This window comes from Staurois parvus, unplaced genomic scaffold (assembly GCF_062004578.1).
Source record: "Staurois parvus isolate SC_StPar_1 unplaced genomic scaffold, SC_StPar_1.0 ptg001618l, whole genome shotgun sequence".
NCBI classification, from domain to species: domain Eukaryota; kingdom Metazoa; phylum Chordata; class Amphibia; order Anura; family Ranidae; genus Staurois; species Staurois parvus.
The window spans coordinates 15,332-303,689 of record NW_028319414.1 but is presented as its reverse complement, the minus strand read 5'-3'; the positions used below and the strand labels follow the sequence as shown (position 1 = coordinate 303,689).

Genomic DNA, 288,358 nt, shown 5'->3' with positions numbered 1-288,358 from the left:
ACAGAAATATAACCACAGTAGCGTCTCTTCAAAGGCAGGGATTCGTGAATTGCAAGTAAGCGCTTAGAAACAGTTTAACACTTTCAGAAAGAAAGATTTATTACTAAAAGCGTTGGATGCAAAATAAATATGTACAAAGAGATATCACAAAAATATATATATGTATACAAAGACACAGCAAACATAGAATAGCAAGAAAATACAGGGTAAGTTACTTGCCTTGCCTGGTTTTAGCAAATTCAAGTTGTGAGCAGAAAGCTTCTTTGATCTCCCCTTGTTACGATGTTGCTGGGAGATCCCTGTGTGTGTGTGTGACAAACTCTAACTCTCTTAAAAGGGTTCCTCTCAGGGGCAGGGAGGGGGCTCTGACTACACGTTTTGGGAGTAGTCATTGGGGAACTCTAAACTAACTACAACTCATCCCCCATGATATGAAACATACAGTGCAGTTTTCTTATCTTGATTAAGATGGGGGAGGAAATACACTTACAACCTTTATGACTGCTGGACGCAGGATGTCTTAACCTGGTTGACTCACACCATTTGCCAGGAGATAAAGTCTGCCTACAGGAATGCAGGGGGGATGTGAGGATTCCAGGAAGACCTCAAATACACAGACAGAACACGAAAACCAGGGTTGAGGGGGAACTCCGCTCCAATTCTGATGAGCAAGTTTGCCACACCACCCCCATCCTATATCTACTTATACCCCCCCCCCCCAGGTACCCCACCTACCTTCTCCCATCCCACCCCTGCACTGTGCCCATCTACCACCTCCATCCTATATCTACTTATATGCCCCCAGGTACCCCACCTACCTTCTCCCATCCCACCCCTGCACTGTGCCCATCTACCACCCCCATCCTATATCCACTCCCATATTACCGATTTTATCCACCACCTCAATCATCTTCTCGATCTCCTCCGGACAGACGTCGGGGCAGTGGGTGAAGCCGAAGTACAGGAGGACCCACTGACCCAGGAAATGCTGGTCGGTCTTTGGTAAACCGGCGTGATCGATTAACGAGAAAGGTCCGCCCAGCAATGGCTTCCCCAAAGATCTGGTCCTCTCCTTCTCGATCTCTGCAATGGGGAGGGAAGTGAATACAGGATGTTCACATTGCTGACACTTCCTGTATAGAACAGGCCAATGATTGCCCTGGAAATGGATACTAAACACAACCGCCTCCCGCCCCAGATGGGAGAGCGCCCCCTATCGTCTACAGATCAGGATTCTATTGAACAGAACTTACTCTCTTCTTTCTCTTTCTTCACATATTTCATCCCCGCCAACAAGACTCCGCCCAGTGCGACCGTGATCGCCAGAGACTTCCAGGTGACCGGCTACTGGCACAGAGAAAGGGAAATAGAGAAAACGAGTCACCGAGAGAGGACCACGGCCGGGGGCGCCAGACTAGATGGGATCGTGGTGGGGGTGATGGTGGGGGTGACAGACAGGAGCACAAGTGAGGGGGGGGGGGTGACACAGGAACACAGAGAGGGACAGACAGAATCATGGCGGGGGGGAGAGGGGGGTTGGATGAGGGTAAGGGACAGAAATACAAGGGGGGGACCGACAAGAACAAGTCAGGGGGGAACTGGAACACAAGGGGGGGGCAGACAGGATCATGGGGAGAGGGGGGGTCAGGAACACAAGGGGGGACAGACAGGATCATGGAGGGGGGGGGTCAGGAACACAAGGGGGGACAGACAGGATCATGGAGGGGGGGGGTCAGGAACACAAGGGGGGACAGACAGGATCATGGAGGGGGGGGGGTCAGGAACACAAGGGGGAACAGACAGGATCATGGGGGGGGGGGTTCAGAAAGACAAGGGGGGACAGACAGGATCATGGAGGGGGGGGGTCAGGAACACAAGGGGGGACAGACAGGATCATGGAGGGGGGGTCAGGAACACAAGGGGGGACAGACAGGATCATGGAGGGGGGGGTCAGAAAGACAAGGGGGGACAGACAGCAACATGGAGGGGGGGTCACGAACACAAGGGGGGACAGACAGGATCATGGAGGGGGGGGGGGGTCAGGGGAGAATGGGAACACAAGGGGAGACAGACAGGACCATGACTGCGGAGGGGGGGCGGGGGTTGGCAGGAACACTAGAGGGGGCAGGCAGGATCATGGTGGGGGGGGGGGGGGGGCAGACAGAAGGCCCGGGAGGACAGACATGGGTACATTTGTCGCATTCAGAGGAAAGAACATTCCAGATGGGTGTAAAGTGTGCAGAAAGACTTACCCCGAGTTTGGAGGAACCCCCCCGATCTCTAGGTGGGGGAGGGGGGAGAGTGCTCAGCAGGCGGGAGTTCCCGTTGGGTTTCGGCCATCCTCTCAGGTGATTGGTGGAGATCTGGAGAGAGAAGAGACAATTCTGCTGTCACCAATACATTCAATACAGACCCGGGGGGGGGGGGCTGGAGGGGTATAGAGGAAGGTCACCCCGACACAGTTGGTACGTTCCCAGCGCCATTGAGGAGACAGTGCTGAGGACTGGCAGCTCAAAGTAGAACTCCATGTCTGAAGGGGGTGTGGGAGGGGTTGAGTGTGGTCTGTGATCCGTCCCCCGCCCTGTGGGTGGTCTTTGATCCCTCCCCCGCTCTGTGGGTGGTCGGAGATCCCTCCCCCGCCCTGTGGGTGGTCGGAGGTCCCTCCCCCGCTCTGTGGGTGGTCGGAGGTCCCTCCCCCGCTCTGTGGGTGGTCGGAGGTCCCTCCCCCGCTCTGTGGGTGGTCGGAGGTCCCTCCCCCGCTCTGTGGGTGGTCGGAGGTCCCTCCCCCGCCCTGTGGGTGGTCTGAGGTCCCTCCCCCGCTCTGTGGGGTCACCAAGACAATTTGGAAATAAATCCAAAAGGTGATGGTTGCCCGCAGAAATGGAAATGAAGAGACATCCCTCAGACAGTTGTCACCATAACAGGTGACAGCACTTCCCGCTCGTCCCAGGCCGTCCCCCCACAGGGAGGTAGGTAGTATGGGGGAAGGCAAGTGGTCTCACCCTCCAGCAGGATGTCCCCCCACTTCCCGCTTCTCCCAGGACGTCCCCCCACAGGGAGGTAGGTAATATGGGGGAAGGTAAGTGGTATCACCCTCCAGCAGTGTACAGGGAGATAGGTAGTATGGGGGGAGGTAGGTGGTCTCACCCTCCAGCAGGGTACAGGAAGGTACTATGGGGAAAGGTAAGTGGTCTCACCCTCCAGCAGGGTACAGGGAGGGAGGTAGGTACTATGGGGGAGGTAGGTGGTCTCACCCTCCAGCAGGGTACAGGGAGGTAGGTAGTATGGGGGGAGGTAGGTGGTCTCACCCTCCAGCAGGGTACAGGAAGGTACTATGGGGAAAGGTAGGTGGTCTCACCCTCCAGCAGCAGACAGCGCCTCCCCCCGGTCCCCGGATTCGGAGCAGAACTGACAGCCAGGCCGCCATCTTCCTTTTGCCCTCCAAATCCGCACATGGATGGCACTTCCGGTGTGCACCGCCCTCATCCCTCCGCCGGCAACAACCACCCGGCACTATGGTTCCGCCCCTCCAACCTCACCACACAGAGCAGGCTGCAGCCTTCCCCAGAGCTCAGCTCCTCTCAGTACTGCTGGCTGCATCACCTACATAGGAATAGAAGAAGAAGGAAGTCATCATAGATATATATTAGACTCCTGCTGCCAATGGGTGTTAGGGCTGATCTTCACTATCAGCATGGAATACTTGTAACCCTTCAGCTGCCTACATTAGTAAATAGGAAGGTACACAATATTGCCCCAAATATTGGCCCCGCCCTTTCCACGCACATGACCTTTAATGGCCCCCCAGTCTCAGTCCATATGGTTCAATATTGAGTTGGCCCCGCCCTTTCCACGCACATGACCTTTAATGGCCCCCCAGTCTTGGTCCGTAGGGTCCAATATTGAGTTGGCTCTGCCCTTTGCAGCTATAACAGCCTCAACTCTTCTGGGAAGGCCGTCCACAAGGTTTAGGAGGGTGTCTATGGGAAGGTTGGACCATTCTTCCAGAAGCACATTTGTCAGGTCAGGCACTGATGTCGGGGGAGGAGGCCTGGCTCACAGTCTCCGCTCTAATTCATCCCAAAGGTGTTCTATGGGGTTGAGGTCAGGACTCTGTGCAGGACAGTCAAGTTCCTCCACCCCAAACTGGATCCTCGATGTCTTTATGGACCTTGCTTTGTGCACTGGTGGGCAGTCATGTTGGAACAGGAAGGGGCCATCCCCAAACTCTTCCCACAAAGTTGGGAACATGAAATTGTCCAAAATGTTGCCTTAAGAGTTCCCTTCAATGGAACTAGGGGGCCAAGCCCACCCCCTGAGGAACACCCCCACACCATAATCCCCCCTCCACCAAACTTTACACTTGGCACAATGCAGTCAGGTAAGTACCGTTCTCCTGGCAACAGCCAAACCCAGACACGTCCATCGGATTGCCAGACAGAGAAGTGTGATTGGTCACTCCAGATCACCAGACCCATTTACTGGCTGTCTAAGCATGCTGCCAAAGAAAAAAATAATGGCATAGGGTTCAGTATGAATTTTAGGGGGGCACATCATACAAAAAGAAAAACAGTGTGCCCAACCCCCCTCCACCCATCAAAAATCCATAGCAGACCCTTAGCAGGCCAGGAAAGGATGGGGGGAGGAAGCATGCGCCACACCATACCAGATGGACCATACCAGTCCACATGCTCCCATGTTGGTGAGGACAAGGGCCTATTGCCCACAACCCTGGCCTGCTGGTTGTGGGGGTCCATGGGTGTGGGGGGGGGGTGCTTATTGGAATCTAGAAGCCCGCTTTAACAATAATGGGGTCCCCAGATACCAGCCCCCCATGTGACTGAGTACAGGGTACCCCTACCTTCTTACAAAAAAAAAGTAACTGACACTAAGACGTTCTTTTATAAAAAAATTACAAAAAGTCCCAGGATGTAAATCCGCCGCCGATCCCGTCATCCAGTGGTGTAGATCTAAGCCTATCACGTAGCCTGACACCCACCAACGTATATATAGTTAGATCCCCCTCTTCACTTCTGACCCCCCCATCGCTAAGAATCCTGACCCCCCCAACCCCAGTCTGTGGATTGGAAAGAAACTACAGCCGCACTTCTCAAAACTGGACACTAGATGGCGGCACAATACCAACTAGTTCAAACCTGCAACAAAAACGCAGCTCCCCATTGAAATGAATGGAAAATCACCAACAATGCACTGCGCTGGTGCCTTTCTTGAGTCACATGACCATCTTTCGCAGGTGCAAGCGACTAGAAAACGCACCAGAAACACATAAAAAAAAAGTGAATAGAAAACGTGGCGAAAATGCATAAAAAATGCACCAAAAAATGCAGCTCCCCATTATAATGAACAGAAAACGCACGAAAAACGCATCACGTTTGCTTTTCTTTGAGTCATGTGTCACATTTTTCGCAGGCAACCGGAAAAGCACCAAACATGTTTTTGCAAGGGAGCAGTGTGAACAGAGACTAGTCAATGCAATAAAATTTATATTTGTAGATCATATTTTATATTATTTTTATACAGTCTTCAAGGGACTCACTATGCCTCCTAGAAAATAATTTGAGGTATTTATTCTCCAAAATGGGGTCATTTTATGGGTGCTTCCACTGTCCTGGTGTTCCAGGGCCCCCAAACATGTCATAGGTATTTGGAAAATTAGATGTGTAATTCAGGCCTCAAAATTTCCACTCGCCTGCTCTCATTTGGCGAGTGGAAATAACGTGGGGGTGAGTGTGGAGCCCAGCCCAGTGTTCCAGGACCTCTGGAGTCTCCCCCATCCCTCCCCGTGCACAGTCCAGGCGGAACAGGAGAGCAGAGTCCTACACACCCCCACGGAGGATACTGCAGGTATGCCCCCCAACACACAACCCCCCCCCCCGAAAATCTATGGAGCGGAGGATGGGTGGGCCTCCTGTACTGACCGCCGGAGGGCTTGGAGGGTGGCCAGTCACACGCCGGAAACTGTCAATGCCACCTTTAACTGCGGCGGCACTCCCCACCAGAGGACCAGAGTCACTGGGGCCATGTGTGACAACGGACAGCATGGCGCCGATCCCCCACCTCCCACCAACCACAACTAGGCGGACCCAAGGCTCAGCTACCCTTCCTACCATCAGATCCTCTCCACTGACCCTGCTGGACAGATAAAATCTGTCCCACTGGCCCCCTCCTGTAATGCTGTGCCCATTATGAGGGGTTCCCGCCATCCCTGTACGGAGTTCCCGGATCTGTGTCTGCCCGCTGTGCCCATTATGAGGGGTTCCCGCCATCCCTGTGCGGAGTTCCCGGGTCTGTGCGCCCGCTGTGCCCATTATGAGGGGTTCCCACCATCCCTGTGCTGAGTTCCCGGGTCTGTACACCAACTTTGCCCATTATCCCGGAACATTGGCATCCCTAGGAGGACCCCCCTCCATGCAGTACGTTGGATTGCCATCTCTAGGAGGACCCTCCTCCATGCAGTACTTTGGATCGCCATCCCTAGGAGGACCCCCCTCCATGCAGTATGTTGGATCGCCATCCCTAGGAGGACCCCCCTCCATGCAGTATGTTGGATCGCCTTCCCTAGGAGGATCCCCCTCCATGCAGTACTTTGGATCGCCATCCCTAGGAGGACCCCCCTCCATGCAGTACGTTGGATCGCCATCCCTAGGAGGACCCCCCTCCATGCAGTACGTTGGATCGCCTTCCCTAGGAGGATCCCCCTCCATGCAGTACATTGGATTGCCTTCCCTAGGAGGATCCCCTCCATGCAGTACGTTGGATCGCCATCTCTAGGAGGATCCCCCTCCATGCAGTACGTTGGATCGCCATCCCTAGGAGGACCCCCTCCATGCAGTACGCTGGGACAGGTGTGATCTGTGCTGAACTTCTGTATCCCCTCTCGGACCAGTGATGTACTCATACATTGCTGGACTTGCGGTGGTTATACTGGAGTGGTGGCAGCAGCTGTAGGCCTCACCCTGATACCAATTTTTAGAGCTGGCGGTCGTCTCTCCTGTACAAGCAATTGGAGCGACTAACCTGCCACTTGATTTCCTGTACAAGCAGCTGGAAGGGATATGCACCCCCCCCCCTACATCCGCGTCTCTCTCTAAATCTCCCATCCCACCAGGAATCCCAAGCAAACCAGTTGACATACATCCCAATGAAGCCGGACAACCCAATGAAGCCGGACAACCCAACAAAGCTGGACAACCCATCACAGCCGGACAACCCAACGAAGCCGGACAACCCATCACAGCCGGACAACCCAACGAAGCCGGACAACCCATCACAGCCGGACAACCCAACACAGCCGCACAACCCAACAAAGCCAGACAACCCAACGAAGCCGGACAACCCAACACAGCCGGACAACCCAACACAGCCGGACAACCCAACACAGCCGGACAACCCAACAAAGCCGGACAACCCAACACAGCCGGACAACCCAACACAGCCGGACAACCCAACACAGCCGGACAACCCAACACAGCCGGACAACCCAACAAAGCCGGACAACCCAACGAAGCCGGACAACCCAACGAAGCCGGACAACCCAACGAAGCCGGACAACTCAACGAAGCCGGACAACCCAACGAAGCCGGACAACCCAACGAAGCCGGACAACCCAACGAAGCCGGACAACCCAACACAGCCGGACAACCCAACGAAGCCGGATAACCCAACGAAGCCGGACAACCCAACAAAGCCGGACAACCCAACACAGCCGGACAACCCAACACAGCCGGACAACCCAACGAAGCCGGAATCGTGATTGATCGTCTCTCCTTTATTGTAAGCCGATAGTGACGACCTGACACCCTGACACCACTTCCGGTATACTTGGAAATTTTCGGCGCCATTTTTAAAAATCATTCAAAAACAGTGATTTGGCATCTTATAGACTCCCAGATCCCTCCATACAGCGCCTGTCACGTGTCTATTGCTGTCACAGTGAATGCCGACATTTCTTGTGAGAGCAATAAAAGTGAAAATAATAATAAAAAAATGAAAGTGCCCCCACCCCCCCTCGTACTCGAGTGCAAAGGTGAACACACGTGTCGGTCCCGCACGCAAACAGCGATCGACCCACACATGTGAGGTATCGCTGCGATCATCAGATCCTGGGCAGTAATCCTAGCACAAGAACTCCTCTGTAAACCTAAAGTGGTCACTTGTCGAGGGTTTCATTTATGCCGTTTGTCGCGGTTGCACAGGAATGCGCAGTTTTAAAGCATGACATGTTTGGTATCTATTTATTCGACGTAACATCGTTTTTTCTATTTTACAAAACAATTGGGTTATGTGTTGTGTTCTTTTTTTGCAATTAAGTTAAAAAAAGTGTATTTTTTCACAAACATTGCATCTGAAAAACCGCTGCTGCAAATACTGCGTGACGTAGAAAAAACTCAGCAATTTATTCTCTGGGGCCTCTGCTTTAAAAAAAGTGTAGAATGTCTGGGGGTTCTGAGACATTTTCTATCAAAAAAAAGAAAAGAACAGATTTTAAAATATAAAGGAGAACATGTCAGAAATGGCCCGGGGGGAGGGGGGGGGGGTTATGGGGAGGAAGAAGCTGTGTTGCACAATGCCGAGCACAGAGCCAGCCAGTCCTTGTAGCCATGATTGTGCAATCTGCTAAAAAGTTCATAACTTCCATTATATTTCTATTCACTGGGGTGGGGGGTGGTGTGGGGGGATGGGTTCCTGGCTTCCTGTGCTACCCATCCATCCATCCATCCAACCATGAGATGAAGAATGTGGATGGGATGGTGGGAGAGAGTTCTGGGCTGGAGGTCCTCACAAACCAAGAATTGTCTCTGAGGAATATTCACTGCACACAAACAAATGAGAACAGAGACCCCAGCGAGGATTCTGGGAGTTGCGCCAACATCAGACACATCTGCGTCCCAGTCATGTGACCTCCTCAGACCGACGCTGTACTGGGTGAGGACATAGAACAGATGGTGGGATCTGAGGATCGGGGTGGCTGTGTGTGGGATCCTCTCCGACTTGCAAGGTAAGTGGATTCCCTGCCTGGGGGACGTGTCGCTATAAAGGCCGCTACTGTGGGCAGGCTGTGCAATGACTCTTCCAACCAATCACAGCGTATGGGAGATAATGTTACATTGATACATTTACAATGAAAAAGATGCAAAAAAAAAAAACAAGAAAACGATACATAGCTTCAACGAAAAGATGCAAAAACAACAAAACAAATACAAAACATCAACAAAAAGATTTTTAAAAAAAATTTTTTCTTGTTTTTTTGTATCTTTTGTATTGTGAATGTTTTTTTTTCTATTTTTTTGTATCTTTTTTGTTGTTAATGTATCTTTTTGTTGATTTTTTGTATCTTTTTCTCTTTTTTTTGGTATCTTTTTGTTGATGTTATGTATCTTTTCTTGTTTTTTTGTATCTTTTTTGTTGTGTTTATATCTTTTTGTTGATGTTACATTACCTTTTCTTGTTTATTTGGTATCTTTTTTGTTTTTAATGTATCTTTTTGTTCATGTTATGTATCTTTTTTTTCTTTGGTATCTTTTTTGTTGTTTTTGCATTTTTTTGTTGATGTTATGCATCTCGTTCTTGTTTTTTTTTTTGTACCTTTTTCGTTGGTGTTTTGTTGAATTCTATGTAATGATCTTGAGGCTGAGCTGCTTTCCTATCCAACAATAAGTTCTGTACATGTTGTAAACCTGCAAAGCCACAAAGGATTTCACTTCTAGAAAAAACTAAAAATCCTCCAGAAACTGGAACAGATAAGGTCCTGGTGAAGTCACCCAGAGGTTACTCTCTGCACTTCTGTCATCAAAAAAACAATGGCTTCTATGTAACATATATATTGTGCATTCACATCAGTCCCTAACCCTACATTCACAATACAAAAGATACAAAAAAAAACAAGAAAAAGATACATAACTTCAACAAAAAGATGCAAAAATAAAAAAAGATACAAAACATCAACAAAAAGATACATTAACAACAAAAAAGATTTAAAAAAAACAAGAAAAAGGTACACAACATAAAAAAATATACATTAACAACAAAAAAAAATACAAAAAAAGAGGAAAAGATACATAACATCAACAAAAAGATACATTTACAATGAAAAAGATTAAAAAAAAACAAGAAAAAGGTACACAACATAAAAAAATATACATTAACAACAACAAAAAATACAAAACAAGAGGAAAAGATACATAACATCAACAAAAAGATACATTTACAATGAAAAAGATGCAAAAAAAAAAAGAAAAAGATACATGGCTTCAACGAAAAGATGCAAAAACAACAAAACAAATAAAATATATCAACAAAAAGATTTTAAAAAAATCAAGAAAATTATACAAAACATCAACATAAAGATACATTAACAACAAAAAAGATTTTAAAAAAACCAAGAAAAAGATGCATAATATCAACAAAAAGATGCATAAACAACAGAAAAGATACAAGAAACAAGTTTAAGATACAAAACATTGCTAAAAAGATGCAAAAACAACAAAAAAGATACTAAAAATAACCCCAAGAAAAAGATACATACATCACCAAAACAGAACCATTAACAGCAAAAAAGAAACAAAACATAAAAAGGGTACAAAATATAAAAAAAGATACAAAAACAATAAAAAAGTTGCCAAAAAAACAAGAAAAAGATACATAACGTGAACAAAAAGATACAAAATCAACAAAAAGGTACAAAAACAACAACTTGGAGTGTTTCCAGACTGATCAGCGTTGACGTTGTCTTTCAGATGAGCGGAGGGACAGTGAGGGAGACCAGCCTCGTCCAGCAGACCTGTGCTCTGCTGCGGAAGAATCTTCTGGTACAATGGAGGCGGCTGGGACATGTAGTGCTGGTAGGTACACAGTGAGTGGGGGTAGTTGAGGACGGGGTCTCCTCAAAACTGAACTCCAGGCAGATATAACAGAAACAAACGACGGCGGCACTGTGTTCATCGATACATTATTATTATTATGGGAGAGGGAAGGGCAGGACTAGGAGGCAATCAGGTGTGCTGCAGTGCTCATGTACTAACAGATCACGCTGCTAGGAGGAGAGAGCAGAGTGATACGGACATTAGATATGAATTGGCTGCATTCACTTGTGTCTTTTATATCTGCTTGGAATTCAGCTTTAATGTTTCAGAGAGCCGGTCTCATGTCCTCCCTTATCTAACCCGTCATTTCCTGTGGTGGAGGAGAGGTCAGGGGATCTCCAGCACTATGAACTGTTTGTGATGTCACAGTGCTCTCCTAACTGGTGATGGTGGTGACCCCATGTTTGGTTTTGCAGGAGTGGCTCCAGCATTTCGTGCTGGTCCTCCTGCTCTTCTTAATTCTGCTTGTCGATGGCGGTCCAAACCCGAAGGTATACTTGCCGGCCGAGGTCCTGGGGCGTCTGGATGAATTCAGCAACCGCAGTTTTCCAGTTGGCTACATCCCTACAACCCCGGCCATCAGGGACATAATGCAGAGGGTCAACAGAAGCACCATCATCCCAGGTAAGATCAGCTGGAAGCCAAGCAGGGTGCTCCTCTCCACTGAATGAGGAGTGTATGGGGGTCACCAGAGGGCCTGACTGCTTTGTTAAATGTTTTAGCTCCCATTCAAGTGTTATGTGTATGAAGTTGGGGTACCCCGAGAATTACCCCCCCCCCCACTAATAAATGAATGGAAATAACAAAAGTCCTGACTTCTCCTTCCAGGAATATCGGTTCAGGAATTTCAAAATGCTTCTGACCTTCTGGATGCAGTTAATGAGAACATGCCCGCTGGTGTGGAATTTGTGAATGAGTTTACATATTATATCAGATATGATCTACAAACCATCTCCAGCCCCAATGACTACCTGGCTTATAGAAGTAAGAGGGCATGTGATGGTCAGTGGGAAGAATGTCCCTTACATTGGTGGTCAGTGGGAAGAATGTCCCTTACATTGGTGATCAGTGGGAAGAATGTCCCTTACATTGTGGGTCAGTGGGAAGAATGTCCCTTACATTGGGGGTCAGTGGGAAGAATGTCCCTTACATTGGGGGTCAGTGGGAAGAATGCCCCTTACATTGGGGGTCAGTGGGAAGAATGCTCCTTACATTGGTGATCAGTGGGAAGAATGTCCCTTACATTGGTGGTCAGTGGGAAGAATGCTCCTTACATTGGTGGTCAGTGGGAAGAATGTCCCTTACATTGGGGGTCAGTGGGAAGAATGTCCATTACATTGGTGATCAGTGGGAAGAATGTCCCTTACATTGGGGGTCAGTGGGAAGAATGTCCCTTACATTGGTGATCAGTGGGAAGAATGTCCCTTACATTGGTGATCAGTGGGAAGAATGTCCCTTACATTGGTGATCAGTGGGAAGAGTGTCCCTTACATTGGTGATCAGTGGGAAGAATGTCCCTTACATTGGTGGTCAGTGGGAAGAATGTCCCTTACATTGGGGGTCAGTGGGAAGAATGCCCCTTACATTGGGGGTCAGTGGGAAGAATGTCCCTTACATTGGTGATCAGTGGGAAGAATGCTCCTTACATTGGTGATCAGTGGGAAGAATGTCCCTTACATTGGTGGTCAGTGGGAAGAATGCTCCTTACATTGGTGGTCAGTGGGAAGAATGTCCCTTACATTGGGGGTCAGTGGGAAGAATGTCCCTTACATTGGTGATCACTGGGAAGAATGTCCCTTACATTGGGGGTCAGTGGGAAGAATGTCCCTTACATTGGTGATCAGTGGGAAGAATGTCCCTTACATTGGTGGTCAGTGGGAAGAATGTCCCTTACATTGGGGGTCAGTGGGAAGAATGTCCCTTACATTGGTGGTCAGTGGGAAGAATGTCTCAGCATTGGACCCTTCCAAGAGTGGCAGATGCCCGTGTCCCTCTACACACGGAGAGTCTGTGTTTTTGCCGTGTCCTGTAGTGATGTGAGGGGTCGGAGGAAGGAGTCGGGGTGCAGCAAGGGACACGGGTATCCGACACTCTTAGGTTAGAAGATGCATTCATTGTTATGTCACCTTGTTTGGGTTGTCAGGCTGCACCTTTTTTTTTTTTGGTGGTACAAAAATCCCAGCAAGTGTGTCACATGGGAACAAGCTTGGAATCTCCGATTCATTGTGTTTTACTGCCTTTGCTCCCCCTGTGTGTTCCTCCAGGTGATTGTGACAGTTCAGAACGTTACTGCGACCCCCCGAAGTACTGGAAAGAGGGGTTCATCTCTCTACAGGCCAGCATTGACTCTGCCATAGTAGAGGTGAGCAGACAGCCATTACTGCCCCGTCACCACTCATTATATAGACCGCTGTCTGACCAATGGGGCTAGAAAGATCCTGGGGGGGGGGGCATTGAATAAAAAAGAAACTCCCTCCAGCCGATGGTTGAGAGAAGGGGGTTTTGTTACCCATTGTATCCCTCGGGATCTTTCCGGTTCTGTTTGTTCAGAATACTCTTTCATCAGCATTTCCAAGCCCTGACGAAGGGGGAGGATTGGATGTCCCTGAAACGCGTTGACTTCCTACTGAACAAGACTTGTAATGAAGACCTTTCCTGAACTTTATATAACTGGCTTGGCACTTTCCTCTTCGTAAGGTTTCTCTCGCTTTCAATGCTGACTCTAGTTTGCGGAGCAATTTGTCCTGTAAAATTGATTGTGCATTAATTCAGTGCAAATGGGAGGGGGAGGGGGGGACAAATATCATTAGGCTATTTTCTCTCCAGGTCAAACGTTCTTCATTCATACAGAATACAGAGAATCAAAAAATATATTGCACTATGGCCACTAGATGGAGCTGACGATGATAGGAAATGAGTATTTTTTTTCTTTTATATTCGCCTCCATCTAGTGGCCATAATGCTGCATTTTTCTGATTTACTTTATACCAGGGGTAATGAATTAAAATGTAAGGGGGTCTGGTCAGAATTTTTTTTCCAGCCTAGGTCTCTGTGTCTGAGTCTCTCTTTAATAAAACATAAAAGTAGGCCAAATCACATCCACATTTCAAGTAAAAAAAAATAGAACTACCTTACATAAGGTGTCACCATCCGAGTACCCCTTAGTTCAGATCTCCCCATCACAGTACATCAGAGTGCCCCTTTACACCAGGTGTCACCATCAGAGTACCCCTTAGTTCAGATCTCCCCATCACAGTACATCAGAGTGCCCCTTTACACCAGGTGTCACCATCAGAGTACCCCCATACATAAGGTATTTTATAATGTATCCCCATCAGAGACCTCCTTATATCAGGTATCCCCACCAGAGTACCCCCTTACATAAGGTGTCCCCATCAGGGTGCCCCCTTATATAATGTGTCCACATCTGAGTCCCTCCATACATTAGGTGTCCTCATCAGGGAGCCTCCTTACATAATTTGTACCCATCAGAGTCCCCCCATACATCAGGTGTCCCCATCAGAGTCCCCCCATACATCAGGTGTCCCCATCAGGGAGCCCCCTTACATAATGTGTCCCTATCAGAGTCCCCGATACTTCAGGTGTCCCCATCAGGGTTCCACCTTACATAATGTGTCCCCATCAGCATCCCCATCAAGGTGCCCCCTTACATAATGTGTCAACATCAGCATCCCCATCAAGGTGCCCCCTTACATAATGTGTCAGCATCAGATTTCCCCCATTAGGTGCCCCCATGCATCAGATGTTCCCATCAGGGTGCCACCTTACATAATTTGTACCCATCAGAGTCCCCCCATACATCAGGTGTCCCCATCAGGGAGCCCCCTTACATAATGTGTCCCTATCAGAGTCCCCGATACTTCAGGTGTCCCCATCAGGGTTCCACCTTACATAATGTGTCCCCATCAGCATCCCCATCAAGGTGCCCCCTTACATAATGTGTCAACATCAGCATCCCCATCAAGGTGCCCCCTTACATAATGTGTCAGCATCAGATTTCCCCCATTAGGTGCCCCCATGCATCAGATGTTCCCATCAGGGTGCCACCTTACATAATGTGTCCGCATCAGAGTCCCCCCATCCATCAGGTGTTCCCATCAGGGTGCCACCTTACATAGCGTGTCTACTGATACATCAGGTGTCCCTGTTAGCATGCCACCTTACATAATGTGTCCCCATCAGAGTTCCCCCATTAGGTGCCCCCATCAGCATGCCACCTTACATAATGTGTCCCCATCAGAGTTCCCCCATTAGGTGCCCCCATCAGCATGCCACCTTACATAATGTGTCCCCATCAGAGTTCCCCCATTAGGTGTCCCCATCAGCATGCCACCTTACATAATGTGTCCCCATCAGAGTTCCCCCATTAGGTGCCCCCATCAGCATGCCACTTTACATAATGTGTCCCCATCAGAGTGCCCCCATACATCAGGTGTCCCCTTCAAGGTGCCCCCTTACATCAGGTGTCCCCTTCAAGGTGCCCCCTTACATAACGTGTCCCCAGCAGAGTGCCCCCATTCATCAGAGTGTCCCATACATCAGATTCCCCCATCAGAGTCTCACTATAGTTTAGTAGCGTCCATTTGGGCCGAGCAGGCAGAAGGTGGGAGCTATGTGGAGAAGCGTGCTGCAGGGGGTGAGGCCCCCCTGTTTGCCCCCGTTCATACAGAATGAATGTACACGCAGTTTTTGGGGACAAATAGATCTGCATTTTATTTTCATTGTACATACACCCTTATTTATTCTGAAGACTATTGTCGCTGGAACAGAGAGACAGAATCCAAAAATGTCACTTTAAAGAATATGAGGGGAAGTCTTCCATCGGGGACACAGCTTCTGGGGCAGATGGCTAAGAGATGGGATTTCTCAGGGGGTTGGTGAGGGTCTTTTTTCCACTTTCCAAGAAATACCAGACACAAAGATGATAGTTTATGAATCTCTTACTCACTTTTCTAACCCTATATATATGTATACCCCAAAAAACATAAAAATTGGCCGACATTAAAAAATTGTAAATAGTTGAATGAATGAGCAATATTTTGCAGAGGAACACCAAGCAGTCGCTATGGGATGATATGGCGGCCACAGAGGTGGTGAAGATGAGAGCATTGAAGTTCACAGAAAGGACGGTCCTGGACATGGGCATCTACATCTATGCCATGAGCATGTGCTTCGTCTCGCTGTCCTATGTCATGACGCTGCAGATCACCCGGGAGAGGAGGAAAACCAGAGAGCTGATGAGGATGATGGGACTGAAGGATCTGGCGTTTTGGTGAGTGGCATCAGTCAACCCATAATGAATAGCTTCTTGGTAGAAATACTTTACAGGAGATATAGAGCTAAGGGTGGGTGTCAACAGGGGCGGACTGACAACTCATGAGGCCCCCGGGCAATAGGGGATCATGGGGCCCCTACGTCCTTGCCCAAACTCAAAAAAGCCTATGAAAAAGGTACCAGGGGCATCTCATGGCGCCCCCTAATGACCAAGGGCCCTCGGGCAGTGCCCGGGTTTCCAAATGGTCAGTCCGCCCCTGGGTGTCAATAGTGTAGGAGGTGGGGCAGAGGCTTACTATAGCAGAGCATGGTTGGGGTGAGGGGTCACAGGTATGCCCGACGTTCTGTTGACAGGTAAAATGGTCCTCATTGGTTGGAGTTTTCCAGTCTTAGATGACCTCCAGCATGGTGTCATCATCTTGTATTGCAGGTTGTCTTGGGGGTTGCTTTACACCATCAGTGCCATCATCATCGCCACCCTCATGGCTTTGGTCGCCACCACTTATGTGTATGTTGAAAGTTCCTTTGGCGTTATTTTTCTGCTCTTCTGCCTCTACGGTGTAGCAACGGTAGGTCTGGATGATGTGTTTCTACAAATGAGCACCACGTTAATCCTACACCCACCCAAATCACTAAAATTCTCATAGAAGGTTTAACATGTTAACATATTTTCATTTTCAAGTTCCTTCCATGAAGGTTCCTTGTTTAGGTACTTACTGTTATGGGGTGACAACACTTTATCTCAGTCTTCCAATTGTGTTTCTGCATTGTCACAAGGGTTTGCAATGGAGACTACAAGCAGCCATTTCACACTACACAAACATGGTTCACTGTTGTCACCAGAGATGTTGTTAGAAATCATAGATCCAACCTGACAGGCCTCCTCCATAATGATGCTTCAGTTATGAATGAACACAGTGAGTGATCAGTACATATCACTCATTGTTTTCATTCAGGGAAGGAAGGAGCTGGCAAATGTGACATATTTACTGGACCCTTCCCCCACTCTCCACCCTGAAGGATGCTGGAAGGAGAAGAGGGAAGCCAGTAGCACTGCGAGGGTGGGGGCACACAGGGGGGGAACATATGGTGCATGGCAAGGGTGATAGGTGCAGCTGTGAGGGGGGATGGGGCACTTACTGGTACCAATCCCCTGTATTGCTCTCTCTGTAGCTGAAAGCTAGCGGGAGGGAGAAGAGAAGAAGGCGGCTTTCAGCTGCTGCAGAGAAAGCCACACAGGGGATCAGTTCCAGTAATTGTCCCCCTCTGCCTATCCAATCACCCTCCCTGCCAACGCCTGATTCACCTTGCCGCCTGGGCCCCCCTGCTGACCGGGGCCCCATGCAGTAGGACTGGTGGTCCCCCTTTGTGTACATCCCTGGTTGTCACCATTGAGAAACCTGCCCTGAGAAATACTAATACCACCCATGGAGTGCATGTAGACAGGAAGTGGCTACAGGACACCAACAGCACTGAGATGAACCACAGGATGGGGATATTATAGAAAAGGAGGTTTATGGAGACAGTTTCCTTCTTTTATGAACTAAATCCAGCTTTGCTGATTAGTCCTTTACCTCCCCACCCCCAGGTCTGCTTTAACTGCATGCTGAGCGCCCTCCTCAGGAAGCACCGCCTGACAGCGATTCTGAGCTTTTTCATCACTCTCCTCCTATCTGCACTTGGCCTCCTACCACTGATGAACGCCATGCCCAGATCTCTGGAAGTTTTTCTGAGCATCTTCCACCCCTTCTCCTTCACCGTTGGGATCTCTGAGGTAATGGTTTATTTTTGGAGCTTACACAGAGCTGAGGAACATCTTTCCACCCCCTACAGCACTGTGTCAATCACTGGGCACCAGCACAGTCATGTGACAGTGTCAGGGCTCCAGGGTATGACCAGAGGTATGTGAACTGACGCAGGGAAACGCAGGCTTCAGATATGTTATAAACAATATAATTTATTAAAGACTAACAATACAAACATAAACGCAGTGCAATACTAAAACATAACACAGTGCAAACCAAACCACCCACAGATAACAGTACATACAATGCAAGCGTCGTCAGGCAGGTCGGGTCAATAACAATTGGGCAGGTAGGTACAGGGGGTCAGGCAGAGAATGGTCGGGGTCACAAGCCAGGGATAAAACAGGAGAAGTCAGCAGAGGTCTGGATCAGGCAGGGTCAGCAACAAATCAGACAGAGACAGGGACAGGAACAGGGATGCAGGGACAAGATACAGGGCCCAGGAAAAACACACACCAAGGCAGAGACTGCAGGTCTGGCCATCCCTTAAATACACCTGCATAATCAACTTCAGGTGTTTGGCTGGCTGCAGGGTTGAGTCTCTGATTGCTGGGAGCACCCGCTGGCCAGCCCTGGTACTGCAGCCCAGAAGGCAGGTGAGTCCCACCATTACTGGCAAGTCCATTCCTAACAGACAGGTAGGGGAGTAAGTGACTGATATGCTCATCTATACCGGGACATACTGATCTTCTTTTGGAGACTGAATGGAACAGTGGAGGAGTGAAGGAACAGTTCTTCAGGGGCGGGAATTAATGTGAACCTGTTGCCCTGCACTGCATCAACAAAGCACCCATTTGGCTTAAACTTTGCAAAAGGATTGGAAAGGACTATTGTAATGTTGACAGGAGATGTGCCCATTAATTATGGCTTCTCTGTGTTTTTAGAGCATGCACATGGAAAACGACTTTCAAGGGGCCTTCTTCTCGGACATCGGTGGTGACTCCTCCCACATACTCTCCAGCGCCATCTACCTGACTCTAGACTCGGTGCTTTATATCATCCTCACTCTCTACTTTGACAAGATTATTCCAGGTGATGACAAATGACTGCTACTTACTGTATTCTCATCATTTAATGGTGGATCAATGTGTTCCAATAAGTAGGTGGAGCACACAGGTGGGAAGAATACCTGAGAGGCAGCTTGTGCACTGAGCTGTTGTTCACTGTGATGTCCCTCTTATGATGTCATTATATGCACACTGGTCTAAACGCCTCTGCCAATGGACTCTCTAGCTGTCTTCATTTTGTCCCCATGGCCTTGATTAGACTCAGGGCCATATTTAACATGGGGAAAAAGGAGCAGCCACCCAGGGCCCAGTCAATGTTGACTTGTCTTCTTTTGATGCCAGATAAACACGGAGTGAGACATGAGCCGCTCTTCTTCTTCAGATCTTCATTCTGGTCAAAGAAAAAGAAAATGACCCCCATACCGCTAGGAGAAGGAGGACGCATAGAGGAGGACTTGGGGGACTATGTAGAAAAAGTGCCTACTGAGTTACTGGGACAAGAAGCGATCAGGTACTGGAATCTCCACTTCTGTCCACTGTAGAAGGCACACACAGTAGGCACCTTTAAGGAGAGTTGCAAAGGGATCTGGGAGTACTAGCTAAAAGTAAACTAAGCAGCATTCAAGGCCAGGGGATGGCGTAAAAGCAAATGTAGGGGACCTGTCAAAGAATGGTTTCTCTGCTCATGTAATTTAATGAGAAAGCCAAATCAGCTTGAAGCAGGGTGCAGCAACTTAGAAGCAGGTCAGAAGGAGGTCATTTGCAGGTCCAATGAAACATGAATGATATCCCAAACTGATTTCAAATACAAGCCAGCAGCATTTGCCCAGTGAGATAAGTCTAAAGTCTATTGACTTAGGCCCCAATTGTTATTTTTAACTAAGATCCAGGATGGGGACCTCGTTTCTGATGAATTCATTTTTTTTTAACTTCGCATGGAAGCAGCCACTATTGCCCATTAAATATACAGCCCAGGCTGGGCTTTGCACTTTACGGTGGTGTATGACGATTGTGCCTTGTGGATCCTTGTCCCATGGCAAGCATAGGGGACAGGTTCTTCTGAAAACATTAGGCTCTCTGCAATCTGTGATAACGTGAAACACCAGCAATGCTTCTGATAACCAGAGACCTGTGATTTAGCCTTTGTGAGCCGCCTGTGTTACCCCAGAAATGTATTGTGACCATGTGGCCTTGCTAACTTGTATTCTGTTGATGTAGAGCAGCCATTGTCAACCTTTTACTCCAGAGAAACCCTTCAAATTATGTTTCGGTCTCAGAGAACCCCTGCTATAGTTAATTATTTGGTGGTCATTGGAAAGAGGGCCCCCAACCCCCTACACTGGTCGTCAGAATGCCAACAAACAGCTAAAAATATAATTGATGCCATGGTTCTGGCTCTGCTGAGTGGTGTTGGCTCTGGAACTATGCAGGCTCCATCAGTTGGGAGGTCAATGCTCCAGGAACCCTTAAAAATCTCTGGAGGAAACCTGGTTTAGATTAGTTGATGAAAATGATGAATTTTAGTATCAGGTGTTAGCTCTGTTAAGTGGTGTTGGCCCTGCAACTATGCAGGCACCATCAGATGGAAGATCAACCCGTCACAGCTCCAGGACCTTCTAGAAACCTCTGGAGGAACCCTAGTTTAGGTTAGTTGATGAAAACTATGAATTTAAGTATCAGCTGTTAGCTCTGTTGAGTGGTGTTGGCCCAGGAACTATGCAGGCACCATCAAATTGAAGATCAACCTGCCATAGGTCCAGGAACCCCTAGAAACCTCTGGAGGAACCCTGGTTTAGATTAGTTGATGAAAATTATGAATTTTAGTATCAGGTCACAGAACATATCCTAGGTCTGCTTTTATGTAATTTCCTCTAAATCATCATCTTGTCCCTTCATACAGGATAAGTAATGTCAAGAAGATGTACAGTGGCAAGGACAAGAAGACAGAGGCGCTACGAGGTGATCCAAATCCTGAAATATTCCCTTCTCTTGTCTGTAATACAAATTACTTTCTATAGAATGGATACAAATGAGGATCTTTATTTCACAATCCTGGAAGGAAAATATTTCTCATCCTTTTGACATCTGCTGTGTGGCTGAATGCTTCTTAATATACACTTCCCACCCAGGGGCGGACTGACAACTCATGGGGCCCCCGGGCAATAGGGGATCATGGGGCCCCTGTGTCCTTGCCCAAACTCAGAAAAGCCTATGAAAAAGGTACCAGGGGCATCTCATGGGGCCCCCTACTGACCCCGGGACCTCGGGCAGTGCCTGAGTTTCCAAATGTTCAGTCCACCCCTGTTCCCACCATTGAAGGCTGAGGAAAGGCTGTCTGTCCTTCTGAGGAATTACTGTTTAGAAAACATCTGTCATAGAAACCTTCACAGCTAACACTTAACATAAGCTCAACCATTATGAACATACACTATATTGGCAAAACTATTGGGCCGCCGGCCTTACCACGCACATGACCTTTAATGGCCTCCCAGTCTTAGTCTGTAGGGTTCAATATTGAGTTGGCCCCGCCCTTTCCACACACATGACCTTTAATGCCCCCCAGTCTTAGTCCGTAGGGTTCAATATTGAGTTGGCCCCGCCCTTTGCAGCTATAACAGCTTCAACTCTTCTGGGTAGGCCGTCCACAAGGTTTAGGAGGGTGTCTATGGGAAGGTTGGACCATTCTTCCAGAAGCACATTTGTCAGGTCAGGCACTGATGTCGGGGGAGGAGGCCTGGCTCGCAGTCTCCGCTCTAATTCATCCCAAAGGTGTTCTATGGGGTTGAGGTCAGGACTCTGTGCAGGACAGTCAAGTTCCTCCACCCCAAACTGGCTCCTCCATGTCTTTATGGACCTTGCTTTGTGCAAGAGTAAGATCACCCATAAAGTTGGGAAAGGATAAATATACTTTCAGATAAAGGACAGTCATCCTTTTCCTGTAAAGAGACACAATGTTGCATCCCACATTTTTTATGTCTATGATGGAAGCGTAATCCTATATCCTGTAGGCACACATTGATCATTGAAGTGTTTTTCTCCCCAGGACTGAATCTGGACGTCTATGAGGGACAGATCACAGCGTTACTCGGTCACAGCGGAGCTGGAAAAACCACGTTACTGAATATACTCAGCGGGATGTGTGGAACCACTAGCGGTGAGCTTTTCTCGACTCTCCCATCATATTTTTCACATGTCTATATATAAAGGTATATAGAGGACCAGGAGCAAAATGCAATAATCAGATTGTATTTCTTCCATCAGCCAGCAAACAAGCAATAGGAACGCCAGTTTGGGGCAACTCCCCCATTCCTCATATTCAGTAACTATGATCGAATCACATAGAAACAATTAAGTACTGTCCATGATACTTTTCATCCAATTTTTCAGGACAAGCTGGGTACCTGTACTGCTTGGACCTTGAAGAAGGGGGTACACCCCAAAAGCTTCTCCTGAAAGATTGTATGTTGGTGCAAAAAAAAAGAAAAAAAAGTACCACGGAGAGTACTCAATTGTTTCTGTCACAAGTTCACTCATACTACTACAATCACTTTCATCATAGAACCCCATAAATTCCAGGCGCTCAATATCTCGGCACCCCCCTCTACCCTAGCACAATTACGTGATGCTCTCCCTTTCTCCTGTGCCTCCCATCATCTCCCCTTTTTGGGCATTAAACTCACCGCTGACCGCTGACCCTGCATTTTTGTTCTCCTCTAATTATCCACCTATGTTAACTCATATAACCAATCTCATGTCCTCATGGTCTTCCTTACCCCTAGCAATGTCTATCCTGCCAAAAATACTTTACCTCTATAGGGTTCTCCCCATATCAGTCCCCTCATACTGTCTGAGAATCCTTCAACGACGTACCCACTCCTATGTCTGGGGCAAAGTTAGGTCTCGCAATGCTAAAAACAGGCTAGGCTAGGCCTCCCCAACTTTACTAAATATGACTATGCCACACAACTAGCTCACCTGCCTAAATACCATGCAGTGCATGAAACCCCCCTGTGGGTCGCTTTGGAAGCAGTGGACTGTGGCCCGCTTTATGTAGCAAACCTACTATGGATTCAACCACGAGACCATCGGACAATTTGCAATGCAGTTACTAAACATAGCCTATCCCTCTGGGATACCCTCAAGACGAGGTTCACCTTGCGCTAACCCCATAATCCCATGCTATCCTTCCTCTGCAACCCTGCGTTTACCCCAGCCTGGTCCACGGCCTCCCTGTTTCATAGCTGGTCATGCAGAGGCCTTAACAGAGCTTATAAACTGACGACTCCGGATACCTTCTAGCCCTTACCACATTTATGTGAATCCTTTGGCCTTCCGAGATCTGAGATATTTTGCTACTTACAAGTTAAACATTTCTTCACTCATAACCTACGAAGTGACCCCTTCACCTCACCTATGACTAAATTTGAACAATTTTGTAAACATGATCCCCATGCATGCGGTATGATCTCCACCTGATATCCCCACCTGATATCCCCACCTCCACCTGCACGCATATCTTATGTCAGTAGATGGGAGAGTGATCTTGGTCAGGCTTTGGACCCCTCAGACTGGGATGATATCTGGTTGCACACTAAGTCAGCATTCCCAAACATAGTAGCCTTGGAAACAAACTATAAAGTAATCATGCGATGGTACATGGTTCCCACTCGGATAGCCAAATTCCTCCCCTCCTACTCTTCCTTATGCTTTCGAGGCTGTCCTGATCCTGGCACTTACTTCCATATCTGGTGGCAATGGTCTCTACTTTCTGGGCTGAGGTTTTTGGTATCCTTACCTCGATACTTCCCTATTCTCTGCCTCCAAGCACTGCCCTATTGAACAAGAAACCTCCTGGCATGTCCAAACTCCACTTTAAGCTATTTCTGCAAATCACTACCACAGCAAAGCAAACTATTGCTAAAGCCTGGAAAACTCCTCACCTCCATATTTTGGAAGTTAAGCATAGGGTCACGAGAGCTTAGGTTCATACTAAACTTGAAGCGACTATCCAAGACACTGTTCACTCCTTTGAGCGTCTTTGGAAACCTTGGGTGCTTTGAATTATTATTTTTTGGTGCTTTGAGTCGAACATTAAATATTCATACAAGAACGCTGTTACATAATTAGAAAAATAAAACAGATATAAAACAGTTTAAGAGTACACAATGCCTCTGACCCCCCATGAGTCTACAACAGCTTACTGTGCATTACTGGTCCATGACTTCCAATCTGCTGATAGGACCATAACCAACCCCTGTAATACAGATGGAGGCTCAAATATACATTTTGGATGGAGATGACCTTTAATATAATTTCTTCCTCATTGTAGGATCCGCCAACATCTATGGCCATCCTCTATCAGACCTCAGTCTTCGTCAGGAGCTCCGGAGAAAGATCGGCTTTTGTCCGCAGTTCGATGTCAACTTTGAGCTTCTAACGTTGAAGGAGAACTTGGAGGTTTTTGCTCAGATTAAAGGAGTTCCTAGAAGTAAAGTGAAATCCGAGGTACAAACCCATGTGCATATACAGATAGACATCAACAATAGACATCTGGAAATGGAAGGTTTGGATTCTTGTTGATCGGATTTATTTTATAGGTAGAAAAGGTCCTTTGTGACCTGGACATAGAGAACATTGAAGACCTGAGAGCCAATAAACTGAGTGGAGGTCAGAGGAGGAAGCTGACCCTGGCGATTGCACTATTAGGAGACCCCGAGGTAATCTTCTTCAGCTTCCATTAAAAAAAAAGAAAAAACACTTCAGGGTGAATAAACAAAAAAAATGCATAGCTATTCATCCATCAAAACTGCATATAAATTTGTTCTGTGCGGATGAGGCAAAATGGAATGTTCTTAGGCTATAGTCTCCACAGCTTCATTCTTAGTCATTAAAAAGTGTTATTGGGGGAAAATACCACATTATGACCACCAGATGGCGTGGAGTATAACAGGAAATAAGTCTGCTCTTCAGCTCCATCTAGTGGGCATGATGCAGTATTATCCAAATCTACATGTACATGGAACCTAATTCAATCTGCAGAGACTGTAGCCTAAAAGCATTGGAGTTTTCCCAATTTGCACAGACTGCATTTAATAAACACACCCCGTTTAATAATTTTGTCTAACAACTTACTGATACAGGAGCACATAGATGAGTATCACAATATGAAATGTATGGAGTGAACATATATTATTGCCTTTATTAAAATGTTCCTTTAATTGCTGGTGTGCACCACAAATGTTCACAAATCTCTTTCATTTTTAAAATTGCCCCTCCTTCCAGGTTCTGTTGCTGGATGAACCGACGGCTGGCCTCGACCCGTTCTCCAGGCACTGTGTATGGTCTGTTCTCAAAGAGCGCAAAGCTGGCCACGTCACTCTATTCAGCACGCAGTTCATGGACGAAGCCGACATCCTTGCAGGTTCAGCATTCTAAGATTTTGGTGTCCACCTCTCTGTCCTAACATGAACTCTAGCTTGTTGGAAATTCTAATCCATATCTGTCCCTTATCTTCATATTTGGTTTCAGACCGCAAGGCTGTGCTCTCCAACGGGAGGCTGAAATGTGTTGGTAGCTCTTTTTTCCTAAAACGGAAATGGGGTATCGGCTATCACTTGAGGTGAGCATGGAGGCATGAACCTGTATGCAATGCTTTGTGACTTGCAGAAGATGTAGTTGGTGCACCAAGTATAGGATTCACCACACAACTCTAGGGTTAGGATTCTCCAAACTACTCCTCCAACATCTAGACTGTGGTGCAAACGCAAAGGGCCTCATACCTAAAATTTCAGGAAAGGGTTAGGATTCACCAAACAACTCCTCTAACATCTAGGTTGTGGTGCAAGCCATAAGGATCTCATACCTGAACCTTCAAGGAAGGGTCAAGATTTGCCAAACAACTCCTCTAACATCTAGACTATGGTGTTAACACAAAGGGCTCCATATGGGAACCTACAAGGAAGGGTTAGGATTTGCCAAACAACTCCTCTAAGCTCTAGACTGTCATGAAAGCCATAAGGATCTCATACCTGAACCTTCAAGAAAGGGTTAGGATTCACCAAACAACTCCTCTAACCTCTAGACTGTGGTGCAAGCCATAAGGATCTCATACCTGAACCATCAAGAAAGGGTTAGGATTCACCAAGCAACTCCTCTAACATCTAGACTATGGTGTTAACACAAAGGGCTCCATATGGGAACCTACAAGGAAGGGTTAGGATTTGCCGAACAACTCCTCTAAGCTCTAGACTGTGGTGCAAGCCATAAGGATCTCATACCTGAACCTTCAAGAAAGGGTTAGGATTCACCAAGCAACTCCTCTAACATCTAGACTATGGTGTTAACACAAAGGGCTCCATATGGGAACCTACAAGGAAGGGTTAGGATTTGCCAAACAACTCCTCTAACATCTAGACTATGGTGCCAACACAAAGGGCCTCATACCTGAATCTTCAATAAAGGCAGTGCGGGGACAGGGTCATCCAGTGCCCAGGGCAAAAATGCCAACCTCTCCCCTCCTCGGTTCATGATGTACAAGCTTAGGGGATTCTACATCCAGCAACCACTCGCTTGTCAAAATCACTGCCACTGTCGCTACTCCTGTCAGTCTTGTAACAGAAGGAAGGAAGGTGCCCCCATCCCTTCAGCGAACCATTGAACCCAGGGCAGCCACCCCTTCGGCCCACCCCTTGTCCCATCCCTGAAAGAAGGGTTAGGATTCATAAAGCAATGTTCCTCATCATTGTGGAGAGTATTTTAGTGATACATTTTGCCCAATAATACTATACTTATTTTTTCTTTTTGGGGAACACAGGATGCAGGTGACCCCGTCATGTGACACAGAGGCCATCACATCATTCATAAAGCAGCACGTCTCCAGTGCCAAACTCAGCACACAGAATGTGGAGGATTTGACCTTCACCCTGCCATTTGAGAACATGGATGCCTTCCCAGGTACGGGGCACATGTCATGGTCTGGAGGATATAAAATATAAGTTTGTTGTGCATTCATATGCAGTGGATTCATAAAATAACGGGAAAAGGAAGCAGGGAGTGCAAAGACCAGGATCATGGAGCTATGGGTACCGCAAAGCTCCTGCCACATTTAGAAGCTGTATATCAGAAAAAACAGCAGGTGGGTTGACTCTGGGTCAGAGCTGAGAAGCTCTGCAGATCAGCTCTCTAGACATTTCCTCTGCTCTAGAACTTTGGAGAAAGGTCTAGAAGCAGTGGGTTGACCTTCACCCTGCCATTCCAGAACTTGGAGGCCTTCCCAGGCATGGGGCACATGTCATGGTCTGGAGGGTATAAAATGGAAGTCTTTTAGGCATTCATCTGAAGTGAATTGATAAAATAGCAGGGAGTGCACAGACCAGGAGCATGGAGCCAACAGAACCACAGAGCTCCGATCACATTTATAAGAGCCGTATGTTGGAAGAGACAGCATGGAGGTAAATGTAATTAATGCATTACACCAGAATTTCTCAACTTTTTTCAGTCACAGCACCCCTTAAAAGTGTGCAAAATCACGAGGCATCCGAGTCTAAAATGTAAAGAACTCAAATGCTACTTATCAATAGGAGACCTGAGCCTGGGACGATGCACACAAGACCTCCCTTCATGTCAGAGTCCCCAATCACATCAGAGCCTCCCCTTCGATCAGAGGTCTCCCCCTCCTTTACATCAACATCGCCCTTTTATGTCAGAGGTTCCCCTATACCTCAAAGTAGCCCTTCACATCATTGCCCCCCTTCACATGAGATGTCCCCCATCACATCAGAGCCCCCTTCATGTCAGAGGACCCCCCCCCATCAGATCAGAGCCTTCCCTTTACATCAAAGTCCCCCTTTTATGTCAGAGGATCCCCTACACCTCAGAGTAGCTTTTCACATCAGCGGTCCCCCAGCATATCAGAGCCCCACTTCATATCAGCGTGCCCCGTTCATGTCAGAGGACCCCCCAAAACACATCAGAGATCCCCTCTTCACATCAAAGGTCCCCGAAACACATCAGAGTCCAGTCTCTCTTTTATTTTTAATATCCATTACAAAATATGATACAAAACAAAAAGAAAACAAAACATACTTCCAGCCTAATATACAGGAGATCGGAACGCGCGGTCTTTGGGGTCGGGGTAGTCCTACAAAAATGTATGAACACACGTTGAGAACATATTCAAGTAGCTGAGAGCTTTCCCTTTACATTGGGGTCCTCCATCAAGAGATCCCCTCTTCACATCACAGACCCCCATTACATCAGAGATCCCCTCTTCACATCACAGACCCCATTACATCAGAGATCCCCTCTTCACATCACAGACCCCCATTACATCAGAGATCCCCACTTCACATCACTGACCTCCATCACATCAGAGATCCCCTCTTCACATCACAGTCCCCCATCACATCAGAGATCCCCTCTTCACGTCACAGTCCCCCATCACATCTGAGATCCCCTCTTCACGGCACAGTCCCCCATCACATCAGAGATCCCCTCTTCACATCACTGACCTCCATCACATCAGAGATCCCCTCTTCACGTCACAGTCCCCCATCACATCAGAGATCCCCTCTTCACATCACAGACCCCCATTACATCAGAGATCCCCTCTTCACATCACAGTCCCCCATCACATCAGAGATCCCCTCTTCACGTCACAGTCCCCCATCACATCTGAGATCCCCTCTTCACGGCACAGTCCCCCATCACATCAGAGATCCCCTCTTCACGTCACAGTCCCCATCACATCAGAGATCCCCTCTTCACGTCACAGTCCCCATCACATCAGAGATCCCCTCTTCACGTCACAGTCCCCATCACATCAGAGATCCCCTCTTCATGTCACAGTCCCCGATCACATCAGAGATCCCCTCTTCACGTCACAGTCCCCCATCACATCAGAGATCCCCTCTTCACAACACAGTCCCCCATCACATCTGAGATCCCCACTTCACATCACAGACCCCCATTACATCAGAGATCCCCTCTTCACGGCACAGTCCCCCATCACATCAGAGATCCCCTCTTCACGTCACAGTCCCCATCACATCAGAGATCCCCTCTTTATGTCACAGTCCCCCATCACATCAGAGATCCCCTCTTCATGTCACAGTCCCCCATCACATCAGAGATCCCCTCTTCACATCACAGTCCCCCATCACATCAGAGATCCCCACTTCATATCACAGTCCCCCATCACATCAGAGATCCCCTCTTCACATCACAGTCCCCATCACATCAGAGATCCCCTCTTCACATCACAGTCCCCATTACATCAGAGATCACCTCTTCACATCACAGTCCCCATCACATCAGAAATCACCCTTTTACATCAGAGGCCCCCTATATGTTAGATTCCCCAGTCACATCAAAGTCCCCGCTATATATCAGAGGTCACAAGTAACTACAGAGTCTCTCCATCACAGAGTTCGATGCCCCCATCACATCATAGAGTCCCCTCATCCATGCAGGTCAAACTGGGTCTCATGCACGCAGCACCCCAAGGGAACCCAAATGGCACCCTGGTTGAGAAACATTACATTACACTAACCTCTCTCTGTCCTTTCCATTCATATTTCCTGATGCTCTTTCTTAACATTTTTTTTGTTTTTGCAGCTCTGTTCTCTGACCTGGAGGGACGTGTTGGACGTGACATTGTAAGTTACGGGGTCTCTATTACCACGCTGGACGATGTGTTCCTGAAACTGGAAGGGGAGGCCGAGATTGAAAGAGGAGGTGGGCATAATTTTCATATGTTTTATCCATCCAGCAGTTCTGGATTAGGCATTTCAGGAAAATAGCACATTATGGCCATTAGGCCGCGCTAACAATCATAAGAAGCAAAGGCAAAAGGAAGTAGATAGCTAACTGCATTTTCTAGCAGGATCAACGGGTATTCTGTGCATTTATCAAATAGAAATCATAAAACACTTTTAATTGCTTATTTACTAAAACAAAAAGGAAGAAAATAAGAGAAATGAATTGTTCGGGTGAACATACACATTCCAAGGCTGAGTGCCAAGTCAAGGTCTCTATGTCATTAAATCTAATATTATTAATACCAGCAAACCGACAACAAAATGTGCCAGAATCAAATTTCTACTGTCTATGTACAACACACCAAGTTATGATTTTTTTTTGACATTTTGAATGATTAGATTACGGTGTTTTTGCTCATGAGCAAAATGATCAGGAGGACCAGGATCACTTCTCCTCGGAGCCGGAGGATTCAGCCCTTCTGATGTCAGACTCTGGTATGCCCACCATTAGTGGAATGGCACTATGGAGACAGCAGGTGTTGGCTGTGGCGAGGATCCGATACTTGAAGCTTATCCATGATGTGAAAGGCTTTCGATCCATGTAGGTGATATCATTGGTTTATGGCAATATCTGCTGCAACTGGACTCTGGTATAGTAGAGAGAGTTAATCCATGTATGAAATTCTAAAATTGTGATGCAGGGGCATCAGATGGCATTAGGCAATTTGCTCCTAACTTCGTCGTAGATTTGTCAGAACAACAGCAAAAATTCTAGGCTAGCTCCATCCAAAACTGCCAATGTAGCGTATGCAGGAGACACTAGGTTCATCTACAGGACTCTACGCAGGACATTTGAGTTCCTCCACACCAAAATGGTCCAACCATGTCTTTCTGAAGCTGACTTTGTACACATAAGACCTGGCTCATAATTGGTGGTCTAATTCATTCCAAAGGTGTTCAGTAGGGTTGAGGTCAGGGCTCCGTGCAGGACACTTGAGTTCCTCCACACCGAAATGGTCCAACCATGTCTTTCTGAAGCTGACTTTGTACACATAAGACCTGGCTCATAACTGCTGGTCTAATTCATTCCAAAGGTGTTCAGTAGGGTTGAGGTCAGGGCTCCGTGCAGGACACTTGAGTTCCTCCACACCAAAATGGTCCAACCATGTCTTTTTGGAGCTGGCTTTGTACAAAGTCATGGTGGAACATAAAAAGGTCTTCACCAAACTGCTACCACAGGGTTAGAAGAGCACAATTGTCTACAATGTCTTTGTATGCTTTAGTAGTAACAGAACCCTTCACTGTACACATCTGAAGACCCATCTGAAGTCCCATAAACTTACTGTCAACCATAGCATGTCAGATGTACTGTAGGATTAGAAATAAGAGTCTCTAAGCAAGTATCTTTAATCTAATATGCATGTAACACACCATATTGAATTTCAGACTTCTTCTGCTGGTACTGTTTATCCTTCCCCTGGTTACCATCACCATACTGGTTTTCACTGTCATCTCTGTACAATACTGGGAGCTGACTCCACATCTTTACTTCCGAAGACCTGGAGATCGGGCCCACGGATATTACTCCAATCTTCTGCTTGTCAACACAACTGGTACAAGACAAAAAGGGGCGTCATTTTCAGTTATCAACAATCTAAGCTAAAATATCTCATTTGGAAAATCAAAAACATTTTCTGTCTTAAAGCAGAACTAAAGCAGAAGGGGGTTACCAGAGCATTTACTATCATGTGCAAGTATGTCACACATTATAGTGAATATTAGCCTCCTCCAGCTACACATGGTCCATGCTCCACCTCCTCACCCCGTATGCCTCTGCTGCAATCTTCTTCTAGTATTTTTCTTGTCTGCCAACTTCTGGTCCTCTTCTGGTCTGGCATCTTCTGCTAGTCTTCTTCAGGTCTGCCATTTTCTTTTGGTCTTCCTCTGGTCTTCCATCTTCTAATCGTCTTCTTATCTGGCATTGCATTCTAATCTTCTTCTGGTCTGCCATTTTCTTCTGGTCTGCCATCTTCTAGTCTTTTTCTGGTCTTGCATCTTATAGTCTTCTTCTGGTCTGCCATCTTCTAGTCATTTTCTGGTCTGCCATCTTATTCTAGTCTTCTTATGGTCTGTCATCTTATTCTAGTCTTCTTATGGTCTGCCATGTTTTTTTGGTCTGTCTTCTTCTAGTCGTCTTCTGGTCTGGCATCTTCTTCTAGTCTTCTTCTGATCTGCCATTTTCTTCTGGTCTTCTTCTGGTCTGCCATCATCTTCTTGTCTTCTTCTCATCTGGCATCTTATTCTAGTCTTCATCTGGTCTGCCATTTTCTTCTAGTTTTTTCTGGTCTGGCACCTTCTAGTCTTGTTATGGTCTGTCATCTTCTTCTAATCTTCTTTTAGTCTTCATCTCATCTGACATTTTATACTAGTCTTCTTCTGGTCTGCCATCTTCTTCTAGTCTTCTTCTGGTCTGTCATCTTCTTCTAGTCTTCGTCTCATATGGGATCTTATTCTAGTCTTCTTCTGGTCTGCCATCTTCTTCTAATCTTCTTCTGGTGTGCCATCTTCTTTTAGTCTTTGTCTCATCTGGCATCTTATTCTAGTCTTCATCTGGTCTGCCATTTTCTTCTATTTTTTTCTGGTTTGGCATCTTCTAGTCTTTTTATGGTCTGTCATCTTCTTCTAATCTTCTTTTTGTCTGCCATTTTCTTTTAGTCTTCATCTCATCTGGCATCTTATTCTAGTCTTCTTCTGGTCTGGCATCTTCTTTTAGTCTTTTTCAGGTCTGCCATCTTCTAGTCTTCTGGTCTGCCATCTTCTTCTAGTCTTCATCTCATCTGGCATCTTCTTCTAGTCTTCATCTCATCTGGCATCTTATTCTAGTCTTCTTCTGGTCTGACATCTTCTGCTAGTCTTTTTCAGGTCTGACATCTTCTGGTCTTCTTCTGGTCTGCCATCTTCTTCTAGTCTTAATCTCATCTGGCATCTTCTTCTAGTCTTCATCTCATCTGGCATCTTCTTATAGTCTTCATCTCATCTGGCATCTTATTCTAAGCTTCTTCTGGTCTGTCATCTTCTTCTAGTCTTCTTCTGGTCTGCCATCTTCTTCTAGTCTTCATCTCATATGGGATCTTATTCTAGTCTTTTTCTGGTCTGCCATCTTCTTCTAGTCTTCTTCTGGTCTGCCATCTTCTTCTAGTCTTCATCTCATATGGGATCTTATTCTAGTCTTTTTCTGGTCTTTCATCTTCTAATTTTGTTCTGGTCTGCCATCTTCTTCTAGTCTTCTTCTGGTCTGGCATCTTCTTCCAGTCTTTTTATGGTCTGCCATCTTCTTCTAGTCTTTTTCTGGACTGTCATCTTCTAATTTTGTTCTGGTCTGCCATCTTCTTCTAGTCTTTTTCTGGTCTGGCATCTTCTAGTCTTTTTCTGGTCTGTCATCTTCTAATTTTGTTCTGGTCTGCCATCTTCTTCTAGTCTTCTTCTGGTCTGGCATCTTCTTCTAGTCTTTTACAGGTCTGGCATCTTCTATTTTTTTCTGGTTTGGCATCTTCTAGTCTTTTTATGGTCTGTCATCTTCTTCTAATCTTCTTTTTGTCTGCCATTTTCTTTTAGTCTTCATCTCATCTGGCATCTTATTCTAGTCTTCTTCTGGTCTGGCATCTTCTTTTAGTCTTTTTCAGGTCTGCCATCTTCTAGTCTTCTGGTCTGCCATCTTCTTCTAGTCTTCATCTCATCTGGCATCTTCTTCTAGTCTTCATCTCATCTGGCATCTTATTCTAGTCTTCTTCTGGTCTGACATCTTCTGCTAGTCTTTTTCAGGTCTGACATCTTCTGGTCTTCTTCTGGTCTGCCATCTTCTTCTAGTCTTAATCTCATCTGGCATCTTCTTCTAGTCTTCATCTCATCTGGCATCTTCTTCTAGTCTTCATCTCATCTGGCATCTTCTTATAGTCTTCATCTCATCTGGCATCTTATTCTAAGCTTCTTCTGGTCTGTCATCTTCTTCTAGTCTTCTTCTGGTCTGCCATCTTCTTCTAGTCTTCATCTCATATGGGATCTTATTCTAGTCTTTTTCTGGTCTGCCATCTTCTTCTAGTCTTCTTCTGGTCTGCCATCTTCTTCTAGTCTTCATCTCATATGGGATCTTATTCTAGTCTTTTTCTGGTCTTTCATCTTCTAATTTTGTTCTGGTCTGCAATCTTCTTCTAGTCTTCTTCTGGTCTGGCATCTTCTTCCAGTCTTTTTATGGTCTGCCATCTTCTTCTAGTCTTTTTCTGGACTGTCATCTTCTAATTTTGTTCTGGTCTGCCATCTTCTTCTAGTCTTTTTCTGGTCTGGCATCTTCTAGTCTTTTTCTGGTCTGTCATCTTCTAATTTTGTTCTGGTCTGCCATCTTCTTCTAGTCTTCTTCTGGTCTGGCATCTTCTTCTAGTCTTTTACAGGTCTGGCATCTTCTAGTTTTCTTCTGGTCTGGCATCTTGTTTCTTCCACCGTCCTGCCCAGATGCCAGGAACATACACTGCCCTGTTCATGCACTAAATGCAATTTTTTGGCAGAAGAAAACTCTACTTTTTGGGGTCTAGTTATAAAAACACATGCTGTGCAAATGCCTTGAGCATTTACACAGCTTTCAGGTATCATAGTTGTCAGCTCCATCTAATGGTCATAATATGGTATTTTCCTGAAATACATAAATCAAGAAAATACTGCATTATGGCCACTAGATGGAGCTGCAGATCATAGAAATTTAATACACACATTATGGCGATTATTTGAGATGGCTGTGTGAATTCTTGAGGCATTCGCATAATGTTTTATAAATGGACCCATTTGGGTTTAGTTCAGCTTTAAAGAAGAACCAAAGAGTTAAAAAATATTTCATATCCATTATTGGCACACAAGCCAATATTCAAATCAGTGTTCCTATAAAATGTTGATTTCTGGAAATCCCACTGGTCTGTTCAATAGTTACCGTTACAATCATTAGCTAACATGATCACTAATTACTTACGATTAGTTAACAGGACTAACTTACCATTAGTTAACATTACCCCATTGTTATGTCTCTGCATGTGTCCTGTACAATACTGTACGGATCTATAGGAATAACAAATCTGCAACAATGTTACTAACAGGTAAAAGCACATTTCCAGCTATAGGAGCCAAGCCTACCTGAGAATGATTTTACTATTAACCTGTTCATGTCACTAAGGATCCTTATACCTAATCCACAGCCTTCCACAAGGGTGACTTCCAGTATGTCTCACATAGGTCTCCCCATTGAAAATCTGGTTCATGGTGTCATGGCTCAGGATATCGCTGTGGATGTTGTGGATGGTCCATATGATGAAAACACTACGGCCTATAGCGGCGCTATAGAGATCACACGAAACAATAACAAGGTAATGAAACTTTCTTACAAAGTAACATTTCTCTACTACTAAGGATACTAAAAGTAACCCGACAGGACCGGTGTCTTACCATACTCCTGATGTATACGGCACTGAACCATCACTGTGCTGACAATACTGACAGCACTATCACTGATCTATGAACCAGAGGAGCTTACACTCTACTCTACAGACACACCAGATTTACATTATTCACTTCCCCAGCAGGAGACAGACAACAAAAGAGAACTTAATAGAAGTTTCAAGGCTTCCCTACTCTATGCACAACGAAGACAATGCTTTCATATACATACACTCTGACAGGGGCGGACTGACAACTCATGGGGCCCCCGGGCAATAGGGGATCATTGGGTCCCTGTGTCCTACCCAACACCCAAAAAAGCCAATGAAAGGTACCAGGGGCATCTCATGGGGCCCCCTACTGACCCTGGGCCCTTGGGCAGTGCCCGAGTGTTCGAATGGTCAGTCCACCCCTGCACTCTGATCTTATTGGGTGAAAATGCATGAAATCAGTAAATACATTTATTTGGATTTGCTTTGACCGATACAATCCCCAGACTTGAGGTCAAGTCCTGGATCACGTTAAGCAGATGGTTAGGACTGCACATGTGCACAGTTCTGTGTAACTTATCATTTATTGTGTATCAATTCTGTGTAACTTATCATTTATTGTGTATCAATTCTGTGTAACTTATCATTTATTGTGTATCAATTCTGTGTAACTTATCATTTATTGTGTATCAATTCTGTGTAACTTATCATTTATTGTGTATCAATTCTGTGTAACTTATCATTTATTGTGTATGGAATCCCTTTTCTGATTTTATTTGTTAGGGTTACGGGTACAAAATCATCAGAAACCCCCGAGCCCACAACTGCCTCCCGGTATTGGTGAATATCATCAGTAATGCCTTTATGAGGACCTATAACTCCACAGAGAGGATCAGGGTGTGGAATGACCCCATCATGCCTGTAAGTACCCATCTGTCCGTTCCTGGTCTACTGCTTATGTCAGGTCATGACATTATTTTAATTTAAACGCATGGTGCCAGAGTCACTGCTCACCAGGAGCGGACTGACCATTTGGAAACTCGGGCAATGCCCAAGGGCCCGGAGTCAGTAGGGGGCCCCATGAGATGCCCCTGGTACCTTTTTCATAGGCTTTTTTGAGTTTGGGCAAGGACACAGGGACCCCATGATCCCCTATTGTCCGGGGGCCCCATGAGTCGTCAGTCCGCCCCTGCTGCTCACCCCATCGTTCAGTGAGTCGTGGATTTGTAAAAAGCGGCTTCTCCCATAAACGCTCATAAGACTCAAATCAAAAAGTTTTACACAAATATAAGGATCTTTATTTTCAGCCACATGACTGTCATGTTCTACTCCACTGGACATGATCTGATGAGCTGAAAAAAACTGCCCTTTTCTATCTCATTGGACAGAGCAGAAAATAACTGACATTCTCTATCTCATTGGACATAGCAGAAAATAACTGCCATTCTCTATCTCATTGGACAGAGCAGAAAATAACTGACATTCTCTATCTCATTGGACAGAGCAGAAAATAACTGCCATTCTCTATCTCATTGGACAGAGCAGAAAATAACTGACATAAAAAACGATCCTTATATTAGTGTGTTAGTATCTGTTCAGAATTGTGCTACATGAGGCTCAATTCACTTTGGGGGGGGGGGGGCATTCATTAAAGTGGTTCTTTACCTTCATGCATTCCATGAAATGCATGAACCCTTCAGTGTGCTGCTCCCCACTCATCCCCCCCCCCCCGTACTCACATGAGCCCAATCCAGCAATGTGCGCAAGAGCAAAATCTCTCTCAGGTCTCTGCCTCCTCACTGGCTGAGACAAAGCAGCAGGAGCCATTGGGTCCAGTTGCTGTCAATCACAAACTGTGTGGAGGAAGCACAGGGGGGCGGTCAAGCTGTGGACTGCATGTCTTATGGACATACAGGGCTGGCTCAGGAACAAGCAGACACAAGTGCCCCTATGGGAGTGCTACGCAGGAGGGAGGGGCTAGGCGTGCCGGAGGGGCAGGGGGGGTCCAGAGAAGAGGAGGATCTGGGCTGCTGTTTGCAAAACCATCGTGCAGAGCAGGTAAGTATGACGTGTTTTACGCTTTGAAGCTGTTGCATGTTAATTACGGTGCAGTTTGCTTGCTCCAATTTTTAGCAATGAACGTTTCTGTCATTTGATCAATGCAACATGGTGGTAAAATGGTGGAAATTGCAATTTATGTCACATAATATGATTGCACGGGTTTATAAGATGCTCAAAGGTCATTTTAGGGCGTGCAAACACAAAATCATTTCACAATGTGAACTATAGATGATGAGGTGCGTCGAGTAAACAGATACCAAATATGTCAAGTGGCGCTCTCTGGTGTTGTGGTATTCGTCTTCCAACAGAAAGCCAACGGTCGGTTTGACAATTGTAAACACACGTATGTCCAGTAATTGCCCCCCACTGCTGCCATTCCATTGCTGCAAGTCCATCCGTGACATTTCCTGGATACTAAATATTCCACGCTCAACTGTTAGTGGGATTATAACAAAGTGGAAGCAACTGGGAACAACAGCCACTCAGCCACCAAGTGGTAGGCCACGTCACATGACAGGGCGGGGTCAGCGCATGCTGAAGCGCACAGTGGGCAGAAGTCGCCAACTGTCTACAGAGTCAATAGCTAAAGACCTCCAAACTTGGTATGGCCTTCAGATGAGCCCAACAACAGTGCGTAGAGAGCTCCATGGAATGGGTTTCATGGCCGAGCAGCTGCATCCAAGCCTTCCATCACCAAGTGCAATGCAAAGTGTCGGATGCCATGGTGTAAAGTACGCCGCCACTGTACTCTAGAGCAGGGGAGGCGTGTTCTCTGGAGTGACCAATCACACTTCTCTGTCTGGCAATCCGATGGACGTGTCTGGGTTTGGCGGTTGCCAGTAGAACAGTACTTGTATGACTGCATTGCGCCAAGTGTAAACTTTGGTAAAGGGGGGATTATGGTGTGGGGTTGTTTTTCAGGGGTTGGGCTTGGCCCCCTAGTTCCATTGAAGGGAACTTTTAAGGTGACATTTTGGACAATTTCATACTCCCAACTTTGTGGGAGGAGTTTGGGGATGGCCCCTTCCTGTTCCAACATGACTGCGCACCAGTGCACAAAGCAAGGTCCATAAAGACATGGAGGAGCCAGTTTGGGGTGGAGGAACTTGACTGTCCTGCACAGAGTCCTGACCTCAACCCCATAGAACACCTTTGTGATGAATTAGAGTGGAGACTGCAAGCCAGGCCTCCTCCCCCGACATCAGTGCCTGACCTGACAAATGTGCTTCTGGAAGAATGGTCCAACCTTCCCATAGACACCCTCCTAAACCTTGTGGACGGCCTTCCCAGAAGAGTTGAAGCTGTTATAGCTGCAAAGGACGGGGCCAACTCAATATTGAACCCTACGGACCAAGACTGGGGGCCATTGAAGGTCATGTGCGTGAAAGGGCGGGGCCAACTCAATATTGAACCCTACGGACTTAGACTGGGGGGCCATTAAAGGTCATGTGGTGGAAAGGGCAGGGCCAACTCAATTTTGAACCCTACGGACCAAGACTGGGGGGCCATTGAAGGTCATGTGCGTGAAAGGGCGGAGCCAACTCAATATTGAACCCTACGGACTAAGACTGGGGGGCCATTGAAGGTCATGTGCGTGAAAGGGCGGGGCCAACTCAATATTGAACCCTACGGACTGAGACTGGGGGGCCATTAAAGGTCATGTGCGTGATTTGGCAATATAGTGTGTCTTCCTTCCTATTCCCTTGACCTTCGTTGTGCAGCTGTGTTCAGCTTTTGCAAGGGAAACAGAAAATGGCTCCTCTTCCTACCCATGCTATGGGTGAGCTGAATGGCTGGAGACCACAATGAGTAGGACTCACCCCCAGGAATGAGTGGGGCCCCTGACATCAGTAGGAGGAGGAGTCAGACTGTTTTTGTTGGTGCATGGTGGGGCCACATGTTGAGGATTGCTGCAATGGAAAATAAAGTAAGTATTTATCCAACAGATGTCCATTTTTATTTGCTTTTTAATAAAAAAAAAACATGTTTGTCGTTGTAACAATTTTTCTTTCTGTCACCAGAAATTCACGTATCGCAAGTCCTACCTAATGTTCTACATTGGAGTGGTGTTTATGATATTTGCGTCCGGACTTGCCCCCCACTTTGCAATGACCAGCATGCAGGATATGAAGGTTAGTATAGGCTACGGGGCTTAAATACCATCATGTTTTCTGATTTAGATTTAAAATAGACTTCTATTTTAGAAACCGCACCTAAAAAAAGAGAAGCGAAGGGCAAAGGACTAAGCACCAGTTCTGCCTGTGGGCTCCATTCAACTGATTTTTCTTTTCCCTCATTACTAACATACTGTACCCTGTGTCTTGCTGTGCACTGTAGCCCTGTGTGAAGGTGGCCATGTTGGTAGAGGCAGCGCTTTGCTTCCTCATGTCAGAGTTGCCAACAGATGATTGCATTGCAGGGCCTCAGGTACAGCTTCCTCTGCAACAAGGAGAATAGTGAGCAGCTCAGTAGTGACATCACCAAACCTCACTCATAATATCTTGAAGCTACTAAGCTTGGAAGCAGGGAGATCCTTACATTGCAGGTCCTCAAGTACAGATTCTTCTCCAGCAAGGAGTACAGTGAGCAGCACAGTAGTGATATCATCAAATCTCCTGAGACTACCAAAGTTGGAAGCGGGCAGGTCCTACCACAGCAGCTCCTCAGGTACAGCTTCCTCTCCAGCAAGGAGAAAAGAGAGCAACACATTAGTGACATCACCACATCTCCTTAGGCTACTAGTGTTCAAAGCAGGGAGATCCTTGCACTGCAGGTCCTCAGGTACAACTCCCTCTCCAGCAAGGAGAACAGAGAGCAGAAAAGTAGTGACATCACCACATCTCCAGAGGCTACCAGGCTTGGTAGCAGGGAGGTCCTTGCACTGCAGATCCTCAGGTACAGCTTCCTCTCCACATCTCCCGAGATCACTAGGCTCAGATACTGTGGCTTGATCATCTCTTTATGCTCCTTTGACCCCCTCTCATCAGGATGATGACTAAGGGAAAGTCTCCCCAATGATAGGCAGAAATAAAAAAAAACAGAAAAATCACAACGTTTCTGTGCTAATAAACTCTAAGAAAAAGAAATAGAGCAGCCACCACAATATTGCAGGCACAGCAACAATAGAGATAGAATAAGTAATAGTGGTGCATCAGATAATTGGTATACTATAGATACAAATAAAATATAGGAGTGCAGGTATAAATATAAATCCAAAAAAAATGTATATTCTCAAAAATATAAAAATATCATTGAAGATGAACATAAATATAATAGTCACCATCACCTGCACCCCAAAAAATTGCCTCTTACCGGACCTATAGATCATTCAGATTGGTGAAAATTATGAATACGATATAAATAATGCCAAAAAATGTTTAACGTTACTGCCTCTCCAGTTTCTTGAAAATGTATCAATACCAATGAATGAAGTGCCCTCAGGATTTTTATTATGACAGAGGGAAAAATGTTTGGACATGCTATGGTTAGGAAAACCCTTTTTGATATTATTAATATGTTCATTAACTCTAGTTTGAAAAGCCCTAATTGTGCGTCCAATATATTGAAATCCACATGGGCATTCAATTAGGTAAACAACATTTTTAGTAGAACATGTAATAAAACTATTGATTTTGTAGGATTGATGGGTAATGGTAGAAGAAAATTCTTCATTGTTTCTTTTTTTACACACATTGTGTTTTCATAATGTGCACTGTCTACATGGGTGGTAGCCCTTCATATCATGAAACATGAACATTAAAGTGTAACTCTAGCCCAAACATGTAGAGAAGCAGAAGAACTCTGCTATTAAAAAAGTGTTTTTATTGCCATAGGCTTCCATATTGCAGATTTCTCCTCATGTTGTCACTAGGACAAGAAGTGAGGGAAAGTTTCCACCTTAGGGCTACAAAGAGCCAGTAGACTCTGACAGAAATTCAAACCCCTTCCATCTCTGCCCAGACCTGAAAATGCATGGTTTGGCTGAAGGTACACTTTACGTTCTAAATGTGACTTGGTATCAGCCTCCTGCAGTCCCTGTACAGCAGAGGTCAGACTGGGAGAGGAAGAAGCAGCACAAGGAGCCAATCAGTTGTATTGAAGTGCTCATGAGCTAACAGAAAGCATGCTGGTATGAGGAGAGAGTGACAGAGAGATGAGCTCCTCAATCTGCTGCTTCTCCTTTTACTGTCCGATTACAGGCTTTGGGAGGGACAAGACCTATAAGTGATACCTAACTGCAGCTAAGGGAAATCAGGCCCCCTTCCCTGCCATACAGGACTGTGTTGTGCTGCAGAGCTGTGAAAATCTCAGAACTGGATGAACAGAAATACAAATAATTTCCCCTCTGTAGTTAGGGCTTTGCCTAGAGTTCAGCCTTGAAAATCATCCACAAGGGATGAGATATACAAGATCCCAGAGCATGCTATGAGCCATGTTCATGTTGATGGATGGAGCGCAGCTGTTTATGAAGTCTGTAGAGTAAGGTCCAGCTTGGTGATCTTTTTCTCTCTGTTGGCCATGATCACACCCATCGATTCTTCTTTCTCCTTCCAGATCAAAGCTCGCTCCCAGCTGCGTATTTCCGGCCTTTTCCCATCCGCATACTGGTTTGGACAAGCCCTGGTGGACGTCGCCCTCTCTTGGCTCCTCCTTTTCCTGATGATCGCCATCCTGTTTGCATTCAGCTATTCCTTTCATCTGTCATTTTTAAATGCGGTGCTGCTTGTGAGTATCATTGCTCAGCTGCACCTCTGAAATCTGAAGTCCCTCTGCTGAGACTCCAATCAGCAAGAAGCAGGGGCGTCCCTAGGGTTGGTGTCACCCTGTGCGGTAACACTTGGTGTCACCACTCCAGAGGTGGGTGGTCCCTGTCATGCACACACAGCCTCGGGTGACACCGGACCCTCTCCATGAGCTCCACGAAAAGGAAAGTTTTGAAGCAAGCGAACGATTCCAGCAAGATGGATCGGATCTGCGGATTGGGGGGCATAATGGATCGGAGTCCGATTCATTATGCTCAATCCGCAGATCCGATCCATCTTGCGGGGATCATCGGCAACAGATCTCTGAGCAACCATCATCTTTAGGCCTTTCGCTCAACAGTAGATCCCTCTGAGCAACATAAGACACCCCCCAGCAACAATAGACTCCACTCAAAAATAGATACCTTCCAGCATCAGTAGATCCACCAGCACATCCCTTGGCATTAAATACATTCAGTGATGGAGGTGCAAGACTGAAGAGAAGGAGTCAGTACACCAGTGCAAGACTGAAGGGGAGGAGCCGTTGCACCTGTGCAAGACTGAAGGGGAAGAGTCAATACACCTGTGCAAGACTGAAGAGGAGAAGCTGTACACCTGCACCAGACTTAAGGGGAGGAGCCGGTACACCTGTGCAAGACTGAAGGGGAGGAGCCGGTACACCTCTACAAGACTGAAGGGGAAGGTCGGAGGTTAGATTTAGGGTGGCCCCAGATTACTCCATGACAATTCTACATTTGTCCAATGTGTGTGTAAGGGACCGCCCGGCGGTACCACTAGCACTCCACTGATCGGATGTTCCCAGCGCACGGAGTCTAAGCCCCAGAGTACTTGTTCACCAGGGCCCCTGATGGTGGGGATGGACTTGGAGTACCCCAGGACCAGGTCGTGACTACTGAGGACACCCGCCAGTGGTAGGGGTATTCGCCAGGGGCTCCCACGGGAGAGAGCCAGGTATGAGGAGGTCTGGAGACCCCGTAGAGAGGGACGGATGGATGGATGAGCAGGAGCAGGGTCATACAAGCCGGGTCGGTAACTATGGGGACGGTGCGGTACAGAGCAGCGGGCAAAGAATAGTCGGGTCACACGCCAGGTCAGCAACAGCAGGTCAGATCCAATAGGGGGCATTCAGGAGAGAGGTCAGGCAAGCAAGGGTCAAGAACAGGAGAAAACAGCAAGGTCAGGGCACAATCCGGGTCAGCAACTTACTTTGACAGGTTCACAGGTTCACAGGATACAAGAGACCAAAAGGCACTGAATGACAGCTCAGGGCCGTTTAAATATCCCGCCCTGCGCTGTCATTGGTGCCAGGCGCGCGCCCGTGGACGCTACTGCGCATGCGCGAACCTGATTGCCGCGGTCGGCCAAGTCCCGGCGCTCGCGTAGAGGGAGGTGTACTGCGCCTGCGCCGAGCCCAGCGGCGCGGCGATCTCCGACATTGCCCCCCCCCTACGGGCAACCTCCGGATGCCCACCCGATCTCTCCACCACGGGTGATCACGAAGAAACTCCCGGACGAGTCTCGGTGCGTGAACATTATGAGCCGGTTCCCAGGAATTGTCCTCAGGACCATAGCCCTTCCACTTAATTAGGAATTGGGTCTGGCCCCCCCTTCTTCGGCACTTAAGGATCGTTTCTACCTCAAATTCCTCTTGTCCTTCGACCGTTATGGCCTCTGGGGGTCTGGATTCTCGTTCTGGGAAGGCATCTGGGATCACTGGCTTCAGCAGGGATACATGGAAGACTGGATGAATTCTGAACGTGTCCGGAAGGATAAGCTCGTATGCCACTTCGTTGACCATCCGCTTTACCTGAAAAGGCCCCACAAATTTAGGTCCCAATTTTTTCGAGGGACAAAGCATCTTCAAGTTGGTTGTGGCCAACCACACCTTCTGCCCAGGCCGCAACGCCAAATCCCCTCTTCGTTTCTTGTTAAACTCCTTCTTATTGTACTCTTGGGCCCGAGCGATGGCTTCCTGGAGTAATTTGTTATTGACGGAGAAGAAGGTCAACGTATCCTGCGTTGCCGGAACTGGGCATTCAGAGACCAAATCAGGGAGAAAGACAGGGTGGAACCCATAATTCGAAAAGAATGGGGACTGCCCCGTTGCCGAATGGCTTGCGTTGTTATAAGCGAACTCCGCCAGGGGTAAAAGTGACAGCCAATCATCCTGCAGGAAAGACGTGTAGCAACGCAAGTATTGCTCCAGGGTCTGGTTCGTCCTCTTGGTCTGACCGTTGGTCTGAGGGTGGAACGCGAGGAGAGGGACAACTTGATATCCAGGGCCTTGCACAGAGCCCTCCAAAACTTAGATGTAAACTGGACCCCTCGATCAGAGACGATGTCCTCAGGTACTCCATGAAGTCTAACGATCTCCCGGATAAATATTCGCGCCGTCTCGGTTGCTGACGGAGTCTTTCTTAGTGGCACGAAGTGAGCCATTTTGGATAGGCGATCAATGACACCAGAATTGCCGTGTGGTCTTGTGACGTTGGGAGCTCGACTATGAAGTCCATCGCGATCTTCTGCCAAGGCCGTTCGGGAATCGGCAAAGGTCGCAACAGCCCCCAGGCTTTGCTCCTTGATGGTTTGCTCTTCTGGCAGATGGTACAGGATCTCACGTAGCGCTTGCAATCCTTAGCCATGTTTGGCCACCAAAACGAGCGCCGGAGAAGCTCCAGAGTCTTGACTGGGCCAAAGTGACCTGCCAGCGGGTGATCGTGGCAATGCCCCAAAACCAGGGTCCGGACTTCCTCAGGTACCACGATAGAATCCTCCTTCCACAGGAGTCCCCCTTTGTTCTGGAGGGATACCCCAACTGGGGTTGGTGTGGCCGTAGATGCTTCTATTAACTTGGAGCGAAGGTCCGTCTGGAGCGCCAAGAAGTTTCCTGAGGACAAGATAGTGTCGGGTACCAGTTCTTCTTCGGAGTCCTCAAACATACGAGATAGTGCGTCGGGCTTCGTATTTTTAGATCCGGGCCTGTAAGTAATATGAAAATTAAATCTGGAAAAGAACAGGGCCCATCTTGCCTGCCGTGGGCGTAGACGCTTGGCAGTCCTCAGATATTCCAGATTCTTGTGGTCTGTGAAAATCAATATGGGGTGTGAGGCACCTTCCAGCAGGTATCTCCATTCTTCTAGCGCTGCTTTGATAGCCAGCAGCTCTCGATCCCCGATATCGTAATTCTTCTCTGCTGGGGTGAGTTTCCTCGAGAAGAATGCTACGGGATGGAGTAACTCTTTGGTGCCTTTCCGCTGAGACAGGATGGATCCTACCGCATTCTCCGATGCATCTACCTCCAAGATGTAGGGCAGGGCCGCGTCCGGGTGGCCCAGGATGGGTGCCGAGGTAAATAGCTTTTTCAGAGCTTCGAAAGCTCTTTGAGCCTCTGGTGTCCATTTGAACCGGGTTCCAAGTTTGGTTAGTTGAGTAATGGGGGAGACCAGACCCGAGAAGTTCTTGATGAACTTCCGATAAAAGTTTGCGAACCCTATAAACCGTTGGACACCTTTTTTGTCCGTGGGTTCAGGCCAATCTAAAATTGCAGAGACCTTCTGGGGGTCCATCGCGACCCCCGCAGTGGAGATAATCAGGCCTAGAAACGTGATGCTAGATTGCTCGAAGCAACATTTCTCCGCCTTAGCATATAACCCATGCTGCCGCAATCGCCCCAAAACTTTTGCCACATGTATCCTATGATCCTCTAGAGAGGGTGAAAAAATTAGTATGTCGTCCAAGTAGACGATAACGAAGACATCCAAAAAATCCCTGAAGATGTCGTTCACGAAATGTTGGAAGGTGGCTGGTGCATTGCACAGCCCAAATGGCATGACCAGGTATTCAAAGTGGCCAAACCGGGTACGGAAAGCTGTTTTCCACTCGTCCCCCTCTCTTATGCGTACCAGGTTATAGGCCCCCCTTAAATCAAGCTTTGTGAAAATAACCGCAGCCTTTAGGCTCTGAAACAGTTCTGGTACCAATGGCAATGGGTAACGATTTTTGATCGTGACCCTGTTCAGCTCCCGGTAGTCGATACAAGGTCTCAGGGTTTTGTCTTTTTTCTCCACGAAGAAGATTCCCGCTCCTGCTGGAGAAGTGGAGGGGCGGATGAATCCCTTCTGGAGGCTGTCCTCGATATATTCCCTTAGGGCCCCCAATTCAAGCTCAGATAGGGGGAAAATACGCCCAAAAGGGATTTCAGAGCCTGGTAACAGGTCGATTGGACAGTCATACGGGCGGTGGGGGGGCAGAGTATCGGCTCCCCGCTTACTGAACACGTCCAGGAACCCATGATAGGCTGCGGGAATAACCTGTTTCAAATCGGAGTCTCCTTCGGAGCAAAGGAGAACTCGGGGCCCTGCGGGGCCCGAAGTGCGACAATGTTCCCGACAGTATGGGGAAGGGAACGAGATTGACCCGGTTTCCCAGTCAATCTGGGGGTTATGGGCCCGTAACCATGGGAGCCCCAGAATGACTGGGAAAAGAGGTGATGCAATAGCGTCCAGGCGGAGGAACTCCTGGTGCTGGTTGGCAATGATAGTGGCAATGGGGGGAGTTTCCTGATTAACTACCCCCGATTTTATCTGGGAACCATCAGCCAAAAAGATGTTGAAGCCCTTCTGTCTGTGTTGGAGAGGGATACCCTGCTGGTGAGCAAACTCTAGATCCAGGAAACAGCTGCATGCCCCCGAATCAACTATGGCTGTCACCTCCACGGTCTTTCCTGGAAGCTGAAAGGAGAGGGGCACTACTAAGTATTGCGAAGGACAGGTATTGCTAATAGACAAAGAAGAAAAACGGGTGCACTTACTCATTTTCTGAGGGCAGGATCGCACCATATGACCAGCTTCACCGCAGTAAAGGCAGAGGTTCTGGGCTCGTCTGCGCTGGCGTTCCTCCGGTGATAATTTAGGCCGTGCCAGACCTAGCTGCATAGGTTCCAGAACATCTCCTGGTGGTGGGTTCTGGATGCTTTGTCGGGTTGGTGGGCTGGGGCCTAGGAATGGACCCCAGGTATTTCCGCGACCCTGGCCGGACCTCTCGAGCCTGCGTTCCCGCAGTCTTCGGTCAATCTTAATTGTCAGGGCAATAAGGTCTTCTAGAGACTCGGGAACCTCCACCCGGGCCAGCTCATCTTTCAAGGGATTGGAGAGCCCCATACGGAACTGGTGCAATAGAGCAAACTCGTTCCAGCGTGTGTCCCCCATCCACCGCCTGAAATCAGAGGCGTATTCCTCTGCCGCCCGCCGGCCCTGTCGGAGCGCATATAAGGTCGCTTCGGCAGAGGCTGCCCGCTGTGGGTCATCATACAAGATGGCCATTGCTTCAAAGAAACTATTGACCGATCCCAGGTGAGGATCATTGTTTCCCCTTAGCCGGTGGGCCCAATCCTGGGGTTCACCCTGTAATAGTGAAATAATGAATCCTACCTTCACGTTTTCGGTCAGGAAGGTACGGGGTTGTAGCTCAAAGAACAAGAGACAGGAATCACGGAATGACCGGAAGCGTGTGCGGTCCCCGTGAAAACGCTCTGGTAGGGGTACTCGGGGTTCTGCCATAGGGAGCGGGGCGGAAGCCCCTGAGACTGGCTCCTGAGCTACCAGGGCCGGGGGTGCAGAAACCGGGGCCTGTGGGGCAGGGTCAGAAATAGAGCCAGTCTGGATGCGATTCTCCAGCTGCATGCATCTGTCCTGCAGGGCCGTTACGGCCTGCGTCAAATTAGCTAGGTGCCTGCAAATTTCCTCTAGCGGGGAGGGCCCTCCTCTAGGCTCAGTCATGGCCTTTTGGTACTGTAAGGGACCGCCCGGCGGTACCACTAGCACTCCACTGATCGGATGTTCCCAGCGCACGGAGTCTAAGCCCCAGAGTACTTGTTCACCAGGGCCCCTGATGGTGGGGATGGACTTGGAGTACCCCAGGACCAGGTCGTGACTACTGAGGACACCCGTCAGTGGTAGGGGTATTCGCCAGGGGCTCCCACGGGAGAGAGCCAGGTATGAGGAGGTCTGGAGACCCCGTAGAGAGGGACTGATGGATGGATGGATGGATGGCTGAGCAGGAGCAGGGTCATACAAGCCGGGTCGGTAACTATGGGGACGGTGCGGTACAGAGCAGCGGGCAGAGAATAGTCGGGTCACACGCCAGGTCAGCAACAGCAGGTCAGATCCAATAGGGGGCATTCAGGAGAGAGGTCAGGCAAGCAAGGGTCAAGAACAGGAGAAAACAGCAAGGTCAGGGCACAATCCGGGTCAGCAACTTACTTTAGACAGGTTCACAGGTTCACAGGATACAAGAGACCAAAAGGCACTGAATGACAGCTCAGGGCCGTTTAAATATCCCGCCCTGCGCTGTCATTGGTGCCAGGCGCGCGCCCGTGGACGCTACTGCGCATGCGCGAACCTGATTGCCGCGGTCGGCCAAGTCCCGGCGCTCGCGTAGAGGGAGGTGTACTGCGCCTGCGCCGAGCCCAGCGGTGCGGCAATCTCCGACAGTGTGTGGATGAGGAATATATTTGTGATATTAAAGTTCTGTTCTTGATTTGCAGATTGTGGAAGTTTTGGGTTACGGCATGGCCATGGTCCTCTATGTTTACCTGATCACATTGGTGTTCGGGAGGAAGAAGATTCATCATGACCGATGGTCCTTCTTCTTCATCTTGGTAAGTAGGTGACATCGTTTCCAGTGAGTCACTTCAGGGTTCTGGTTTAAGGAGGGCTACCAATCGCAGAGCATTTCCTGTGAGTCACTTTCATAGATTTGTCACGGATCTGCAGACAGCAATATAAACCGTCTGGGATTTGGGTGGTGGAGCTCTGGGTGGAGGTTGGAAATAAAGATTGTTGCAGTGTGGCAACTCTCTACTGCCCAATGGAACACCAACTGGGCCCCAACAAGAGTCACACTTGAGTGCAAGCTCCAAGCTAGAGTCTATCATGACATCCCACATGTTCCAGGCTACAAATCCCCCTTCATCAGGGCTGATATGTATTGTGTAAGGGCGGTGAATGTTGGAGTGTTGCTCTTCACAAGCTGTAGTTACAAGCTCAGATACAGTTGAACCATCTCCCTCCGATCTTCTTCTGGCATCTTCTTCTTCAGCTGTCTCGATTGGCCCGACCAGAATGATGAAGGCGCTGCGCATGTGCATGGGAGTTCATTCATCTGCCTACTAAGACTTGCCAAGAACGTCCAGTGAGAGCTGCTCAGACACACTCAGGAGAAACATTGTCGGCAGGCAGAAGAGGAGCTTTCATTGTAGAAAGGACAGTCATGGGGTGCTTCAATTGTGTTTTGTTTTTAATTCATTAAAGTGTATATTTCCCCAAAAATTTGCGCAAATATCATTTGACATAAAAAAATGCAATTTGCCATTTCATTCTCTAGGGTCTGTGCTTATATATCTATATATAATGTTTGGGAGTTATAAGTAATTTTTTTAGCAAAAAATAGCGATTTCTACTTGTAAACAAAAAGTGCCAGAAAATGCTTGGTCTTCAAGTGGATAGGATCTCCATGTTGGGGTAATTGTGTGGATTTGAGGTTGTACAGTAATAAATGAATAATAAACCATAATAAAAAAACCCGTTGTATATAGGCTAGAGTGAATTAATATCAATATATCAAATAAATTGATAAAATAATCAAATAAATTGACAAATTGATAAATTAATCAATTAATAGCCTACATCACCGCGCCAAACTGACGTGATATAATAAGAATCCAATTCCTGATCTTCAAATATGTGATTAGAGCTGCTATTTTAAACAAGCAAAACAGCATATAAATAAATGGAAATACCATAAACAGCGCACTCAAAACTATATATGCTCTTAAATTATATATAAATAACTATAAATAAAACAAATAAATACATCAATATATAAAATAAAGAAAAATAAATACATCAATATATAAAATAAAGAAAAATAAATACATCAATATATAAAATAAATAAAAATAAATACATCAATATATAAAATAAATAAAAATAAATACATCAATATATAAAATAAATAAAAATAGATACATCAATATATGAAATAAATACATCAATATATAAAATAAATAAAAATAAATACATCAATATATAAAATAAAAATAAATACATCAATATATAAAATAAATAAAAATAAATACATCAATATATAAAATAAATAAAAATAAATACATCAATATATAAAATAAATAAAAATAAATACATCAATATATAAATAAATAAAAATAAATAATATACAACTAAAATATATTGTAACAAACCTATTAAGGAATATTACAATGTTATATAGGCAGATAAAAATGATATATGTATATGTGTGTGTGTATATATATATATATAATATAAATATGTGTGTGTGTGTTTATCTCATGTATTTAATTTGATATCATTCATGGAGGTTTTCCAAATATTGACTCCAATTTGCTGGTTTATTGTTAGAATTGCGACAGATTGAAACGCCTGATTCTGACGCGGAATGATGTCATTTGCCGTTTTATTTAAAATGTATTACTATTGATATCTTTTTTTTTTTTTTTATCACTAGTCAAAATGCTAGGCGGGGGTCAATCACATATTATTCTAATTATTATTATACAGGATTTATATAGCGCCAACAGTTTGCTCAGCGCTTTACGATGACTTTGTGATTTTTCTCACGGCCGACATTCTGGCAGCCAATCACATGGATTTCTCATCTCTTGCAGTCCTCCGTCATCCCGGCAATCCTCCTGTGGGTCGTCATTACCTTTCCAGTGGAAATTTATTTCTTCTACTTGATCTTGGTGCCGCCCAGCAGTCTGATGGCGTTTTTGATCCACCTGGTGAGTGTTGGTTGGCAGGTTTTGATCTCACACGTTGTCACAGTAAATCTTGTCGTATTATCGATATTAACTAAGAAAAAAAAAAACAATAAAAAGTGTCCTTTATATGTAGAAACCAGTAAAAAGACATCAGGGGCTGGAATTCCAAGGAAACTGTTTCTCATTACCCACAGCAACCAGTTATCTACCAAAAGTCTGCTTCTAAACGTAAACGTGTGTATGGAAAAAATAAATTGCATAGCTTTTCATCCATCAAAACTGCATGTAAATTCGCTCTGTGCAAATGGGGCAAAATCAAACGTTCTCAGGCTATATCCTCACGAGATCGAATGTATGTATAGGGAACAAATAGCATTATGGACAGTAGATGGCAATGAGGAGCATATTTATTTTCTCATGGTAGTCAGCAACAAGTGAGCATGATGACGTCACCATTAAAATGTTACTAAATCCAGGACCCTGCATTCACTATATCCGCTCTCCCAGGACCCCGCATTCACTATATCCGCTCTCCCCGGACCCCGCATTCACTATATCCGCTCTCCCCGGACCCCGCATTCACTATATCCGCTCCCCCCGGACCCCGCATTCACTATATCCGCTCTCCCCGGACCCCGCATTCACTATATCCGCTCCCCCCGGACCCCGCATTCACTATATCCGCTCCCCCCGGACCCCGCATTCACTATATCCGCTCTCCCCGGACCCCGCATTCACTATATCCGCTCCCCCCGGACCCCACATTCACCATATCCGCTCTCCCCGGACCCCGCATTCACTATATCCGCTCTCCCCGGACCCCGCGTTCACCATATCCGCTCTCCCCGGACCCCGCGTTCACCATATCCGCTCTCCCCGGACCCCGCGTTCACCATATCCGCTCTCCCCGGACCCCGCGTTCACCATATCCGCTCTCCCCCGGACCCCGCGTTCACCATATCCGCTCTCCCCGGACCCCGCGTTCACCATATCCGCTCTCCCCGGAACCCGCGTTCACTATATCCGCTCTCCCCGGACCCCGCATTCACTATATCCATTCCCCCCGGACCCGGCATTCACTATATCCTGTCTCCCAGGACCTCGCATTCACTATATCCGCTCTCCCCGGACCCCGCATTCACTATATCCGCTCTCCCCGGACCTCGCATTCACTATATCCGCTCTCCCCGGACCCCGCATTCACTATATCCGCTCTCCCCGGACCCCGCATTCACTATATCCGCTCTCCCCGGACCCCGCATTCCCTATATCCGCTCTCCCCCGGACCCCGCATTCACTATATCCCCTCTCCCCGGACCCCGCATTCACTATATCCACTCTCACAGGACCCTGCATTCACTATATCCCCTCTCCCCGTCCCCGCATTCACTATATCCCCTCTCCCCGGACCCCGCATTCACTATATCCCCTCTCCCCGGACCCTGCATTCCCTATATCCCCGGACCCCGCATTCACTATATCCACTCTCCCCGGACCCCGCATTCACTATATCCCCTCTCCCCGGACCCCGCATTCACTACATCCCCTCTCCCCAGACCCCGCATTCACTACATCCGCTCTCCCCGGACCCCGCACTCACTATATCCGCTCTCCCCGGACCCCGCATTCACTATATCCGCTCTCCCCGGACCCCGCATTCACTATATCCGCTCTCCCCGGACCCCGCATTCACTATATCCGCTCCCCCCGGACCCCGCATTCACTATATCCGCTCCCCCCGGACCCCGCATTCACTATATCCGCTCTCCCCGGACCCCGCATTCACTATATCCGCTCCCCCCGGACCCCACATTCACCATATCCGCTCTCCCCGGACCCCGCGTTCACTATATCCGCTCTCCCCGGACCCCGCGTTCACCATATCCGCTCTCCCCGGACCCCGCGTTCACCATATCCGCTCTCCCCGGACCCCGCGTTCACCATATCCGCTCTCCCCGGACCCCGCGTTCACCATATCCGCTCTCCCCCGGACCCCGCGTTCACCATATCCGCTCTCCCCCGGACCCCGCGTTCACCATATCCGCTCTCCCCGGACCCCGCGTTCACCATATCCGCTCTCCCCGGAACCCGCGTTCACTATATCCGCTCTCCCCGGACCCCGCATTCACTATATCCATTCCCCCCGGACCCGGCATTCACTATATCCTGTCTCCCAGGACCCCGCATTCACTATATCCGCTCTCCCCGGACCCCGCATTCACTATATCCGCTCTCCCCGGACCTCGCATTCACTATATCCGCTCTCCCCGGACCCCGCATTCACTATATCCGCTCTCCCCGGACCCCGCATTCACTATATCCGCTCTCCCCGGACCCCGCATTCCCTATATCCGCTCTCCCCCGGACCCCGCATTCACTATATCCCCTCTCCCCGGACCCCGCATTCACTATATCCACTCTCACAGGACCCCGCATTCACTATATCCCCTCTCCCCGGACCCCACATTCACTATATCCCCTCTCCCCGGACCCTGCATTCCCTATATCCCCGGACCCCGCATTCACTATATCCACTCTCCCCGGACCCCGCATTCACTATATCCCCTCTCCCCGGACCCCGCATTCACTATATCCCCTCTCCCCGGACCCCGCATTCACTACATCCCCTCTCCCCGGACCCCGCATTCACTATATCCGCTCTCCCCGGACCCCGCACTCACTATATCCGCTCTCCCCGGACCCCGCATTCACTATATCCGCTCTCCCCGGACCCCGCATTCACTATATCCGCTCTCCCCGGACCCCGCATTCACTATATCCACTCTCCCCCCGGACCCTGCATTCACTATATCCGCTCTCCCCGGACCCCGCATTCACTATATCCGCTCTCCCCGGACCCCGCATTCACTATATCCGCTCTCCCCGGACCCCGCATTCACTATATCCGCTCTCCCCGGACCCCGCATTCACTATATCTGCTCTCCCACAGTACACAGAACATGGAAATACAATTATTTCAGTAAATATAAATTGCTAAATACTTTTTCTCATCAGCAGTATATAGCAGTCTTGTGACTTCTATCAGTGTCCAGCAGAGCACTGGCTAAAGCTTGTAGAAGGAGTTTTCATTCTCTTCTAACTGTCCTATGAGGCTACCCCTGAACCTCTGTTTGGACAGTGCTGATTGGCCCTGTGCTGATCACATGCGCCCTCCCAAAGAAAAAAACAACTCTTCAGCAAAACACACTAAGCTGAACATATGCAGAGTGCCTCCTAGGGCTCTGTACCATCAGCAGATGCATTGGGGACAGTAGAAGAAGGGGAGGATCATAGAAGACAGGATCAAACAGCCTTTTTACACAATGCGGAGGGTTAACCCCTTGGGTTCCACAGTGAATATAACAAGCATGCTTTACTGCATATACAGACTGATTGTACTGTTGTGGGTTTAGTAACACTTGAAGGCTCCCACCGACGCGTTTCATCACAACTGACATCATCCAGGGGGCACTGATATACCACATTATGGCCACTAGATGGCACTGAGGAGCATTCCTAGTTCTTATGACAGCGCCATCTAGTGGCCATAATGTGGTATTTCTGCAGTTATGCATTCGAACTGCAGAGAACTGCACGGTGACAACTCAAAATGTTGGATTTCCCGTCACTTCTTGTTTCAATGACAGTGGCCACCAGGGCACCTAGAGAGGGTGAATTCCCCCCCCCCAAGGGGACATATAGCAAGCCTGACAGATGTTGATAACGTACACCATACATAAGTTTTGGCTAGAGATACATTTTATCCAAGGATTCTGATTGGTGGACTGTGGTATGTTGATGGGATTGGAAATGGTTGCATTATACGATGAAATGATATTCTCTTCCTAGGTTCACCTGAAAGAAGATTATTACAGGGTTCAGTTGTCAGTTGCGTACGGCCACCTGGTGATTGTAAGTAAAGAAACACTCCGGTCATAAACACCTTGTGATGCTTTCGGGGACCCGAAAGCTGTTGTAGATTCGGTTCTTTATTCACGCATCGCTGTAGTGCTTCTCCTCCATACCTGAAACGGCCGGGTATTTACTTCCCTCCCGGTATCCGAAAAGAGGGGCAAGGGAACAAGTGTAAGGTTGTATCTTCCACTGAGGAAGGGGGCATTAAACTCAGCTTGATGCTTTTCCTGGTATGAATTGTGAGGATTTCCACAGAAGCCGGGTTTATGACTCTCTCTGTTTCCTCTTCAGCCGTACGCACAGACTATCGTATTCTGGGGCCTCCTGTGGTTCTTGGAATGGTGGATTGGAACCAGAAGTTTAAAACAAGATCCGGTATTCAGGTGGGTCACAATGGCAATCATTCAACTATTTATATGAATACAATTGTGCATATGACTAGGGTCACAAATATTCAATAGAGAAGATGGGACTTTCAGGGTGCATGAACATGAATACCAAACATTAAAAAGTTATAATTTTTATTTCGTATTTTTGTAAAAAATACAAGAAAGGAAAAAATACAGAAACATAAAAACAATTTCAGTTCTCAGCATACCAACTGAGATTCAAACTTGGTCAGGTAAATGTAGTTACTCCCTACATGTTTCGCCCTCACGGGCTTCTTCAGGGGAGATTTTTTGAAGAAATTTCTACCGCCAAGGCAATCTAAAGGTATACCAAAGGAAAACTGTTAAGTTACCAAACAACTTTAATATATCCAATACAAGGTATTTAATCAAATATATATACATATATATGGGACTCAATGGTTCACGCTGGATGTGAAAGCTCACGGAGCTAGGAGAAAATGACCTATAAAAGATCTTAATTGGCCTACACGTCCAAAACAGTTGTAGAGGATATAACGGGCACAGGGGCGGACTGACCATTTGGAAACTCGGGCTCTTCCCGAGGGCCCAGAGTCTGTAGGGGGCCCCATGAGATGTCCCTGGTACCTTTTCCATAGGCTTTTTTGAGTTTGGACAAGGACACAGGGGCCCCATGATCCCCTATTGCCCGGGGGCCCCATGAGTTGTCAATCCGCCCCTGAACGGGCATCAAATAGATCATGTGGGGCCCGATATAGCCTGCTTGATGGGGTCTCCCTCCATTCAGGACCACCAACCCATACATAGAGGGGACTTTAGGTACCTCATGAGCACAGTAATCCCGCTATCCTGGCCATGAAACAAAAGTTGCTCAGGCCCCATCAGTTCAGCAGCAGGGGCCCGGGATAGAGAGGGGACGTTTTCAGAGTAATCTTCTGTGTTGCAGCTTTGGACAATTAAATTTAAGTTTCGGTGGACTGATGTAAAGAAAAAGAGGCCAGAACTTTAATTGTCGGGGGCATGCAGGATTACTTTGCTTGCTCTTGAAAATGAGTAAAGGGATGGGACCCAAGGAACTTTTATTTAACCACTGGGAGCCACATACCGTAGGATGAATGTGCATGCACCCAAAGGCATTTAAAGAGTCCCCTCTCTGGTTTTCTAAAGTCAACGAGTTGTGAGACATGGAGGACCTCACAGCTTCTTTGTATGACCGGTTTGAAATTTTTCGAGACACCTGGAGACCGTGGCAATACTTTGTCTATATTGACTCTTATCTTCAGGTGCCCTCTGGGCTGATATGAAGGGGCCCTGTCCTGTCTAGTCTTGTTTTGGTTTGCTTGGTTCTCTGCGGCCCCCAGATGGGAGAGCTGACCTGCTCTCTTTTGCTGCTCCTTCCTCCATTGGTTTCTTCCAGATTTCACACTCCCTTTTTCTGCCTTCTGGTTTCTTGTCCAGACTTCCCCCGTCTCTGATTCCTTGTTCCCCCTTCCCTTTGTTTTCTTTCATTATTTTCCTCCACTCCCTTTTCTTTCTTGTTCCTTTTTTCCTCTCCTTGTGCCCTGCTCCCCTTCCTATTTTGATTCCCCTGAGCATCTATAGTCTTCCTCGTTGGTTTCCCAAGATGGGGGGAGTTCTATATCGGAAATGCTTTATCAGTCTGCTACCTGAGATCTCTGTGTGGGACCTCCTTTCCCTTTTTCTGAGATTTCAGGATGACCTGGTTTCCCATATGGCCCGTGCAGCTGGTTGCTTGTGATTGGACCTTTGCCTTATTAGCCACTCAGGGGCCATACTGTGATCAGATAACTGATTTATTATGTTGTTGCCTATCTCGGTTTACACCATAATGCTTCTTGTTTATTTGTTATACTTGGCTCATTTATTGCCACATGTTTTGTAGCCTCTGTGCACTTTGTATTGTATGATTTTTGGCAACCTTACCAAAAATATTTATAAATAAAGGAATTATAAAAAAATGAGTCCCCTCTCCACCATCCAGGTCCCCAAACTGATGGGGCCCAGGCCTGGTACAGGAGGGTCGGTTCTACCCCATTGCTTAGTAAAGAAAATATAAAGCAAAGGCCACAGCAAGATTCCAAGAGTGGGTGCTGGTCCCGGTGTGGACTCTGGGCTAGGCAGGCATTTGCCCCTGTGGGCCAGTACTAATCATACATGTTGGGCTGGTGGTCCTGAGTAGAGATTCAGACATCGATTAGAGCAGGACCCACAGTCAGTGACACATACTGGGCATTGGAGATGTGCAAACCTCTGAAAAGTTTGATTAGTTGGGGTTCAGCCAAACTGCAAAAATGTATGCACCAGCAAAGTTCAGAAATTTCAAATCCAACGCCCCTTAGAAGTTGAGAGGAATCTGAACCAAGAAAGATCAGCAAAAGATGACCTGGTGGTCGTGTTAAGGGTGCCCAGGCAATAGCAAGAGTAGAACTGGTTGTGAAGCAACTTTTCGGCCCTTTTTCCCAGAAGCCTTATGAAAATCCAGATCACTAAAATAATGCAGATTTGACTCGGGATCTTCACAATCAAAAAAAAATTCAAGTTCATCCAAATTTCAGGATCAACTCTGATGGGCGTTACATAGCTACTTGCTCCCCATTCACACCTGGGATTGCAGCTCCCAGAAAGGAAAGTCTTCCAGCTGCGCTTTCCATTGCAGTTGTGGGATTCAATGATGCACAATGATGATAACTAAAATGGAAGCTGGTGCTTGAAGATGTGAAAAGGTGCGTCACAGCAAACCACGTCCTCGAGGAACACCATTTACTGCGGCACCATGGCACATTTTGCATGGTATACACTTTCTTTCTACAGAAATCCAACCCCACCAAGAAGGAGCCACTATGTTGTGTTTTCCCCCCAGGTCAAAGGTTCCCGGTCCTCTCCTGGATGAAGACATTAGTCTAGGCCTCCAGTGTTGAGTATTCTCTGTGTCATAGTACATTTGTCTTCATTTCATGTACTCTTTGTACTCCATTATTTAATAAACCATTCACATGTAAACCATATTTTTGCACTGCTGACACATTGTAACCTATCTACCCAGGACGTGCCACTGACAATTGCATTGCACTTGTATTGTGTATATGCTTCATATGGTTAGTACATTATAACATGATCAGATAGTATATTGTGTCCCTTTTCCTTTTTATATAGGGTATACAGTCAGGTCCATAAATATTGGGACATCGACACAATTCTATCATTTTTGGCTCTATACACCACCACAATGGAGTTGAAATGAAACGAACAAGATGTGCTTTAACTGCAGACTGTCAGCTTTAATTTGAGGGTATTTACATCCAAATCAGGTGAACGGTGTAGGAATTACAACAGTTTGCATATATGCCTCCCACTTGTTAAGGGACCAAAAGTAATGGGACAATTGGCTTCTCAGCTGTTCCATGGCCAGGTGTGTGTTAATCCCTCATTATCCCAATTACAATGAGTAGATAAAAGGTCCAGAGTTCATTTCAAGTGTGCTATTTGCATTTGGAATCTGTTGCTGTCAACTCTCAAGATGAGACCCAAAGAGCTGTCACTATCAGTGAAGCCATCATTAGGCTGAAAAAACAAAACAAACCCATCAGAGAGATAGCAAAAACATTAGGCGTGGCCAAAACAACTGTTTGGAACATTCTTAAAAAGAAAGAACGCACCGGTGAGCTCAGCAACACCAAAAGACCCGGAAGACCATGGAAAACAACTGTGGTGGATGACCGAAGAATTCTTTCCCTGGTGAAGAAAACACCCTTCACAACAGTTGGCCAGATCAAGAACACTCTCCAGGAGGTAGGTGTATGTGTGTCAAAGTCACCAATCAAGAGAAGACTTCACCAGAGTGAATACAGAGGGTTCACCACAAGATGGAAACCATTGGGGAGCCTCAAAAACAGGAAGGCCAGATTAGAGTTTACATCTAAAAAAGCCTTCACAGTTCTGGAACAACATCCTATGGACAGATGAGACCGACATCAACTTGTACCAGAGTGATGGGAAGAGAAGAGTATGGAGAAGGAACTGCTCATGGTCCTCAGCATACCACCTCATCAGTGATCATGGTGGTGGTAGTGTCATGGCGTGGGCATGTATGGCTGCCAATGGAACTGCTTCTCTTGTATTTATTGATGATGTGACGGCTGACAGAAGCAGCCGGATGAATTGTGAAGTGTTTCGGGAATATTATCGGCTCATATTCAGCCAAATGCTTCACAACTCATTGGACGCTTCACAGTGCAGATGGACAATGACCCAAAGCAGACTGCAAAAGACACCAAAGAGTTTTTGAAAGGAAAGAAGTGGAATGTTATGCAATGGCCAATCACCTGACCTGAATCCGATTGAGCATTTCACTTGCTGAAGACAAAACTGAAGGGAAAATGCCCCAAGAACAAGCAGGAACTGAATGCAGTTGCAGTAGAGGCCTGGCAGAGCATCACCAGGGATGAAACCCAGCGTCTGGTGATGTCTATGCGTTCCACACTTCAGGCTGTCATTGACTGCAAAGGATTTGCAACCAAGTATTAAAAAGTGAAAGTTTGATTTATGATTTTTATTCTGTCCCATTACTTTTGGTCCCTTAACAAGTGGGAGGCACATATGCAAACTGTTGTCATTCCTACACCGTTCACCTGATTTGGATGTAAATACCCTCAAATTAAAGCTGACAGTCTGCAGTTAAAGCAAATCTTGTTCATTTCATTTCAGATCCATTGTGGTGGTGTATAGAGCCAAAAATGTTAGAATTGTGTCGATGACCCAATATTTATGGACCTGACTGTATATGAATGATTGCCAGAACAGCCTATGCAATGGGTCAGACACTTTCCTCTCTCTCCATCCAGGTTTACCAAAAGAAAACATCCTTTTACCCAGAATCCCGAGGAGCTGGAAGATGCCGATGAGGAGGTCCTGGCTGAGAAAGAAAGGGTTAACACCTTGAAAACCACAGATCAGAAGGAGGAGGTAGTATTTTTTATATTGCTCAATGCAAATCCACTTTGTAACTATACATCACATCACACCCAGGGGTGAATTTACCACAAGACATTTGCCTAGGGTGGCATTTTTCAGGGGGGGCAGCAGTGCCCCTTGGAAGAAGGGAAGGAAGAAGGGTCACATGAGACATGGAGTCCTGGTGGGTTCTGAGAGATGCTGTGGGTTTTATGATGGTGTATGCACAGCCCGACTCTCGTTCCTGGGGATGTCCGGAGCCATGAAGGTGAGTGTCTCTCTCTCCCGCCATGGGGGATGGTGGCTGGTATATGGGGGGCAGTGGTAGTGGAAGGTACGGGTGGAGGGCAGGGGTGTTCTTGGTCAATGTCAGGCTCTTTCTGCAAGGGGGGCGCCAGTTTTTGTGTTGCCCAGGGCAGCACAAAACCTAAATACACAACTGATCACACCATATGAGTGTCCTGCACACTATCTGCAACTTTAATCAGGCTGGCAGTGGGAGGGATTGCTGTGCTGTCTGACCAGTGAGGAGGTGATGAGCAGGAGTGAATGGCGATAGTCAGATGCTGATCATTTCTTTGTCAGATTATACAGAGTACCCTGTCTGTCAGTGCTGTGTTAATGTTAGGGGAAATCTACAAGGACCTTTTTACCCCAAAGGAACCCTCATAACCCTCAAAGTAATTTCCAGGTCCAAGGGATCCCCTGACAAAATGAATTCATCTGTGATCAGTGGGAAGATCATTGGTGTCATGGGTCTACCAAGTGGTGTTGAAGCTGGAACTATGCAGGGACTATCACATGGGATGTCAATCGGTCACACCTCAAGAACCACCTATGGAGGAACCCTAGAGTTCCTTGGATTCCTTGGTTGAGAGTGACTGGTTCAACCTGACCTGGAAGTGTAAAAATATTAATAGAAGTTACAGATTTTAGTAACTTTGTAGCAGTCACATGTGACTCTTGTATTGGAGCATTTTGAAAATTTTTATATCAGCTCCAAATGCCTCAATGATCAGATGTCTTTCAAAGTCAAATCACACACTGAATTTGTGTTTTTACTCTTCCAGAGGCCGACCATCCTTGTGGACAGTTTGCGGAAAGAGTTTAAGGAGAAGTCAGGCTTCTGTAGATTCTTCAGGAAGGAGAAGAAGAGAACGGCCATCAGCCACACCTCATTCTGCGTTAAGAAAGGTCAGTTCCCATTTATTTCTGTTTCTTTAGATATAAAGGACATGATCTCTTTTCCAACATTTAACAACACAACACATTTCAGATAAAGTCGGCAATACTAGAGGTTCTTTAAATCTTCCAGATCATTTATTTCCAGTGCAGCAGAAATGGTTACTAGGAATAGAGCAAACAGTTCTCTATAAATATCAATGTATTTAGTTTTTGCCTGTTTTTTTTTCTTTTAAAAGGTGAAGTTCTGGGACTTCTGGGCCCCAACGGAGCCGGCAAGACCACATCTGTGCTGATTCTGGCGGGGGAGATGAAGCCATCGGCTGGACAGGTGAGAGGTCACAGAGGCACGGAGGACTTTAGAGCTCATGTATGGTGGTGCTGAAGGAACATCTTACTCCACTGTGGTTATGGGGGACCAAGGCAAACGGTTTCTTGGAAAACACTGCACTCCCAAAATGTGATCAATAGAACATCACCAACTATCACAAATACATCTACAGAAATGAAAAAAATTCAAATATCTGAGAACCCCAGTAATTTAAAAACTCCTTTTCAAAACAGTTAATGACCCTACATAGATGGCTGGTTTAACATATGGGATTCACCTAACCACATTTCTGTACAAGTTTTTTGATGGGCCCCATTACTGGTTGACCTGGAGCAAACGTACAGCTTGGCATTCTTTTCAGTCACCTTCACTGACTGACCTCTACAGGTGGTGCTAGGCAGTGCAGGAGACCCTCATAGGACTGAAGACTCTGCAGCATTGGGCTACTGTCCCCAGCACAACCCCCTGTGGCCCAACATCACTGTAAAGGAACATCTGGAGATCTACGCTGCCGTCAAGGGCATGAATAAAGAGGACACAGACCGTGCTATCAAACGGTAAGTTAACTCATGCACCAAATCTTCAATATGATGCAGCTCGGGAGTTGTCTGACTGCTTCCTCGGCTCTCCTCCATATTGCTTGTCCTTGACAGTCCAACCCACAATGATGTCGTCTCCACCTTTAGGCTTTTAGGTTGTTGGAGAAGACATGGCCTAAAGGAAAATCACACAAACACATACAAACTGCATGCATACTGAGGCCATGTCAGAATGAAACCCAAGACCTCATCACTATGAGGCTACTAAAAGCTCAACTCTGACATAGCTATGACAAGCATCACATTACAGCCATTTTTCCTATGAACCTCTATCACTGCATCTTAATACACCTCTCAGGTTATGAAATCCCAACTAGATTGTTCCTTTCATTATGTCTGCAGGGTGAGTGAAGCTCTGGAGATGAAGGAACATCTCAGTAAACCAGCCAGGAAGTTGTCAGCCGGGGTCTCCAGAAAGGTGAGTTGTTTTCCTGCGTTCTTAGCGTGCTCAATAGAGTAGATGCTGTTGAGAAATTCTGGATATCTGAAGGGGATCTGCAGAGTTGACCAAGGCCATACCCTCACAGGTCCCATCCTTACCACAAACCTCTTAGTGCTACTGGGCCTTTCCCATCTCCACCAATTCTGCCCTCTGAAATGTATCTGGAGCTGTAAAGGCCAGCATAGAGGGAGCTGAGGCATTTATCCTTCCCCAAGTCCAGGAGCTTCTCAATAATTTTATGACAGTTGTTAATGTACATGCCCATAATCTTTATACTACGAACTGAAAGGCTACTGAGTCATCAGTCATTGTCCATAAATGTTTTCTTTGTTTTCATATTTGCTAATATCTGTAAACTTTCTATACATGTAATGGAACTGAGATCAGCTATCCTCTCTGTTGGGATAAGACTTTTGAATACTGAGGAGGTATGGTGAGGTAGACTGGTCAGCTAAGGTTCCAAAGTGGCCGATATTAATTGCAAATGGATGCCAGGTGTGGAATCCACCACATACCTCCTTACTAATTCATATAATCCAACAGACAGAGCAGCACTCATGGGACTTAAAAGGCAAATACACAGTCATGCCATTTTATTTTGGCGTTTCCATGAGGCACGCTATTTGTCATCCTCAGAACCATTACTAATTCATATAGTCACCATAAACATTAAGCATTGGAAATGTTTACAATTTGTATTGTGTAAGCCATCATAGCTGAAGCCAGATTTGTCCTTTGGGATCTGTTGTTCTTTAGGTGTGTTTTGCCATCAGCATGTTGGGTAATCCCACTATTGTTCTCCTGGATGAACCTTCAACTGGTCTGGATCCAAAAGGACAACAAAGGCTCTGGTGAGTCTTGTCACAAGTTGATGAAGGCGCTAATACGTTAAAGGGGTTGTTGGCTTTTTATTTTCTTAATATAGACCCTGATTCTTATTGTGATGAATTGGAAGGGACTAATGGTATCTGCACTCTTCACTGGACACAGCAAGACCAGGCTTCATCCATGCTGATGTATTTGTTCTCACATAGTCACAAGTGCATTGATTGGTGTTCCAATCCTTCTGATATCAACCCAAGAAGAAGCAATGATATTAGGGCTCCTAACTTTAGATTTTTAGGCACTTATGAATGTGTAGTTTTAGTTCTTCTGAACATCAGCCTGATCTTGTAGCCACGTCTGCCTCCTCCATTTTTAGTTTTGACTTAAATCCTACAACACGTATGTAGAAGTGCCCACCTAGAGGCCAGCAGTTAGATAGGTTCCTTGGGTTTTTTCCTGTAGTCTTCCATGCAGCCAGGCATATGAACATAGTCAAGATGAGGACACTAACCTTCTTTTGTAGCACTTAAGCACAGTCTTTATAGGGTCCTGTAATGGACTTGGCTTAGTTGAAGCAGATGGAAGGCACAAACTTCATTCTTTGAGTAACTTGAGCAGAGTCCCTTCAGCACAGAACAGGATGGACTAAGCTCTTCAGGATACCAGCTGGTATCCCCTTTTCCTGAACTCTCAGCTGACCCTTAAACAGCAAGGGGTGGGTGGCAGCAACCCGCAATCCAAGTCTCTAGGATCTCTCACAAAGTCTGTACTCACTAGCCCTCAGACAAATGGATGCCTCCTTCCAGTGTCAGCCAGTAGTCCCAGGACAGATCCAAAAAAAGACAGTCTATCAGTCAGCTTCCAGGCCTCTCAGCTAGGCCAGCTGAGACCTCATGTACAGCAAGCACATGGCAGGATTGCCTGGGAGGACATCAAGCCCTCCAAGCTGGACTTCTTCTATCCACGATATTACAAGACTGCTCTAGAGTGCTATTTATACCCTTACCCAGCAGCCATTTGTGCAGGGGGCCCATAAGATTGGCTAGGGTAGTATAAATATTCATATTGCCCTTTTACCTTACTCCACACCTATGTTCCAGAATTATCTGGGTAACCCTGGAGATACAGAGTGAGAGCAATTAAATCTGAAACCTGTGAGACACATAGCAGAACCTAAACAATCACATGCAGCTGCACTGACTACAGCAAGGTAGAATTAAATTTGCCTTACAGTACACCAGGCTAAATCTATCTACTCCTAGCACCTACCAAGGAGGGTGTCACACCTGAATTATACTTGGAGGTATATATACAAAATATGGCACCTTAGTCTTTTCTTGTGTATTTAAGGAGAGCCATCCGAGCAGCCTTCAAGAACAGGGAAAGGGGTGCCATCCTGACCACACATTATATGGAGGAGGCCGAGGCTGTGTGTGACCGCGTGGCAATCATGGTGTCGGGAAAACTCAGGTGAGAAGGAACAACGCCAGGTGAAACCTTTAAGAATGCACAGAGGAAGTCAGGAAAGTATGGTCTCTAGAACACTGATCCAGTACATCTGTGTCATGGGAGGGCGCCAACCCGATGAACTCAATAAAGTCATGGTAGAGACATGAGGAAGGAAAATCTAATGTAGGATTACTTTGCTCTGATATAATGGAGGTTGGAGATGGAGACCTCTCTGCAGACATGAGTTATTGGCTATATGTTTTATATTTTGGCATCAAGCTCATTTTGGAATGTGTTTAATAAAGGAACCAACACAGAAAAGGTAATACTGGAATATAACAATGTTGTGGTCTATTTGTTGTCATTTACAATCATTATTTTGATGTAAAAGTTGAGCAAACCATTGGTACAGAACATTATATTTGATTGAAACTCAGTTCCTTCAGCCTATTCTTCTTTTGGAATTAAAGTGTTTGTATGGCCACACATTTTATTTCAGTTTTTTTACAAGGAAGGGTTAAAGCTCCTACCTGATTTTTTTTGTGTGTGTCTATTCTGTTGGGGAGATTTCCTATCAGCTTTGGATTTGGAGATGCAACCAGAAGCGAGAAGCCATCTCCCCATAGTGGGGGGATTCCCCTTCTAGACAGCTGTCACCAAAACATTTGTCCCCATCCAAAGATTTGCCCTCATCTCACAACTCTCCGCTACTTTCTGTAGTGATGACAAGGGTCACCAGGACAAATGAAGGTGGGTACAATGACCACAATAAAAACTCAGTGGAGGGCCGAACTCTTCCCTACTCTATCCAGCAGTAAAGAATACATTTTGCATATACACCCACACAGTATTTCTCCACCAGGTGTATCGGCTCCATCCAGCATCTGAAGAGTAAATTCGGTAAAGGTTACCTCCTGGAGATCAAACTAAAGGATACTTATCAGGTCGATGTAATCCACCAGGAGGTCCTCCGCCTCTTCCCACAAGCCGCCAAGCAGGACAGGTAAAGCAGCTAATTCTGGGCAAGATTTCAAAGCCTCCAGTAACAATTAATTCTTTTATCCTCATTATTGATAGATTCTTGGGTCCCCCATAATGACTGATCCTCAATATTAACAGATCCCTTAGATACCACCACCAAGCAGACTTAGATGTCTGCCACCAAGCAGGATAGTTAAAGCAGCTCATTCTCTGTAAGATTCCAGGACCTCCAGTAATGATTGATCCTTCTGTCTCCTTTACTGATTGATTCTTGAGTCCCCCATAATGACTGATCCTCAATATTAAAAAATCCCTTAGATACCACCACCGAGCAGGCTTAGATGCCAACCACCAAGCAGGACAGGTAAAGCAGCTCAATCTCTGTAAGATTCCAGGACCTCCAGTAATGATTGATCCTTCTGTCTCCTTTACTGATTGATTCTTGGGTCCCCCCATAATGACGGATCCTCAATATTAACAAATCCCTTAGATACCACCACCAGGCAGGCTTAGATGCCAGCCACCAAGCAGGACAGGTAAAGCAGCTCAATCTCTATAAGATTCCAGGACCTTCAGTAATGATTGATCCTTCTGTCTCCTTTACTGATTGATTCTTGGGTCCCCCCTAATGACTGATCCTCAATATTAACAAATCCCTTAGATACCACCACCAAGCAGGCTCAGATGCCAGAAACCAAGCAGGACAGGTAAAGCAGCTCAATCTCTGTAAGATTCCAGGACCTCCAGCAGGGGCGGACTGACCATTTGGAAACTCGGGCACTGCCCAAGAGCCCGGGGTCAGTAGGGGGCCCCATGAGATGCCCCTGGTACCTTTTTCATAGGCTTTTTTGAGTTTGGGCAAGGGCACAGGGGCCCCATGATCCCCTATTGCCCGGGGCCCCATGAGTTGTCAGTCCGCCCCTGACCTCCAGTAATGATTGATCCTTCTGTCTCCTTTACTGATTGATTCTTGGATCCCCCATAATGATTGATCCCTGGTGCTGACCAATACCTTGCATGACAAATTTTAGGATCCCTGGTTATAACAAATCAAGAGTGGTATGGGACCTAGGGTTGCCACCTCATCCCTTTAAAACTGAACACATTAATTACAGAGCTTGTGAGGCAAATGTATTGCAGAAAAGGCACCAAGTGAGTTTAATTACCACCTTAATCAGCCATAGAACCTGTGTAATCAATATGTGTTCAGTTTTAAAGGGATGAGGTGGCAACCCTAGTGGGACCCCTAGATCCCAGCAACAACAGGTCACAGCTGATAAGAGATCTGTGAAACTCTCCCAGATCCCTTAAATAATAGATCCCCAGGATCCATGAGCAGGTGATCTGTAATTGAGTAAGAAAAGTTCTCCAATTCTCAGACCATATTGTTCTGTTTCAAAAGCCACTTTATGCCCTGACGTGCCTCCTTAGTTCCAATCTGTCTGGACAGTATGGTCACCTGCTGATTAGGCACACAGGTTGAATCCAATGCAATTTTACTTCAGCTGACTGTAGTACAAAGGATGTTTTGTTTTCAGTATTTTGCATTGTATGAAGACAATGATTTTCCTGAGCCCTGTCTATTGTAATATGGGGGGATGTTTAGCGCAGTGGTAGATGCAATTTTTGTACAGGGAGTTCATGTCACACGGACATTATAGTTAAAGGCTTGATAGCCCACTTTATTAAAAGGTAGAGAACAAAACAAAAATCCATCAAGGATTCCCACACAGGGGTTTCAACTTCATTCAGCAAACAAATGAAAAATACCAAGTCACCTGGCTTTCTGGTTAGCAGTACCTCTGCTTGTTATGGTCTTCCACACCACTTGCTATTCAGGCTCTCTCTCTCTGACATAGGTTTCAGAACCTTGCTGTTCAGGCCCACAAGCCTCTTGAGAGGGTTTTCCCAGCATCTCCAGCTGGCACCCACCAGAGACTTTTGTATTGTCTCCAGCCCCCTGGACTCAATGGCCTCCACAGCTTCCCCAGTCCTCAGAGCTGGTCAGACCTTCCCAATCCTTGGGCCCAGAATCCCCCTCACATAGGTTGTAGTCTCTACTATGGACTCGTAACTGTCCTAACAAAGATCTGTTTTCAAACAGCCTCAGCTGCCACTTCCACCACCTATTGCTTCCACAAGCTCATCATTATATGGGCTGTGTGCACATGGGAACACACCCTGCTGGTTGTCCACAACACCCGGACACTGGGCTGAAGATTCCATCATGACTCTTAGGAATCTCCAAACTACAGAGCCCCATCCAGCAATACCAAGATCCGGAGAAAGCTGCAAAAGCAGTTTTCTCCACTCAAAATCTACGCTCTGTAGCACTGCAGTCAGCAGACATGCAAACTCTGTGTCTTGTCCCTGGCCATTTTCATAGTGACAGAGCCTCGCACTGTCACTAACTGAGAAAACCTGGAAGGAATGGGGAGGGTCTAGCTAGGACTGAACTAACCAGCACTGAACAGTAAGGAAGGACAGAGGGAGAAACCAAAATCACATAGTAAGTAGTTATAGTTGCTCAAAATTACCACTAGTTCTCAAAATACAGCAGAACTATAACAACCTGACACAAATCAATACAACACATAAAAATACATGAAAGTGGTGCAGAACACAAATACTGCATGGTTGTGATGGACGACACTTGTTGGGTTCAGTGATTGGACACCTCCATTGAATGTCAGTCTTTACCCTGCAGGTTCTCCTCTTTGTTGGTCTATAAGATCCCTATGGACAATGTCCAGTCTCTGTCTCAGGCCTTCCTACAGTTGGAGAATGGTAAGATTATACAGCTGGTAATAAAGCTGAAGATAAATGTGAAGGATCTAACAGGACGGTACGAAGGTTGGTGATCTTTGTGTGTTTTCTTTACACAGCTAAACAAATCTTTAACTTCGAGGAGTACAGCTTCTCCCAGTCCACCCTCGAGCAGGTAATGGCACTGATATCCAATCAACACTGACAATCATGGGTATAAAATTCCTACTTTGTAGATTAAGTCCCTGTAGCACCCTCCTAGGTAGCTAGGGGAAGCTAGCTCAGACTTTTTTTAGCTAGGAAGGTTGAGTAGCAGCCTGGGCTGAGTCAGCAGGATTATTTAAGGTCAAGGTTGAGAGGCTCTTCATGTCAGTTCCCTGATACCTCCCCCTGCTGTAGAATCTTAAAGAAGAAGCACGGGGGTGAGGAGGGGCTGGCCTGCACAGCTAGAGGACCATGGCCGGTCCCTAAGCAGGAGACTTGGCCAGAGCAGCCTTTAAATGTGTTAGAGCCAACTCAGCAGCAGGAGAGTTCGGGTGGAAGATGGAGTGAGAAGGCTGAGGTGCAGAAGCCTGGGAGGGGGCCCAGTTGGAAAGGAGCCCACCTCCAGGCAGTTGTGCTGGATAGGAGGAAAGCTCAAACTTCATTGGCCTCTAGAGCAAGGACCCCTGTGCAGCAGGGAAGGAGCAAGCTCAGCAGAAGGCCTGAAAGCTGTTACCAACCCAACCAGCTCATAGGAACAAGACTGAGTGAGTAATTCTACACACCCTGGGCCAGTTAAAAAGGAATTGAACACTCTGGTAGAACTCTGGAGAACCTGTTTAGCTCCTTATCCAGGACTGTTCATCATAAAGTAGAAGTTACTGGATCCCCTTGCCCAAGGATTCCTTCAGACAGCTAGATAGAGGAGGATTGTTTTGGGTGGTACACCAGGAGAGGCTGGAGAGCTCCTGAAGAAGAGGTTTTGCTGTGCAAAGATGTGTACATAGTTCCAGGAAGTTGTCCTTCAGCTGCCATTCCCTAAGGAATCTCATACACCCCTTGCCCCATCAAGTTATTTATCCCCTTATAAAATCCCCAAAAAAAAACAACCTGAAGGACTGTTCTCTGTCTTCTGGATGGAAATCTGTGAGGAATGCATGTTGCCTGGCTGTGCAGGACTATAGGGGGACCCAAATCTCTAGTGACTCCTAAGGGGGTAGTGCTACATCCCTACTGGGCGAACAAGTTAGAGGGGGTTCTCCCATGGGTAGATGGCCCAGCTGAAGTCATTTTTTACTAAGAAGTGTTCAGTATATGCCAAGGCAGCATGTGGACAGGCGCCATTTTGTTGTAGCTCTCTATATGTCTGACAAACCAGTATTCAACCCAACCACCACCTGCAAACATTGTGGCCAGTTGGCCAGGGGTTGTCTTTAATAGCTTGGCTGATTTTCCTGGCCATGTTCATGAATCTAAGGTGTGCTAGGAAGGTTCTTAGTCTTTGTTGTTTGATTACTAACAGGTTTTCCTGGAGTTGGCCAAAGAACAGGAGAAGGAAGACTTCCACCTAGATTCCTCATTCCGATGGAAACAACTGAGGAGCGAAGAGATCTAACATTGTCCAGAATGGGATTATTATCATCATTATTATTATTATTATGTGCCTTGTGTGCGGCTGAACCTTCTGCCTTAGAAGTTGCACCGAGATGGACATTGTGGGAAAAGCGGACATCAAGTCACCTGACCAGCAGAGGAATGCATGGCAATTGTCGGAGGCCTCCTTTAGAATGCCTTATAAAGAAGACTAACCATTATGTGTGCCTGTATACAGTATATACCGACAGATCAGCGAAGCTACGTTACTATGCCAAATAAACTTTCATTTACAATCCTTTTATCAACAAAACTATTTTGTAGCCTTTTGAATCGCGTTTCAGAGGTCTGTTAACAATTACATGTGCATTCATTCCATGCAAATTGTCCAAAAATGAATGTTCTTTAGAATATTTTGTTATCCTAGAGGTGGGATCTCGTGTCCCGTGATGTATTGAAAAAAATTGGAATTTACAGGTACCCTACTCTCTTTCCTACATTCTGGGACACGTCTTCATATTCATAACAATAGCGATGTCCCAAAGCAGAGGCATAAACAGAACCTTCAGGGTCCCGGTGCAAGAAACCATGAAGGGCCCCCATTACCGTGGGACAGGGGCCCTTCCCTCCGAACCTGGAGCCCTTACCTTCGAGCCCAGTGGTAATAGGCCAGGGCCCAGCTGTAAGTGCGACCTTCGTGACCCTGGTAGTTCCGCCACTGGTGTTAGTAGTTTTATTTTATTATTTAACAATATTATTTTTTATTATTTATTAGGAGCCCAATTGGGGGGCTTTGGTGAGATACCAGGGGTCTAAACAGACCCCTGATGGTTCACCTTTGAGGCAGAGAAAGGAGATTGAGGACACAACCCTCAATCTCCTTCTCTGCAGCCTCAGCTTTCCAGAATGAATGGACAGGAATAGCTCTGTAGAGAGATTCCCATTCATTCACAGACTGAAGAGCACAGAGGAGCCAGAGAAGAGCAAAGGAGGGGCCAGAGAAGAGCGAAGGGGGGACTGGAAAAGAGCACGGTTGGGACTGGAGAAGAGCATGGGGGACCGGAGAAGAGCAAAGAGAGGACTGGAGAAGAACATGGTGGGGATTGGAGAAGAACACGGGGGTCTGGAGAAGAGCAAAGGGGGGACCGGAGAAGAGCACGGTGGAGACTGGAGAAGAACATGGGGTACCAGAGAAGATCAAAGGGGGACCGGAGAAAAGCAAGGGGGGCACCAGAGAAGAGCACAAGGGGAACCAGAGAAAAGCAGAGGGTAGGGCGGATCACAGAAATTGCTGGGGAAGAGCATAGAGGGGCCAAGAGGGAGCAGAGGAACCTGGGGACCACAGAAGGAAGCTGAACAGGTGGTGCGGCGGTGGCAGCATGTAGAGGATCCAATGCCCTCCATGTTCCTACTGCAGCCGCTGAATACCTGAGGGAGAGAGAGGAGAAATGGCATCCAGCAGTTTCAGGAGGAACATGGAGGGCATTGGTTCCTCAATATGCCGCCCCTCCTGTCTAGGTGTAGAGGGGAGCCACAAGGGCCACATGGAGCTCTAAACAGACCCCTGATGTTTCACCTTTGAAGCAGAGAAAGGAGATTGAGGACACAGCCCTTAATCTCCTTCGCTGCAGCCTCAGCTTTATAGAATTAATAGACAGGAATAACTCTGTAGAGAGATTCTTGTTAATTCACAGACTGAAGAGCACGGGGGCCGGGGAAGAGCACGGGGGCTAGGAGCAAAGAACAAGGGGGAATGGTGAAGAGCAAAGGGAGGACCAGAGAAATGCAAAGGGGGGACCGGAGAAGAGCAAAAGAGGGACTGGAGAAGAGCACCGGGGGGGACTGTAGAGGAGCACAGGGAGGACCGGAGAAGAGCATGGGAGAAAAGAGCACAAAAATTACTGGGGAAGAGCATAGGGGGGCCAAGAGGATCCAATGTGCTCTATGTTCCTACTGCAGCCGCTGAATACCTGAGGGAGGGAGGGAGAGGAGGGCAAGCAGCATTCAGTGGTTGCAGGAGGAACATAGAGAGCATTGGTTCCTTTATATCATATGCTGCCCCTCCTGTCCAGAAGTAGAAGGGGTGCCACATGGGCCCCATGGAGCATAGGGCCAGGCACAATGTGGGATGACCCCTCTAGTTATGCCCCTGTCCCAAAGCAATGAATTGAGGGGAGGTCACGTGGCAACCAAACACTAACCCCACATAAGTAAGAACCTCACATAGCCTCCTGCAAAACGCCCCAACCAAAGTAAACATCTTTGTTTCTTTCTAGTACTTTTTATTGATTGTTTAATGCAGTTTAACATAAATATACAAAGAAATAGAAAATAAATGCAATTCCAAATTCTCAGCAAGCTCCAGCTAGTGTCTCCAAATATAATACAGAAGAATGTAGATTACTACAACTGCTTTGTATCAGGTACAATTACAGGTCGGGTTTCTGAGAATCGCTCCCCCATCAAATGCCCATGGGAGTGGACTGGTAAATCTAGTAACATGCAAGATCTCCATGTTGAAAAACATAAGACCATGCGGGTTATCATAGAGCCACAACAATATCATGCAGATCACTTAGAGGAATATTGGTAAATGGTAGGAGTGGCTAAACTGAAAAAGATAGCCAAGAGGACCTAATATTTAGAATTTTGGGGGGGCAGCCCCTACGTTGGTAGGAAAGTTTTTCTTTGTCCAGTACAGCATTTACTGCATTACACCATTGTGCAAAGGTAGGTGGGTTAGAAGAAAGCTAGGATATCAGTTTGAGTGCCATAAACAGCAGTTGGGTGATTAAAACTTTATGAAGAGGAGTCGACAAATTGTCCGGGATTTTGCCCAAAAGAACCATTTTAGGGTCAGGGGTCACTTCAACCAAGCATAGGTCGGTAAGTGATTGGAATATAGTGGTCCAATATTGAAATAATTCGGGACATCTCCTAAGGTACCAATGTTCACAACCACCTGGTATAATTAGGTGCTATATTTCCTCTCCAGGAAAATAGTCTTTGGGGAGTAAAATACACCCTGTGTATAATAAACAAATTGGGTTAGCTTTTGGGAAGTAGAAAACGATACTTCATCGGAAGAAGCACCTTCAGCAGCACAAACATCCACTTGGTAAAACTTGTTAAAATTATGAACCAAAGGTAGCATCTTTACAAGCTTGTGCTACTGAGGCTGATGATGAAGAGCCCAGGAGGTTCCAACAATCTTAGTAGAATGAGTTTTCACCAGAAAAGGTGTAACCTCACTTTTTAGGACACAAGCTTGAGAAACACATAGCCGGACCCATTGGGAAATGGTAGATTTTGACCCTTCTTTGGGGCCTCCAAAACATTGAGTTGGAGGAGTCTGGAATGAAACAGAGCAAACTAAACGGTCTTGAAGGAAGATACAATTTGTCCGAAGGGAGGATCACTTTTCGGAATGGTCTTGAAAGAGGTGACCATTTGTCTTAAGGGAGGATCACTTTTCGGAATGGTCTTGAAGGGGGCTACCATTTGTCTTAAGGGAGGATCACTTTTCGGAATGGTCTTGAAGGAGACTACCATTTGTCTGAAGGAACGATCACTTTTCGGAATAGTCTTGAAAGAGGTGACGATTTGTCTTAAGGGAGGATCACTTTTCGGAATGGTCTTGAAAGAGGTGACCATTTGTCTTAAGGGAGGATCACTTTTCGGAATGGTCTTGAAGGAGGCTACCATTTGTCTTAAGGGAGGATCACTTTTCAGAATGGTCTTGAAGGAGGCTACCATTTGTCTGAAGGAACGATAACTTTTCGGAATGGTCTTGAAAGAGGTGACGATTTGTCTTAAGGGAGGATCACTTTTCGGAATGGTCTTGAAAGAGGTGACCATTTGTCTTAAGGAAGGATCATTTTTCAGAATGGTCTTGAAGGAGGCTACCATTTGTCTTAAGGGAGGATCACTTTTCAGAATGGTCTTGAAGGAGGCTACCATTTGTCTTAAGGGAGGATCACTTTTCGGAATGGTCTTGAAGGAGGCTACCATTTGTCTTAAGGGAGGATCACTTTTCAGAATGGTCTTGAAGGAGACTACCATTTGTCTTAAGGGAGGATCACTTTTCGGAATGGTCTTGAAAGAGGCTACCATTTGTCTTAAGGGAGGATCACTTTTCGGAATGGTCTTGAAGGAGGCTACCATTTGTCTTAAGGGAGGATCACTTTTCAGAATGGTCTTGAAGGAGGCTACCATTTGTCTTAATGGAGGATCACTTTTCGGAATGGTCTTGAAGGAGGCTACCATTTGTCTGAAGGGAGGATCACTTTTCAGAATGGTTTCGAAGGAGCCTACTATTTTCCCCAAAACCCTCATGCAAACATGAATTGAGGAATATGTCTTTAGAAAGTTACCCAAACAGTCACATAAAGACATTTGTCTGAAGAGAGGATCACTTTTACTTAGAAAATTTCCAGAATGACCTCCAAATATTCCATCCTCTTGGCTGGAACTAAGGCAGACTCTAAACCCCCTGATGACATCACATATGACGAAAGGTGTGCGTGCTGAGTAGGAGCCATCTTTGATTCTGGCAGTCTGGATATTGAGATATACACAACACTGTGGATGTTACCAGCTTTCATAAGTGCACTTTTATTCAATAACAGATTTCCCTATAGAATTTTACTCTATGGGAAGTGTTTTTGTGTTTTACATTTCTGCATGAAATACGGATCCCTCTGAGCTGTCGATGATCTTGGGGTCTTCTGTCCTACTTACCTTAGTAGTAGGAGATTGGAGAAGTTGTGTGCTGGGAGAAGCCTGTTGTTTAGAGCTCATTATAACCACAATCTTCTGGTATGACTTTTACACACATGAAGCACTATGGTCCATGTTCTGAAGATCCTGTCACTGGTCCCAGGAAGAGGACTGTCTATATGAGTGTGTTACTTGTAATGTCCACCATCAAGCTCTTCATGTATGGACTTTGTTTTCAGTCTGTTTTTTTTGCGTGTGCCACCTCTGTAACCCCTTAAAGACCCGCTAATGTACATATACTGTATGTATTCCCCATGCAAGGCCGAGGTAACCCACACGAGGATGCACTGTGTTCCGTGTATCCCCATGCAGGCAGTCCTGTTGATGTCTTTTAGGATGCAGCGGCTTCAAGGAAAGAGGTGCTGCTCCCCACCTGACATCCATGCAGATGCCTGTCCCTGATCTCACACTGTCTGCATTCAGGGCTGTGCACCTACACGGATGTCAAATTGTGAGCAATGGCTGTGTCTGCTAAGGGCAGATGAATTCCAGGAAGCAAATTCTACATGAATCATTTGCCCTTATTCAAGATGGCCACGGCTAGAAATTCTAGGGGGGTGTTTCTCAGCAAAATTAAGCATGGAGACATGTATGGGGGAGTTTGCTTTGAATGTTAGAAATGAATTGAATAGTGTTTTCAGTTGATGGTACTCAGATATGGTTATAGTCTTAGTTAATGCAGCTACTAGTCTCCAAATGCTAGGCATGAAAAGGGGGCGTTTCCTTGAAACGCGTTGCCTGGGAGGCACATGGTATCAGGAAGTAAAGAAGGAGTGGACTGGGAAACAGATGATACAGAACTGCCAGATGCACATCTCTCACTGACCATAGAGCACTGACATTGGTGGGCTATCATTCAATAGCAGATTCTTGGTCCACTGAACTTTTTAACTGTGCATCTTACCACAGGCCACGGAGGGATGGCTTTCTGTGAACTAGGGGCTCTGATCCGACTTCATGAACTCATAGCACACTATATGTCAGGGACTTTTTATGTATTTATTAATAAACTGACAATTTTTTTTTTAAACTGTGGCTGCCTTATATAATATACACAGAGGCTGGGGAGCGAACTCTTATTATTCTGCTACTCGAGGTCACAGACTCTGGAGATCGTCAAGGAATCATCTCCCAAGTATGACATTTCATGAGTGGATGCTTTACTAATTGTTTGAGTGTGAAACACTCTGATGTTTTCTTCTTCATCTGAGTATTTATCGGTTTGTCTGGAGCTGGGCTTTAAGTATCCTCACTGCTCAGTTGCCTCCAACCGAACGATGATTCCAGGTGAAAGTCGTCCTTCTCCTGTTCCTTGGCCAACTCAAGGAAAACCTGGGCAGTAAACAGACAACATTTAAAGATGAAACAGCCTTTTTACAAACCTTCCATCCCATAATACTGCCAAGCAAATCAAGCAAGTCAGCAAGTTAGCTTTTTCTTCCTACTGTCCCCCGGGAGTTGTGTATGATTCCTTAACCATTCACCAGAACAGATCTCCGGTGCATGTACAATGTCATCTGCAGATGTCCTCATTCTCCTATAGCATGTGTACCACCATCCTACATACAATCCATCTCTGGAATGGTCTAGTAAAATACATTTTTCTATATAAAATACCACATTGAGGGAAATTTAATTTTTAAGGTCTAGATAAGATTCAATAGCAATTTGTGGTGTGGTGTCACCTGCTGGAGGGTGGCCTGGGAGAAGCTGTACTCCTCAATGTCATACGTCTTCTTAGCTGTAGAAGATACATGAAGGAGGGTCAGTGTCACATCCTGTTGGTTCCTTTACAGTCATCACAAAGAGTACCACCTTACCCTTCTCCAGCTGCAGGAAGGCCTGGGACAGGGACTGGACATTCTCCATGGGGATGTTATAGACCAACAAGGAGGAGAACCTGCCGAGTAAAGGCTGACATAAGTTTGCATCCCATCAAACAATTCTACAAGTCTAAGAAACTTGAAAGGTACCCGTCACCTACAAATTGGTCGGATTACTAAGCAGACAGAGTACAAGCAAAGCTGAACTTTAGGAGTTGATTTATAAAGAATTTGCCATTAACCATTCACCCAGTGAAAGTGCACATATATTCATCCTGTGTGAACGGGACAAAAAACAAATGTAAGTAGGGTATATGTTGAGCTATTGGAATGTAAATAATTGATTTAAAACAGATTGAGGATAGAGGGAAACAGTTTCTTGGTTCCAGGGATTTATAGTTTTTGGTGGTAAGGAGATTCATATTAATGGAGATCGGGTGACATTTATATTTACCTTTGGTGGTAATTGGTGATTTTAGAAGAATCTATAGACTTTTTCTAAAGTAAGATTGTTAGGTTGAAAACCAGGTGTCACCAACAATTGCCCCAGATTCGCTGCATTACCTCTCCTTCTTGGTGGCTTGTGGGAAGAGGCGGAGGACCTCCTCGTGGATCACATTGACCTGCTGTGTGTCTTTCAGTTTGATCTCCAGGAGGTAACCTTTGCCAAATTTGCTCTTCAGGTGCTGGATGGACCCGATACACCTAGGGGAAGAATGCTGTGAAGTATTATCTCATTCCATTCTAACTTTACACTAGGGCAGCCTTTCTCAACCTTTCTACCCCAAAGGAACCCTTATTAATGTCCAGGTTCTGGGATCATTGGGAAGAACTCCCCCCCCCCCCCCCCACACACACACACAGCTAAAACAATCAATGGTGTCATTTCAATAGCTTTGCCAAGTGGCATTGGTCCCAAAATTATGTAGGCACCACAAAATGGAAGATCAATCAGCCACAGATCAAAGAATCCATGGCATCCTCTGCAGGAACCCTATGTCCCCTGGAACCCTGATTGAGAATGGCTGTGCCAGGTGTACTTGCCTTGATAATGTTTCAGACTGATTCTCATTGCATTACTGGAGAATCACCTGACTCGGTCCTGAGGTTCGTTCTCTCACCTGAGGTTCCCAGACACCATGATTGCCACACGGTCACACACAGCCTCAGCCTCCTCCATATAGTGTGTGGTCAGGATGGCGCCTCTCTCCTTGTTCTTGAAGGCCGCTCGGATGGCTCTCCTTTAATAGACAAGAAATACGGTATCAAAGGATGCAGATCCAGAAACTCAGAGCATCTGAGTGCCAGGTGGCCATTAGAACCACAATGTGGACGTCTGTAAAGTAATAGGCTTTGGCTTTGACTGCCACTGGGCACCCAATTTTAACATATCTGAAGCAAAGCTGGGAGGATGCCCCACTCTCTGTGGGGTTACTTCACAAACAGCATTGCTATTCAAATTCACCAACACATAAGAGGTCCAGCCTTCCCGGTGTGGTGTGAAGGGTGCTAGATTTAAGATTTTACCCCATCAAGGTATTAACTCCATCAGCCTGAGACAAGACTCACCAAAGCCTTTGTTGTCCTTTTGGATCCAGACCAGTTGAAGGTTCATCCAGGAGAACGATGGTGGGATTACCCAACATGCTGATGGCAAAACACACCTAAATAAGAACAGAGAATGTCTAAAAGGGGCAAACACATTTGTTCCAAAACTAGCAGAATGCCGCCATTTTTAGCCAAAATCATGCAAGACAACGACACACCTTTCTGGAGACCCCAGCTGACAGCCTTCTGGTGGTTTTTTGCAGATGATCCTTCAACTCTAAAGCTTCAGCCACCCTACAAAGGCAACAATAGCAATCTAGTTACTCCTTGTAGAACCATGTTATTTATGAAGATGTTTGTATGGAAAACAAAATCTAGAATTAATGAGGGTTCAACATTGTAAACCATCTGATGAAAGGAGATTGGTGGACAGAACCACCCTGACAAATGTGAACAACAATGCAAGAAGGGTTAAAATGGTTTATTTATTCCACCATGTAGATGAGATAAGGGTGAAGGGTGGTTAATGACAAACAATAGAGCGAAGAGAAGAGGAAGTAGAGGCAGTCAACTCCTGATCATGATGAAGATTTGGTGTATGAGTCAACTCACCGTTTGATAGCACAGTCTGTGTCCTCTTTCTTCATGCCCTTGATGGCAGCGTGGATCTCCAGATGTTCCTTCACAGTGAGGTTTGGCCATAAGGGATTGTGTTGGGGACAGTAGCCTAGTGTTGCTGAGTCATCAGTCTTACCAGGGATTCTTGCATTTCCCAGCACCACCTGTAGGGGAGGTCATGAAATGAGAGCTACAAGAGGTCAACAGAGCCCAATATAAGAATGGCAAGTTAACTGGTGAGTATCTGAAAAATCTATTTTCTCCAACTGTGTAGCTCTTTTGGGCAATTTATTCTTTTTTTTTTGTGGGGTCAGTTAGTTACTTCCTTGGTTAACCCTAAAACAGCAACTGGTCTTAGAAGTTCTCCCTGCGCCCCTACTGTACACAAGGCCCAAAGCCTTCCACTTTTCAATCTCACCTGTCCAGCCGTTGGCTTCATCTCTCCAGCAAGAATCAGCACAGATGTGGTCTTCCCAGCTCCATTGGGGCCAAGAAGTCCCAGAACTTCACCTTTGGAAGAAACAAGGCAAACAAAAACGGTTTCCAAACTCACTGGACCTCTTTTATAGACTGTCTGCATTTCCTATTAGTAGCCAATCAGATCCTTTGCTTCATTCTACTGGAAGCAATGAAAGAGGAACTATCGGTTTTTCATTATTTGTAGGTCTACGTGAAGGGAAAAACCTACCTGCAAACAGTCTAAGCCACGGGTGTCAAACTGGCGGCCCTCCAGCTGTTGCCAAACTACACGTCCCACAAGGCATTGCAAGATTGACAGTTACAAGCATGACTCCCAAAGGCAGAGGCCTGATGGGACTTGTAGTTTCACAACAGCTGGAGGGCCGCCAGTTTGACACCCCTGGTCTAAGCAGTGAACATTTCCTTTCCGTGTCCGGGTTCAGACTCTAGGAGGAATTTACCTTTCTTGACACAGAATGAAGTGTTCTTGATGGCCGTCCTCTTCTTTTTCTTTCCAAAACATCTGGAGATCCCTGACCTCTCCTTAAACTCTTTGCGTAAAGCGTTCACGAGGATGGTCGGCCTCTTGAAGAGGAAAAACACAACTTCAGAAAAATCTATATTTTACACTTTCTTCAGTTCATGTCTCTGTCTGTGTCCAGCATATTAACTGAAGAAGGGAGACTACAGTCATGGCCAGAATTATTGGCACCCTTCCATTTCTGTCAGATAATGCAACATTTTGCCCAGACAATGGTTGCAATTACAAATATTTCGGTACTCTCTTGTTCATTTCTTTTTTTGTATTGGTGTGACATGAAAAAGTAGAGAAACAGAAAAACAAATCTGACACATTCCACCCAAAACTGGACTGGACAAAATTATTGGCACCTTCTGAAAATTGTAAGAAATAATTGCATTCCAAGTTTGTGATCCTCCTGTAATTTGTCATTAAACTCCCCCGTATCCATGACCAGGTGCAGGGAACATAGAGATCACACCGACAACCAGTTACAATGGGTGGAAAATGGACTCCACCTTTCTGTTGGGTGTCCCTGTGTGCCACATGGAGCATGGAGAAGATAAAGAGCAGCAAAGAATTGTCTGAGGATTGGAGAACAAAAATGGTGGAAAAGCATGGACAATCTCAAGGTTACAAGTCCATCTCCAGAGATCTTAATGTTCCTACGTCCACTGTGCGCAACAATGTCAAGAAGTTTATAGCCCATGGCACTGTAGCTAATCTCCCTGGACATGGATGAAAGACAAAAATTAATCAAAGATTGCAACAAAGGATTGTTTGAATGGTGGCTAAAGAACCTCGATCAACTTCCAGACAAATCCAAGCCGACCTTCAGGCACTGGGTACAACTGTGTCAGCCCGCACTATACATCGCCATCTGAATGAAAAGGGACGCTATGCTAGGAGACCCAGGAGGACCCCACTGCTGACACAGAAATATGGGAGGAGACCCAGGAGGACCCCACTGCTGACACAGAAATATGGGAGGAGACCCAGGAGGACCCCACTGCTGACACAGAAATATGGGAGGAGACCCAGGAGGACCCCACTGCTGACACAGAAATATGGTGGAAGACCAAGGAGGACCCCACTGCTGACACAGAAATATGGTGGGAGACCCAGGAGGACCCCACTGCTGAGTCAGAAATATGGTAGGAGACCCAGGAGGACACAACTGCTGACACAGAAATATGGTAGGAGACCCAGGAGGACCCCACTGCTGACACAGAAATATGGTGGAAGACCAAGGAGGACCCCACCGCTGACACAGAAATATGGGAGGAGACCCAGGAGGACCCCACTGCTGACACAGAAATATGGGAGGAGACCCAGGAGGACCCCACTGCTGACACAGAAATATGGAAGGAGACCCAGGAGGACCCCACTGCTGACACAGAAATATGGGAGGAGACCCAGGAGGACCCCAAAGCTGACACAGAAATATGGGAGGAGACCCAGGAGGACCCCACTGCTGACACAGAAACATATTGGAAGCCAGATTAGAGTTTGCCAAAACTTACCTGAGGAATCCAAAATCCTTCTGGGAGAATGTGCTGTCAACAAACAAAACAAAATTCCAGCTTTTTGGTATATCCCATCATTCTATTGTTTTCAGAAAAAGCAGTGAGGCCTTTAAATAAAAGAATCCAGTCCCTCCAGTCACACGTTGGGGGGGTCACTGATATTTTGGCACTGGATGTCTTGGCCGTGTGCATGGCATGATGAAATCTGAGGACTACCAAAGAATTCTGGGGTGCAATGTAGGGCCCGGTGTCAGAAAGTTGGGTCCCCAATGTCAGAGGTCATGGGTCTTCCAGCAGGACAATGACCCAAAGCACACGTCAAAAAGCCCCAGAAATGGTGTCAGACAAAGCGCTGGAGAGGACTGAACTGGCCAGCAATGAGTCCAGATCTCAATCCCATAGAGCTCCTGTGGAGAGATCTCAGAACAGCAGTTGGGAAAAGGAACCTTCCAATCTGAGAGACCCGGAGCAGTTGGAGGAAGAAGAGCGATCCAAAATTCCAGTAGAGAGATGGAAGAAACTCATTGATGGTTACAGGAAGCCATTGATTTCACTTACAGTATTTCTTCCAATGGGTGCGCTACCAAATATTACATGGAGGGTGCCAACAATTTTGTCCATTTTTACGGTTTTGCATGGAATGTGTCAGGTTTGGCTTTTTGTTTCTTCACCCTTTTGTGTCATACTAATACAAACAAAAGGAACAAACATGAGAACGCCGAAACATTTGTCATTGCAGCAATTTTCTGGGTGAAGTGGTGCATTGAAGGAAACGCAGTGGGGGGGGGGTAAGATTTTTGGCCATGACTGTATGTTTTCTGAGGCCTCAATTATTTCTGTATGTGGTCCCCACCCAAATCATGTCTATAGTCTGCATTCCTGATCGAGGAATTTTACCTGATCAAGAAATGAGACCTTCTGTTGTCACTCAGTTGTCTGTTGTCAAGCAGCACAGCCCCTCCCACTGAAAGCCTGATCCAAACATTCAGATGGTGTGCAGGGCTTAAGGTGAATTGTAATATAAAGTAGGATTATATGTGTCAAGGATTAATATGTACATTTAACCGAACGTTGTACATTACCTCCTCCTCTTCATGTGTCCTTTTCAAGGTGTTAACCCTTTCTCTCTCAGCCAGGACCTCCTCATCGGCATCTTCCAGTTGCTCGGGATTCTGGGTAAAGGGATGTTCTCTTTTGGTAAACCTGATTGTAGAGATGAAAGTGTCAACCCCCCATAATGGCTGCGTGTGCCCCTCTCTAGTTGGCTTTATACCATACATATCCGATGACCCACCTGAAGACAGGATCTTGTGTCAAGCTCCTTGTTCCAAACTTCCATTCTAAGAACCACAGGAGGCCCCAAATTGTGACAATCTGAAGGTACGGCTGAAGGGAGGCAGAGAAAGTCATGTTTTTGGAGAAAATGGAAATTTAGTGGGGGAGGGTAAGAGCACGGTTGTGCCTGGTGTAGTTTCCCTTTCTGTCCAAGGATGGCGCTTCATTTAATAGAATAAGATTGAGGTGCCATTATTGGTCCCCATTGGTAGGGAGCCCCAGTTCTGGCAGGGACAGGGATGGCATTAACTTCCATCTTGTGGCCAGAAAGGGGGCCGACACCTGACCCTTACCCCACAGCGGGACCCTTTATAATGGCTTTGGTGGGCTGTGAAGCCCCCCAGATCTCACCCTTGGGGTTCCTCAACATTATTATAGCAATTCTAGTTACAGAAAAATTTGTTTCCTTTCCTATTAGTTTGTTAAATGAATAATTTCATTTTGTCATATTCATTATGTTAGAATGATTCGTTTTTGGAACTCGTTTCGTATATTTTGGATTTGGAAATTTGTTATTTTCAAATCGATTCGAATTTCAGATTTCAGAAGAAGGCTATGTTGGTTCTATTTTATTCTGTTCTATTCTAATTTATTCTATTTTACTCTTTTATTTTCTATTCTATTCCTTTTATTTTCTATCCTATTCTTTTTCTATTGTTTTATTTTCTATTGTATACTATTTTGTTCTATTCTATTCTGGTTTATTCTTTTTTCTATTCACTTAGTTTATTTTTTATTCTTTTCTTTTTTGTTGTTTTATTCTATTCCGGTTTATTCTTTTTCTATTCACTTATTTTATTTTTTATTCTTTTCTTTTTTTTTTGTTTTATTCTATTCCGGTTTATTCTTTTTCTATTCACTTATTTTATTTTTTATTCTTTTCTTTTTTTGTTCTATTCTATTCTGTTCTGGTTTATTCTTTTCTCCTCAATTCTTTTATTTTCTGTTTTATTCTATTCTTTTATTTTTTATTTTTTGTTTTATTCCAGTTTATTCTTTTCTCCTCAATTCTTTTATTTTCTGTTATATCCTCTTCTTTTATTTTTTATATTCTCTTCTATTCTGGTTTATTCTTTTCTCTTCAATTCTTTTATGTTCTGTTTTATTCTATTCTTTTATTTATTTTTTTTTTACTATTCTGGTTTATTCTTTTTCTATTCAATTCTTTTATTTTCTGTTTTATTCTATTCTAGTTATTTTTTTAATTCTATACTAGTCTGTTCTTTTCTCTTCTACTCCATAAAGCAGCTAAAGTAGGGATTGTTATCTCATTTCCCTTTTATACCTCACTGTATTTATTGCATTATGTTTCCATTTTCAATTTTGAATTCATTTTCAAACTCAAATTCATTTTTCGAATCATTTTCCATTTCACATTTGAAAACTTCGTTTTGCTGTAATTTATTTTGGATTCCTTGAAATTCGTTTTTTATTGTGGATTGGAAATTCAGATACATGTAAATATCATCTGAATTCGTAACGAAACAAATCGCACACATGTAATTATATCATCTATTAAAGTAGATGTAAACCCCAGTTGAATGACATGCAGTTTTCTGTATCACCAACAATTGTCTTTTTTCATCCTTTGTGACATCCCAGGGCTGCTAATCTCCTGCAGCCCCTTTGCAGCTGCTGCCTGTCTAGCAATGGCTGCATGGCGTGTCTCAGGGCGGGTTTCCCGATGGTGACAACAAAAGACCATGCCGTCATTATGTGTGCTGAAAAGGCCACCTGTTGTCTCCATCGGAAGGCGGTGTGACAGGGTGACAACAAAGGAGCATAGCTGGGAGACCAGGAAAGAGCGTTGCCACCTTCTGAGAGGAAGTGTCTGAATGTGATGGGAGTCACTTTGGGTGGGGGGCCCATGGAATCCAGCTCACTTTGGAGAGGTGGGGAGACCCCTGTCTCAGCTCCCCATATCCCTATTATGTGTAAGTCACCCTGTGCCTGTTAGGGGTACAGGGTGATCTGTCCTAATATTGGGGTGGGGGGTTGTTGATTGTTTAATGCCATGTGGTTGCATCCCATTGTTGTGTGTCTTGCTTGGGAGCAAACTATTATGGGATGTATGTGTTTATGTATTGGCTTGGTGGGGGGTGTCTCCAGCAGCCCTCCCTCCTGATGGGACTGCCGGTTGGTGTTTCTCTTGTTACTAAATGTAGATTGCCACGCCCTGTGTTATTATGCAGGGAGGGGGGTTGTTCTCTTGAATGTATATATTTTGTATCTGTGTTAAAATAAAGTAGTCTATTTCCTGATTTACTTCAAGACTGGTGTCGCCTAGTCTTGTATGGTCAGCGGTGGTGTCTGTGGTCGGTGTTCGGACAGGGAAGCGATATTCTAACGGAAGTACCCAAGTGCAGTCTGGAGACGGTTCCGATACACTGAACAAGGACTTTTATGGCAGGATCACCAGGGTTTGTTTAAAAGAAAGCTGCAATAATAATCAGCTTGGAGCAGATGTGCTCTGTACTTACAAGTATGAGATGGATGTACAGTGCTCGCTCGGAGAGCTTCAACTTATGAATATAATATATGGCCTAGAAAAAGAAACAAAAAACTTTTATGGGTTCATTATGTCTGCACAAATCTCCTCCTGTCATTATGTCTGCACAGATCTCCTCCTGTCGTTACGTCTGCACAAATCTCCTCCTGTCACCTACTATACAGAATTTTCCCCTCGTACTGCTGTATCCTGACTACTCTCTGTAGTAGGGTGTGAAACGTACACATCAATACCTACCAACTGCGAACAAAAACCCATGAAGTTGGCGGGTGGCACCAGGAACAAGTAGATGAAATAGATCCCCTGCAGGCTGAAAGGGCCGTCCTCATTGTCATGGACTACAAGTAGCAACAGCAGCGGGATGAAGGAAAACTGCAGGAAGGAGAGAGGAGGATGAAGCATGAAACTCCGAGGACAGACAGGCAACACCCATTCAAAGCTCATTGATGCCATGCTGACCACGCCGGGCGCAGAATCTAAGCGCCTAATAAAACACATTGATCACTGCACTCCTACGCTAGAAGCTCAGCAAGGTTTAGTAGTAGACATGTGCCATTCCTTTCATTACAAATCAAAATTTGGACAAAAGTTTAGTTATTCAGACGTATCCAAATTTTCGAATCACGATAGGAAAGAATTTCAACAAATTCTAACTAAGTTAAAATGAAACAAATGATCCAATTTGAATTGGAAAATTAAATCTAAATCGAAAATGAATTTGAATTCGAAATAGAAACATATTGCAGTAAATACAGTAAGGGATAAAAGTGAAATAAGATGATGATTCCTGCTTAGGCTGGAAAAGAATAGAATAAATAGAATAGAATGGAGAAAAAAAAAGGATTAATAGAATAGAAAAGAATAGAATAGAGAAAAGAATAAATAGAATAGAAAAGAATAAAATACAATAGAGAAAAGAAAAGAATAAATAGAATAGAAGAGAATAGAATATAATAGAAAATAGAAAAGAATATAATATAATAGAGAAAAGAAAAGAATAAATGGAATAGAATATAATAGAGAAAGGAAAAGAATAAATAGAATAGAAAAGAATAAAATACAATAGAGAAAAGAAAAATAGAATAGAAAAGAATAGAATATAATAGAGAAAAGAATTAATAGAATAGAAAAGAATATAATATAATAGAGCAAAGAAAAGAATAAATAAAATAGAAAATAATAGAATATGATAGAGAAAAGAAAAGAATAAATAGAATAGAAAATAATAGAATAGAATAAAGAAAATAAATAAATAAATAGAATAGAATAGTATAGGCTATAAAAAAAATAAAATACAATAGAGTAGGATAGAATAGAAAAGTTTAGAATACAGTAACATAGAATTGAAAGTTTCAGAATTTCAAATTTCAAAATTCTAATTTCTAATTGTTTTGAAACATATATGAAATAAATTTTGAAAACGAATCATTCTAACATAACAAATATGATGAAACAAAATAATTAACTTAACAAACAAGTCCAAAATGAAGCAAATGTTTTCTGTCGTGCACTTCTCTAGTATTCATTGAGCAAAGATTACGGTGCCACATGTGAACAAAGACTTGGGAAGGACTCAGACAACCCTTGGAGGAGTGTGAATGGTGAAGGCCAGGCTGAGGTCTAACCCATGTCTGCTGAATAATAATTATATCCTGTAGATCTCCTCCAACAAAACCATCATCTGGTCACCTGACATCCTATGTACTTACCAAGATAAAGAGGAAAGACCATCGGTCGTTGTGAATTTTTCTCTTCCCAAGAAGTAATGTGATTACGTAAACGTAGAGGACCACAGCCATCCCGTAACCCAAAGTTTCCACAACCTGAAAAAAAAACAAAAATTGCAGTTATGGAGAATACAAACTGAGAACACTTCAAGGTGAGCAAATCCCAAGGTGAGCAAATCCCAAGGTGAACAGGGAACTAACTCTCATGTGAGAACACCCCAAGATGAGCAAGAGAACCTCAGGTGAGAAGGCACCTCTCAATGTGAGCGGGAACACCTCAAGATTAATAGGAGAACCCCAGGTGAGTGGGCTCCTCTCAAGGTGAGCAGGAACACTGGAAGATGAATAGGAGAACCCCAGGTGAGTGGGCTCCTCTCAAGGTGAGCAGGAACACTGGAAGATGAATAGGAGAACCCCGGGTGAGTGGGCTCCTCTCAAGGTGAGCAGGAACACTGGAAGATGAAGAGGAGAACCCCAGGTGAGCGGGCTCCTCTCAAGGTGAGCAGGAACACTGGAAGATGAATAGGAGAACCCCAGGTGAGCGGGCTCCTCTCAAGGTGAGCAGGAACACTGGAAGATGAATAGGAGAACCCCAGGTGAGTGGGCTCCTCTCAAGGTGAGCAGGAACACTGGAAGATGAATAGGAGAACCCCAGGTGAGTGGGCTCCTCTCAAGGTGAGCAGGAACACTGGAAGATGAATATGAGAACCCCAGGTGAGTGGGCTCCTCTCAAGGTGAGCAGGAACACTGGAAGATGAATAGGAGAACCCCAGGTGAGTGGGCTCCTCTCAAGGTGAGCAGGAACACTGGAAGATGAATAGGAGAACCCCAGGTGAGTGGGCTCCTCTCAAGGTGAGCAGGAACACTGGAAGATGAATAGGAGAACCCCAGGTGAGTGGGCTCCTCTCAAGGTGAGCAGGAACACTGGAAGATGAATAGGAGAACCCCAGGTGAGTGGGCTCCTCTCAAGGTGAGCAGGAACACTGGAAGATGAATAGGAGAACCCCAGGTGAGTGGGCTCCTCTCAAGGTGAGCAGGAACACTGGAAGATGAAGAGGAGAACCCCAGGTGAGTGGGCTCCTCTCAAGGTGAGCAGGAACACTGGAAGATGAATATGAGAACCCCAGGTGAGTGGGCTCCTCTCAAGGTGAGCAGGAACACTGGAAGATGAATAGGAGAACCCCAGGTGAGTGGGCTCCTCTCAAGGTGAGCAGGAACACTGGAAGATGAAGAGGAGAACCCCAGGTGAGTGGGCTCCTCTCAAGGTGAGCAGGAACACTGGAAGATGAATATGAGAACCCCAGGTGAGTGGGCTCCTCTCAAGGTGAGCAGGAACACTGGAAGATGAATAGGAGAACCCCAGGTGAGTGGGCTCCTCTGAAGGTGAGCAGGAACACTGGAAGATGAATAGGAGAACCCCAGGTGAGTGGGCTCCTCTCAAGGTGAGCAGGAACACTGGAAGTTGAAGAGGAGAGCCCCAGGTGAGTGGGCTCCTCTCAAGGTGAGCAGGAACACTGGAAGATGAATATGAGAACCCCAGGTGAGTGGGCTCCTCTCAAGGTGAGCAGGAATACTGGAAGATGAATAGGAGAACCCCAGGTGAGTGGGCTCCTCTCAAGGTGAGCAGGAACACTGGAAGTTGAAGAGGAGAGCCCAGGTGAGTGGGCTCCTCTCAAGGTGAGCAGGAACACTGGAAGATGAATAGGAGAACCCCAGGTGAGTGGGCTCCTCTCAAGGTGAGCAGGAACACTGGAAGATGAATAGGAGAACCCCAGGTGAGTGGGCTCCTCTCAAGGTGAGCAGGAACACTGGAAGATGAATAGGAGAACCCCAGGTGAGTGGGCTCCTCTCAAGGTGAGCAGGAACACTGGAAGATGAATAGGAGAACCCCAGGTGAGTGGGCTCCTCTCAAGGTGAGCAGGAACACTGGAAGATGAATAGGAGAACCCCAGGTGAGTGGGCTCCTCTCAAGGTGAGCAGGAACACTGGAAGATGAATAGGAGAACCCCAGGTGAGCGGGCACCTCTCAAGGTGAGCAGGAACACTGGAAGATGAATAGGAGAACCCCAGGTGAGTGGGCTCCTCTCAAGGTGAGCAGGAACACTGGAAGATGAATAGGAGAACCCCAGGTGAGTGGGCTCCTCTCAAGGTGAGCAGGAACACTGGAAGATGAATAGGAGAACCCCAGGTCAGTGGGCTCCTCTCAAGGTGAGCAGGAACACTGGAAGATGAATAGGAGAACCCCAGGTCAGTGGGCTCCTCTCAAGGTAAGCACAAACACTGAAAGATGAATAGGAGAACCCCAGGTGAGTGGGCTCCTCTCAAGGTGAGCAGGAACACTGGAAGATGAATAGGAGAACCCCAGGTGAGTGGGCTCCTCTCAAGGTGAGCAGGAACACTGGAAGTTGAAGAGGAGAGCCCCAGGTGAGTGGGCTCCTCTCAAGGTGAGCAGGAACACTGGAAGATGAATATGAGAACCCCAGGTGAGTGGGCTCCTCTCAAGGTGAGCAGGAATACTGGAAGATGAATAGGAGAACCCCAGGTGAGTGGGCTCCTCTCAAGGTGAGCAGGAACACTGGAAGTTGAAGAGGAGAGCCCAGGTGAGTGGGCTCCTCTCAAGGTGAGCAGGAACACTGGAAGATGAATATGAGAACCCCAGGTGAGTGGGCTCCTCTCAAGGTGAGCAGGAACACTGGAAGATGAATAGGAGAACCCCAGGTGAGTGGGCTCCTCTCAAGGTGAGCAGGAACACTGGAAGATGAATAGGAGAACCCCAGATGAGTGGGCTCCTCTCAAGGTGAGCAGGAACACTGGAAGATGAATAGGAGAACCCCAGGTGAGTGGGCTCCTCTCAAGGTGAGCAGGAACACTGGAAGATGAATAGGAGAACCCCAGGTGAGCGGGCACCTCTCAAGGTGAGCAGGAACACTGGAAGATGAATAGGAGAACCCCAGGTGAGTGGGCTCCTCTCAAGGTGAGCAGGAACACTGGAAGATGAATAGGAGAACCCCAGGTGAGTGGGCTCCTCTCAAGGTGAGCAGGAACACTGGAAGATGAATAGGAGAACCCCAGGTCAGTGGGCTCCTCTCAAGGTGAGCAGGAACACTGGAAGATGAATAGGAGAACCCCAGGTCAGTGGGCTCCTCTCAAGGTAAGCACAAACACTGAAAGATGAATAGGAGAACCCCAGGTGAGCGGGAACACCTCAAGATGAATAGGAGAACCCCAGGTGAGCGGGAACACCTCAAGATGAATAGGAGAACTTCAGGTGAGCGGGAACACCTCAAGATGAATAGGAGAACTTCAGGTGAGCGGGAACACCTCAAGATGAATAGGAGAACCCCAGGTGAGCGGGAACACCTCAAGATGAATAGGAGAACTTCATAGAATAGGACACACCCATAGTGAGCAGGACTCCTCAAAATGGGAACACCCTGAGATGAGCAGGCACATCCCAAAGTGAGTATGTACACCCCAAGGTAAGCAGAAACACCCGTGGTAAGTGGGCACATCACATGGCGAGCATGAACACCCCAAGGTGAATAGGCACACACTAACATAAGTGCGCGCATACACAAAAGTAAGTGGGAGCACCCATCACGCCATGCTGGGTTAGAGCACAACTGGAAACAACGGGGCAATGGCAGGGTCAAAGTTCTCGTCACTGGAGACAGAAGAAGCCAGACTATGTGAAATAACAATGGTGAATGGTATGATCCTTTCCTTTATGAATTTCCAGTTTCGGGAACCCTGATAGAACAATGACAGGACGATGGAAACTCACAAGCAGTCCCAGATCCCAGACTGGAGGAAATATCGCGAAGTACGCATAGATGATGGTAAGTATCAGGAAAAGCAGCATCCAGTGGAGGGCGACGTCCACCAGGGCTTGTCCAAACCAGTACGCGGATGGGAAGAGGCCGGACAGACGCATCTGGGAGCGAACTTTACTCTGGAAGAGAGAAGAAGACACGACATTGGCTGGAGGCCAACAAAGAGGAACACAATTCTTCATATTGCTGAATTCATGAGCACAAATCAGACATTTATCTTTGAGGTAAATAAACGGCCAAATACACAGATGAAATACATCCACGTGAGCATTTATACCTACCAAGGGATTTGTATTTTTGTCCAGCAAGTCCTGATATTTACACAGTTGTGCCGGGGGGGGGGGATACCTGATTTTTCTTTCCTGAACTTTGGTAACACTGACTGGTTTAGTCCCTTCCCCAGTTTGTAATTGGACAGTGAAATGAGAAGCAGCAGACGGATTAGGTCATCTTTCTGTCTCTCTGCTCTGTCCACTGATCAGCAGGCTCCTCTTTCCTGCAGAACCCCTGACTGGTTACTTGTGCTGCTTCACCCTCTCTCAGTCTGAGCTCTGCTGTACAGGGATTTAATTTAACATGGTTGTAAACCCTTTCATATCCCCAGTGAAGTGACTGACCTCAAGTAATACGCAGATTAACCCCTTGGCGCCGGCGCCTCCTGGCCCTTTAAGGGTTTCAGAAGCCGGAAGGCGGGGCAGGGTTTAGGGTCATGTGACCGCTGTGACACGGCGTCACGGTGGTCACATGATTGGGAAAGGTCCCAGGGGCGTGCGTTCTCGGCATATATGTTCTTTTTTAATAGAACGCTCGACATCTAGGCCCAGACATTGGGAGGCCCCACATTTGCGTTCGGCCGGCGTGAAAAGGTTAAACAACAACCTCCTACATAAGTTGTAACTGTTTATCTGCAGCCCTCTCTCTTCTACAGCTGTTCATAATTTTTACAGCTTGTCTGAGCTTTCAGAAAGCAGAGGGCGTTGATATGAAATTACACTCCGCAGAGCTTACTGAGAGCTGATTGGTGGGAAGGGGCACACCCCCTGACACAACACACAGGAACAGAGCCGAGGCTGTCAGTCACAGGCTGTGCGCTGGAGCTCCCTCCCCTGTCACCTTTGCATCTCTTGGTGTCAGGAAAACTTGCCAGAAGTGACTCATGCTGATAGCAGAGGAAGTAGGCAGCAGACAGAAATGACACTCAGTGCTCCGGACCGAGACAAGTCCACACTACAGAGGGATGTGCTTTGTTCATATTGCACATCACAAGTTTACAACCACTTTCCTGACCATAACAGGTCAACAGCAAAGCTTCTGCTTATCTGTAAATTTTAGTCCCACAGACCAGCAGACAAGCCAATCTGCTGCTTACAATTCTACAGACCAGCTGCAAAGCTGATCAGTTCCTTGCATGTAGTCTGTTTGGACCTTTCAGTGTTCTGACACTTTTTGGTGTCACCTGATCTTACCTACTGTAGTTCCTCCTCAGTCTTTCATTCAGCCCACTATTTAAGCTGTGCTCAGTTTTAGGTCCGGGATCTGAACCCGCAACCTCTGTGGTGTCTGGCTGTGGCTCTTCTCACCGTCCCACCTGAGATGTTGGACAGCAAACTGTCTGATCTCCTAGGACAATCTTGCCTCGTCTCTTGTGAACCTTGAAGTCTTTGCTTCTCCCATATACTTCCTGATATAAGCCATGTCTCTGCACTCCCCGTTTGTCAGATTATCGTGCTCGCTCCAGTAGATATCTTGCTCCTTCGGATACCTGCAGCTGTCCTTCACTCCTGTACAGACCTTTAGCTTGTTCCTCGACTACACTTCTGCTTGATCCCAACCTGCAACCATTTTTTACCGACCTTTGGCTTATTACTGACTACGCATCTGTTTGATCCCAACCTGCTATATCTGCTACTGGACCCCGACTTGCTCACCTTCTGGTGGGGCGATCCTGAGGACCACAACCTGGTACTAACACGCAGCAAAACCCATCTCCACTGTCAGGAGCTCTAGTAAATACTGGGGTCCAGTCCAGTAGCAGATCAAGCAGAAGCATAGTCAAGGAACAAGCCAAAGTTTGGTAGCAAATGGTTGGAGGTTGGGATCAAGCAGAAGCATAGTCAAGGAACAAGACAAAGGTTGGTAACAAATGGTTGGAGGTTGGGATCAAGCAGAAGCATAGTCAAGGAACAAGACAAAGGTTGGTAGCAAATGGTTGGAGGTTGGGATCAAGCAGAAGCATAGTCAAGGAACAAGACAAAGGTTGGTAGCAAATGGTTGGAAGTTGGGATCAAGAAGAAGCATAGTCGAGGAACAAGCCAAAGGTTGGTAGCAAATGGTTGGAGGTTGGGATCAAGCAGAAGCATAGTTGAGGAACAAGCCAAAGGTTGATAACAAATGGTTGGAGGTTGGGATCAAGCAGAAGCATAGTCGAGGAACAAGCCAAAGGTTGGTAGCAAATGGTTGGAGGTTGGGATCAAGCAGAAGCATAGTAGAGGAACAAGCCAAAGGTTGATAACAAATGGTTGGAGGTTGGGATCAAGCAGAAGCATAGTCAAGGAACAAGCCAAAGGTTGGTAATGAGTAGTAGCGGAGAAAAGGACAGTTGCAGGTACACAAAGTAGCAAGATATCGGCTGGAGATGAGCAGAATTATCTGGCAAACAGGAACTGTAGAGACATGGCTTAAACCAGGAAGTTCATGGAAAGAGCAAAGAGTTCAAGATTCACCAGAAACAAGAGACAAGGCAAGATTGTCCCAAGAGATCATACAGGGAGCTGTCCGGCATCCCAGGTGGCATAGCAAGAGGAGCCAGACAGAGGTTGCAGGTTCAGATTCTGAACCCTGATACTCAGACTAGTAATCTTTACCTGAGCAATAGGCTACGCCAACCTCTAGACCCCTGTTCCAAGGCGTCTTAGGTCTAGTTCCTGACATCATGTGATCTTAGTGACCCCCTGTGTGCCTGGTTCTTTGCATTCCCTTTGACCCCAGTGCACCTACTTCCTGCCTGTTTTTTTGTTAGACTGACATCCCATGTACCAACCTCGGTTCTTGTTCTGTGGATTCTTTTGTCTGCTGCCTACCCTGACCCTTGGCCTGTATTCTGGTTCATTGGTGGTCACCGGACCCTTCCAACCATCTCAGGTGAGATCCATGGCTCTGGTACCAGGTCCAATCCACGGCTCCCTCCATTATTTTTCTGCACCTTGTTCCAGTGTGCTCCATGGACCAACCCCTTCCTCACAGCATGTCTCCTGTCTACACCACTACCACCAGAACACTGCTGAGATTATCTGCCTACAATGGTGCACATCAGAACAGGGTAAGCCTTGGGGGTACCAACACACAGTGAGCCCACCACCATCAGGAGCTCTGATGAAGAATGGCTGCAGCTTAGACTCCCCGAGGATCCCGAGTCATCTGCTCACACATGAGCTTCATGTCCGCCTAGCCTGCAGTTGGCATAGTGTATCCACAACTCCGGAGCCATAGAGGAAAGCCGAGAAGCACAGAGACCCAGAGATGACACCATATACTGGATGTATCTCATCTGTGGATTTAGCCGTTTGCCCAAAGTTTAGCTTTAACTCATCTTATGTATTCAGGCATTACAAACGTTCTCAGATGGATGAGGCCATACTTACTTTTACATCCTCCATGCTACTCATTGCAAAGTGGGGGGCAAGTCCAGAAGCAAATAATAATAGAACACGTTCCACTAAGAAGTGCTCGAAAAACAGACGCGAGGGATTGTCCTGGGGAGAGAAAGAAAGAAGGAACAGCTCAACTGGATGGCTTTGTGGACTACAAGTGGCTCCCTGTAGGGAGAGTACGGAGCCACATTTGAGGCCACATAGACACCACTGGCTGGTCATTGTTCAGTTAGAGTGAAAACTGAAGGATCTGACTGGCTGTAGCAGTCATTTTCCCCCAGTATATGTATGGGGGTGCTCTGTGTTTTTTAGGGGGAACCAATTTTTTCGGTATGTTGGGGTTCCAGTCTCAGCATTCAGGAACAGACAGAAATGTTGGGGAGCCTCCAGAGAGGTACTCACCTCATAGACGGGGTCACTCCACACCCTGATCCGCTCCGTGGCGTTATACACCCTCATAAAGGCGTTACTGATAATATTGACCAATACCGGGAGACTGTTGTGTGCGCGGGGGTTTCCGATTATTCTGAACCCGTAACCCTGAGAAACAGACATAGCAAATGTGATCAGTGATCTCTGTACAACACCACAGTATATGTCAGAGCTATACATGTACAGTCATGGCCGAAATTGTTGGCACCCTTGATATTTTTCCTGAAAATCAAGTATTTCACACAAAAAAGGTATTGCATTAACACATGTTTTGCTATACACATGTTTATTCCCTTTGTATGTATTGGAACAAATATAAAACAGAGGCAGAAAAGCAAATATGACATAATGTCACACAAAACCCCAAAAATGGGCTGGACAAAAGTATTGGCACCCTTAACTTAATATTTGGTTGCACACCCTTTGGAAAACATAACTGAAATCAGTCGCTTCCTATAACCATCAATAAGCTTCTGACACCTCTCACCCGGAATTTTGGACCACTCTTCCTTTGCAAACAGCTCCAGGTCTCTCTTATTGGAAGGACACCTTTTCCCAACAGCAATTTTAAGATCTCTCCACAGGTGTTCAATGGGATTTAGATCTGGGCTCATTGCTGGCCACTTCAGAACTCTCCAGCGCTTCTTTGCCATCCATTTCTGAGTGCTTTTTGACGTATGTTTGGGGTCATTGTCCTGCTGGAAGACCCAGGATCTTGGACGCAAACCCAGCTTTCTGACACTGGGCCCTACAGTGCGACCCAAAATCCTTTGGTAATCCTCATATTTCATGATGCCTTGCACACAGTCAAGGCACCCAGTGCCAGAGGCAGCAAAACAACCCCAAAACATCATTGAACCTCCACCATATTTTACCGTAGGTACTGTGTTTTGTTCTTTGTAGGCCTCATTCCGTTTTCGGTAAACAGTAGAATGATGTGCTTTACCGAAAAGCTCTATCTTGGTCTCATCTGTCCACAAGACGTTTTCCCAGAAGGCTTTTGGCTTACTCAAGTACATTTTGGCAAACTGTAGTCTTGCTTTTTTATGTCTCTGTGTCAGCAGTGGGGTCCTCCTGGGTCTCCTGCCATAGCGTTTCATTTCATTTAAATGTCGACGGATAGTTTGCGCTGACACTGATGCTCCCTGAGCCTGCAGGACAGCTTGAATGTCTTTGGAACATGTTTGGGGCTGCTTATCCACCATCCGGACTATTCTGCGTTGCAATCTTTCATCAATTTTCCTCATCCGTCCACGACCAGGGAGATTAGCTACAGTGCCATGGGTTGCAAACTTCTTGATAATGTTGCGCACTGTGGACAAAGGCAAATCTAGTTCTCTGGAGATGGACTTGTAACCTTGAGATTGTTGATATTTTGCCACAATTTTGGTTCTCAGGTCCTCAGACAGTTCTCGTCTCCTCTTTCTGTTGTCCATGCTTAGTGTGGCACAGACAGACACACAATGCAAAGGTTAAGTGAACGTCTCTCCTTTTTATCTGCTTTCAGGTGTGATTTCTATATTGCCCACACCTGTTACTTGCCCCAGGTGAGTTTACAGGAGCATCACATGCTTGTAACATTCTTATTTATCCGCAGTTGTGAAAGGGTGCCAATACTTTTGTCCAGCCCATTTTTGGAGGTTTGTGTGACATTATGTCGAATTTGCTTTCTTTCCTCCCTTTTTTTGTTTTGTCCCAATACACACAAAGGGAATAAACATGTGTATAGCAAAACATGTGTTAATGCAATACGTTTCGTGAGAAATACATGATTTCCTGGAGAAATATCAAGGGTGCCAACAATTTCGGCCATGACTGTATATGAATAATAGTGTGTGACTGTGGGGGAGGGGACATTAGAGTGTCAGCTCCTCTGGTACAGAGACTGACGGGACTGTGGGGGAGGGGACATTAGAGTGTCAGCTCCTCTGGTACATAGACTGATGTGACTGTGGGGGAGGGGACATTAGAGTGTAAGCTCCTCTGGTACAGAGACTGATGGGACTGTGGGGGAGGGGACATTAGAGTGTAAGCTCCTCTGTAGAGAGACTGATGTGACTGTGGGGGAGGGGACATTAGAGCGTAAGCTCCTCTGGTACAGAGACTGATGGGACTGTGGGGGAGGGGACATTAGAGCGTAAGCTCCTCTGGTACAGAGACTGATGGGACTGTGGGGAAGGGGACATTAGAGCGTAAGCTCCTCTGGTACAGAGACCGATGTGACTGTGGGGGAGGGGACATTAGAGCGTAAACTCCTCTGGTACAGAGACCGATGTGACTGTGGGGGAGGGGACATTAGAGTGTAAGCTCCTCTGGTACAGAGACCGATGTGACTGTGGGGGAGGGGACATTAGAGTGTAAGCTCCTCTGGTACAGAGACTGATGTGACTGTGGTGGAGGGGACATTAGAGTGTCAGCTCCTCTGGTACAGAGACTGATGGGACTGCGGGGGAGGGGACATTAGAGTGTAAGCTCCTCTGAGACAGAGACTGATGGGACTGTGGGGGAGGGGACATTAGAGTGTAAGCACCTCTGGTACAGAAACTGATGGGACTGTGGGGGAGGGGACATTAGAGTGTAAGCTCCTCTGAGACAGAGACTGATGGGACTGTGGGGGAGGGGACATTAGAGTGTAAGCTTCTCTGAGACAGAGACTGATAGGACTGTGGGGGAGGGAACATTAGAGTGTAAGCTCCTCTGGTACAGAGCCTGATGGGACTGTGGGGGAGGGGACATTAGAGTGTAAGCTCCTCTGGTACAGAGCCTGATGGGACTGTGGGGGAGGGGACATTAGAGTGTAAGCTCCTCTGCCACAGAGACTAGTGAGACTTTAGTTAGCCTTCTGAAATGTGAACAGCGTACAGATAAACTGGGCCTTAGTAGAAAGAAATGTTGCCATGCCTTATCATGGTGAGTGACCTCTATAGCGCCGTTATAGGCCGTAGTATTGTCCATGTCATACGGACCATCCACAACATCCACAGCGATATCTTGAGCCGTGACACCATAAAGGAAGCTGTCAATGGGGACACCTATACAGGGGAGACAGTACTGTATGTTATGATGATGGATGGATGCTGCTGGGAGTGATGCAGCTGAACTCTCATGATATCAGTGAGGTGACATCACAGCCAGAGATATGTGTTCCACTCACCAGTGACCAGTTATACAAATCACTCACACCTGCCAGTCACTGGACTCAGGTCATGTTAAACTTGTCATAGGGCAATATTAAAGAAACACGATAGAAAAGAGATGGTAAAGATAGAGGGCAGCATAGAGTCTGCATGCAGCCTGTTCATTCTGAGTTGTCCTCTCTACCAAAAAAATAAAAAATTCCTGGCTATGCAGAAGTTCACTAATTTGTTAAGGTGATGTTTCAGTTTGAAGTGATATTCTAGGAACAGTCAGTCTATCCTATGGTCATCCTCCTCCCTATTCTTGGGTATCGCCACCCAGAGGCTCCTGGAGGCTGTTTCCTCTGAGGTGATTTGCAAATAGTGTATGTCAGTGGTGGACTGAAAACTCATGGGGCCCCCAGGCAATAGGAAATCATGGGGCCCCTGTGTCCTCGCCCACACTCAAACCACATGCAAAAAACCCTATGAAAGGTACCAGGGGCATCTCATGGGCACCCTACTGACCCCGAACCGTCGGGCAGTGCCCAAGTGGCTAAATGGTCAGTCCGCCCCTGGTGTATGTATGTTTTTGTAAGCCAGCTCCCAGCTCCTACAGAACAACAGAACCCTAAGGCAGCATTCCAGTTTTATTTTACCAGTGTTGTTGTTCAGCAGGAGTTTGGTGTAAAATTTGTGTTCCCTTTCTCCAGGTCTCTGGAAATAAAGGTGCGGAGTCATCTCCCAGGCTCGAACGGTGTTAGAAACTCTCATCAGTATGATGCCGATGACCATAGGAAGGATGAAGAGAACCAGCAGAAGAAGTCTGAAAATAAAACATGTTGTGTTCATGCTTGGTGAGGGATTCAACATGCATTGAAGTCTCCTCTTGGTATTGCTTCTTCTTTTTTTCTGTGAAGTCCAGCACTTCTAATTTACCAAATCTACTCATCTGAAGGACATATTACTTAATATACATATCTGATCCTAATATGAACAGTCCAAGAGCACCATGTTCTAACCATGCACACCCAAGAGTCTCCGTGTCCTAACTATGCATGCCTCAAGTTCTAGCTGTACATTCCCTAGCACCACCATGTCCCAAATATGCAGGCTCCAGGACCTTATTGTGCTACCTAAACATTGGCCAGGACTTCCATTTCCTTAATTATCCTTAGTATGTGCACCCTCATACCTCTGTGCCCCATCTATGCACTTCAAGATCTCCATGTCTTAACAATGCACGCCTCAAGTTCTTGCTATACATATCCCAGCAGCACCATGTTCCCGCTATACATGCTCCAGAACCTCCTTGTTCTATCTGTATGCATTGCCCAAGACTTAATGTCCTTAAAATGGACACCCTATAACCTCCATGTCCCAACTGTGCACACCCCAGGATCTCCATGTTCTACCTATGTACACCTCAAGATCATGTCTTAAAAATGCACACCTCAAGTTCTTGCTATACATATCTTAGTGCCACCATGTTCCAGCTATACATGCTCCAGAACCTCCTTGTTCTAACTATATGCATTGCCCAAGACTTAATGTCCTTAAAATGGACACCCTATAACCTCCATGTCCCAACTGTGCACACCCCAGGATCTCCATGTCTTAACTATGTACACTTCAAGATCATGTCTCAGCAATGCACGCCTCAAGTTCTTGCTCTACATATCCCAATACCACCATGTTCCAGCTTGCCCGGAACGTAGTACCAGTTGTCAGGCCAGGACTTGTTGTTTAACTAATGTACATGTGCATGGGCATAAGCATAGAAGATAGATTGCTCATTTGCCCACACGTATGAGCGCACACGTGCACGCACTGCTGACAGGCAGCCTATTTAAACCAGAATCTTGCACTGGTCCTGTGCTGTATGTTCTTCAGCCAGTTCCCCATGATCCAGTCTCTATGTACACCCGTGATCCTGTTATTGACTTGGCTTCTGTTCTGATCTTGCTTGGATTATTCTGACCTGCTTATGCCTGCTATCTGCCTCCCCTACGAACCCTGACCTGGACTACCAACCACGCTTCTGCCTAGTGTCTCTGTACCTCGCTGCCTGATTGTTGCTGACCTCTGCCCATCCCTGACTCTGGTTCTGTGTAAATCCTGGTGTATGCCATCCACTGAACATGGTGCTACCTCACCACAACACCAGCTGTACCTCCGCCCACCAGATACTAGCACTCTCAAATTCCTATTCTTAGAGGCTAACTCTTGGTGCTTGTTCCTTAATTTCGCCCACCACAGTTCCTGTCTCACTATCCAGGGTTGCTTGGATAGGAACTGTGCAATAATCTACCCTCGTCATCTCAGGCTCCGCATACAGGTAGGTGACACAGCTATACACACTCCAGAACCTCCTTGTAATAACTATGCATTGCCCAAGACTTCAACGTCCTTAAAATTAACACTCTATAACCTCCATGTCCAAAATATCCACACTCCAGGATTTCTGTGTCCTAACTATGTACACTTCAATGTCTCACTTTCCTAACCATGCATTCCCCAGAACCTCCTTTTGCTAATTACAACACCCCCAGGACCTCTATGTCCTGAATATGCACACCCTAGGAGATCCCCATCCCAATCATTCATAACCCAGGATTTCTGTGCCGAAACTATTCACACCTCAAGATCTCCTTGTTCTAAGTTTATATGGCCAAGCACCACCATATCCTAGGTAAAATTACCTTTGACCCTTCTCGTTCAAACTATGCATGTCCTAGGACTTCCATGTCCTAACTATGCATGTCCTGAAAGCTCCGTGTTCCCTTAGAAAAGAGTGATGAAGACCACCTGCAGGTGGCTAAGTATGTACATGCAGTGACCACTAGTATTGCTTTGTCACAAATTCACTCAACCCTGGCAACACCAGATATTGTACCTACGTACATGGATCGAAAGCCTTTCATGTCATGGATAAGCTTCAAGTATCGGATCCTCGCCACAGCCAACACCTGCTGTCTCCACAATGCCATTCCACTAATGGTGGGCGTACCCGAGTCCGACATCAGAAGGGTCGAATCCTCTGGCTCCATGGAGAAGTGATCCCGGTCCTCCGTGTCATTTTGTTCAGGGGCAAAAACATTGTAATCTGACAGAGTCAAGAAAGTAAGGTAAAATATATTGGCTGTTTAGACCTTGGTTGGTCCCTCAGGACATCTTACAAGGTACCTCTGCGTTCGTTAAGCTTTCCCAGCTCTCCTGGCTGTCTTAGCACTCCTTACTGCCCATTCCCTGACCTCTCGATAGGCTTCTCCTGACACCCAGGACTCTCTCACACCACTGAGACTTCCAGATTCTCACAGTCCTATGGACTGGGAGGGGGTACAACCATGTGTAGCACTACCCCCTTAGGAGTTGCTGAAGTTTTGTGTCCCTCTATAGTCCTGCACAGCCAGGCAACATGCATTTCCTTCCAGGCTTGCACTTCAGAGACAGTAAACAGTCCTCAAACTTGTTTTTTTGGATTTTATTAGGGGCTTGAAACTTGGGTGGGGATAAGGGATACATGGGATGCCCAAGGAACTGTTTAACTGAGGACAACTTCCTGATACAATGCACAAGTGCTCCCTTCTTAGAGAGCAATCCTGCCACTCCCGGAGTACCACGTCAGACACCAGATGAAATCTCTTCACTCAGCTGCCTGAGGGAATCTCTGGGCAGGAGGAACCAGAATCTGTCTTTTAAGGTCAGCAGTCCCAGATGGGGGCTAGTCAGGTTTATCACCAGCATGCCCTCACTCCTTATCCAGCTCAGGGGGTTTCTCACTCAGTCTATCCTGCAAGCTTGTGGGTTGGTGGCTGCCTTCAGGCCTTATGCTGGGCTTGCTCCTTCCCTGCTTCCCAGGCTGTCCTTTCTCAGGGGATGATGATGCTGAGAGATCCTAGCTCCTCTGCCTGTAGGTAGGCCCCTCTCCTGGACCCCCTCCCAGGATCCACACACACCATCCTACTCACTTCATCTTCCACTCAAACTCTCCTACTACTGAGCAGGATTGATTACTCTTAAGAGCTGTCCTGATCTCATGCTAAGACTCCTGCTTGGGGATTGGCCAAGATCCCTTGAGAGTGCAGACCAGCTCCTCCTCATCCCACCCACTGAGTTCTAAAGACTTTTCTAAGTCTCTAGATCAGGGGGAGGTTTCAGAGAGATGATCTGCAGAGCCTCTCAGCCCTGAATGAAATTTGACCCTCTAACTATTGCACAGGCTGCTATTCAGCCTCTAACTGAAATAAATAATGATCTAGCTTCCCCTAGCTTTCCTAGGAGGGTGCTACACATGCTTCACAATGTACCTTAACTTTGGGTGTAACATGAAACATGGTTCAAAAGGTGAACTAAGCCTTAAAGTCATTGAGCTGCAGAATGCTGGACTGTTAAAACACCTACAAACGATGCTCACCTCCTTTTTCAATCTCATCTTTTCCTTCCAGTTTCAGGAACACATCGTCCAGAGTGGTGATAGAGACGCCATAACTCTCAATGTCCCGTCCAACATGTCCCTCCAGGTCAGTGAACAGAGCTGCAAAAACAATTCAAAGCATTTCAAAATTCTCATATAGAAGGTGAGGATCACACTTTATAAAGGAACCATGATATGGTGGTACGATTTCAACATATATTTGCAAATATGTGCACCTGAGGCTTCTGCTTTTAATAAATAAGGTTTTATTTAGACCTCCTCTGCCATCTGGGAGGGCCAAGGGAATTTTGTTGTGTCCCTGTACCTGGGAAGGTGTCCATGTCCTCAAACGGTAGGGTGAACTTCACATCCTCAACATTCTGCATGCTGAGCTTGGCGTTGGAGATGTGCTGCGTTATGAGTGATGTGATGGCCTCTGTGTCACATGACGGAGTCACCTGCATCCTGGTCACCCAAAAAAGACACCATAAATAGAACTGCATCAGGCAGCAAATTCCATTAAGATGATCCCCTAATTCCAGAGAAGACATAGACTCTTTAGCTTTACCAATATGTTTCTCTGAGGGTGCAAAAGTCACACATAAAGGGACCACGATACACCTGCAAAACCATCAAGAGAACTGGTTTGATAACAATGCAATGGATGGTGGGTGCCAGAATCACCAACAAAGACTGCAGCCACATTGAACCTTGGGATCCAAAAATTCAGAAGGAAGGACATTCTGTGATTTCCACAATGACTAATCCGATTGCCCCTTTTGTGGGATGAAACAAAATCTTCCTTTGGTTATGAGGCCTTTCATGTTTACATGTCACATGGGATTGTCACAAGAGATTGTGTGACTTCTCTGCTAAATCCCACCACTTTCCATTCTGTGAGTTCCTATCTCCTGAGCTTTACCTCAAGGCTTTGGGTACTCACCTCAAGTGATAGCCGATACCCCATTTCCTCTTCAGGAACAAGGAGCTTCCAACACATTTCAGCCTCCCATTAGAAAGTACGGCCTTACGGTCTGTGAACAAATCAGAAGATGAGGAAGAGATGGATGGAGGACAAACCTTATAGTTATTGAGGATAATCAACACAACAGTCCTATTACAGGATGGATATTGAGGTACCAGTGATAAAGTATTAATTTTCCTCCTATTCTCCATAAAAAAATTTGACAGTAAAAACCAAAGTTGGACAATTTTGTGCCCTATAACAAGTGTCCAGAAAAACACAAAATCACTCTCTAGTAGAGCATTGTCTAGATCAGTGGTCTCCAAACTGTGGCCCAGGGGCCAGATTCCACCCTTTGCTTGCCTTTATATGGCCCTTGAGGCATTATTCCTGCCATTGACACCAACAATGGGGCACTATTCCTCCCAATGACACCAGCAATAGGGAACTAATCCTCCCACTGACACCTACAATGAGGCACTATTCCTCCCACTGACACCGACAATGAAGCACTATTCCTGCCAATTACACCAACAATGGTGCACTATTTCTTCCACCGACACTAACAGTGGGGCGCTATTCCTTCCACTGACAACAACAATGGTGCACTATTCCTTCTACTGACAAAAACAATGGGATACTATTCCTCCCACTGACACCAACAATGGGGCATAATTCCTTCTACTGACACCAACAATGGGGCACTATCCTCCGACTGACACTAATAATGGGGCGCTATTCCTTCCAATGACACCAACTATTTCTTCCCCTAATACCAAATGTGAGGCACTGTTAACTCCAACTGGCCATAGTCTCCCCCCCCCCCCAGACAGTAAAAAACAGCCCTTTCTTTAGAAAGTTTGAAGCTTGACCCTTACCAGCCATGGTACGGAGAGAAGTTCTTGCAAAGAATAAAGAGTGAAAGGCCACCAATATTGCTGACCTTAGCCCAACCCATGAGGTAAAAGGAAATTACCGATCAAGTCAAGTAAAGGCAATTAACAAATTGCTGCCTCCACAGCAGCAGGAACTACACTGATTGGCTCTTGAATGCCATGTGAAAGCTCAATCACAGTCTCTCCTTTAATGCTACAGCCTAAAGCTTCTTCCATGCCGTTGGGTACAGGCAACTGCTTTCCAGTTTCTACATTTTATCCCCACCACCCTTTCTTGAATCTCTTCTGTCCATTGACGTTTAGGACTTCTTTTAAGACAACTTTAAGGCTCGGTGACTAGAACTTCCTACCACAAATCCAGGGATTGATAAAGGGTGGGAATGTCCTCCTGAACTGATGTGGGTCCCTAATATGGTTTTCAAACAGGAATGTTCTTTTGCAACATTGTAAAATGGCTTCTTAGCCATAAATTAGAATGTTTTCCATCAATCCCATACAGACCCGTACCTGCCAGGATGTCGGCTTCATCCATGAACTGCGTGCTGAATAAGGTGACGTGACCAGCTTTGCGCTCTTTGAGAACAGACCATACATGGTGCCTGGAGAACGGGTCCAAGCCTGACGTCGGTTCATCCAGCAACAGAACCTGGAAGAAGGGGCAGTTTAAGGGAAATCGGGTTTCATTTTAGAGATGTTTTCTATAAATAGTTCTGCAAATATATGAAGCTAAAAAGACTGATTGGGAGGTTTGAAAAAATGAAACTTATCTGTGTGTTTTTGAATGTTCTTGTAATGAGGAGCCTACATAGGAGATGTTGGGATTAATTCACTAAATAAAAAATGAAGAGTGTTTCAGGAAGATTACCTCGGGGTCTCCTAAGAGTGCTATCGCCAGCGTCAGCTTCCTCCTCTGACCTCCGCTCAGTTTCCTGGCTTCCAGATCCTGAAAGTCAACCATGGCCAGCTCTGAAAGGACCGTTTCTACCTAAAAATGACATCTATTTGGTGAAAATTCTACTTTCTCAGTATTTTTTGTATTTAACACATATTCATATTTATCGTACCTGAGATTTAATTCTTCTGTTAGGAATTCCTTTAATCTTTGCAAAGATCTCCAAATTCTCCTTTACTGTTAGAAGGTCAAAGCTGACATCAAACTGCGGACAAAACCCGATCTTCTTCTGGATCTCCTGACGTTGATTGAAATCCCATAACTGATAATTGTAGATGTTGGCAGATCCTACAAAGAGGGAGATGGGATTCATGGAATGAAAGGCCAGCTACATCCAAAATGGAGCTTTTTGTTCCTCCACTTTTTTGTGTCAAAAGAAATAAACACGAGAATGCCGAAACATTTGTCATTGCAGCAATTTTCTGGGTGAAGTGGTGCATTATCTGAAAGGAATGCAGGGGGGACAATATTTTTTGCCATGACTGTAAGGTGCATTTTCCCAAAGAACCCCCCCCCCCCAATGAACTTGTTTTAGTAACTGTTCCCTGGTTCCTCCAGGGTAAAAAGGTTAAGAAATGCTGCTCTAACATGTGAGTGAAACAATATGAAAGATAAAGTTTCATGTTTCTGGACGAATATAGAAATATATTATTTAGTAGGTTGCTGGTGGCCTTGATAGTTAATGAAAGGAACATTTTACCGCTAGTGGCTCCGCACATCCCGCTGAGTATATTCAGTAAGGTGGTTTTTCCAGCTCCGCTGTGACCGAGTAACGCTGTGATCTGTCCCTCATAGACGTCCAGATCCAGACCTGCGGGTGCAATACACTCCATGGTTTATTTATATATACAACATTGCTGTGCGAATGTCTCGGCATTTGCACTGCTTCTGCAAATAGTCCCCATCCTGTGTTTATTTTCTATGATTCTCAGCTCCATCTAGTGACCGTAATGCGGTATATTCCTAAAATATCTCAGTCAGGAAAATAGCACATTATGGCCACTAGACGGAGCAGGCAGTCCTAGAAAATAGACTTAGTGGCCACATTCCGGGGATACTTGTGTAGCTGTGCGAATGATGAGGCATTTGCATAGCATTTTATTTTCTTTAAATAGACACCTTTACATGTACAGTATTACATGTATGAAATTTTAATTACTCCTCCACCAAATCTTAATTTGGATAAAGAAGGTCATTGTACTTCCAAAACTATTTTTCTAAAATGCCAGCTGTTTAGTTTAAAATAGTAAAAAGTCATTAAAAAAGTAAATAATTATATGGTAATGAAAAGATATCATATTTAATGTGTGATGAAGGAGACATTGTGATAAAACAAAGTGAATTGTATTTCATTCCAAGGACATGGTCCAGTATTTATCTTGAGCTATGCTGATTTTTATTTCCTTTTTTCTATGTTCTGAAAATGCTCAATTGGGTTGATTTATGGCCTGCATAAGGAAGGGCTCTTTGTTCTTGCACCACCGGCCAATGTTCATGCAGCCATCGAATTTGAGTGATGGGTCATGTTGGAAATTTCTTGAAAAAATTAACAAATTTCAGAGAATCACGTGAGAAAAATAATCAAAAAAGAAAGTGAGAATGAGCTGTGACCTGGAAAGAAGATTCCCAGCCAAGAAAATTCTTTTCTTTAGCAACGTGAAATTGAAGGCTTGGTTGGTCAAATTTAGAAATCAATGGTGGTATCATCAGATTACAAAATGCATAAAATTTCCAATTTTCTAAAGAAAATTCTTCAATTTTCTTTCAATAAAAGTTATTTTCCGTTGCTGGATTGTATTTTTTAAATTTATATTCATATAAATTCAGGATATTAATTAAAAAGTTGAATATAATTTTCATGTTGAAACTTTCTTGAAAAATGAACAAATTTCTAATCAATGATGGGAGAATTGCGTGAGAAAAAGAATCAAAAAAGAAGTGAGAGTGAGCTGTGACCTGGAAAGAATAGAAGATTCCCAGCCAAGAAAATTCTTTTCTTTAGCACCGAGAAATTGAAGGCTTGGTTGGTCAAATTTAGAAATCAATGGTGGTATCATCGGATTACAAAATACATGAAATTTCCAATTTTCTAAAGAAAATCCTTTCAGAATTCGACCCATGTATGGCCTGCATCATTCTGGTAGCTCAGGGTGCAAGGTTGTCTTCTCCTCAATGTTGGGAACACTGAAGTACACATATGATGACCTTCTTCATGAAGGAATTTGTAGTGTGAACATAGGGAACCTCATACTACAGACAACAAAAGTCACCTCATAGTTATCATATTTAATGTGTGATGAAGGAGACATAATCTATGTGATAAAACAAAGTGAATTGTATTTCATTCCAAGGACATGGTCCAGTATTTATCTTGAGCAATGCTGATTTTTATTTCCTTTTTTCTATGTTCTGAAAATGCTCAATTGGGTTGATTTATGGCCTGCATAAGGAAGGGCTCTTTGTTTTTCCATGGGACCTTAGGATAGGTTCATATTAAAGCCGGTGTGTTGGTTCTGCACCTTACTAGGGGAGATTTACTAAAACTGGAGGGTGCAAAATCTGGTGCAGCTCTGCATAGAAACCAATGCACCATCGGCCAATGTTCATGCAGCCATCGAATTTGAGTGATGGGTCATGTTGGAAATTTGTTGAAAAATTAACAAATTTCAGAGAATTGCGTGAGAAAAATAATCAAAAAAGAAGTGAGAGTGAGCTGTGACCTGGAAAGAAAAGAAGATTCCCAGCCAAGAAAATTATTTTCTTTAGCAACGTGAAATTGAAAGCTTGGTTGGTCAAATTTAGAAATCAATGGTGGTATCGTCGGATAACAAAATGCATGAAATTTCCAATTTTTTAAAGAAAATTCTTCAATTTTCTTTCAATAAAAGTTATTTTCCGTTGCTGGATTGTATTTTTTAAATTTATATTCATATAAATTCAGGATATTAATTAAAAAGTTGAATATAATTTTCATGTTGAAACTTTCTTGAAAAATGAACAAATTTCTAATCAATGATGGGAGAATTGCGTGAGAAAAAGAATAAAAAAAGAAGTGAGAGTGAGCTGTGACCTGGAAAGAAAAGAAGATTCCCAGCCAAGAAAATTCTTTTCTTTAGCACCGAGAAATTGAAGGCTTGGTTGGTCAAATTTAGAAATCAATGGTGGTATCATCGGATTACAAAATACATGAAATTTCCAATTTTCTAAAGAAAATCCTTTCAGAATTCGACCCATGTATGGCCTGCATCATTCTGGTAGCTCAGGGTGCAAGGTTGTCTTCTCCTCAATGTTGGGAACACTGAAGTACACATATGATGACCTTCTTCATGAAGGAATTTGTAGTGTGAACATAGGGAACCTCATACTACAGACAACAAAAGTCACCTCATAGCTATCATATTTAATGTGTGATGAAGGAGACATAATCTATGTGATAAAACAAAGTGAATTGTATTTCATTCCAAGGACATGGTCCAGTATTTATCTTGAGCAATGCTGATTTTTATTTCCTTTTTTCTATGTTCTGAAAATACTCAATTGGGTTGATTTATGGCCTGCATAAGGAAGGGCTCTTTGTTTTTCCATGGGACCTTAGGATAGGTTCATATTAAAGCCGGTGTGTTGGTTCTGCACCTTACTAGGGGAGATTTACTAAAACTGGAGGGTGCAAAATCTGGTGCAGCTCTGCGTGGAAACCAATGCACCATCTGCCAATGTTCATGAAGCCATCGAATTTGAGTGATGGGGCATGTTGGAAATTTCTTGAAAAATTAACAAATTTCAGAGGATCGCGTGAGAAAAATAATCAAAAAAGAAGTGAGATTGAGCTGTGACCTGGAAAGAAAAGAAGATTCCCAGCCAAGAAAATTATTTTCTTTAGCAACGAGAAATTGAAGGCTTGGATGGTCAAATGTCGAAATTAATGGTGGTATCATCGGATTACAAAATGCATAAAATTTCCAATTTTCTAAAGAAAAGTCTTCAATTTTCTTTCAATAAAAGTTATTTTCCGTTGCTGGATTGTATTTTTTAAATTTATATTCATATAAATTCATGATATTAATTAAAAAGTTGAATATAATACAATTATGTATTAAAAAATTGCATTCTGAAGTTTCATGTTGAAAATTTCCTGAAAAATGAACAAATTTCTGGGAGAATCGCGTGAGAAAAAGAATTAAAAAAGAAGTAAGAGTGAGCTGTGACCTGGAAAGAAAAGGAGATTCCCAGCCAAGAAAATTCTTTTCTTTAGCAACGTGAAATTGAAGGCTTGGTTGGTCAAATTTTGAAATCAATGGTGGTATCATTGGACTACAAAATGCATGAAATTTCCAATTTTCTAAAGAAAATCCTTTCAGAATTCGACCCATGTATGGCCTGCATCATTCTGGTAGCTCAAGGTGCAAGGTTGTCTTCTCCTCAATGTTGGGGACACTGAAGTACACATATGATGACCTTCTTCATGAAGGAATTTGTAGTGTGAACATAGGGAACCTCATACCACAGACAACAAAAGTCACCTCGTAGCGCCTCTGTTTTATCGTCTTTGCCGCTGTACATTTTCTTAATGTTGACTAATCTGCAGGAAGAGACAAGGGTTTGACCCTCAGTAAATCAAGGAGTATTAAATCAACACAGACCTTTGCTGGCAGTCATAAAAATCTAACGGGGCTTCTTCTAACCCTTCCAAAATTGAAAAGGTTTTGGTTGGTGTTAGCTTTTAAGGTAGACCCGCCATGATCAAAGTTTGGGAGTTGCCATTGGTTTTCACATCCAGTGGCATTGAAGCAAATTCCCCCAGGACCACCATTATTGGGATCTCTGAAGCTCTTCTTAGCAGCTTTACTCTAAGACGAGTATAAATCACATGGACATAACAGGAGAAAAAGTTTCATTCCTTTTGTATTTTCTCTCTTTATTACAAGTCTATATAAAAGAAGTTATGGCATCTTCTTGAGTTGGGTTTGCCAATAGAAAAAAAATGTGCCTATAATGTCATTGACTTCAATGTAAAATCTCATCCCATTGGCTCCAATGCAAAAACACCCCCTACTGACTTCAATGCAAAATCACATCCTATTGACTCCAATGTTAAATTGCATCCCATTGATTCCAATGCAAAAACGCCCCCTATTGACTTCAATGCAAAAATGGTATCCTATTTACTTCAATGCAAAATCACGTCCCATTGACTTCAATGCAAAAAAACACCCCCTATTTTCTTCAATGCAAAATCGTGTCCTAATGATGCCGAAGTAAAATCACGTCCCATTTACTCTAATGCAAAACCACCCCCTACTGACTTCAGTGCAAAATCGCCTCCCACTGACTCCAGTGCAAACGTATGTCCCATTGACTTCAATGTAGAATCACTTCCCATTGACTCCAATGCAAAAATGTTCCCCTCTTGACTTCAATACAAAATTGCATCCCGCAGACTCCAATGCAAAAACGCCCCCTATTGACTTCAGTACAAAATCACGTCCCATTGACTCCAATGCAAAATCATGTCCAACTGACTCCAGTGCAAAAACACCCCCTATTGACTTCAGTGCAAAATCACGTTCGATTGACTCCAGTGCAAAAATGCTCTCTATTTGGAATAGATGAAATGTAAAACTTAATAAAATATTAATTAAAAAAAATGCTCTCAATTGACTTCAATGCGAAAATGCCTCTATTTAAGTTTTTGAGTTTATATATACCGTATTTCATTTTATTTAATGTCCAAATTTTGTGTGTTACTTTCAATAAAAGTTATTTTCCGTTACTGGAATGCATGTTTTACATTTATATTCATTTAAATTCATGATATTAATTAAAAAGTTAAACAAAATACAATTATATATTAAATAATTGCATTCTGAAGTTTCGGTTTCGGTCCAGAATTTTCATTGCGGTGCACCACTAATTTTTTTTACAAATGTGCTTTTATCTGTTGTGAGAATGCACAGTGATTAAAGTTTATTTCCACTTTTATTCAGAAAAAAAAGAACAATCTCCTCTGGGCAGGTTATGCCAGGTGAAGGATTCTATCAAACCTTGTCACAGATTCGAACCTTTCTTCAACCAGGCATTTGTTACCTTTGACCAGGGGCGGACTGACAACTCATGGGGCCCCTGGGCAATAGGGGATCATGGGGCCCGTGTCCTTGCCCACACTCAAAAAAGCCTATAAAAAAGGTACCAGGGGCATTACATGGGGCCCCCTACTGACCCCGGGCCCTCGGGCAATGCCCGAGTGCTCCAATGGTCAGTCCGCCCCTGCCTTTGACTGATTCTGAATGGGAGGGTCTGGTTCATTATGATCACCTGGCGCACTTTCAGTGTTTTGACGAGAAGAGCTGCAGGGTCTGCATCCCTTTAGAAATATCTAACCCTTGGGGAGTATCTCACTGAATTTGAAATTCCTATTGCAGAGGAAGACTGAAATTGGACTTGAATCTTAGTACCGACTTCTGGGAAATCAGTAGGCCAATCACACAAGCAGGAAATGACGTCCTTTGAGGTGTTCTGCGCACCAACAATGTATAGACCCTCCAGGTTGCCATGATGCATTGAATTTCACAAAATACCTGATTGCTTCTTTTCCCAGCAGCTCAGAAGGAATTTTTTCGACATAGTCCCCCCAGTCAGACTCTGCCCTCTCTTCCCCTCCGAGCAGGTCAGGGGTCATCTTCTTCTTCAACCAATATGAGGATCTCAGGAAAAACAGTGGCTCGTGCCTCAATCCGTGTTTATCTAGCAGCACAGGGAGACATGTTTAAAGTGCAAGTCTGGACCAAAATGAAACCAAGGTGTATACCGATGGTGTTGTTCCATCAGAATATGACCTGTTTTCCGGTGTTTTATGACTTTTACCCCAAGAACGGCTTCCCTACTTCTATTTCTCCTCTACCTCTATTTAAGTGAGAGCAAAGAGTTTGTTGGGGTGGGAGGGCTTGAGAACTTTTCATGGGCATCACAATCAGGGGTTCCCCGATCACCAGAATGCAGACAAATGGGTGCAATAGAGTCCTACAGCAAAGCCTGGGTGAAAATGATGGCGAGGTTCCTCTATGCATCTAAATAGATAAAATAAAAGCAGAAGCACCTTTAAGAGCTCCGACTGTAGAGCGAGCAAACAAATGAAAACCTTCTCGCCTATGGCCATGGCTGGGACAGACACCATGCAGTGCACCATGGCCCGGAATACTTTGTAGGCCATTGACAACTCATGGGGCCACCGGGCAATAGGGGACCATGGGGCCCCTGTGTCCTTGCCCAAGCTCAAAAAAGCCTATAAAAAAAGTACCAGGGGCATCTCATGGGGCCCCTTACTGACCCCGGACCCTCGGGCAGTGCCCGAGTTTCCAAATGGTCAGTCCGCCCCTGGTTGTTTGTCCCAATAACTTGTTTGCTTGCTGCTTACTCTACAGTCAGTGCACTTGAAGCCCTGATGAAGGAAGACTCTCAGACCCCTTGACACGCGTTGGCTTATCAGAAGGGACTTTTGTGATTAAATAAAAACTCTTGCAGTTGGTGGCGTTGACCTTGCGTAAGTGGGGCATCGTGGTTGGCTGACTTTGGCTCCCAAGCACAGAGCCCTACCCCCAATCCAGTCCTGCTATAACATGATCCCACCTGCTGAGGCCAACCCCCTCCATCTTGGGCCCCGATCCTCACCATAGCTTCACAACATCCCCTGGCTGTAGATCTTTATACCCCGAAGAACGAAAGTCCACACAATAGCTAGCTTCACAGCACTTAACTGGCGTTGTTCAGGGAATGGTAAGACATTCACATCACAAGGACATACATTCTGGAGTCACTTGACATTCTCAGTCAATTGCATAAAGTGGACAGTCTGCAGTTGTCACAGGTGAAAGCACATGCAGCACCTCACAGCTATCTCACTCTAGTCTCTCCTGTGTCCAGGGTCATCGGTTCTCACAGAACTATGTTCTCTGTAGACAACTCCTAGCTGGGTACACATCCCTCCAGGCAAGTGGACTCATACAGGGATCTCCTGCTTGGCCTATAAGGCCTTTTGCAATCCGCCATAGACCCCACCTACTTAAAGTGGTTGTAAGTCCTCTCATATACCCAGTGAAGTGACTGGCCTTAGGTGATACACAAAGATGAAAAAAATCCACCTACATAAGTTGTACCTGTTTGTCTGCAGTCTTCTCTTCTCTACATCCTTTCAAAAGTATAGAATTGCGATGCAATCCTTTTTCACCCTTCAGAGCACAGAGGAGGGGGTGGAGAGCTGCAGTTACAGATTTCATGACTGAGGTTCAGAATTTGTGACTGAGGTTTACAACCACTTTAAGGGACAGAATGGCTACAACCTCCTGCATACAGGTCCACTTCACCCAGCCTCCTACATGTGTTGGTTACATGCTTGCAGTTATGGGGTGTGTCCCTCCACTCCTAGTTTAAATGTGGGTGCTGACTCACCCCTGACATCACTTGTGGGAGGGTTCTACCTAAAGGGGGCCTAACACCTGGTGTCATTATCTGCAATAACAGACACTATTTTAGTAAAGAGCCACCTAATGGCAAAGTGGCTAACTGCACCTGCCTACACTCTTATGTATGCTGGGACACAAGTGGTATACGAAGGATCTACCTATGTTCTTCAACCAAAACCTTTTATTTTGCTAAAAAAAAAAAGAAAAAAATCAGGAAGCTACCATTACCTGGGATTATCTTATCAAAGTAAAGAGTGAGGATGATGTAAAGCACTGAGTCTATGATCAGGTAGATGATGCTGGACAATACGTGGAAGGAGTCACCCAAGATGTCCGAGAAGAAGGAGCCCAGAAGGTCATTTTCCATGTGCATTCCCTGAGGAGACAGAGAGGTCATAATTTTTGTTCACATCTCACACCAACAATACGAGAGTCATTCTCACATATCAGAGGACTTTAAAGCTAAACGTATAAAAAAAAAAAAAAAAAAAAAAAAAAGGAAATAGCAAAAGACAGCTACCCTATGCAGAGCTACATCGGCAGAAGAACCTTCAGGATCCAACAAAATTCCAGGTGTGCATTGAGGATCTATCCATTGTCTATATACCATCACATCTGTGACCCCACAGAGCTGTACAGATGTTGTAGCCACAGACTGAACCACAGAATTCAGCCAGGAGAACAGGCAACCTACATAGCTGGAATGATGTTGGATGCAGATGACCCTTTGGCCAATGTAGTTCTGCAAGAGAGAGTCAACACACGCCATACTGATGAGTATTATAGCTCCTTTCTTGAATTGTGCCTTTTTTTATTTTTTACTGACAAAACAGTTCCATATTTAGAGAAAATGTACATTTCAGAATTTTGTAAAAATAAAAAGGTTACCCTGAAACCAAATGAGCACCAAAAGACACATTTCAACTCATCCGGGGTTCAGTGGAACTCTAAGGTTTCTCCAGAGTTTGTTAGGGTTCCTTGAGCAATTTCTTCTTATTAAAAAATAACTGCTGACCCCAATGATCTTTCTAGATATCTGTACATTCTTCCACTGACCTCCAATGTATGGAACATTCTTCCCACTGATCACCAATGTAAGGGACATTCCTCCCACTGACCTCCAATGTAAGGGACATTCTTCTCACTGACCACCAATGTATGGAACATTCTTCCCACTGATCACCAATGTAAGGGACATTCCTCCCACTGACCTCCAATGTAAGGGACATTCTTCCCACTGACCACCAATGTAAGGGACATTCTTCCCACTGACCCCCAATGTAAGGGACATTCTTCCCACTGACCACCAATGTAAGGAGCATTCTTCCCACTGACCCCCAATGTAAGGGACATTCTTCCCACTGACCTCCAATGTAAGGGACATTCTTCCCACTAACCCCCAATGTAAGGGACATTCTTCCCACTGACCACCAATGTAAGGGACATTCTTCCCACTGATCACCAATGTAAGGGACATTCTTCCCACTGACCTCCAGTGTAAGGGACATTCTTCCCACTGACCTCCAATGTAAGGGACATTCTTCCCACTGACCCCCCAATGTAAGGGACATTCTTCCCACTGACCGCCAATGTAAGGGACAGTCCTCCCACTGACCACCAATGTAAGGAGCATTCTTCCCACTGACCACCAATGTAAGGGACATTCTTCCCACTGACCCCCAATGTAAGGAGCATTCTTCCCACTGATCACCAATGTAAGGGACATTCTTCCCACTGACCACCAATGTAAGAGACATTTGTCCCACCATCAATGTAAGGAACATTCTTTCCACTGACCACCAATGTAAAATACATTATTCCCACCAACCACCAATGTAATGGGAACTTCTTCCCAATGACCATCATCTACCTGTACCTCTACTAACTCTAAGCTGGGGTTCTCTGAGACCAGAACATTTTTTCAACAATTCCTTCAAGTTAAAAAGCCTGAGAAAGGTGGTCTAACAAGTGACATTGGTTGATTTTAGATATGGTCTTGAACCTTACACAGCCCTTAGAGCTCTACCATGGAAACTCATACACTAAGAAGCAAACACTTGTACCACTTGTAAGCGCAAAGACTATAAGTGGCCGTAGGCAGTATACAAAAGTTCTACTAACAGTTCAGATAATTTCAGTCCATCATCTGGAAGTTAGAAGACATCAATTTTCATTTCAGGGGCTGAAAACCACCCAACACCCATCCATAAGCTGAACAGTCAGGTTGGGCTCTTCTGGTGACATTTCATGTTTGGGAAGCCCAGGTGATGATGATGGGTGGTCATGTGGATCTGTAATATTTAATGACTTGTGTCTGTGAGATCACAAATGAGCAGATGCAAAGGCGAATGTTGTCGGGTATGTCTTTGGAAGCATTTGATGGATGAAGTATCAACAGATATTATTATACAACAAAGTTTGGCAACCTTACTACTTCATCATTCAAGAGTTCCTCCAGCAATCTGTAGGGTCCTCTGTCCTCTACACAGCTGGATGTCCTCCCTTGACAGAGCTCAGCCTTTACTCTGCTTCCACAATTACATTCCATCTCTCATTTGAGAGCTAAGACGGCCAATTATGATTCTGGGAAGGGGAGTGGCTCTGTCATCTGCACTGTGGAAACCACCAAAGAGTGACCTGCAACTGTTTGGAGAGATCACTTACACATATCTCTGTGTCATTATTTACGTGGTCATTTCATGAATCTAGGAAGTAGACATAGGCAATCAATATAAGCTGCTTTCTGATTGGTTGATGATGATGACCATAGAACACTTGGCACTGCTGTTCTAGAATAATGAATTATAAACAGTTATTTACCGCCGTGATCCCAACAGCAAAGGAGAAGGGGTGGAAAATGCTCAGGAAAACTTCCAGAGGTATGGGTATGGCTTTCAAGAGTGGTAGTATGCCCAACGCAGACAGGAAGAGAGTGATGAAAAATCCCAGAATCGCTGTGAGGCGGTGCTTCCTGAGGAGGGCGCTCAGCATGCAGTTAAAGAAGACCTGGGGGAAAGGGTAGAAGATTACTCATTGAGATTTGTTTCATTTCAATAAAAGGTTAAAGTGGACCTGTCACCTGTGTATTATTACCTCTCACAGAGATCACTGTACTCCCTCTGACAATGCCTTCATCGACTTTTCTCTATAGAAGAATGGCGCCATCTTTGTTCAGGCATCATCCAGTGTCACCACCATCTATTCCTGGACTAAGATGCCAGCTCAGAGATGATACAATCATGTCCTTAAAGGTACTGACGGGTCCACTTTACATGGAAACCTCCACCTCTTACAACATTTTCATATTCATCCCCACACACACCCCCATGGTAAGGAACCATTAGGAAACACTTGGAATTTCAGGAATAATTGAGAGTTAATTTCTAAAAACAGATCGGTCAGACCTACCGTTGCAATGCCATAGAGACAGAAGAGTAGAAAAATAACTCCGAAGGAACTTTCCACAAACACATAAGTGGTGGCGACCAGAGTGACTAGGACGGAGATGATAATGGCACTGACAGAGTACAACAACCCCCAAGATAACCTGAAATACAAGATTGTATCACAGTATTAGAGGTCTTGCAAGAGAAAAGAATTCCAGCCACATAGGCAGGTGAAACACCAGGTCCTTTTGTGGTCCCCTATCCCACAGTGCTATAGGGCACCATGGACTACAGAAGAAGACAACAGAGGTGTGTCCAGGACGGGTTCTCAAAAAACTTGATTTGGCAGTATGCAATGATGGTTCTTTACAAATAGGCATTTACTGGAAGAACTTAGCCCGTAACTATTTCAAAGGGGCACTTTCCTCCAAGGAGGTGAAGACACCAGGACACCTTCTGCGTCCAGCATACAGCGCCATAACATTTCTACAATGGGTGTAATTGGGTTGACTGGCGCCACTCACCAAAACGCCAGATCCTTCACTCCCATCATCCTCATCAGCTCTCTGGTTCTCCTCCTCTCCTGGGTGATGTGCAGAGCCATGAGATACGACAGTGAGACGAAACACACGCTCATCAGAAACGTGTAGAAGACCATTTGCAGAGTTGTATGGTCCCCATAACTGGCCGATTTCATCTTCACCACCGTCATGGTCCCCATAGACTCCCATATGGCTTTCTTTGTGACGTGCTGCAAAATATTTAATTTTTTAGGCTAAACTCCTGGTAAAAAGCTTAAAAATACCATTGAAATGCAAATACGGGAGCTGTTTTAAGTTGCTGGCAATAGGTACATTTTAGGTATTCAATAGCTGCATGTAAAAAATTTTTCAGTTAATAAATATCTGCATTTTCTGGAAGTTTTATATCTGCCTGGAGACCGGCTTTAAAGTGAACTCATCACTGGATTTTACATGCATTGAAAAAAAGCTCTTTGTGTGCCTCTGAGAAGGTTCTGATCCTACACTCATGTATAGATCTCAACGTCCATCCAGTCACAGTCAATCATGGCCCCTGTGTGTCTCTGATAGGGTCCTGATCCCAGACTCATGTATAGATCTCAATGTCCAATGACAGTCAACCATGGCCTCTGTACACCCCTGAGACCATCCTGGGCTCAGACTCAGGTACAGATCTCAATTTCCAGTGACAGTCACGATGCCCCCTGTGTGCCCTTGTGTGATCCCATATACATGTATAGGTCATAATATCTGATCACAATCAGCCATTGCCCCCATGTTCTTCTGAGTGGATCCTGATCTCAGTGTCATGTATAGATCTCAACGTCCAGTGACAGTCAACTATGGCCCCCATGCACCCCTGAGACCATCCTGGTCCCACACCCACATGTAGATCTCAATATTCAGTGACAGTCAACCATGGCTCCTGTGTGCACCTGAGAGGGTCCTGATCCCAGACTCATGTATAGGTCTCAATGTTCAGTGACAGTCAGCCATGACCCCTGTGTGCCCCTGAGAAGGTCCTAATCCCAGACTTATGTATAGGTCTCGACATCCAGTGACAGTCAACCATGGCCCCCTTTTCCCCCTGAGGCTGTCCTGATCCCAGACTCATGTAAGGATTTCAATGTCCAGTGACAGTCAACCATGGCCTCTGTGTGCCATCGGTAAGGGTCCTAAATCCATACACATGTACAGATCTCATCATCCAGCCACAATCATCCATGGCCCCTGTGTGCCTCTCATAGGGGGTTCTAATCCCATACACATGCATAAATCTCAATGTCCGGTCACAATCAAACATGCCCCCATGTACTCCTTAGAGAGGGTCCTGGTCCTGTACCTATGTAGAGATCTCAATGCCATAGTCAACCACGGTCCCTGTGTGCCACCTTAAAGGGTCTCAAACCCATATACATACAGATCTCAATATCTAGCCACAATCAACTATGACCCTCATGTTCCCATGAGAGGGTCTTGATCCTATACCCACGTACAGATCTCAGCATCCAATCACACGTAAACATAGTCCAGATGTACCCCTGAGAGGGCTGCAGCAAACGCGCACACAGAGATGGATGTGAACCTCCATTTTGGCAAAGGCCTCAATCTTCTATAATTTTCTACTCCCAAATCAGCTTCCCTCATCCTCCTTCCCTCTTTGTTGAGTGACGTAGTCTGTATGATGCAGAGGTCACCGGCAATCAGGCTCAGTGGGAGAGCTCCAGGGCTATAAACCCCAATTAGCCTGGCCCCCGTATGTCTGCGAGACTCTTGCTGGAAAAGGATCGTAAAGCTATAAACCAAGTCCTTCACTGAGCTCAAAGACATTCCAGATAGTCATAAACCAGACATCACATTCAACATCCATTTTCCCCTATGATTACATATTTTGGAATATGAAAGACTTACATAAAAACCAGGCATAATATCAGATCGGCCACTTTAATTCAAGCCGGCTGATATATTACACCGCCTAGCTGACATCTATAGGAGAGCAGAAAATGATATCTCCTTAACCGTCCCAGCAGGTGTGTCACATTTCATATCTAGACCTTCAGCAGATGCGTCTGCATATTAATCTACTAGTGGCAAGGCTGCTAAATGCACCGAGAGTAAGTTATCAACCAGGACATCAACTGTGAGGGTTTTTGGTTCTAGCTTGGGTCTCTGCCCCAACACCCTTCCCCAAATAAGGCGATTGGTTCTCTGCTGTAAGGAGACACCCTGCTGAGTTCCTAGAAAAAGGCTGCTATGTTTAGTTAACTTAAACTAAGCTGAGTTGAAGTTGAAGATTCTCCCTTGTAACATCGGAACCAACTTTGGGAGACGGCCTTTTTGCTCTGTCACTTGAAAGCTGCTTAAACCAAGGCTTTTGGCAAGTACTTTATCTCTCTAAATTTCTTTCTGTTATCTCTTTGCTGTGTTATTGATCTCTATATATTTATAAATATATATTGGCTACATCTTTTTCTGTAAATATTTTTATTGCACCCTTTTGACCTTTTAGTAATAAATCTTACTTTCTGAAAGTGTTGAACTGTTTCTAAAGCTCTTTAATGCAAACTAAGAATCCCTGCCTCTGAAGAGCGTTACTGTGTGTGTTTAAACCTCTATATATCCCTGCCTGCGGTGACAGTGGTATACGGACGATTATCCAACCATCATAGTGTTATTGATAATATTGGCGAGTATCCTCCTTCTCTGTACAAAAAGGAGGTGGTGGCAGTGTGAAAGGTTAATTGCGTAATTAACCTGACCCAGTAACAATCGCTGCCAGGCTGCAAGTACACAGCTTGTGGTCCATTAGCTGGAAAATCTTTGTGCACGGTGCAGCTGGGCATGGCATTGTTATGCACGTGACAGAGTGGTTTTAGACTGGCTAGTCCTTCAGTCACGAGTTTGGTGAGAAAGGCTGGGGTCTGACGCCGCGATCGTCACAAGGGCCCTTATCCCATATACATGCATAAATCTCAATGTCCAATCACAATTAAACATGGCCCCCATGTGCTACTGAGGGGGTCCTGAACCTATACCTATGAACAGATCTCAGTATCCACTCATATTCAACCATGGTCCTCATACTATTCATAGCATAATTGTCCACCCTGTAAAGTTTATGTAGCTTACCTCCACAATGGCAGAGTCAATGGTGGCTTGTAGAGACAGGAACCCCGAAACCCAGTACTGCAGTGAGAAACAGGTAAAGAATAGACTGTGACAGTCACCTGGAGGAATATACCGGAGAAAGAAAGAAGAGACACAGTTATTAATTCAAATCTCATTGGTTAGCTGAATTCTGAAACCTTTTCTCCTCTCTCTTTTTTTTAGGTTTTCTCCCAGGCATTTATATAAAAACAAAATAAAAAAATCCCCAAAGGGTTAAAAAATCAATAATAAGAAAAGCCGGCCACTTGGTATGCTCTCCGTTGCAATTCTTTACTAGCTACAAATCAAAAGACACAGCGTGTAGACTGCTAATGAGTATGAGCTACAACAGCTATGCTACGAGGAAGGCTGTTGTAGCCGAAACGCGTTAAAGGTTTACACACTGTGTCTTTTGATATGTAGAAAAGAGAGATTTGCATCGGAGAGCATACCAAGTGGCCGACGTTTCTTAGTATGGATTAATTGCATCAGGGACAGAACATCCCAGCCAGAGCGCTGGTCTTCAGCTATTGAGCTCTGAATGAAGCAGCTGAGCTGGGGTGTGGTAGCTATCCTGATAGAGTGAGCCATAGTGGAAGAAGTCAGGGTCAAAACTGCAGAATGATGTCATTTCAAAAAGGAGTAACGATACAAAAGTAAACTTCTTCTGAACAAGCAGACAGAACAGGAAGACCAACAAGGATTCCCTAAAGGTTGGTACAATTGTTGGGGTACTTGGAAGGTGTGTCCAAAATATACAATGTGCCATTTTTTAGACTGACAGGAGAGCTGTTAAATGAACTTGCACTGGCTGTGTCTTGGCCCCCCACCCCCGGCTTGGAGCTATTGTAAATATTAACTTTGGCCCCACCCCCAGCTGGAGATATATTAGAAGCTATAGCCCTGGCTGTGCTCTGGGCCATACCACCAGATATAAGCATTAGCCCTGGCTGTGCTCTGGGCCATACCACCAGATATAAGCATTAGTCTTGGCTGTGCTCCAGGCCATACCACCAGATATAAGCATTAGCCCTGGCTGTGCTTCAGGCCATACCACCAGATATAAGCATTAGCCTTGGCTGTGCTCCAGGCCATACCACCAGATATAAGCATTAGTCATGGCTGTGCTCCAGGCCATACCACCAGATATAAGCATTACCCTTGGCTGTGCTCCAGGCCATACCGCCAGATATAAGCATTAGCCTTGGCTGTGCTCCAGGCCATACCACCAGATATAAGCATTAGCCTTGGCTATACCAACAGATATAAGCATTAGCCATGGCTGTGCTCCAGGCCATACCCCCAGATATAAGCATTAGCCATGACTGTGCTCCAGGGCATACCAACAGATATAAGCATTAGCCATGGCTGTGCTCCAGGGCATACCACCAGATATAAGCATTAGCCTTGACTGTGCTCCAGGCCATACCACCAGATATAAGCATTAGCCTTGGCTATACCAACAGATATAAGCATTAGCCATGGCTGTGCTCCAGGCCATACCACCAGGTATTAGCATTAGCCTTGGCTATACCAACAGATATAAGCATTAGCCATGGCTGTGCCCCAGGCTATACCACCAGATATAAACATTAGTCATGGCTGTGCTCCAGGTCATACCACCAGATATAAGCATTAGCAATAGCTGTGCTCCAAGCCATACCACCAGATACAAGCATTAGCCTTGGCTGTGCTCCAGGCCATACCACCCTCGGCCTCAGAGATTCTGCTCTCTCCTGGCTCTCATCCTACCTGTCACAACGCTCCTTCAGCGTTACCTATAGTGCTACCACCTCCCCCTCACTCCCCCTCTCTGTTGGGGTCCCTCAAGGCTCTGTCCTCGGGCCCCTTCTCTTCTCCATCTATACCTCCTCCCTTGGCCAACTCATACACTCTCACGGCTTCAACTACCACCTCTATGCCGACGACACACAAATCTATCTCTCAACCCCCCACCTCACCCCCTTGGTCTCAGCCCGAATCACACACCTACTGAGCGACATATCAGACTGGATGTCGCTCCACTTCCTTAAATTGAACCTCTCCAAAACCGAGTTTCTTGTCTTCCCCCCAGCCCGGACACCACCCCCCATTGATTTCTCCGTCACATCCAACAACGCTACCATCAAACCCGCCCTGCAGGCCAGAGTACTGGGTGTCATTCTGGACTCCAACCTATCCTTCCAGCCCCAAGTCCAATCTTTAACAAACTCGTGCAGACTTCACCTCCGCAACATCGCCAAAATCCGCACGTTCCTAACCCCAGAAACCACTAAACAGCTCATCCACTCCCTCATCATATCACGACTCGACTACTGCAACTCCCTCCTCACTGGCCTGCCTCGCCGCTGGCTATCCCCGCTTCAGTCCATCCTGAATACGGCTGCCAGACTCATTCACCTTTCCAACCGCTCTGTCTCCGCCACCCCCCTCTGCCAATCCCTCCACTGGCTTCCGATTGCGCAACGGATCAAATTCAAAATCCTAACGCTGACGTACAAAGCCGTCCACCATACTGCCCCGAACTACATCACTGACCTAATATCCAAGTACCGCCCAGCACGCACACTCCGCTCCTCACAAGACCTCCTTCTCTCTAGTTCCCTGGTCTCCTCCTCCCATGCCCGCCTCCAGGACTTCTCCAGGGTGTCACCCATCCTCTGGAACTCCCTGCCCCAACCCATCAGATTATCACCTACTCTCCTCTCCTTTAGGCGCACCCTGAAAACCCATCTCTTTAGGGAAGCCTACCCCACCCCCTGCTAACTTGCCGACCTCCTCCACTCTTCCTACCACTCCATCCCCCACAGCTATCTCCTCCTGTGCCACCACCCCCTCCCTCCTAGATTGGAAGCTCGAAAGAGAAGGGCCCTCGATCCCCTCATGTTTTGCATTGTATTGGTATTGTTCTGTCACATGTTCTGTCCCCCTTTGTAATGTACAGCGCTGAGCGAACTATTGGCGCTTTATAAATACTGTATAATAATAATAATAATACCACCAGATACAAGCATTAGCCTTGGCTGTGCTCCAGGCCATACCACCAGATACAAACATTAGCCTTGGCTGTGCTCCAGGCCATACCGCCAGATACAAGCATTAGCCTTGGCTGTACTCCAGGCCATACCACCAGATATAAGCATTAGCCATGGCTGTGCTCCAGGTCATACCACCAGATATAAGCATTAGTCTTGGCTGTACTCCAGGCCATACCACCAGATATCACATGCACTGACTCACCTCTCATAGCTGTGTAGTCGTTCGGGTTGGTGACGCGCTCTCTGTCAAACCTGAGCGAATAGTTCAGTTCATTGTCAGAAAAGACCACGGAGCCAAGGTGGTATTCAGATTTTGGACTTGTAACCTTGGTGGCATTCTGATATTCCTCCAGCGATATTCCTGAAAGTAGGAGATGTGAAACTTGTAAGGTTCTGCAACCCAATACCCCTGCCCCCAGTCATGCCCCCTGCCCCTCCATTGACATCATGGCACCCATCCTGAACTTTCTCACTTCCTGCAAGCTCACCTAAAACCTACCCTTTCCCTCCCCATCAGCTTACAAAACTCCAACTGCCAGCCTGATTTTGTCCTTCAGCTCAACTTACAGGTAACAGCAGAACCTACCTGGGACGATGGCGCTTCTGTTGACCAGCTGCATTATGTCCTTGATGGCAGGGCTGCTAGGGAAGTAGCCAACATGGTAAGGGAAGACTGAGACGTTAAAGAAAATGTTGAGATTCCTTAAATGATCCAGACGCCCTAGGACCAGGGCCGGGCTGTATGTTATTTCGACTGTGGGCCTCAGATGCTGTGAATTAATGGTGAAGATGAACAGCAAGAAGACCAGCAGCAAATGCTGGAGCCACTCCTGGAAAACCAAGTACCGGGTCAGCACCAACATCAATTGGAAGAAACACATTTACATCACAGACAGTTTATACAGCCAGATGTGTCTCCTCTGCTAATTCCATATCTGCAGTTCATCAGCACTTCAGGAATTCTTCCACCAGAGAAATGAGACTTTTGGCAATGTCACCCTAGGTAAACTCAGCTGATAAATTACGATAAAGTGAAAATCCAGTAAAAAAATTTTTTTATCAAATTGATAGAACTGGGATGGGTTACATAAGGGACACAACTGGAGGTACTATACTTCTGGAGGACATGGGACTGGCTCTCTGAATTATTGAAGCTGAACTCCAGACTGATATAAAAAAAACACAAATTAATACCATTCTGTATTTATTCTGGAGAGAAGTGGATTAGAATACGATGGGGTGTCACTTAAGTGGCAGCTTGGAGTCTGCGACATTACATCAAAGATGAAGGCACCCAGCCACAGTCTCAGGGCTTTTGGATGTTTACACAAGAAATGGCCTCTGAGACCCCATTGTCAAGTATCACTCATATTGTTTTCTTACCAGTATGAGGTAGCCCAGCCGCCTCCTTTGTACCAAAATGTTCTTCCTCAGAAGTGCCAACGTCTGCTGGATGAGACTGGCCTCCCTCTGTGTCTCCCTCTGTGTCCCTCCAATCATCTGCAATAGAGGAAGTCAATACTTACTAATAGAAAGGAGGTTTCACACTGGATTTTGCATCTAAAGGTGCCCACAAATGCCAACTCGGTGTTCTGGAGAACCCATCTCTGCCAAATGATTTGTCTCCATGCTAGGCTAGTTTTTGGTCTCCAGGCTAGGCTAGTTCATAGTCACTAGCTTGAGCTCAGTCTTGGTTGCCAGGCTGGGCTGGATCATGGTCACCAGTCTAGGCCAAGTCTTGGTTGCCAGGCTGGGATGGATCTTGGTCACCATGGTGGGCCAGGTCTTGGTCGCCACCTTGGGCCAGGTCTTGGTCACCATCTTGGGCCAGGTCTTGGTCACCATCCTGGGCCAGGTCTTGGTCACCAGGCTAGGCCAGGTCTTCATCATCAGGATTGACCAGGTATTGGTCACCTGGCTGGGCCAGACCTTGATCACCTGGCTAGGCCAGGTCGCGGTTACCAGGCTGGGCCAAGTCTTGTTCACCAAGCTAGAGCATTTCTTGGTCAGCAGGGCTGACCAGGTCTAGGTCACTAAGCTGGGCCAGTTCTTGGTTTCCAAGCTTGGCCAGGTCTTGCAGACATGCAGTCTTTTCCCCATCCCAACATTCTCTTATGGGAATTTTAATTCTAATTAATACTCATCAGATACCTATAGTATTTTCCAGATGTCTTTCCAGACAAGCTTCTTGAACAGACATATCAGACTGGATGTCACACCACTTCCTAAAACTCAATCTATCCAAAACTGAGCTCATAATATCTCCTCCCCCACGCGCCTCTTCCCCTGATTTCTCAGGCAAGATCAATAGCACCACTATCAACCCATCCCTGCATGCCAGGGTGCGAGGGGTATCCTTTCAGGCCCAAATCCAATCCCTGTCCAAATCATGCCGCCTCAACCTCCACAACATCTCCAGAACATGCCCCTTTTTAACCAATGATACCACAAAGCTCCTCATTCACTCCCTGGTCATCTCTTGCCTCGACTACTGCAACTCCCTCCTCATTGGCTTACCTTTACATAGGCTATCTCCCTTCCAGTCCATCATGAATACTGCTGCCAGGCTCATCCACCTTACCAACCATTGAGTGTCCTCCACCCCTCTCAGCCAATCCCTCCACTGGCTTCCACTCGCCCAACGAATAAAATTCAAAATACTAACAACAACTTACAAAGCCATCCACACCTCTGCCCCCAGCTACATCACCAACCTGGTCTGAAAATATCAACCAAACTGGTCTCTTCGATCCTCCCAAGACCTTCTGCTCTTTAGTTTCTGTGTCACCTCCTCCCATGCTCACCTCCAGGACTTCTCCCGAGCTTCTCCCATCCTATGGAGCTCCTTACCCCAATCTGTCTGGCTGTCTCCTAATCTATCCACCTTTAGATGATCCCTGAAAACCTCTCTCTTTAAAGAAGCCTATCCTGCTTCTACCTAGTAAACTGCCATTTATTTCCTCCATCAGCTCATCCCCCCACAGCTATTACCTTTTGTATCACTCTACCCTTCCACCTAGATTGTAAGCTCTCAGGATCAGGGCCCTCTGTTTCCTCTTGTACCAAATTGTATGGTAACTGTAATGTCTGCCTTCATTTTGTAAAGCGCTGAGCAAACCGTTGGTGCCATATAAATCCTGTATAATAATAAATTATAATAATAACTACATACATGTAAACTGTTCAACCTTTTAAAAGATTTTTAATTCCATTCATCCAGTCTTGTAATCCAAGCACTCCCTACCATATGCCATAGCCAATTTTATGGCCTTCATTTTCTCCTGGTCATTTAAGGAACACCAAAAATCTCCCTAGTGAGGACACAGACAGCAATAAATACCTGGATGAAGTGCTAACTCTTCACCAATCTAAAATGGGCGGAGTTAGCATTGAAGGCATATTGAGGATGTATGCGCAAATACAATTATTTGATCTCTTAAGTAATACCTAGCTAGATTAAAAAGCAATTTCTTCATCTCTACAGTCAACAACCAATCAGACAACACTGTTCTCTATGACCTTAAATGCAGCTTAGAGGCTCCAGCGCAGGCGTCCCAAGTCCATTGAGGTGGAAGCCGCTAGATGGTTGCCAGCTGGGACTAGATTCATGAAACACTATGGAGATAAAAGGGTATTCCCACAGCTGCACCACCATCCAACCATGTCCTTATGAAGCAAAAGCAGTCTCAGCTCGCTCCAGAAGAAGCCATGCCACCAACACCCCGGGGGGCTTAGTCATAGAGGTACCTCCTTGATTAAGCCCCTGGGCAAAGTGCATTGGGGGCATGGCTTCTTCTGGAGTGAGCTGAGGCTGCTTTTACTTAGAAGGACATGGTTGGATGGTGGTGCAGCTGTGGGAATACCCTTTTATCCCCATAGAATACTGTTCTCTCTCTTATATATAGAGGTACCTTCATGATTAAGCCCCCGGGCAAAGTGCATTGGGGGCATGGCTTCTTCTGGAGCAAGCTGAGGCTGCTTTTACTTAGAAGGACATGGTTGGATGGTGGTGCAGCTGTGGGAATACCCTTTTATCCCCATAGAATACTGTTCTCTCTCTTATATATAGAGGTACCTTCATGATTAAGCCCCCGGGCGAAGTGCACTGGGGGCATGGCTTCTTCTGGAGCGAGCTGAGGCTGCTTTACTTAGAAGGACATGGTTGGATGGTAGTGCAGCTGTGGGAATATCCTTTTATCTCCATAGAACACTGTTCTCTCTCTTATATATAGAGGTACCTTCATGATTAAGCCCCCGGGTGAAGTGCATTGGGGGCATGGCTTCTTCTGGAGCGAGCTGAGGCTGCTTTGCTTAGAAGGACATGGTTGGATGGTGGTGCAGCTGTGGGAATAGCCCTTTATCTCCACTGAATACTGTTCTCTCTCTTATATATAGAGGTACCTCCATGATTAAGCCCCCGGGCAAAGTGCATTGGGGGCATGGCTTCTTCTGGAGCAAACTGAGGCTGCTATTACTTAGAAGGACATGGTTGGATGGTGGTGCAGCTGTGGGAATACCCTTTATCTCCATAGAATACTGTTCTCTCTCTTATATATAGAGGTACCTCCATGATTAAGCTCCTGGGCGCAGTGCATTGGGGGCATGGCTTCTTCTGGAGCGAGCTGAGGCTGCTTTTACTTCTTAAGGACATGGTTGGATGGTGGTGCACCTGTGGGAATAACCCTTTATCTCCATAGAATACTGTTCTCTCTCTTATATATTGGCCACAGTGGATCAGTTCTTGTACACCCAGCTAGAGGAAGTCTGAGCCACGTATACACGCACATTTATACCACTGCTGCTGCTCGACTTGGTAAAGCAGTTCCTCAAAAACCTTGGGAGATGTCAAAATGACAGGTGCTCTTATCTATGAAATTCAGTTGGGTGATTACAACTTACCCTGCGAGCCGTGGAGGACAAGGCGGAGCAGAAAATTCCTTGGTTCACTCAGTGGCTGATGTGAGGCTCCTGGGGTCCCCAACAGGGTCGTGATTCTCATCTGAAGATAATCCTTGTATGAACTGTCCAATCACCAACAATTTCTGCAGACTTCCAATTCCTTTTTCATAAACGCAGCTCACCGCCAATCACAACGCCTCTCCGGGAATAAGAAACTGGAACTTAATTAGCCCAATTTTTTTAAAGGGCTAAAATAAAAAGACTCATTATTTGTATCATGTTCATCCCGGAACAGTCTCTGGCAGCTTTGCTCTACGGTCAGGAAAACAACCGCCATCGCCTGTTCCCACCCCCTCCTATTCATGAAAGGGGGGGAAATTCTTTTCTGACCCCAGGAGGCCAATCGGATCAATTTACCAGATGAAAACTTTCCCATTTCCTCCATCAATGTATATACATTGGATGGAAGGAAAGATTCCAAGTGTCGTATTCAAATCCATTATTCCATCGAAAGATTATTTTTCTTCTAAGGATTTCTCTGCAAAAGGGAAAGACGATATAAAAACAGTGTAAGCTGCCCCCCCCCCCCACCTCAGAGAAAAAGAGATCCGAAGCTTCATAACACTGAAAGGAATTTGTGAAACATAAAAATAATCATTTTGGCCTTTTAGAATTTGTTACTATGTAAATAAAACAATATAACTAATCAGGGGCGTCCCTAGAGTTGGTGTCACCCAGTGCGATAACACTTGGTGACACCACCTCCGACGATCCCCACAGAATGGATCGGATCTGCAGATTGAGCAGTCTCCCCTCCCCCAGTGATCAGACTGTACATTGTAACTTTGCAGAAGGAGGAGGAAGCCTTTCCTCAGTCTCCCCTCCCCCAGTGATCAGACTGTACATTGTAACTTTGTAGAAGGAGGAGGAAGCCTTTCCCCAGTCTCCCCCACCCCTAGTGATCAGACTGTACATTGTAACTTTGCAGAAGGAGGAGGAAGCCTTTCCTCAGTCTCCCCTCCCCCAGTGATCAGACTGTACATTGTAACTTTGCAGAAAGTCACATTTGTGAACACACCCACCAGAGATTTCCATGATTGTGTCATCTCTGAGCCGGCACCTCAGTCCAGGAATGAGATGGTGACCCCATTAAATGGCCAGAATGCACTTCCCAACATCACTCTACAGTCTACCCCTCGGTGCTGTCATATGCGCCAAATGTTTATAATGACCCTCCCCCGCTCTGTCCAAAACGAGTTCTGGAGTTGGAGTTACACTTTAATGAGTCCCTGTCCTGGATGAAGCATGCGGCCAGTGAAGCTTTCCTCCTCCATGTCTGTACAGATCAGTGACCCAGCTGACAATTGGATTATGTCTCTAATTACAATCAGGAATTGGAGCCACTGATACCAGGAGACAGCAGCCTGCCAGTGAAGGGCATTTATGAAGAACTCAATGGAGGCATTGTGCCGGAGAGGGGGAGGGGTCTGTGCCAGGAATAAGAGCCCTTTTCTGTGCTTGCGGGCCCCTCCAGAATACAGAAGAATGTTGGGTCAGAACAATGACCTCTCGTTCCGATGGACAGACCCTCCAACGTGGGGACGGCATGTTTCATTGAAAACTATTCCGGGAAAAAAAGGAAATTATTACATAAGAGATGAAGAGTGGTTGTTTACAAAAATACATTTTATATATATAATAATATGATACAATATAATAACAATATTTGAATAAAATAATAATGTGCACAATAATATTGATATATACTAATAATTTAAGATTACTAATAATAATTGTAATAACTTTATAATAAAATAATAAGGTGTATAACAATGTTTTATAATAATAAAAGGGGAACATAATATTATGATAAATATTATTATTATATAAAATAAAGTGTACAATAATAAAATAATTTAATAATAAGGTGTATAATAACATTATGATAAAATACAATATTGTTAGTAACTCTTTGCTCTCAACCTTCTGCTGACTACGTGGTGGGGCCCAATCTTTATGGTGGTGCACATGAGTATCGTAACTTTAAACACCCTCCAGCAGCAGTAGTGTAAAACCAACTAGCGGCCACTCACCAGTCCTGTGCGCCCAGTGATTCTGGTCCAGATGCTTAGTAACCTGGGACTCCTCTGACACTGCCCTCAGTATCCTCTTTGTGGCTCTGGATCCTGACTGTCTAGATGGTGAACTAAGCAGAACTGGTCCTGCTGAGCCGGCCAAGATTCAGTCCATCTTTGGACAGGCTAGTTGTACTGAAGTCGATCCATCGATCGACTTTTGTACAAGCAGCCTGCTTGATTTTTTTTGCATGTAAGCATTGCCGACATTTATAGCTGCTAGCAGTGATCATTGTGAGAGGAAGACTCCCTGCTGGCAGAACATAATAGTCCTTCCATGGTGGAAAGAAAGAGAATTGTATGACCTCCCAAAATGGCGCTTTCCTGCTGACTGCACACAGATGGCGGAGATGCCCGGTTCCTTTGCAGAAACATGAAGTCCGACCTCACACAGCCCCAAAAAACTGCTCCCAAATCTGAGCCCTAACCCCGAATCTGAACCCTAACCCCAAATCTGAGCCCTAACCCCAAATTTGGGCGCTAACCCCAAATCTGAACCCTAACCCTAAATCTGAGCCCTAACCCCAAATCTGAGCCCTAACCCCTCATCTGAGCCAGAACCCCAAATCTGAGCCCTAACCCCTCATCTGAGCCCTAACCCCTCATCTGAGCCAGAACCCCAAATCTGAGCCCTAAACCCTAATCTGAGCCATAACCCCTCATCTGAACCCTAACCCCTCATCTGAGCCATAACCCCTCAGCTGAGCCATAACCCCAAATCTGATCCATAACCCCAAATCTGATCCATAACCCCAAATCTGAACCCTAACCCCTCATCTGAGCCATAAACCCTCATCTAAGCCCTAACCCCAAATCTGAGCCCTAACCCCTCATCTGAGCCAGAACTCTAAATCTGAGCCCTAACCCCAGATCTGAGCCCTAAACCCTAATCTGAGCCCTAACCCCTAATCTGAGCCCTAACCCCAAATCTGAGCCATAACCCCTCATCTGAGCCCTAACCCCTCATCTCAGCCAGGACCCCAAATCTGAGCCCTAAACCCTCATCTGAGCCCTAACCCCAAATCTGAGCCCTAACCTCAAATCTGAGCCCTAACCCCAAATCTGAGCCCTAACCCCTCATCTGAGCCCTAACCCCTCATCTGAGCCCTAACCCCAAATCTGAGCCCTAACCCCAAATCTGAGCCATAACCCTTCATCTGAGCCCTAACCCCAAATCTGAGCCATAAACCCTCATCTGAGCCCTAACCCCTCATGTGAGCCAGAACCCCAAATCTGAACCCTAACCCCAAATCTAAACCCTAAACCCTTATCTGAGCCATAATCCCAAATCTGAGCCCTAAACCCTCATCTGAGCCCTAACTCCTCATCTGAGCCCTAACCCCAAATCTGAGCCCTAACTCCAAATCTGAGCCCTAACCCCAAATATAAGCCCTAACCCCTCATCTGAGCCAGAACCCCAAATCTGAGCCATAACCCCTCATCTAAGCCAAAACCCCAAATCTGAGCCCTAACCCCAAATCTGAGCCCTAACCCCTCTTCTGAGCCAGAACCCCAAATCTGAGCCCTAACCCCTCATCTAAACCAGAACCCCAAATCTGAGCCCTAACCCCTCATCTGAGCCCTAACCCAAAATCTGAGCCCTAACCCAAAATCTGAGCCCTAACCTCAAATCTGAGCCATAATCCCTCATCTGAGCCCTAACCCCAAATCTGAGCCCTAACTCCAAATTTGAGCCCCAACCCCTCATCTGAGCCATAACCCCAAATCTGAGCCATAACCCCAAATCTGAGCCAGCACCCGAAATCTGAGCCATAACCCCTCATCTAAGCTAGAACCCCAAATCTAAACCCTAACCCCAACCAAATCTGAGCCCTAACCCCTCTTCTGAGCCAGAACCCCAAATCTGAGCCCTAACCCCAGATCTAAGCCAGGACCCCAAATCTGAGCCCTAACCCCAAATCTGAGCCCTAACCTAAATCTGAGCCCTAACCCAAAATCTGAGCCCTAACCCCAAATCTGAGCCCTAACCCAAAATCTGAGCCATAACCCCAAATCTGAGCCAGCACCCCAAATCTGAGCCATAACCCCTCATCTAAGCTAGAACCCCAAATCTAAACCCTAACCCCAACCAAATCTGAGCCCTAACCCCTCTTCTGAGCCAGAACCCCAAATCTGAGCCCTAACCCCAGATCTAAGCCATAACCCCAAATCTGAGCCCTAACCCAAATCTGAGCCCTAACCCAAAATCTGAGCCCTAACCCCAAATCTGAGCCATAATACCTCATCTGAGCCCTAACTCCTCATCTGAGCCCTAACCCCAAATCTGAGCCCTAACTCCAAATTTGAGCCCCAACCCCTCATCTGAGCCCTAACCCCAAATCTGAGCCATAACCCCAAATCTGAGCCAGCACCCCAAATCTGAGCCCTAACCCCTCATCTAAGCTAGAACCCCAAATCTAAACCCTAACCCCAAATCTGAGCCCTAACCCCTCTTCTGAGCCAGAACCCCAAATCTGAGCCCTAACCCGAAATCTGAGCCATAATAACACCTAATGTTACCCCTCCCCCCTAATCCCAGCCTCAGTCTCAGCCCTCCTGTGTACCTATGCTTTGCAGAGAAAACAGCAGCATGCCAAAGGTATGGAGACCCAACACCAGGAAGACTTCATCCCAACAACCCGAACTAGCTCCACCCCCAGGGTCTATGGTTGTTATACCAGCATAAAGATACCACTCCTCCCCCATTGACACTCAGTGATGTCAGGGGTCCTCGTGCCGAGTTCCCGGGTCTGTACACCCGCTGTGCCCATTATGAGGGGTTCCCGCCATCCCTGCGCTGAGTGTCTGGGTCTGTACACCTGCTGTGCCCATTATGAGGGGTTCCCGCCATCCCTGTGCTGAGTTCCCGGGTCTGTGCACCCGCTGTGCCCATTATGAGGGCTTCCCACCATCCCTGTGCTGAGTTCCTGGGTCTGTACACCCGCTGTGCCCATTATGAGGGGCTACCACCATCCCTGTGCCGAGTTCCCGAGTCTGTACACCCGCTGTACCCATTATGAGGGGCTTCCACCATCCCTGTGCTGAGTTCCTGGGTCTGTACACCCGCTGTGCCCATTATGAGGGGCTTCCACCATCCCTGTGCCGAGTTCCCGAGTCTGTACACCCGCTGTACCCATTATGAGGGGTTCCCGCCATCCCTGTGCCGAGTTCCCCAGTCTGTACACCTGCTGTGCCCATTATGAGGGGCTTCCACCATCCCTGTGCCGCGTTCCCGGGTCTGTACACCCGCTGTGCCCATTATGAGGGGTTCCCACCATCCCTGTGCCGAGTTCCCGGGTCTGTACACCCGCTGTGTCCATTATGAGGGGTTCCCGCCATCCCTGTGCTGAGTTCCCGGGTCTGTACACCCGCTGTGCCCATTATGAGGGGTTCCCGCCATCCCTGCGCTGAGTGTCTGGGTCTGTACACCCGCTGTGCCCATTATGAGGGGTTCCCGCCATCCCTGTGCAGAGTTCCCGAGTCTGTACACCCGCTGTACCCATTATGAGGGGCTTCCACCATCCCTGTGCTGAGTTCCCGGGTCTGTACACCTGCTGTACCCATTATGAGGGGTTCCCGCCATCCCTGTGCCGAGTTCCCGGGTCTGTACCCCCGCTGTGCCCATTATGAGGGGTTCCCACCATCCCTGTGCAGAGTTCCCGGGTCTGTACACCCGCTGTGCCCATTATGAGGGGTTCCCGCCATCCCTGCGCTGAGTGTCTGGGTCTGTACACCCGCTGTACCCATTATGAGGGGCTTCCACCATCCCTGTGCCGAGTTCCCGGGTCTGTACACCCGCTGTGCCCATTATGAGGGGCTTCCACCATCCCTGTGCCGAGTTCCCGAGTCTGTACACCCGCTGTGCCCATTATGAGGGGCTTCCACCATCCCTGTGCCGAGTTCCCGGGTCTGTACACCCGCTGTGCCCATTATGAGGAGTTCCATCTCTGCACTGAGAAGGTGGAGACCCCCATAAATCTTAGGTGGGCAGTAATGAAGTCAGGAATTTTGTCGGGACATCTCCCTGTTGGGCCATCCAGGACATATAAGAAGGATGAAGCCCACCATGCTCCACTTAGAACTGGAATATGACTTTTGGGTGGGCACAAGGCCCTTTAGCAGTCAAGGCAAAAAAAAAAAAAAGCAGAAATGCCCCTCCCCCATTAGTTGTGACCTACGTCTGCAGGTTGTGGCAGGTCCAGCTCTTTTTGTACCCCCCTGCTCAGCCCACCTCCTGGCCCATACAGGAACATTGTCATCCTGAGAACTGTCCTGGTCCCTAGGAGGACCCCCCCCCATACATTACATTGTACAGTTGGGGTTTGTGTTGTCTCTGACCTCCAGTATGTTGCACAATGCTGATCACAGAGCCAGCCGGTCCTTGGAGCCAGGATTGTGCAATCTGGGCAAAAGTTCTAACTTTAATATTGTTTCCCCTTTCAGGAGAAGGGGGGGTCCTTTCAGGAGAAGGGGGGGGGGGGTCCTGGCCTCCTCGGCCCCCCATCCATCCATCCATCCATCCAACCATGAGATGAAGACTGCGGCTGAGATGGTGCCAGAGGGTTCTGGGCTGGAGGTCCTCACAATACCACAAACCCCAAATGAGAACAGCGACCCCAGAGAGGATTCTGGGAGTTGCGCCAACATCAGACACATCTGTGTCCAAGTCATGTGACCTCCTCAGACCGACGCTGTACTGGGTGAGGATATAGAACAGATGGTGGGATCGGAGGATCGGGGTGGCCGTGTGTGGGATCCTCTCCGACCCACAAGGTAAGTGGATTCCCTGCCCGGGGGACGTGTTACTTTAAAGGTCGCTACTGTGGGCAGGCTGTGCAATGACTCTTCCAACCAATCACAGCGCACGGGAGATAAGGGGAGATTTACTACAGCTGGAGCACTCAGAATCCGGTGCAGCTGTGCGAGGGAGCCAATCAGCTTCTACCTTCACCTTGTTCAATGAAGCTTTGGCAATAAAACCTGCAAGCTGATTGGTTACTATGCAGAGCTGCCCCAGATTTTACACTCTCCAGTTTTAGTAAATCTCCCCCGTTACATATGTAACATTGTATACGTCATATGTAACATGTATAGGACACCCTCCTCTGTGTCATGGGACATCCGGGGTGCTAACTGCGTATGGGAGATAATGTTACATTGTATACGTCATATGTAACATGTATAGAACACCCTCCTCTGTGTCATGGGCCATCCGGGGTACTAACAGCATATGGGAGATAATGTTACATTGTATACGTCATATGTAACATGTATAGAACACCCTCCTCTGTGTCATGGGACATCCGGGGTGCTAACAGCGTATGGAAGATAATGTTACATTGTATACGTCGTATGTAACATGTATAGAACACCCTCCTCTGTGTCATGGGCCATCCGGGGTGCTAACAGCGTATGGAAGATAATGTTACATTGTATACGTCGTATGTAACATGTATAGAACACCCTCCTCTGTGTCATGGACCATCCGGGGTACTAACAGCGTGTGGGAGATAATGTTACATTGTATACGTCGTATGTAACATGCATAGAACACCCTCCTCTGTGTCATGGACCATCCGGGGTACTAACAGCGAATGGGAGATAATGTTACATTGTATCCGTCGTATGTAACATGTATAGAACACCCTCCTCTGTGTCATGGGCCATCCGGGGTACTAACAGCGTATGGGAGATAATGTTACATTGTATACGTCGTATGTAACATGTATAGAACACCCCCCTCTGTGTCATGGGCCATCCGGGGTACTAACAGCGTGTGGGAGATAATGTTACATTGTATCCGTCGTATGTAACATGTATAGAACACCCTCCTCTGTGTCATGGGCCATCCGGGGTACTAACAGCGTATGGGAGATAATGTTACATTGTATACGTCGTATGTAACATGTATAGAACACCCTCCTCTGTGTCATGGGACATCCGGGGTACTAACAGCGTGTGGGAGATAATGTTACATTGTATACGTCGTATGTAACATGTATAGAACACCCTCCTCTGTGTCATGGGCCATCCGGGGTACTAACAGCGTATGGGAGATAATGTTACATTGTATCCGTCGTATGTAACATGTATAGAACACCCTCCTCTGTGTCATGGGCCATCCGGGGTACTAACAGCGTGTGGGAGATAATGTTACATTGTATACGTCGTATGTAACATGTATAGAACACCCTCCTCTGTGTCATGGGCCATCCGGGGTACTAACAGCGTATGGGAGATAATGTTACATTGTATCCGTCGTATGTAACATGTATAGAACACCCTCCTCTGTGTCATGGGCCATCCGGGGTACTAACAGCGTATGGGAGATAATGTTACATTGTATACGTCGTATGTAACATGTATAGAACACCCTCCTCTGTGTCATGGGCCATCCGGGGTACTAACAGTGTATGGGAGATAATGTTACATTGTATACGTCGTATGTAACATGTATAGAACATCCTCCTCTGTGTCATATGGAAATATATTGAATACGGCCAAAATTGTAGCATTTCAAATATATGTCCATATATTTGGGAAGAATATTTTTAAATTATATTTCAGATATATCATATGGGGTGACCTGGGCTCAGAGGAAGCGGGTTGAATGATTGCTGGCCATCAGACTGAGGACATCTAGTGTTAGGAAAGAACTACTGCAGGGGAAATATCTGGGCTGAAGATGAATACGCAGGAAAGTTTGGTTTGGCGATTGTACATTTGTACATTTTAATGAGTATTTCTATGTTGTTCCTCTTTGCTGGAGTCCGGATATCGGTTAGAGGAAACGAATCTTCATGCAGCTCAGCCTCGGAGTCATCACATCGGTCATTTTAAATGGTTTTAGGAGCCCAGATGATCTGAATGCCTTTCTGCTCCTGGGGGAAGGTGTTCCTGCTGTGAGTGGATATTCCAGCGATCATCAGGAGCAGAATACGTCCCTCTATATTAGGAGCACACAGGGTCTCATGGTTTAAAACTATTTTTCAAAAGAAAATGAAAAATTGTAACTGCTAAAGAAACGTTGTCCGGAGTCAGGTTTTCATTTGTTTATCTCTTGAAGTCCATTTAAAACTCTCCTTTCATCTAAAACCACTCTGTCCACAGGGTGACAACGCTGCCGTGCGATTTCACTGCAGAACAAAAAACGTTGTCACCCTGTTACAGGAAGTGGAAGGATTCAGGACCAGCAGGAAAAGACTGCTTTTGGAGGAGGGGGGTGTCCTGGGTCCTCATTGCTGACAGACTGCATCGTATATGCCACTTTAGTCATAGTTACACTTTAAAAGGCCAGTCCGTTGACAGCTGATCTCCCAGTGTGTGGTGGATGTCCAGTCATTTATTCTTCCTCTCCGGGGCCCGGTGGGGTCCTGCAGCGCTCTCCAATCATTGGAAGTTCTCTATTTCATCTTAGAATACATTGTTGTTGTTGCTGAGAGAAGTGCGGAGAGGAACATCTGGGTGACTTCCTCGGGAAGTTATCTGTTCCAGTTTCTGGAGGATTTTTTGTTTCTTGGAGAAGTGAAACCCCTTGTGGCCTTGCAGATATACACAGTGTACAGAACTTATTATTGGATCGGAGAGCAGCTGAGCCTCAGGATCATGAAACAGAGTGCGATAAAACAGCAACCAAAAAAAGATACAAAACATCAATAAAAAGATACAAAAACAGCAACCAAAATAGATACAAAAACAGCAACCAGAATACATACAAAACATCACTAAAAAGATACAAAAACAACAACAAAAAGATACAAAAACAAGAAAAAGACACAAAAACAACAACAAAAAGATTTAAAGAAACCCCAAAAGATACAAAAAAAACAAGAAAAAGACACAAAAAAACAGAAAAAAGATTAAAAAGAACCTAAAAGATACAAAAAAACAAGAAAAAGACACAAAAACAAACAAGAAAAAAAGATTTAAAATACAAAAAAATACAAAAAACAAGAAAAAGACACAAAAAACTGAAAAAGATTAAAAAACCCCCCAAAAGACACAAAAAACAAGAAAAAGACACAAAAACAAACAAAAAAAAATTTAAAATACAAAAAAAGATACAAAAAACAAGAAAAAGACACAAAAAAAGAAAAAGATTAAAAAAAACCCCCAAAAGATACAAAAAAACAAGAAAAAGACACAAAAACAAACAAACAAAAATTTAAAAAACAAAAAAAGATACAAAAAACAAGAAAAGGACACAAAAAAACTGAAAAAGATTAAAAAAACCCCCAAAAGATAAAAAAAAACAAGAAAAAGACACAAAAACAAACAAGAAAAAAGATTTAAAAAAACAAAAAAAGATACAAAAAACAAGAAAAAGACACAAAAAACAGAAAAAGATTTAAAAAAAACCCCAAAAGATACAAAAAAACAAGAAAAAGACACAAAAACAAACAAGAAAAAAGGATTTAAAAAACAAAAAAATACAATAAACAAGAAAAAGACACAAAAAAAAGAAAAAGAATAAAAAAAAACCCCAAAAGATACAAAAAAACAAGAAAAAGACACAAAAACAAACAAGAAAAAAGATTTAAAAAACAAAAAAAGATACAAAAAACAAGAAAAAGACACAAAAAACAGAAAAAGATTAAAAAAAACCCCCAAAAGATACAAAAAAACAAGAAAAAGACACAAAAACAAACAAGAAAAAAGATTTAAAAAACAAAAAAAATACAAAAAACAAGAAAAAGACACAAAAAATCAGAAAAAGAATAAAAAAACCCCCAAAAGATACAAAAAAAAAGACACAAAAACAAACAAAAAGATTTAAAAAACAAAAAAAGATACATAACAAAAAGATTAAAAAAAGTTACAAAACAGCAACACAAAGATAAAAAAACAAACAAAACTAAAAAGATACAAAACAGCAACAAGGAGTTCTTCCAAATGGATCAGAATGCAAAAAAAAAAAAAAAACAACTAGAAAAAGATAAAGCAATGACAAAAAGATACAAAAACAAGAAGGATTTCTGTTAAACTGATCAGCGGTGACGTTGTGTCTTTCAGATGAGCGGAGGGACAGTGAGGGAGACCAGCCTCGTCCAGCAGACCTGTGCTCTGCTGCGGAAGAATCTTCTGGTACAATGGAGGCGGCTGGGACATGTAGTGCTGGTGAGTAAACCATGAACGGGGGCAATCCTGTGGGTGTTGGTTGGAAGCGCCCCCCAAAGGAGAGAACAATGGAAGTTGCTGTTGCTGATCTTTCCTTTCCAACAATACATTTTTGGTGGCAGGGTCACTTTATTGGCATTAAAGCGCAACTCCAGCCAAAACCTTTTTTTTTACTTCAACAGAATTCAATCAAAGTTTCATCCATTTTTTTTGCGCTCTATGTCCATAATAGTGAGAATTCCCCTTTACTTCCTGTCTCGGTGACAACAAGGCAAGAGATGTCAGGGTGGGGGTGTCACCAGGACAGAAAGACACAAAGGGGTTTATTCACTAAAGCCGGTCCGCTCAGAATCTGGTGCAGCTGTGTGTGGCGGCCAATCAGCTTCCAATCTCCACTTGTTCAATGAAGCTTTAGCAATAAAACCTGGAAGCTGATTGGTTTCTGTGCAGAAGTGCAGGAGATTCGCAGCGAAGCAGCTTTAGTAAATAAATCTCACACAGAGCAACAAAGGATGACAGAGATTCTCTCACAAGCCACTCTAAATCAATATGGTTTGTTGCCTTCTCTTCCCTTTATCACTTCCACCCACGTGACACCCTGTCCCCAGGACAGGAGGTTGTCAAGTTCCCCTATGGGGACACAGGAATAAACACCTTTCGCCCACCGCTGCCAAATGTTTGATGTTCTGCATGGTCCAAGCCCTTTGTGTAAGGCTAGGTTCACACCTATGCAGGTTGCGCTTGAGCCGTTTCGGCACTGCGTTTTTAACGTGTTGCATTTTGCGTTTTTGTTTCTTGTTGCTAGGCAGATTTTAACAAAATGCATCAAAAACGTGGCAAAAACACAGCAAACACCTATTACATGCTTTTCTGCGTTTCCATTGATGTCTATAGAACCAAAAACGCAACTTTTTGCATTCAAAAAAGCCCATTTCCAAAAAAGCACCGGGTGAAAACGCGCAGAAGTAAACCTGTCCCCTAGGAAATCGCGTTCAATGGACTGTACTGCGTTTCCACAAAATGCTGCAGAAAACGCTTACGTGTGAACCTGGGGGACGTCTCTTCCCTCAGACGCTTAGGTGTGAACCTGGGGGACGTCTCTTCCCTCAGACGCTTAGGTGTGAACCTGGGGGACGTCTCTTCCCTCAGACGCTTAGGTGTGAACCTGGGGGACGTCTCTTCCCTCAGACGCTTAGGTGTGAACCTGGGGGATGTCTCTTCCCTCAGATGCTTAGGTGTGAACCTGGGGGATGTCTCTTCCCTCAGACGCTTAGGTGTGAACCTGGGGGACGTCTCTTCCCTCAGACGCTTAGGTGTGAACCTGGGGGACGTCTCTTCCCTCAGACGCTTAGGTGTGAACCTGGGGGACGTCTCTTCCCTCAGATGCTTAGGTGTGAACCTGGGGGACCTCTCTTCCCTCAGACGCTTAGGTGTGAACCTGGGGGACCTCTCTTCCCTCAGACGCTTAGGTGTGAACCTGGGGGACGTCTCTTCCCTCAGATGCTTAGGTGTGAACCTGGGGGACGTCTCTTTCCTCAGACTCTTAGGTGTGAACCTGGGGGACGTCTCTTCCCTCAGACGCTTAGGTGTGAACCTGGGGTACCTCTCTTCCCTCAGACGCTTAGGTGTGAACCTGGGGGACGTCTCTTCCCTCAGACGCTTAGGTGTGAACCTGGGGGACCTCTCTTCCCTCAGACGCTTAGGTGTGAACCTGGGGGACGTCTCTTCCCTCAGACACTTAGGTGTGAACCTGGGGTACCTCTCTTCCCTCAGACGCTTAGGTGTGAACCTGGGGGACATCTCTTCCCTCAGACGCTTGGGTGTGAACCTGGGGTACCTCTCTTCCCTCAGACGCTTAGGTGTGAACCTGGGGTACCTCTCTTCCCTCAGACGCTTAGGTGTGAACCTGGGGTACCTCTCTTCCCTCAGACGCTTAGGTGTAAACCTGGGGGACGTCTCTTCCCTCAGACGCTTAGGTGTGAGCCTGGGGTACCTCTCTTCCCTCAGACGCTTAGGTGTAAACCTGGGGGACGTCTCTTCCCTCAGACGCTTAGGTGTGAACCCGGGTGACGTCTCTTCCCTCAGAGGCTTAGGTGTGAACCTGGGGGACGTCTCTTCCCTCAGACGCTTAGGTGTGAACCTGGGGTACCTCTCTTCCCTCAGATGCTTAGGTGTGAACCTGGGGTACCTCTCTTCCCTCAGACGCTTAGGTGTGAACCTGGGGGACGTCTCTTCCCTCAGACGCTTAGGTGTGAACCTGGTGGACGTCTCTTCCCTCAGACGCTTAGGTGTGAACCTGGTGAATATCTCTTCCCTCAGACACTTAGGTGTGAACCTGGGGTACCTCTCTTCCCTCAGACGCTTAGGTGTGAGCCTGGGGTACCTCTCTTCCCTCAGACGCTTAGGTGTAAACCTGGGGGACGTCTCTTCCCTCAGACGCTTAGGTGTGAACCTGGGGGACCTCTCTTCCCTCAGACGCTTAGGTGTGAACCTGGGGTACCTCTCTTCCCTCAGACGCTTACGTGTGAACCTGGGGGACGTCTCTTCCCTCAGACGCTTAGGTGTGAACCTGGGGGACCTCTCTTCCCTCAGACGCTTAGGTGTGAACCTGGGGGACCTCTCTTCCCTCAGACGCTTAGGTGTGAACCTGGGGTACCTCTCTTCCCTCAGACGCTTAGGTGTGAACCTGGGGTACCTCTCTTCCCTCAGACGCTTACGTGTGAACCTGTGGGTAGCCTCTTCCCTCAGACGCTTAGGTGTGAACCTGGGGGACGTCTCTTCCCTCAGACGCTTAGGTGTGAACCTGGGGGATGTCTCTTCCCTCAGATGCTTAGGTGTGAACCTGGGGGATGTCTCTTCCCTCAGACGCTTAGGTGTGAACCTGGTGGACATCTCTTCCCTCAGACGCTTAGGTGTGAACCTGGTGGACATCTCTTCCCTCAGATGCTTAGGTGTGAACCTGGGGTACTTCTCTTCCATCAGATGCTTACATGTGAACCTGGGGGACCTCTCTTCCCTCAGACGCTTAGGTGTGAACCTGGGGGACCTCTCTTCCCTCAGACGCTTAGGTGTGAACCTGGGGTACCTCTCTTCCCTCAGACGCTTACGTGTGAACCTGGGGGACGTCTCTTCCCTCAGACGCTTAGGTGTGAACCTGGGGGACCTCTCTTCCCTCAGACGCTTAGGTGTGAACCTGGGGGACCTCTCTTCCCTCAGACGCTTAGGTGTGAACCTGGGGTACCTCTCTTCCCTCAGACGCTTACGTGTGAACCTGTGGGTAGCCTCTTCCCTCAGACGCTTAGGTGTGAACCTGGGGGACGTCTCTTCCCTCAGACGCTTAGGTGTGAACCTGGGGGATGTCTCTTCCCTCAGATGCTTAGGTGTGAACCTGGGGGATGTCTCTTCCCTCAGACGCTTAGGTGTGAACCTGGGGGATGTCTCTTCCCTCAGACGCTTAGGTGTGAACCTGGGGGACGTCTCTTCCCTCAGATGCTTAGGTGTGAACCTGGGGGACGTCTCTTCCCTCAGACGCTTAGGTGTGAACCTGGGGGACGTCTCTTCCCTCAGACGCTTAGGTGTGAACCTGGGGGACGTCTCTTCCCTCAGACGCTTAGGTGTGAACCTGGGGGATGTCTCTTCCCTCAGACGCTTAGGTGTGAACCTGGGGGATGTCTCTTCCCTCAGACGCTTAGGTGTGAACCTGGGGGATGTCTCTTCCCTCAGATGCTTAGGTGTGAACCTGGGGGATGTCTCTTCCCTCAGACGCTTAGGTGTGAACCTGGGGGACGTCTCTTCCCTCAGACGCTTACGTGTGAATCTGGGGTACCTCTCTTCCCTCAGACGCTTAGGTGTGAACCTGGGGGACGTCTCTTCCCTCAGACGCTTAGGTGTGAACCTGGGGGACCTCTCTTCCCTCAGACGCTTAGGTGTGAACCTGGGGGACATCTCTTCCCTCAGACGCTTGGGTGTGAACCTGGGGGACGTCTCTTCCCTCAGATGCTTAGGTGTGAACCTGGGGGACGTCTCTTTCCTCAGACTCTTAGGTGTGAACCTGGTGGACGTCTCTTCCCTCGGACGCTTAGGTGTGAACCTGGGGTACCTCTCTTCCCTCAGACGCTTAGGTGTGAACCTGGGGGACGTCTCTTCCCTCAGACGCTTAGGTGTGAACCTGGGGGACCTCTCTTCCCTCAGACGCTTAGGTGTGAACCTGGGGGACATCTCTTCCCTCAGACGCTTGGGTGTGAACCTGGGGGACATCTCTTCCCTCAGACGCTTGGGTGTGAACCTGGGGGACGTCTCTTCCCTCAGATGCTTAGGTGTGAACCTGGGGGACGTCTCTTTCCTCAGACTCTTAGGTGTGAACCTGGTGGACGTCTCTTCCCTCAGACGCTTGGGTGTGAACCTGGGGGACATCTCTTCCCTCAGACGCTTGGGTGTGAACCTGGGGGACATCTCTTCCCTCAGACGCTTGGGTGTGAACCTGGGGGACGTCTCTTCCCTCAGATGCTTAGGTGTGAACCTGGGGGACGTCTCTTTCCTCAGACGCTTAGGTGTGAACCTGGTGGACGTCTCTTCCCTCGGACGCTTAGGTGTGAACCTGGGGTACCTCTCTTCCCTCAGACGCTTAGGTGTGAACCTGGGGGATGTCTCTTCCCTCAGACGCTTAGGTGTGAACCTGGGGTACCTCTCTTCCCTCAGACGCTTAGGTGTGAACCTGGGGTACCTCTCTTCCCTCAGACGCTTAGGTGTAAACCTGGGGGACGTCTCTTCCCTCAGACGCTTAGGTGTGAACCCGGGTGACGTCTCTTCCCTCAGAGGCTTAGGTGTGAACCTGGGGGACGTCTCTTCCCTCAGACGCTTAGGTGTGAACCTGGGGTACCTCTCTTCCCTCAGATGCTTAGGTGTGAACCTGGGGTACCTCTCTTCCCTCAGACGCTTAGGTGTGAACCTGGGGGACGTCTCTTCCCTCAGACGCTTAGGTGTGAACCTGGTGGACGTCTCTTCCCTCAGACGCTTAGGTGTGAACCTGGTGAATATCTCTTCCCTCAGACACTTAGGTGTGAACCTGGGGTACCTCTCTTCCCTCAGACGCTTAGGTGTGAGCCTGGGGTACCTCTCTTCCCTCAGACGCTTAGGTGTAAACCTGGGGGACGTCTCTTCCCTCAGACGCTTAGGTGTGAACCTGGGGGACCTCTCTTCCCTCAGACGCTTAGGTGTGAACCTGGGGTACCTCTCTTCCCTCAGACGCTTACGTGTGAACCTGGGGGACGTCTCTTCCCTCAGACGCTTAGGTGTGAACCTGGGGGACCTCTCTTCCCTCAGACGCTTAGGTGTGAACCTGGGGGACCTCTCTTCCCTCAGACGCTTAGGTGTGAACCTGGGGTACCTCTCTTCCCTCAGACGCTTACGTGTGAACCTGTGGGTAGCCTCTTCCCTCAGACGCTTAGGTGTGAACCTGGGGGACGTCTCTTCCCTCAGACGCTTAGGTGTGAACCTGGGGGATGTCTCTTCCCTCAGATGCTTAGGTGTGAACCTGGGGGATGTCTCTTCCCTCAGACGCTTAGGTGTGAACCTGGTGGACATCTCTTCCCTCAGATGCTTAGGTGTGAACCTGGGGTACTTCTCTTCCATCAGATGCTTACATGTGAACCTGGGGGACCTCTCTTCCCTCAGACGCTTAGGTGTGAACCTGGGGGACCTCTCTTCCCTCAGACGCTTAGGTGTGAACCTGGGGTACCTCTCTTCCCTCAGACGCTTACGTGTGAACCTGGGGGACGTCTCTTCCCTCAGACGCTTAGGTGTGAACCTGGGGGACCTCTCTTCCCTCAGACGCTTAGGTGTGAACCTGGGGGACCTCTCTTCCCTCAGACGCTTAGGTGTGAACCTGGGGTACCTCTCTTCCCTCAGACGCTTACGTGTGAACCTCTGGGTAGCCTCTTCCCTCAGACGCTTAGGTGTGAACCTGGGGGACGTCTCTTCCCTCAGACGCTTAGGTGTGAACCTGGGGGATGTCTCTTCCCTCAGATGCTTAGGTGTGAACCTGGGGGATGTCTCTTCCCTCAGATGCTTAGGTGTGAACCTGGGGGATGTCTCTTCCCTCAGACGCTTAGGTGTGAACCTGGTGGACATCTCTTCCCTCAGACGCTTAGGTGTGAAACTGGTGAACATCTCTTCCCTCAGATGCTTAGGTGTGAACCTGGGGTACTTCTCTTCCATCAGATGCTTACATGTGAACCTGGGTGACCTCTCTTCCCTCAGACGCTTAGGTGTGAACCTGGGGGACCTCTCTTCCCTCAGACGCTTAGGTGTGAACCTGGGGGACCTCTCTTCCCTCAGACGCTTAGGTGTGAACCTGGGGGACGTCTCTTCCCTCAGACGCTTACGTGTGAACCTGGGGGACCTCTCTTCCCTCAGACGCTGACGTGTGAACCGGGGGGTAGCCTCTTCCCTCAGACGCTTAGGTGTGAACCTGGGGGACGTCTCTTCCCTCAGACATAAACCATTTGGAATCATTGGTTTTATACAAACAGCCCTGATGAAGGGTGCAGTTCCCTCGAAACATGTTGGCTTTCCACCTCTCTCCGTAAACACGCTTAGGTGTGAACCTGGGGTACCTCTCTTCCCTCAGACGCTTACGTGTGAACCTGGGGGACGTCTCTTCCCTCAGACGCTTAGGTGTGAACCTGGGGGACCTCTCTTCCCTCAGACGCTTAGGTGTGAACCTGGGGGACCTCTCTTCCCTCAGACGCTTAGGTGTGAACCTGGGGTACCTCTCTTCCCTCAGACGCTTACGTGTGAACCTGTGGGTAGCCTCTTCCCTCAGACGCTTAGGTGTGAACCTGGGGGACGTCTCTTCCCTCAGACGCTTAGGTGTGAACCTGGGGGATGTCTCTTCCCTCAGATGCTTAGGTGTGAACCTGGGGGATGTCTCTTCCCTCAGATGCTTAGGTGTGAACCTGGGGGATGTCTCTTCCCTCAGACGCTTAGGTGTGAACCTGGTGGACATCTCTTCCCTCAGACGCTTAGGTGTGAACCTGGTGAACATCTCTTCCCTCAGATGCTTAGGTGTGAACCTGGGGTACTTCTCTTCCATCAGATGCTTACATGTGAACCTGGGTGACCTCTCTTCCCTCAGACGCTTAGGTGTGAACCTGGGGGACCTCTCTTCCCTCAGACGCTTAGGTGTGAACCTGGGGGACCTCTCTTCCCTCAGATGCTTACGTGTGAACCTGGGGGTAGCCTCTTCCCTCAGACGCTTAGGTGTGAACCTGGGGGACGTCTCTTCCCTCAGACATAAACCATTTGGAATCATTGGTTTTATACAAACAGCCCTGATGAAGGGTGCAGTTCCCTCGAAACATGTTGGCTTTCTACCTCTCTCCGTAAACACACCAGTGATTAGAATTCATCCTCCAGCCTTTTGCTATGGAGGAGTTCAGCTGAGCGTTCACGAAATTGATGTTTGTGCTTTTTAGCAATAAAAACCCAACAAATGTTCCAACCCGACACCTCTGTGTGCAAAATTAAGTAGAACTGTTTGGCTGTTTAGGTTCACCGACGGGAAAAAGACAGAAAGGAAGACATAAAGGGTTCTACAGGGAAGAGAGGGGAGGGGTGGAGGAGCTGGGCCAGCTTGCAGAGCGATCAGACACTCCCAGAAGAGGAAATGGGCTATGATGTACAAGGGAGGGCGGGGGGTGGCCGGGCTGGCAAGCTGACTGTTCCTGGAGTTGTCACATTTCCTTGAAAGTTCAAAGTCATTTTGCTTGTCAATAAAAAATGATTACACAATATCAAACCAACATTTTGGAGCCTCTCAGGACCCTTTCATCAGGCATGTGACCCAATATTTCGGGGTCTCATAGGACCCCTTCATCAGGCATGTGACCAATGTTTAGTAACCTCATAGAACCCCCTCATCAGGCATGTGACCAACATTTCAGAGTCTCATAGGTCCCCCTCATCAGGCTGTGACCAACATTTCAGAGCCTCATAGAACCCCCTCATCAGGCATGTGACCAACATTTCAGAGCCTCATAGAACCCCTTCACCAGGCATGTGACCAACGTTTCAGAGCCTCGTAGGACCCCCTCATCAGGCATGTGACCAACATTTCAGAGACTATTAGAACCCTTTTATCAGGCATGTGACCAACGTTTCAGACCCTCATAGAACCCCTTCATCAGGCATGTGACCAACGTTTCAGAGCCTCATAGAACCCCTTCATCAGGCATGTGACCAACATTTCAGCGCCTCATAGAACCCCTTCATCAGGCATGTGACCAACGTTTCAGAGCCTCATAGAACCCCTTCATCAGGCATGTGACCAACGTTTCAGAGCCTCATAGAACCCCTTCATCAGGCATGTGACCAACATTTCAGAGCCTCATAGAACCCCTTCATCAGGCATGTGACCAACGTTTCAGAGCCTCATAGAACCCCTTCATCAGGCATGTGACCAACGTTTCAGAGCCTCATAGAACCCCTTCATCAGGCATGTGACCAACATTTCAGAGCCTCATAGAACCCCTTCATCAGGCATGTGACCAACGTTTCAGAGCCTCATAGAACTCCTTCATCAGGCATGTGACCAACGTTTCAGAGCCTCATAGAACCCCTTCATCAGGCATGTGACCAACGTTTCAGAGCCTCATAGGACCCCCTCATCAGGCATGTGACAAACGTTTCAGAGCCTCATAGAACCCCTTCATCAGGCATGTGACCAACGTTTCAGAGCCTCGTAGGACCCCCTCATCAGGCATGTGACCAACATTTCAGAGACTATTAGAACCCTTTCATCAGGCATGTGACCAACGTTTCAGAGCCTCGTAGGACCCCCTGATCAGGCATGTGACCAACGTTTCAGAGACTATTAGAACCCTTTCATCAGGCATGTGACAAACGTTTCAGAGCCTCATAGGACCCCCTCATCAGGCATGTGACCAACATTTCAGAAGTTCAAAGTCATGTTGTAAGTCAATAAGAAATGATTAAACGATATCAAACCAGCGCTACAAAGACTTTGGTCTTTGAATTCTCACCAGACATCAAGACCCGTCACACATTTGGGTCAAATAAAGCGTGGTGGGATTATCTTTAATGTGTGTCTTGTTCCACCTATTTCTTCTCTTCCTCAAGCCATAGTTTCCTCCAGCAAGAAAGCAATAAACAAACAATGTGTGTACATGTATGTATATTTATATATATATATACAGTACATATATACACACACACACAAGTCACCATTTTTCTCAGTAAATAGTGTATTTCTGAGGGTGCTATAGACATTAAATGTTCACCACATGTCAGTAACAACCCATACAATCCATACACATAAAGAAACCAAAACAAATACATTCAAAAAGTTATGTGTAATAAAATGGAATGACAGAGGGAAAGAGTATTGAACACATTAACTGAAATGTATTTATTACTTGGTACAAAATCCTGTGTTGGTAAGGACCGCTTCAAGACACCTCTTGAATGGAGAAACTATATATTGAGTCCCGCCCTTTGCAGCTATAACAGCTTCAACTCTTCTGGGAAGGCCGTCCACAAGGTTTAGGAGGGTGTCTATGGGAAGGTTGGACCATTCTTCCAGAAGCACATTTGTCAGGTCAGGCACTGATGTCGGGGGAGGAGGCCTGGCTCGCAGTCTCCGCTCTAATTCATCTCAAAGGTGTTCTATGGGGTTGAGGTCAGGACTCTGTGCAGGACAGTCAAGTTCCTCCACCCCAAACTGGCTCCTCCATGTCTTTATGGACCTTGCTTTGTGTACTGGTGCTCAGTCATGTTGGAACAGGAAGGGGCCATCCCCAAACTCCTCCCACAAAGTTGGGAGCATGAAATTGTCCAAAATGTCACCTTAAGAGTTCCCTTCACTGGAACTAGGGGGCCAAGCCCAACCCCTAAAAAACAACCCCACACCATAATCCCCCCTCCACCAAACTTTACACTTGGCACAATGCAGTCACGCAAGTACCGTTTTCATGGCAAACGCCAATCCCAGACACGTCCATTGGATTGCCAGACAGAGAAGCGTGATTGGTCACTTCAGAGAACACGTCTCCCCTGCTCTAGAGTCCAGTGGCGGTGTGCTTTACACCACGGCATCCGACGCTTTGCATTGCACTTGGTGGTGGAAGTCTTGAATGCAGCTGCTCGGCCATGGAAACCCATTCCATGAAGCTCTCTACACACTGTTGTTGGGCTCAACTGAAGGCCACACCAAGTTTGGAGGTCTTTAGCTATTGACTCTGCAGACAGTTGGCGACTTGTCATAGCGTTACTCCTAATTCTGATAGTGGTGACCCCATGTTTGGTTTTGCAGGAGTGGCTCCAGCATTTGACGCTGGTCTTCCTGCTATTCTTGGTGATGTCACCCAGAGATGATTCAGACCAGAGTATGTACTCACCGGCCAAGGTTCTAGGGCGTCTGGATGGATTCAACAACAAGAGTTTTCCAGTTGGCTACATCCCTACAACCCCGGCTGTCCAGGACATAATGCAGAGGGTCAACAGAAGCACCATCATCCCAGGTAAGATCAGTTGGAAGCTGAGCATGGTGCTCCTCTCCAGTGAATGAGGAGTGTATGGGGGTCACCAGAGGGCCTGACTGCTTTGTTAAATGTTTTAGTTCCGGATCGAGTGTTATATGTGTGTACAAAGCTGGGAGTGAGAATTACCCCCGCTAATAAATGTATGGAAATAACAAAAGTCCTAATTCCTCCTTCCAGAAATATCGGTGCAGGAATTTCAAAATACTTCTGACCTCCTGAATTCAGTTGATGAGAACCAGGTCGGTGTGGAATTTGAGACTGAGTTTACATATTATATCAGATATGATCTGTACACCATCTACAGGCCCAATGACTACCTGGCTCATAGAGGTAAGAGGACATCTAGACTATCTTCTGCAGAGTGATGGAGGTCTGTCTCTGTTTCTACGTCTTAAGTCCTTTCTTGTCGGCAAATCATTATCATGCTGCAACCTTCATCCTGCCACTTCCTTTTTTTTATTTGCATGAAAGTCTACTTCATCTTTTCTCAACCATTTTACCCCAGAGCAACCCATAAATCATTTTCAGGTTTCAGGGAACCCCTACTAAACCAAGTCATTGGGGGGTCAAGAGGGAAAATGCCCCTTACGTTGGTGATCAGTAGAAAGAGTGCTCCTGACATCAGTGGTTATTGTAAAAATGTACCTTTCATTGGTAGTCCATGGGAAGAATACTGCTTATGTTGGTGGTCAGTGGGAAGAATGCCCCTTACATTGGGGGTCAGTGGGAAGAATGCCCCTTACATTCGGGGTCAGTGGGAAGAATGTCCCTTACATTGGGGGTCAGTGGGAAGAATGTCCCTTACATTGGTGATCAGTGGGAAGAATGTCCCTTACATTGGGGGTCAGTGGGAAGAATGCCCCTTACATTGGGGGTCAGTGGGAAGAATGCCCCTTACATTGGGGGTCAGTGGGAAGAATGTCCCTTACATTGGGGATCAGTGGGAAGAATGTCCCTTACATTGGGGGGTCAGTGGGAAGAATGTCCCTTACATTGGTGGTCAGTGGGAAGAATACTGCTTATGTTGGTGGTCAGTGGGAAGAATGTCCCTTACATTGGTGGTCAGTGGGAAGAATGTCCCTTACATTGGGGGTCAGTGGGAAGAATGTCCCTTACATTGGGGGTCAGTGGGAAGAATGTCCCTTACATTGGTGATCAGTGGGAAGAATGGCCCTTACATTGGTGGTCAGTGTGAAGAATGTCCCTTACATTGGTGATCAGTGGGAAGAATGTCCCTTACATTGGTGGTCAGTGAGAAGAATGTCCCTTACATTGGTGATCAGTGGGAAGAATGCCCCTTACATTGGTGGTCAGTGGGAAGAATGTCCCTTACATTGGGGGTCAGTGGGAAGAATGTCCCTTACATTGGTGGTCAGTGGGAAGAATGTCCCTTACATTGGGGGTCAGTGGTAAGAATGTCCCTTACATTGGTGGTCAGTGGGAAGAATGTCCCTTACATTGGTGGTCAGTGGGAAGAATGTCCCTTACATTGGGGGTCAGTGGGAAGAATGTCCCTTACATTGGGGGTCAGTGGGAAGAATGTCCCTTACATTGGGGGTCAGTGGGAAGAATGCCCCTTACATTGGTGGTCAGTGGGAAGAATGTCCCTTACATTGGTGATCAGTGGGAAGAATGGCCCTTACATTGGGGGTCAGTGGGAAGAATGTCCCTTACATTGGGGGTCAGTGGGAAGAATGGCCCTTACATTGGGGGTCAGTGGGAAGAATGTCCCTTACATTGGGGGTCAGTGGGAAGAATGTCCCTTACATTGGTGATCAGTGGGAAGAATGGCCCTTACATTGGGGGTCAGTGGGAAGAATGTCCCTTACATTGGGGGTCAGTGGGAAGAATGTCCCTTACATTGGGGGTCAGTGGGAAGAATGCCCCTTACATTGGGGGTCAGTGGGAAGAATGTCCCTTACATTGGGGGTCAGTGGGAAGAATGTCCCTTACATTGGTGATCAGTGGGAAGAATGGCCCTTACATTGGGGGTCAGTGGGAAGAATGTCCCTTACATTGGGGGTCAGTGGGAAGAATGTCCCTTACATTGGGGGTCAGTGGGAAGAATGCCCCTTACATTGGGGGTCAGTGGGAAGAATGTCCCTTACATTGGTGGTCAGTGGGAAGAATACTGCTTATGTTGGTGGTCAGTGGGAAGAATGCCCCTTACATTGGGGGTCAGTGGGAAGAATGCCCCTTACATTGGGGGTCAGTGGGAAGAATGTCCCTTACATTGGGGGTCAGTGGGAAGAATGTCCCTTACATTGGTGATCAGTGGGAAGAATGTCCCTTACATTGGGGGTCAGTGGGAAGAATGCCCCTTACATTGGGGGTCAGTGGGAAGAATGCCCCTTACATTGGGGGTCAGTGGGAAGAATGTCCCTTACATTGGGGATCAGTGGGAAGAATGTCCCTTACATTGGGGGGTCAGTGGGAAGAATGTCCCTTACATTGGTGGTCAGTGGGAAGAATACTGCTTATGTTGGTGGTCAGTGGGAAGAATGTCCCTTACATTGGTGGTCAGTGGGAAGAATGTCCCTTACATTGGGGGTCAGTGGGAAGAATGTCCCTTACATTGGTGGTCAGTGGGAAGAATGTCCCTTACATTGGGGGTCAGTGGTAAGAATGTCCCTTACATTGGTGGTCAGTGGGAAGAATGTCCCTTACATTGGTGGTCAGTGGGAAGAATGTCCCTTACATTGGTGATCAGTGGGAAGAATGTCCCTTACATTGGGGGTCAGTGGGAAGAATGTCCCTTACATTGGGGGTCAGTGGGAAGAATGTTCCTTACATTGGGGGTCAGTGGGAAGAATGTCCCTTACATTGGGGGTCAGTGGGAAGAATGTACCTTACATTGGGGGTCAGTGGGAAGAATGTCCCTTGCATTGGGGGTCAGTGGGAAGAATGTCCCTTACATTGGGGGTCAGTGGGAAGAATGTCCCTTACATTGGTGGTCAGTGAGAAGAATGGCCCTTGCATTGGGGGTCAGTGGGAAGAATGTCCCTTACATTGGGGGTCAGTGGGAAGAATGGCCCTTACATTGGGGGTCAGTGGGAAGAATGCCCCTTACATTGGTGGTCAGTGGGAAGAATGTCCCTTACATTGGGGGTCAGTGGGAAGAATGTCCCTTACATTGGTGGTCAGTGGGAAGAATGTCCCTTACATTGGGGGTCAGTGGGAAGAATGTCCCTTACATTGGTGATCAGTGGGAAGAATGTCCCTTACATTGGGGGTCAGTGGGAAGAATGTCCCTTACATTGGTGGTCAGTGGGAAGAATGTCCCTTACATTGGGGGTCAGTGGGAAGAATGTCCCTTACATTGGGGATCAGTGGGAAGAATGTCCCTTACATTGGGGATCAGTGGGAAGAATGTCCCTTACATTGGGGGTCAGTGGGAAGAATGTCCTTTACATTGGGGGTCAGTGGGGGGAATGTCCCTTATATTGGGGGTCAGTGGGAAGAATGTCCCTTCAATTGGGGGTCAGTGGGAAGAATGTCCCTTATATTGGGGGTCAGTGGGAAGAATGTCCCTTACATTGGGGGTCAGTGGGAAGAATGTCCCTTACATTGGGGGTCAGTGGGGGGAATGTCCCTTACATTCAGCTAATCGTTTTCTTTGTCACTGGCAGGGTTGTATAACAGAAGTACTACTGGTTATAATGTTTAGCTTTTTTGTTTTATTATTTGGTTTCTGAAAAAGAAAACATGCAGAAAAAAATGGAAATAATTAGATGCAGTAAATCCTGTACTCGGGGTTTCTTGATTTTTTTATTTTTTTTCGGTGTACAAAATAGCCCTCAGCCTCATTACTTGGGAACAAGTTTGGAATCTCCAATTCATGGTGTTTTTTGTCTTTGCTCCCCCTGTGTTCCTCCAGGTCACTGTAGCAATTCAGAATTAAGCTGCAACCCCCTGAGGTACTGGAAATTTGGGTTCATCTCTTTACAAGCCAGCATTGACTCTGCCATTGTTGAGGTGAGTAAATGTGAATGCAGCTTCGCGGGGTGAACAGCGCTACATTTCATTGTTATAAATACACCCCTATGAGTCCTGATGACAGTTGTCACCGGTACAAAACTTGAAGGGGAATACTTCCAGGGGCGGACTGACAACTCATGGGGCCCCCGGGCAATAGGGGATCATGGGGCCCCTGTGTCCTTACCCAAACTCAGAAAAGCCAATGAAAAAGGTACCAGGGGCATCACATGGGGCCCCCTACTGACCCCGGGCCCTCGGGCAGTGCTTGAGTTTCCAAATAGTCAGTCCGCCCCTGCTTCCAGTGAGGTCACTGGTCTGAGAGGCGGGATTTCACTTTTTTAGGGAGTTTTGCACTTTCCAAAGAGATACACAACACAAACTTGCCGTTTTATGGATCTCTTACTCCCGGTACTCCCTTGCTTTAAATTACATAATAAAAACATCAAAATTGGCCATCTGTAACAAAAAAGAAAAAGTGAAATAACCAGAGAAAAAAAACAATATTTTGCAGAGGAACACCAAGCAGTCACTATGGGATGGGATGGCGGCCACAGAGGTGGTGAAGATGAAATCGGTGGTTTACACAGCAAAGACAATTCTGCACATGGGCACCATCATGTATGACATGAGCATGTGCTTCGTCTCGCTGTCCTATCTCATGACGCTGCAGATCACCCGGGAGAGGAGGAAAACCAGAGAGCTGATGAGGATGATGGGACTGAAGGATCTGGCGTTTTGGTGAGTGGCGTTGGTCTTCCCAGAATGAGTAGATTCTCCGTAGAGATCCTTTATGGAGGATAAAGAGCTCCAGGTAGGTGTCTCTAGTGTAGGAGGAGGGGCATTGGCTTACTATGGCACAGCAGGGGTGGGGTGAGGGGTCACAGGTACTTGACAGGTAAAATTGTCCCTATTGGTTGGAGTTTTCCAGTCTTAGAAATTCTCATCCTCTTCTATTTCAGGTTGTCTTGGGTATTGCTGTACACCGTCAGTGTTTTCATCATCGCCACCCTCATGGCTTTGGTTACCACCACTTATGTGTTTGTGGAAAGTTCCTTTGGTGTTATTTTGCTACTTTTCTTCCTCTATGGAGTAGCAACAGTAAGTCTGGCTGATGTGTTTGGGCAAATATACGCTGTTATTCCTACAGCACACATTCAAGACGTTGTAAGCCCAATCACTACAATCTCAGCCAAGCTTTAACATCTTAATGTCTTTGCCAAGGTCATTTTAAAGTCACACCAAGAACATGCTTGTTCAGGCACTTCCTGTTATTTGGTGACAACTAGGTCTCAATATCCCAACTGTGTTCCTTCATCGTCAAATGGGCCTTCCAACACACATTGCACAGGCATACTCACGTGTTGTCACCATCAGGAAACCAGCTTTGGGAAATGCCATGCCACCGTCGCTGGAGTGCATGTAGACAGGAAGTGACAGTTGCCTTAGACCACGGCTTTATTTCTCAGAAAATAGCCGAAGGTACTCTCCCCTTCTTAGTCACCCTTTGTCTCCGCCCCCTACCCACCTCTGGGCTCCACCCTCTACCCACCTCCCAGCACAGTACAGAACCAAGAATCATTTTAAGTAATTTGTATGGAGGTTGTTAATATTAAGTAGTAAAACAGATCCTCAGCAACAATACACCCCCCTGCAACAATACACCCCCCCGCAACAAACCCCCCTCCCCCAGCAACAATACACCCCCTGCAACAAACCCCCCTCCCCCAGCAACAATACACCTTGGCCAGCGACAATAGATCTCCCTACAGCCAGCAGCAATAGACCCTCCAGCAGCCAACAACAATAGACAACCCTACCAGCAACAATACACCCCCTGCAACAAACCCCCCCCCCAGCAACAATACACCCCCTGCAACAAACCCCCCCCAGCAACAATACACCCCCTGCAACAAACCCCCCCCCCAGCAACAATACACCCCCTGCAACAAACCCCCCCCAGCAACAATAGACCTTGGCCAGCGACAATAGATCTCCCTACAGCCAGCAGCAATAGACCCTCCAACAGCCAACAACAATAGACAACCCTCCCAGCAACGAAACAACCCCCCCGCAACAATAAATCGACCCCAGTAACACTGAACCCCCGCCGGCAACAATAGAACTCCCAGCAACAATAGACTTACCTCCTCAGCAACAATACACCCCCTGCAACAAACCCCCCTCCCCCAGCAACAATAGACCTTGGCCAGTGACAATAGATCTCCCTACAGCCAGCAGCAATAGACCCTCCAGCGCCAACAACAATAGACAACCCTCCCAGCAACAACCCCCCCACAACAATAAATCGACCCCAGTAACACTAGACCCCCGCCAGCAACACCAGAACTCCCAGTAACCAGCAACAATAGACTTCCCTCCCTAGCAACAATACACCCCCTGCAACAAAACAATTCCCCCCTCAACAATACACCCCCCAGGCAACAATAAATTGACCCCTGCAACACTAGTCCCCTACCAGCAACAATAGATCTCCCAGCAGCAATAGACCCTCCAGCAGCCAGCAACAATACACCCCCTGCAACAACACCCCCCCCCCAGGGTATTATGAAGGAATCCAACCTCACTGATTAATCCTTTACCTCCCCACCCCCAGGTCTGCTTTAACTGCATGCTGAGCGCCCTCCTCAGGAAGCACCGCCTGGCAGCGATTCTGGGATTTTTCAGCACTCTCTTCCTAGCTGCTCTGGGCCTCCTACCGCTGATGAACGCCATGCCCAGATCTCTGGAGGTCTTTCTGAGCATCTTCCACCCCTTCTCCTTCGCCGTCGGGATCTTGGAGGTAACAGTTTATTAATGTGAGCTTACACAGGGCTGAGGAACATCTCCCCACCCCCTACAGCACTGTGCCAATCACGAAGTCCCAGCACAGTCATGTGATAGGAAGGGGAGTAAGTGGTATGCCTATCTATACTATGTGGTACTGATCTTCTTCACTTGGCAGCTGAATGGAATAGCGGATGATTGAAAGAACGGTTCCTCAGGGGCGGGCACTAATGTAAACCTGTTGTCCTGCACTGCATGGGCAAAGCACCTGTTTGGTTTGATTACAGTCATGTCAAAAAATCTTGTCGTCCCCCCCCCCCCACCACTACTGCACCCAGAAGAAAATTGTTACAATGACAAATGTTTTCGCATTCTCAGGTTTATTTCTTTGGTTTGTATTGGTGACACAAAAAGGTGGAGAAACTAAAAGCCAAATCTGACACATGCAAAATCCCAAAAATGGACTAGATTGGGGGGGGGGCAAGAGTTTTGGCCATGACCACACACTTTAGTAAACACCTGCAATGTTTGGGATGGATTCTGGAATTGTTGGCCGGAGACCACTTGCACACCACCTGCCACAGAACTTTTACTGCGATAGGGCGGCAGCTACAGGCACAGCGACATACTGGTAAGTCGCTGCCTGCTTCCAGGTTTGGGGCCTCCCCATCCACATACTCCCCTGTGATTTGACACAGTGGGAGTTCATCAACCTGCTGGTCAGCTGTGTCCAATCATAGCACAGAGCTCTGTGTTGGTAAACAACACAGAGCTCTATACAGAGGAAATGAATGCTTTGTTTTTTTGCACGGAAAAGAAACAAATCAATGTATAGTGAAAATCAGCACACAGTACACACTTCAACAATGATTAGGTGCAGAATTAACCCCCCGATTGCCCTTAAATGTTAACCCCTTTCCAGCCAGTGTCATTAGTACAGTTACAGTGTATATTTTAGCACTGATCACTGTATTAGTGTCACTGGTGATGTCATTTAGTCAGTGCCCACAGAGTGCCAGTTAGCATCAGATTGCCGTCCACACTATTATAGTTCCACTTTAAATTGCTAATCGCCTCCATTACCAGTGTAAAAAAGTTAAATAAATAAATATTCCAGTATATATCCCACAGTTTGTGGATGCTATAACTTTCACGCAAGCCAATCAATATACAATTAATGGGATTTTTTTTTTTTACAAAAAAACATGTAGCAGAAAGTACAACATAATGGGGTTTTTTTTTCAAAATTTACAGGTTTTTTTCCTTTAAATATTAAAAACTAAAAAACCCCAGTGGTGATCAAATATCACAGAAAGAAAGCTCTATTTGAGGGGAAAAAGTGATATAAATTTCATTTGGGTACAGCGTTGCATGACCGCTCAATTGTCAGTAGAAATAGCGCAATGCCGTATAGCAAAGAATGGCCTGGTTATCAAGGGGGTAAAACCTTCCGGAGCTGAAGTGGTTAAAATACAGCTTCTCTGTGTTCTTAGAGCATGCACATGGAAAATGACCTTCAAGGGGCCTACTTCTCGGACATTGGTGGTGACTCCTCCCACATACTCTCCAGCGCCATCTACCTGACTCTAGACTCCGTGCTTTATATCATCCTCGCTCTCTATTTCGACAAGATTATTCCAGGTGATGACAAACGGCTGATTTTTATTCTGGTCATTTAATGGTGGATCAAGGCGTCCTATTAACTGGTGGAAGAATGCCAGTTTGAGAGGCAGCTTGTGCCTTGACCAGGGGTGGACTGATCATTTGGAAATTTGGGCACTGCCCGAGGGCCCGGGGACAGTAGGGAGCCCCATGAGATGCCCCTGGTACCTTTTTCATAGGCTTTTTTGAGTTTGGGCAAGGACACAGGGGCCCCATGATCCCCTATTGCCCAGGGCCCCATAAGTTGTCAGTCCGCCCCTGGCCTTGACTTACCTTGGTCACTGTGATGTCACTCCTATGATGTCCTCTGCAAACTCTCTAGCGGTCCTTATTTAGTCCTCATGGCCTTGACTAGACTTGTCTTCTTTTGATGCCAGATAAACACGGAGTGAGACACGAGCCGTTGTTCTTCCTAAGACCTTCATTCTGGTCAAAGAAGAAGAAGATGACCAACATACTGGTTGGAGATGGAGAGCGCATAGAGGAGGACTTGGGGGACTATATAGAAAAAGTTCCCATTGAGTTAGTGGGAAAAGAAGCAATCAGGTACTGGAGCTTCCAGTTCTCTCCATTGTAGAAGACATACACAGTAAGCACCTTAAATGAAGGAAAGTTGAAAAGGGATCTGGGGGTACTAACTAACAGCTCAGCAGCACTCAAGGCCAAGAGGCAACTGCAAAAGCAAATTAAGGGTCTGTGTCAAAGAACTGTTTCTCTGCTCATGCAAGTCAATGGGAAGGCCAAAGCAGCGTGAAGCGGGGCGGTGCAGCTTAGCAGCAGGTCAGATGCAGGTCAACTGCAGGTTCAATGAACCACGCATGACATCCCAAACTGTTGTCAAATTCAAGCATGCAGCATTTGCCCATTGAGACATGCCTAAAGCCTGTTGACATGGTTCCCAAATATCTGGAGGAACCCTGGTTGAGAATGGTTGATGTAAATTATGAATTTTAGTATCAGGTCATACATGTCCGCAGTCTGTTTCATGTAATTTCCTCTAAATCATCATCATCTTGTCCCTTCATATAGGATAAGTAATGTCAAGAAAATGTACAGCGGCAAGGACGAGAAGACAGAGGCGCTTCGAGGTGATCTAATTTCTGAACTGCTGCCTTCTCTTGTCTGTATTTTACATCCTATTGACGTCTGCTGTGTAGCTGAACGCTTCTTAATATAGATTCCCACCATTAAAGGCCAAGGAAAGGCGGTCTGGCCTTCTGAGGAAGCATACACGTGTAGCACCCTCCTAGGCAGCTAGGGGGAGTTAGGTCCTAATTGTCAGTCAGGAGGGCTGAGTATCAGCCTGGGAGTGATAGCCAGGTGGGTCATATTGAGGTCAGAGCTGAGAAGCTCCGCAGACCAGCTCTCTGAGACATCCTCCTGCATTAGAATTTTGGAGAAAGATCTAGAAGCAGTGGGCGAAGGTGAGGAGTGGCTGGTCTGTACTCTTAGAGGATCCCCAACAGGAGGCTTGGCAAGGGGCCCAGACAGCCCTTAAGAGTAACGTAGCCTGCTCAGCAGTAGTAGAGTTTGGGTGGAAGATGGAAAGGAAGTGAAACTGGAGAGCAGGAGCCTGGGAGGGGGCCCAGATGGGAGCGGGGCTCACCTACAGGTAGAGGACTTTGGAGAGAGGAAAGCTCAGGACCTCATTGGCCCCCAGTGCAAAGACCACCTGTTCAGCAGGGAAGGAGCAGCCCAGCTAGAAGGCCTGGTAGCAGTCACCGACCCACCAGCAGCACAGAAGAAGGACTGAGCAAGTAGAGCTGCACCTCCTGGGCCAGGTAGGGGAAGGAGCACTCTGGTGGGAAATCAGATTGGCAACTACCTGGGACTGTCTTCTTCAAGTGACAGACACTGGATCCCCTGCCCAGGGATTCACCCGGAACAGCTGGATTAGGAGAATCTGGGGCCTGGGGTGGTACTATAGGAGATGCTGGCTAGCTCTTCAAGAAGATGTGTATATAGTTCCAGGAAGTTGTCCTCCATTTCACAGTTCCATTGGGCATCCCATACACCCCTAACCCTGTCCCAGTTCAAACCCCCTAATAAACTTCAAAACAAAGCTCATGGACTGGTTACCGTCTCCTGGATGCAAGTTAATGTGAAATTTCAATTTTCCATGGCTGTGCAGGACTATAGGGGGACCCAAAACTTCTGCGACTCCTAAGGGGGTAGAGCTACACACACACATTCACAACCAACACTTAACATCAGCGCAGCCATTATGAATATATCATCACAAAGATTAAGGGATCTAGTTTTAGAAAAATGTACTGTGCAAATGTCTCAAGTATTCGCTCAGCCGGCACAAATGATCCCTGTATATTGCCTAATATGTTTATTTCCTATGACTGTCAGCTCCATCTAGTGACCAGAACACAGTATTTCCATGATTGGGGTATTACAGGAAAATACGGCATTATGGCCACTAGATGGAGGTAGTAAACATATTAGGCAAGTTATGGGGATTATTATGATGTCTTCCTTTACAGGATAAGTATACTTTCAGATAAAGGACAGTTGTCGTTCTTATTTAAAGAGACATGATTTTTATGTTCGTAATGGAAGTGAAATCCTTCATCCTCTAGCCACGCATTGATCATGGAAGTGTTTTACCCCCCCCCCCCCAGGACTGAATCTGGACGTCTATGAGGGACAGATCACAGCGTTACTCGGTCACAGCGGAGCTGGAAAAACCACCTTACTGAATATTCTCGGCGGGATGTGCGGAGCCACTAGCGGTGAGATTTTCCTTGTGTTCTATACTTTACATGTCCATACATGAAGGTCTAGGTTTGACCTCATAAGCAGCTTATTTCAATCAAAGGCATGCCTAGTTCACTTCTATATTAAATATATTGCATATCAATAATTTGTTTACTCATTTTAGGACAACAGGTGGGGTTCTGGGCTGCCTTTCATTGGTTTTTCAAGCTATTCTCACTGTTCTTATCTTCTCAGGGGCGGTCCTTTGACTAACACCCCAATCCCATAGCGTGTGGAAGGCTATGGGAACTTTAATGACTTTATAACTATTTTTGTACACTTGAAAATAACCTGAATGAAACAGAGTCTTAAAAAAATGTATACCATTTAAAAAAACTGGCCCCAAACCATTAGAGTTTCCCCAGCTCCTATCTTGTAGAGCTTCAAAAATCCCCAAATGTGGGAACACTACGAATACCACATCTGGAAACATCTGAGAAATGGAAACCATACTGCTGCTGAGCAGAATGAGCAATGGTGTCATTTTCTTGCAGTGCATTATGGGTACATGACCTCTGATCTGTTGATAGGATCATAATCAAATCTCTGCAATACATATGGAGGCTCAAATATATGTTTTGGATGGAGATGGCCTTTAACTTCTTTCTTCCTTATTGTAGGATCTGCCAACATCTACCACCATCCTCTATCAGACCTCAGTCTACGTCAAGAGATCCAGAGAAAGATCGGCTTTTGTCCGCAGTTCGATGTCAACTTTGAGCTTCTAACGGTGAAGGAGAACTTGGAGGTTTTTGCTCAGATTAAAGGAGTTCCTAGGAGTAAAGTGAAATCCGAGGTACAAACCCATGTGGATATGAAGATATACATCAACAATAGACATCCTAAAACGGAAGGTTTGGATTCTTGCTGACAGGATTTATTTTATAGGTAGAAAAGGTCCTTTGTGACCTGGACATAGAGAACATTCAAGACCTGAGAGCCAATAAACTGAGTGGAGGTCAGAGGAGGAAGCTGACCCTGGCGATTGCACTATTAGGAGACCCCGAGGTAATCTTCTCAGTAATCACTTTCTAGATCCATTAAAAAAAACAAACACTTAGGGGCGAGTTTGGAAAAAAAAAATTGCCCCTCCTTTTAGATCCTGTTGCTGGATGAACCAACGGCTGGCCTTGACCCGTTCTCCAGGCACCGTGTATGGTCTATTCTTCAAGAGCGCAAAGCTGGCCACATCACTCTATTCAGCACGCAGTTCATGGATGAAGCCGACATCCTTGCAGGTTCGGTGTTCTATGATTTTGTTGTCCACCTTTCTGTTGTAACATAAATGCTAACTTGTTAGAAATTCTAATCCATGTCTGACCATTGTCTTCTAATTTGGTTGCAGACCGCAAGGCTGTGCTCTCCAACGGGAGGCTGAAATGTGTTGGTAGTTCTTTTTTCCTAAAGAGGAAATGGGGTATCGGCTATCACTTGAGGTGAGCATGGAGGCATGAAGCTGTATGCAATGCTTTGTGACTCACAGAAGATATGCGCCAAGTATAGAATTCCTCAAACAATTCTAGGGCTAGGTTTCACCTGGCCAGGCCTCATATCTGAATTTTCAATGAAAGGTTAGGATTCATAAAGATGTTTCTGTAACATTTAGATTGTGGTGCTAACAAAAAGGGCCTCATATCCAAACCTTTAAGGAAGGGTTAGGTTGCACCAAACAACACCTCTAAACTATGGTGCAAACACAAAGGGCCTCATAACTGAACGTACACTTAAGGGTTTGGATTCACCAAGCAATTCCTATAACATCTAGACTGTAGTGCTAACACAAATGGCTTCATAGCCGAACCTTCAAGGAAGGGTTAGGATTCAACAAACAACTCCTCTAGACTGCAGGGCAAACACAAAGGACCTCATACCTGAACCTTCAATGACATTTTAGTTGACTGCAGTCACCAGGTCCAATACTACACTACAAGCACAGAAGACAAAGCCCTGTTGGATAGATGAAAATGCAGAAACTTTGATCCTGTGGGTCGATGGGACTCATACAGAGCCAAAAAAGGCAACTAATGTGAAGGCTTGAGCCTTCAGTTCTTGTGGTCATATTGGCACAGACTAACCATCCACCAACCTCATTATCTTCTATAGCAGGTAGCCCTTCTCAAGACTAACATTTGCACCTTGGAAGGGTTATTGGTACAGGTGAAGGATCCATGTCCCTCAGCAGTGTGGAGAGTATTTTAGTGCAGGGGCGGACTGACCATTTGAGCACTCGGGCACTGCCCGAGGGCCCGGGTTCAGTAGGGGGCCCCATGAAATGCCCCTGGTACCTTTTATAGGCTTTTTTGGGTGTGCTTTGAGTGTGGGCAAGGACACAGGGGCCCCATGATCCCCTATAGCCCGTGGGCCCCATGAGTTGTCACTCCGCCCCTGTTTTAGTGATACAATTTGTCTGATAACATAATACTTATTTTGTCTTTTTGGGGAACACAGGATGCAGGTGACCCCATCATGTGACACAGAGGCCATCACATCACTCATAAAGCAGCACGTCTCCAGTGCCAAACTCAGCACACAGAATGTGGAGGATTTGACCTTCACCCTGCCATTCGAGAACATGGATGCCTTCCCAGGTATGGGGCACATGTCATGGTCTGGAGGGTATAAAATAGACATTTGTTGTGCATTCATATGCAGTAGATTCATAAATCAAAGGGAAAAGGAAGCAGAGAGTGCAAAGACCAGGAGCATGGAGCTATGGGTACTGCAAAGCTCCTGCCACATTTTTAGAAGTTGTATGTCAGAAAAAAACAGCAGGTAGGTCGACTCTGGGTCAGAGCTGAGAGGCTCTGCAGATCAGCTCTCTAGACCTTCCCTCTGCTCTAGAACTTTGGAGAAAGGTCTAGAAGCAGTGGGTTGATCTGAGGATTATCTGGTCTGTACTTAGAGGAACCTGGCCAATCCCCAACAGGAGGCTCGGCAGGGGGTCAGGACAAACCTATAAGAGTGAGCCTGCTCAACTGCAGGAGAGTTTGGGTGGAAGATGTGAGGGCAGGAGGAGAGTGTGGAGCCTGGGAAGGGGCACAATAAAAAGGGGCCTGCCTCCAGGTGGGATCTGGAAAGGGAAAAAACTTCTCACTGGCCCCCTGAGAGAGAACCACCTGTGGAGCCCGGGAAGGAGCCAGCTCAGCACAATGCCTAAAGGCAGCTACCGACCCAACAAGCCTGCAGGAGAGGAATAGTGAGTACTCCTACACCCCCTGGACTAAAGGAGGGGAGAGGGCATTTGGGTGGGAACCTAACTAGCTCCCGACTGGACTGTGCCTTAAAGCTGCAAACTCTGGATCTCCTTTGGCCAGGGATTCCTCCAGGCAGCCAGAAAGAGGAGCTTCTGGGGCCTGTGGTGGTACTACTGGAGACGCTGGCTTGCAATCCAGAAAAAATTGATTGTTCTAACCCCTTGTATATAGTTCAGGAAATTGTCCTTGGTTTCTTGGTTCCATTGGGCATCCCGTATACCCCTCACCCTATTCCAGTTCTAAATCCCCTAATAAAGCTTCAAAACAAGCTCATGGACTGGTTACTAACTCCTGAAAGCAAAGTCTGTGTGGAAATGTGTGTTGCCTGGCTGTGCGGGACCATAGGTGGACCCAAACCTTCTGCAGCTCCTAAGGGGAAAGTGCTAGAGGTAAGTGTTATTAATGCATTGCATCAGCAGTTCCCAACTTTTCTTCAATGGTGGCACCCTTTAAAAGTATGCATGACCTGAAGGCATCCCAGTCTGATACATGTAAATGTTACTTATCAATGAAAATAACTTCACAATAGAACCTCCCTTCACATCGGAGGTCCCCCATCTTCACATCAGAGCCCTCCCTTTACATCCTATTCCCCCTACATGTCAGAGGTTCCCCGAAATGTTGAAGTCCCCCAATCATATCAGAGTTACTCCAGTTCACATTAGTAGTTCCCCCCTTCCCATCAGAGGTCCCTCATCAAATCAGAAGCTCCCCTTCATATCAAAGGTTCCCCAATCACATCAGAGCCCTCCTTCACATCAGAGGTCCCTCATCAAATCAGAAGCTCCCTTTCATATCAGAGGTTCCCCAATCATATCAGAGCCCTCCTTCACATCAGAGGTCCCTCATCAAATCAGAAGCTCCCCTTCATATCAGAGGTTCCCCAATCACATCAGAGCCCTCCTTCACATCAGAGGTTCCTCATCAAATCAGAAGCTCCCTTTCATATCAGAGGTTCCCCAATCACATCAGAGCCCTCCTTCACATCAGAGGTTCCTCATCAAATCAGAAGCTCCCCTTCATATCAGAGGTTTCCCAATCACATCAGAGCCCTCCTTCACCTCAGTCCCCCCCCCCCCCTTCCCCTTCACGTCAGAGGACCTCCATCACATCAGGGGTCTACCAGTCACATTTGAGCCCTCCCTTTACATCAGTGTCCTCTTCATGTCAGAGGTCCCCCTCTTAATGTCAGATTCCCCTCATCACATCAAAGTCCACCCTATACATTAGAAGATGGGAGCCCCATCACCGCAGAGTCCCCTTATGTCATCTCTGATGCAGGTCAAACTGGGTCTCCTGCTCACGGCGCCCTGGAGGAACCCAAATGGCACTGTGCTTTCCAGATCTGTATCCTGAAGTTCCCCTTTACCTTTAAACTGCCTACTTTACAGCTCTGTTCTCGGACCTGGAGGGACGTGTTGGACGGGACATTGTAAGTTACGGGGTCTCTATTACCACGCTGGACGATGTGTTTCTGAAACTGGAAGGAGAGGCCGAGATTGAAAAAGGAGGTGGGCGTCGTTTTTATATGTTTTCATATTCCAGAAGTTCTGAGGTCTGAAATTCTGCAAAATTTTAACATAACACAATTCTTAGATTTGCTGGCTATATCTGTTTTCTTTTTTGCTTTATTTTCACCTGTTGATCCTGCCAATAACATATTAACGGATCTCTTTATAATAAAACAAAAATGCTGTTCAAATGTCTCAGCATGCACACAGCTGTCGTGATCCTGAATAATCCCCATAACCTGTCTAATATGTCTGTTTCCTATGATTGTCAGCTCTATCTAGTGGTCATAATGCTGTATTTTCCCCATTGAGGTATTTGAGGAGAATACCGCATTATGGCCACTAGATGGCACTAGCGATCATAGGAAATAAACATATTAAACAGGTTTCGGGGATTATTTGTTATGCCTGTACGAATGCGAAACATTTGCACAGCATTTTTTTTTTAAAATGGACCCCTATCTGTCCCGGGGTGACAATGCTCAATTACTGTTCTGTATCTATTGAGGAACAGTATTGTCACTATAGGACTGGACTAAAGAACGGTTCCCACATTTCCTCCTCTCTGTTGGGAGAGAGGTGTCCTGTAGTTCACAGAAAGAACTCAAGTGGTCAGGCAAAACACTGCTTGAGATTTGGCACATGCAGAGGCAACAGGAATTTAATAGATGGCTGCATTTATGGCAGGATCAACAGGTTTTTTTTTGAGTTCTTACCAAATAGAAATAACAAAACCAGGGGCGGACTGACCATTTGGAAACTCGGGCACTGCCTGAGGGCCCGGGGGTCAGTAGGGGGCCCCATGAGATGCCCCTGGTACCTTTTTCATAGGCTTTTTTGAGTTTGGGAAGGACACAGGGGCCCCATGATCTCCTATTGCCTGGGGGCCCCATGAGCTGTCAGTCCGCCCCTGAACAAAACTCTTCCAATTGTAGATTTTGTAGCAAATAAGAGAAGTTCATTGTTAGGGTTTAGATAGGCATTGACCAGGTCAGGTCAAGGAATATACTGTGTTAAAACTAACATTATTGATACCATCAATCTTACAAGAAAATGCTAAATAATATCTATACAATCAGCGTTTTGCTGTATTATGATTTGTTTTCCATTTTGAATGATCAGATTACGGTGTTTTTGCCCATGAGCAAAATGAACAGGAGGACCAGGATCACTTCTCCTCAGAGCCAGAGGATTCTACTCTGCTGATGTCGGACTCTGGTACGCCCACCATCAGCGGGATGGCGCTATGGAGACAGCAGGTGTTGGCCGTGGCGAGGATCCGATACTTGAAGCTTATCCATGACATAAAAAGCTTTCGATCCATGTAGGTGATATCCTCAGTTTTGGAAATATCTGATGTGGCTGAACAGGGGTATGATATAGAGAGTTAATCCATTGTGTAAAATTCTACATATTGAGAAGAAGTGGCTTCAGATGGCGTTAGACGATATAGTCACTATGTCCCATCAATCTAGTAATAGCTTGATTGGAACAAAAGCAAATGTTCTAGGCCAACTCCATCCAAAAATGCCAATACAGTGTATGTAGGAGACACCGGGATCCTCCACAGGGCTCTATGCTGGACATTTCTTTCGCATTGAACTGGTCAAACCATGTCTTTATGATCAGATGATCAGGATCACTACTGGTTTTCTAATTCATCTGAAAGGTGTTCAGTAGGGTTGAGGTCAGGGATCTGTACAGGACACTCAAGTTAGTCCACACCAAACTAGTCCAACCATGTCTTTATTGAGCTGGCTTTGTAAACAGAAGACCCAAATCACTGTTGGAGTTCCAATTCACCCCAGAGGTGTTTAGTAAGGTTGAGGTCAGGATTTTGTGGAGGACACCCATGTTCCCCCACACCAACCTAGCACAACCACATCTTTATGGGAGCTGGTTTTGTACACAGAAGAACTGGCTTGCAATTCATCCCAAAGGTGTCCAGTAGGGTTGAGATAAGGGCTCTGTGAAGGCCCTCTAGGTTCTCCATGCCATACTGGTCAGGCAGTGTCTTTATGGAATTAGCTTTGTACACAAAAGACCTGGCTTACAATCAGCATTCCAAATCATCCCAAAGGCATTCATTAGGGTTGAGGTCAGGTCTCTGTGCAGGACACGCAAGTTCTTCTAAAGCAAACTAGTCAGACCATGTCTTTATGGAGCTGGCTTTGTACAGCAAGGCACAGTCATGTTGGAACAGGAAAGGGTCTTCACCAAACTGTTATATCAAGTGTCTACAATGTCTTTGTATGATGGAGTATTACCAGGACCCTTCACTGGAGACATTTGAACTCCATCATCTGTAGGATGGGGCATCTGGGTCCAACTTAGGTTTTCAAGTACAAGGTTACTCCCAACCATACCTATCAACAAAGATTTCTTTCAAATGCAATGTAGGAATGAAAATGAGAGGCTCTGTGTAGTTGTCCTTAATCTAATATGCAGATTGAATTTCAGACTTCTTCTGCTGGTACTGTTCATCCTTCCCCTGGTTACCTCCAGCATACTGATGAACAGTTTTCACACCAAAACCACCTGGGAGCTGACTCCACATCTTTACTTCCGAAGACCTGGAGATCGGGCCCACAGATATTACTCCAATCTTCTGCTCGTCAACACCACTGGTACGAAACATAAAGGGGCCATCATTTTTGGTTATCAAGCTAAAAAATCTAATTTGGCAAATCAAAAACATTGTCAGACTTAAAGCAGAACTGAAGCAGCGGTTCCTAGAGGTTCCCAGAGCATTTACTATAATCTGCAAGTAGGCTGCAGCTCATAGAGAGTTAGATTAGTTTCCTACAGGTATGTGTGGCCCCTACTTCACTTTTTCACTCCATATGCCACCGTGACCACTTTCTTCTGGTCTGGCATCTTAGGTCCAGTTGAATAATTCTGTTTTCTCATTCTATAGAAGCCAGGGATATACACTGTTGTAAAATACAGCATGCAATATATTCAAAGAAAATTTTCTATATAAGACAGGTAAATCATTTTTTTGGCAGAAGAAACATAAAAAGTCTGTCCAAAAAAAAAAAAGTACTCTTTGGGGTCTACTTATAAAAGCAAAATCATCAAACGTCATGCCAATCCGCTCCATTTGGTGTCTATAATGTGTTATTTTCTAGAAATACCTTAATAGGAAAAAAGATGAATTATGATGGCCGCTACATGGAGCTAATTGTCAAAGGAAATCAACATATTACACACATTGCAGCGATTATTCATGACCGCTGTGCAAATGATTGAGACATTCACACAGCATTTTTTTTAATGGACCCCCATGTGTTTTGTGGATAGTATATTCTCTCTGCAACTCGATTAATATCATACGGCTGCTGTGTAAGTTTAGTGCAGCTTTAAGGAAAAGAAAATGAGTTGAAAAAAGAAACCTGATATCCATTATTGGCGCACAAACCAATTTTCAAACCATTTCAATGAAACCCCAAAAAAATCCCATTGGTCTGCCCATTAGTTAACATTACAATTATCAGTTAACATTATGATCACTAATTGCTTACCATTAGTTATCATTGTTACGAGCAGCTCACAGAAGTCTCTGCATGGGTGCTGTACAACACTGCTGGGATCTAAAGACATAAAGAACCTGCAACCAGGGGCGTATTTACCACAAGGCAAACAAGGCATTTGCCTAGGGCGGCATTTTTCAGGGGGGCAACGCTGCCCCTGGAAGAAGGAACACTCGCTGCATGGGGACCAGGTGGGAGCCAAGATAGCATGCAGGCTGCTTGATGTATGCAGAGCCCAACTCTCATTCCCGGGAATGTCCGGAGCTGTGAGGGTGAGTGTCCATGAGTTTCTTTCTCTCTCTTGCCTGGGAAGGGGGTGGCAGCGGGTGTATGGGGGAGGGGGTGGTATTGGAAGGCTCTCTTGGCCAAGGGGAGGTGGTGTTGGTTGGTGTCAGGCTCTCTCCTTTGGGGGGGGTTGGGTTGCTGGTTGGTGTTATCCTCTCTCCAGGGTTGGGGGGGGTGTTGTTGTCAGGCTTTCTCCTTTGGGGGGTGGGTTGCTGGTTGGTGTTGGGCTCTGTCCGCGGTTTGAGGGGGAGATGTTGGTCAGTGTCAGGCTCTCTCCTTTGGAGGGGTGGGTTGCTGGTTGGTGTTGTGCTCTCTCCGTGGTTGGGGGGGTGTCGGTGTAAGGCTCTCTCCTTTGGAGGGGTGGGTTGCTGGTTGGTGTTATGCTCTCTCCAGTGTTGGGGGGGGTGTTGGTTTCAGGCTCACTCCTTTGGGGGGGGGGGTTGCTGGTTGGTGTTGTGCTCTCTCTGTGGTTGGGGGGGGGGGGAGTGTTGGTGTCAGGCTCTCTCCTTTGGAGGGGTGGGTTGCTGGTTGGTGTTATGCTCTCTCCAGTGTTGGGGGGGGTGTTGGTGTCAGGCTCACTCCTTTGGGGGGGGTGGGTTGCTGGTTGGTGTTGTGCTCTCTTTGCGGTTGGGGGGGGGGTGTTGGTCAGTGTCAGGCTCTCTCCATTGGGGGGTTGTTGGTCAGTGTCAGGCTTTCTTCGCGGGGAAGGTTGGGACGGCTGATTTTTGTGTTGCCTAGGGCAGCACAAAACCTAGATACACCACTGCCTGCAACAATGTTACTAATGGGTAAAACACATTTCCTGCTATGGGGGTCAACCCTACAACCGCCTGAGAATGTCTCTACACTTAACCTGTGCAAGTACAGTATGTTGCACATTAAGGTGACTTAGATCGGGTGGTCTATGCTCCACCTTTTCTCTGCCATATTCTTCTAGCCTTCTTCTGGTCTGGCATCTTCATTCTTCCACCGCTAGTGGGCCACTAATGCTGGAGCTCCGGTTCCTGTCTCCATTCTCTCATCTTTTAGATGCTGGGAACAAAAACTGCACTGTTCATACAAATCACACACAAGGAAACATTGCCAACAGACAAGTGAAGAATCTTTTTTATTGGCAGGAGACATATATACTGTCTCTACAAAAAAAACTCCTTGGGGTCTATTTATAAAAAGTTCACTGTGCAAATGTCTCAAGCATTCACACCACCATCAAACGTCATGATTGTCAGCATTGTTAGTGGCCACAATGCAGTATTTTCCTGAGATACCCCAATGAAGAAAATACCACATTATGGCCACTAGATGGAGCTGCTGATCATAGGAAATAAATATATTACTCACATTATCACATGGCTAACAGTACCACCAATGGCACAAGCAGCTCGCAGAAATCCATGTATGTGTCTTGCTCAGTACTGCTGCGATCTATAGCAATATACAAATCTGCAAAAATGTTACCCAATGAGTAAAACAAATTTCCAACTATAGGAGTCACCCTACAACCACCTCAGAATGTTTTTACACTTAACCTGTTCATGTCACTAAGGATCCTTATACCGAATCCATAACCTTCCATAATGGTGACTTCCAGTATGTCTCCACATAGGTCTCCCCATTGAAAATCTGGTTCATGGTGTCATGGCTCAGGATATCGCTGTGGATGTTGTGGATGGTCCATATGATGAAAACACTACGGCCTATAACGGCGCTATAGAGATCACACGAGACAATGACAAGGTAATGAAACTTTCTTACAAAGTAACATTTCTCTACTACTAAGGATACTAAAAGTAACCCAACAGAACTGGTTTCTGACCATACTCCTGATGTATACGGCACTGAACCATCACTGATCTATAAAGCAGAAGAGCTTACACTCTACTCTACAGACAGACCAGATTTACACTATACATTTCTATATTCGTTTGAAGAAAAACACTATTTTTGATAAATTTATGGGATAAATGCACAGCTAATATCTGTATATTTATAACCCTGAAGAAGGGGGAGCCGATGCCCTGAAACGTCTCGGCTATACCCTTAAAGGTAGGTTATGTGGATGAATTTACTCTCTTGCTACTGAGGAGTTCAACCATCTACCACCATCTTTTTTTTTTTTTTTTTTTTTTTAAGTCCGCAAACGTGCAACTATAACGAAAAAACCCGTAAGTGTTCACAAAAAATGTGCAAGTGCAAAACACCACACGAAAAAGTGCACTTAGGGGTGTGCTGTGTCCTACCCCTAAAGGGGCTTGGACCGCTTACCCTGATCCCCCGGGGCACGAAGCTCCTGACGGGGACAAGATTCCCAATTGGTCCTCCTGGCCAAAAGGCCTGGTGGACCACCGTTCCTTGTGTCCAGCCGAAGCCAGACACCCAGTACTTGGTCAGGGGGCTCTCCCGAAGAAGGGCCCCCTAGGGATCAGGGGAGGAAGGAACCAAAAGGCCACACATCCTCCCCCTAGACTTCAGGGTAGGCCCGAGGACCCACACCCTCCATCCGTGAAAAACACACACATAAGTAAAGCAAAAAGTGACAAAACGTGGGAGTGAATAAATTAAATAAATAGAAAATAAAAAAGTGGTACCGTGCCAAATTGTGCACAGACCAGGCCCTGAGGCCTGTAGCAAAAATTGCCCTGGACTTAGCCAAAAGACCTGGTCCTTAGGGCGCTGTGCAAAAAGAGTGAAAAACAGTGACCATGTGCCATCTTCACACCGTGGGGTCCCACACCCAAGTGTTACTAGTGACACCCCTGAGGCGACTACTCAGGGGGCACTGAGTTTGTGGACTTTTTGCGTCCCCAGCCCCTGGCCAGACCAAGGTAGATCCGTCCAAATCAGGAGGTACTGGGTCTTTCCAGTCTTCTCGGAGGAATTACTCCCGAGGCCCCAGAACGAATCATGGCGCTCCCCAGTTTCTGTCACTCCGGTACTAGCCTTCCGGACCCCCATCATACCAGTGAGGGTACTATACAACAGCCATCCCCGAAAAGCTAGAATGGCCGGGAGCACCCCCACTGGACACTGATAAGAACAGATACTACACTTGATCTTAGCCAAAAGGCCGAGAAGCGATTTACCACCATTTACCACCATCTTTTTTTTTTTTTTTTTTAAGTCCGCAAACGTGCAACTATAACGAAAAAACCAATAAGTGTTCACAAAAAAGTGCAAGTGCAAAACACCACACAAAAAGTGCACTTAAGGGTGTGCTTTGTCCTACCCCCGAAGGGGTTGGACTGCTACCCTGATCCCCCGGGGCACGAAGCTCCTGACAGGGACAGGGTTCCCATTTGGTCCTCCTGGCCAAAAGGCCTGGTGGACCACCGTTCCTTATGTCCAGCCGAAGCCGGACATCCAGTACTAGGTCAGGGGGTTCTCCCGAAGAGAAAACCCCCTAGGGACAGGGGAGGAAGGAACCGTATGGCCACACATCCTCCCCCTAGACTTCAGGGCAGGCCCAAGGACCCACACCCTCCATCCTGTGAAAAACACACACAAAAGTAAAAAGTGACAAACGTGGGGTGAACGAAAAATAAATAAATAAATAATTAAATAAATCTATAAAAATAATAAAAAGTGTCGTGCCCAAATTGTGCACTGACCAGACCCTGAGGCCTGTAGCAAAAAAATTGCCCAGAACTTGACCAAAAGGCCCGGTCCTAGAGGCGCAGTGCAAAAAGTATTTAAACTCGGTGACCATGTGCTCATTCACAACGTGGGGTCCCACACCCAAGTGCTACTCAGAGCACCCCTGAGGCGACTACCCAGGGGGCACCTAGTTTGCGGACTCTCTGCCTTCCCAGCCCCTGGCCAGACCAAGGTAGATCCGTCCAAATCAGGAGGTACTGGGTCCTTCAGACGTTCCAAAGGGGAATTACTCCCAGGGCCCCAGCTTAACTTGTGGCGCTCCCCGGTTTCTGTTCCCCCCGTAATAGCCATCCAGACCCCCATCATACCAGTGAGGGTACTATACAACAACCATCCCCGCAAAGCTAGAATGGTCGGGAGCACCCCCACTGGACACTGATAAGAACAGATACTACACTTGATCTTAGCCAAAAGGCCGAGAAGCGGCCATTTACCACCATCACCTCACTAGAGCTACTCTTTTTGAAGTTCAGGTGTAGCTACTGACCAATGGGCAGAACCAATAAATCCCTACAGAGCAAGATACAGGAGCAGCTCATGGTAGGGATCAATCTCGTAAGATTCCACAATGCTCCAGTCATGTGCTACTTCCAGTGAATAATCCCTTGGGATTTTAGTAACTACTAACATTCTCCTGTGTATCTTTAGCCGAATAAGAAGACTGACAGAAATTGGTTGAAGCAGCAACAGATTCAAATATTACCCCCAAAACTTTCTAAGTGAGATAAAATCTACTTAACAAAGAGCAATAAAAGGCTGCAGTAGTTTGGGGTCTCTATAGCTCAATGGCTAAAGATTTTGTATCCAATTTTGTATAAATTAAATCCCAGAGGAAACACAGAATTTAAAACATTACATTGTCCTTAGTTACATTCACTCGTGCTTTGTTAATAAGTATCAAAATCAGAAAAAATTGGAAGCAGGGCCCAATTAAAAAAAAGGTCACGTTATACATTCACTACACAATATATGGCCATAGTCTGTGAACACCTGACCGGCACACCTATACGAGCTTGTTGGTCAACCCATTCCAAAACCATGGCCAATAATACGGAGTTACTTCTTCCCAATGGCAATTAATATAGAGCGGGTCACCTCCCCCTCCCCATTGCTATTAATATGGAGTTGCCTTCTCTCCCCGTGGCCAATACCTTGGAGTTGCTGCCCCCCTTCCCCCATGGCCATTAATATAGAGTTGCTCATCTCCCTCCATGGAATTGCCCACTCTCCTCATAGCCATTACCCTGGGGTTCTCCTTCCCCCATGGCCATTAATATAGTGTTGCATACCTCCTTCTGTGGCTATTAATATAGAGTTGTGCACCTCCCTCCAAGGCCATTATAATGGAATTGCCCATTCTCCCCATGGCCATTATCCTGGAGTTGCTCCTTCCCTTCTTCCCCTATGGTCATTAATACAGAGTTGCTCACCTCCCTCTGTGGCTATTAATATAGAGTTGCTCACCTCCCTCCATGGCCATTAATATGGAATTGCCCATTCTCCCCATGGCCATTACCCTGGAGTTGCTTCTTCCCTTCTTCCCCTATGGCCATTAATACAGAGTTGCTCACCTCCCTCCATGGCCATTACCTTGGAGTTACTCTTTCCCCCCTTCCCTCATGGCCATTAATATAGATTCGCTTACCTCCCTCCATGGCCATTAATATGGAATTGCCCATTCTCACCATGGCCATTACCCTGGGGTTGCTCCTTCCTCCCTTCCCCCATAGCTATTAATATAGAGTTGCTCACCTCCCTATGTGACTATTAATATAGAGTTGCTCACCTCCCTCCATGGCATTAATATGGAATTGCCCTCTCTCCCTGTGGCCATTACCCTGGAGTTGCTCCTTCCCTTCTTCCCCCATAGCCAAAACTTCTGAGTTGCCTCCCTCTCCATATGGCCATTTTTATGGAATTTCTATGGAATTTCCCCACCTTCCCCCATGGCCATTACTTTGGCCTCCCTTTGCAGCTATAACCTCCTCCACCCCCTCCTGGAAGACTTTCTGTGAGATTTTGGAGTGTGTCTGCAGGAATTAGTGTCCATTTGTGAGATCTCCAAGACAGGAAGTGAGGGAATATCTCCCCAGCAGGATACAGACAGCAAAAGATAGCTTAATAAGGCTTTCAATGCTTCCCTGCTCTAAAATGAAAACAATAATGCTTGGCTACACATACATAAATCTGATCTTATTGGATGACAATGCATGAAATGACGAATGAGTTCATCTGGATTTGCCTTGACAATACAATTCCCAGACCTGAGTTGAATCCCTTTTCTGATTATATTTTTTAGGGTTACGGGTACAAAATAATCGGAAACCCCCGAGCCCACAACTGCCTCCCGGTATTGGTTAATATTCTCAGCAACGCCTTTATGAGGATCTATAACTCCACGGAGAGGATCAGGGTGTATAATGACCCCGTCATCCCTGTGAGTATCCACCTGACCGCCTCCGGGAGAGGAGAGTACTGCACAGGAGAGATGTGAAGGGAGCAGAGGACATTACTGTGGAGGAGAGATGTGAAGGGGGCAGAGGACAGTACTGTGGAGGAGAGATGTGAAGGGAGCAGAGGACAGTACTGTGGAGGAGAGATGTGAAGGGAGCAGAGGACAGTACTGTGGAGGAGAGATGTGAAGGGAGCAGAGGACAGTACTGTGGAGGAGAGATGTGAAGGGAGCAGAGGACAGTACTGTGGAGGAGAGATGTGAAGGGAGCAGAGGATAGTACTGTGGAGGAGAGATGTGAAGGGGCAGAGGACAGTACTGTGGAGGAGAGATGTGAAGGGAGCAGAGGACAGTACTGTGGAGGAGAGATGTGAAGGGGGCAGAGGACAGTACTGTGGAGGAGAGATGTGAAGGGAGCAGAGGACAGTACTGTGGAGGAGAGATGTGAAGGGAGCAGAGGACAGTACTGTGGAGGAGAGATGTGAAGGGAGCAGAGGACAGTACTGTAGAGGAGAGATGTGAAGGGGGCAGAGGACAGTACTGTGGAGGAGAGATGTGAAGGGGGCAGATGACAGTACTGTAGAGGAGAGATGTGAAGGGAGCAGAGGACAGTACTGTAGAGGAGAGATGTGAAGGGAGCAGAGGACAGTACTGTGGAGGATAGATGTGAGGGGAGCAGAGGACAGTACTGTAGAGGAGAGATGTGAAGGGGGAGAGGACAGTACTGTGGAGGAGAGATGTGAAGGGAGCAGAGGACAGTACTGTAGAGGAGAGATGTGAAGGGAGCAGAGGACAGTACTGTAGAGGAGAGATGTGAAGGGGGCAGAGGACAGTACTGTGGAGGAGAGATGTGAAGGGAGCAGAGGACAGTACTGTGGAGGAGAGATGTGAAGGGGGCAGAGGACAGTACTGTAGAGGAGAGATGTGAAGGGAGCAGAGGACAGTACTGTGGAGGAGAGATGTGAAGGGGGCAGAGGACAGTACTGTGGAGGAGAGATGTGAAGGGAGCAGAGGACAGTACTGTGGAGGAGAGATGTGAAGGGGGCAGAGGACAGTACTGTAGAGGAGAGATGTGAAGGGAGCAGAGGACAGTACTGTGGAGGAGAGATGTGAAGGGAGCAGAGGACAGTACTGTGGAGGAGAGATGTGAAGGGAGCAGAGGACAGTACTGTGGAGGAGAGATGTGAAGGGGGCAGAGGACAGTACTGTGGAGGAGAGATGTGAAGGGGGCAGAGGACAGTACTGTAGAGGAGAGATGTGAAGGGAGCAGAGGACAGTACTGTGGAGGAGAGATGTGAAGGGAGCAGAGGACAGTACTGTGGAGGAGAGATGTGAAGGGAGCAGAGGACATTACTGTAGAGGAGAGATGTGAAGGGAGCAGAGGACAGTACTGTGGAGGAGAGATGTGAAGGGGGCAGAGGACCGTACTGCGGAGGAGAGATGTGAAGGGAGCAGAGGACAGTACTGTAGAGGAGAGATGTGAAGGGGGCAGAGGACAGTACTGTGGAGGAGAGATGTGAAGGGGGCTGAGGACAGTACTGTGGAGGAGAGATGTGAAGGGGGCTGAGGACAGTACTGTGGAGGAGAGATGTGAAGGGAGCAGAGGACAGTACCATAGAGGAGAGATGTGAAGGGGGCAGAGGACAGTGCCGTAGAGGAGAGATGTGAGTGGAGCAGAGGACATTACTGTGGAGGAGAGATGTGAAGGGGCAGAGGACAGTACTGTGGAGGAGAGATGTGAAGGGGCAGAGGACATTACTGTGGAGGAGAGATGTGAAGGGAGCAGAGGACAGTACTGTGGAGGAGAGATGTGAAGGGAGCAATGGACAGTACTGTGGAGGAGAGATGTGAAGGGAGCAGAGGACAGTACTGTAGAGGAGAGATGTGAAGGGAGCAGAGGAAAGTATCGGGGAAGAGAGATGTGAAGGGAGCAGAGGACAGTACCGTGGAGGAGAGATGTGAAGGTGCAGAGGACAGTACTGTGGAGGAGAGATGTGAAGGTGCAGAGGACAGTACTGTGGAGGAGAGATGTGAAGGGAGCAGAGGACAGTACTGTGGAGGAGAGATGTGAAGGGGCAGAGGACAGTACAGTGGAGGAGAGATGTGAAGGGAGCAGAGGACAGTACTGTGGAGAAGAGATGTGAAGGGAGCAGAGGACAGTACTGTGGAGGAGAGATGTGAAGGGAGCAGAGGACAGTACTGTGGAGGAGAGATGTGAGGGGAGCAGAGGACAGTACTGTAGAGGAGAGATGTGAAGGGAGCAGAGGACATTACTGTAGAGGAGAGATGTGAAGGGAGCAGAGGACAGTACTGTAGAGGAGAGATGTGAAGGGAGCAGAGGACAGTACTGTAGAGGAGAGATGTGAAGGGAGCAGAGGACAGTACTGTAGAGGAGAGATGTGAAGGGAGCAGAGGACAGTACTGTGGAGGAGAGATGTGAAGGGAGCAGAGGACAGTACTGTGGAGGAGAGATGTGAAGGGGGCAGAGGACAGTGTCGTGGAGGAGAGATGTGAAGGGGGCTGAGGACAGTACTGTGGAGGAGAGATGTGAAGGGGGCAGAGGACAGTACTGTGGAGGAGAGATGTGAAGGGGGCAGAGGACAGTACTGTGGAGGAGAGATGTGAAGGGAGCAGAGGACAGTACTGTAGAGGAGAGATGTGAAGGGAGCAGAGGACATTACTGTAGAGGAGAGATGTGAAGGGAGCAGAGGACAGTACTGTAGAGGAGAGATGTGAAGGGAGCAGAGGACAGTACTGGGCAGGAAAAGGGTGGAGCCTGAACATGGCGGCATGGGAGAGGGTGTAGTAAGCACTCTCCGATAGCCTCCCCTCGTTTATCCTCCCTATGAATCCCTGATTGAAATGGCCAGCAGCACTAATTGAGTGCAGAGACCCACCTGCAGGAGAGGATTCGTGGAAGCCCGAGGACGATCGGACCCAGGAGAGTGTCAGGAGAGAGACGGGAGGGGGATACCTCTGGGTTTTCCCCCGACGCCCAGCAGCTGTTATCGAGGAGGAGCAGGGTTGCCAGGGAGACGGTCGGGCAGCCTGGAACCTGGAGAGAGCTGAGAGAGGGAAACCTCGTGGTATCTTCTGGCGTCTCGCGGTGTCACGCGGTGGCTTCGGAGGAGCAGGGTTGCCAGGGAGACGGTCGGGCAGCCTAGAGCCAGCTGAGAGAGGGAAGCCTCGTGGTATCCTCCGGCGTCTTGCGGCGGCTTCGGAGGAGCGGGGTCGCCAGGGAGACGCTGGTGAGACGGGCAAGGTATTGGAGCGGCACCGACACGTGGGAAGCCGCGGAGGAGCTCTGGGAGCTCAGAGAAGGAGAGAGATTGCCCGATAGCAGTGCAGGTGGAGGAGAGCAAAAGACATATTGCCCCCACAATATACACCACGTATAAACATATACCTGTCTCCTCTACTTAACCTACCTCCACCCCATATCATCTCCTAACCATTCTCAACTTTACAGTCTTATAAACTTTATATCTTCATTTTCATAAAAGGGTTAAAAAGTATACCTCCTACACTACTCCTTTCTCTATTAAGTATTAACCTGTATATCAACTCCAACTTAAGAGGACTTGTGACCTAAAGATAAGCTACATGAGCTACGTGAGACCCCTAGGAATCCTTTCAAGAGGCTATAAGTGGACAAAAATACAGAGGAGATCTGCTTCTGGAGTGAGGTTCCAACGCGGTGGGTGAGTGATGACCGTGGGTTAGTCTTCAGCCTACAGGTCCCCTTTTTATACACCATTTACATTGGGTTCGTATATTAGACTTTTATATATATTGAGCTCCTGCACTACTTTCCCAAGTATCCAGAATAAGACAGTGTTTTAAAAATTCATCCTGAAAATAAAAGAATTAGGGGATTCCTAGGATAGGTCTGAAGATCGGGAGGAGTAAGAGAACCGAAGTTGCATGAAACAAGAGTAAATATTTCAATAACAACATGAAAGGTAAAAATATAAAAGGGAGCGGGCCTAAGAATACCCAAACTGGTACAATTAAGAAATATGTGTCACAAGGAAATGTTACCCCAGAAAGAACTCAGGGAATAAATGAAAAAAGTGAATTGGATATAAGTGTGGATAATAGTCCGAGACTTTCCCTGGGCCCAGTTTATAACAATCAAATGGAAGGTATTGAACCAAGAGAGTTGGAAAGAGATATGCAAATACCTAACAAAAAAGAAATGGTGGAGATGTTTAAAGGTTTGGAAAACTCAATAAAGCAAGAGATGGGGATGATCCGGGAAGATCTGGGACAACTGTTAACTAGGGTGGAGGAAGTGGAGGAGAAGGTACAAGCCCAGGCTCAGAATATCCTAAAATTAGAGAAATGGATAATTGAAGATAAAAAAGAATACAAGAGATTGCTTTATAGGATGGAAGAACAAGAAAATAGAGAAAGGAGAAATAATATCAGAGTAAGAGGAATCCCGGAACTGACAAAGGGGGAAGATTTAAAAGAATTATCTGGCAAAATCTTGAACTTCATAATGGACAACTCGGATGAGGAGATGTTCAAACTGGATGAAGTATACAGGATTGGGAAGTACCAACAAGGAAAAGGGGTAGAAAAACCGAGAGATATAATTGTTAAATTTCATAATTATGGAGATAGAGAAGAGATATGGAAAAAGATCAAAGGAAAAACAAATATTACATATGGAGGGAAAAATATCCAAATTTTTGCAGATCTGACAGCAGAGACTCTGAGAAGGAAGAGATCACTGAAACCCCTATTAGAAGAGATGAAAAAACAAAATGTGAAATACAGATGGGGTCGTGACTTAAGTTTAATTGGGTGGAGGGATGGAACTACAGCTATTTTAAAATTCCCGGAAGACATGGAGGAATTTTGTGACAAACTTGGACTGCAGAGACAAACGATACCTGGTTGGGAAGTGGAGGAGGGAGAGTTGGATTTTTGTGGGTCAGGAAAGTGGCAGCTGGTCAAAAGAGGAAATAGAGAATTAACAGATAAGGGGATATTGGGGAGGAGGGGGAGGTAAGCGGTCATGGGCAGAGTCAAACCCCCATAGAGGGATCAAAGGTGGAATATGATCCAAAGGCATGGGAAGCCTGGGGGGGGTGGGGAGGCGGGAGGGAGGGGGGGGGGGAGCTGGCAGGGGGGGAGGGTTAGGAAGGGTAGGGGTTGGGGAGAGTTGAGGGAGGGAGGGAGGGAAAAGAATAATAAAGGAAATACTCTGCAGGATAGAGAGAGGTATAAAAAGCAAGGGTAAAGAGAAGGAGGATAGTTATGTGATCTCTAAAAAAAAAAAAAAAAAAAGATGGAAGATTTACAAGTTATCACTTATAATGTAAAGGGATTAAATTGTCCTGGGAAGAGATTTAGGTTATTTAAGGAATTACATCATCAAGCAGTTTCGGTGGTCTTTTTGCAGGAGACACATCTTGAGATAGAATCTAAGGTGAAGCTGAAATCTAGAGATTACCCAATATGGTATTTTGCAGATTCCCCAATTAAGAGAGCTAAAGGGGTGGCAATAGGGTTCAGAAAAAATATAAGATTTGAATTAAAGGACAGAAAAGTGGACCCAGAGGGGAGATATCTGTTTTTGAAGGGTAAAATACAAGGGGTGGAGTGCACAGTAGCTAATATATATTGTCCAAATAAAAAACCAGAGGAGTACTTGAAGGGTGTGTTAAAAAAGTTGATGGATTTTAAAGAGGGTTGTATAATAGTGGCGGGAGATTTTAATTTTTGTATGGATCCACAAATTGATACAAATTCTAAGGTACAAAGAGAGGGGAGTAGATCTCTGAGACTATTAAAGAAGGTGATCCATGGATGCCAATTGGTAGATTCATGGAGAATCTTGCATATGAAAGATAGAGACTACACATTTTTCTCAAATGCACATCAGATATACTCAAGGTTGGACTATATATTGGTAGAACATCACTTTATAGACTCAATGGTTAAAGCAGACATAGGAGTAATGACGCTCTCGGATCATGCCCCTGTTGTATTGAGGATGGGATGGGGGAGGAGAACAGAAGGGGTAGGTTGGAGGTTGAATGAAGCACTTCTCATGGACAAGGATAATGCACAGAGGATCGGGAAGGAAATTGAGAGATTCTTTAAAGAGAACGAGACAGAGGATGTGTCTAAAGCAACAGTATGGGAGGCTCATAAGGCATATATAAGAGGAGTTCTGATTGCAATTGGGGCAAGAAAAAAAAGAGAAAGAAGAGAAAAAATTAGTGGGTTCTTAAAAGATATATCGGAGTTAGAACAACTATATAAAAATAAAATGCTAATAGAAATTAAGCAGAAGATAATAAAAAAGAAAGAGGAACTGGAAACCCTGATGGAAGAGGAGAGAAGGAGAGTGTATAATAAAGTGTTAAGCGAAAACTATAAATGGGGAGATAGGCCAGGAAAATATTTAATGAGAACCTTAAGGAAAAAAAAAAATAGGAATTATATAGATAAAATAAAAAGCCCTAAGGGAGAAATGGTCCACTCAAATAAAGAAATTGCAAAGACGTTCGCGGACTATTACAGGAAGTTGTATAATATCACTCCATATGATGAAGTAAATAATATGGATAAGGAAAAAAAGAAAAAAAAAAGGAAGATTTATCTAAAAAATGCAGGATTACCAAAAATAAAAGAAGACCAACTAAACTCCCTTGAAGCAGAGATTACACAAGAAGAGATAAGGATAGTAGTAAAAAGTATGGAGATGGGGAAGAGCCCAGGCCCAGATGGCTATACAGTAGGGTATTATAAAAAATTTAGTGAAATATTAAACCCCAAACTGGAAAAATATATGAATGCCCTGGGAGGAGAGATGGACATGAGGGGAGAATCTTTGCAGGCTCATGTGGTACTGTTACATAAAGAAGGGAAAGACGTCTCGCAATGTTCAAGTTATAGGCCCATTTCACTGTTGAATTTGGACACCAAGATATATGCAAAGGTCCTAGCGAATAGGTTGAAGGAGTTTATGCCTACATGGATACATGGAGATCAGGTGGGCTTTGTCCCAGGAAGAGAGGGCAGGGACAATGGGTTGAGATCCCTGATGCTGATTCAGAGAAGTAAAAATGGGGAGGTACCAGCGGTGGCCCTTTCAATTGATGCAGAAAAGGCCTTCGATAGAGTAGACTGGGGCTTCATGATGGATACCTTAGAAGATCTAGGAATAGGAGGTAGAATGAGGGAATGGATTGGAAAACTGTATAGTAAACCCTCGGCAGTGGTAATAGTAAATGGGGAAAAAACAGAACCCATTGGGATGTCAAATGGAACGAGGCAGGGCTGCCCTTTGTCTCCCTTATTATATGTTTTGTCATTAGAGCCTCTTTTATCAACAATAAGGAAAAATGGAGACATAAAGGGAATTCAGATAGGAAGTGTAGAACATAAAGTGGCAGCTTTCGCTGATGATCTGCTGTTTTATGTGGGGAGCCCCAGGATCACACTCCCAAATCTAATGAAATTGTTGAAGGAATATGGAGAATTATCAAATTTAAAAATCAATCCAACAAAAACTGAGATCTTAAACATAAATATCCCAAAAAGTGAACAGGAAAAAATACAAGAAGAGTTTCCCTTTATTTGGAAAGAAAGTGATATAAAGTACTTGGGTGTAAGGCTCAGCACGTCGTATAAAAACTTGTATAAGCTAAACTATATTTCACTATTGAATGAAGTAAAAGGGGAATTAAAAACGTTAGAGAGAGGAACCCCATCGTGGTTAGGACGTATAAACTTGGTAAAAATGATAATCGTACCAAAAATTTTATACAGATTCCAAATGATACCAATTAAACTCCCGGAAGCTTTTTTTAAAGTGATAAAAAAAATGATAACGGGATATATCTGGAGGAAGAAAAAACCGAGGGTGTCCCATGAGGTATTAAGTAGAGATAAAGAGCAGGGTGGCCTGGGAGTTCCAGATATAAAGAGATATTATAAAGCAGTAATATTAGGAAGAATCTTTGATTGGACGTTCAATGTAGAGGGGAAAAGCTGGGTAAAAATTGAGAATACACTTAGTGGAACTAAACTGAATAGTATAATATGGTTACCGACACAATATAGAGGACTGAAGGAGGATTTAAGTTTGTACACTGTAAATGTATTAAGGGAATGGGATAAAATACACAAATATATGAGATGGGAATTTAACTCTATACTTATGCCACTAAGAAATACAGAATTTTTTCCACCAGGTAGAGAAGAAATAGCAGGTAGATGGTTTACAAAGGAGGACGTCCAACTCAGAGATATAATGGGGGATGGGAAATTGAAGACCTTTAAAGAGCTGGAAAAGGAAAAGGGAAATATTTTCACTAGGCTGGATGAGTGGCGATACTATCAATTAAAACGTTTTTGGGGAAATCTAAAAAAACCCCTGAGAATGAAAGAGGATTGGAATTTGTTTGAAAGGTTGCTGGACACACGGGGTGATGGGAAACATGGAATAGCCAAAGTATATAGAATCCTCACAGATTTAGGCACAAATATTAAACCACTGCACATAGTGAATTGGGAAAGAGACATGGGGGTGGTACTAGATGAAGGAAAACAGAAGAAAATAAATAGATTAGTTCACGGAAATGTAAGTTTGAGGGATGTGGAATTAAATTATAAATGTCTGACAAGATGGCACATTGTTCCGAGTGTGGAGGGAAAGATAAGTGCGGAGAAATCACAGTGGTGTTGGCGAGAGTGTGGGGAAGTGGGGACAGTTTATCATATTTGGTGGGAATGTCCAAAGATTCAAATATTCTGGAAAAAAATAATATATTTAATAGAGAACATCATTGAAATGAATATCGGGTTAGACCCTGGGATATGCCTGTTACATAGTTCAGAAATACCAATTAGTAAATATAAGAAATTAGGTTTAGGGTACTATTTGAACGCAGCAAAAAGCCTGATCCCCAAATATTGGAAGAAAAGAGAAATACCGAAAGAGGAGGAATGGATAGAGAGAGTAAACTGGACTAGGGAGATGGAGAGGATATTTTATATACAGGAAGATAAGATGGAGATACATCTCGCGAGATGGGAAAAATGGGAAAATTTTGTAACAAGTAGGAGAAATTGAAAAAAAAAAGAGGACAGTACTGTAGAGGAGAGATGTGAAGGGAGCAGAGGACAGTACTGTAGAGGAGAGATGTGAAGGGAGCAGAGGACAGTACTGTAGAGGAGAGATGTGAAGGGAGCAGAGGACAGTACTGTGGAGGAGAGATGTGAAGGGGGCAGAGGACAGTGTCGTGGAGGAGAGATGTGAAGGGGGCTGAGGACAGTACTGTGGAGGAGAGATGTGAAGGGGGCAGAGGACAGTACTGTGGAGGAGAGATGTGAAGGGGGCAGAGGACAGTACTGTGGAGGAGAGATGTGAAGGGAGCAGAGGACAGTATCGGGGAAGAGAGATGTGAAGGGAGCAGAGGACAGTACTGTGGAGGAGAGATGTGAAGGGAGCAGAGGACAGTACTGTGGAGAAGAGATGTGAGTGGAGCAGAGGACAGTACTGTGGAGGAGAGATGTGAAGGGAGCAGAGGACAGTACTGTGGAGGAGAGATGTGAAGGGAGCAGAGGACAGTACTGTGGATTAGAGATGTGAAGGGAGCAGAGGACAGTACTGTGGAGGAGAGATGTGAAGGGGGAAGAGGACCGTACTGTGGAGGAGAGATGTGAAGGGAGCAGAGGACAGTACTGTGGAGGAGAGATGTGAGGGGAGCAGAGGACAGTACTGCAGAGGAGAGATGTGAAGGGGCAGAGGACAGTACCGTGGAGGAGAGATGTGAAGGGGGCAGAGGACAGTGCCGTGGAGGAGAGATGTGAAGGGAGCAGAGGACAGTACTGTGGAGAAGAGATGTGAAGGGGCAGAGGACAGTGCCGTGGAGGAGAGATGTGAAGGGGGCAGAGGACAGTACTGCGGAGAAGAGATGTGAAGGGGCAGAGGACAGTACTGTGGAGAAGAGATGTGAAGGTGCAGAGGACAGTACTGCGGAGAAGAGATGTGAAGGGGCAGAGGACAGTGCCGTGGAGGAGAGATGTGAAGGGGGCAGAGGACAGTACTGCGGAGAAGAGATGTGAAGGGGCAGGGGACAGTGCCGTGGAGGAGAGATGTGAAGGGGCAGAGGACAGTACTGTAGAGGAGAGATGTGAAGGGGCAGAGGACAGTACCGCGGAGGAGAGATGTGAAGGGAGCAGAGGACAGTACCGCGGAGGAGAGATGTGAGGGGAGCAGAGGACAGTGCCGTGGAGGAGAGATGTGAAGGGAGCAGAGGACAGTACTGTGGAGGAGAGATGTGAAGGGAGCAGAGGACAGTACTGCGGAGAAGAGATGTGAAGGTGCAGAGGACAGTACCGCGGAGGAGAGATGTGAAGGGAGCAGAGGACAGTACTGTAGAGAAGAGATGTGAGGGGAGCAGAGGACAGTACTGTAGAGAAGAGATGTGAGGGGAGCAGAGGACAGTACCATGGGGCAGGGATGATGATTTGAAGGGGGGGGTTGAGTACTGCTGAAAATACTATACGGAGGGGGGGGGAGTGATTTGCAGGGGGCTGAGAACACTGGGGACACTGACATATAGGGATTGTGATCACCCCCAGGAATGAGTGGTGCTCACCCCCAGGAATGAGTGGGGCTCACCCCCAGGAATGAGTAGGGCTCACCCCCAGGAATGAGTAGGGATCACTCCCAGGAATGAGTAGGGGTCACCCCCAGGAAAGAGTAGGGATCACTCCCTGGAATGAGTAGGGATCACCCCCAGGAATGAGTAGGGGCTCACCCTCAGGAATGAGTAGGGGCTTACCTTCAGGAATGAGTAGGGGCTTACCTTCAGGAATGAGTAGGGGCTCACCGCCAAGAATGAGTAGGGGCTCACCCCCAAGAATGAGTAGGGGCTCACCCCCAGGAATGAGTAGGGCTCACCCCCAGGACAGTAGGGGCTCACTCCCAGGAATGAGTAGGGTTCACCTCCAGGAATAAGTAGGGCTCACCCCCAGAAATGAGTAGGGGCTCACCCCCAGGAATGAGTAGGGCTCACCCCCAGGACAGTAGGGGCTCACTCCCAGGAATGAGTAGGGCTCACCCCCAGGACAGTAGGGGCTCACTCCCAGGAATGAGTAGGGCTCACCTCCAGGAATAAGTAGGGCTCACCCCCAGGAATAAGTCGGGGCTCACCCCCAGGAATGAGTAGGGATCACTCCCAGGAATGAGTGGGTCTCACCCCCAGGAATGAGTAGGGCTCACCCTCAGGAATGAGTAGGGGCTCACCCCCAGGAATGAGTAGGGGCTCACCCCCAGGAATGAGTAGGGGCTCACCCCCAGGTATGAGTAGGGGCTCACCCCTAGGAATGAGTGGGGCCCCTGTCAGCAGTAGGAGGAGGAGCCAGGGTGTTTTTGTGCAGGACCACACATTGAAGATTGCTGGAAGGAGAGCCAGGGACGAGTATGAACTATGGTTGTCCTTCGTTTGCTTTCCAATAAAGAATACATTTGTCATGGTAACATTTTTCTTTCCCTCACCAGTGGAGACACGACCTTCACATAATGTTCAACATTGGATTGATGTGTATGCTATATGCGTCCGGACTCGCCCCCCACTTTGCAATGACCAACACGCAGGATACGAAGGTTAGTATAGGCTACGGGACGTGATTGCTACTGTGTCTTCTGTAGCCGTGATTGCTACTGTGTCTATGTGTGGAGGTGGCCATGTTGGTAGAGGCAGCACTTTGTTTCCTCATATCAGAGCTGTCCCCAGATGACTAGTGATCTGATGATTGCACAGATCCACAGAAAGGGTAGAGCAGAATCAGGGAGATCCTTGCACTGCAGGTCCTCAGGGACAGCCAACTTTCCAGCAAAAAAGAACAGAAAGAAGCACAGTAGTTATATCACCAAATCTCACTCCAAATCTTGTGAGACTACCAGGCTTGGAAGCAGGGCGATCCTTGCACTGCAGGTCCTCAGGTACAGCATCCTATCCAGCAAGGAGAACAGTGAGCAGCACAGTAGGGACATCACCAGATATCACTCCAATACTCCACAGGTTACCAGGCTTGGAAGCAGGGAGATCCTTGCACTGCAGGTCCTCAGGTACAGCGTCCTCTCCATCAAGGAGAACAGTGAGCAGCACAGTAGTGACATCACTAGATATCACTCCAATACTCCACAGGTTACCAGGCTTGGAAACAGGGAGATCCTTGCACTGCAGGTCAGGCACAGCATCCTATCCAGCAAGGAGAACAGTGAGCAGCACAGTAGGGACATCACCAGATATCACTCCAATACTCCACAGGTTACCAGGCTTTGAAGCAGGGAGATCCTTGCACTGCAGGTCTTCTGGTATAGCATCCTCTCCAGCAAGGAGAACAGTTAGCAACACAATAGTAACATCACCAGATATCACTCCAATACTCCACAGGTTACCAGGCTTGGAAACAGGGAGATCCTTGCACTGCAGGTCCTTGGGTACAGCGTCCTCTCCAGCAAGGAGAACAGTGAGCAGCACAGTAGTGACATCACCAGATATCACTCCAATACTCCACAGGTTACCAGGCTTGGAAGCTGGGAGATCCTTGCACTGCAGGTCTTCAGGTATAGCATCCTCTCCAGCAAGGAGAACAGTTAGCAATACAATAGTAACATCACCAGATATCACTCCAATACTCCACAGGTTACCAGGCTTGGAAACAGGGAGATCCTTGCACTGCAGGTCCTCAGGTACAGCGTCCTCTCCAGTAAGGAGAACAGTGAGCAGCACAATAGTCACATCACCAGATATCACTCCAATACTCCACAGGTTACCAGGCTTGGAAGCAGGGAGATCCTTGCACTGCAGGTCTTCAGGTACAGCTTCCTCTCCAGGAAGGAAAACAGTTAGCAGAACAGTAGTGATATCAGCAAATCTCACTCCACCTCCTACCTTAGATGATCTCACACTGTAGATACACAGTTATGAGGTTACAGAACAGGAGTGCCTAGGCACAGGAAATGCACTCCTTGTGTTCTAAAGGGATCTTTCAGGGTGGATTGTTCAGGGGACTGCTTAGGCATGTTCAGATCCACTTCATGTTGTGTCAGTATAAGACTTACTAATTAATGGGACTAATAGCCAACCTCCAGCAACCTCCATCCAACCTCTGCGACTGGAGATACACTTTACCGTCTGAATGTGACTTGGCGTCATCCTCCTGCAGCCGCTGTACACCTGAAGGTGCTATGAGCTATGTTTGTATTGGTGAATGGCGCTCAGCTGTTTATGAGGTCTATAGAGAAAAGCTAGGTGATTTTATTTTCTGTCCTCCCTGATCACACCCACCGATTTTTTTATTCCTTTCCAGATCAAAGCTCGCTCCCAGCTGCGTATTTCCGGCCTTTTCCCATCCGCGTACTGGTTTGGACAAGCCCTGGTGGACGTCGCCCTCTCTTGGCTCCTCCTTTTCCTGATGATCGCCATCCTGTTTGCGTTCAGCCATTCCTTCCATCTGTCGTTCCTTAATGCGGTGCTGCTTGTGAGTATCATTGGTCAGCTTTTCACAGCCGTGCGTTTAGCTGAACCTCTGAAATCTGAGTGATGTAAAACCCAACCAGACTTTTCATTCCGGGTGCGTCACAACAAAAGGGGAGCCTTACAGGTGGTTTTCCTTAGAAAGCAGCCACAGTCTGAGTAGAGAAGTCTGTCCCCTGCCAGCAGCTTCAGAGAAGGGCCCATGCTCTATGTGTGAAAGGAGTGGACTCTCTGCAGAGGTCCATAAATCCCACCTGCTGACCCAGAGCCTGAGCTCTCCAAGAAGTATGAGCTTTTCTGATTGCACAGCTATAGGTCTGCCACAGCAGGGGGCAAGTCGGTCCTCTGCAGGGAAACATTGCCAACACAGTTATAGTTCAGGCCTGGTCCATCGTTGTCACCATCAGGAAGCTGGTCCAAAGCAATGATGTCATCACTGGGTCTCTGTGATTGTCTACGCAGTGCAAGCAGACTATCGCTGGGAGGGAGGGGCCTGCAGGATGCTGTACATAGCTTCCTGAAAACAGCACAGCTCCATAGACATGTGCAGAAGGAAAACATTTGTTTACCTTCAATTTGATTTGTTATTTAAATAATTTAATTTAGTTAAATTAGTTAATATAGTTTTCGGAATTTGTTTTGTTTCATTTATTCGTTTTTCAATTTGATTCAAATTCTAATTGCCATTCAAATGTATTCTATCTGAAATTTGGATTTCAGTAGACAGTTATATTCTTTTATTTTCTATTCTTTTCTATTTTATTCTAATCTATTCTATTTAAATTCAAATTTATTCTATTCAAAATTTTAATTTTGGAAGACTTTTTTCTATTTTATTCTATTCTATTATTTTTCTGTTCTATTATTTTTTATTCTATTCCTTTATTTTCTATTCTATTCTTTTATTTTACATTCCTTTATTTTCTGTTCTATTTTTTTTTATTCTATTCTTTTATTTTATATTCCTTTATTTTCGATTTTATTCTATTCTTTTATTTTATATTCCTTTATTTTCGATTTTATTCTATTCTTGTCTTCAAATTCGATTTTGTTTTCTAATTCAATTTGAATTTGATTCCATTCCATTCCAATTTCAGATGAAATTTTCTTTCGTTATTTCATATTCGTTTAAGTTCGTTACTATTGTAATTTGGAAATTCGGATACATCCAAATCTCCGAATACTGAAAAATTTGTCTGAATTTCGATTTGGGAAGGAAACAAACCCGCACGTGTCTACAGCGCCCTGCCTTCCTCTCTGGAGCCTTCAACACTGATGCAAGCAGTGGGCCGGCTTTTGGGAGGGGCTATGCAAATATCAGCGTATACAACTGTGGAAGAGGTCAGATTTAGGGGGGCCCCAGATCACAATTGCTTCATGACGTTTGTCCGATGTGTGTGGATGAGGAATATATTTGTGACATTAAAGTTCTGTTTTTGATTTGCAGATCTTGGACGTTTTGGGTTACGGCATGGCCATGGTCCTCTATGTTTACCTGATCACATTGGTGTTCGGGAAGAGGAAGATTCATCATGACCGATGGTCCTTCTTCTTCATCTTGGTAAGAAGGTGACATCATGTTCAGCGGGTCACTTCAGGGTTCGGGTCTAAGGAGGGCTACAAATCACAGAGCATTTCCTGTGATTTGGGTGGTGGAGCTCTGGGTGGAGATTGGAAATAAATGTAAAAATTGCTATAGCGTGGAAACTCTCTCCTGCCCATTGGAGCCCCAACTGGGTCCCAGAAAGACTCACACTTCAGTGCAAAGATGAAAGCGCAGCTCGGCAGCTCTCCCCGATGCGTTTCGTCTCAATTGACGAGGGCTTAATGTATTATAAAGCTCGTGATTTCAGACTGCGAAATGGAAAGGGCGAGCACGACTCCTCCTCCTTTTTTCTTTCCTTCTTTAACAACTTGGTGCCGGCGCCTCCCGGCCCTTTAAGGGTTTCAGAAACCGGGAGGCGGGGCAGGGTTTTAGGGTCATGTGATTCGCTGTCACGGCGATCATATGATCGGGAAAGGTCCCGATTGAAAGAGGAGATTGGGACCTTTCTGTGAGAACTGGACATGTGTGCTGGGAGCTCGTAGGGCATATGTTTTTCTTAATTGCACGCAAATGTGCAGCCACTCGGTGTCAAGGCCCAGACACCGGGAGGCCGCACATTTGCATGCGGCCAGCGCGGAGAGGTTAAATTTTTGGCATCAAGCGCAGGGATCCCAAACTTTTGTACTATACAGGACAGGGGCGGACTGACCATTTGGAAACTCGGGCACTGGCCGAGGGCCTGAGGTCAGTAAGGGGCCCCATGAGATACCCCTGGTACCTTTCATAGGCTTTTTTGGGTGTGGTTTGAGTGTAGGCGAGGACACAGGGGCCTCATGATCCCCTATTGCCCGGGGGCCCCATGAGTTGTCAGTCCGCCCCTGATACAGGATATGTTTTATAATCTGGAGACATTCCATGGAGGTTTTCCAATATCTGCTTCGCTCAGGAAAGTCCAACGGATTCCAATGTTCCCTTCCACACGGTCCTCTAAAGTGCAATGCGATGCTGTCGGTATCTTTTGTACTCTTGTCTCTAGCCCCCCCCAAAAAATCCAAACAAACATTTTGACTTCAAACCTGGGGTGTCATTGGTGGGTCGATCGCAGGGGTGGACTGACCATTTGGAAACTCGGGCACTGCCCGAGGGCCCGGGGTCAGTAGGGGGCCCCATGAGATGCCCCTGGTACCTTTCTCATAGGCTTTTTTGAGTTTGGGCAAGGACATAGGTGCCCCATGATCCCCTATTGACCGGTGGCCCCATGAGTTGTCAGTCTGCCCCTGGTCGATCGCATGTTGCTATCACGTGCCTGGTGATGGAGGCCAATGGAGAGAGGACTTCCCTTGCGGCTAAGTTCCGGACTACCCTGAGAGTGGGACAGCGGGAGTCAGGCCCAAAGTGGCACAGGTCACCTGTAGGAGTTCTGGTTGGAGGTCCACTCAGAAGCACAGCTGGTGCACGGAGATAGGTCTGCAGACAGGAGGCGCCTGTGCGTGGTATGCAAGCCCTTCCAAGATTTAGATGTTTACTGGGTAGTCGGTTCAGGCCAAGGTCAGGTATCAGGTGGGAATCAGAGCGGACGTAGTCAGATGGGATAGCCGAGGTCCTACACAGAGGGGTGGGAGAGAGAGAGTATCCGTAAGCCAAGCCGAGGTCAGGTACCAGGTGGGAATCAGAGCAGACGTAGTCAGATGGGATAACCGAGGTCATACACAGAGGATCGAGAGAGAGTATCCGTAAGCCAAGCCAAGGTCAGGTACCAGGTGGGAATCAGAGCAGACGTAGTCAGATGGGATAGCCAAAGTCATACACAGAAGAGCAAGAGAGAGAGAGTATCCGTAAGCCAGGCCCGAGGTCAGGTACCAGGTGGGAATCAGAGCAGACGAAGTCAGATGGGATAGCCGAGGTCCTACACAGAGGAGCGGGAGAGAGAGAGTATCCATAAGCCAAGCCAAGGTCAGGTATCAGGTGGGAATCAGAGCAGACGTGGTCAGATGGGATAGCCAAAGTCATACACAGAGGAGCGGGAGAAATAGTATCCGTAAGCCAAGCCAAGCCAAGGTCAGGTACCAGGTGGGAATCAGAGCAGACGAAGTCAGATGGGATAGCCAAAGTCATACACAGAAGAGCAAGAGAGAGAGAGTATCCGTAAGCCAGACCCGAGGTCAGGTACCAGGTGGGAATCAGAGCAGACGTAGTCAGATGGGATAGCAGAGGTCCTACACAGAGGAGCGGGAGAGAGAGAGTATCCGTAAGCCAAGCCAAGGTCAGGTATCAGGTGGGAATCAGAGCAGACATAGTCAGATGGGATAGCCAAAGTCATACACAGAGGAGCGGGAGAAATAGTATCCGTAAGCCAGACCCGAGGTCAGGTACCAGGTGGGAATCAGAGCAGACGAAGTCAGATGGGATAGCCAAAGTCATACACAGAGGAGCGGGAGAAATAGTATCCGTAAGCTAGGCCCAAGGTCAGGTACCAGGTGGGAATTAGAGCAGACGTAGTCAGATGGGATAGCCGAGGTCCTACACAGAGGAGCGGGAGAAATAGTATCCGTAAGCCAAGCCGAGGTCAGATCAGGGGTAAGGCAGAGTAGGCAGGTCCAGGAGCAAGCCAAGTCGGTAACAGGAGATCACGGGTCAAGTCACAGGAACCAGGAACAAGGCACAGGGAGCTAGAGATCATCCAGCAACTAGAGAAAGTGATGAGCCTCCTTATAAAGGCCGTCTGACACCAGACTGAGGCTGGTGTGTGCTTCTGCGGCCATGCAGTGTACTGGCAGGAATGCCAGATCTTCCAGAACTTCTGCCGTGGACAGGACCCTGACATTTGCTTTTTGACTTGATCACGACCGACATTCTGGCAGCGAATCACTCGGGTTTCTCATCTCTTGCAGTCCTCCCTCATCCTGATCGTGTTCCACGAATTGCCGTACTTCACGTACTACGGCTTGGAATTGTATTTCCTCTACTTGATCTTGGTGCCGCCCAGCAACCTGATGGCGTTCTTGTTCCAAATGGTGAGCATTGGTTGGAATGGCTTTTATCTGGCCCGTTATTACGGTAAACCTTGTCATATAGGCCGGCAAAAAAGAGAAAAAACACATCACAATGTGTTCTTCACATGGAAATTGGGGGCTGACGTTCCGAGGAAACTCTTGGCCATGTTATATTCTTTGCAAATGAAATGTATGAATAGGAACATAATTGCATTATTTCCACTAGATTGCACTGAGGAGCATACTTTTTTTCTTACAATAGTCAGTCATGGTCAGCACCATCTCCAAGCTGGTGAGCAAGCGTGATGACGTCACCACTAAAGCTCCATCCAACATGTACCGTGACAACTGATGTCATCCGGGGAGCACAGATTTACCACATTAAAGCCACCAGATGGCACTAAGGAGCATACTTATTTTCTTATGATAGTCAGTCATCGTCAGCGCCATCTACAGGCCGGTGAGCAAGCGTGATGACGTCACCACTAAGGCTCTGTCCAACACATGCCATTACAACCGATGTCATCCGGAGGGCACAGATATACCACATTATAGCCACCAGATGGCACTGAGGAGTATACTTATTTTCTTATGATAGTCAGTCATCGTCAGCACCATCTACAGGCCGGTGAGCAAGCGTGATGACGTCACCACTAAGGCTCTGTCCAACACGTGCCATCACAACTGATGTCATCCGGAGGGCACAGATATACCACATTAAAGCCACCAGATGGCACTGAGGAGTATACTTATTTTCTTACGATAGTCAGTCATGGTGAGCACCATCTACAGGCCGGTGAGCAAGCGTGATGACGTCACCACTAAAGCTCCTTCTAACAGGTGCCATCACAACTGATGTCATCCGGGGGCACAGGTTTACAACATTATAGCCACCAGATGGCATTGAGGAGCATACTTATTTTCATACAATAGTCAGTCATGGCCAGAACCATCTCCAAGGTGGTGAGGAAACGTGATGACGTCATTACTAAGGCTCTGTCCAACACATGCCATCACAATTGATGTCATTCAGGGGCACAGATATACCACATTAAAGCCACTAGATGGCACTAAGGAGCATACTTGTTTTCTTATGATAGTCAGTCATGGTCAGAACCATCTCCAAGCTGGTGAGCAAGCGTGATGACGTCACCACTAAGGCTCCATCCAAAAGTGTGCTGTCACAACTGATGTCATGCAGGGGCACAGATATACCACATTAAAGCCACCAGATGGCACCAAGAAGCATACTTATTTTCTTATGATAGTCAGTCATGGTTAGCACCATCTCCAGGCCAGTGAGCAAGCATGATGACGTCACCACTAATGACGTCCAACATGTACCATTACAACTTATGTCATCCGGAGGCACAGATATACTACATTATAGCTACCAGATGGCTTTGGGTGGAGTGGAGGGTGATTAGAACTCCTATTAATCCTTTTTTTTCCACTAGGGAGATTTTCTTTCACTTGGAGCCGCAACAAAATTGACAGAAAGTTCCTCCAAAATAAGGGGAATTTCTCAAGTAGACAGTTATAACCAAAACAGATGCCCCCATTTGACCTTTCCCTGTCTTTCTGTTGTGGTGACAACAAAATGTTGGATTTCCCATCACTTCCTGTCTCGGTGACAATGGTCACCAGGACAAGTAGAGGGGGTGAATCTCAACGAGGACAGCATAGACAACCCGACAGAGGTTACGGTTATGAACTTTCCTCTAGAGATACCCTTTAATCAGGGATTGTGATTGGTGGACTTCAGTCAAGTGAGGGGAAATGTTTGTATAACACAATGATAGGATGTTCTCTTCTCAGGTTTACTCTGTTTCTTCTGATGTTTTCCAGCTAATGATCTATTCCCATCTTTTGGACGATCATTTACAGCCAATTATGTACGCCCACCTGGCCATCGTAAGTAAAGGAACGCCATTCCAAATGTGCTGCATACAGGGACCCGAGGCTCTCAGGACTTCGGTCTGTAGTGCTTCGGTCCGCTCTCATCTTGGGAATTTGGGAACCCTTCCCACATGGAAGAAAAATATATTTGAAATACTAAAATTTTGGCTGTATTCAATATATTTCAATATATATATATATTATATACTGTATATACTGCATGTTGAAATGCGTTCTTTAAATATTACAAAATATATGAAAAATATTTTTTAAATTACATTTTCAAATATGCTGTATGTCTTTAAAAATACATTTAATCTACATTTTTGGAATGCATTTACAAATATACGTAAAAAAATATGCTAAAACGATAAATGTACTCCATTTATTATTTATTTTACATTTTTACTTTATATTTAGATTATTATTGTATTTATTAACGTTATAATATATTTATCATAATAATAATAATAATAATAATAATATAATCCATTGTTATTAAGGGATTCATTTTTTTTTATTATTATTATTAGTAATAATAAAAACGTAAATAAAATGTATTCCATTTATTTTTTATTTAAATTTGTTACTTTAGATTTAGATTTTTATTGTATTTATTATTTTTATAATATATTATAATAATTATATTTATATTCTTATTCTTACTATTGTTATTAATAATAAAAATAATAATAAATTAATCCCTTGTTATTAAAGGATTAATTTATTATTAATAATAATAATCATATTAGTTAACCCTAGTCACCCCAAATTTACTTTGTCCTTCCCTTCCCCTTAGCTGTTATTTTTCTTTTTTTATATATGTTTTTTTAACCAATAATATTAATTTCCCCCTTTTTTTCATTTTATGAAAAAATACTTTGTCATACATGGTCAAGATAGAAAAATTTTAAATAATTTCTGCAAGACAATATTGGCAAAAGAGAGCAATTTTGTCCCCAAATGAATGTATTTATCTCCTTATTGTCATAAATAATGACAAAGTTATTGAACAGACCCATGGTGGAAATTTTAACACTGCTCTGCTCCATAGGGGGCGAGCAAGTACAAAAATGAAAGTGCATAGAGGGCCAAACCCCATCATTGTCACTGGTATGAATTGTGAGATTTTCCGCCCCTCCACAGAAGCTTGGTTTATGACTTTCTCTGCTTCCCGTTCAGCCGTACGCACACACCATCATATTCTGGGGTCTCCTGTGGTTCTTGGAATGGAGGATTGGAAGCAGAAGTGTAAAACAAGATCCAGTATTCAGGTGGGTCCATGGACCATATACACGATGACAATCGCCATTTACTGAGATATGATTGTGCATATGGCCACCTTGTTCAACATACATAAAGCTACAGCCACAACAAACCATCCACAAGTGGGTGCTGATCTCGCTGTGGACTCGTCTCTTGGCTTTGAACAAGACAGGTATTTGCCCCCCTGGGCCAGGACTGGTAATATATGTTGGGCCAAGAATGGTAATATATGTTGGGCCAAGAACGGTAATATATGTTGGGCCAGGACCGATAATATATGTTGGGCCAGGACCGGTAATATATGTTGGGCCAGGACCGGTAATATATGTTGGGCCAGGACCGGTAATATATGTTGGGCCAGGACCGGTAATATATGTTGGACCAGGACCGGTAATATATGTTGGGCCAAGAATGGTAATATATGTTGGGCCAGGACTGGTAATATATGTTGGGCCAAGAATGGTAATATATGTTGGGCCAAGAATGGTAATATATGTTGGGCCAAGAATGGTAATATATGTTGGGCCAGAACTGGTAATATATGTTGGGCCAGGACTGGTAATATATGTTGGGCCAGGACTGGTAATATATGTTGGGCCAAGAATGGTAATATATGTTGGGCCAAGAATGGTAATATATGTTGGGCCAAGAATGGTAATATATGTTGGGCCAGGACTGGTAATATATGTTGGGCCAGGACTGGTAATATATGTTGGGCCAGGACTGGTAATATATGTTGGGCCAGGACTGGTAATATATGTTGGGCCAAGAATGGTAATATAAGCTCGAAAGGGCAGGGCCCTCGATCCCCTCATGTTTTGCATTGTATTGTTATTGTTCTGTCACATGTTCTGTCCCCCTTTGTAATGTACAGCGCTGAGCGAACCATTGGCGTTTTATAAATACTGTATAATAATAATATATGTTGGGCCAGGACTGGTAATATATGTTGGGCCAGGACTGGTAATATATGTTTGGCCAGGACTGGTGATATATGTTGGGCCAGGACTGGTAATATATGTTGGGCCAGGACTGGTAATATATATTGGGCCAGGACTGGTAATATATATTGGGCCAGGACTGGTAATATATATTGGGCCAGGAATGGTAATATATGTTGGGCCAGGACTGGTGATATATGTTGGGCCAGGAATGGTAATATATGTTGGGCCAATGTCCCTATGTAGACATGCTTCACCATTCAGACATCAGGACCAGCGGTGAGTGACACATGCTGGGCATTGGAGATGAGCCAACGTCTGAAACGTTTTATCAGTCGTGGTTCAGCCAAACATTTAAAAATTCACAAATCTCCAAAATTTGTAGATTCCAAACCCAATGTGCCCTAGAAGTCAAAGGTGATCCAAACACAACGTGCCCTAGAAGCCAAAGCTGATCCAAACCCAACGTGCCCTAGAAGTCAAAGGTGATCCAAACCCAACGTGCCCTAGATGTCAAAGGTGATCCAAACCCAACGTGCCCTAGAAGTCAAAGGTGATCCAAACAAGGTTCCAAGAAAGTCTGCATTACAGAGCCGTAACTGGTGAAACATGGGGCTGAATGGTTTGGGAAGATGACCTGGTGGCAGCCAAGCTAAGAGTGGTCAGACAAGAACAGAAGCAGACGTAACGTAGATACAGGCTTTGGGGCAGCCATTGGCCTCTTTCTCCCAGAAGCCTTTTGAGAATCCAGACCTCCAAAACTAATTCAGATTTGACTCAGGACCTCCAAATTCATAAAACTTGATCTAAATTTAAGTTCATCCAAAATTCAGGATCAGCTCTGCTGGGAATTATATAGTTGCCTGCTCCCCGTTCGAACGTGGGATTGTAGCTCCTGGCAGAGAAAAGTGTTTCCATTCATGATGCCGAATGCTCATGGCTAGAATGGCCAGAAGATATGAAGAGGTGTGTTCCAGCAAATCACATCCTTCAGGAACATCCCCTTCTCGCTATGCCCACCAATCACTGCGGCACCATGGCATATTTTGCATGGTACTGTCCAGGGGCGGACTGACCATTTGGAAACTCGGGCACTGCCCGAGGTCCCGGGGTCAGTAGGGGGCCCCATGAGATGCCCCTGGTACCTTTTTCATAGGCTTTTTTCAGTTTGGGCAAGGACACAGGGGCCCCATGGTCCCCTATTGCCCGGGGGCCCCATGAATTGTCAGTCCGCCCCTGGTACTGTCTAAACTTTCTTTAGTCCACAGAAATCCCACCCTACTATTAAAGGGCCACTATATTGAGTTTTCCCTCCGGGGTAATAGTGCCCACTCCTGTCCTGGATGATGACATTAGTCTGGTCTCCACATGCTGTGTATCCTCAATGTCGTAGTACTTGGTCCATGTGCCTTCTGTAGACCCTTGTACTCCACCATTTGGTAAACATAACCTTTTACATGTGTAGCACTAACCCCTTGGAATTGCGAGAGATTTGGGTCCCCCTCTAGTCCTGCACAGCCAGGCAACACGGATTTTCACAACTTGCATCCAGGAGACAGTAACCAATCCTTGAGCTTCTTTTGAAGTTTTATTAGGGGTTTTGAACTTGAATGGGGTAAAGGGTGTACGGGATGCCCAATGGAACTGTGAAACTGAGGACAACTACCTGGAACTATATACAAGTTTTTTTACAGCAAAGTCTGGTTGTACCACCCCAGACCCTAGATGAATCCTCTTCTCATCCAGCTGTTTGAGGGAAACAGCTCACTCACTAAGTCCTTCTCTTGTGTTGCTGGTGGGTCGATGGCTGCTACCAGGCCTTCTAAGCTGGGCAGCTCCTTCCCTGCTGCACAGGTGGTCCTTTCTCAGGGGGCCGGTGAAGTCCTCCTTCCAAGTTCCTCCTGCCTGTGGGTGAGCCCCCCTCCCAGGCTCCTGCTCTCCAGCCTCACATCCTCATCTTCCACCTGAACTCTCCTCCAACTCTCCTGCTGCTGAGCAGGCTCGGTTACTCTTAAAGGCTGTCCTGGCCCCTTGCCAAGCCTCCTGTTGGGGATCCTTTAAGAGTACAGACCAGCCACTCTTCAGCTCCGCCCACTGCTTCTAGATCTTTCTCCAAAGTTCTAGAGCTAGGGGGTAAAATCCCAGAGAGCTGGTCTGCAGAGCTTCTCAGCTCTGACCTAAATTTGACCCACCTGGTTATCACATCCAGGCTGCTACTCAGCCCTCGTAACTAACAATTAGAGTCTAGCTCCCCCTAGCTAGAATAGCCCGCTCTATGGGTCAGACACTTTCCTCTCTCTCTATTCAGGTTTACCAAGAGAGAACATCCTTTTACCGAGAATCCCGAGGAGCTGGAAGATGGAGACGAGGAGGTCCTGGCCGAGAAAGAAAGGGTTAACACCTTGAAAGCATCAGATCAGGAGGAGGAGGTAATATATAAATCCACCATGTAAATGTACTCCACACACCTTCATTGCATATCATGTCCTGCACACTATCTGAAACTTTGAATAAGGCTGGCAGTGGGAGTGGCTGCCCAGACAGGAAGTGCAGAGCCGGAGTCAGGAGAAGTCTACAAAGAGCACTGTATAGAGCAGCCTTCCTACCCCAGAGGAACCCTCAAATTTATTTTCAGGTCTCGGGGGATCAGTGGGAAGAAGGCCCCTCTTACAGTGTTGGCTTTGCCAAGTGGTGTTGGTCCCAGAATTATGCCGGCACCATTAAATAGGAGGCCAATTGTCCCGTACCTGACCGGAGGCTGCAATAGAGGGCTCCCCTTACGGCTAAGTGCAGTGCACCCCTGGAGGTTGAAACAGGAGGTTCAGTGCCCAAAGAAGCACGGGTTGCCAGTGATGTTGCTGCTTGGAGATACCTGATGGGATGGAACCTGTGGGTGCTCCGGTTGCAGGAGGAGTTTCTCCAGAGAACACGTGGATCCCGGAGGATGGGTAGAGTAGTCAGTAGCCAGAGCCGGGGTCAATATGGAACAGCAGACAGGAACAAGGTCAGGATCAAGCTGGGGTCATACACAGAGCAGCAGCAGACAGGAACAAGGTCAGGATCAAGCCGGGGTCATACATAGAGCAGCAGACAGGAGCGAGGTCAGGATCAAGCTGGGGTCATACACAGAGCAGCAGACAGGAGCAAGGTCAGGATCAAGCCGGGATCATACACAGAGCAGCAGACAGGAACAAGGTCAGGATCAAGCCGGGGTCATACATAGAGCAGCAGACATGAGCAAGGTCAGGATCAAGCTGGGGTCATACACAGAGCAGCAGCAGACAGGAACAAGGTCAGGATCAAGCCGGGGTCATACACAGAGCACCAGACAGGAGCAAGGTCAGGATCAAGGCGGGGTCATACACAGAGCAGCAGACAGGAGCAAGGTCAGGATCAAGCCGGGGTCATACACAGAGCAGCAGACAGGAGCAAGGTCAGGATCAAGGCGGGATCATACACAGAGCATCAGACAGGAGCGAGGTCAGGATCAAGTCGGGGTCATACACAGAGCAGCAGACAGGAGCAAGGTCAGGATCAAACCGGGATCATAAACAGAGCAGCAGACAGGAGCAAGGTCAGGAACAAGCCGGGATCATACACAGAGCAGCAGACAGGAGCAAGGTCAGGATCAAGCCGGGACCATACACAGAGCAGCAGACAGGAGCAAGGTCAGGATCAAGCTGGGGTCATACAAAGAGCAGCAGACAGGAGCGAGGTCAGGATCAAGCCGGGGTCATACACAGAGCAGCAGGCAGGAGCAAGGTCAGGATCAAGGCGGGATCATACACAGAGCATCAGACAGGAGCGAGGTCAGGATCAAGTCGGGGTCATACACAGAGCAGCAGACAGGAGCAAGGTCAGGATCAAGCCGGGGTCATACATTGAGCAACAGACAGGAACAAGGTCAGGATCAAGCCGGGGTCATACATAGAGCAGCAGGCAGGAGCAAGGTCAGGATCAAGCCGGGACCATACACAGAGCAGCAGACAGGAGCAAGGTCAGGATCAAGCCGGGGTCATACAAAGAGCAGCAGACAGGAACGAGGTCATGATCAAGCCGGGGTCATACACTGAGCAGCAGACAGGAGCTAGGTCAGGATCAAGCCGGGGTTATGCACAGAGCAGCAGACAGAAACAAGGTCAGGATCAAGCCGGGGTCATACACAGAGCAGCAGGCAGGAGCAAGGTCAGGGTCAAGTCGGGGTCGTACACAGAGCAGCAGGCAGGAACAAGGTCAGGATCAAGCCGGGGTCATACACAGAGCAGCAGACAGGACCAAGGTCAGGATCAAACCGGGGTCATACACAGAGCAGCAGGAAGGAGCAAGGTCAGGATCAAGCTGGGGTCATACACAGAGCAGCAGCCAGGAGCAAGGTCAGGATCAAGCCGGGATCATACACAGAGCAGCAGACAGGACCAAGGTCAGGATCAAACCGGGTCGGTAACGGGTCAGCAGTAAACTCAGGAACACAGGAACAGGAGGGGCTGACGATAATCCAGCAATCACTGAGCAGAGCTGCAGTCCTTATAAAGGCCACTGATTGTCAGCAATTAGTGCACCCCGCGTGTGCTGGTGCGTTTTCGCGCACAGCAATGCATGATTACGTGCCGCCCGCCTATGCACATGCACACTTCTTTGCACAATTTGGTGTGGCTATATTGAGCATTGGCGCATTTGCCTCCTCGTCTTTTCCACTGACACCAATAAGCCACAGCTCAAGGAACTTCTGGCAACCTCTGGAGGAACCCTAGTGTTCCACAGATTTCATGGTTGAGAATGGCTGGTCCAGCCTGACCTAGAAGTATTACAGATTTTAAGAGACTTTGTTGCAGTCACACGATATTCGGCTTGTATTGGCCCATTTATTAAATATTGTATTAATCACAAATGCCACAGCAATCAGATGTCCTTCAGAATCAAAGTGTTTTTACTCTTCCAGAAGCCGACCATCCTTGTGGACAGTTTGCGGAAAGAGTTTAAGGAGAAGTCAGGCCTCTGTAGACTCTTCAGGAAGAAGAAGAAGAGAATGGCCATCAGTAACACCTCGTTCTGCGTCAAGAAAGGTCGGTTCCTGTTCTTTTCTGTTTCTTTTAATGACATCGGCCAAGGAAAATGTGCATCTAAAACACCCATGTGTGGCTGCAAATGTGAGCAATGACCTCTGTGGTCCACTTGTATTCCCCCTGAAAGTAGAAAAGAACCCACATGATAGTGCAGGTCTGTTTATCAGCTATAAAGGATATGTTGTTTTTTTCACAAAATGTTTCAGTCTAAAGTCTGCAATAATGGAGGTACTTTGACCCTTAATGCCCAGATCATGTTTTTTATCAGTGCAGCAGGTCTTATTGGTTGCTAGGAGGGAAGAAGAGTTTTTTCAGTGATTTAAAAATATCACTGTACGTTGCATCAGTTTTGTCTTGTTTTTTTATTGTAAAGGTGAAGTCCTTGGACTTCTGGGCCCCAACGGAGCCGGCAAGACCACATCTGTGCTGATTCTAGCGGGGGAGATGAAAGCAACGGCTGGACAGGTGAGACATTATAGTCAAGGAGTGGAGGACGTCAGAGCTCATTTATGGGGGTGCTGGAGGAACAACTCACCCCTCTAGGGTTATGAGGGACCATGGCAAAAGATTTCCTGGAAAACACTACACCAATAAAATGCAATCAATAGAATGTTAATAAATATCACAAATGCATCTGCAGACAAGAAAACAAATTGAACATCTGAGAACCCCAGTCATTTATGACTCACTTCCATAGAAAGGTTAATTGCCCTACATAGATGGTTAGTGGAAAACATGAGGTTAACCCAACCACAAGTTTTATGATGGGCTCCATTTGCTGGAAAACCTGTAGCAAATGTCTAGATTGGCATTCTTTTAAGCCACCTTCACTGACTGACCCCTACAGGTGGTGCTGGGCAATGCAAGAGATCCCCATAGGACTAAAGACTCTGCAACTGGGAGGTCATAGAGGCTCGAAGTGGAGGGCTCATGTACAGAGGTGCTGAAGGAACATCTTACCGCACTATGGTTACAAGGGACCAAGGCAAAAGAGTTCCTAGAAAACACTGCACCACTAAAATGCAATCAAGAAAACATTACTGACTATCACAGATACATTTACAGACAAGAAAGCATTAAAACATCTTAGAACCCCAGTAATTTAACAACTGCTTTTCAAAAAAAATGATAATATCTCTATAGAAATGGTTTATTAAACATGAGATTCACCTAACAATATTTTCTTACACATTTTCTACTGGACCCATTACTGTTTGACCTGGAGCACATGTCAAGTTTGGCATTCTTCTCTGACTGCCCCCTATAGGTGGTACTGGGCGATGCAGGAGACTCTGCAGCCTTGGGCTACTGTCCCCAACACAACCCTCTGTGGCCCAACCTCACTGTGAAGGAACATCTGGAGATCTATGCTGCTGTGAAGGGCATGAATAAAGAGGACACAAACCGCGCTATCAAACGGTAAGCTAACTGGCACCAAACCGTCTTCATGATGCAGATCTGGAGATGTATGACTCTGCTTCCTCTGCTCTCCTCCATATTGTTTGATCTTGACAGTCCCACCCACAGCAATGTTGGCTTCACCATTATCGTTTGTGGGAGAAAACATGGCCCAAAAGAAACTCACACAAACATACTAACTCTATGCAGACAGTGGCCTTGTCAGATTGAGACCCAAGTCCTCAGTGCTATAAGACTCACCTCTGACGTAGCTTTGATAAGCCATCTGCACACAAGCATTACGTTACAGCCATTTTCTCTAGGACGCTCTCTCACTACATAACAATAAACCTCACAGGTTAATAAATCCTAACTAGATTGTTCCTATGATTATATCTGCATATTTTGGCCTGCAGGGTGAGTGAAGCTCTGGAGATGAAGGACCATCTCAATAAACCAGCCAGGAAGTTGTCAACCGGGGTCTCTAGAAAGGTGCGTTGTTTTCCAGGACTGTGTTCTTAGAGAGCTCAATTGAGTAGATGGCGTTGAGGAATTCTGGATATCTGAAGATCTGCAGAACCTACCAGAGCTATACCCTCACAGGTTCCATCCTTACCTCTCAGATCTGCTGGGCCTTTCCTGTCTCCAGCAATTCTGCCTCTGAAAACCATTGAATGTAGCTGGAGCCATAAAGGCCAGATTGGCGAGGGCTAAGGCTTCTGTCCTTCTCCGAGTCCAGGATGTCTATAATGCATATAATAATAGAGGTTAAAAACTTTGAAAATATGTTGTAAGGTTTCCAAATCATCAGTAATTTTTAAGCATGCCCACAAGTCTGTTCATTGTATCAACTTTACTAATATCTGTAAATATTCTGCACATGTAGCGTAACTGAGATTGGCTATTCTCCCTCCTGGAGACATTGGAACATGGAGGAGCCATGGTCAGTTTGAATGGTCAGGTTCCAAACAATTGCAAATGAATCCCTGGTGTGGAATTCGCTCTCAAATTCATACAATTATCAGTTATAAATATTAAGTATCAATAATGTTGCCAATCTTGTATTGTGTAAGCCATCATAGTAGAAGCCATAATTGGCCATTTAGATCCCCGTTGTTCTTTAGGTATGTTTTGCCATCAGCATGCTGGGTAATCCCACCATCGTTCTCCTGGATGAACCTTCAACTGGTCTGGATCCAAAAGGACAACAAAGACTTTGGTGAGTCTTGTCACAAGTTGATGAAGGAGCTAATACCTTCAAGGGAACTTTGTTTTTTTTTTCTTTATACAGATCTTGATACTTATCGTGACACATTGCAAGGGACTAATGGATTCAGCACTCTTCACTGGACACAGCAAGACCAGGCTTCATCCATGTTGATGTGTTTTTTCTCACATAGTCCTAAATGTATCGATTGGTGTTCTATGGTGCCACATGACCTTCTGACATCAACCCGAGAAGAAGAAACGATATTGGTGCTCCAAAATTTGGATTTTTAGGGACTTATGAATGTGTAGTTTTAGTTCTTCTGCACATGAGCCTGGTCTTGTAGCCACGTCTGCCTCCCCCATTTGTAGTATTGACTTAAATTCTACAACACATATGTAGCAGTACCCATCTAGAGGCCAGCAGTTAGATAGGTCCCTTGGGTACTTTCCCGTAGCCAGGCACACAAACATAGTCACAATTTGGCCAGGGGGTTCTTCTTGGTGTTTTTATTTTTGGGGTAATTTGGATAGGGTTGGGGACTGGGTGGGATTCTTTAAAAGGAAACAACAAAAGGATTTGGTGAGTCTAGTCACAAGTGGATCAAGGAGCTAATACCTTTAAGGGGTTGACTGTTTTTTTATTTCAACACGATGCAAGAGCTTAATGGTTCCAGCATTATTCCCTGGACACAGCAAGGTAAGGCTTCATCCAAGTTGATGTATTTGTTCTTGCATGGTCAAGTGTATTGATTGGTCTTCCTTGCTGCCACATGACCTTCTTACATCAAACTGAGCTGAAGAAATGAGAACAGCGCTCCAAATTGTTTAGGGACTTGAGTTTGTAGTTGTAGCACTAGTGCCTATCAGCCTGATCTTGTAGCCATGTTTGTTTCCTCCATTTATATCTCATTATACAAAGTATGACACCTTAGGCTTTTCTTGTGTGTTTAAGGAGAGCCATCCGAGCAGCCTTCAAGAACAGGGAACGGGGCGCCATCCTGACCACACACTATATGGAGGAGGCCGAGGCTGTGTGCGACCGCGTGGCAATCATGGTGTCGGGGAAACTCAGGTGAGAAGGAACAACGCCAGGACTGAGTCAGGTGAAGTATTGAAGAAGCCAGTAATGCATAGAAGTCGGGATCTCTTACATATATTTTCTCTAGAACATTGATCCAGTACACCTGTGTCATTGGGTTCCACTCCATAAAAATCAAAAACGTCATAACAGAGACATGAGGAAGGATAATCTAATGTAGGATTACTTAGCTCTGGTGTAATGGAGGTTGGAGATGGAGACCTCTCTGCAGACATGAGCTATTGACAGATATCTTAAAGAACATTCTCCCTATTGTGGCCAAATAAAACTTTTTATTTATATTTTGGCATCAAGAAGGTTTTTACATGTATTTAATAAAGGAAGCACTGGTAATACACAGAAACGGTAATACCAGAATACAACAATTTTCTAGTCTCTTTGTTGTAATTGAGAATCATTAATTTGGTATAAAATTCAGGAAATCCTTGGCAACACTCAGATTTTTTAATGGAAGCTTTATAACAATTGTTGAGTTCTCCTTACTTCTTCTTCTTTTGGAAGTCTATAGACAGCCAAAACGTTTTATTTCAGTTTAGTTTCGTAGTGTAGGGAAGGGTTCTAGCTCCTACCAGGTTATTATGTTGCTGTCTGTGTTCTGCTGGAGAGATTTCCCTTCACTCTGTTTTGGAGACACAATCGGAAGTGATAAAATATCTCCCCATAGTGAGGTGGAATTTACTTCTAGACAGTTGTCACCAAAACATTCATCCCCATAGAAAGATTTGCCCTCATCTCACAATTCCAAAATTTGGGGTTTCCTCTTACTTTCTGTAGTGATGATAAGGGTCACCAAGGCAGAGGGTGAACCTTCACAGATCGCAATAAAAACTCAATGGAGGGTCTAATCCTTCCCTTCTCTATCCAGAACTAAAAGAATACGTTTTTCTTTTCCATATGTACCTACCGCAGGTGTATTGGCTCCATCCAGCATCTGAAGAGTAAATTCGGTAAAGGTTACCTCCTGGAGATCAAACTGAAGGATACCCAGCAGGTCGATGTCATCCACCAGGAGGTCCTCCGCCTCTTCCCAAAAGCTGCCAAGCAGGACAGGTAAAGCGACTAATTCTGGGAAAGATTCCAGGACCATCACTAACGATTGATCCTTCTATCCCCATTATTGACTGATTCTTTAGTCCCCTTTAATGGCTGATCCTCAGTGTTAACATATCCCTTAGAGGACAGACCCTGGTTATGACAGAACCACAGTGGTAAGGGACCCTTAGATCCCAGCAATGACACACCACAAGTGATAACAGATCTGTGAGACTCTAGTTATCTTCCAGATCCCTTTAATAATAGTTCCCTGGGGTCCACCTGCAGACGGATCTGTATGTAAAAAAAGATCTCCTCTGTCCAATCCTCAAACCAAATTGTTCTGTTCCAAATGACACTCTATGCACTGACATACCTCCTTAGACCCAGTCTATCTGGACAGTATGGTCACCTGCTGACTTGTCATCATCCACAGGCAGCTTAACTCTTCAAAAAACACAGAAGGTGAATCCAATGCAATCTGACTACAGAGGATTTTTTTTTAGTCTTTTGAAGTGTAAGAAGGCAATAAATTTCCTTAGCCCTGTCTCAGCGAATTACTAACACTGACTGTGGGAACATGGAGAAATGGGAAAGGTGTAGCTAGGACTGAACTACCACTAAACAAGTAAGGAAGACAGAAGATACCAAAATTATTATTATTATTACTATAGAGTATTTATATAGCGCCAAAGGGTTTGCTCTGCTCTGTACATTAGAATGGGGGACAAGACATGAGACAGTACAGTAGCAAAACAATACACAATACACAAGGGTTAGAGGGCCCTGCCCTTTCGAGCTTACAGTCTAGGAGTATCACAAAGTAAACAAGTTGTAGTGGCCCAAAACTGCCGCTATAGACATCAACATGTTACAGAATTGTAATAACCTGATACAGTTCAATACAACATAGCAAAAATACTTCAAAGTGGGTCCGAAAATAAATACTGCATGGTTTTGATGGACGACACGTGTTGGGTTCAGTGATTGGACATTTCCATTGAATGTCGATCTTTACCCTGCAGGTTCTTCTCTTTGCTGGTCTATAAGATCCCAATGGATAACGTCCAGTCTCTGTCCCAGGCCTTCCTTCACTTGGAGAATGGTAAGATTATACAGCTGGTAATGGAGATGAAGATGAATGTGAAGGACCTAACAGGACGGTACGAAGGTCGGTGATCTTTGTGTATTTTCTTTACACAGCTAAACAAACGTATCACTTTGAGGAGTACAGCTTCTCCCAGTCCACCCTCGAGCAGGTAATGGCACTGATATCCATTGAACACTGACAATCATGGGTACAAAATCCCCACTTTCCTGATGTGGTTTAGATTTGCTTGTGCTCTTTGGGATTTCCAGGAAAGGTCTCTGGGGACAGTAGGAACAAGGACAGAACTCAGGCTTTATCTTTACTAACTTGGTTGATTTTCTTGGCCATGTTCATGAATAAGGAAGGTTCTTAGTCTTTGTTGTTTGATTACTAACAGGTTTTCCTGGAGTTGGCCAAAGAACAGGAGAAGGAAGACTTCCACCTAGATTCCTCATTCCGATGGAAACAACTGAGGAGCGAAGAGATCTAACATTGTCCAGAATGGGATTATTATCATTAACCTTCAATGGACCTTCTGCCTTAGAATGTGCACCAAGATGGATATCGTAGGGCAAGTTGAAATCAAGTCACCTGACCAGCGAGGAATGCGTGACAATTGTTGGAGGCTTCCAACGGAACTATACTGTAGCCTTTTGAGTCATGTTTTAGGGGTCTATTTATTAACAATTACATGAACATTCATTCTGTGCAAATTGGGCAAAAATGAATGTTCTTTAGGCTATTTTCTTAATTGGACAACTGTTCTTTTATAATGGGCTGTAAAATACCACATGATGGCCACTAGATGGATCTGAGGAGCATAGGAAATAGATAGGTCCTTGGAACAAGTGATACAATGTAATAATCCTAGAGATCGCTAAAGGGAAATAACAAATACATGTAACACTCACTGGCCACTTTATTAGGTCCACCTGTTCAATTGCTTGGTAACGCAAATTGCTAATCAGTCAATCACATTTCATCAACTCAATGCATTTAGGCATCTAGAAGACAACTTGCTGAAGTTCAAACTGAGCATAAGAATGGGGAAGTAAGGGGATTTAAGTGACTTTGAAAATGGCATGGTTGTTGGTGCCAGACAGGCTGGTCTGAGTATTTCAAAAACTGCTGATCTGCTGGGATTTTCACACACAACCATCTCTAGGGTTTACAGAGAATGGTCCAAAATATCCCGTGAGCGGCAGTTGTGTGGAGGAAAATGGGCAGAATGGTTAGAGATGATAGAAAGGCAACAGTAAATCCAATAACCCCTCGTTACACCCAAGGTATGCAGAATACCATCTCTGAACCATGGGTGGACTGACCATTCGAGAACTCGGGCACTGCCCAAGGGCCCGGGGTCAGTAGGGGGCCCCATGAAATGCCCCTGGTACCTTTTATAGGCTTTTTTTGAGTGTGGGCAAGGACACAGGGGCCCCATGATCCCCTATTGCCCGGGGGCCCCATGAGTTTTCAGTCCGCCCCTGTTCTGAACACACAACACATCCAACCTTGAAGCAGATTGGCTATAGCAGCAGAAGACCACACCGGGCGCCACTCCTGTCTGCTAAGAACAGGAAACGGAGGCTAAAATTCACACAGTCTCACCAACATCGGACCATAGAAGATTGGAAGGACATTGCCTGGTCTGATGAATCTGGAGCTCAGCTGCAACATTCAGATAGTAGGGTCAGAATTTGGAGTAAACAACATGAAAGCATGGATCCATTCTGCCTTGTATCAATGGTTCAGGCTGGTGGTGTCATGGTGTGGTGGATCCATTCTGCCTTGTATCAAAGGTTCAGGCTGGTGGTGGTGGTGTCATGGTGTGGTGGATCCATTCTGCCTTGTATCAATGGTTCAGGCTGGTGGTGTCATGGTGTGGTGGATCCATTCTGCCTTGTATCAACGGTTCAGGCTGGTGGTGTCAAGGAGTGGTGTGCTGGATCCATCCTGCCTTGTATCAGCGGTCCAGGCTGGTGGTTGTGGTGTCATGGTGTGGTGGATCCGTCCTGCCTTGTATCAGCGGTCCAGGCTGGTGGTTGGTGGTGTAATGGTGTGGTGGATCCCTCCTGCCTTGTATCAAGGGTTCATGCTGGTGGTGGTGGTCTCATGGTGTGGTGGATCCGTCCTGCCTTGTATCAGTGGTCCAGGCTGGTGGTGTAATGGTGTGGTGGATCCCTCCTGCCTTGTATCAGTGGTCCAGGCTGGTGGTGGTGGTGTAATGGTGTGGTGGATCCATCCTGCCTTGTATCAAGGATTCATGCTGGTGGTGGTGGTGTCATGGTGTGGTGGAGATTTTCTTGGCACTAGCAAGGTGAACCTAATAAAGTGGCTGGAGAGTGTAAACAATGGTTACATTTCCCTATGACCATTAACAAATGGTTACGTTTATCTGCTAATTCCCTCTAGCGTTGTCTAGATTTGTTACATTGTATCTCTTGTTACAACTTCCTATACACTTCCTATGCTCCTCACCTCCACCTACTGGCCACAATGCAGTAATTTACTGCTGTCCATATTAAAAGAAAATTTATTCAGAAGAGAAAATAATCTAAATTTGCCCAATTCATGCAGAACGAATATACGAGTAAATTCACTGAATGAAATTTTTTTTTTTTAACAAATAGACCCCCCAAAGTGTTTATATTTCTTACACTCAGCTATTATTCTATTATTTATAAATGTCATACAGCTTTTTTTTCTTGGGCACACAGACAGTTACAAAATAAGAAGAATCTGTGAGTGTTTATAAATGTGAAGAGACTTTTTCTATAATTTTTCGTATAGCATTTTGTAAACTGTAATTTTTTTTTACCTGAATACATCTCTGAACATGCTGTCCTTGTTACCCAGATAGCAGGGACACCGCAGAAGAAGCCCAAATGCCTTTAACAATAAATAATATATATTTCTATACCAGCTTATTTTTATAGTTTTTATTGAATATCATTGTACATGGAAACTGGAAAATAAAAAAAATGAAATTTTTTCAATATTGTTTTCTGAGTGATTCCTCTTTCTACTTCCAATATAAACTAGAACAGTAAAAACACGTCTACCATAGATACCCCGCATGTGAGCGTTGATTATTACCGGATAAAGAGCAGAATATGGCGCACTCCAGACAGCGAGCAACTGGAGGACAGCGCCCCGAGTTCACAATAAAATTACCTGAAAAAGAATCCAATGATTTGGAGGGCGGGGCCAATACTTTTGGCAATATAGTGTATACAATAACAATGAATTGAAAGAAAACACATTAAAAACCAAATGAAATACTATAATAAACATTCCTTCCTATTAAAACACTGCCTTGAATACATAACACGGCTAGAAAAAAAAAATCATTCATGGGTCCAAATAGCAGTCAAGGGTTAAGGACCCCCCTTTCCCCGCCTTAGCCATTCAGTAAATTGGAACGGTTGCGATTTGTGTTGTCTACAATTTTCTGTATCTTGCACAATGCTGACATCAGAGCCAGCCAGTCCTTATAGATGGTTCAGTCTGTGCAAAAGTTCAGATCTTTGATTTTGTTCCCCCTCTCAGGGGGTATGGGGGAGCGGATGAAAATTGTCGCCCAAGGCAAGCGCCTTGCTTGTCTCGTGGTAGATATGCCTCTGCTTGTAACAAGAGATACAATGTAACAATACTAGAGAGTACTAAAGGGAAATAACAAATGCATGTAACCAATGGTTACATTTCCCTATCACTAATAACCACTGGCTACATATATCTGCTAATTCCCTCTAGCGTTGTCTAGAATTGTTACATTGTATCTCTTCATTCAGAAGAGAAAATAGTTTAACCCCTTTACGCCGGACGCACACAAATGTGCGGCCTCCCGGTGCCTGGGCCTAGACGCCGAGCGGCCACACATTTACGTTCATGTAACAAAAACCATATGTGCTGAGAGCGCTCTTTTGATCGGGACCTTTCCCAATCATGTGACCGCCGTGACGACAAATGATCAAATGATCCATTCCAAAATTATAGCTAGCCAACATTAATGAGAGAACGCCAATACAACGTACGTCTTCATACACCAAGTGCAGTGCTCCAATCACTCGGCAATTATTTTTACAGACCATAAAACACAAAAAACAAAACTTGAACTTTAAACATCCAATAAATGTGTCCAAACTTCAATGCCTGAGCATAGCCGGAGCGCAAATCGATCCAACAGTGACACCCAATTGTTCTCATCCTAATGGCCTTAGCACCAGGGGTGGACTGACAATCATGGGGCCCCTGGGCAATAGGGGATCATGGGGCCCCTGTGTCCTTGCCCACACTCAAAAAAGCCTATAAAGTACCAGGGGCATTTCATGGGGCCCCCTACTGACCCGGGGCACTCGGGCAGAGTACCTGAATGGTCAGTCCACCCCTGCTTAGCACCCTCAATCTTCGATGACACCCTCTACCCAAAACTGGAATTCCAGTGATGTGCTCTCCACCCTGACCCCACTTCCAATATCACCGGTTGTCCTCTAACCTTAATAAATGGGGCCCTTTAAGTCATAGGTCCAGATGGAGCTCATCCTGACCAAGGGTTGAGGACCCCTCTCATTGTACAGTTGGGGTTTGTGTTGTCTCTGACCTCCAGTATGTTCCACAATGCTGATCACAGAGCCAGCCGGTCCTTGGAGCCAGGATTGTGCAATCTAGGCAAAAGTTCACAAAAATCAAAAAAGGAAGTGGGGGGGGGGGCTGGCTTCCTCTTTCCACTCCATCCAACCATGAGAGGAAGAATGTGGATGGGATGGTGTGAGAGAGTTCTGGGCTGGAGGTCCTCACAAGGAAGGAATATTCACTGCACACACAAATGAGAGCAAAGACCCCAGCGAGGATTCTGGGAGCTGCGCCAACATCATATACATCTGCGTCCCAGTCATGTGACCTCCTCAGACCAACGCTGTACTGGGTGAGGATATAGAACAGATGGTGGGATCGGAGGATCGGGGTGGCTGTGTGTGGGATCCTCTCCGACTTGCAAGGTAAGTGGATTCCCTGCCCGGGGAATGGCTCCCTCTAAATGCTGCAACTGTGGTACCCTTCCAACCAATCATAGTATATGGGAGATAATGTTACATTGTATATGTCATATGTAACATGTATAGAACACCCTCCTCTGTGTCATGGGCCATCCGGGGTACTAACAGCGTATGGGTGATAATGTTACATTGTATACGTCGTATGTAACATGTATAGAACACCCTCCTGTGTGTCATAGACCATCCGGGGTGCTAACAGCGTGTAGGAGATAATGTTACATTGTATATGTCATATGTAACATGTATAGAACACCCTCCTCTGTGTCATGGGCCATCCGGGGTACTAACAGCGTATGGGTGATAATGTTACATTGTATACGTCGTATGTAACATGTATAGGACACCCTCCTGTGTGTCATAGACCATCCGGGGTACTAACAGCGTGTGGGAGATAATGTTACATTGTATATGTCATATGTAACATGTATAGAACACCCTCCTCTGTGTCATGGGCCATCCGGGGTACTAACAGCGTATGGGTGATAATGTTACATTGTATACGTCGTATGTAACATGTATAGGACACCCTCCTGTGTGTCATGGGCCATCCGGGGTACTAACAGCGTATGGGAGATAATGTTACATTGTATCCGTCGTATGTAACATGTATAGGACACCCTCCTGTGTGTCATGGGCCATCTGGGGTACTAACAGTATATGGGAGATAATGTTACATTGTATACGTCATATGTAACATGTATAGGACACCCTCCTCTGTGTCATGGGCCATCCGGGGCACTAACAGCGTATGGGTGATAATGTTACATTGTATACGTCGTATGTAACATGTATAGGACACCCTCCTGTGTGTCATGGGCCATCCGGGGTACTAACAGCGTGTGGGAGATAATGTTACATTGTATATGTCATATGTAACATGTATAGAACACCCTCCTCTGTGTCATGGGCCATCCGGGGTACTAACAGCGTATGGGTGATAATGTTACATTGTATACGTCGTATGTAACATGTATAGGACACCCTCCTGTGTGTCATGGGCCATCCGGGGTACTAACAGCGTATGGGAGATAATGTTACATTGTATCCGTCGTATGTAACATGTATAGGACACCCTCCTGTGTGTCATGGGCCATCTGGGGTACTAACAGTATATGGGAGATAATGTTACATTGTATACGTCATATGTAACATGTATAGGACACCCTCCTCTGTGTCATGGGCCATCCGGGGCACTAACAGCGTATGGGTGATAATGTTACATTGTATACGTCGTATGTAACATGTATAGAACACCCTCCTCTGTGTCATGGGCCATCCGGGGTACTAACAGCGTGTGGGAGATAATGTTACATTGTATACGTCATATGTAACATGTATAGAATACCCTCCTCTGTGTCATGGGCCATCCGGGGTACTAACAACGTATGGGAGATAATGTTACATTGTATACGTCGTATGTAACATGTATAGGACACCCTCCTCTGTGTCATGGGCCATCCGGGGTACTAGCAGCATATGCAGTGAAGGATTAGGACCCCTGCCATATGTTTCCTGCTCTCCGGGGCCCCTTTAGCGAGGCTTCCTGTCCTGGTGACAACATTTGAATCACCATCAGCACAACAGACAGACATAATCCTGACTTACATCTATACTGCAGGGGAATATAAAAGAGACAAATGAATGCAGCTCTGAGATGGTGAATGCAGTGTAAGTCCCTGGCTATGACCTGCTATCAGCCTCTTCAGTACAGCAGAGCTCAGACAGGGAAAAGCAAGCAGCACACAGAGCCAATCAGCTTGTGTGCTGACAAGAAGCATGCTGACAGGAGGAGAGAGCAGGGTGATAGAGATAAACTCATCGCCATACTGCCTATTGTCCGTCGGAGTGACCTGGGCTCAGAGAAAGTGGGTTGATTAATGCTGGCCGACAGACTGAGGACTTCTAGCGGCAGAAAAGAACTACTGCTGGGGAAATCTCTGGATTGAAGAATGAATATGCAGAAAAGACCGGTTTGGTTATTGCGTATTTGAATGGCCTCTTCATTCTTGTCTTGGCCTGTTGGCTGGAGTCCAGATATCATTCAGATAAAATGAATGTATACATAGCTCAGCCTCACAGGCATCTACTTGGTCATTGTGGATGATCCTAAGAGTCCAGATAGTCCGAATGCCTTTCAGATGAAGTCCTGCTCCCGGGAGAAGACATTCTTCTGCGCACATCTGTGTTCCTGCGGTACCTGGATATAACTGGAAAGCAGAAGAAGAGCACAATACATTCATCTATATGGGAAATGCACACACAATGTCACATGGTTGGAAAAAAGGTCCATCTAAGACTGTGACAGGGTGACCACACTGCAGAGCAATTTCACTGCAGAGTAAACAGAGTTGTCACCCTGTTACAGGAAGTGAAAGAAAAATGTGTTTACTGGTAGGATCGCCAAGAAACAAAACTATCATATTGGGGGAGAAAGAAGGGTCCTGGGTCCCCATTGCTGACATGTCAGTTTGGTCATCATTACACTTTAAAGGCCAGTCTACTGACAGCAGATCCCCCAGTGTGTGGTGGATGTCCGGGGATCTCTGCTTCCTCTCCGGGGCCCCGGCGGGGTTCTGCAGCGCTCTCCAATCATTGAAAGTTCTCTATTTCATCATGGAATCCCTTGTTCTTGTTGCTGAGAGAAGTGCGGAGAGTAACATCTGGGTGACTTCCTCGGGAAGTTATCTGTTCCAGTTTCTGGAGGATTTTTTGTTTCTTGGAGGAATGAAAAAAAAATAACAACAAAAAAGATACAAAAATAACAACAAAAAGATACAAAAACAACAACAAAAAAGATACAGAAAAAACAACAACAAAAGATACAAAAATAACAACAACAAGATACAAAAATAACAAAAAAGATGCAAAAAAACAAACAAAAAAGATACAAAAACAACAAAAAGATACAGAAAAAAAAACCACAAAAAAGATACAAAAACAACAACAAAACAGATACAGAATAACAACAAAAAGATACAGAAATGACAACAAAAAGAAACTTAAATGAAAACAAAAAGATACATAAATAACAACGATACAAAAATAACAACAAATAAGATACAGAAAAAAGATACAAAAAAGATGAAAAAAAAAAAAAAAAAAAACAACAAAAAGATACAGAAAAAAAACAACAAAAAAGATACAAAAATAACAACAAAAAGATACCAAAATAACAGCAAAAAAGATACAGAAATGACAATAAAAAGATACAGAAATGACAACAAAAAGATAGAGAAATGACAACAAAAAGATGCAAAAATAACAACAAATAAGATACAGAAAAAAGATACAAAAACATCAACATGGAGAGTTTCCAGACTGATCAGCGGTGATGTTGTGTCTTTCAGATGAGCGGAGGGACAGTGAGGGAGACCAGCCTCGTCCAACAGACCTGTGCTCTGCTGCGGAAGAATCTTCTGGTACAATGGAGGCGGCTGGGACATGTAGTGCTGGTAGGTATATTGTGAGCGGGGGCAATCCTGTGGGTGTTGGTCAGAAGTGGTGCCAGGACAAGGTAATCTAGCACCCAGGGTGAAGATGCCAAACTGCGGGCCCTGGGCCCCTCCCCCCAAATGTATGAGCATTATGTGTCAGCAAAAAATCAACTCCATTCCCCCTCGAAATATTCGAGCGCTAATCTTCACACTTACTCCCTACGGATCAATTCCATATGCAAGCAAACATTCTCCCCAAAACAAATATTTCCCCTATTCCAGTACAAAATCTCCTTTACCCAAATGGTCTCTCTTCCCAAATCCCCCCTCCTAGCACAAATCCTCCACCCCTCAAATATCCCCCCGAGCATAAATCCTCTCCCCTCCTCTGACTCCCCATCTACCTGCACAAATCTCCCACAAATCCCCCCTCCTAGCACAAATCCTCCACCCCTCAAATATCCCCCCGAGCATAAATCCTCTCCCCTCCTCTGACTCCCCATCTACCTGCACAAATCTCCCACAAATCACCCCTCCTAGCACAAATCCTCCACCCCTCAAATATCCCCCTGAGCATAAATCCTCTCCCCTCCTCCGAATCCCCCTCTCCCAGCACAAATCTCCCACAAATCCCCCCTCCTAGCACTAATCGCCCCCCAAATTTCCCCATCTAGCACAAATCCTCCCCCCAAAGCCCTCTTTCTGACAGAAATCCACCCTCCTAGTACAAATCCAAATCAGCCTTTCTACTAGCACAACCCCCCAGATCCCCTCACTGCACCCAGGCTAGCCTGAAGGTGCACACTCTCAGGAGTAAATTGAGGGTATGTACATCCACATTGGAGGAGGGGTTTAGGAATTACAGCTCTTATGAGTAGCCACCACCCACCAGCCCCCTTTTTCAGGGGACCAAAAATAATTTTACAATTAAATATAATCATAAATAAAATGTAAATTTGTAATATTTTGTTGAGAATCCTTTACTGGCAATGACTGCCTGAAGTCTGGAACCCATGGACATGACCAAAGACTGGGTTTCCTCCTTCCTGATGCTTTGCCTGAGGTCTGGAACCCATGGACATTACCAAAGACTGGGTTTCCTTCTTTCTGATGCTTTGCCGGAAGTCTGTGTCAGGATCCGGGTGTTCTGCGGCATCGCGTCGGGCGGCGCATGCGCAGAACACCCACTCTCTCTACCCGGCGGGCGGTAGGACCTGGCCGCGCATGGCAGCGGCGGGGTTCGCGCATGCGCACTCGGGATCACGGACGCGCGCCTGGCACCAATGACAGCGGGAGGCGGGCTATTTAAACGCAGGAACAGGTATGTTAGTTGCCGTTTGGTCTTGTATCCTGTGTCCTGTATCCTGTTCCTGTGTTGCTGTATACTCCGTTGCCGACCTCTGCTTGTTCCTGATCCTGCTCTCTCCTGTTTGACCCCTGGCTTGCCTGACTACTCTTCTGTCTGATCCCTGGTACTGTATTTGCCCGCATCCTGCTGAACCTGGCTTGTGACCTGACCATTCTTAGCTCGCTCCTCTGTACCTCGCTGCCCGCATAATACCGACCGGCCTGTCTGACCACGCATACCGTATCCATCCATCCATCCATCCATCCGGTTTGGGTCAGACCTGTGTATCTGTCTGCCTCTTCCAAATAGATTCCGTTCCTGCACTCCCCTGTCAGTATTCTCTACCACCGCAGGACGCACTCGGGGGTCGCGACCTGGTTTCAGTCTGCACCAAGTCCATCCCCACCATCAGGGGCCCTGGTGAATAGCAGGCTGGGACTTAGACCCCGCGCCCTGGGAGCGTCCGTGCGGTGGGCTGCTAGAGACTCTGCCAGGCGGCTTAACAGTACCAAACGGCCAAAAAGATGACGGAACCTGGAAGAGGACCTTCCCCCCTGGAAAATATGTGCCAGCATCTGGCGGCTCTTACTCAGGCGGTAAGGGCGCTGGAGGAGGGCTATAATCACCTGGATGGTTGGATCCAGAACCCCTGGATACGCCGGAACCAATGCAAGTTGGGCTAGCTCATCCCTCCCTAACACCTGAAGAGCGTCAAAGACGCCGCCGCAACAACCTGTGCCTCTACTGTGGGGAAGCTGGCCACATGGTACGTTCCTGTCCGGTGAAGGCTGGTAAGTGCACTTCTGTTTACTCTGCCACACCTACCACAGCCAGTCACAATGTCAATTATTTAGCGGTACCCATTTCATTCCAGCTCCCCGGAAGGGTCGTGACGGCAACAGCGATCATTGACTCCGGGGCCTGTAGCTGTTTTGTGGATCTGGACTTCGCGGCTCGATTCCAGATTCCCTTACAGGTTAAAGAATGTGGGTTTAATATTTTTCTAGCCGATGGATCTCGGATCAAGTCTGGGGTGGTGGATAGGGGGACCCCGCCTCTCTGTGTGACTGTATCCGAGACTCACCGGGAATTCCTGTGTTTGAATGCTATCTCCTCCCCTCTGTTTCCAATTATTCTGGGGCTTCCGTGGCTGCGGGCCCACGACCCCCAGATTAATTGGAAAGCCGGTACCCTCCGGTTCGGCTCTCCATACTGCCAAGAGCATTGTTGTCCACATGAGCCGGAGGCCCCACGCACACTATTCTGCGTAGATACTGACATAGAGCTGACACAACTCGTCCCTTCAGTTTACCATCAATACCTTGACGTATTTAGTAAGCGGGGAGCTGACAATCTTCCTCCGCATAGGGCCTACGACTGTCCAATCGATCTGCTCCCGGGATCTGAGGTACCCTTCGGGCGGATCTTTCCTCTGTCAGAAAAAGAACTAGGGGTACTAAAGGAATATATTGAGGAAAATCTTCAGAAGGGGTTCATACGCCCCTCCACATCCCCGGCCGGGGCGGGTATCTTCTTTGTTGAGAAGAAGGATAAATCCTTAAGGCCCTGTGTGGACTATAGGGAGCTTAACAAGATCACGGTAAAGAACCGTTACCCACTTCCTTTAGTACCAGAACTGTTTCAGCGACTCAGGACTGCATCTGTTTTTATGAAGTTGGATTTGAGGGGGGCTTACAATCTGGTCCGTATTCGGGAGGGAGATGAGTGGAAGACTGCCTTCCGTACTAGGTTCGGGCACTTTGAGTACCTGGTAATGCCCTTCGGTCTGTGTAATGCCCCCGCCACCTTCCAGCACTTCATTAACGATGTGTTCAGGGACTTCTTGGATATTTTCGTGGTCATCTATCTTGATGATATCTTAATTTTTTCTGCATCTCTGGAGGAGCATAGGGGTCACGTCAGGGTAGTGCTGGAAAGGCTCCGTTTGCATGGGTTATACGCAAAGGCAGATAAATGCAGTTTTGAGCAGCACAGTATCCCCTTCTTAGGCTTAATTATTTCTACTACTGGAATAGCGATGGATCCACAGAAGATCTCCGCAGTTCTGGAATGGCTGGTGCCGTTAGATAAAAAAGGGGTTCAGCGGTTCATTGGCTTTGCTAATTTTTACCGGAAATTCATTAGGAACTTTTCAGGCCTAGTATCCCCCATCACGCAACTTACCAAGCAGGGAGTGCGTTTCAAGTGGACATCTGAGGCGCAGGAAGCCTTTGAGTCCCTAAAGAGGTTATTCACCGAGGCCCCAGTACTGAGCCATCCTGACTCTTCATTACCCTACACCTTGGAGGTGGATGCTTCCGAAAACGCGGTTGGGGCTGTGCTTTCCCAAAGGAAGGGCATCAAGGAACTGATGCATCCCGTGGCATTTTTCTCCAGGAAACTATCTTCGGCCGAGAAGAACTATGACATAGGGGACCGAGAACTCCTGGCCATCAAGGCAGCATTGGAGGAGTGGAGGTACTTGCTGGAAGGAGCCGTGCACCCGATATTAATTTTTACGGATCACAAGAACCTTGAATATTTAAGAACGGCGAAGCGCTTGAGACCAAGACAGGCTAGGTGGGCACTTTTTTTCTCTCGGTTTGTGTTTCATATCACTTATAGGCCTGGATCAAAGAACACGAAACCAGATGCTCTTTCGCGGATGTTCGAAGACCCAAAGGAGGCCCACAAACCCGACACCATCCTGTCGTCTGGTAATTTTTTGGCATTACAGACTGAGCTACGTTCCCAACTACAGGCAGCATCCATAGGGGCTCCAAATGTTCCAGGGGTGCCACTACAGAATAGAGATGGATTATGGTGGAAAGGAGAACGAATCTTGGTACCTGACGAATCTCGCACCACGGTCTTGGGCCATTGCCATGACCATCCCCTGGCTGGGCACTTCGGGGCCCGGAAGACGTTGGAACTTCTACAACGTATGTTCTGGTGGCCCAGCATGTCCAAAGATTGCGAGGCTTACGTAAAGACCTGCGCGGTCTGTCAAAGGAATAAGCCTTCCAGGAACAAGGCTTGGGGGCTCCTGCGACCCTTACCCATACCTAACAGACCGTGGGAAATGATTTCGATGGATTTCATTGTGGAACTTCCTCCATCTCAAGACCATACCGCCATTTTCGTGATTGTGGACTGCCTATCCAAGATGGCCCACTTCTTGCCTCTCAAAAATACACCATCCGCTGCGGAGACGGCGCAAATCTTTGTGAGAGAGGTGGTGAGACTCCATGGAATTCCTAAGGATATAGTTTCGGATAGGGGTGCCCAGTTCACCTCCAAATTTTGGAAAGCACTATGCGAGACGTTGGAAATCAAGTTATCTCTCTCCTCGGCATATCACCCACAGACCAATGGACAGACCGAACGTACAAACCAGACCTTGGAACAATATCTCCGATGTTACACATCATTTCTCCAGGACGATTGGCTAACTCTTTTACCACTGGCCGAATTTGCTTACAACAATGCTAGCCACTCGACTACTCAGCAATCCCCATTTTTTGCCAATTACGGCTTCCACCCGACCTTTTTACCTGACACAATTCCTGAAAGTTCGGTGCCAGCTACACAGGACATGTTGCACTTCCTTTCTGCAAACAATAAGATCTTACAAGAAGCGATCCTGAAGGCCCAGGAGGGCAGTAAGAAAGCCTTTGACAAAAGGAGAAGAGGGGAGCTTATGTTACACCCAGGGGACAAGGTCTGGTTGGCCACAACAAACCTTAAGATGATATGTCCATCGCGGAAATTGGGACCGAGATTTATGGGCCCATTCCAGGTAAAGTGGAAGGTTAACGAAGTGGCGTACGAGCTCGTACTCCCGGAATCCTTTAGAATACACCCGGTATTTCATGTATCGCTGTTGAAACCCGCGGCACCGGACCCATTCCCGAACCGGAGATCTAGGCCTCCTGACGCCATAAACGTTGATGGGGAGGAGGAGTTCGAAATTGAGACTATTCTAGACTGTAGGAAGAGGGGGGGTCAGACTCAGTTTCTCATTAAGTGGAAAGGGTATGGTCCAGAGGAGAACTCATGGGAACCCTCCCAGAACATTCATGCCTCTAGATTGATTCGGGATTTTTTTGACAACCACCCACGCAAGAGAGAACTGTTGGGCATCCGGCGGCTGCCCGTAGGGGGGGGCAATGTCAGGATCCGGGTGTTCTGCGGCATCGCGTCGGGCGGCGCATGCACAGAACACCCACTCTCTCTACCCGGCGGGCGGTAGGACCTGGCCGCGCATGGCAGCGGCGGGGTTCGCGCATGCGCACTCGGGATCACGGACGCGCGCCTGGCACCAATGACAGCGGGAGGCGGGCTATTTAAACGCAGGAACAGGTATGTTAGTTGCCGTTTGGTCTTGTATCCTGTGTCGTGTATCCTGTTCCTGTGTTGCTGTATACTCCGTTGCCGACCTCTGCTTGTTCCTGATCCTGCTCTCTCCTGTTTGACCCCTGGCTTGCCTGACTACTCTTCTGTCTGATCCCTGGTACTGTATTTGCCCGCATCCTGCTGAACCTGGCTTGTGACCTGACCATTCTTAGCTCGCTCCTCTGTACCTCGCTGCCCGCATAATACCGACCGGCCTGTCTGACCACGCATACCGTATCCATCCATCCATCCATCCGGTTTGGGTCAGACCTGTGTATCTGTCTGCCTCTTCCAAATAGATTCCGTTCCTGCACTCCCCTGTCAGTATTCTCTACCACCGCAGGACGCACTCGGGGGTCGCGACCTGGTTTCAGTCTGCACCAAGTCCATCCCCACCATCAGGGGCCCTGGTGAATAGCAGGCTGGGACTTAGACCCCGCGCCCTGGGAGCGTCCGTGCGGTGGGCTGCTAGAGACTCTGCCAGGCGGCTTAACAGTCTGGAACCCATGGACATTACCAAAGACTGGGTTTTTCCTCCTTTCTGATGCTTTGCCAGGTTCTAACTGCAGCTGTCTTCAGTTGTTCTTTGTTTGTGGGTCTTTCTGCCTTTAGTTTTGTCTTCAGCAAGTGAAATGCATGCTCAGTTGGGTTGAGATCAGGTGATTGACTCGGCCATTGAAGAATATTCCACTTCTTTTCCTTCAAAAGCTCCTGGGTTGCTTTTACAGTGTGTTTTGGATCATTGTCCATCTGTACTGTAAAGCTCCTTACAATCACCTTTGCTGCATTTGGCTGAATCTGGGCTGACAGTATATCTGTAAACACGGCAGAATTCATCCGGCTGCTTCTGTCTTCTGTCACATCATCAATAACCACCAATGACCCAGTGCCACTGGAAGCCATGCATGCCCATGCATCACACTGCCTCCACCCATGCCATCACACTGCCTCCGCCCATGTCATCACACTGCCTCCGCCCATGTCATCACACTGCCTCCGCCCATGTCATCACACTGCCTCCGCCCAAGCCATCACACTGACTTCGCCCATGTCATCACACTGCCTCCGCCCATGTCATCACACTGCCTCCGCCCATGCATCACACTGCCTCCGCCCATGCCATCACACTGCCTCCGCCCATGTCATCACACTGCCTCCGCTCATGTCATCACACTGCCTCCGCCCATGCCATCACACTGCCTCCGCCCATGTCATCACACTGCCTCCGCCCTTGTCATCACACTGCCTCCGCCCATGCCATCACACTGCCTCCGCCCATGCCATCACACTGCCTCCGCCCATGCCATCACACTGCCTCCGCTCATGTCATCACACTGCCTCCGCCCATGCCATCACACTGCCTCCGCCCATGCCATCACACTGCCTCCGCTCATGTCATCACACTGCCTCCGCCCATGCCATCACACTGCCTCCGCCCATGCCTTCACCCCACCTCCACCCATGCCATCACACTGCCTCCACCTTGTTTTTCAGATGACGTTGTTTGCTTTGGATCATGAGCTGTTCCAAGCCTTCTCCACACTTTTTTCTTCCTGTCATTCTGGTACAGATTCATCCTAATTTCATCCGTCCAAAGAATGCTTTTCCAGAACTGGTCCAGGTTGTTTAGATGTTTTTGCCAAAGTCTAATCTGGCTTTTCTATTCGTCAGGCTTATGAATGATTTGCACCTTGTGGTGAACCCTCTGTATTTGCTCTCGTGAAGTCTAATCTTGATTGGAGAGTGTCCTTCACTTGTCTGGATGTTGTGAATGGGTTTTTCTTTACCATAGAGAGGATCCTGCAATCATCCACCACTGTTGTCTTCCATGGACGTCCATGCCTTGTCATGTTGCTGAGCTCACCAGTGCGTTCTTCTTTCCTCAGAATGTACTAAACTTGATTTGGCCGCTCCTAATGTTGCTGTGATCTCTCTGATGGATTGGTTTAGTTTTTGAAGCCTTACAATGGCCTGTTTCACTTGCATGGACAGCTCCTTTGAATGCATGATGGAGGTTCACAGCAATAGGTTCCAAATACAAATCCCTCACTTAGAATCAACTCCAGACCTTTCACCTGCTTAATTGATGAAGAAGTAACGAAGGAGTAGCCCACACCTGGCCATGAAAAAGCTTTTGATTCAATTGTCCAATTACTTTTGCTCCCTTGAAAAAGGAAGGGTGGCTACTCTTAAGAGCTGTAATTCCTAAACCCTTTCTCCAATTTGGATGTACATACCCTCAAATTAAACCTGAGAGTGCGCACTGTCCACCCATATCCATAATAGAACTATAGCCTGAATGTTTTGGTAAATACCTGAAAAAAAACTAATACATATGGACCTAACTGTGTGTGTATATATATATATATATAATTTTTTTTTTCCCTAAGTAATTTTTCAGCAAAAAAATCCTGATTTTTACATGTAGGAAAGGAGTATCAGAATAGACCTGGCCTGGTCAAGCGGTTAAAGACATTAAAGTGCAGCTCCAGCCAAACCTTTATTTTATGGTACTTCCAGTAGAATCTATAAGATAACACTTCCGTCAAATCTTTTTTTTTTTTTGCTGTTTATGTCCATAGTAATAATGAGTATTCCCTTTACTTCCTGTCTCAGTGACAACAAGGCAAGAGATGACAGGAAGATGCAGAGAGCAACAATGCCTGACAAAGATTCTGCTTGATATCATTATGGTATGGTTGATGTCCTTGTCCCTCGCCACTTCCCACTCATGTGACACCCTAGAACAATTGTTCTAGTGAGAAACACTTTTTGCCCACCGATTCTACAGTTTGATGTTCTTCATGGTCCAAATCCTTTGTTTAAATCTCTTCCCATGTAATAAAAGGATTTTAATCCATACAGTCATTGGTTTAATACAAACAGCCCTGATGAATGGTGTAATGTTCCTAAACAGGTTGAAGGTCCACCTCTACCATAAACACGTCAGTGATTGAAAACCATCTGCTGGCTTTTTACTTTTGGGGTTTTAAGATGAGCTCAAAAAAAGCCAACAGAGGTTCCATCCCCATCACCTGTTCCATCCCCATCAGCTGTCCCATCCCCATCAGCTGTTCTATCCCCATCAGCTGTTCCATCCCCATCAGCTGTTCCATCCCCATCCGCTGTTCCATCCCCATCCGCTGTTCCATCCCCATCACCTATTCCATCCCCATCACCTGTTTGTGCAAAACTAAATAAAACAGTTTGTTTGGATTTCAGCTTTAATGATCCAGAGCGCCAGCCCCATGTCCTCCAAGAGTATGGATTTCTCCAGTAAAGAGCCCCTTTGTCTAACCCCAGCCTTTCTCAACCTTTCAACAGGGAGGAACCCTTAAAGTAACTTTCTGGTCTCAGGGACCCCCTGCTAATGATGACCATATCTACAACTCATGAGACATTAGTGGATGGGAAGAATGCTCTCTACACCTGTGGCCATTGGGATGAATTACCCCCTTACAGATAACTAAAAAGATCATTGGTGTCAGTAGGAACTTATGTAAGGGCAGAAGTTGCTCATTGCTCAAAGGACCCTTAGAAAACTTTGGAGGAGGAATCCTGGTTGAGAAACCTTGGTCTAATGCAAGCCATAGATGGGGAGAAAAAAAGAAAAATCGGTCTTTCAATCGGCCAACGTTACCAGGAAAAAAATCGGCCGATTTTCATCCCGTCTACAGCCGGCAAAAAGTATCTCTGCAGAGAGCTCCGCTATTTCTTTGACAGTTCTTTGACATTTATAGCGGCTGCAACATTGTATCTATTTGTATCCATTTCAGATACAGATGTTTTTATTCTGAAACAAATAGATACAATGTTGCAGCTGCTATAAATGTCAAAGAACTGTCAAAGAAATAGCGGAGCTCTCTGCAGAGACACTTCCGGACTGGAACTCTTCTTCTTCATCCTCTTCTTCTTCATCCTCTACTTCTTCTTCTTCTTCATCCTCTTCTTCTTCTTCTATTTCATCCTCTTCCTCTTCTTCATCCTCTTCTTCTTCATCATCCTCTTCTTCTTCTTCTTCATCATCCTCTTCTTCTTCTTCATCCTCCTCTTCTTCTTCTTCATCCTCTTCTTCATCCTCTTCTTCTTCTTCATCCTCTTCTTCTTCTTCTTCTCCTTCTTCCTCTTCTTCTTCATCCTCTTCTTCTTCATCATCCTCTTCTTCTTCTTCTTCTTCATCCTCTTCTTTTTCTTCTTCATCCTCTTCTTCTTCATCATCCTCTTCTTCTTCTTCATCTTCTTCATCGTCTTCTTCTTCATCTTCATCCTCTTCATCTTCTTCTTCTTCATCCTCTTCTTCATCTTCTTCATCCTCTTCTTCATCCTCTTCTTCTTCATCCTCTTCTTCTTCTTCATCCTCTTCTTCTTCTTCATCCTTGTCTTCTTCCTCTTCTTTTTGTCTTCCTCTTGCAGGTCACGGCTCATGCGCAGATTTTTTATCGGTAAAAAGATCAGCCGATTTGCCCATCATTGCTGCGAAAATCGGCCGATTGGCAAAACTTTACCGATAAAAAAATCTGCCAAAATACCGAAAAACGGCCGACCTATTAACCCACTAACGATCCGAAATTCGGTCGATTTTATTTTCAGCCGAAAAATCGGCCAATTTTCGACCCATCTATGGCCTGCATAACCCATCATTTCCTGTAGTGGAGGAGAGGTCATGAAATATCTAGCTCTATGAACTGTCTGCGGTGTCAAAGTGCACTCCTAACTGGTGATGGTGGTGACACCATGTTTGGTTTTGCAGGATTGGCTCCAGCATTTGGCATTGATCTTCGTGCTGTTTTTAACGCTGCATTTTAGAAACAGATCAAGGCCGAGTGCATACTCACCGGCCGAGGTCCTGGGGCGTCTGGATGAATTCAGGGACCGCAGTTTTACAGTTGGCTACATCCCTACAACCCCGGCCATCAGGGACATAATGCAGAGGGTCAACAGAAGCACCATCATCCCAGGTAAGATCAGCTGGAAGCCAAGCATGGTGCTCCTCTCCAGTGAATGAGGAGTGTATGGGGGTCACCAGAGGGCCTGACTGCTTTGTTAAATGTTTTAGCTCCCATTTAAGTGTTATGTGTATGAAGTTGGGGTACCCCGAGAATTACCCCCCCCCCCCCCACTAATAAACGAATGGAAATAACAAAAGTCCTGATTTCTCCTTCCAGGAATATCGGTTCAGGAATTTCAAAATGCTTCTGACCTTCTGGATGCAGTTGATTGGAAAATGCCCGCTGGTGTGGAATTTGTGAATGAGTTTACATATTATATCAGATATTATCTGCACACCATCTACAGCCCCAATGACTACCTGGCTTATAGAAGTAAGAGGGCATGTGATGGTCAGTGGGAAGAATGTCCCTTACATTGGTGGTCAGTGGGAAGAATGTCCCTTACATTGGGGATCAGTGGGACGAATAGTCCTTACATTGGTGGTCAGTGGGAAGAATGTCCCTTACATTGGTGGTCAGTGGGAAGAATGTCCCTTACATTGGTGATCAGTGGGAAGAATGTCCCTTACATTGGTGGTCAGTGGGAAGAATGTCCCTTACATTGGTGGTCAGTGGGAAGAATGTCCCTTACATGGGAGGTCAATGGGAAGAATGTCCCTTACATTGGTGGTCAGTGTGAAGAATGTCCCTCACATTGGAGGTCAGTGGGAAGAATGTCCCTTACATTGGGGGTCAGTGGGAAGAATATCCCTTACATTGGTGATCAGTGGGAAGAATGTCCCTTACATTGGTGGTCAGTGGGAAGAATGTCCCTTACATTGGTGATCAGTGGGAAGAATGTCCCTTACATTGGGGGTCAGTGGGAAGAATGTCCCTTACATTGGTAGTCAGTGGGAAGAACGTCCCTTACATTGGGGGTCAGTGGGAAGAATGTCCCTTACATTGGTGATCAGTGGGAAGAATGTCCCTTACATTGGTGATCAGTGGGAAGAAAGTCCCTTACATTGGGGGTCAGTGGAAGAATGTCCCTTACATTGGTGATCAGTGGGAAGAATGTCCCTTACATTGGTGGTCAGTGGGAAGAATGTCCCTTACATTGGGGGTCAGTGGAAGAATGTCCCTTACATTGGGGGTCAGTGGGAAGAATGTCCCTTACATTGGTGGTCAGTGGGAAGAATGTCCCTTACATTGGAGGTCAGTGGGAAGAATGTCCCTTACATTGGGGATCAGTGGGAAGAATGTCCCTTACATTGGGGGTCAGTGGGAAGAATGTCCCTTACATTGGGGGGTCAGTGGGAAGAATGTCCCTTACATTGGTGATCAGTGGGAAGAATGTCCCTTACATTGGTGATCAGTGAGAAGAATGTCCCTTACATTGGTGGTCAGTGGGAAGAATGTCCCTTACATTGGGGGTCAGTGGGAAGAATGTCCCTTACATTGGGGGTCAGTGGGAAGAATGTCCCTTACATTGGGGGTCAGTGGGAAGAATGTTCCTTACATTGGGGGTCAGTGGGAAGAATGTCCCTTACATTGGGGGTCAGTGGGAAGAATGTCCCTTACATTGGAGGTCAGGGGGAAGAATGGCCCTTACATTGGTGATCAGTGAGAAGAATGTCCCTTACATTGGGGTCAGTGGGAAGAATGTCCCTTACATTGGGGGTCAGTGGGAAGAATGTCCCTTACATTGGGGTCAGTGTGAAGAATGTACCTTACATTGGGGGTCAGTGGGAAGAATGTCCCTTACATTGGTTATCAGTGGGAAGAATGTCCCTTACATTGGTGATCAGTGGGAAGAATGTCCCTTACATTGGGGGGTAAGTGGGAAGAATGTCCCTTACATTGGTGGTCAGTGGGAAGAATGTCCCTTACATTGGTGGTCAGTGGGAAGAATGTCCCTTACATTGGGGGTCAGTGGGAAGAATGTCCCTTACATTGGTGATCAGTGGGAAGAATGTCCCTTACATTGGGGGTCAGTGAGAAGAATGTCCCTTACATTGGTGGTCAGTGGGAAGAATGTCCCTTACATTGGGGGTCAGTGGGAAGAATGTCCCTTACATTGGTGATCAGTGGGAAGAATGTCCCTTACATTGGGGGTCAGTGGGAAGAATGTCCCTTACATTGGTGGTCAGTGGGAAGAATGTCCCTTACATTGGGGGTCAGTGGGAAGAATGTCCCTTACATTGGTGATCAGTGGGAAGAATGTCCCTTACATTGGGGGTCAGTGGGAAGAATGTCCCTTACATTGGTGGTCAGTGGGAAGAATGTCCCTTACATTGGGGATCAGTGGGAAGAATGTCCCTTACATTGGGGGTCAGTGAGAAGAATGTCCCTTACATTGGGGATCAGTGAGAAGAATGTCCCTTACATTGGGGGTCAGTGGGAAGAATGTCCCTTACATTGGGGGTCAGTGGGAAGAATGTTCCTTACAATGGGGGTCAGTGGGAAGAATGTCCCTTACATTGGGGGTCAGTGGGAAGAATGTCCCTTACATTGGGGGTCAGTGGGAAGAATGTCCCTTACATTGGGGGTCAGTGGGAAGAATGTCCTTTACATTGGGGGTCAGTGGGAAGAATGTTCCTTACAATGGGGGTCAGTGGGAAGAATGTCCCTTACATTGGTTGTCAGTGGGAAGAATGTCCCTTACATTGGGGGTCAGTGGGAAGAATGTCCCTTACATTGGTGATCAGTGGGAAGAATGTCCCTTACATTGGTGGTCAGTGGGAAGAATGTCCCTTACATTGGGGGTCAGCGGGAAGAATGTCCCTTACATTGGTGATCAGTGGGAAGAATGTCCCTTACATTGGGGGTCAGTGGGAAGAATGTCCCTTACATTGGGGGTCAGTGGGAAGAATGTCCCTTACATTGGTGATCAGTGGGAAGAATGTCCCTTACATTGGGGGTCAGTGGGAAGAATGTCCCTTACATTGGTGATCAGTGGGAAGAATGTCCCTTACATTGGGGGTCAGTGGGAAGAATGTCCCTTACATTGGGGGTCAGCGAGAAGGGCACTGCCCTTGCAGACATCTTAAATGTTTCATTTAAGATTGCTGTAGGAAAGTCCTGGATTATTTCTTGGATACACAGAATATAACTGGGTATAACATTTATAGGGAAAGTTCATCCAGGGAATATCCGATTGCCTCTCGGGGGATCAGGAAGGAATTTTTCCTCTGCAGGAGCAGATTGGGTCGTGCTTTGCTGGGTTTTTTTGCCTTCCTCTGGATCAACTGTGGGTGTCGGATTATAACTTTTTTTTTATTTTTATGGTTTAACTGGATGGACTTTTGTCTTTTTTCAGACTAACTATGTAATTAGGTAACTATGTTTCTTTGCCATCAACATAGTTGCATAAAAAAGCACTGCTGGTTATAATATTTAACTATTTTTGTTGTTGCTCCCCCTGTGTGTTCCTCCAGGTTGTAAAAGTTCAAGATATGACTGCGACCCCCTGAAGTACTGGAAAGAGGGGTTCATCTCTCTACAGGCCAGCATTGACTCTGCCATAGTAGAGGTGAGCAGACAGCCATTACTGCCCCGTCACCACTCATTATATAGACCGCTGTCTGACCAATGGGGCGAGAAAGATCCTGGGGGGGGGCATTGAATAAAAAATAAACTCCCTCCAGCCGATGGTTGAGAGAAGGGGGTTTTGTTACCCATTGTATCCCTCGGGATCTTACCGATTCTATTTGTTCAGAATTCTCTTTCATCTGCATTTCCAAGCCCTGACGAAGGGGGAGGATTGGATGTCCCTGAAACGCGTTGACTTCATAGTGAGAATGACTTCTAATGAAAACCCGTTATGGACTTTATACAACTGGATTGGCACTTTCCTCTTCAGAAGGTTTCTATTGCTCCCTGCGTCCCTGGAGATGCAGCCAATCTAATTTGCAGAGCTATTCATCCGTGTACATTCAACCTGGAGAGGAAATAGCCTAATGACATTTAATTTTTCCCCCATTCACACAGAATAAATGTACTATTCACAGGGTGAATAGCTCAGCAAATTTTTTTAAATAAATACACTTCTACGTCTCCAGATATTTGTCACCAGGAGAAAAATTGAAAGGAAATTTGTCCAATGAGAATAATTGTTCTAGTGACAAATGTGTAAAACAAGGGTCTCCAAACTGCAGCCCTTTGCTTGCTTTTATCCAGCCCTTGGGCCATAATTCCAATGGAGCACTTACCCCCCACATTGACACCAATGGGACACTATTCCCCCTAATGACACCAATGATGGGGCACTATTCCCCCTAATGACACCAATGATGGGGCACTATTCCTCCCACTGGCACCAATGATGGGGCACTATTCCTCCCACTGGCACCAATGATGGGGCACTATTCGTCCCACAGACACCAATGATGGGGCACTATTCGTCCCACTGACACTAATGATGGAGCACTATTCCTCCCACTGACACCAATGATGGGGCGCTATTCCTCCACTGATACCAATGATGGGACACTATTCCTCCCACTGACACCAATGATGGGGCACTATTCCTCCCACTGACACCAATGATGGGGCACTATTCCTCCCACTGACACCAATGATGGAGCACTATTTCTCCCACTGACACCAATGATGGGGCACTATTCCTCCCACTGACACCAATGATGGGGCACTATTCCTCCACTGATACCAATGATGGGACACTATTTCTCCCACTGATACCAATGATGGGGCACTATTCCTCCCACTGACACCAATGATGGGGCACTATTCCTCCCACTGATACCAGTGATGGGACACTATTCCTCCCACTGACACCAATGATGGGGCGCTATTCCTCCCACTGATACCAATATTGGGACACTATTCCTCCCACTGACACCAATGATGGGGCACTATTCCTCCCACTGACACGATGATGGGGCACTATTTCTCCCACTGACACCAATGATGGGGCACTATTCCTTCCACTGACACCAATGATGGGGCACTATTCCTCCCACTGACACCAATGATGGGGCACTATTCCTCCCACTGACACGATGATGGGGCACTATTTCTCCCACTGACACCAATGATGGGGCACTATTCCTTCCACTGACACAAATGATGGGGCACTGATCCTGCCACTGACACCAATGATGGGGCACTATTCTTCCCACTGACACCAATGATGGGGCACTTATCCTCCCACTGACACCAATTAAGGGGCACCATGCTTCCCACTGACACCAAAGAGGAGACATTGTTTACTGACACTAATACATATTCTACTCTCATTGGTCTAAAAGATTGGACGTTCCTTTTTTCAGGAAGTTTTCCACTTTCCAAAATAGATGATACAAGATTGATATTTTATGTTTCTCTTACTCCCTTTACTACCTTTCTTTAAACTCTAACAGAAAAACAATATAATAAAAACATAACAATTCTCCAACTTAAAAAAAAAATGTATAAAAAACAATATTTTTCAGAGGAACACCAAGCAGTCGCTATGGGATGATATGGCGGCCACAGTGGTGGTGAAGATGAGAGCGTTGAAGTACACAGATAGGACGATCCTGGACATGGGCATCTACATCTATGCATTGAGCATGTGCTTCGTCTCGTTGTCCTATCTCATGACGCTGCAGATCACCCGGGAGAGGAGGAAAACCAGAGAGCTGATGAGGATGATGGGGCTGAAGGATCTGGCGTTTTGGTGAGTGATGTTGGTCAACCCATAATGAATAGCTTCTTGGCAGGGATCCTTGACATGAGATAAAGAGCTCAGGGAGGGTGCCAACAGCGCAGGAGATGGGGAAGTGACACAGTGGTGGCCACAGGGGGGGTCACAAGCATGCCTGCTTTTCTGTTGACAGGTAAAATGGTCCTCATTGGTTGGAATTTTCCAGTCTTAGACGATCTCCAGTATGGTGTCACCATCTTGTATTTCAGGTTGTCTTGGGTATTGCTGTACACCATCAGTGCCATCATCATCGCCACCCTCATGGCTTTGGTCGCCACCACTTATGCATATGTGGAAAGTTCCTTTGGCGTTATTTTTCTGCTCTTCTGCCTCTACGGCGTAGCAACGGTAGGTCTGGATGATGTGTTTTGGCAAATGAACTGCACGGGATTCCTTCATCCACATTCAAGAAGGTGCAAACCCAATCAATAACATGTTAATATCTTTTCAAAAGTCATTTTCAAAATCCTGCCAAGAAGATCCTTGTTCAGGCAATTCCGGCTATGGGGTGACAACACCCTGTCTCAGTCTCCCAATTGTCTTCCTATGTTGTCACAAGGGATTCCAATGGCCACTTCAACACACATTATACTGGCATGGTCTAGTGTTTTCACCACACTGAGAAATGTCATGCCGTCATCCCTGGAGTGAACAGGAAGTGATTGAGGTCTCCAGGGCTGGGATGGAACAAAGTATGACAACGGGGTTTGAGAAATGACAGTTGCTTATGATACACAGTACACAGAGAAAATTCCAGCTCATCCAGTTTACCTCACAAGAGATCCTCACCATTTGTGGGGCTTTATAGAAAGGAGGCTTATGGAGGTAGTGTTCCTCTTCAGCTCCTTTCTGTGAACTGAATCCAACCTCATGGACTAATCTTTTACCCCTTCCCCCCCCCCCCCAGGTCTGCTTTAACTGCATGCTGAGCGCCCTCCTTAGGAAGCTCCGCCTGGCAGCGATTCTGGGATTTTTCAGCACTCTCTTCCTTGCTGCGCTGGGCCTCCTACCGCTGGTGAACGCCATGCCCAGATCTCTGGAGGTCTTTCTGAGCATCTTCCACCCCTTCTCCTTCGCCGTCGGGATGGTGGAGGTAATCATTTATTATTAGGAGCTGTTTTTGAAGCTTGCACAGGGAGGAGGACTATTGCCCCACCCCCTACAGGTGCCAATCACCAAACACCAATGCAGTCATGTGACAGGAAGAGGATGTAAGTGATATGCTCATGTATACCTGGACACAGTGCTGGGACAAGGTCACCTAGAGCCCAAGGCAAACATACCAAACTGCACCCCCCTCCCCCCAAGATATATGGGCATTATGTGTCAGCAAAACTCCCAACTCCCAAAAAATCAAGCACTAATTTGCATGCTTAACCTCTTGGTATAAATTCTCCCAGTACAAATCCGCCTCCCTGCTGAAATACCCCTTCCAACACAAATTTATGCCTCCCCATCCCCCCTCCAAGCTTAAATCCTCTCTTTCCCCAAATCTCCCCAAGTACAAATACCCCCTCCCCAACAAACAAAATCCCCCACCCCCAAGTACAAATCCTCTACCACCAAATTCCCCCTCCGGGCAGAGATCCCATGTCTCCCTTCCAAGTCATCCCCCCTCCCTGCACAAATCTCCCACCCCAAATTCTCCCTCCTAGCACAAATCCTCTCCTCTCACCAAATTTCTCATTCTAGCACAAATCCCTTTCCTCCTCTACCATATCACCTCATCTAGCAAAAAAAACCCAAAATTTCTCCCTCTAGAATAATTCTTATCCTCTATTGCCACCAAATTCCCCCTTCCAACACAAATCTCCCCCCAATCTCCTCACAGCGCCCCCTCCCAACCTCACATGATCCCAAAGTGCCCAGGGCAGCCGCCCCTCCTGCCCACCCCTTGTCCCGACCCTGCTTGGATGTACTGATCTTCAGCTGAATGGAACCATGGAGGAGTGAAGGAATGGTTCTTCGGGGGCGGGCATTAATGCGATCCTGTTGTCCTGCACTGCATGGAAAAGGCAACAGTTTGGTTTAAATACACTTCAAAAAACAACTGTGATGTTTGGGATGAACTCTTGTATTGTTGACAGGAGATGTGTCCATTAATTATGGCTTCTCTGTGTTTTTAGAGCATGCACATGGAAAACGACCTTCAGGGGGCCTTCTTCTCGGACATCGGTGGTGACTCCTCCCACATACTCTCCAGCGCCATCTACCTGACTCTAGACTCGGTGCTTTATATTATCCTCACTCTCTACTTTGACAAGATTATTCCAGGTGATGACAAATGGCTGATACTTAGACAGGCCATATATGATGCAGTTTTCTTACCTGCACCCATGGGTTACAGGAAAGAAAATCGCTTGATTTCCCCATCAACACAATTGGTGTTGATGGGGAAATCCCACCCATGGAGCTGTTCTGTTCTCCTAGCAGGGTGGTGGGATCTTGCCTGTCCAATGTGGGTGTACAGTACAAAATATCAAGGGGACAGAGGATGGGAGGTCAGGGGTCACTGCTGGCAGGACAGGGGTCACTGCTGACAGGACAGAGGACAGGGGTCACTACTGGCAGGGCAGAGGACAGGGGTCACTACTGGCAGGGCAGAGGACAGGGTTCACTACTGGCAGGACAGAGGACAGGGGTCACTACTGGCAGGGCAGAGGACAGGGGCACAGCTCCTTCTTCCATCACTGCACTGCACACAGCCTGGGCACCAGCAGAAGAGTTCCGCCTCCCCACACAACGCAGAACTGAGATCAGTAAAGTGTCAGTCAAGGACAAAGGGGTTGGCTTTGAGGGGGGCACAACTAAAATCTGGGGGGCATAGCCCACCCGGCACCTCCCTGCATTCGACCATGGTCTCACATGTGCCAACAGCATCTGTCTCTGAGGGTGGAGTGCAGCCTGGCCAATCTGTGTCCAAAAGAGAGGATTCCTGGAAGGATAGCATGTCCCTACTTGTCTGGAACTTTTCCCTACCACTATTCACTTTTCCAGACAGGCGGGTGACCTGTCCTTACTCTGTCCACTCAGAAACTGTGAGCCAAGCCAGGGAGCCAATCTTTTAAAAAGACTCTGCTTGACCCAAGATGGCTGCCAGAGTCACATGGGGCAGCAGCATCCAACCGGATTGCTCACCCAGTGACCCAAGAAAACATAGAGGACGATGTTCCTCTTGACTTCCTCTGCCTCTGCAAGGCCATTGTGGCTGAGCGCCACCTGCAGTGGAAAAAAAGACTGCACCTGCCCACAGGTCTAAAAGCCTCTTCATAAGCAACTCTATAACAGTCTTTATTTTGTCCTCATGGCCTTGATCAGATTTCTCTTCTCTGAATCCAGATAAACACGGGGTTAGACACGAGCCACTGTTCTGCCTGAGACCTTCATTCTGGTCAAAGAAGAAGAAGATGACTCCCGTACCACTAGGAGAAGGAGAGCGCCTAGAGGAGGATTTGGGGGACTACGTTGAACAAGTTCCAATTGAGTTACTGGGAAAAGAAGCGATCAGGTACTAGAGACTCCATTTCTGTCCATTATAGAAGACACACACAGTATTCAGCTTAAATTAAAGAGAGCCCAAAGCCCATTGATGCAGACCCCAAATATTACATAATATATATTATATTTCACAATGATCCAGGATCAAGACATATTAAGTGGGTTTGAATTGCCATGGAAGCCATGGAAGCATCCATTTTTGCCCATTATATATATAGCACAGACTGGGATTTGTGCTTTGCAATGGTTAACAATGGCTGTGCCTTGTGGATTCTTGTCCCACAGCAAGTATATGGGACAGGAGCTTCTTAGCTGAAAATGCCTTCTTGCCGTCTGTAATAACATGAAACAGTCACAGTGCTGCTGATGACCAGAGACCTGTGATTTAGCCTTTGCAAGCTGCTATATTTCATTCATGATATATAAAAGGTCCTTTGTCACCCCAAAAATGTGACTTGGCCATGCTGTTCACGTTGAGCTGTCTTTCCCAAGCCTTTTACCCCAGAGGAACCCTTGAAATGATGTTTTTAGCTCTCAGAAAACCCCTGCTAAATGTAATTATTTGGAGGTCACTGGAAAGAATGCCCAACAGTGGTGGTCAGGATGCCAACAAACAGCTGAAAAAGATCATTGATGCCATGGTTCTGGCTTTGCTGAGTGGTGTTGGCCCTGGAACTATGCAGGCATTAGATGGGAGGTCAACCAGCCACAGCTCCAGGAAGCCCTAGAAACCTCTGGAGGAACCCTGGTTTAGATTAGTTGATATAAATTAGGATTTTTAGTATCAGATCACAGAACATGTCCTAGGTCTTTTTTATGTACCGTAATTTCCTTTAAATCATCATCCTGTCCCTTCATACAGGATAAGTAATGTCAAGAAAATGTACAGCGGCAAGGACGAGAAGACAGAGGCGCTACGAGGTGATCCAATTCCTACAATGTTCCCTTCTCTTGTCTGTATTACTTTCTATAGAATGGATACATATGAGGATCTGTGTTCCACAATCCCGGGAGGAAAATTTTCCTCATCCTATTGACATCCGCTGTGTAGCTGAATGCTTCCTATTATACACTTCCCACCATTGAAGTCCATGGAAAAGCTGTCTGTCCTTCTGAGGAATTAATATGTAGAAGACAGGGGGCCATACAAATTTTACACATTGTGAATATAATGTACGTCGTAATTAAAAAGATTAAGCAGTCTATTAAAAAAATGCTGGATAAGCATTCTGTCAGCGGTCACAAATAATCCCCATATTTTGCCAGATATGTTTATTCTTATTATTGCCAGCTCTATCTAGTGGCTGTGAATAACTGGTTGCTAAGGAGCGGGCAGCTGCTGCATCCATAACAACCATGACTGGTGGGATTCCCTACTGACAGCAGAATGTAAACAAAAAAATTGAAAGCAATAAAAAAAACTAAAAAAAAACAGCATGGGGGTCTCCCCAATCCGTATCAGGCCCTTTGGGTCTGGTATGAATTTTAAAGTGAACCCCACCAAGAAGAAGTATGGTCCCCACCAAAAGGATGCATGCAGCCCAGCAGGCAAAGAAACCATACCAGTCCACATGCTCTTAACATGGGGGGTTTCCAAACCAAAGCGCCATGCTCCCAAGTTGATAAGGACAAGAGTCTTCTCCCTACAACACTGGCCCGGTGGTTGTTGAGGTGTGGGTGGTGACTGATTGGAATCTGGAAGTTCCCTTCAACAAGGGGTCACCCAGGTCCCTCCCCCCTCCCAAGTAAATGAGTAGGGGGAACATACTCCCCCGACTTATTCACCAAAAAAAGTACAAAGTAAAAAAAACAAAACACAAAGACAGTTTTTGACATCATCAATCAGGATGAACACCGGCCGCTGACCCATCCGAATATGAATTTTAACGAGAACCCCACACCAAAATAATAAAAAAAAAGATGTAGGGTCCCCACCAAAAGGGTGCATACCAGATCCTTATCCATACATATAGCCTGGCAGGCCAGGAAACCATTCCAGTCTATATGCTCTCAATATGGGAGTTTTGGGGGGGTTCCTCCGCCCCAAAGCACCTTGTTCCCAAGTTGATAAGGACAAGGGCCTCCTCCCTACAACACTGGCCCGGTGGTTGCTGAGGTATGGGCGGTGAGTGATTGGAATCTGGAAGTTCCCTTTAACAAGGGGTCACCCAGGTCCCTCCCCCCCAACTAAATGAGCAGGGGGAGCATAGTCCCCCTTCATATTTACCAAAAAAAAGTGCAAAGTAAAAAAAAAAAAGACACAAAGACAGTTTTTGACAAGTCCTTTATTCAACTCCCCCCCCCGAAGTAGATCCAACATCAGTCACGATGAACACCAGCCACTGACCTGTATGAAAAAAAACCCTGACCTACACCGACACTTGGCTCCCACCCATGAAGGCACCACAGCCTATCCATTGCTAAACAAACTAAGGGGTGGGGCCACCCAATGGCATTACCAGATGATCCCCCACCCCCTAATATCATAATCAACCTAGCATGACATCTTAAGGGGTGGGACCACCCAGTGACGTCATCAAGTGGCCCTGCCTCTATGTTTAGTGGCGATAGGTGTAGAGCTGTGATTGGAGCCCAATGTCGTATTCCACAATCTTTGTCTGTGATGGAAGTGCAATCCTCCTATATCATGTAGCCATATATTAATCACTGAAGTGTTTTACCCCCCCCCCCCCCCCCCAGGTCTGAATCTGGACGTCTATGAGGGACAGATCACAGCGTTACTTGGTCACAGTGGAGCTGGAAAAACCACCTTACTGAATATACTCAGCGGGATGTGCGGAGCCACTAGCGGTGAGATTTTCCTTGTGTTGTATGCTTTAGCTGTCTATATAAAATATAAAAGGCGTCACCTCACAGTGTGCGTCCAGTGCGGCACCGCAGGTGATTGCTGCATAGGGGTTTCATGCAAGCAGCCGCCACTGCTTTCAACGGGGCTGCCTCCTGCAGCTAATCATCTTGACTTCCTGCTGGGGTTCTTGTATGTAAAGGCTGAACATTAAAAAAGCTGCCCCAAGTCTATTACAGCTTTGCCAGCTTTACTTTTATAGAGCTTCAATGAGCCCTACATCTCAGAACACGGTGCTAATACCACATATGGAAACTACACAGAAGTGGACACCATTTTACTGCCGAACAGAATGAGCGATGGTGTCATTATCTTGCCGTGCATTATGGGTCCATGACTTCCTATCTGCTGATAGGACCATAACCAACCCCTGTAATACAGATGAAGGCTCAAATATACATTTTGGATGGAGATGACCTTTAACATCATTTCTTCCTCATTGTAGGATCCGCCAACATCTATGGCCATCCTCTATCAGACCTCAGTCTACGTCAGGAGCTCCGGAGAAAGATTGGCTTTTGTCCGCAGTTCGATGTCAACTTTGAGCTTCTGACGCTGAAGGAGAACTTGGAGGTTTTTGCTCAGATTAAAGGAGTTCCTAGAAGTAAAGTGAAATCCGAGGTACAAACCCATGTGGATATGCAGATAGACATCAACAAGAGACATCCTAAAATGGAAGGTTTGGATTCTTGCTGACAGGATTTATTTTATAGGTAGAAAAGGTCCTTTGTGACCTGGACATAGAGAACATTCAAGACCTGAGAGCCAATAAACTGAGTGGAGGTCAGAGGAGGAAGCTGACCCTGGCGATTGCACTATTAGGAGACCCCGAGGTAATCTTCTCAGGAAATATTTTTTGGTTTTCCTTTAAAAAAAAAACTTCCACACACATTGTGAGAACCACCTTAAAGCCGAGTTCCAGTGAAAATACAAAACGAAAAACGTCAGCAGCTACAAAAACTGCAGCTGCGATCTTTTAAAAAATGGACACTCACCTGTCCCTCAATCTCGCTGTGTCCTCCCAGTATCACTGGCTGCCCTGTGTTCCCTGCGCTGGCATCTTCAGTGTGGGCACCCGGCTGTGACAGCTTGTGGCTTCACAGCCGGGTGCCCAGTGCACATGTGCGAGAAGCACTGCACTTTGTGAATGGTCCCGTAGTCTTCTGGGGTCTGTCATGTGTCCCAGAAGACTATTGGGAGGGATGGGGGGCAACTTCAGCTACTGATCGCTTAGGCGATAGAAGTGGAAGCGGGTACCTGTCAATTTCGGGTACCTGCTCCCCACCCTGCTCCTCAAAGGTTCCAATCCTTAACAGGGAGCGGGGGACCAGTCCTTAAAGCGGAACTTCCCCTTTTGGGTGGAGCTCTGCTTTAAATAATAGGGCTTTAAGGACACTAGCTTAAAGTGGTTGTAATGCTCTGAAATGAAAAATGAACAAAGCATATACCTTTATAGTGTGTACCTGCCACTGTACAAAGCACTAAGTGTAATTTCTGTCTCCTCACTCATTCCTCTGCTGCATGAGTCAGTTCTGACAGTCTATGCCAACACCAGACAATCCCAAGACATGGCCTCGCCCCCCCCCCCCCTCCAGCACACAGCAGGTTATTGACAACCTCAGCTGTGCATGTTTCCCTTTGGGATTGTGGTGAGGGGGGGGTGTCCATTCCCTCAATTCAGGTCTCAGATTACACTCAGCTTCCTGCTCTGTGCTGTGCTATGTGTGACATTAGATTCCCGCCCCCTGCCTTCTGCAGCTCAAAAATTCTTTATAAAATGTGCTTTAGGAGGCTGTAGAGGAGAAAAGACTGCAGATTAAGAGGTACAACTTATAAAGGAGGGTTTGTTTAACATCTGTGTACCACCTGAGGCCAGGTCAGGTGCTTATTTTTAAAGGATAAGTTCACCTTTGGGAACATGTTACATGTTTCATCAGTTTTTGGGTGGAACGTGTAACTTGTTCCCACCACTGCCTGATTCCCCCGCCTCTCTTTGACAACCCATCACTAGCTGTCACCTTTCTGAAAAGAGCGCGGCCGTGCGGGGCTCCGTCCACACAGCCGTGTCATTCATTCACAGAGTTCTGTGAATGAAAGGTTTGCAAGTCCCAACAGCCCTTGGGGATGTCGGCTTGTAGTTCTCAATGAACTGCCACAGTGTTGTTGTAGTCCATTGAGTCTTCCTGACAGACTGCATCTGCCATGGTGCAGGTCCACTGAGTCTTCCTGACAGACTGTACCTGCTTGCTCGTACTGGATGTGCGGGGACACAGATACACTGACAGTTTGCAGGAGTCCTGCATGGCACCAGCAATCTGCTGCAAAAAATGGGCATTTATTATCCTTTAAGGATTTTTCTTGCTCACCTTTATTAAAGAAAAGCTCAAGTTCAACACAAGGGTTACCCACACAGGGGGTTTTAGTACCGCCAAAGAAATACACATTCTTACTCCTGGGTTGAGATCTCCTCTGTCTGTGGGGGTGGACCCCTGAACCATAGTCACAACTCTAACAGTCGCCCTCCACACACCTGGGCTGCTGGTGGACCCATGTTGGAGCTTCATCCCTTCCAAGTTGCTACGAAGCCTTCGGGCCCCAGGACGCAAACCAAGTTTTACCAATCTCTGAAGAAACATAACATCCAGTGTCCCTTGAATGACATAAACACCTCGAGCCCCTTGATCTGTCTGGATGAGAACCATGGGAGATTAAAAAAAACCTTTTTAACACTGTGGCAGGACACAGCACTGTTACAACATGTATTTATTAAAAAAAAAGTTTCATAGCTTTTCATCCAGTGAGCCAGCTGGTACAATTGTTCTATGCAGATGGCACAAATTTCCGATGTTCTCCTATTATTTCCTCTACAGGTCAAATGTTATTCATTCTTAAACAATAGAGAGGTTAGGGAAAACACAGCATTATAGCCACTATATGGAGGTTTGAATCTTAGAACTGAATATGATCCTCAGCCCCACCTAGTGACCATAAAGCATTGTTCCAAAACTACTCTGTTTTTTGATGAATTAAAAAGTTTAAAGCTATATAGGTAACAGAAGAATATTCGATTTTGCTTGAACAATTGTACCAACAGTTTCGCTACATGAACAGATATGCAAACTTTTTTTTTTTATAAATAGCATATCTAACATCTTACAGTTTATGGATCCTCATTTCTCTAGAATTCTGGATCACGTAGATGAGTAGTAAAATGAAAAAAAAATATATGAAGTGAACATAACTTATGGCTTTGACTGAAGCTCTCCGTGTATTGGTGTTATACAGCACAAATTTTCCCCAATATCCCTTCTATTTTTAAAACTGCCCCTCCTTTTAGATACTTTTGCTGGATGAACCAACGGCTGGCCTTGACCCGTTCTCCAGGCACCGTGTATGGTCTGTTCTCAAGGAGCGCAAAGTTGGTCACGTCACCTTATTCAGCACGCAGTTCATGGACGAAGCTGACATCCTTGCGGGTGCGGTGCTCTAAGGTTTTGGTCTCCACTTTTGTGTTGTAATTTAAACCCTTAGGACCTCCAAGAAACTTTCCTTTCAAAAATGTAAGGAAGTCTATTCTTGTCCCTTTTCATAGCCCAAATATTTCGAAGCCAGTCAGCATGGTTGTATCTGCTGTAAATGCTCACATTTTTCCTTTAACTGTGTGGCCTTAGCCATCAGTTGTCTAGGGCTATAGCAAAGGATGGCTTTTAAAAGACAAATCTCTGTAATCAGATGCATCCATTTTAGTTTATCCCAACTCTCAGACCTGCTTGTCACAGCATTCAAAATGTTTTAACTTGTTGGAAATTCTTATCCATGTCTGACCCTTATCTTCTAATTTGTTTCCAGACCGCAAGGCTGTGCTCTCCAAAGGGATGCTGAAATGTGTTGGTAGCTCTTTTTTCCTAAAGAGAAAATGGGGCATTGGATATCACTTGAGGTGAGCATGGATACCCGAACCTGCATGTAAGCCTTTGAGACTTGCAGAAGATGTAGTTGGTGCGCCAAGTATAGCATTCACCAAACAACTTCTCCAACATCTAGACTGTGGGGCAAACCATAAGGGTCTCATACCTGAACCTTCAAGAAGAGTTAGGATTCACCAAACAACTCCTGTAACGTCTAGATTATGGTGCCAGCAAAGAAACCCCCTACTTGACCATTAAGCAAGGGTTGGGATTCACCAAACAACTCTGTTAACATCTGGCCTGTGTTGCAAACACAAAGGGCCTTATACCTGAGCCTTCAAGAATGATTATGATTCACCAAAGAACTCCTCCAACATCTAGAATGTTGTGCAAGCACAAAGGGTCTCATACCTGAGCCTTCAAGAATGATTATGATTCACCAAAGAACTCCTCCAACATCTAGAATGTGGTGCAAGCACAAAGGGTCTCATACCTGAAAATTCCAGAAAGAGTTAGGATTCACTAAAGAACTCCTTTGACATTTACACTGTGGTGCTAACACTAAGGGCTCCATACGTGAACCTACAAGGAAGGGTTAGGATTTACTAAACAACTCCTCTAACATTTAGCTTATTGTGCCAACACAAAGATACCTTAACCTTACAGAAAGGGTTAGGATTCACCAAACAAATATGCTATCATCTAAACCGTGTTGCAAACACCAAGGGTCTCATAACTGAAAATTCAAGAAAGGGTTAGGATTCACTAAACAACTCCTCTAACATTTAGACTGTGGTGCTAACACTAAGAGCTCCATACCCGAACCTTCAAGAATGGTTAGGATTCACCAAACAACTCCTTCAACATCTAGAATGTGGTGCAAACACAAGGGGTCTCATACCTGAAATTTCAAGAAAGGTTTAAGATTCACTAAACAACTTCTTTAACATTTAGTTTGTGGTGACAACACAAAGGGCTCCATATGTGAACCTACAAGGAAGGCTAAGGATTCACTAAACAACTCCTCTAACATTCTAACATGTTCAGGTATGGGGTTCCTTGTGTTGGCACCATAATCTATTCTAATCTAATCTGTTGCTATCATCTAAACCGTGGTGCAAACACAAAGGGTCTCGCTCATACCTGAACCTCATACCTGAACCTTCAAGGAAGGACTAGGATTCACCAAATTACTCCTCTAACATCTAGACTGTGGTGCCAACACAAAGGTCTCAATATCTGAACCTTATAGAAGGTTTAGGATTCACCAAACAACTCTGCTATCATCTAAACCGTGGTGCAAACACAAAGGGTCTCACTCATACCTGAACCTTCAAGGAAGGACTAGGATTCACCAAATGACTCCTCTAACATCTAGACTGTGGTGCCAACACAAAGGCCTCAATATCTGAACCTTATAGAAGGTTTTTAGATTCACCAAACAACTCTGCTATCATCTAAACCGTGGTGCAAACACAAAGGGTCTCATTCCTGAACCTTCAAGGAAGGGTTAGGATTCACAAAACTACTCCTCTAACATCTAGACTGTGGTGTAAACACATAGCCTCATACTTGAACCTTCAAGGAAGCTTTATTTGCCCATACTACACTATAAGTATAGAAGACCATGCCTGGTTGGGTTTATGAAAATGCAGAAATTTCTATGCTGTGGGTCAATGTGGCTAATAAAGGGGAATAAAAAAAAAAGTTTGGTCATTTTGGCATAGACCCATCTACCATTGTTGTGGCATTAAACCAGAATCTCTTCCATAGCAGGTGGTTCTTTTTAAGGCTAAGTCTGACATTTGCAGCTTCAAATGAATATCAGGTAGACCAATATGAAGGTTCCATGTCCCTCAAAAGAGAGAAGAGTGTATTAGTGATAAATTTTGCCTGATAATGCTATACATACTTTGTCTTTTTGGGTAACCAGGATGCAAGTGACCCCGTCATGTGACACAGAGGCCCTCACATCATGCATAAAGCAGCACATTTCCAATGCCAAACTCAGCACTCAGAATGTGGAGGATTTGACTTTCACCCTGCCATTTGAGAGCATGGATGCCTTTGCAGGTACAGGGAACAGGTCATGGTCTAGAGCAGGGGTGTCAAACTGGCGGCCCTCCAGCTGTTGCAAAACTACAAGTCCCATCATGCCTCTACCTTTGGGAGTCAGGCGTGTAACTGTCAATCTTGCAATGCCTCATGTGACTTGTATTTTGGCAACAGCTGGAGGGCCACCAGTTTGACACCTGTGGTCTAGAGAGAATAAAATGAAGGTCTATTGGACTTTCATTTGTAGTGGGTTCATAAAATACCAGGAAAAGGAAGCAGTCTCATTCCTGCTACTGCAAAGTTCCTGCCATGTTTATAAGATGCGTTTGTCAGAAAACACAGCATGGAGGTAAATGTAATTTATTGACTACACTAACCTCCCACTGTCCTTTCAATGAAGTTAGACATGTACAGTTGGTTTCATTACAAATCTAAATTCAGATTAAATTTTCATTATTCGGAGATTCAGATGTATCTGATTTTATGAATCCCAATAGGAATAAATTTCAACTCATCCAAAATAAATTATAATGAATTAAAATTAATTAATTAAATTAAATTAAAAATGGAATTTGAGTTCAAAAATGAATTCTGAATTCAAAATGGAAACATATTGCAGTAAATACAGTAAACAATAAAAGTGCAAAAAGATGATGATTCCTACTTAGGCTGCTTTAAAGAACAGAACAGAATAAAATAGAAAAAAAAGGATAGAATAGAACTAAATAGAATAGGAAAAAGATAGAATTGAAGAAAACAGAACAGAATAGAAATAAAAAAGATGAAAATAGAATCAAATTTCAAAATTTGAATCGATTTGAAATGAATGAATATATGAAACGAATCTGAATATACGAACCGAATTCCAAAAACAAATCATTCTAACATAATGAATATGATGAAACAAAATGATTAATTTAACAAACAAATTCGAAAGGAAATGCATTTTCCTGTCATGCTCATCTTCAGAAGTTCTCCTTTAACATTGAACTATTTTTTTGCAGCCCTGTTCTCTGACCTGGAGGGACGTGTTGGACAGGACATTGTAAGTTACGGGGTCTCTGGTACCACGCTGGATGATGTGTTTCTGAAACTGGAAGGAGAGGCCGAGATTGAAAAAGGAGGTGGGCGTCATTTATATATATTTTCATATTCCAGAAGTTCTGAAGGTCTGAAACTCTGCTAAGTTTGAAGAACATCTAAGATGTGGTGACTGTTTTCTTTTTTGGGCTTTTTTTCCTTTATTGTCATCTGGTGGTCCTGCCAGTAACATACTACCTTTTCTGGGGTGACAATACTCACTCACTGTACTGGATCTCTGAAGGAGGCAAGACTACAGAACAAGAGTACAGAGCATATCCACCATCTCCTCTGCTCCATAACATGAGGTTAGATGTTCTGTAGTTCACAGAGAAAGGGTAAATAAAAGGCTTGAGATTTCAGCCGAGGCCGAGAATACTTGAAGTTATCAGTTTACTGGATTTCTGGCAGAATTTTACGCTTATCAGATATTGTTCATATTAAATAAAACACACTTTCAACAGTATCTTTAACAAACCAAAAAGGAGCCAAATTTGAGGAGTTCATTGTTGGGGTTTATATACACTTTAGTCGCATTCCAAGACCACCAACACTGTAATGAGGACTATAGTGTCAAGGCAATTAATGGCAAAAAAATGTGCCAAACCGAGATCTTTGTAATTAAAGTTTTGCTGTTTTTGTACAGCACACCAAAATATAATTTTCTCATCTTGAATTACCAGATTATGGTGTTTTTGCCCACGAGCAAAATGAAGAAGAAGATCATTTCTCCTCGGAGCCGGAGGATTCGACCCTTCTGATGTCGGACTCCGGTACACCCACCATCAGCGGGATGGCGCTATGGAGACAACAAGTGCGGGCTGTGGCGAGGATCCGATACCTGAAGCTTATCCATGACATGAAAGGCTTTCGGTCCATGTAGGTGATCTACAATAAGCTAATCTATGTCTAAAATTCTACATGATGAGATGAAGTGGTCTCAGATGATGATAGGCAATTCTATTCAATGTGTATGCTTACTCAACCTAGACATAGCTTTGTCTGAACAAAAGCAAAAATCCTAGGCTAGCTCCATCATAAACTGCCAACAAAGTGTATGTAGGAGATGCCAGGTTCCTACACAGAGCTCCAGTCTGGACACTCAAGTCAAGACGTTAAGAAGCTGGCTTTGTACACAGAAGACCCTAGCTCACTGCTGGTGTTTAAATTCATCCCAAAGATATTTAGTAGGGTTGAGGTTGGAGCTCTGTGCAAGACACTTGCGTTCCTCCACACCAAACTGTTCCAACCATCTCTTTATAGCGTTGGCTAGAAGGCCTAGCTTGGAATCAGCAATCCAATTCATCCGAGATGTGTTCAGTAGGGTTGAGGTCAGAGCTCTATGTAGGTCCTCAAGGTTCTCCACACCATACTTGTTAAACCATGTCTCTATGGAGCTGGCTTTGTAGACAGAAGACCTGGCTTGCCATCGGCATTCCAACTCATCTTAAAGGTTTTCAGTAGGGTTGAGTTCAGGGCTATGTGCAAAACACTCCAGATCCTTCACACCAAACTGGTCAAACCATGTCTTTATGGAGCTGGCTTTGTACTCAGGGGCACAGTCATGGTGAATCAGAGAAGGGTCATCACCCAACTGTTACCACAAGAATGGAAGAATATAATTGTCACATTGTCTTTGTATGATGTAGTATTAACAGTACCCTTCACTGAAGACACCTGAACCCCATTATTTGGAGGGGTGACCCCATACTTTTGGCCTTAGAGTGTATGTTTTTCCTAAAATACATACTGCTTGTATGTTATCTGTTAGGTGGAGTTGGGAACTTGGGTCTTCAAGTAGCGGGTTACTGCCAGCCACAAGTGTCAAATGCAATGTAGAACTGCAAATAAGAGGCTCTGTGCAGTTGTCCTTAATCTAATATGCATTTAACATGTCACATTGAATTTCAGACTTCTTCTGCTGGTCCTGTTCATCCTTCCCCTGGTTACCACCGTCATATTGAGTGACAGTTTAAAGTCCATCAATACCTGGGAGCTGACTCCACACCTTTACTTCCGAAGACCCGGAGATCGGGCCTACAGATATTTCTCCAATCTTCTGCTTGTCAACACCACTGGTACGAAAGCTCCGGTTCCTGTCTCCATTCTCTCATCTTTTAGATGCTGGAAACAAAAACTGCACTGTTCATACAAATCACACACAAGGAAACATTGCCAATAGACAAGTGAAGAATTTTTTTATTGGCAGGAGAATCATATACAGACTCCTTGGGGTCTAATTATAAAAAGTTCACTGTGCAAATGCCTCAAGCATTCACACAACCATCAAACGCCATGATTGTCAGCTCCATTTAGTGGCCCTAATGCAATATTTTCCTGAGATACCCCAATGAAGAAAATACAACATTATGGCCACTAGATGGAGCTGATGATCATAGGAAATAAATATATTACTCACATTATGGCATGAATTACTCGGCTAACAGTACCACCAATGGTACAAGCAGCTCGCAGAAATCCATGTATGTGTCTTGTACAGTACTGCTGGGATCTATAGCAATATACAAATCTGCAAAAATGTTACCCAATGAGTAACAAATTTCCAACTGTAGGAGTCAACCTACAACCACCTCAGAATGTTTTTACACTTAACCTGTCCATGTTCCCTTGGCTTTCCTGTGGCATTTGATCCCTGGAGCGCTGGAGAGTTTATTCTGTTAACCTGTTCATGTCACTAAGGTTCCTTATACCGAATCCATAACCTTCCATAATGGTGACTTCCAGTATGTCTCCACATAGGTCTCCCCATTGAAAATCTGGTTCATGGTGTCATGGCTCAGGATATCGCTGTGGATGTTGTGGATGGTCCATATGATGAAAACACCACGGCCTATAACGGCGCTATAGAGATCACACGAGACAATGACAAGGTAATGAAACTTTCTTACAAAGTAACATTTCTCTACTACTAAGGATACTAAAAGTAACCCAACAGGAACCAGGACATGTCCTCTACCATATTTCTGATGTACACATCACTGTGCTGACAATACTAATAACATTATCATTAAACAAAAACAATCATGCTATGCATACATAGCCATAATATGTGTCACCTGACCATCACACCTATACGGGCTTGTTGGACATCCTGTTCCAAAACCATGTCCATTAATATGCAGTTGCTCCCTCCCCATCCATAAATATGGAGTTGCACCCATATGGTAATTAACATGGTGTTGCCCTCTTTGTGGCTATAGAATCCTCCACTCTTTCGGAAAGGAGTTCCACAAGATTATGGAGTTTGCCTGTGGAAATTTGTGTCCATTTATAAGATCAGGTACTGATGTTGGACGAGTAGACCTGGCTTGCCATCAGCATTCCAATTCATCCCAAAGGTGTTCAGTAGGATTGAGGTCAGGGCTCTGTGCAGGATACTCGAGTTCCTCCACACAAAACTGGTCAAACCATGTCTTTGTAGAGCTGGATTTGTACCCAGAGGCAGTCACAGTGGATCAGAGAAGGGTCTTCACCGAAATGTTACCACAAGACTGGAAGAGCACAATTTCCTGCAATGTCTTTGTATGATGTAACCTTCACTGGAGACACCTGAACCCCATTATTTTGAAGGGTGACCCCATACGTTTGGCAATAGAGTGTATGTTTTTCCTAAGATATACTGTATATCTCACTTGTGTGTCTTTAATTTACACGTTTTGAGATTTTTTTTTAGCAAAGACATGAAGCAGAATATATTTTGGCCAAATTTATGATGAAATGTGATTTTTTTTTATTTATTTTTTTTACTGGACATGTTTAATAGGAAAAGGTCAAAAATATTTTTTTCTCAAAATTGTTGGTCGTTTTTTGTTTATAGCACAAAAAATAAAAACACAGAGGTGATCAAATACCACCGAAAGAAAGCTGGATTTGTGGGGAAAAAAAGGATGTAAATTTCATTTGGGTGCAGTGTTGCATGACCGCGCAATTGTCAGTTAAAATAACACAGTGCCGTAACGCAAAAAATGGACTGGTCAAGAAGGGGGGGAAATGCTCTGGAGGGCGACGGGTTAATATATCTTTTACTTTGTATGGTATCACTCAACACAGCTCCCCGGCTTGGGAAGACTTGAATCATTTTCTGCTTTTATTTTTTTTTAGGGTTACAGGTACAAAATAATCGGAAACCCCCGAGCCCACAACTGCCTCCCGGTATTGATTAATATTATCAGCAACGCCTTTATGAGGATCCATAACTCCACAGAGAGGATCAGGGTGTGGAATGACCCCATCAACCCTGTGAGTACCTGCTTGTCCAGTCCTGGTTTACTTTTGGGTCATAGAATATGGCACAAGGTCCTCTCCATTATTAACAGAGGGAATCTGTCAGTCTTCAGTATAGAAAACTGCCGCATATCCTTGCCAGACCTGGAGTATAGGGTGTGAGTAGTAGGCATCTCACCTCCCACTCTACTCATGCAGTCCACCTCCTCCTTCTTGCACTCAACTGAGCAAACGGAGTGGGGATGAGGAAGGGAATTTGGCCCAGGAAGAGGGGTTCAGGAGCATGCAGCTCCAATTGAACTGCTCTCTGTGCTGTGTCTGTCACAGACACAGCATAGTTCACACAACAAGGTCGGTCCTACTTATCAAAGGAGCTTTCTCCGTTTATGTTACTTAAGCTCAGGATTAGCTCCATTTTCTCAGGTTAGAAGAGTGGCACAAGCATACAGCATGGCCTCCATTCAGTGTCTTCTACCCCTCTCTGCCAATCCTTCCACTGGCCTCCATTCAGTGTCTTCCATCCCTCTCTGTTAATCCCTTCACTGGCCTCCATTCAGTGTCCTCCACCCCTCTCTGCCAATCCCTCCAGTGGCCTCCATTCAGTGTCCTCCACCCCTCTCTGCCAATCCCTCCACTGGCCTCCATTCAGTGTCCTCCATCCCTCTCTGTCAATCCCTCCACTGGTCTCCATTCAGTGTCTGCCACCCCTCTCTGCCAATCCCTCCACTGGCCTCCATTCAGTGTCTGCCACCCCTCTCTGCCAATCCCTCCACTGGCCTCCATTCAGTGTCCTCCATCCCTCTCTGCCAATCCCTCCACTGGCCTCCATTCAGTGTCCTCCATCCCTCTCTGTCAATCCCTCCACTGGTCTCCATTCAGTGTCTGCCACCCCTCTCTGCCAATCCCTCCACTGGCCTCCATTCAGTGTCTGCCACCCCTCTCTGCCAATCCCTCCACTGGCCTCCATTCAGTGTCCTCCATCCCTCTCTGCCAATCCCTCCACTGGCCTCCATTCAGTGTCCTCCACCCCTCTCTGCCAATCTCTCCACTGGCCTCCATTCAGTGTCCTCCATCCCTCTCTGTCAATCCATCCACTGGCCTCCATTCAGTGTCTGCCACCCCTCTCTGCCAATCCCTCCACTTGCCTCCATTCAGTGTCCTACACTCCTCTCTGCCAATCCCTCCACTAGCCTCCATTCAGTGTCCTCCACCCCTCTCTGCCAATCCCCCAACTGGCCTCCATTCAGTGTCCTCCACCCCTCTCTGCCAATCCCTCCACTGGTCTCCATTCAGTGTCCTCCACCCCTCTCTGCCAATCCCTCCACTGGCTTCCACTCGCCCAACGAATAAAATTAAAAATACTAACAACTTATAAAGCCATCCACAGCTCTGCCCCCAACTACATCACCAACCTGGTCTCAAAATATCAACCAAACCGCTCTCTTCGATCCTCCCAAGACCTTCTGCTCTCTAGTTCTCCTGTGTCACCTCCCCCCATGCTTGCCTCTAGGACTTCTCCTGAACTTCTCCCATCCTATGGAACTCCCTACCCCAATCTGTCTCCTAATCTATCTACCTTTAGACGATCCCTGAAAACCTCTCTCTTCAAAGAAGCCTATCCTGCTTCTACATAGTAAACCGCCATTTATTTCCTCCATCAGCTCATCCCCCCCACAGCTATTACCTTTTCTATCACTCAACCCTTCCTCCTAGATTGTAAGCTCTCAGGATCAGGGCCCTCTGTTTCCTCTTGTACCAAATTGTATGGTAACTGTAATGTCTGCCTTCATTTTGTAAAGTGCTGAGCAAACTGTTGGCGCCATATAAATCCTGTATAATAATAATACATATAATGGATCTCTAGTTATATTTTCCTTGCACTAGTTCCTGGGGAAAGCCTTGAGTATGGGGGTACCGAAGCAACAACCAGCAGGATGAGTGGTATCAACATATAAGACAGGTTCAGTTACCACACACTATGGGGGTCTGTTCCTAAAAAAGTCACAATCCAGATTCCACAAGCTGGCACAAACAATGCCTGGATTTTTTTTCTAATGTGCTAATTTCCTCTGATCACCATCTACTGTGAGGCTCTGTGAGGCTTTTACAAAGGAAACAGATAATGGCTCCTCTTCCTACACGTTCCAATGGGTGAGCTGGATGGCTGGAGGCCACCATGAGTAGGGCTCACCCCCAGGAATGAGTGGGGCCCCTGTGCATGGTGGGAAAAGGAGCAGGAGCATTTTTGTTGCCCAGGCTGTGCGGTGGAGGGGAGGAACCACATGTTGAAGACTGCTAGAAAGGAGAGGAAGGTAGGTATTTAACCTATAGTCATCCTTAAAAAATATTTTTTTGCTTGCTTTCCAATAAAAATGTGTCCTGTAATAATTTTTCTGTCACCAGGTCATCGAGAATGCTTTCTTACTGTTTTACATTGGAATTTTGTGTATGATATTCGCGGCCGGACTTACCCCCCATTTTGCAATGACCAGCATGCAGGATATGAAGGTTAGCATACACTATGGTAGGACTTTGTAGCTAACGTGCTTTCTGATTTAGATTTAAAGTGGACCTCTACTTTGGAAGGCCACAAAAAGGGAAGGACTAGTCACCAGTAATATCTATGGGATTCTGGCATCCGATCTTTTCTCTAATGAGCTTATATTTTCTTTAATACTGACTTACCATGCCGTGTTCTGCATTGTGTTCCTGTGTGGAGGTGGCCATGTTGTCAGAGACAGCGCTCAGATGACTGGTAGTTATCTGATGACTGTACAGAGCCAAAGAACGGATGAAACAGAAGCAGGGAGATCCTTGCTCTGCAGGTCCTCAGCTACGGCTTCCTCTCCAGCAAGGAGAAAAGTGAGCAGAAGAGTAGTGAGATCAGCAGATCTCACTACAAATCTCCTGAAACTGCAAGGCTTATAAGTAGGGAGATCTTTGCACTGCAGGTCCCCAGGTACAGCTTCCTCTCCAGCAAGGAGAACAGTGAGCAACGCAATAGTGACATCAGCGAATCTCACTCCAAATCTCCTTTAACGGTCAGGCTTAGAAGTAGGGAGATCCTTGCACTGTGGGTCCTCAGGTACAACATTCTCTCTACCAAGCAGAACACTGAGCAGTACAAGAGTGACATCATCAAATTTCACTTTAAATCTCCTGTGACTAATAGGCTTGGTAACAGAGAGATCCTTGCACTGTAGATCCTCAGCTAAAGTTTCCTCTCCAGCAAGGAGAACAATAAGCAGTACACTAGTGACATCGCAAAATCTCATTCCAAATCCCCTGAGGCTACCAGGCCTGAAAACAGGAGGATTCTTGCAGTGCAGGACCTCAGGTACAGCTTCCTCTCCAGCAAGGAGAACAATGAGTAGTACAGTAGTGATATCAGCAAATCTCACTCCAAATCTCCTGAGAGTACCAGGCTTGGAAGCAGGATGTCTTGCACTGCAGTGGAACTAAACCTATCCATTTACCACTTACCCAAAATGGTTACAATCAAGGCATGCTAGGACTGTCACAGTTGCTTTTGCTCTCAACTGAACTGTCAAGCTAAATGGCTGGTGTCATAACTGATCCCATGTAACACACCATGGCAAAAGTGGATCTAACAGAGGTCAAGATGGGAGCTTCCTTGGCTGTAAAGGATAGGAGGGTTTAGTTCTCCAGCATGTTTCCGACTTATAAAGACTTACTAATGGGACTTCTAAGCAACTCCAGCCTAGCCTGATGGGCAAGCACTCCTATCAGGTTTAATTGCTGATAGGAATGATGGATGGGGGATATTATATCAGGAGGGCTCACAGAGGTTCTGACCTACCCCTACCACCATGACCACTAAAAAAAAAAAAAAGTTCTTTTGTCACCTGCTTCCATCTTAGAGATTTCCTCTCATGTTGTCACTAGCACAGGAAATGAGGAAAAACATCTCCCCCTTGAGGCCACAAAGAAGATGGTGAATGGAGCACATCTGTTTAGGAAGCCTGTAGAGCAGGGGTCTCCAAACTGCGGCCCGCTGGCCAGATGTGGCTCTTTCGTTGCTTTTATCCGGTCCTTGGGGCACTCTTCTTCCCACTGATACCAATGATGGGGCACTATTTCTCCTACTGACACCAATGATGGAGCACTATTCCTCCCAATGACACCAATGATGGGGCACTATTCCTCCCACTGACACCAATGATGGAGCACTATTCCTCCCACTGACACCAATGATGGGGCACTATTCCTCCCACTGACACCAATGATGGGGCACTATTCCTCCCACTGACACCAATGATGGGGCACTATTCCTCCCACTGACACCAATGATGGGACACTATTCCTTCCACTGACACCAATGATGGGGTACTATTCCTCCCAATGACACCAATGATGGGGCACTATTCCTCCCACTGATACCAATGATGGGGCACTATTCCTCCCACTGATACCAATGATGGGGCGCTATTCCTCCCACTGACACCAATGATGGGACACTATTCCTCCCACTGATATAAATGAGGGGACACTCTTCTTCCCACTGATACCAATGATGGGGCACTATTCCTCCCACTGATACCAATGATGGGACACTATTCCTCCCACTGATATAAATGAGGGGACACTCTTCTTCCCACTGATACCAATGATGGGGCACTATTCCTCCCAATGACACCAATGATGGAGCACTATTCCTCCCACTGATACCAATGGTGGGACACTATTCCTCCCAATGACACCAATGATGGGGCACTATTCCTTCCACTGACACCAATGATGGGGCACTATTCCTTCCACTGACACCAATGATGGAGCACTATTCCTCCCACTGATACCAATGGTGGGACACTATTCCTCCCAATGACACCAATGATGGGGCACTATTCCTTCCACTGACACCAATGATGGGGCACTATTCCTTCCACTGACACCAATGATGGGGCACTATTCCTCCCACTGATACCAATGATGGGGCACTATTCCTCCCACTGATACCAATGATGGGGCACTATTCCTCCCAATGACACCAATGATGGGGCACTATTCCTTCCACTGACACCAATGATGGAGCACTATTCCTCCCACTGACACCAATGGTGGGACACTATTCCTCCCACTGATACCAGTGATGGGGCACTATTCCTTCCACTGACACCAATGATGGGGCACTATTCCTTCCACTGACACCAATGATGGGGCACTATTCCTCCCACTGACACCAATGATGGAGCACCATTCTTTCCACTGATACCAATGATTGGGCACTATTCCTTCCACTGATACCAATGATGGGGCACTATTCCTTCCACTGATACCAATGATGGGGCACTATTCCTCCCACTGACACCAATGATGGGGGCACTATTCCTTCCACTGACACCAATGATGGGGCACTATTCCTCCCACTGACACCAATGATGGGGCACTATTCCTTCCACTGACACCAATGATGGATCACTATTCCTTTCACTGATACCAATGATGGGGCACTATTCCTTCCACTGACACCAATGATGGAGCACTATTCCCCCCACTGAAACCAATGATGGGGCACTATTTCTCCCACTGATACCAATGATGGGGCACTATTCCTCCCACTGACACCAATGATGGGGCACTATTCCTCCCAATGACACCAATGATGGGGCACTATTCCTCCCAATGACACCAATGATCGGGCACTATTGCTCCCACTGATACCAATGATAGGGTAATACTCCTTCCACTGACACCAATTATGGGATACTATTCCTCCCAATTATGTAATTTTTTTTAACTCCCATAACTCCCATTTAGTAAACCAAGCCCATGGCATTTTCTATTCCCACTGACCACAGTCCAGTCCCCCCATAAAGACTGAAGGGCAGTTAACTGGCCCTTTCTTTCAAAAGTTTGGAGACCCCCGCTGTAGAGTAAGGTCCAGCTTGGTGATCTTTTTTCTATCTGTCATCCTTGATCGCACCCACCGATTCTTTCTCCTTCCAGATCAAAGCTCGTTCCCAGCTGCGTATTTCCGGCCTTTTCCCATCCGCATACTGGTTTGGACAAGCCCTGGTGGACGTCGCCCTCTCTTGGCTCCTCCTTTTCCTGATGATCGCCATCCTGTTTGGGTTCAGCCATACCATCCATCTGTCGTTCCGTAACGCGGTGCTCCTTGTGAGTATCATCGCTCAGCTTTTCACAGCCGTGCGTTTAGCTGAACCTCTGAAATCTGAGTGATGTAAAACCCAACCAGACTTTTCATTTTAAATCAGCTGAACACATTCCGGGTGCATCAAGGCGAGCCAAGTCTTACAGTTGGTTTTCTTGTGAAAGCAGCCTCAGCCTCAGTAGAAGAGCCTATCCCTTCCAAGCAGCTTCAGAGAAGGACCCTTGCTCTATGTGTGGAAGCAGTGGTCTCTCTGCAGAGGTCCGACACTCCCCTGCGGAGTTACAGGCAGAGCTCTCCAGTCAGCAAGAAGTATGAACTTTCTGATTGCACAGCTGAGGCCTGCCACGCAGGGGGTGTGTTGGTCCTCTCCAGGGAGACCTTGCCAACACACATGGTTCAGGCCTGGTCCTTCGATGTCATCATCAGGAAGCTGGTACAAAGCAATGATGACATCACTGGGTCTCTGTGCTTCTCTAAGAGCAGACAGATAATGGCTGGTGGGAGGGGCTGGCAGGGTGCTGTACATAGCTTCCTATAAACATCCCCGCACCCTGCCTCAGTACTCCACTCAAGAGATCTCAGTCCTGATGCAAGCAGTGGGAGGAGTTATGCAAATATCAAAATACCTTGAAGGTGGATGTCAGTCTGGAGGAGTGGGAGAACCAAATCAGACTGTATTTGCATGCAGACCACCCTAGGTATTGCCCACGTGTGATGCTGAGCCTCCATGATTGAAAGAACTGAAATACAATGAAAGAAAGGGGCTGTCCAGCCAGGAAATGGGGCGGAGCTCTATCTGACTTGTTGCAGCTTCTTATCACACTGTGATGGGGACACCTGTTGTATGGGGCACTGTGATGGGGACACCTGTTGTATGGGGCACTGTGATGGGGACACCTGCTGTATGGGGCACTGTGATGGGGACACCTGTTGTATGGGGCACTGTGATGGGGACACCTGCTGTATGGGGCACTTTGATGGGGACACCAGTTTTATGGGGCACTGTGATGGGGACACCTGTTGTATGGGGCACTGTGATGGGGACACCTGTTATATGGGGCACTGTGATGGGGACACCTGTTGTATGGGGCACTGTGATGGGGACACCAGTTTTATGGGGCACTGTGATGGGGACACCTGTTGTATGGGGCACTGTGATGGGGACACCTGTTGTATGGGGCACTGTGATGGGGACACCTGTTGTATGGGGCACTGTGATGGGGGAATCTGATGTATGGGGCACTGTGATGGGGGAATCTGGTGTATGGGGGTGCTGGGATGGGGACACCTAATGTATGGGGGCGCTGTTATAGGGACACCTGATGTATGGGGGCGCTGTGATAGGGACACCTGATGTATGGGGGTGTTATGATAGGGACACCTGATGTATGGGGGTGTTATGATAGGGACATCTGATGTATTGGGGGGCTATGATAGGGACACCTGATGTATGGGGGTGAAGTGATGGAGACACCTGATGTATAGGGGCGCTGTTATAGGGACACCTGATGTATGGGGGTGCAGTGATGGGGACACCTGATGTATGGGGGCGCTATGATAGGGACACCTGATGTATGGGGGCGCAGTGATAGGTACATCTGCTGCTTGGGAGCACTGTGGTGGGGACACCTGATGTATGGGGGCGCTATGATAGGGACACCTGATGTATGGGGCGCAGTGATAGGTACATCTGCTGCTTAGAGGCACTGTGGTGGGGACACCTGATGTAGGCTGGCAGGGGCCCCAGTTCAGTACTTTGTCAATGGGCTCATGATGCTATTAAGACAGCACTGACAACACCTTCATGACAATTCTACATTTGTCCGATGTGTGTTCTGTTCTTGATTTGCAGATTGTGGAAGTTTTGGGTTACGGCATGGCCATGGTCCTCTATGTTTACCTGATCACATTGGTGTTCGGGAGGAAGAAGATTCATCATGACCGATGGTCCTTCTTCTTCATCTTGGTAAGTAGTAGACATCGTTTCCAGCGGGTCACTTCAGGGTTCTGGTCTAAAGAGGACTACAAATCAGAGAGCATTTCCTGTGAGCCGATTTGTTGGGGCATTTTATACAGATCTAGAGACAGCAAGAAAAACTCTCTGGGATTTGGGTGGTGGCGCTTTTCGAGGTTCCAAATATAAGACTGTGTGGCAGTATTCTGGAGCCTTAGCTGGGTCCCAAAAACAGTCAAAGGCTGAGAGATCCAATCCATAGAGATTGATCCCAATATGAATGTTTTAAAGGGGTCTACCAGGAGTTGACATCCAACACGTTCCTAGCTATGCACAAATCCTCCTCCATCAGGGTTGAGATGCATGGTGTATGGGGAATCTGGATGGAGAATGTTGGAGTTTATTTCTTTGTAAGCTGTAGTTAGAAGCTCAGGTAAAGCAGAGCCATCTTCATCTGGTTTTCATCAATCTTTGGCCATCCTGATTGGTCGAGGATGATATAGCTGTTGCACATGTGCACAGGAGTTAATTAATCTCCACACCAAGGCTCACCAAGAACGTAGAGAACCGCACAGATGCACTCAGGAAGGAAGAAGTGGAGCTTTTACCACAAAAGAGGCATACACGGGGCTCATTCATGTAGGCAGCCAGAGGGAAGCAGTAAAAGTAGGCAGCTGAGCAGTGGTTTCAAACCCCCCCCCCCAACTTTCCAACTAAATGAAGCAATGCATCTGCTCAGGTCTGCTCAAGTGAATGGGGCAAAGGCACAATCACGCTGCAACTGCATGTGGTTAGGGTGCAGTTGTTCTGCATTCTGAGGGTTAAAGAAGGCAATGAGGAGACATATTTCCTCCTCACTCCGAAAATTGATCTCCTGCAGCAGTAGAGTCTCCCATGTGAATGAGCTCTGAGGCACTCTTGCAACGGCTGGCGTGGATGCTGCCACAATACGCACAACAAATCCTCGAAGGTCGTGCAACACCTTCATTAGAAATACCGGCACATGTGCCAAGTTCAAGATTTTAAAAACATGCAACAATTTTATTTTCTGTCAATATTGCCGTGACTGATTCAACAAGGTACGCCGCCATATTGGATCTAAAAAGAGTGGAGTATAGCAGAAACCTCTTCCAGTTGTGTGGATTTGTTCTTCCAAAGGCTGTAGAGTAATGAAATAATAACATGCGCTAATAAATAATAGCATACAGCTAAAATATATTGTTACAAGAAATGATATGGAATATTACCTGGATATTTAGATAGATTAAATGACTAGTGTACAAAAACTGGCATGTACAAAAATAAATACCATTTAAAAATGGCAAATTCATGAAGAAACGAATATACAGTGGATGCTTGTAATCGGCCTCAATGATGTTGGATTGTATGTTCCGATCCCCCTATGACATCAATTGTGACGAAACATGCCGGAGGGAGCTAACAATCTGACATCAGGACGCACACCGAGTAATAAATATATTGTACACAGTGCACAATGCGTAAGACCTTCCAGTTGTGTGGACTTGTTCTTCTGAGGTTATACAGTAATGAAATGATACTATGCTCTAAAAAAAAATATTATACAAAATACAGTATTTGTAATGAATATATTTTGAAATATTCTATGTACAGTATATATATAAATAAACACACATACACTATATTGCCCAAGTATTGGACTTTCCCCGCACATGACCTTTAATGGCCTCCCAGTCTTAGTCTGTAGGGTTCCTTATTGAGTTGGCCCCGCCCTTTCCTCACACATGACCTTTAATGCCTCCCAGTCTTAGTCCATAGGGTTCAATATTGAGTTGGCCCCGGCCTTCCCACACACATGACCTTTAATGGTCCCCCAGTCTTAGTCCATAGGGTTCAATATTGAGTTGGCCCCGCCCTTTCCACACACATGACCTTTAATGGTCCCCCAGTCTTAGTCCATAGGGTTCAATATTGAGTTGGCCCCACCCTTTCCACACACATGACCTTTAATGCCCCCCAGTCTTAGTCCATAGGGTTCAATATTGAGTTGGCCCCGGCCTTCCCACACACATGACCTTTAATGGTCCCCCAGTCTTAGTCCATAGGGTTCAATATTGAGTTGGCCCCACCCTTTCCACACACATGACCTTTAATGCCCCCCAGTCTTAGTCCATAGGGTTCAATATTGAGTTGGCCCCGGCCTTCCCACACACATGACCTTTAATGGTCCCCCAGTCTTAGTCCATAGGGTTCAATATTGAGTTGGCCCCGCCCTTTCCTCGCACATGACCTTTAATGCCCCCCAGTCTTAGTCCGTAGGGTTCAATATTGAGTTGGCCCCGGCCTTCCCACACACATGACCTTTAATGGTCCCCCAGTCTTAGTCCATAGGGTTCAATATTGAGTTGGCCCTGCCCTTTCCTCGCACATGACCTTTAATGCCCCCCAGTCTTAGTCCATAGGGTTTAATATTGAGTTGGCCCCGCCCTTTGCAGCTATAACAGCTTCAACTCTTCTGGGAAGGCCATCCACAAGGTTTAGGAGGGTGTCTATGGGAAGGTTGGACCATTCTTCCAGAAGCACATTTGTCAGGTCAGGCACTGATGTCGGGGGAGGAGGCCTGGCTCGCAGTCTCTGCTCTAATTTATTCCAAAGGTGTTCTATGGGGTTGAGGTCAGGACTCTGTGCAGGACAGTCAAGTTCCTCCACCCCAAACTGGCTCCTCCATGTCTTTATGGACCTTGCTTTGTGCACTGGTGTGCAGTCATGTTGGAACAGGAAGGGGCCATCCCCAAACTCTTCCCACAAAGGTGGGAGCATGAAATTGTCCAAAATGTCACCTTAAGAGTTCCCTTCACTGGAACTAGAAGGCCGAGCCCACCCTTGAAAAATAACTCCACACCATAATCCCTCCTTCACCAAACTTTACACTTGGCACAAAGCAGTCAGGCAAGTACCATTCTCCTGGCAACCGCCAAACCCAGACACGTCCATCAGATTGCCAGAGGAGCGTGATTCATTGCTCCAGAGAACACATCTCCACCGCTCTAGAGTCCAGTGGCGGCATGCTTTACACCACGGCATCCGAGTTGCATTGCACTTGGTGATGTAAGGCTTGGATGAGTGGCTGTTGTTCCCAGTTGCTTCCACTTTGTTATAATCCCACTAACAGTTGAGCGTGGAATATTTAGTAGCCAGGAAATGTCACGGATGGACTTATTGCCCAGGTGGCCACTTATCACGGGACCACGCTTGGAGTCACTGAGCTCCTGAGAGCGACTCATTCTTTCACCAATGTTTGTAGAAGCAGTCTGCATGCCTAGGGGCGTGATTGTATACACCTGTGTCTATGGAGGGGATTGGAACACCTGAATCACATGATATGGAGGGGATTGGAACACCTGAATCACATGATTTGGAGGGGATTGGAACACCTGAATCACATGATTCGGAGGGCTGGCCCAATACTTTTGGCAATATTGCGTATATATATATCTATATATAACTTTTTTTTTTCTTTGCAATATCGTACTTAATTAAAGTATTAGGGGTAAAGTGTGATATCTGTAGACTGATCACGTGTTGCTTTTTGATTTTTATCATGGCTGACATTCTGACGTTGGGTCACATGGATTTCTCATCTCTTGCAGTCCTGTATTCCCCCTATATTCTACGTGCTAATTCGAATCTTCAGGGCACCGTTGGACAAAACCTATTTCATCTACTTGGTCTTGGTGCCGCCCAGCAATTTGATGGCGTTTTTTATCGTATTGGTGAGTGCTGGTTTGTAGGTTGTTATCGCATACATTATTACAGTAAAACATGGATATGCCAGCAAAAAGGAAAAAAAATTGTAGAAGTTAATAAAAAGAAATTTTGGCAGGGGTACCAAGGAAACCATTTATTGTTACCCACAGCAAGTTATCTGGGAGAAGTTCTAAATTTAAAGGGGTGCATTTATATAAACATTTGCTTAGCTGTTCATCCATTGAAACCTCATGTAAATTCGCTCTGTGCAAAATCAAATGTTTCCATGCTATATTCTCTGAAGATCGAATTTATGAATAGGAAAAATAAAGCATTACGGCCACTAGATGGCCCTGAGGACCATACATATTTCCAATCACAGTCAGCGCCATCTATTGGCCGTACAATGTTATGGCCACTAGATATGGTGATGAGGAGCATACTTTTTTTTGTCAGTGCCATCTAGTGGCCATACTGCATTAAGACCACTAGATGGCGGTGACTAAAATTGGAAATAGGTACGCTCCTCAGCGTCACCTAGTGGTAGTTCAGCATTCATAGATTCGAATTGCAGAGTATATAGCCTTGAACTATTTGATTCACACAGAATGAATGTACATGCAGTTTCAATGGATGAACAATTATGCAAATATTTTTTACATATGCACCCCAAAGTGTATATAAACTTGGTTCTTTAGTTAAGGAATAGGGGATGCTTAGAACCCATTGGGGAGATTTCTCTTCACTTGGAGACACCACAAGATTGACTGGAATTCTCTCCAAAACATGTATATTTCCCATGTATCACCAAGACAGGGGTCCCCGTTAGACTTCCCTACATTCCTGTTGTGGTGACAACTCAAAATGCTGAGTTTCCCATCACTTCTTGTCTTGGTGACAATGGTCATCTAGCTAGAGATACACTTTAATCAAGGATTCTCAATGGTGGACTTTAGCATGATAAGATAGGAAATGTTTGTATAAAACAATAATGTTCTATTCTTTTCCTAGCTGTATCTTCATCAAAGTTCTGACCCTGATCTGACATTTGTGTATGGCTTCTTGGTGACTGTAAGTAACGAAACACTCCGATCAAAATAAAAAATACTACAGAGAACAGAGGCACTTGGTAGAAAACTGAGCAGCATTGGTGTCAGTTTCCACCATAATAGCCCCGAGGACTGGTGCCAGTTTCTGCAATAATAACCCGTACATTGGTGCCAGTTTCTGCAATAATAACCCCCAACATTGGTGCCAGTTTCTGCAATAATAACCCCCAGCATTGGTGCCAGTTTCTGCAATAATAACCCCCAGGACTGGTGCTAGTTTCTGCAATAATAACCCCCAGCATTGGTGCCAGTTTCTGCAATAATAACCCCTAGGACTGGTGCTAGTTTCTGCAATAATAACCCCCAACATTGGTGCCAGTTTCTGAAATAATAACCCCCAACATTGGTGGTAGTTTACGCAAAAATAACCTCCAGAAATCGTGCCAGTTTCTGTAATAAGAACCCCCATCATTAGTGTCAGTTACTGCAATATTTAACCCACTGCATTGGTGTCAGTTTCTGCAATAATAACTGCCGGCATTGGTGTCAGTTTCTGCAATAATATCCCCCAGCATTGGTGTCAGTTACTGTAATAATAACCCCCAACATTGGTGCCAGTTTCTGCAATAATAACCCCCAGCATTGGTGCCAGTTTCTACAATAATAACCCCCAGCATTGGTGTCAGTTTCTGAAATAATAACCTCCAACATTGTTGTCAGTAGCAGGATTGGTGTCAGTTTATACACTAATAACCCACAATATTGGTGTCAGTAGCAGCAATAGTAATCCCCAACATTGGTGCCAATTTCTGCAATAATAACCTCCAGCATTGGTGTCAGTAGCCGCAATAAAACCCCTCAGCATGGGTGCCAGTTTCTGCAAATAATAACCGCCAGCACTGGTGCCAATTTTTGCGATAACCTCCAGCATTGGTGCTAGTTTCTGCAATAATAACGGCAAGCATTGGTGCCAGTTTCTGCAATAATAACCCCCAGCATTGGTGCCAGTTTCTGCAATGACCCTCGGCATTGGTGCCAGTTTCTGCAATGACCCCCAGCATTGGTGCCAGTTTCTGCAATAATAACCCCCAGCATTGGTGCCAATTTCTGCAATAATAACCCCCAGCATTGGTGCCAGTTTCTGCAATGACCCCCCCCCCAGCATTGGTGCCAGTTTCTGCAATAATAACCCCCAACATTAGTGCCAGTTTCTGGGTGGTTGTCAGAATACTGTGTAAAATGACCCGTGCAGATATAGTCTACAAATGCCGTTGAGTAACATACTGTAACACTGTATTATTACATTTTATTGACTTCTATTGTTACTTTTTGTACTTGCATTTAATTCATATGCAGACAAAAGGTGTGAAATTTGATCTGCGTATGAAATAAGTTAAGGAAACCTTATGCAAGGTAATACTAAATTATTCTTTTAATAAAATGTATTCCAGTTCAACCCCTTACTGTCCCTTAGCTAATCCTAGTTAATGCTAATGACAAAGGTATTGCTGAATAAACCGACCCATAGTAGAAATGTTAAAATTGCTCTGCTCCATGAGGGTGAACTAAAATGCATAGAGGGCCAGCAGCATTGTCCATGTATGAATTGTGAGAATTTCCACCCCTCCACAAAAGCCCAATTTCTGGCTCTGTTTCCTCTTCAGCCGTACGCACAGACTATCGTATTCTGGGGCCTCCTGTGGTTCTTGGAATGGTGGATTGGAACCAGAAGTTTAAAACAAGATCCAGTATTCAGGTGGGTCAGTAAACTATGCGCGTCACAATGGCAATCATTTAACTATTTATATAGATATCGTTGTGGATATGGCCACCTTGTTAAACAAATATAAAGCAAAAGTCATAGCAAACAATCCAAAAGTGGGCGCTGACCTCGCTGTGGACTGTGAATAGGACAGGCATTGTCCACCCGGGCCAGGACTGGTAATATACACTCACCGGCCACTTTATTAGGTACATCTCTTCAATTGATTAGTAACACAAAGTGCTAATCAGCCAATCACATGGAAGCAACTCAATGCATTTAGGCATCTAGATGTGGTGAAGATGACTTGCTGAAGTTCAAACTGAGCATCAAAATGGGGAAGAAAGGGGATTTAATTGACTTTGAACGTGGCAAGGTTGTTGGTGCCAGACTAGCTGATCTGAGCATTTCGAAAACTGCTGGTATACTGCAATTTTCACGCACAGCTATGTCTAGGGCTTACAGAGAATGGTCCAAAAACTAGGAAATATCCAGTGAGCGGCAGTTGTGTGGATGAAAATGCCTTGTTGATGTCAGAGGTCAGAGGAAAATGGACATTCAATTTCAGCTGTGACATTCAGATGGCAGAGTCAGAATTTAACAACATTAAAGCAAAGGTTCAGGCTGATGGTGTAATGGTGTGGGCGAGATTTTCTTGGCACTAGCAAGGTGGACCTAATAAAGTGGCCAGTGAGTATACATTGGGCTGGCGGCCTCAGGTTGAGATGCTTCACCATTCAGACATGGGGACCAGCAGTCAGTGACACATGTTGGGCATAGTAGATGGTCGAACTTTGGAAACGTTTGTCCAGTTGTGATTCAGCCAAATTTTTTTTAAAATTCACGCACCTACAAAATTTGGAAATTGCAAACCAATTCCAAACCCAAAGTCCTTTAGAAGTAGAAGGTAATCTGAACCAGGTACAGAGTGTGTATTACAGAGTAACAAATGGTGAAAATATTGGTTGAATGGTTGGGGAAGTCAAGCTAAGAGTGGTCAGGCAATAGCAGAAGCAGATGTAAAGTAGAAACAGCCTTTGAAGAAGCTTTTGGCCCCTTTCTCCCAGAAGCCTTTTGGGAATCAAAACTGCCAAAAATAATTCAGATTTGTCTCAGAAACTCCCAATTCATAAAACTCAATCTGAATCAAAGTTCATCCAAATTTTAGGATCAGCTCTGCTGGGTGTTATATAGCTACCTGCTTCTGGTTCATGACTGGGATTACAGCTCCTGGCAGAAGAAGGTCTTCCAGATCCAATACTCATTCATGAGACCAAAGCCTGATGGCTACAATGGAAGCCAATGCTAGAAGATGTGAAAAAGTGTATCACAATAAACTCTCCTTAAGGAACACCCCCATCTCGCCATGTCCACCATTCACTTTGGCACCATTGTACATTTTGCATGGTATACACTTTCTTTATTCTACAGAAATCCAACCCCACCAGGAAGGAGCTAGTATATTGTGCTTTCCCTCCAGGCCAATGGTGCCCGGTCCTCCCCTGGATGAAGACATTGCTCTGGGCCACAAATGTTGAGTATAGTCCGTGTCATAGTACTTGGTCCGCCATTTGTGAACCATAACCATTCACATTTACCGACACATTGTACCCTTTTATGTGATGTACTCTACCTAGCATGTGCCGTTGTCTATTGTATTTCTTTTCATTTCTATATGGGGTATAGATGAATTACTGCCAGAACAGCCAACCCTGTGGGTCTAACACTTTCCTCTCTTCATACAGATTCAGGAAGAGAGAACATCCATTTACCCAGAATCCCGAAGAGCTGGACGACGCGGATGAGGACGTCCTGGCTGAGAAAGAAAGGGTTAACACTTTGAAAACAACAGATCAGGAGGAAGAGGTAATATTTTATATATTGCTAAATGCAAATCCCCCACATAAATATACATCGCACTCCTGTAGACAATTTTCATATCACGTCCTGCACACCATCTGAAACTTTGAATCAGGCTGGCAGTGGGAGTGGCTGCCCTGCTGTCTGACCAGAGATGGGGTGGTGAGCAGGAATGAATGACAGTAGTCCGTCTCATTTCTTTGTCAGGTTACACAGAGCACCCCGTCTATCAGTGTTTTGTTAATGCAGGGCTCGACAAATCGCAGGCGTCAGGTTACCATGGCAGATGGAAATTGCGTCCTGGCACCTGGGTTCGCACACTGCCTCCTATTGACCTCAATGGGAAATCGCGCCCCACAGACTTCAATGGCAAATTGCGACCCACAGACTTCAATGGGAAATTGCGCCCTATAGACTTCAATGGGAAATCATGTATCATAGGCTTCAATGGGAAATCATATCCCATAGGCTTCAATGGCAAATCACTACTCATAGGCTTCAATAGGAAATCACTACCCATAGGTTTCAATCGGAAAACGCCTTCCATAGACTTCAATGTGAAATCATGTCCCATAAGCTTCAATGGGAAAACACTACCCATAGGCTTCAATGGGAAAATGCCTTTCATAGACTTCAAACGGGAAGACACCTCCCATAGACTTCAATGCAAAAACTCCTGTCAATAGCAATCCTTTGTGAACACTTATCTCCGCATGCCACTCTACTCTATTTCTTGCGAGTCTGGAACGCAGCGCTACAAACTCGCACAGGACCCTTTTCATAAAGACACTCAAAATACAATGCTTGCTGATCGCATCTGTGTGAACCACCTCAATAGGAACACATAATATCTAACCTGTCATGCGAATCTGTGAGTTTCAAAACGAATCCAGAATCGCATATGTGTGAACCAGGGTGGCTCCATTCACACCTGGACAGTTTGTGATTGCAAAACTCAGGTTCACGTGACATTATTTTCATTGGCGCCTAAAACGTGGTGCTGTTTTGCCGTGATTTTCATGTGCCAAATTGCATCATGTGAAGTCCAGGGCGCTGGCAACCCATGCTATGCTAAAAAAAAAAATGGCTCCTAACTTTTTTAGCTGGCTCCTAGATTCAAAGCAAATTTGTCAAGTCCTGTGTTAATGTAAGGAGAAGTCTACAAAGGGACTGTATGGACCAGCCTTTCTCAACCCTTTTACCACTCAAATGAATTTCCAGGCCTCATGGAACCCATGCCTAATTGAACTAATCTGGGATCAGTGGGAAGAATGCTTCCCCTATAGTGTTGGCTTTGCCAAGTGGGGGCGGTCCCGGAATTATGCCGGCACCATCAAATGGGAAGTCAATCAGCCAGGATTCAAGGAACACCTGGCAACCTATGGGGGACCCCTAGGGTTCCATGGATCTCTGGTTGAGAATGACTGGTCTAATCTTGACCTAGACGTGTAACTCTGCAGAAAACAATATTTATGGAAGTTACAGATTTTAGTAATTTTGTAGCTGTCATAAGACTAGGCTTGTATTGGCCTATTTTGAAATTTTGTATCAACTACAAATGTCACGGAAATCAGATTTCCTTCAGAATCTAATGTCATATTGAATTTGCGTTGTTACTCTTTAAGAGGCCAACCATCCTTGTGGACAGTTTGCGGAAAGAGTTTAAGGAGAAGTCAGGCTTCTGTAGACTCTTCAGTAGACTCTTCAGGAAGACGAAGAAGAGAACGGCCATCAGTCACACCTCGTTCTGCGTCAAGAAAGGTCAATATCTCTTCATTTCTATTTATTTTAATGACGTGAAGCCAAAACCCCCATGTATGGCTGGAAATGTGCACAATGACCTCTACAGTCTGATTTTATTCCTCCTAAAAGCAAAAGAGGGTTCATGTGACAGTGCGGGTGTGCTTGTCAGATATATGCTCTCTTTTTCCACGATTTTACATCACCATATGTTTCAGATTTAAAGTCTAGAATGATGGAGGTCCTTTAACCCTTAGACATCCAGATCTTTTCTTTCCAGTGCAGCAAGAGTCTGATTGGTTGCTATGAGGAAAACAGACAGTCTTTCTTTCACAGATTAATAAATATCACTGTATCATTTTTATCTGTATTTTCTCATTTGAAGGTGAAGTCCTGGGACTGCTGGGCCCCAACGGAGCCGGCAAGACCACATCTGTGCTGATTCTGGCGGGGGAGATGAAGCCAACAGCTGGACAGGTGAGACATGAAAAAGGTTCAAAGTGGAAGACTTCAGGGCTCAAGTATGGGGGTGCTGGAGGAACATCTTGCCTCACTATAGTTATGGTGAGATCAAGGTAAAAGGTTTTCTGGAAAACACAGCACCACCACAATGAAATCAGTAAACATTACTGAATATCAATAATGCATCTAACAAGAACATGATTAAAACAGCAAAAGACCCCAGAAATGTAAACATTCATTTCATAAAAAAGGTTAATAACCCTTCATACTGTAGATGGCTGGTTCAGCATATGAGATTCACCTAACCACATTTCCTTACTAATTTTATGGTGGTCCTTGAGAAAATGGCTTCCCCTACAGGTGGTTCTGGGCAATGCAGGAAACCCCCGCAGGAATGAAGACTCTGCAGCCTTGGGCTACTGTCCCCAACACAACCCTCTGTGGCCCAACTTCACTGTGAAGGAACATCTGGAGATCTATGCCGCTGTGAAGGGCATGAAAAAAGAGGACACAGACCGCGCTATCAAACGGTGAGTTAACTTGTGCACCAAACCTTCATCATTATTATTATTATACAGTATTTATAAAGCGCCAATAGTTCGCTCAGCGCTGTACATTACAAAGGGGGACAGAACATGTGACAGAACAATACCAATACAATGCAAAACATGAGGCGATCGAGGGCCCTGCTCGTTCGAGCTTACAATCTAGGAGGGAGGGGATGGTGGTACAGGAGGAGATAGCTGTGGGGGATGGAGTGGTAGGAAGAGTGGAGGAGGTCGGCAAGTTAGCAGGGGGTGGGGTAGGCTTCCCTGAAGAGATGGGTTTTCAGGGTGCGCCTAAAGGAGAGGAGAGTGGGTGATAATCTGATGGGTTGGGGCAGGGAGTTCCAGAGGATGGGTGACACCCTGGAGAAGTCCTGGAGGCGGGCATGGGAGGAGGAGACCAGGGAACTAGAGAGAAGGAGGTCTTGTGAGGAGCGGAGTGTGCGTGCTGGGCGGTACTTGGATATTAGGTCGGTGATGTAGTTCGGGGCAGTATGGTGGACAGCTTTGTACGTCAGCGTTAGGATTTTGAATTTGATCCGTTGCGCAATCGGAAGCCAGTGGAGGGATTGGCAGAGGGGGGTGGCGGAGATGGAGCGGTTGGAAAGGTGAATGAGTCTGGCAGCCATATTCAGGATGGACTGAAGCGGGGATAGCCAGCGGCGAGGCAGGCCAGTGAGGAGGGAGTTGCAGTAGTCGAGTCGTGATATGATGAGGGAGTGGATGAGCTGTTTAGTGGTTTCTAGGCTTAGGAACGTGCGGATTTTGGCGATGTTGCGGAGGTGGAGTCTGCATGTTGCGGAGGCAGAGTCTGCATGTTGCGGAGGTGGAGTCTGCACGAGTTTGTTAAAGATTGGACTTGGGGCTGGAAGGATAGGTTGGAGTCCAGAATGACACCCAGTACTCTGGCCTGCAGGGCGGGTTTGATGGTAGCGTTGTTGGATGTGATGGAGAAGTCAATGGGGGGTGGGGTTCGGGCTGGGGGGGGGGGGAAGACAAGAAACTCGGTTTTGGAGAGGTTCAATTTAAGGAAGTGGAGCGACATCCAGTCTGATATGTCGCTCAGTAGGTGTGTGATTCGGGCTGAGACCAAGGGGGTGAGGTGGGGGGTTGAGAGATAGATTTGTGTGTCGTTGGCATAGAGGTGGTAGTTGAAGCCGTGAGAGTGTATGAGTTGGCCAAGGGAGGAGGTATAGATGGAGAAGAGAAGGGGCCCGAGGACAGAGCCTTGAGGGACCCCAACAGAGCATCATGATGGAGCTCACGAGTTGTCGGACTCCGCTTCCTCTGCTCTCCTCCATATTGTTTGTCCTTGACAGTCCAATGCACAATGATGTTAGCTCCACCGTTCTGATTTTAGGTTATAGGAGAAAAAAGGGCCTAAAATGCACACAAACATGTACAGACTCAATGCAGATAGTGTCCTTGTCAGAATGAAACCCAAGATGTCAGCACTACAAGGCTACTGGTAGCTCAGATCTGGTTTGGCTATGACAAGCCATCTGTGTACAAGCATTACGTTACAGCCATTGTCCTTATAAACCTCTATCTCTACATCTTAACAAACCTCACAGGTTAATAAATCCTAACTAGATAGTTCTTCTCATTATGTCTCCATAATTTGGTCTGCAGGGTGAGTGAAGCTCTGGAGATGAAGGAGCATCTCAATAAACCAGCCAAGAAGTTGTCAGCCGGGGTCTCCAGAAAGGTGAGTTGTTTTCCCGTGTTGATAGTATGTTCAGTGGAGTTGATGGTGTTGAGAAAGTCTGAATGTCTGAAGAGGATCTGCAGAGCTAACCAGGGCCATACCCTCATAGATCCCAACTTCACCACGTCTTGATTGGCTGGTCTTTTCCTACCTCCATCCATTATGCCCTCTTAAAACCATTGTAGCTGGAGCTGTAAAGGAGGGTTACTAGGGTTGGTGTCACCTGGTGCAGTAAAATGAGGTGTCAGCCCCCTCCAATAATTCTATTCTCATATAACACTGCATATAATGGCTTTGGTGTCTTTGGATGCAATAATAATCCCCTGCATTGGTGTCAGTGGATGCAATGATAAACCCCTGCATTGGTGTCAGTGGATGCAATGATAAACCCCTGCATTGGTGTCAGTGGATGCAATGATAAACCCCTGCATTGGTGTCAGTGGATGCAATGATAATCCCCTGCATTGGTGTCAGTGGATGCAATGATAAACCCCTGCATTGGTGTCAGTGGATGCAATGATAAACCCCTGCATTGGTGTCTTTGGATGCAATAAAAAACCCTGAATTGGTGTCAGTGGATATTATAAAAAAAAAAAACCTCAACATTGGTGTCAGTACTATTAACCCCAACCTCCACTTTGGTGGTCAGTGGAATTGAAAATTATCTCCCCATGACCACCACTGCAGGGGGAGGTGGGTTAACTTTTGCTGTATGACCACAAATGCAGAAGGAGGAATGGTGGGTTAAAATTTCATTGATAAGACCACCAATGCTTAGTGAATAGGCGATGGTGATTAATAGAGATGAGCGAATTATTCAAAAATTCGATTCGGCTGATTCGCCGAATTTGTGGAATAAATTCGATTCGATGCAAATTTATTCGCTGCGAATTTAACTTATAAAAAGGGTGTTTCTAGGCTTCAGAGAGACTTAATATTAGTGCTGAACACTGTACCTTTAATTTAAATGCCCTTGGAGTCTGCTGGGGAAGAGAAATAATACTGTCAGGCAGTATGACATGCAGATGAGTGCCGTCGATCTTAGAATCACCGCACACTTCACTCATTTGGGCAGTCACGGGGCCAAAACCAGAGTGTGGAGCCACAGTGTGGCGGTGGAGGCAGCAGCAATGGGAGGCCATACAGCACCCTATGACAAAATGGAACCCACCAGCAGTGTGAGGAGACCTGAAAGTGGCACATGGCAGAGTGTGGCGATGGAGACAGCAGCAATGGGAGGCCGTACAGGGACCCATGAGACACTCTGGACCTGGCAGCAGCATGAGGAGGCGGTACAGGGGCCCATGGCAAGAAGAAAAAGAAGAGGATGAGGATGAAGAAGAAGAAGTAGGATGAGGATGAAGAAGAAGAAGAAGTAGGATGAGGATGAAGAAGAAGAAGAAGAAGAAGAAGTAGGATGAGGATGAAGAAGAAGAAGAAGAAGAAGTAGGATGAGGATGAAGAAGAAGAAGAAGAAGAAGTAGGATGAGGATGAAGAAGAAGAAGAAGAAGAAGAAGTAGGATGAGGATGAAGAAGAAGAAGAAGAAGTAGGATGAGGATGAAGAAGAAGAAGAAGAAATAGGATGAGGATGAAGAAGAAGAAGAAGAAGTAGGATGAGGATGAAGAAGAAGAAGAAGTAGGATGAGGATGAAGAAGAAGAAGAAGTAGGATGAGGATGAAGAAGAAGAAGTAGGATGAGGATGAAGAAGAAGAAGAAGTAGGATGAGGATGAAGAAGAAGAAGAAGTAGGATGAGGATGAAGAAGAAGAAGAAGAAGAAGAAGAAGAAGTAGGATGAGGATGAAGAAGAAGAAGAAGAAGAAGTAGGATGAGGATGAAGAAGAAGAGGAAGAAGTAGGATGAGGATGAAGAAGAAGAAGAAGTAGGATGAGGATGAAGAAGAAGAAGAAGAAGAAGTAGTAGGATGAGGATGAAGAAGAAGAAGAAGTAGAAGAAGTAGGATGAGGATGAAGAAGAAGAAGAAGAAGAAGTAGGATGAGGATGAAGAAGAAGAAGAAGAAGAAGAAGAAGAAGAAGTAGGATGAGGATGAAGAAGAAGAAGAAGTAGGATGAGGATGAAGAAGAAGTAGGATGAGGATGAAGAAGAAGAAGAAGAAGTAGGATGAGGATGAAGAAGAAGAAGAGGAAGAAGAAGTAGGATGAGGATGAAGAAGAAGAAGAGGAAGAAGAAGTAGGATGAGGATGAAGAAGAAGAAGAAGAAGAAGAAGTAGGATGAGGATGAAGAAGAAAAAGAAGAAGTAGGATGAGGATGAAGAAGAAGAAGAAGTAGGATGAGGATGAAGAAGAAGAAGAAGAAGAAGAAGTAGGATGAGGATGAAGGAGAAGAAGAAGAAGTAGGATGAGGATGAAGAAGAAGAAGAAGAAGAAGAAGAAGGATGAGGATGAAGAAGAAGAAGTAGGATGAGGATGAAGAAGAAGTAGGATGAGGATGAAGAAGAAGAAGAAGAAGTAGGATGAGGATGAAGAAGAAGAAGAAGAAGAAGTAGGATGAGGATGAAGAAGAAGAAGTAGGATGAGGATGAAGAAGAAGAAGAAGAAGAAGAAGAAGTAGGATGAGGATGAAGAAGAAGAAGAAGAAGAAGTAGGATGAGGATGAAGAAGAAGAAGAAGAAGAAGAAGAAGTAGGATGAGGATGAAGAAGAAGAAGAAGAAGAAGAAGAAGAAGTAGGATGAGGATGAAGAAGAAGAAGAAGTAGGATGAGGATGAAGAAGAAGAAGAAGAAGAAGTAGGATGAGGATGAAGAAGAAGAAGTAGGATGAGGATGAAGAAGAAGAAGAAGAAGAAGAAGAAGAAGAAGAAGGATGAGGATGAAGAAGAAGAAGAAGTAGGATGAGGATGAAGAAGAAGTAGGATGAGGATGAAGAAGAAGAAGAAGAAGTAGGATGAGGATGAAGAAAAAGAAGAAGAAGAAGAAGTAGGATGAGGATGAAGAAGAAGAAGTAGGATGAGGATGAAGAAGAAGAAGAAGAAGAAGAAGAAGAAGTAGGATGAGGATGAAGAAGAAGAAGAAGAAGTAGGATGAGGATGAAGAAGAAGAAGAAGAAGAAGAAGTAGGATGAGGATGAAGAAGAAGAAGAAGAAGAAGTAGGATGAGGATGAAGAAGAAGAAGAAGAAGAAGTAGGATGAGGATGAAGAAGAAGAAGAAGAAGTAGGATGAGGATGAAGAAGAAGAAGAAGTAGGATGAGGATGAAGAAGAAGAAGAAGAAGTAGGATGAGGATGAAGAAGAAGAAGAAGAAGTAGGATGAGGATGAAGAAGAAGAAGAAGGATGAGGATGAAGAAGAAGAAGAAGAAGAAGAAGTAGGATGAGGATGAAGAAGAAGAAGAAGAAGAAGAAGTAGGATGAGGATGAAGAAGAATTCCAGTCCAGCAAAAAGTGTATCTGCAGAGAGCTCCGCTATTTCTGACAGTTCTCTGACAGTTCCTTCACATTTACAGCGGTTGAAACATTGTATCTATTTGTTTCCGAATAAAAACATCTGTATCCTAAATGGAAACAAATAGATACAATGTTTCAACCGCTGTAAATGTGAAGGAACTGTCAGAGAACTGTCAGAAATAGCGGAGCTCTCTGCAGGGACACTTTTTGCCGGCTGTAGAAGGGATGAAAATCGGCCGATCGGGGAAAATTTGATTCGTGCATCCGAAGTTTGCTAATATTCGGATTCGGCGCGAATCGAATTTTTCCTAATATTCTAAACGAATTCCACTTTGCCAGGTTCGATTCGCTCATCTCTAGTGATTAACTTTCACTCCTACTGACTACCAATGAGAGGGGGCAGTGGCAGTAAATTGCCATCTTGCACTGCTGGTCAAGGCAGTGACATTTTAACCCACCAACCCCTCATCTGCATTTGTGGTCATACAGGGAAAGTTAACCCACCTCCCCCCAGCCTTGGTGGTCATGGGGGGGGGTTAAATTTAAATGCCATTCAATCCTAGCCTCCTACACTGCCTTGTTCTTGACCACTTACCTGATTAGAGGTTCCCATGCTGCTCTTCCTCCCTCCAGTCCAGGACTTTGCTTGTACTATGGGTGCAGATATCTCCTCCCACGTTACATGTTCCTTTCATTGCTGGGTGCTGGAATGTAGAGAACATTCTAGTGGCCAGCATCTTGCTGCATGCTTGGCTTGTTCTGGGCACAAGGGATGTTGGTAGACATAAATACTGTTGTCCCCAAGGCTCGGATCCCGGGACATAGCTGTGGGACAGCTGGCAAAGTGGCAAGTATGCTCTCTCACTGCTTTGCATATCAGTGCATGGAGAAGACAAACTTCAGCACTGTGGATGGTTGCTTTGGGGGATGTTTGAGCTCCCTGACCCCCCCTTATCTACGCCCCTGTACTTTATGGTGTCACCTCTCTGGCAGGTGTCACCCAGGTGCTGTTCGCACCTCCATAGCAACACCACTGCAATAATATTGCCAATTTTGTATCATTTAGGCCAACATAGTTGAAGCCCGAATTAGCCTTTTGGATCTTTTTTGTTCTTTAGGTGTGTTTTGCCATCAGCATGCTGGGTAATCCCACCATCGTTCTCCTGGATGAACCTTCAACTGGTCTGGATCCAAAAGGACAACAAAGACTTTGGTGAGTCCTATCACAAGTTGATCAAGGAGCGAACACCTTAAAGGGGTTGTCTGATTTTTATTGCAACAGGATGCATGGGCTTAATTGGTTGCAGCATCCGTTCCTGTACACAGCAAGGCCGGGCTTCATCCATGTTCATGTATTTGTTCTCGCAAAGTCACAAGTGTATTGATTGGAGTTTCTTGCTGCCACATGACCTTCTGACATCAGACTGGGCACAAGAAATGAGATGAGCACTCCTAATTTTTGTGTGTGTGGTTGTAGCATTACTGCACATCAGCCTGATCTTGTAGTCACGTCTATCTCTCCCAGATATGGTATTGATTTAAATCCTACAACACATGTACTATATTTGGAGGTTTATATATCAAAGTATGACACACTAGGCTTCCTTGTGTAGGAGAGCCATCCGAGCGGCCTTCAAGAACAGGGAACGGGGCGCCATCCTGACCACACACTATATGGAGGAGGCCGAGGCTGTGTGTGACCGCGTGGCAATCATGGTGTCAGGAAAACTCAGGTGAGAAGGAATGCCTTATGAAGAAGTGAGTCAGGTGAAACATTTAAGAAGCCAGTAATACATGGAGGAAATCAGAATTTCTTACATGGTCTCTACAGCGTTGATCTGGTATACCTCTGTCATGGGTTGAACCCCACCTTGTAAAGCTCAAAAAACATCATGGTAGAGACATGAGGAAGGATAATGTAATGTAGGATTACTTAGCTCCAGTATAATGGAGGTTGGAGATGGAGACCTCTCTGCAGACATGAATTATTGGCAGATAAGTTAAACAAAATTCTCCATATTGTGGCTAAATTAAGACTTTTTTATTTTGGCATAAAAAAAGATTTTGCAATGTGTTTAACAAAAGAATTGATAACACAGAAAAGGTAACACCAGAATAAACAATTTTCTGGTCTATTTGTTGCCATTTAGAATCATTATTTTGGTGTAAAAGTTGAGAAAACCATTGGCCCCGCTCATTATTTATCATAGGAACATTAGAACAGTTGCTGGGTTCCCCTTACTTCTTCTTTTGGAATGGGTTAAGGTGTATGTATAGCCAAAACATTTTATTTTTGCTTTTGTTTTTGGAGTGTAGAGAAGGGTCAAAACCCCTACCAAGTTATTTGTTGTGTGTTGGGGGGGGGGGGGGGGGGGTCCCCTCACGTCCTGTTTTGGAGATGCAACTGGAAGTGAGAGGACATCTCCCCATAGAGGGTGTTGGTTTCCCTTCTAGACAGTTGTCACCAAAACATTTGTCCCCATCAAAAGATTTGCCCTCATCTCAAAATTCATACTTACTTCCTGTAGTGATGATAAAGGTCACCAAGACAAACAGAGGGTGAATCTCTATGGACCACAAAAAAACATAGTTGAGGGTCTATCTCTTTCTTACTCTATCAAGAACTTAAAAAATTTGTGTTTCCATATACACCTACCCAGTATTTCTCCCCCAGATGTATCGGCTCCATCCAGCATCTGAAGAGTAAATTCGGTAAAGATTACCTCCTGGAGATCAAACTGAAGGACACCCAGCAGGTCGATGTCATCCACCAGGAGGTCCTCCGCCTCTTCCCACAAGCCTCCAGGCAGGACAGGTAAAGTAGCTCATTCTAGGCAACATTCCAAGACCTCCAGTAATGACTGATCCTTCTATCCCCATTATTGACTGATTCTAGGGTCCCCTGTAATGAATGATCCTCAGTATTAACTTATCCCTTAGATTTCTAGATCCCCGTTTATGACAAAGCCACAGCGGTAAGGGCCCCCTAGATCCCAGCAACAACAGGCCACAAGTGATAACAGATCTGGAGATCTTCCAGATCCCTTTAATAATAGCCACCCAGGATCCATGTACAGGGGAATATGAAAGTAAAGAAGATAAGTTCTCCTCCGTCTGATTCTTAAACCAAATTGTTTTGTTTCAAATGCTGTTATATGCATTGCCATACCTCCTTGGACCCAATCCGTCCAGACAATACCTGCTGACATGGCACCATCCACAGGCAACTTAGCTCTTCATTAACTAAGACACAGAAGTTTGATTTTTTCTTAAGCTAAATGCATTTTCTATGCATTTCAGCTAAATTTTCTAAGCCCTGTCTCTGCGAAGTACTAAGGCTGACTGAGAGAACATGGAAGAAATGGGGATGGTCCAGCTAGGACTGAACTAACTAGCACTCAACAGGAGGAGAGGACAGAGGGAGATACCAAAATCACATAGTAAAATGTTATAGTGGTCCAAAACCACCACTAGATGTTGGTATACTACAGATCAACAATCTGATGCAGTTCAATATAACACATAAAATATATGAAATTGGGTCGGAAAATAAATACTGCATGGTTGTGATGGACGACACTTGTTGGGTTCAGTGATTGGGCATTTCCATTGAATGTCAGTCTTTACCCTGCAGGTTCTCCTCTTTGCTGGTCTATAAGATCCCAATGGATAACATCCAGTCTCTGTCCCAGGCCTTCCTTCACTTGGAGAATGGTAAGATTATACAGCTGGTAATGGAGATGAAGATGAATGTGAAGGACCTAACAGGACGGTACGAAGGTCGGTGATCTTTGTGTATTTTCTTTACACAGCTAAACAAACGTATCACTTCGAGGAGTACAGCTTCTCCCAGTCCACCCTCGAGCAGGTAATGGCACTGATATCCATTGAACACTGACAATCATGGGTACAAAATCCCCACTTTCCTGATGTGGTTTAGATTTGCTTGTACTCTTTGGGATTTCCAGGAAAGGTCTCTGGGGACAGCAGGGGCAAGGACAGAACTCAGGCTTTATCTTTACTAACTTGCTTGATTTTCCTGGCCATGTTCATAAATCTAAGGTGTGCTAGGAAGGTTCTTAGTCTTTATTTGATTACTAACAGGTTTTCCTGGAGTTGGCCAAAGAACAGGAGAAGGAAGACTTCCACCTAGATTCCTCATTCCGATGGAAACAACTGAGGAGCGAAGAGATCTAACATTGTCCAGAATGGGATTATTATCATCATTATTATTATTATTATGTGCCTTGTGTGCGGCTGAACCTTCTGCCTTAGAAGTTGCATCAGAGATGGATATCATGGGAGAAGCTAAAATCAAGTCACCTGACCAGCGAGGAATGCATGGCAATTGTCGGAGGCCTCCTTTAGTATTCTTTAAAAGGAAGACTAACCATTATGTGTGCCTGTATACAGTATATACTGACATATCAGTTGTGTGAATATGGAGTCGTGTTTCAGGTGTCTACTTATAAAAAAATAATTCACATAGCCATGTAGTCAGCAAATCTGCATGTACATTCATTCTCTGTGTATTGGGCAAAAACAAATGTTTCTGGGCTATTGTTCTTATCTGAATGAATATTCTTTTATTATGGGCCATAAAATACAGTATGAACACTGAGGAGCATAGGAAATACAAACATCTTTGTAACAAGAGATACAACGTAACAATTCTCGAGAACACTGGAGGGAATTAGCAAAGAAATGTAAACAGTGGTTACATTTGCCTATCACCATTAACCACTGATTCCATGTATCTGCTAATTCCCTCTAGTGTTCTCTAGAATCATTGTTGTATATCTTTACAAATTCTTGTTGCATCTCTTTACAAATTCTTGTTGCAGCTCTTCACAAATTCTTGTTGTAGCTCTTTACAAATTCTTGTTGTATCTCTTTACAAATTCTTGTTGTAGCTCTTTACAAATTCTTGTTGTATCTCTTTACAAATTCTTGTTGCATCTCTTTAAAAGATTCTTGTTGTATCTCTTTACAAATTCTTGTTGCATCGCTTTAAAAATTCTTGTTGTATCTCTTTACAAATTCTTGTTGCTTCTCTTTACAAATTCTTGTTGTATCTCTTTACAAATTCTTCTTGTATCTCTTTACAAATTCTTGTTGTATATCTTTGCAAATTCTTGTTGTAACTCTTTAAAAGATTCTTGTTGTATCTCTTTACAAATTCTTGTTGCATCTCTTTACAAATTCTTGTTGTATATCTTTGCAAATTCTTGTTGTAACTCTTTAAAAGATTCTTGTTGTATCTCTTTACAAATTCTTGTTGCTTCTCTTTACAAATTCTTGTATCTCTTTACAAATTCTTGTTGCTTCTTTTTACAAATTCAACTTTTGCTACTGCTCCTAAGAAGATAACTTTTGTGCAAAAGACAAGACAACCTAAAGAACATTCCTTTTTGCCCAATTCACACGGAATGAATGTACACACAGATGTACTGGATGAATGGCTATGCGATTTTCTTCTTTAGAGTCCGAAGTGTTTATATTACTTACATTCAGTTATGCTACATTTATAAGAGACATGCAGGTTTTTGTTTCTTGGGGGGGGCACAAATGTTTAAAAAAGTAGAATTTGTGGGGGTTTTATAGGCGAGGTAAACCTGGCAAAAAATGTGAAGAAACCTTTTCTATAATTTTGTATACAATATTTTGTAAACTGTCACTTTTATTACCTAAATATACCACAGAAGACTCTCCCCCCCCCAAAAAAAAAAGAATACATCATATAAACTGAATTTATGTATCAGCTTATTTTTTAAGTTTTTGAGTATTATAGTACATTTATACTGTAAAATAAAAAATAAAAATTTGTATCAATATTGTTCTATTTCTGGGTCCTATATGAACTATAACATAGTAAAACACATCCACCGCGTGCTGAGAACCCCCCCACATGTGAGCGTCATCCATTTCCAGTACGTCAGACTACAGCCAGGTATGGTGGAGCATGTTCAGGTTTCGGAATGGAAAGGACAATAGTTTGGATGAACCATTATCTTGTTGGACTTTTGATGAAATATTGCTTCTATCATACAATCATTTCTATATATGGTGGACCAGGTTTTATCAGATTATCATTTATAAACATTTTATACATTTTCCTAAGTATGCCAAATAATATGAATTGCTGATCATAATGTAGAGCAAGCTGCTGAATTCCCATAAAGCAGAACTTTCCCGGAATCCCTGTTCAAGAATAGAAAATGAAACTTCCACAATGTTTAGCTCTGCCTTCCTAGCAACCACATTTGCAGGCACTTTGCCCAGGGTGGGGGGACTTTGCCCAGGGTGGGGGGACTTTCCCTGGAATAAACAACCTCTGTCCACGGCGAACAGTTCTGAACGTTTGTTTGGAAGAGAATGATAAAGTACAGAGAAAAGAGGATTACATGGAGGTTGGACATAGTAAGTCATCATACACAGGGGGTGTGGGGGGGGGGGGGTCTTTTGATAAAGCTGGTAACATCAGCTGTGTAAAGTCCCATTAAAAACCAGAGTTTTTTAGCTTTTTTAGCATTTTTGCATTAGCGTTTAGTGGCGTTTTGCCGCATTAGGGGCATTTTTCCGCATTTGCGGGGTTCTTTACCAAAAAGCTCCATGCACATGGGGTGTTTTGATAACGCTGGTAACGTTATCTGTGTAAAATCACATTAAAAACGTTAGTTTTTCAGGTTTTTTTTAGCATTTTTGCATTAGCGTTTATCTGCGTTTTGCTGCATTTAGCGGCGTTTTCCTGCTTTTTTCCACATTTGCATTTTTTTGTGGTTTTTTTACCAAACGACTCCATGCACACTGCGTGTTTTGATAACGCTAAAAAAACTCCTAGAACCTAGTAGTTCCGGGTTTGTTTTCCAGCTGAAAAACGTTGATTCCAGTCTGTGTGTGTATGGACACCGAGGAGAACATGCTGGGGGGTTTACTGGCTGTGGAAAGAAATGTCAAAAGTCAAAAACAGCTGCTGTAAAAATGTCCCGCGTGTGTGAGGACTAAAGATGGGAATACACAATTAGAAAATCGATTGATCGGTCATCCGACGACTGAGAGGCGTTCGTTCGTTGCTCAAAATCGTGGCCCACATTAACCAATCTAAAAAAATCATTTGTCAGGCAATACGTAGTGTTGACGTCTTCCGTACACGTGGAAGTGATGCGGTGTGCGTGTGACCTTGTAGCCACGCCCTTCCAGCCAGAACGATCGATATACACAACAATTACCAGCAATGAGTATAATATCGTTTATTACATGACCTATATACATAAATATTGATACATAAAATATAATCTGCACAATTCTGGTCTCATGATCTCATTAGGCCGATCTACTTTTAACATTTGGATTTTTCGTTCGTGTTTCCGAAGACTCCTTGGACATAAACATCCGGGTCATCTTCTGTTGCCACTCATGCGTGATAGCACTTGATAGATTTTTTTTTTTGTACGTCCGTCATACCACCGCATAGAAAATCGGTCGTTCGTATGCAAAACGACTAAATTTTTCACTGTTATTCAACCGGATTTTTTCATTCACAATATCGTTATCGGTTAAAACATCCTGCTCATCAATGAAGAGAAAATCGTTCGATCAGCGGTTCCGCAAAATTTTTCGGACGATTTTCTTGTGTGTACGGGGAATTAGTGTCAAGACTTCACAGATACACAGGAGTTTATCCTGCACTTCTGCATAGAAACCAATCAGCTTCCAGGTCTTATTGCCAAAGCTTCATTGAACAAGCTGAAGTTAGAAGTTGATTGGCTGCCATGCACAGCACCACCTGATTCTGAGTGCTCCGGTTTTAGTAAATCCCCCCCCCCCCATGTCTTTACACGGTGCATAGCAAAACCTTGAAGTGAATCTGTTATATAAAGAACCTAACATTAGCATACAAGCACATAATATTATCATTTAAAGGGGAAATCAAGGCTATATGCAAACTATGCCTTTATCCTCCCCCATCCGTCCTAACACCTACACTAACTATGCTGTGAAAGGAACGCACTTCGGCCAGGTCACATGATCTACTCAGTGGCCAGTCTCAAGGCAGAGGAGAGATTGTTAAAAACAGCTGCAATGCCTGAAATGGTGAGGTCAGCCATAGGCTTACTATGGGGCATCCATTGTTGGCTGCCTTTCCTCTTCCGAATCAGGAGTAACGCAGGGAGTGCAGGGCTCATGAGTGTTTAACCTAGAAAGGTCATGGGTGCATATCACAGAAAATCCAGGGGTCAGGAGTATGTAATGTAGATGGTCAAGAATTCTTGGTCAATGGCTGTCCATGGTCAACAAGCCTTGGTGGATGTCTCTCCATGGTCAAAAAGCCTTGGTCTATGACTGTTCTTGGGCAACATGCCTTGGTCAATAGCTGTCCATGATCATCAAGCCTTAGTCATTGGCTGTCCGTGGTCATCAAGCCTTGGTCAATGTCTATCCTTGGTCAACAAGCCTTGGTCACTGACTGTCCATGGTTAACAAGCCTTGGTCAATGTCTATCCTTGGTCAACAAGCCTTGGTCAATGTCTATCCTTGGTCAACAAGCCTTGGTCAATGTCTATCCATGGTCAACAAGCCTTGGTCAATGTCTATCCTTGGCCAACAAGCCTTGGTCAATGTCTATCCTTGGTCAACAAGCCTTGGTCAATGTCTATCCTTGGTCAACAAGCCTTGGTCAATGTCTATCCTTGGTCAACAAGCCTTGGTCACTGACTGTCCATGGTTAACAAGCCTTTGTCAATGTCTATCCATGGTCAAAAGGCTTTGGTCAATGGTTGTTCATGGTCAACAAACCTTGGTCATTGTCTATCCTTGGTCAACAAGCCTTGGGCAATATCTGGCTATGGTCAACAAGCCTTGGTTAATGGCCAAACCTATCCACTCCAACTTCTAAAATGCATTTGAAATGCATACTCATAGCTGGAAATAGGCCCTTAAAGCAGAATATGAGGCAGAAACACTTTTATTGACATACATTTCTCTATAGCCACAGAGAATATAAAAGCACTTTGTGTGCACCAAACACCTTTGCAAAACCAGATATTACCATACAAAACTAGCAGGGACATCACTGTGCTCTATATAGCCTGTGCAGAGAGCAGAGCTGTGGGCGGGACCCATAAGGCTCCACCCACTACAACCTGCCTGCAGAAAACTACAGGAGGGGGTGGAGACAAGACCAGTCCCCCTGCGCAAGGAGAGAGAGCAGCAGTGAGCGGTCTTTATTACATGAAGTCAATATTAAGTGTGAATATCCTAATGTTAGCAACAAGTTTCCAGGGGGAATACACCCCTCATTGTATGTAGACAACATTTGCTGATGCCGGTGTTCATGTGAGAAGCACGGAAGGGAGCTGAGACAGTAAAGCAATTTAGCAAATCCTTCCTGTATTAAGCAATGCGATGAGAAAGTTTCACTTTCATTAGTACCTCCCCCGCAAAATTCCTCTAACAGTATATATACAGCAGGAGTTTCTCAGTCACAGACCTCTGCTCCCAACAACAGAGATCTACTGTGGAGTGCTTGGATGGTAATCCTCTAATTTAAATATCACACAGAGTCCATTGTGCTGAAGAGTCCGAGCCGGCCTGGTCCACATTGTGTCCTCATCTCTACACCAACAGGTAACAATGCTAGAAATGGACGGGGGTCCTATAAACACTCATTACAGGGATGCTCATTGCGTAAGAAAGAGAAGAATAGCGCAGGGCAGACATGACTAGGTGAAGAGGGAGAAAAGACAGGAAAGGGTTAAGTTAAAGGGTTAAAAAAGATAGTAAGGTCACCTGATTGGTGTTTGGGTGGGATCATCCTGAATCTTGCTGGGGGGTCAGACGAGCCAGTGCTGGTTAGCAGCTGAAGAGAGAAGTTCCCGCCTGCCCTCCCCTTGGGTGTTGTTCTGTTTGGCTTGTTTAGTTTGGTGGCAGCTGTTGGTCTTGGTAGGTTGTTAATGGTTTGTGATGATAAGTGTATGGTGGGGACCCATCTGTGGTATGGTGGGGACCCATCTGTGGTATGGTGGGGACCCATCTGTGGTATGGTGTGGACCCATCTGTGGTATGGTGGGGACCCATCTGTGGTATGGTGGGGATCTATCTGTGGTATGGTGGGGACCCATCTGTGGTATGGTGGGGACCCATCTGTGGTATGGTTGGGACCCATCTGTGGTATGGTGGGGATCCATCTGTGGTATGGTTGGGACCCATCTGTGGTATGGTTGGGACCCATCTGTGGTATGGTGGGGACCCATCTGTGGTATGGTTGGGACCCATCTGTGGTATGGTTGGGACCCATCTGTGGTATGGTTGGGACCCATCTGTGGTATGGTTGGGACCCATCTGTGGTATGGTAGGGACCCATCTGTGGTATGGTTGGGACCCACCTGTGGTATGGTTGGGACCCATCTGTGGTATGGTTGGGACCCATCTGTGGTATGGTGGGGACCCATCTGTGGTATGGTTGGGACCCATCTGTGGTATGGTGGGGACCCATCTGTGGTATGGTGGGGACCCATCTGTGGTATGGTTGGGATCTATCTGTGGTATGGTTGGGACCCATCTGTGGTATGGTAGGGACCCATCTGTGGTATGGTTGGGACCCATCTGTGGTATGGTTGGGACCCATCTGTGGTATGGTTGGGACCCATCTGTGGTATGGTGGGGACCCATCTGTGGTATGGTTGGGACCCATCTGTGGTATGGTGGGGACCCATCTGTGGTATGGTGGGGACCCATCTGTGGTATGGTGGGGATCTATCTGTGGTATGGTTGGGACCCATCTGTGGTATGGTGGGGACCCATCTGTGGTATGGTGGGGACCCATCTGTGGTATGGTGTGCCCAGGGAAATTCCAGTTAACCGAGGTTTAACTGGAAGGTGGAGGTCTACCTGCGAAGGTGTGTCCTTGTCTCCAAGTCGGTGCGTTGCGGCTGGAGGCCTAGTAGGAACATTAAGGTGAAGGTTCTGCAGGAGGAGATCAATATTGTTTGGGTGCCTGCCTAGACCAACAACTCATTCCATAAGTTATGGAGGTTTCTGTTTTAAGGAATGTTTTCTGTATATTTAAGTTAAATTGTTAATAAAAGGCCGCGAAGGCCATTTTACTCCAACAAAGTGTAGTCTCATTTTCTTGGTGGAGGGAGTGTTGGGAAATGGGGGGTTTACAGAAGTTAGGTAAGTATGTTTTTGGGGTTTTTTGGGGGTGTTAGTATTTGACAACACATCTCTTCTACACTAGTCATGATAGACGAGACCAAAAGGAGCTGATCAGAAATATATGGACATTCAGGAGCACCGTACATCTCCTCTATAATTCTGAATCAGGAATTGCCAGGGAGGCTGGAGATGGCCAATGGGAAGTTCACGTACAATTATTACATTGTGCTAGAACTGCAAACAGAATATTCATCACATCAAGTAGCTTTAATGACGTCACTAATTGTGGTTTGTGTGTGAATTTGCTCTTTGTGAAATATGTGGCTCTGGAACACTGCATATAATCCGATATAATAATACAATAAATATATAATATAAATATATAATAAATGTAGCGATACATCCATCTATCCATACACCATAAAATCTATATTACCTGCAGTTGAGACTTCCACTGCTATGGGGTAGAAGAACAACACATTTACATACGATTGGGCATTTCAGTTACATTTTTAAAAACTGCCGGGCCCCAATGATTTATACATTTATGTACAAAAATTGTTTTTTTAATATGACTCATTAAAAGTAATTTTGTGTTATTAGATTTTTGTTTCTTCAATCCCAGATCTGATATAGTTGGTACCTCTTTAGAGGTTCCTCAGTCCTTCTGCTCTGGGGAACATGACTGCTATGACCAGTGAGATCAGGGACATCCCCTTCTTCCTCATTTGTGTTCACTTCATATTTTTCTACTTATATGGTACCATGTATAGGTTGGGGGAGATTTACTAAAACCGGAGCGCTCA

The 288,358-nt window shown here is 45.9% G+C and overlaps 5 protein-coding genes, 1 long non-coding RNA gene and 2 pseudogenes across 11 annotated transcripts in view; 3 read left to right on the top strand and 5 right to left on the bottom strand.

Annotated features, from left to right (window-relative positions):
* Positions 1 to 3,480, bottom strand: part of LOC149435062 (cytochrome c oxidase assembly factor SCO1-like) — a 7,627-nt gene extending 4,147 nt beyond the window's left edge. Inside the window, exons 1-4 of one of the 2 annotated variants that reach the window (XM_089663061.1) lie at positions 3,359 to 3,480; positions 2,253 to 2,363; positions 1,254 to 1,344; positions 886 to 1,083 (exon numbers count right to left, since the gene is read on the bottom strand). In XM_089663061.1, coding sequence (XP_089519187.1) covers positions 886 to 1,083; positions 1,254 to 1,344; positions 2,253 to 2,363; positions 3,359 to 3,427 — 469 coding nt within the window. In that variant the 5' untranslated portion in view covers positions 3,428 to 3,480. Of the gene's footprint in view, positions 1 to 885; positions 1,084 to 1,253; positions 1,348 to 2,252; positions 2,364 to 3,358 lie in introns of those variants that run through there. The other variant, XM_089663062.1, reaches the window with a different exon arrangement.
* A 5,264-nt stretch (positions 3,481 to 8,744) lies between these two features.
* LOC149435061 (ABC-type organic anion transporter ABCA8-like) lies at positions 8,745 to 70,553 on the top strand. 2 transcript variants are annotated; one of them, XM_089663059.1, is made up of 39 exons: positions 8,745 to 9,019; positions 10,758 to 10,862; positions 11,300 to 11,507; positions 11,712 to 11,867; positions 13,148 to 13,245; positions 15,950 to 16,176; positions 16,609 to 16,747; positions 17,767 to 17,952; positions 18,868 to 19,015; positions 19,333 to 19,501; positions 20,891 to 20,949; positions 22,034 to 22,144; positions 24,320 to 24,495; positions 24,588 to 24,707; positions 25,273 to 25,411; positions 25,519 to 25,609; positions 26,804 to 26,943; positions 29,605 to 29,724; positions 30,147 to 30,348; positions 31,194 to 31,360; positions 35,022 to 35,152; positions 35,996 to 36,133; positions 39,295 to 39,405; positions 41,828 to 41,998; positions 48,581 to 48,694; positions 50,738 to 50,854; positions 54,683 to 54,745; positions 55,040 to 55,131; positions 59,982 to 60,102; positions 61,161 to 61,284; positions 61,512 to 61,603; positions 61,991 to 62,160; positions 62,545 to 62,620; positions 63,401 to 63,495; positions 64,820 to 64,939; positions 65,781 to 65,921; positions 68,607 to 68,686; positions 68,785 to 68,840; positions 70,170 to 70,553. In XM_089663059.1, exons 2-39 carry the CDS (start codon positions 10,758 to 10,760, stop codon positions 70,260 to 70,262), a joined length of 4,866 nt encoding a protein of 1,621 aa, XP_089519185.1. In that variant the 5' UTR covers positions 8,745 to 9,019; the 3' UTR covers positions 70,263 to 70,553. The 2 variants fall into 2 exon arrangements, with proteins under 2 accessions (XP_089519185.1, XP_089519184.1); XM_089663058.1 differs by lacking the exon at positions 11,712 to 11,867 and having other exon boundaries at positions 8,976 to 9,019.
* Positions 70,554 to 72,501: 1,948 nt separating this feature from the next.
* Positions 72,502 to 129,147, bottom strand: LOC149435060 (ABC-type organic anion transporter ABCA8-like). The gene is made up of 39 exons (XM_089663057.1): positions 128,792 to 129,147; positions 125,276 to 125,392; positions 124,479 to 124,722; positions 124,095 to 124,253; positions 120,837 to 120,934; positions 117,711 to 117,937; positions 117,209 to 117,347; positions 116,621 to 116,806; positions 114,029 to 114,176; positions 111,920 to 112,085; positions 109,865 to 109,923; positions 106,045 to 106,155; positions 105,457 to 105,632; positions 105,258 to 105,377; positions 104,900 to 105,038; positions 103,476 to 103,566; positions 102,858 to 102,997; positions 102,533 to 102,652; positions 101,020 to 101,221; positions 98,775 to 98,941; positions 97,901 to 98,031; positions 94,970 to 95,107; positions 94,559 to 94,669; positions 90,869 to 91,036; positions 87,067 to 87,180; positions 85,595 to 85,729; positions 85,329 to 85,391; positions 82,808 to 82,899; positions 82,596 to 82,716; positions 79,929 to 80,052; positions 79,427 to 79,518; positions 79,003 to 79,172; positions 78,609 to 78,684; positions 78,412 to 78,506; positions 77,964 to 78,083; positions 77,407 to 77,547; positions 76,840 to 76,919; positions 76,705 to 76,760; positions 72,502 to 76,351 (listed from the first exon to the last, which is right to left on the bottom strand). The coding sequence occupies exons 2-39, from the start codon at positions 125,390 to 125,392 to the stop codon at positions 76,259 to 76,261; spliced, it is 4,929 nt and encodes a 1,642-aa protein (XP_089519183.1). The 5' UTR covers positions 128,792 to 129,147; the 3' UTR covers positions 72,502 to 76,258.
* A 6,384-nt stretch (positions 129,148 to 135,531) lies between these two features.
* Positions 135,532 to 212,530, top strand: LOC149435057 (ABC-type organic anion transporter ABCA8-like). Its single transcript, XM_089663060.1, has 39 exons — positions 135,532 to 135,699; positions 139,939 to 140,043; positions 150,374 to 150,581; positions 150,780 to 150,932; positions 154,480 to 154,577; positions 155,092 to 155,318; positions 155,540 to 155,678; positions 157,195 to 157,380; positions 158,858 to 159,005; positions 159,404 to 159,572; positions 160,056 to 160,114; positions 161,657 to 161,767; positions 162,413 to 162,588; positions 162,681 to 162,800; positions 162,892 to 163,030; positions 163,138 to 163,228; positions 164,241 to 164,380; positions 166,438 to 166,557; positions 167,680 to 167,881; positions 169,018 to 169,184; positions 171,982 to 172,112; positions 176,329 to 176,466; positions 188,015 to 188,119; positions 189,832 to 190,002; positions 191,446 to 191,559; positions 194,436 to 194,558; positions 196,386 to 196,451; positions 197,619 to 197,710; positions 200,952 to 201,072; positions 203,583 to 203,706; positions 204,080 to 204,171; positions 204,974 to 205,125; positions 205,521 to 205,596; positions 206,229 to 206,323; positions 207,266 to 207,385; positions 208,322 to 208,462; positions 209,470 to 209,549; positions 209,648 to 209,703; positions 209,932 to 212,530. Exons 2-39 carry the CDS (start codon positions 139,939 to 139,941, stop codon positions 210,022 to 210,024), a joined length of 4,848 nt encoding a protein of 1,615 aa, XP_089519186.1. The 5' UTR covers positions 135,532 to 135,699; the 3' UTR covers positions 210,025 to 212,530.
* LOC149435059 (U2 spliceosomal RNA) lies at positions 173,339 to 173,454 on the bottom strand (annotated as a pseudogene).
* Positions 174,297 to 174,456, bottom strand: LOC149435058 (U2 spliceosomal RNA; annotated as a pseudogene).
* Positions 203,486 to 214,195, bottom strand: LOC149435056 (uncharacterized). Of its 2 annotated transcripts, none has more exons than XR_016308562.1 (3): positions 214,135 to 214,195; positions 205,721 to 205,848; positions 203,486 to 203,826 (listed from the first exon to the last, which is right to left on the bottom strand). It is a non-coding gene; the product is annotated as an uncharacterized LOC149435056 (long non-coding RNA). The 2 variants fall into 2 exon arrangements; XR_016308563.1 differs by having other exon boundaries at positions 214,030 to 214,162.
* An 89-nt stretch (positions 214,196 to 214,284) lies between these two features.
* LOC149435055 (ABC-type organic anion transporter ABCA8-like) lies at positions 214,285 to 282,227 on the top strand. 3 transcript variants are annotated; one of them, XM_089663054.1, is made up of 39 exons: positions 214,285 to 214,531; positions 217,936 to 218,040; positions 228,516 to 228,723; positions 228,931 to 229,086; positions 232,131 to 232,225; positions 234,147 to 234,373; positions 234,610 to 234,748; positions 235,308 to 235,493; positions 236,527 to 236,674; positions 237,740 to 237,908; positions 238,761 to 238,819; positions 240,599 to 240,709; positions 241,210 to 241,385; positions 241,478 to 241,597; positions 244,102 to 244,240; positions 244,614 to 244,704; positions 246,606 to 246,745; positions 247,732 to 247,851; positions 248,491 to 248,686; positions 249,719 to 249,885; positions 250,568 to 250,698; positions 251,930 to 252,067; positions 254,456 to 254,560; positions 258,020 to 258,190; positions 260,038 to 260,151; positions 263,769 to 263,891; positions 264,877 to 264,936; positions 266,579 to 266,670; positions 268,422 to 268,542; positions 270,162 to 270,297; positions 270,662 to 270,753; positions 271,099 to 271,268; positions 272,916 to 272,991; positions 277,514 to 277,608; positions 278,009 to 278,128; positions 279,070 to 279,210; positions 280,030 to 280,109; positions 280,208 to 280,263; positions 280,500 to 282,227. In XM_089663054.1, the coding sequence occupies exons 2-39, from the start codon at positions 217,936 to 217,938 to the stop codon at positions 280,590 to 280,592; spliced, it is 4,866 nt and encodes a 1,621-aa protein (XP_089519180.1). In that variant the 5' UTR covers positions 214,285 to 214,531; the 3' UTR covers positions 280,593 to 282,227. The 3 variants fall into 3 exon arrangements, with proteins under 3 accessions (XP_089519180.1, XP_089519182.1, XP_089519181.1); XM_089663055.1 differs by lacking the exon at positions 214,285 to 214,531 and having other exon boundaries at positions 228,572 to 228,723; XM_089663056.1 differs by lacking the exons at positions 228,516 to 228,723; positions 228,931 to 229,086; positions 232,131 to 232,225 and having other exon boundaries at positions 214,286 to 214,531.
* Positions 282,228 to 288,358: the final 6,131 nt, after the last annotated feature.

What these genes read in the sequence shown, in the direction of transcription:
- LOC149435055 (XM_089663054.1), top strand. Translation starts at nt 217,936, where the DNA reads ATGAGCGGAGGGACAGTGAGGGAGACCAGCCTCGTCCAACAGACCTGT. An exon ending in CTTTGACAAGATTATTCCAG is followed by an intron (nt 236,675 to 237,739) that starts GTGATGACAAAT and finishes CTCTGAATCCAG; the next exon opens with ATAAACACGGGGTTAGACAC. An exon ending in GGAATGACCCCATCAACCCT is followed by an intron (nt 252,068 to 254,455) that starts GTGAGTACCTGC and finishes TTCTGTCACCAG; the next exon opens with GTCATCGAGAATGCTTTCTT.
- LOC149435061 (XM_089663059.1), top strand. Translation starts at nt 10,758, where the DNA reads ATGAGCGGAGGGACAGTGAGGGAGACCAGCCTCGTCCAGCAGACCTGT. An exon ending in CTGAAGGATCTGGCGTTTTG is followed by an intron (nt 16,177 to 16,608) that starts GTGAGTGGCATC and finishes CTTGTATTGCAG; the next exon opens with GTTGTCTTGGGGGTTGCTTT. An exon ending in TGGCGTTTTTGATCCACCTG is followed by an intron (nt 50,855 to 54,682) that starts GTGAGTGTTGGT and finishes TTCTCTTCCTAG; the next exon opens with GTTCACCTGAAAGAAGATTA.
- LOC149435060 (XM_089663057.1), bottom strand. Translation starts at nt 125,392, where the DNA reads ATGATTGGAGGGACACAGAGGGAGACACAGAGGGAGGCCAGTCTCATC. An exon ending in ACAGAAGAATTAAATCTCAG is followed by an intron (nt 105,378 to 105,456) that starts GTACGATAAATA and finishes TGTCATTTTTAG; the next exon opens with GTAGAAACGGTCCTTTCAGA. An exon ending in TCTGGGATCTGGGACTGCTT is followed by an intron (nt 87,181 to 90,868) that starts GTGAGTTTCCAT and finishes TTTTTTTTTCAG; the next exon opens with GTTGTGGAAACTTTGGGTTA.
- LOC149435057 (XM_089663060.1), top strand. Translation starts at nt 139,939, where the DNA reads ATGAGCGGAGGGACAGTGAGGGAGACCAGCCTCGTCCAGCAGACCTGT. An exon ending in CTCGTTCTGCGTCAAGAAAG is followed by an intron (nt 203,707 to 204,079) that starts GTCGGTTCCTGT and finishes TTTATTGTAAAG; the next exon opens with GTGAAGTCCTTGGACTTCTG. An exon ending in CTTCCTTCACTTGGAGAATG is followed by an intron (nt 209,550 to 209,647) that starts GTAAGATTATAC and finishes TTCTTTACACAG; the next exon opens with CTAAACAAACGTATCACTTT.